This window comes from Marmota monax, unplaced genomic scaffold (genome assembly GCF_021218885.2).
Source record: "Marmota monax isolate L192 unplaced genomic scaffold, Marmota_monax_Labrador192_F-V1.1 WCK01_AAM20220418_F8-fsc00023, whole genome shotgun sequence".
Classification (NCBI taxonomy): Eukaryota; Metazoa; Chordata; class Mammalia; order Rodentia; family Sciuridae; genus Marmota; species Marmota monax.
In genome coordinates this window covers 3,348,307-3,632,429 of record NW_026692907.1, presented here as the reverse complement: position 1 = coordinate 3,632,429, position 284,123 = coordinate 3,348,307, and the positions used below count along the sequence as shown (strand labels likewise).

The following is a 284,123-nucleotide window of genomic DNA, read 5'->3' as shown; positions in this document are numbered from 1 at the left end:
CTATTGTATGGATGAGGAAATTGAGGCTGAGAGAGAGTAGAAACATTTAAGTCCATATAATCAGTAATTATAGACAGGAATTAACCGTGTGTAGATCTGTTTGACTCCAAAGTCCATGTCATACCCACCACACTACACACTCTGTCATGTGGCCACCTCTTCCTGGCTCAGGCTCTACTTAATCTGCCTGGATGAATGCTTACCCTGAACATATTTGACCTTTTGGAAATACTTCAATGTCGCATTGAAGTATTTAAACACTCAGGGGTCACTCCAGTTGAACTGGGCTGCACGAAATAACCACACAAGAGACAGAAATACCTTTTTTCTTTGGGGGTGCTGTAACGGCTCCTCTGACCTTAAGGGTCTGCAGAAAGAGAGAGAACCCATGCATGCTGACCCCTTTTATTGAGGAGAAGCTATTCAAATGAGGCAAGGGGTCAGGTTTCAAGGGGCTGAGTCTAGCTTCATGATGTCTGCTGTCAGCAGGTTGACTGACATCTAGATAGGACACACCCAAGGGCACAGTAAGAGAAGGGGACACACAAAGGGCGTTTCCATGGATCATTCTATCCCAAACAGGGCAAAGAGTAATATCACAAAGTAATAGGTGAGCATAGCTCGACCCCTGGGGATGTAGGAAGGCACACCCATGCATGAAGACACATTTGGGTTTTCTCAACCCTAAAGATCAGGGCTACTATCTTTGGTTATCTAAGCAACCAGATCACAGGGTGTCTGACAGTGCCACACCTATCAAAAGGGAAGGCAAACACTGTCACATATATGTTGGCCTCCCACACTTCGAGATCTCATCTTTTGATAGAAATTTCAGGGCAGCCTGGTGTAGTGTAACTAGCATGAGCTCCAGAGTACCACAGATCTAAGTATTGAACCCTGGCCCGCTTACAAGCTAAGTATGTTGGGTGCGAGCTTATTTTCTTTCTGTACATTGGACATCGCAGACCTACTTCATAGAGTTGTCATGAACGATTAAAGTCAAGCCCTATGGAACATTTCTAGGTAGTGACTGGCACACGGTAACAGATTTCCAGTAAGTGGTAGTTGTTCATAAACAATGGGCATCCAGACCAGGCTGATGAGAAGACTAGAGATCAAACCAGGTGAGGACCAGCTAAGAGGTATGGCTGTGCTGACTGGAAAGGGGAGATGGAATGGTCCTGTCCAAGTATACACAGTGTTGTCAAGGAGTAGAGACTGAGAAGATCCATTCCATGTGGTTCAGGAGGGCAGAAGTGGGACTAGGAGACAAACCAGTTTTCTTCCAAGCTGCCAGTGGGATCCTGTTTCTGAAGATTGTCTAGAAAAGGCCTATGTGATCTGTCTAGAAGGGAGGCGCAGTAGCGGTCGTTCTCAAACAGGGTGTGTCAGAACTATGTGCAGGGTTTGCTAAGTTCTGATCCCGGGACCAAGAATCTTTGCCTCACTTGCCCTGGCCCGGGGCCTGGGAATCTGTATCTCTGGCTGGTTCCAGGGAATGCCAGCCCTGCTGCCCTGGACCCGACACTTGGAGAACCATTGCTCTAGAACAGAGTAGCTTCAAAATGCCGGGCCCATTTGGTGGGTCCATGATGATGCTTCCAGAAATTGCAGCAGGTTGGAAAAACTGTGAAATGCCCCAAGTTTTTCTTCATATTCAACACATCTGATTTGAAGGATTGTCTTTTTATCCCAAGATTGTGAGCTTCCTATTGTTTTCCTTCTTTTTGTGAGAAGAAGGCAACAGTAGATGGTTGTTCTTTTATTGGTTTACTTCTTATCATCTTTATGTGGCAGAATAATAAGCCAGCAACCCCACGGTGGTCCTTCACTTTTTAAAAATCCCAGTAAACGCTGCCCCTCAGTGTATCAGAGTTCATAGTGATTGGCTCCTCTCAGAGGGCTCTTCCAAAGGCACACTCAGGATTCTCAGGAATCTTATTTTATTTCATTTTTAAATTTAATTTAATTTTTGCAAAACTGGGAATTGGACCCAGGGCCTCACACATACTTGGCAAACACTCTACTACTGTGCTATACCCCCAGTCCTCAGGTGTCTTTTTTTAATTATTATTATTTTTTATTTTGGAACCGGTCATTGAACCCAGCGTCCTCAACCACTAAGCCACATCCCCAGTCCTTTTTTATTTTTATTTTGAAACAAGGTCTCGCTAAGTTGCTGAGGCTGGCTTTGAACTCACAATCCTCCTGCCTTAGCCTTCCAAGCTACTGGGATTATAAGCGTGCACCACTGTGCCCGGCTTTCAGGTGTCTTTTAAGAAAGCATTATACACCTTTCTGCTCAGCTGAATGCTTCCTCCGAACATATTTGACCTTTTATGAATGCTTAAGGTGTTCATTATATACATCTATTACTAGAAAGAGCTGTCAAACCACAGCCGTGCCCTCTAGGAGTCTACTGAAGTCAGGAGGACTGCTTGTCCCTCATTAAGCCACCCTGGGTGTGCTTCTAATTTTGCACAGCAATCTCAGTACCTCTGCAGTTTACTCGCCCCATTAGCCATCTCTTCTTCATGTCAGCTTTTTCCTGTCCCCATGCCGCAGAGTGTCAGGCCACCAAACTTATTAAATCGGTGCTTTATGCACATCAATTTGATTCAATAGTCTGTGACTCTAATAAGACGATTTATCTCTGTCTAGGAATGAGGGCATGGGCTCAACAAGTCACCAAAGAGATTTGCCCCTTCTGCTAAGACATGGTAATGACAGAATCATCCATAACTTAAGACAGACCTTATCTAGAGTAGCTGGGTAACTTGCCCAAGGTTAACAGGTGGAAAAGTTAGGATTCAAACTAGGAATCCCTGAATGACGTTTCTATGGCTAAATCCTGTTAGTGTTTTCAACAGTAAGTTGCTAAAGTCTGAACACTAAATAAGTGAAGATACATATATATTACTCTACATATGTTAGGCTTATATGATAATAGAATTTTTTTAAAGAAATTCTGATAGAAAAAGTTGATATTATTCTGATTCAAGAACCAAGCTGAGAAGCAGTTGACTTGAGGGCATTGGCCTTGAGGGAACTGGGCCCCCAGAGATTAGGAGAGAGCGCTTGCCCTCAAGGGGATCTTTGCCTAATGGAACCAGCTACAAGAGAAGAAAACAGGTCCGGGGTACAGGGAGAAGCAGGAGAGACTGCTTTGGCCAGTTGGATTTACATGCTAGCAGAAGCATTTATAGTGATTGGTTCCTCTCAGAAGGCTCTTCCAAAGGCACACTCAGGATTCTCAGGAATCTTATTTTATTTCATTCTTAAATTTAATTTAATTTTTGCAGAACTGGGGATTGATTTAATTGTCGTAAACCTTTATTAAAGTTGATCAAAGCCAAAACCCATACTGGCTATCTGTGACTGGTTTGTGGTTTCAACTTCTCCAGGAAAGTAAATGTCTGGAACTTGATTCTACCAGTTATATACCTTGAATTAGCTCCCTAATTTCACTGAACACTTATATATTGAGGGTATGTATGTTAGTGAGTTTTCTATTACTATAATAAAATACCTGAGACAATTAACTTATAAATAGAAAAGGGTTGTTTTAGAGGTTCTAGTTCATGATTAGTTGGCCCTATTGCTTTAGAACTGTACCAAGACAACACATGATGGTGGGAACATATGGTGGAGTAAAACTACTCACCTTATAAGCCAGGAAAAAGAGAGAGAGAGAGAGAAAAAAAACCAGGGGGCCAGAGTCCCACAATCTCCTTTGGGGGAATGCCACCAATGACCTCTCACAAGGCTCCACATCTCAAAGGCTCTACCACCTCTCAATAGTGCTGTCCTGGGGACCAAGCCTTTAACACACAGGCCTTTGGGGGCCATTCAACATCCAGACTATTACATTTAATGGCTGGCCCCCAAAGTTTCCTGTTTGTTTCACATTGTGAAATCCACTTAGTATGTCCTCAAGGGTTCTCCAAAGTCTTAACTGTTCCAACATTACTCCAAAATCCAAGTCCAAAATCTCCTCCGAGACTCAAGGCAAAGTCAGCCAGGAATCCCTGCTAAAAAATAAAAAAGAATGTTACATAACTTCCAAGATACAGTGGTGGAGCAGGGAGAGGGTAAGCGTTCCCATTTCAAAAGGGAAGGGTATAGAAAACAGTATGAAGGGATAGGACAAAGCGAGAACAAAACCTAGCAGGGCAAACATTAAATCCTAAATCTGTATTCCAGCAGCCTGGGCACACTATGGTAGGATATGGGCTCCCAGGAGCCTGGGCAGCTCTGACCCATGGCTTTGCTGGTTGCAGCCCACATGGCCACTCTTCAGGGGTTCCGCTCACTGCCTGCTTCTTCCCTTCACAGGCTTTGCATGTTGCTGGCACATCTTCCTTCCTGGGGTCTCCATTGCAGCTACAGCCTCACTCCCATAGTTCCACAAATCACCCTGCAGGAGGTGTTTTAAGGACCCTGACCCTGTAGCACACTGGTTTCCCAGGCTTTCCTTTGAAATCTTGGTGGAAACTATATCACTATAGCAAAATAGCTGAGATAATAACTCATAAAGATAAAAGGGTTGTTTTGGCTCATAGTCTTAGAGGTGTCTGCTCCATTGGTCCAGGACTGGTCTACGGGGTAAAGGTGGAGATTCTACCACCTAAGATCCAGCTCAATATACCTATGCCGTACGTAGTTGAAGCTGAATACACAGAAAAGTATGCAATTAGTGAAGCTTAGGCTTCCGAGCTCCTCACTTGATGGAACATTTCCCAAAACTCTGGTTAATGAACACACTCACTTCAGAAAGTAGAGATTATCCACTACATGAGAAAATCTGAAACATTTGAAAACCTTACAGTTCATAATTGAAAGAAACTTAATAAAGATTTACCAAAATTGGACAAAAACCCTAAAAAGATTGGCATGACTTTAACAAGTATCTGTGTACCTAAAACTTTCCCAAACTATCAATAATAAAAAGGAAATTTTAATTCACCATGCAGGAAGGAGTGTAGGGCATGATGTAACGTGGGACGTGTTGCATCAGAAAAGAGGAAACCTAACTTGCTGGCTGCTACCGGCTTCCCAGTCCTGGGGCCACATGTGGCTAAGAGAGCACCTAGCGATTAGCCAGAAGGCATTGCCGTGGGTAGTGATGAAGAATCGGACCACCTCTAGGATAGGCTCAGAACCCTTCTGCCCTCTCCCATTACTGCCTGTAGGATGGGTGTAGATGTAAATTCTCCCCACCCTGCTGACCTTTACCCTGATTGGTTCCTGTACATTATATTAGCTGTGTGTGTTTTCTCAATAAATGAGATCCTGCTTTGACTGTTCTCTTTGGCACGTCTGATTGTCCTCCTGCAAGGGAGGGCTGGGTGTGGGTGGCCAGTCGACCTTTACCTTTCAAAACCTGGTCGGGGCGTGCTCCCCCAATCTCTCCTGCAGGTCGGGAGGGAACAGCGGGCTAAAAACCCACAAAGGAGAACTGAATTATCACTTTATTCTCTGCATATAAAATGGTGTTTTAAAATTGTTGTCACATGCAGAAATGTTAAAAGAGAATGTAGCCCCAAAATATAGGGGGAAAGTATTAGAAAACTGTATCTGGCAACTTATAAAAATATTATGCTACTTTTCTAGATTTTTATATTTGTACCATCTGTCAGCTTTTAAAAACTGTAATGTGTTGTGCTTTTTAAAATTATAAATAAATAATCAAATTTACATTTCATAATTTTCCTTAAGAGGGCATCCCAAATTGTATATACCTTAGGCTCCATGAAATTGGAAATAGCCTCATTGATATTGGCTGATTTTTTTAAAAATAAAAATCTGATTAAATCACATTAAGCTCCAGCCACATAGAACTTTTTCCACAGTTCCTCCCAGGTCCAAGGCCTTCCTTCAGGGAAGCTATTTCTTCCGTCTTGATCAATTGTCACCCCTAGTTCTTACTGGATAATGCTTATTTGCTTCTCAGGTTTCAGATTAAATACTATTTTCTCAGGCAAACTGTCCCTCCTCTTCTAGACAAGATCATGTTAAAGTGAAGATTGAATACGTGTCTCCACCCCAAAATGCACATGTTGAAATCCTAACCCCCAATGTGATGGTTGTAGAAGTGGGGACTCTGGGAGATGATGAGGTCATAAGGGTAGAGACTTTATGAATGGGATCAATGCTACTATTATTATTAAAAACAAACAAACAAACAAACAGGAGAGTGCCTTCATCTCACTAAGGACCAGAAAGAAGCCCAGGAAGAAAGCCCTCTCTAGATATCAAATCTGGCAGCACTCTGACATTGGACTTCTCATCTTCCAGAACATCAAGCCACCCAATCTAGGTATTCTATCATAGCAGCTCAAATGGACTAAGACACAGGTGATGTGGACGCTGCTGTCTAAAAAGCCTGCATTTTGAGTAGTCAGGCATCATTTTGAGTAGCATCATCAGGCCCTTTGCTTCTCCCCACTGATCTCACTCTGCAACCTGAGAAGAGTTTTACTCGTGATTGCTCATTCAGTCTGTCTTCTCCTCACACTGGTAATTCTCAACCATGGCAGAGTTCACTTCCCAGGGGACACTCAGCACACCTGAAGACATCTTTGGGTTAACACAACCTGGGAAAGGGGGATACTGGCATCTATCTACTGAAATCCTAAAATACACAAGATAGCATCATAACCAAGAATTATTTGGCCCAAAGTATCAATGATTCCAAGGTTGAGTAGCCTGCTGAGTCCCTGAGGGTAGGAACTACAACGTTCTGGCATCTATCCACTGAAATCCTAAAATACACAAGATAGCATCATAACCAAGAATTATTTGGCCCAAAGTATCAATGATTCCAAGGTTGAGTAGCCTGCTGAGTCCCTGAGGGTAGGAACTACAACGTTTTATTTTCTGTTTAATCCTCAGAGTCTGGCAGAGTGCCTGCTTATAGTTCAGCATGGCCACAAAGGTCGTAAGCATGCTTTTTACTACTCTCCATCCTAATTCTAGCTGCATCTGTGTTCTGTACATTTCTTCTCATAGAGACAGCTAGAGGGTATGAAGAAACTTCCTGGCATCATAAAGTTCTACACACAAAAAAAATGAAAATGAATTAAAAAACAGAGACATGAGCCAATATATAGGGGTTTTATGACTATTCTATAGATGTTTAATAAATATTTAATGATTTATTGATAAGATTCCTTAAATGACTGAGTGGCATTCACGAACAGTAGTCAGAAAGTGCTGGGAGCCATTAGCCAAGTAGGTATGACAATTTCCTTGCCAGCGTACCCCATGTTGCAGTGACATTGAATGTACGTGACCTTGCTCAAGGACCAAGGCAGATTAGGGTGTTCCCGGTTTTAAGATAATCGTGTTTAGGGCGTTCCCAGTTTAGGTTCCAGGTTTAAGGTTTAAGATTATTCCTGCTGGGAATAGGGCGTATCCTGCTGCCTGAGTTCCCCTTGAGTTCTCATGGGATTCAGACAATATATTTTGGAGATAGAAGCCCAGTGGAGGTGGATTTGGGCAGAGAACGTGGATTTCCCCAGAACGTGATTGTAGACGGCTGGTGTGAGTTCGGGAATAAAGAGTTGCTGTTTGAATCTACAAGCTGTGTGGTGGCTCCTGATTGTGTGCCCAGCCAGACTGCGGCATTTGTGCCCAGCCAGACTGTGGCAAGAAAGTTTGTCACTGACCTAAGCACAGAAGGTTGTAGCCACAAAGTAACTGTAAGAACTGCGCTTGGAAATGACACAGTCTGGGCTGCCACAGCACCAAGGACTTTTGCTGACTGCAGAAGACCGGTCAGCTTGGGATGTTTGTTTCGGTCTTCCTTATCTAGAATGTGGACATGATGGCAGGCTAGGAAAGGAGGTGGGTGGCCAAGTTTCCTTTGGTCTTTGCTGGTATTAAGCAAACTACTTACTTGTGTGATGGGAGAGATACTGAAAGACCAAACTGAGCAACCAGCTACTCCCTGAAAGGCTCCTGTTTAAACTATGATGGGATGCCACACAGTGGTAAGGTGAAGGAGAAACTGGTATTTTTATATCCTGTGGGTAGCACTCTTGGACAGTAATTTGGCAATAGGTTTTTAAATTAAAAAAAAAAAGTTTTATGAAGGTGGAAGGATATGCTGTTAAGCTGCAATCACTTGAGGAACTGAAATGTCAGAAAGGGCCATTTGACTTCCCTTGTCCTGTGTGAACAAGCAGTCACAATTCTTTTTTTTTTTTTAAGAGAGAGAGAGAATTTTTTAATATTTATTTTTTAGTTTTCAGCGGACATAACATCTTTGTTTGTATGTGGTGCTGAGGAATCAACCGGGCTGCACGCACGCCAGGCGAGCGCGCTACCGCTTGAGCCACATCCCCAGCCCCATCACAATTCTTTGGGGAGGGATTTACTTCACATACCAAGGCCAGAAGGTAGCTTTCATCAACAGAGTCTGGCAACCGAGGCTGCAGTGAATCTGAATAAACAAACTCTTTGAAGTGACCCTATCTTCTACTGGCTTCTGAATCCTCCCCCCATATAACTCTTAGTAAGATCCCTAGAATTTACTACTCCGGACCAGATACCTGTCTTTCCTTCACCAATTTATTGTTCCTTGTCTTAAAAAATTATAAAAACATCATACTTTGGTCATTTCTTCCAGCTTTACTTTTTCATGAAGACTCCTTATACACATTAAAATTAAAAAAAAACTGTTATGTTTTTCTCTTTCTATTAGCGCTTGCATTTATTGGGTTCCTAGATCCAGCCAAAAAGCCTACATAAGAATTAAAGGAGGAAGAGGGAACATCTCTCTTCTCTATGTGTATTTTAAGATAATTTCATAAGATGGGAAACATGAATGATAAGGAAACTGCAATGAAATTTTGCTCATCATAACAAAACTTTGGAAACAAATGTCCTTTAATAATAGGACGATTGATTGAAATACATCACATACGAGTACACACACAAACACACACCTACATATACAACACACAATCACACTCACTGGAATACAAAGAAAGCATTTGAAATAGCTGTTACATACTGTCAAGTTTTTCAAAAGCAAATTGTAAAACTCATGTAAAGTTAACATTTTGTAAAGTCATATAAATAAATATAGATAGATATACACACATATGCACTACATATATACACGACACACGCACGCATATATATGGGTTCAGAGAAAGGTCTAAAGGCAATGTCATGAAAATGGAAACCTTAATTAGCTTTGCATGAGAAATTGGAGATGATTTTTACTTTCTTCTCTGTACTTTCCTGTATAACTTGCTTTGTTTAGAAGAGTATATCCCATGATTAAAAAAGCAATAAAACTATTTTCATGTGAAATATGTTATAGCTGTTATTATCTCCTTTCAAAATATATGATGCCTTCTGAGATGACTGTGCTGTAGTTAATTCCTCAGTTTGATTCACTGACTTTCTGGAAAGACAACAACAGTGCCCAAATGGAAGGGATACAGGAGATGAGCTCCCACAGTTTGTCTTTCCTCATACCCTGATGATGTCCGGTTATCATTTCTTTGCATCAGACCAGAAGACCTCTGACTTGCTGATAGTAGGCCCGCCCTGGCCCCTGGGGACTCAACCCCCAGTTCTTTGTTATGCATGTCAATGTGGCCAGCTCACAAGGCCATGACTCGGGCTTGCAGTTCCCTGTTTATCTGCCTGGAGCATATGTGTCTCTCGGGAACATCTTGACCTGTTCGAGCCTCCTGATAGGGGACGGTGACGTGAAGGTAACCCAAGGACGCAGTTATTACTCTCCCCTCCTCACTTTTGAGTAATTTCCCGCAGCTGTTAAAAAGATATATAAGGGGAACAAATTTGGCAATAAAGCGTGCACACGCTCCCTCCTGGATGAAGAACCTTGGTGTCCTGTGTATTTTTAACCCCGCCGTCCCTCGCCAGACTCGGCTCCGTTAGCCGGACGCGGCACTGACTCATCCAGCCTCCCACTCTACCTACAAGTCTGGCCCTAAACCTACTCTCTGACTTGCTGGTAAACATTCCCATCTACCTTGTCATCCAGGCAAGACACCCAGAAAGCATCTTGGGCTCCACCTCCTTTTTCCTGTCTTCCCCTTCAGTATCTCTAATGTCCATCTCCTCTCCATATCTACCAGTACCACCTGAGCTTTATAAGCCCATCACTTCTTACCTGGATTTTCATCATGTCCTCCTACCTGGCCTCCCACCTGCTCACCACCTTTGCTGATTCACTCCCCTTCCTGCAGCCAGAATGATCATTTCAAACATGGGGATGACTCTTCTAAAAGTCTGCCAGTTGCTCTCCTTTTGATTATCCAAATACCACATCCTCTTGTTCTCTTCTGAGTTTCTGTGGTGCTGGGGATTGAACCCAGGACCCTGTGAATTCAAGGCAAACACTCTACCAACTGAGCTATATCCCTAGCCCTGATATAGCTCTGAGCTTTTGTATGTGGCATTACTCTCCTGGAATGATCTTATCCCTTAAAACCCAATGCATTGTTTCACCTGCCTAACTCCCACTCACCCCATGGCATCTCTGCCTAGTCTGCATACACACACCCCCACACACACCTTCATGTGCTTCTATAGCATCCTATAATTCCTTATCATAGCACTTATCACATTGGTTTATAATTGTTTGTTGATCTCTCTGAATCCTCCACAACAATCTGTTAGGGCAAGATTTCTAATTCATTACTATATCCTAAGCACTTTGCACAATTCCTACACATCATTAATCCCAGAATGAATGTGCTGCAAACATGGTTGACTTCCCCAAATCCATTCCCCTTCTTTTGCTGGATACTGATCTATCAGCTACAGCACCTAGAACTATGGCTGTTTTTCACTACTGCCAGGGGAGGTAACCTGAGAAGGAGTGGGCAAAAGATAGGAAGAACTGGATCTTTCACACTGCCCCTGACTAACAAATTAAACCACTCTGGGCCCATCTACATTCAGATTTGTTATGCGGACTAACAAGCACCTCTGTTTTTGGAGCTGCTAGAATCAGGGTTTTCTGTTACATGCAGCCAAAATCATCAGAACATGAGTGAATGAATGTCCAATGATAACTGGACATTCACTAGCATAAGAAAGCCAACTCCCCTAGATCCATTCAAGTCTTGCCTTGGAGACTTCAAAAACTTCTAAGAGTTCTTGAGAAACTCAAGGCAATAAGAGTAAAAGCCTTGATTATCTAGAAGTTAGCTTATTATAGTTTTCTGGATAAACTTGGCTTTTTGGTAGAAACCTCACTTTGTAAGGGAAAAGAAATCCCCCAAATGGGGCTTTATTTAAAACAAGAGTAAAATCCTTGGAGACATTCCAGGATCGATATATAATCAGTCCCATCTCCTAAATTTAGCACACATAAGAATAACTTGAGACCATTTTTTAAAAGCAGGTACTTGGGCCCCACTGCTGGAGGGTTAGATTCAGTGGGATTCTGTGGAGTCCAGGATCTGCATTTCAGTAAGCATTCTGATGTAACTGGTCTGCAAACTACACAAGAACTTCTATTATAACACTTTGACTTTTATTCACGGAATGGAAACTAAAATGTGTTTCACACCATAATCAAGGAAATAGATTCATCAGATGCAAATATCCAGAAGATGGGAGCTACATCTCAGCTTCACTATTTACAACAAGACATCATTTAACCTCTGAGTCTTAGTCCTAATGTCTCCATTTGTTAATAATAACAGATCAATAGTTCTCTGCATTGCCACCCCTCATGCTGGTTGTAAAGACCAAATGATCTCAGTTAACTGTACTGTACAAATATAAGAAAATGCTGTTTCTAGGACTCTGGTATTTATTGAGCTCCTTAATTTAAAAAAAATTGTGTTCATTAGGGTCTATATTGAAAAAAAAATAGAGACTCACATTTCATAAAGATTATAATATGACAAAACTAGAAAAGGATTTTGCTTAATTCCCAGTTAACCTGAGGAGTTATTGCTCAGAATATCCTATTCCTACATATTCTGTTTTCACGAGTTATCAAGTCCGTAAATAAGGTACAATTATGTGTAGATTCCCTATGAAAGAGAGAAGCTTTGAATCTAGCAAAAATTAATGGGCTCCAGGTTGGCTCTCATATAATCATTTATTTGACCTTCTGGAAAGAACAAAACTATTGTGGCCAAGAACAGAGCAGCAGATGCCAGGGGCTTGGGTGGGATTTCAAACAGGCAACAGGAGGGAGGTTTGGAGGTGATGGAACTATTTTGTACCCTTTGCACACTGAAGATGCCTCCTCAGGACTGTAGCTTCTAGAGATATAATGCAAGACAAATATTAAATTTTAAAATTTCTAGTCGCCACCTTAGAAAAGTAAATAAAGGGGTTGGGGTTTTAGCTCAGTGGTAGAGCACTTGCCTAGCACACATGAGGCACTGGGTTCAATCCTCAGCCCCACATAAAAATAAATAAATATAAATATATATAAATAAATATAAATATATATAAATATATATATATAAATATATATAAATATAGATATATATATAGAGAGAGAGAAAGAGAGGTATTGTGTCCATCTACAACAACAAAAAAAATTTTTTAAGTAAATAAAGCAGGTGACAATGACTTTACTACTTTACTCAATCCAATATATCAAAATGTATCATCTCAATATATAATTAATGAGAAATATTAATGAAGTATTTTGCACCATCTTTTGTTTTGTTTGTTTTCCTAAGTCTTTGAAACCTAGTTTGTGTTTTATTCTTGAGGCTTCTCAATTTGAGTTTCCCACATACTTGTAGCCATACATAGCCGTTATGTTAAGACAGGTCTAGACTATTCCCTTTTCAAGTCCAGTGTAAACAACCTCTCACTCTTTGGACTTCAATTACTATTGAATACTTGAGCCTCTGCCTATATTCTTTACTCAGCCATTGGTCAACACATCCTGGCATGTCTACTATGCTCCAAGCACTGTGCTAGAAACTTAAATACAAAAGCAAACAAGATGATGTTTGCCCTACAGCTTAGTCTATTGGGGTAGAGACACATAAAGAGACAACTATAAAATAATGTGGCAGAATAATGCACATTATTTTATGAGCACCTGAAAGGGTATACCAGTGCCATAAATGTAGCTTAAGGTGGGTCTGAGCTGTGGAATGCTAGCTCTGTGAAGGAAATGGGAAAACTATCCCTGAAGTGGCTCCTTAACCAAAGAGGCTGAAATGAGGAGCCAGGAAAGCCAGCCAAGGGAACCTCCTAGAAATGTGTGTCAGGGCAAGGGTGAAAGAAGAGGCAACTGTAAAGATAGGAGGGCCAGACAGAGAAGGCCGGGTAGGTCATGTTTGCCTTCCAAAATAAAACACCTCAAAAACTTCCTATAATTCCAGATGAAATGTAAATCACACCAGACTTAGGTTTCAGCTGGGCACCGGGGCTGCTCCTGGTTGCTCTGGGAGGGCGGGGCCTTCTGCTTTGTTCACCACCTTACCCCAGAGCCTGCAAAGGGGCCCTCGCCCTGGAGGATTTATTTATACTGGCTGGAATTCCTTCCTTCCTTTTTTCTCCTCAGGCCTCCCCAAGAGCCTCAAGGGTGGGAAAAGTGGAAGGGCGTCAGCAGTGGCCTCTATACTTCAAAAAGTGCTTTGGAGTTCATGTCGGGGTCTTCACCCTCTACCTGCTGGGTCCCCGCGTAAAAAACGGGGCTCACAAACTACTCATCGCCTAGTACTGCTGGGTAGTTCAAATGAATGTATGGAGAAAGCACTTCGAAAAATGAAAAGGTGCCCCTGCTGGCCTAGCTCGCCCAGAGTGACACGACCTGCCAAGAAGCTGTGGGGTGGCGGGGTGCCTGACTCGTGGCCTGGTGCGCCTCCCACTCTCGGGAGGCAACCCAACGCGTGACCGCTAGACGCGCGTCTCCAGGAGGCGCCACCTAAGGGGAAATGGAGGGAAGGCTCTGCAGACCCCAAGGCCGAGAAACCAGAGTCCCCGCCGCCCCCTGCGCAACTAAACGCAGCCAACCCCACCAGCGTCCCGGGCCCGGGTCAACCCCTCCTCGCGCGCCGGCGGGAAGAGGGTGGAGCGGTCCGACTCCCTCAGCCAATCATAGAAGCGGGTTCCTGGTCCGATCCCCGGCGCGGTTCACCATTGGTCGCCTCCCGGGTCTCGGCCCACCGAACCTTGGATATCTAAGCCAATCACGAGGCGGCGGGCGGCCTACCGGCTCCCGGGGCGGCGGCGGCGGGCGCTGAGCCGGCCAGGCGCTGCGCGGGTGGCGGTGACAGGCGGCGCGAGCCCGCACGCTCCCCGCGCGGCGCGCCGCTGCACCATGGAGCCCGCCGTGTCGCTGGCCGTGTGCGCGCTGCTCTTCCTGCTGTGGGTGCGCGTGAAGGGGCTGGAGTTCGTGCTCATCCACCAGCGCTGGGTGTTCGTGTGCCTCTTCCTCCTACCGCTCTCGCTCATTTTCGACATCTACTACTCCGTGCGCGCCTGGGTGGTATTCAAGCTCAGCAGCGCGCCGCGCCTGCACGAGCAGCGCGTGCGGGACATCCAAAAGCAGGTGAGCGACGCCGGCCTGACCAGGGCCCAGCACCACGGGCTTCGGGGATAGCGGTCCGTGAGGCTGCGAAGGCTAGAACGGTGCAGGAGGCACCCTAGATCTGGCGGAGGAGGAGCTGGAGCGGGGGAGGGGGGATGAATTGGACGAAGCAAATCTGTGATGGGGACTTTCTGGAGAGGGAAGAGAATAAGGAAAGGTTTGGGGGCAACAAAACATTGCCCCGATGTTTATTGGGTGCCCACTAGGTGCAAGGCGTGTGCGGTACCTGGACGGATATAAAGAACACTCAGATGAGGGGAAGGTGCGCAACAGTCAGGTAACTCTTACCAGGCCCAAGCATTTCAGAGGAGGAAAGGCTTCCGGGAGGTGGGGCTGGGAAGGAAGGGAAATTATTCGGGAAGTTATGTTAGGTGGAGAAACTGGTGTGAGCAAAGGCAGGGAAAGAAAAGTGCTGACAGAATAAGGTTGGACAGTCAGTTTGGAGCTACCTTGGAGAGGGTCCTTGATGCCAGGTTAGAGGTTAAAGTTTATCTTGTAGCAACAAGGTAGTTTGACGCATTTAGAGTAGAAGACTAAAGCAAAAAGGCCCTAGTGAAGAGCTTCACATCCTCTGGTGACCCAGGGTTCACTCTTTGACCTAAGCAGTCCATTTCCCAGTAACTGGACATACTCCTATACTCCCAGCACCCTGCTGGGACCTTGCTGCAGCTCCAGTGGAATCACCTTCTTCACATTCAGGGCTGACTTGGAATTCTGGCCTGGGCAGTTTCTTGGTCCCCTCTGTCCCTTCTTATGTTCCTCTCTTACTGGCATCAGGTTGCAGAGAGCTTCTGTTTCCTGCTGTCACCCTCTTAGCAGGTGCAGCAGCCTTTATATTCTGTCTGTTCCACGCTGGGTGCTGCAGGCAAGAGGGTGACAATGCAGAGACCTTAGGCCTGGTGGGAGAGAATGCAATGTTTTGGAAGTGTTTTTCCTGAGCAGTCGCAGCACAAGAGCTCTGCCTGCCCTCCCTCCAGGTGCATTCTTTTCCCCAGCTCTTTCCTAGAGTTTGGATTCTTGATTTACCTGCTGATCCACCCCATCAGATGGTGAGCTCCTGGAAGGCAAGGACTGTTATCTGACTCACCTCTGGCCTCTGGGGCCAGACTCCAAGGCAGCTTGGGGAGTGCTTATGAACTCAAACTCAACAGAAGGATGCACTGTGGACTGAAAACAAGGGCTCAGCTAAACCAGTCTCTTGCCCTGGACCTGCCATGTCCCACTCCCCTATGCTATTAATGTCCCTTATTTATAATTCTCACAGGAACCCTCATAGGTCTTATACCTGTTTTACTAATGGAAAAAAAAATGGAGGTTCAAACTGAGTTACGTGCCCAGGATGACAAGCTCATCCTGGTTAGCTTGAATTCAGAGCCTGAGCCCTTGGTCTGTTTTCTTTCCCATCGTTTCCATTCCCTCCTGTAAATCTGGTTGTTGTAAATAGCTGCCTGACCAGTTACCCTTTTCCAAGGACCTACCCCTAACCTTTGTCCTGTGTAGTTTGAAGAGTGTTTTTCTCAGCATTGCTTCCCTGCCCAAAATGTTGGTCACCTCCCATTAGAATCCTATTCAACCCTTCTACCCTTCGGTAGAGGCTGGCCTACCCTCCAGCTTAACCAAGGGCTCAATGTTTGCCAGTCATAACAAGAGCTATCCACCTCCCCTGCTCTTTCCTTCTCAGCAGGAGCAGATGCCTCCTCCTCTGTTCCTGAAGGCTTGTCATCATCAGGGTCATTCATTTCCTATTTTGTACGCTGGTCACTTATAGTCAAGGCTTTATCAAAGCTGTCCCTTCCATTGGCTTTCTGGTCTTTTCCTCCCCTTTTGTTCCTATCAGAATGGTCATGAGTTCACCTGGGTGAATGTTGAGAACAGGGCATGTGCAGAATAGGCCTCAATAGTGTTAGCTGATCTGTGACTATCATCACAAGCCCAGCTATGCTCCTAGACATGTTGTCAGACAGTCCTGGCTACAAATCCAATCCCTGCCAGGTATTTCGTGTGTGACCTTGGGAAAGTTTTATTGCCTCTGAGTTTCCTCATATGCAAAAGGGAGTCATCCCAACCACCTGGAATTGTTGTGAAAGACAGCAAAGAACAGTTATGTAGCATGGTGGGGGTAAACGGTAAACGGTGATCATTGTTGTAATTGCACTAATTACCATTGCGAAACCTTTCCTGAACTTTCCAGTTAGTATTTTCAAAACACCCTGAGTATGTATTCTCTCTGTCTTCATTCTACCTTGTGGTGTAGCAATAAATCAGCTTTTTCTGTCAGCCTTGCCAACCAGGGAGATGCCAAAGGGTGGGGCCAGCAGGCCTTTTACTGTCTTAATCAATTCCTGAATGGAGGCAACTTTGCCAGCTCCCTCCCTGAAACAAGGCTGCGGCTCTCTGGGAATCCCTGGTGGGACTAGCTCAGCTTCTGTCCCACCTTGCAGGTGCGAGAATGGAAGGAGCAGGGAAGCAAGACATTCATGTGCACCGGGCGCCCCGGCTGGCTCACCGTCTCGCTGCGCGTTGGGAAGTACAAGAAGACACACAAAAACATCATGATCAATCTGATGGACATCCTGGAGGTGGACACCAAGAAGCAGGTGAGAATGCACTGTGGGTGCCTAGCTCTGGGAGGGGGGACAGACTCATAAGATGATGGTTTTAGCCAAGAGCATCCCAGAGTGGACAGGGCCAAGGCCCATGGTCATCAAGAAAGGCTTTGTCTACCATTGCTGTTCTCCCAAGCCTCCCAGCTTGGGGACTGGTCAGCCCCATTCCACAGAAAGGCAAACTCAGAACTCAAGGGGGTGGGGGGGTCCTTTGATTGTCTTCATTTCTACAGAAAATCAAGGATGGGGAAATATGAGTAAAGATGAGACAAAAGAGCATTCGTTTACCCCTACCTGGTATGTGCTGGTAAAAAAAAATGGGCTACAAAGGTGTTGGAAGGAGGGAACCTTGTTATGAGCCTCCTTGAGACTCACTCATTTATAACAGTCTTAGGAATAGGCTTACTCTTTGGCCCACCAGTAATTCTACTTCGTGAAACCTGGCTTAAACTCCCTGCCTCTTCTCCCATATCCTTAGGCGAATCATGGTCTGCTTTCTCTTCCTATAAATTAGTTCATATTTAGAGTTTGATATCATTGGAAACATATAATATATACTCTTTGGGGGAGAAAGGTTTGGCTGCTTTAATGATTATTTCGAGATTCATTTGGGTGAAAGCATAAATCAGTAGTATGTTCTGTTTTACTGTTGTAATATTCCATTTTGTGAATATACAGTTTGTTCATCCATTCAGCTGTTGATGACACATGGGCTATTTCCAGGTTGGGACTATTACAAATAAAATGACTAGGAACTTGAGTGAGCAATCTCTTTATAGGCACATAAAGACTTTCTCCTGGACAAATACCTAGGAGTTGAGTGGCTGAAGCTTATGATATTTAACTTTCTTTATCTTTATGTTTTTCTTTTTTTCGGTACTAGGGACTGGACCCATGGGCACTCTACCATGGAGCTATACTCCCATTTAGTTTTTCACATAATTAAGTTGCCCAGGCTGGCCTCAAATTTGCAATTCTCCTGCCTCAGCCTCTCTAGTTGCTGGGATGACAGGTGTGCACCACTGTGCCAGGCTCTATATGTTTAATTTTTAAAGAAATCGCCAAATTGTTTTCCAAAGGGGTTGTAGCATTTTGCATTCCCAACAGTAGCGTGAATGTTCCCATTGCTGTGTACCATCAGAGCACAGTATGGTTAGTCTTAATCTTAGCCATTCTAATAGATGTGTACTAATATCTCATTGTGGCTTTAGTTTGTATTAATGATGGGAGTCTTTTCATGTGCATGTTTGCCATTTGTATCTTTTTTTTTTTAAGAGAGAGAGAGAGAAAATTTTAATATTTATTTTTTAGTATTCTTTGTTATGTGGTGCTGAGGATCGAACCTGGGCCGCACGCATGCCAGGCGAGCGCGCTACCACTTGAGCCACATCCCCCGCCCCATTTGTATATCTTTGGTGTGAGGCCTGTTCAGACTTTTCGCCAATTTTTAAAAATCACGTTATTTCTTTTCTTATATATTCTATAAACCAACAATTTGCAAATATTTTCTCCCAGTCTGTGGCTTGTCTTTCAAAAAGTTTTTAATTTTGATAAAAATCTAGCTCATTAGTTTCTTCTTTTCTAGATCATGCTTTTGGTGCCTTATTTAAGAAATCTTTGCCTAATCCAATGTCACAAAGGTTTTCTCCTATGTTTTATAGAAACCAGCACACAAATAGCAGGATATCTTCTTTTCATTTAGTTCGGAGATTTAATGATTATTATTATTTTGATTTTTCTTTTGAAGTGTGCTTTGATCCCTGGGTTATACGAGTATGTTACTTAGTTTCCAAATCCTTGGAAATGTTCCAGAAATCTTTATCTTTCTGATATCTGATTTAAGTGAAGCTGTCTGGGCCTGGAGTTGTGAGCAACATTTTAACTACCAGTTCAATTTCTTTAATAGATATGGCTCTTCTCTTTGTTTCTTGTTAAGGGAGCTTTGGTAATTTGTTCTCAAAGGCATTAATTCATTTCACAAAATTGTATGATATATTGACAGACTTGTTTGTAATATTCCCAGATTGTCCTTTTGAAATCTATAGAATCTGTAGCTATTGTCACATCATTCTTTCTTTTTAACTGGGGATTAAACCCAGGGGCTCTTAACCACTGAGCCACATCTGCAGCCCTTTTTTATATTTTATTTAGAGACAAGGTTTCACTAAGTTTCTTAGGGCCTCACTAAGTTGTTGAGGCTGGCTTTGAACTCATCATCCTCCTGCCTCAGCCTCCCAAGCCACTGGGATTCCAGGCATGCGCTACCATGCCCGGCGACATCCTTCATTCTTGATATTGGTAATTTTTGACTCCTCTCCTTTCTTCCTGATCAGTCTGGCTAAAGGCTAGTCAATTTTATTGAGCTTCTCAAAAAACTAGCTTTTGATTTCATTGATTTTTCTCTAATTGGTTGAGAAATAGAGATCTTGCTGTGATCTTTGTTATTGCCTTTCTTTCCTTATTATTATTATTTTTTTTAATGTTACTCTCCTTTTTGCAGTGCTAGGGATTAAAGCAGGACATGCAAAGCACTCGGTTTTACCACTGAACTACATCTTCAGACCCTTTTTGTAATACTTTAAGGTTATGGCATAAATCATACATTAGACCTTTGTTTTTATCTAATAGGGATGTTTAATGCTATGAATTTTTTCCTAAGCAATGTTTTAAAGACAGCACACAAATCGCAGTATATCTTCTTTTCATTTAGTTCAGAATACTTTGATTTTTCTTTTGAGGTGTGCTTTGATCCCTGGGTTATACGAGTATGTTACTTAGTTTCCAAATACTTGGAAATATTCCAGAGATCTTTATATTTCTGATATCTGATTTAATTCAGTTGTCAAAAACACTTTCAGATTAGAATGCTTTCAATTTATTGAGACTTAACTTTTTTTTTCTACATTGCTAGAGATGGAAACTGGGGCTTCATGCATGCTTGGCAAATGTTCTACCACCGTGCTTCACCCCCAGCCCTGAGATTACCTTTATAGCCCAGAATATGCTCTATCTGGGTAAATGTTTCATACTTATTTTTTTTTAATATATTCTGATATTTGGGGATGGCATGTTCTATGAATGTCCATCAGGTCATGTTGCTTAGTAGTTTTATTCAAGTATTCTATGAACTTAACAAGTTTTATTTATTCTATCATTTATTGAGAGGGGATATTGAAATCTCTACCTTTAACTGTATACTTATTTCTCTTATAGTTCTATCAATTTCTGCTTCATGTATTTGGACGTTCTGTTATTAAGTATAAGCATATTTAATATTTTTTGGGTCTTTGATTAATCAATCCCTTTTTCATTATGAAATTAACTTTTATAACCCTTCTATATTCTTTGTTCTGAAATCTACTTTGATATTAAAAAAACAAACCACCCCAGTTTTCATTTGACTAATGTCTCTTATCTTTAAAGGGTATTTCCTCTTGTAGGCAACATGTTGTTGGGTCTTGCTTTTTTTTTTAATTATATATATATATATATATATTAGTTGTGGGTGATCACAATACCTTTATTTCTTCATTTATATGTGGTGCTGGGGATCAAACCAAGCACCTCATGCATGCTAGGCAAGAGCTCCCCCACTGAGCCACAACCCCAGCCCTGGGCCTTGATTTTTTTTTTTTTTTTTTTTTAAGAAATGATGTATTTTTTAAATATCTTTTTTTTAGTTGTTGCTGCACCTTTATTTTATTGATTTAAATAAATCAATAACTATAAGTGTTGGCAAGGATATGGGAGAAAATGTACACTCATACATTTCTGTTGGGACTGCAAATTGGTGCATCCAATTTGGAAAGCAGTATAGAAATTCCTTAGAAATCTGGGAATGGAATCACCATTTGACCCAGCTATCCCTCTCCTCGGTTTATATCCAAAAGACTTAAAAACAGCATACTACAGGAACACAGCCACATCAATGTTTATAGCAGCACAATTCACAATAGCTACACTGTGGAGCCAACCTAGATGCCCTTCAGTGGATGAATGGATTAAAAAATGTGGCCTATATACACAATGGAATATTACTCAACAATAAAAGAGAATATAAACATGGCATTTGCAGGTAAATGGATGGCGTTGGAGAAGATAATGCTAAGTGAAGTTAGCCAATCCCCAAAAAACAAATGCTGAATGTTTTCTCTGATATAAGGAAGCTGACTCATAGTGGGTAGGGAGGAGAGCATGGGAGGAATAGATGAATTCTAGATAGGGCAGAGGAGGGGGCAGGGGATTAGCAAGGATGATGGAATGTGGTAGACATCATCATCCAAAGTATATGTATAAAGACACAAATTGGTGTCAACATACTTTATATACAACCAGAGATATGAAAAATTGTGCTGTATACATGTAATAAGAATTGTAATGCAGTCCGCTGTCATTTATTTTTTAAAAAAAAGAAATGATGTATTTTTTTAAATATATTTTTAGATGTTGCTGGACTTTTATTTTATTCATTTATTTATATGAGGTGCTGAGAATCGAACCCAGGGCCTCACATGTGCTAGGAAGTGCTCTAGCACTGAGCTATAACCCCAGCCCCTGGGTCTTGCTTTTTTATTGAATCTGACTTTTAACTGGGGGTGGTAAGACCATTTACATTTGATGTGATTGATATGATGTTTAAATCTGACATCTTGTTATTTATTTTCTATCTATCCCATATATTTTTTATTCTCTGTTTCTTTTTTTAATCTCCCATCTTCTTTTGGATTATTGAAAAAATTTTAAGATCCTGTCTTAGTTCCTTTATTGACATTAGCTATTCACTCTGTTTTGCTATGTTAGCCGCTATCTTAAGGTATATGATACACATTTTACTTACTCGGGTCCACCTTCAAGTGCAGTTACCTTATTTCACATGTAGTACATAATCATCTTACAATAATCGACTTCCACTTCTTTCCTCCTATCTTTTTGTACTATTGCTGTCATATTTTTACATGTTATAAACCCCACACTATATTATTATTTTAAATGTCAATTTATCTATTAAAGAATTTTTTCTTTTTGGTATCAGGGATTGAACCCAGGGGCACTTAACCACCAAGCCACGTCCCTACCCCTTTTTTATATTTTTAGAGACATGGTCTCGCTGAGTTGCTTAGGGCCTTGCTAAGTTGCTGGGGCTGCAGGAAGAACCTTTCGTATTTGTCCTTGTACTTGCCATCTCTATGTTCCACTGTATACTTGTCAGCCATGATGTGTCTGTGTGTGTGTGTGTGTGTGTGTGTTTACACATACCATTTATTTCCCTTGGTTGACAGGTGTTTTCTTTCAGTGTCATAAAGAAGATACTCCACTGTCTTTTTAGTTGCATTGTTTCTGGCAAGAAATCTGTTACCCTCATCTTTGCTTCACTGTGTCTCATGTGTTTATTTTTACATCTGCCTGCTTTTAAGATTTTTTTTTCTTAATTACTGGCTTTTAGCAATTTTACGATGATGTTCCTTTGTATAGTTTTCTTCATAATTCCTAGGTTTGGAATTTATTATTTTTCATCAAATCTAGAAGCTTGATGGCCACTATTTCTTCAAATATTTTTTTTCTGTCTCCTCCTTCTCTCCTTTGGAGACGATCACATGTATATTAAGCTGCTTCAAGTTCCACAGTACAGCTCATTGATGAACTGTTCATTTTTTAAAATGTTTTTCTCTTTGTTTCATTTTGGATCGTTTCTGTATAATAAGTTTATTAATCTTTTATTCTGTAATATCTAATTTGCTATTAGTCCCATTCAGTGTATATTTCATTCCAAACATTGTGATTTTCATTTCTAGAAGTTTGATTGGGGTCTTTCTGATATCTTTGGAATGTTTCCTACTAAAGTATTTGAATATAGAAAATACAGTTAGAATAATTGTTTTGGTATTCCTGATTGGTAATTCTAACACACGTTTCAGTTCTGGGTCTGTTTTGCTTGAGTGATTTTTCTCTTCCCTATGGCTGGAATTTTCCCGCCTCTTTGCATGCCTAGTAAATGTCAAGTGGATTTGACATTAAGACATTCTGATGTTTTACTTCATTGGGTGCTAGGTGTTGTAGTCCTGTAAATCTTAAGCTTTGTTCTAGGAGGCAGCTGAGTTACTTGGAAACAGTTTGATCCCACTGGGTCTTGAGTTTGTTGGGTGGGACCACAGCAGCATTTAACCTGGGGTTCATTGTTCCCCATTGCTGAGGCAAGAACATTCTGAGTCTTCTGTCCAAGTCCGTGGGAATCATGAGGTTCCCCAGGCTGGCTTCTGGGAACAGATACCGTTTCCTGCCCCATGTGAGCTGTCTTTACCTGTTATCTTTTCTGATGGTTGTTCCCTGCCTCGCCCCAGCCTCAGGTACTGTCTGCCTGAATGCACCAGTCCTACTCAGTTGATAGCCAGCGGCACCCTTTGCAGTTCTTCAAGGTGCTCTCTCTGCAACGCGTTCCTCCTAGTACTCTGTCCTGCGAACACTTTCCCCTTGGTCTTCCAGGTCTCTCACCTCCACCTCCACAGCTCAGTGCACTGGGCTCCACCTGGGTTCCCTTCCCCACACTGCCTAACTCTAGACAGCTGGGGCATGCGCAGAGCTAGCCATGTTTGCTTCCTGTCTCAGGGATCACTAAGTCTCAGGGCCTGTGTCCACCATGTCGAAAACTTGTTTTATATATTTTTTTCATGCTTTTTTTCCCCCAAACAGCAGTGTAAATCTGTTCTCTGTTGCTCCATCTCAGCTAGAAGCAGAGAAGTTCACATGACAGCATATTAACATGTTCATTAAAAGCATGTTTTCCAAGGATATTTAATGATAAGTCACAGTACTGTGCTAACTTTTTAACAGGCAAGACAGCAGGGTGTGTGTACAAAATAGCAATATATAGGCATATATGAAAAAAAAACATGTAAATCACTCCATCATTAACACTGATAACTCTGAAGAGCTAGGACAGATTATTTTTGTTTTCTTTTTCACTTTTGTTGTATCTTCCAAATGAATGTTTTTTCTGTTATCTTGAAAAAAATTAAGAAAGCATTCATTGGAAAATATCTGAAAGGATGCAATCCAACCCTGGTTAGCCTAACGCCAGAGATCACCTGTAACAACTGCATAGGAATCCATACGTTGAGTGTTTTCAGGAAGGTTTGGGATGACACTTTCATATGCAAGAGCCCTCGACAGGGCTGGCCACCTTCTTGAGACCCAGGATGCTTTTCTTGTGTCTACAGATTGTCCGTGTAGAGCCCTTGGTGTCCATGGGTCAAGTGACTGCCCTACTGACCTCCATTGGCTGGACCCTGCCTGTGTTGCCTGAGCTTGATGATCTTACAGTGGGTGAGTAGTCCGTGTTCAGGGGCAAGAGGAGTCTGACAATCTCAGGATCCGAGCCAAGGGTCCTTGGCCACCTTCCATTTGGTCCAGGAATGGCCACTCTTCTGTCAGTGACATATAAGCACCCTGTCTTTTACTTGCCTGAAGCCAATGACAGGGCTCTCCCTATCCACCACCCAATTTCTGAGCAACTCAGGTTAACAGACAGCACTTCTAAATTTCTAGGTTGAATCTGCTTCCCTGTGACTTGTGCTCCTTGCTCCAGTTCGACCTGTGGAATACACAATCAGTCTAATCCCTCTTTCCTTTGCACAGCATTTATGGCCCCTAGAGCCTATTCTTGTCCAGGGGAAGCACCTTCCATTCCTCTAACCATTCCCATGAGTCATGGCTTCCTGCCCACCTAGCAACAGCCCTTTCCATAAAGTGTCCAGGTGGAGAGGGACTGGAGGTCAGGTCGTGAGCATCCTGGAGGGGTCTGCCCATCCCTCCTCTGGTCGGGGGGAAGCCATCAAGCTCCCATCTAAGTCCATCTAAAATGGCAGAGATGGGAAGTCTCCCCTAGGTCAGCGTCCCCATCTCTGCCCTGACCTGCAGCTCGCTGTTCTCTCTGGCTAACGCTTGTGTCTCTGCAGGGGGCTTGATCATGGGCACAGGCATCGAGTCATCATCCCACAAGTATGGCCTGTTCCAACACATCTGCACCGCCTACGAACTGGTCCTGGCCGATGGCAGCTTTGTGCGATGCACGCCAGTGAGTTGGGGACATCTACACCAGCCTGCTCTGGTCATTAGGGATCCTGGGGTCAGGGAAGTAGCTCCCTGATTTATCATTTCAAATAATAATAACAAAAATTTATATAGCCCCTTATATGTGTTTAAGCACTCTTGCGAATGCTTTATATATATATATATATATAAAGGCATTTAATCCTTCAGCAGTCTATAAGGTGAGTTCTAGTATTATCTGCATTTTTATGGATAGAACAGTAATGCACAGAGAGGTTAATAAGCTGGCCCTACATCACACAGACAGTAAATCCTACACAGTTGGGGCTCAAACCTAGATAATGAGGCTTCCATGGATCATTCCAGATTGCCTCTCTGAAGGAAGTCAGGCCTCTGCATTAAAATTCTATGTCAGATGTTTTGAGGTAATTAAGAGCAATTAGAGGGGCTGTGGGACACAAACATTTGAAGAATTTTATCTAAGGAATGAGACAGAATTGAAGCTTTAAATAACCTCAGATCTGTCCTGGCATAGGCCAGAAGCCCCTGGGATAGAAAGGACATTCTGATCCTTTTGAAGGGGATATTTCAGAGAGCCACCAGAGCTGTTGGCCTCACAGAACAGAGTCAGGCACTCGCAGCCTGCTTGGAGCTCTGGTCTTGGACAGGTGCACCTCGATCAGTTTCGGCGTGTTTTCCTGAACACTTGCCTGGGCCCCCACTTTTGGCCTACTTGTTACCAGCAGAGAAAGGAGACAGATGCTACGGATTGGCCTCTCTTCTGAGGCTAGGCTTCAGATGCACAGTTAGGAGGATAAGTAGGTGGTGTGTTCAAAGCTCCTAGCATTGAGACAGGCACGCAATGAGTGTCCAGTTTCTGCTGCCACGATCAGAATGGTGCAATCAGCTAGCAGCCCAGATCGGGGGCTGGTCCATTTCTGCAGTTCCAGAGTCTTCTCCTGGCCCACTACCGAGTGTCCCTGCCCTGGCTTCCCTATTCCACTGCCTCCCCCATGTCCGCCACCTAGGGTGTTCCAGTCTAGGAGAGCATCCACAGCACTAGTCTGTTGGTAATGGCAACCAGGGCGGGACTTTTGCAAAAGGAGCTGTTTTAGAATCAAAGAGTCTGAGTTAGAATGGCCAGAGGAAAGGCCAGCGGTTTGTCTCTGAGACAAATGTCAAAGCAAGAAATTTGTGAATTAAGAAACAGATTGACGGGACCAGATGAGATCCTGCAGGAAGAATGTTGGACCCAGAGTTAGGGAGCCTGGCCTGAGCCTAGCAGCTCTGCATCTGGCTTTTGGGGAAGCCTTGGGCAAGGTAGGCCACCTCTTGGAGGCTCACTTTTCTGCTATTGAAAGAGGCAATGCCCCCCCACGGGCTTTGCGTGTGTGTATCAGGGTGAAGGAGGATCTCCCAATCTAGTGGACACAGGAAGGCAGGGTAACTCTTCATACCAGCTGAGAAGAGAGGCAGTGTCCTGTCGCTCGGCTACCTTGACTCTTATTTAAGGTTCAGCTCTTTTTTAGCCTGGCTTGGGCCCCCTGCCTCTTAGTCCCTGTTTGGGATCTGAACACTTCTTGTCACAGCCTTCTTCCTGGGTGTCCTACGGCTCAGGGGCTTTCCTCACTCAATGGAAGAGGACGATGCAGTCCCAGTGAACAGCCCTACTGTAGAGAGCAGCGTTGGGTTAAGTATCATGTGGAATTTGAAAGGGAAAGCTGGGTACAGTTTATGAAGTTCCTCCTCAGATGTATATGAGATAGTGACAGGTCAGGAATGCAGCCCCAGCCCCAGGTCCTCCCAGTGGCTGCATGCCATGATGTGGGGTCCAGGGTTCAAGTTCTCATCGTGTGTCAATTCTGTCTCCTAGTCTGAAAACTCGGACCTGTTCTACGCTGTGCCCTGGTCCTGCGGGACCCTGGGCTTCCTGGTGGCTGCCGAGATCCGCATCATCCCTGCCAAGAAGTATGTCAAGCTTCGGTTTGAGCCAGTGCGGGGCCTGGAGGCCATCTGTGAAAAATTCACCCACGAGTCCCAGCAGCCGGAGAACCACTTCGTGGAAGGGCTGCTCTACTCCCTGGATGAGGCTGTCATCATGACAGGGGTCATGACAGATGAAGCAGAACCCAGCAAGGTAGGCCAGGGCATCCTCTGCCCCCAGACCAAGACCCGGGGAGAAGATGGCCTGGGGGCCTGGGCCGGGCCTCTTTGAGCCTGCTCCCGGGGTCACCCCACCTGGGCTCGACCTCCTGAGGTGGCTTAGGCAGTGATGAAAGCCTCCGTCTTTTCCTCTCCTGCCACCTGCCAGGGTTGTGGGCCCCTCTTGGTAGGTGTGATCTTTGCTTCTCACAGCAGCCCCATTTTATAGACCGTGGGGGAGACCAAAGCTCCAAGAGGCGATGTAAATTTCCACAGGGTGACAAAGCCAAGATCTGATGCCTTAGAGTCCAGATCCACACTCCTTCAACTTATACCATGTCATTTTTTAGTAGCCATTTTTTCTCCATTTAGAAAGGATTTTGTCCCTCCCAAGCTGGGCGAGGCGGTGTATGCCTGTAATCCCAGCAGCTTGGGAGGTGGAGGCAGGAGGATCATGAGTTCAAAGCCAGCCTCAGCAACTTGGTGAAGCCCATAAGCAACCCAGCAAGACCCCGTCTCTAAATAAAATATAAAAAGGGATTGTAGCTCAGTGATTAAGCAACCCTGGGTTCAATCCCTGATACCAAAACCAAAACCAAAAAAAAAAAAAGAAAGGAATTGAATTGTCCTTCCTAAAGAGACTTGGAAGGTGGAAATAAGTAAAAGGAAAAAAAAGAGAAAAAAAAAGACTTCATCTGTAAATGTGACCCACAGCCAGCTGCCACTTCAGGTAGAAGACAATAGACATAGAAACTCTATGTCAGAGTTTATTTATTTCCTGTCTTTCTCTATGCATAGAGTTTAACTTGTTAAATTATAAAAGTGATAGATGATATTGAAATATATAAGAGAAAAGTTAAAGGGTATCTCTTTACCCCCAGGGTAACCACTCGGGGGTTTGGTGTGCATTCTTCCAGACCCATTTTCTGTGTGTATGTGTGTGCACACGTGAGTGTGCTCTGATTTCATTCCTTAACATCCATTGCTGTTTAGAAATAGCCTGACTCATCGTTTACTGATGAGCATTTATGTTGCGTAAGTTGTTTTGCTCCTACAAGTAAGATGGCACTGAAGACATAAGATTCTCTCACATCTGTCCTTGGCCTTTCAATAAGACATTTTTGTAGAGTTGAGTCAAATACGTGGAATTCCTAATCTAAGGCTTTGAGCACATTAAATACTGATAAATAGGACCACACAGCCCTCCAGAAAAGTCACTTCGATGTCTGCTGGCGGCAGTGGGGTAGCAGAATTTCTTTTCCCCTACATTTTTGCCAGCACTAGTGATGATAGTGTTACTCTTTCATTTTTGCCAATCTGATAAGGCTAAAAATAGTAGGTCTTTTTATTTGGCAGTTCTTGGGTTACTCGTGAGGTTGGACATCTCTTTACAGAGTTTTCCAGTCTTGTCTTCATCTGTGATCACCTCTTCGAATTCGTCTCACTGGGCATGGTAAGCGTTGCCCGTGAAACAGTGAGTCACACCACCTTAGTTGAACACACCTGCAGAACACTGCACTGAGCGAGTGCCCTGTCACTTAATGCCACTGTCCTGTAGTGGGAAATTTAAGTTGCTTCCAGTTTTTTCATGATTGTAATTAATGAAGCAATGAAGTGAGGCTGGTGCTGCCACCTGGCCTCCCCAGCTGACACGCACTCCTGGAGAGACACACTATCTAGCTTCTTTATTGTCTCCTAAGCTTCTCTGGCACATAAGGTACCCGAGGTGTCTAGACACCAGGAACCCGGTAGCCAGGTACCCCAAGTCTCAACTTCAGTATGAAGTAGGTGCCACTGCCAGTGTGGCTGGACCCTGCTTGGCGTGGTCCAAGTTGCTGCATTGCCAGGAGTGGGCCACTGGGCCGTACTTTGAGGAACAAAGACCTGCTCTGTCCTGGAGGAGTGGTGAGCCTCACCAAGCAAATGGATTCTACCCTGTATGGGGCTAGAACTAAGGGTGAGCCCTGCTGCAGGCCAGGCACCAGGCTTGGCACATCCTCTGTTCTCTCTTTTAGCCTCCCCAACCACCCCAGGGGGCAGCAGTGTCTCCATCTTGCCTGTTCAGAAAGTGAGGCTCAGAGAGGCTAAGTAGCCTGCACAGAAGTGGCCAAGTAGGTTGTAAATGGAAAAAGCAAATTGGAGCAGTATGTAAAGGATGGTTGTTATTTTTATAACAACTGCATGCATGTGTGTGCATGTGTGTGTGTGAGAGTATATGTGTATATTATCTATAAGGCACAAAGAACTCCTCCCCAGATATGTATTTTTGTCATTTTTACATATGAAGAAATAGCTCAGAGAGTGACCTGTCCAGAGTCACATAGCTAGGGGATGACTGAACAATATCTGGCCCCAGCCACCCAGCCCCAGAGCCTGTGCTGTGTCCAGGATGCCCCTCCACCCCCACCAATCCCCAAGAGCATCTGCCCAGAATGCGTTTCATAGATGAGGGAGCTGAGGTGTGGAGAAGCTGAGTCATCTCAGGGTGCACAGCACAGTGAGTCCTGAACCATCTGTAACTGCAGAAGATGGCTCACTGTAAGAATTGCATGTTGCAGACCACAGAGTGTGCTGGTTCGTACTGCTGAGCTTCTCCAGGGGATGAGGATGTCTGGGGAAGTACTGTGCCCAGAGGATGGTGGAGCTTGGTCCAGGGGCAGCAGGGAGGTGCCATGGTCAATTAGAACTGTGGGCAGTGGTTGCAATGAGATGGGTGCCCCATGCTGGCCTAGTGAGGGCAGGAAGGAGCCCACCTGCACGGAGCTCTCTTGGTGGCAGACACTGGTAATGCCCAACCTCACCTGGTTTTCAGGTCTCAAAGGCAGCAATCAACATGACAGCTTTGAAAGGGCCAGGAGTGCCAAACGGCAGCCCGTATCGCTGTCACTCCCTGGTGGCATTTGGCATTTGTCTACATGCTGATCACAATGGCCTCTGTCATTTCAGCTGAATAGCATTGGTAATTACTACAAGCCGTGGTTCTTCAAGCATGTGGAGAACTACCTGAAGACAAACCGAGAGGGCCTGGAGTACATTCCCCTGAGACACTATTACCACCGCCACACGCGCAGCATCTTCTGGGAGCTCCAGGTGAGGCTTGGCTTTGCACAGCCCTGGGTCCACCTGGCCAGCAGCAGGAACCAGGATGGTTAGCACGGTAGCAACACTGACGCCTTGTCCTGAGGGACAAACACCTTAAGCTACAATAGTTGTGATCCCTTCAGTGAGAGCAGCAAACTTCCTTCAAGGGTCTGGCAGTGGGTCTCTGGGCTGGTGTTTTGGGGAATAGAAGCCTGCTCTATCTTTGAGAAGCAGTTAGCCTCATCGAACCAATGGATTCTGGCTTAGTACAGGGCTGGAGAACAAGAGGAGGAAGTGGAAGGGGGCAGTCAAACTTGGCCTTGGCCTTGAAAGGTGAGCAAGAATTTGTGCTTTATGTAGGGAGGAGTGGGCAGATGGAAAGCAGGGACATTTTAAATGGGGTCAGAAAAGGCCTTTAGGAGATGAGCAGGAACTGAAGTGAGGAGGGCAGACCACGCAGAACCTCCTGGAGAGTGCCCAGGCAGGGGAACAGCTGAAACAGCTAAGGTGGACCAACGGAAAATTCACCGTGTCAGGTACACAGAGGAGGGGAACCTCCACCCCTCTGGCTCCAAAACACTTTCCTCGTTCCACAAGGAAGCCTGGTGCCCATTAAGCAGTGCCTCTCTATCCTGCCTTCCCCCAGCCTGTGGCAACCACAATTTGCTCTCTATCCCTGTGGATTGATCTATTCTAGAAATTTCATAAAAATGGACATACAGTATGTGCCTTTGGGACTTGCTTCTTTCACTTAGCAGAATGCTGTCAGGTATCAGTATTTCTCTTTGTGGCTGAATCATGCTCCATTCAATAGATGTCCCACATTGGTTTTTTCCATGTACCTGTTGGTGGACATTTGGGTTTCAGCCCTCTTACAGCAGTGCTGTCGTAAGCATTCGTGCATGAGTGTTTGTTCAAGGGCCAGTTTTTGGTTCTTTGGAGGGATGTGTACATAGATCCAGGAGTGGATTTGCTGGATTTTATGGTAATTCTGTCTGGTTAATTAAGGAGCTACCTGTTTTCCACAATGGCCACACCATTTACCATTCCCACTAGCAACATATGAGTGTTCTGATTTTTCTGCCTTCTCACCAAAACTTACTTCTGAGATAGATAGCTATTTATTTATTTGTTTGTTTATTATTATTTACTTATTGCAGTTTATTTTGTTTCATTTTTCCACAATTTTTATTGGTACATTATAGTTGCGTGTAATGATGGGATTTCTTATTACATATTTTCACATGCACAATATAATTTGGCCACTATCATTCCTCAGCACTTCCTCCCTCCCTGTTATGTCTGATTGGTTGTTTTGGTGTGGTGGGGGGGGGGGGGTTGTTTGTTTTTTTGTTTGGTACCAGGGATTAAATCCAGAGGCACTTAACTACTGAGCCACATCCCCAGTCCTTTTTATTTTTTATTTTGAGACAGGGTCTTGGATAACTTGCTGAGATTGGTCTCAAACTTGTGATCCTCCTGCCTCAGCCTCCCAAGTCTCTGGGATTACAGGCATGCGCTACCACACCCAGCATGATTTTTAAAGTATTAGTCTAATTACAGCCATCCTATTCAATGTGAAATGTTTATCTCTTGGTTTTAATTTGCATTTGCTTATTGACTAACCATGTTGAGCATCATTTTGTGTGCTTCTTGAGCATTTGTATATCTTTTTTTGCAAAAGTGTCTATTTAGATCCTATGTCCATTTTTAACTGGACTGGTTGTTATTGAGTTCTAAGAGTACGTCATATGTTCTTCATATGTGATTTGCAAGTATTTTCTCCCATTCTGTATGTTGTTCTTTCGCTTCCTTGGTCATGCCCTTTGGTACTCAATAGTTTTTAATTCAGACAAAATCCAGTTTATCTATTTCCCCCTTTGTTGTTTATGCTTTTAGTGTCGTATTTAAGAATCTATTGCCAAACGCAAGATCACAATTTGCCCGTTTTTCCATAAATGCTTTATTTAAGGTTTTAGCTCTTCTGTTTAGGTTGCTGCACATTTTGAGTCAACTTCTCTATGCTGTGTGAGGTAGGAGTCGACCTCCATTGTTTTGCATGTAGCTGTGCAGTCCAGGCAGAATGTTTGGAAAACAGCACGAAGGCCACAGGGCTAGAGCCTTGGTGCAGAATGAGGTCAAATGGCAGCCAGAGGCTGGACCCATGGCTGTTGTGAGTGTGGCAGGAAGTCAGTGGGGGATCTGAACAGGGAAGTGACAATGACCTGATTTTGTTTTAAAGAATGACTTTTAAACAGCTTGATGGCATAGCAGGTGGACAAAAGAAGAAGAGGAAAGGAAAGATTTCTGCTGACCAGGTGACAGCTTTGGAAAGAAGTGTTGGGCCTGAGATGTACTGTAAGAGACAAGCCAGTTGACAGGCTTTCCAGACAGATCGGCAGTGGGTATGAGTCCAAGGTTAGGGGCCCAATAACTGGGTGGACAGAGGTGCCCTTGGCTGCCACGGGAAGAAGCAGGGGGGCTCTGGAAGGGCAATCAGAAGCTTAGTCTGGGGCGTGTCAGTTTGAGATGCCTCCTGACACCTGGATGGGACACCTGCAGGCAGCCTGTATGTGGGTCAGGACCTCAGATTCAGCAGAGGTTGAGGCTATAAAAATAAATGTGGGTGTCAGTAACAGATGAATGTTATTTAAAGCCAGGGGAGTAGAAGAGTGAGGGTGGATAAAAGAAAGGTGCAAGAGCCTGGGGGGGCCTATAGGTTAGGGGAGGGCAAACCCACCAAGGAACCCAGCAGCTGGGAGAGAAAAACCAGAAGATGGCATCCCAAGAGAGGAGTCCTCTTGTTTTTGGTGAAGGTGGCTAGTCCTGTAGGCAGTTAGCACAGGTAAGAGCAGATGCTGGGCCCTTGGTCATTGGTCTTCTTGGGGGGCTGTTGCCATAGGCTCTGCTTCTAGGAATGGGGGTCCTGGCCTGACTGGGTCCCTAGTGGCCCCTGCAGCCCAGCAGTGCACACAAGTGAATTCACACTAGCGGTTGCTCTTGGGAAGAGTCAGGGTGTGAAAGGAGGCCTTTTTAACCTTTGTCCAATGGGATATCTGCTTTTTTAAAGCTTCCCAGGAAACAATAAAAGATATATATAATTTATTGAGCCTTTGCAGTGTACAGGCATTGGTGAGCCGCAGGGATTCAACAGAGAAGGAAGCAGATAGGTCCCTGACCTTATAGAATGGTCTGATAATTTGAGGGGGTGCAGAAGACTCACATGCCTTCAGTGCTTGGCATGTGTGGCTTCTTTGATGAGCTGCTTCTGTCTCCATTTGTCTCAGCTCATCCACACCACAATCCAGTGGACTGTTCCTTCCATACCTGAGGGAACAAGTATCATAAGGACAGGGCCCATGTCTCCATTGCCACAGGTAGCACCAGTGCCCAGCATAGAACCTGGTACCTAACCTCACAGGTGCCTTGTGACTGTTTAAAGAATGGAGCAGCCATGGCTTCAAGGGATTCCCCCGGGCACTGAGGCTCTTAGGAAGATGGCAGGACTTGCAGCATTGAGGAACATTGCTAGCCAGGGGGCCAAAGTCTTCTCTAGGGTCGGCAGGATCACCAGCTATGAGAGCCCTGGAGGGGCTGGCAGGGAGCAGAGGGCATCACTGGAAAGCAGCAGCACTGTGTGAGGTGGCTCATCCCTCCTGGCAGTCAGCATTGTGGAAGAGGAAGGGCTGCTTCTGCTCAGCAGGGTGGCCAGCAGCCCTAAGCTGGAAAGGCAGGCAAGCGTCAGGCTGTGAGCAAGGGAAGTGCCAGTCAGCGGACTCCTTATGGAACCTGAGCCAGGCTTCACCCTCCCTGCTGTGTAACCTGAAGGAAATTACTTAAGCTCTCTGGGTATTGCTCTTCTCATTCAACAGCATTCATTTTTCAGACATTTATGGAATGCCTGCTCTGTGCCAGCCACCCTGACCTCAGTTATTAGAACAGGGATGATAGCAGCCTTATCATTTTGCTCCAGAAACTGGGCAGAGTGTCTTCCATTTGATGTCTTATTAGCCTCACAAGTCCCTTTTCACAGATAAGGAAACTAAGCTCAGAGAAGTTAAATAACTAGCCCAAGGTCATCACAGCTGGTAAATGTCAGAGCTGACAATCAAACCCACACCTACTTGATCAAGTCCTAAGTGCTCTCACGCCCCACCACGTGAGGAGATTGTACATGGAGTACTTACATGGAGCACAGAACAAGGAGGCCCTGATCCATGCACGTGGACCCTCAACCCTGCTCTCCACCCCTGCCTCCATCTTGCAGGATATCATTCCCTTTGGCAACAACCCCATCTTCCGCTACCTCTTTGGTTGGATGGTGCCTCCCAAGATCTCCCTCCTGAAGCTGACCCAGGGCGAGACCCTGCGCAAACTGTACGAGCAGCACCACGTGGTGCAGGACATGCTGGTGCCCATGAAGTGCCTGCGGCAGGCCCTGCTCACCTTCCACAATGACATCCACGTGAGCCAGGGGCCGGGCGGGGTCCCACCGAATCCCCAGTCTTATCTAAGCCACATGCCCCACTTTGGCAGGCCTGCCCTCTGGGCCTCACCTTCCCCAACTACAAAATGGGGGGCTCATCCCAGCCTATGGGGGGCCTCAGCCTATCTCAGCGATGGCCTGGAGATGAGCCTCTGTGGACCGCTCGGGTGGGTCGCCTCATGTGGGGGAGTCGGGAGTCTTAGGCAGGACTGGAGGGGGCGGGCTACAGCCATGCAACTGTCACCTGCTGGAGAAAAAGCACCAATACCCTCCTCCCTGGCCTCCTCAGGTCTACCCCATCTGGCTGTGTCCGTTCATCCTGCCCAGCCAACCAGGCCTGGTGCACCCCAAGGGAGATGAGGCAGAGCTGTACGTCGACATCGGGGCATATGGAGAGCCGCGGGTGAAGCACTTTGAAGCCAGATCCTGCATGAGGCAGTTGGAGAAGTTCGTCCGGAGCGTGCATGGGTGAGCAGGTGTCTCAGGGTGCCAGGGGAGTTGTGGCTTCTCCCACGTGCCTCTTATCTCCCACCCTTCTGGATGCCATCAACCCGTGCCCTCACCCGCTTCTCTCCCTCTGCAGATTCCAGATGCTCTATGCCGACTGCTACATGAACCGGGAGGAATTCTGGGAGATGTTTGACGGCTCCTTGTACCACAAGTTGCGCAAGCAGCTCTGTTGCCAAGACGCCTTCCCTGAGGTGTACGACAAGATCTGCAAGGCCGCGAGGCACTGAGGGGGGCCGCCTGGAGAGACAGACACGTGGCAGGGACCGGCGTCTTCCCTTTACTCCAGCTTGGCTGCTTTCCCAGATCCACATTTTCAGAAAGAATCCCCTGCAGAAATCCCATCCAGAGAGCCCTGACCGCTTCCTACTGGCTTCTAGGGGCAGCCCAATCAGGTGGCAAGGACATGGGATCTGGAATCAGGCACACCTGAATCCAGGCTCAAGATTAGCCACTCATTAGCTGTGTAACTCTGGGTGAGTCACTTAATCCCTCTGTGTCCCAGCCTCTTCATCTGTTGAAGGGGCAGTAATACCTACCTGCAGGTTGTCCTCAAAGTCATGCACCTGTCACATGGAAGGGGCTGTGTGAGCAGGAGCTGTTATTAGTGCTTCCCATTCAGTGTCATTCTGACTAAAGTGCTTTGGATTCAGCAGCTGAGTCCAAAAAGGCCACCTGGGTTAGGTCCCCTGGGCACAGGTTTGGCTGGAATGATGAAGGGGACGCCCTGGAGTTGTACTGCCATTGCCTGAGTCAGTCAGAAGAGCTCCTCGTGGGGAGAAGGAAGACTACTCTCCACCCCTGGGGTCTCAGGAGGGCAACACATAGGGTGGGCAGGCCCGAGATGTGCCGTGCCAAAGCCAGGTTCGATTCCAAAGTTCTCTCTGCCATCCTTGGTGATGTCCTATCCCTTTCTCCTGCATGCTCAAGCCTGTGGGTCCACCTCAGCCGTCACCAAGTTCACTCAGAGGACTGTGTTCCTGGAGAAGACATCTGGGATCCTGTCCGGCCCGGCCCAGTATGCCCAGGTGGGGAAAAGGGCCTTGGTTCTGACTGGATCCAGAGCACCAGGCTCATTCTCCATGGCTCACCAACCCCCTAGGCCTCCTCTTGTACGCAGACCCCACTTAGGCATGGTGGGGGCAGGTCCACGCTGCTCTGTGGCATCAGGGCAGGTGGACTGCAACAGGTGGGAAAGTGGAGTCCGCCATCATTGTGTTTCTGTGAGGAGTCTCGCTGTGGGGCTGAAAGAAAAGACCATCAACTGGATTTCTCCAATCATCAATCCCCTTTTTCTTTCTCCCGCCCCAGCTGTAGTTAATTTCAGTGCCTTACAAATCCTAAGCTCAGAGAAAGTTAGCTCAGTTTCCGTTCAGAGGGAAGGGACCTTCCTAGGTCCTTCTGCCTTGTTATCAAAGCCTGTTTGTTTACGCAGCTCCACTTTGAGAACTGCTGGCCCAGCTGGAAACCCAGAATGTGGGAAGGACCTATTAAAGGGAAGCCAGATCTGTGAGCTGAGCCAGTCACGGCCATGATGATGGAGTCAGGGGGCCTGGCTTTCAGTCCCTGCTCTACCGTCAACGAGCTGTGCAACCGTGGGCAAATCATTTGTCCCTCCGAGCTGCAGTTTCCTCATCTGTCACATTGGAACAGATAAGACCTCCCTAGAGCCTTTCTGTCTTCGATACCATGGTTGCAAAACCCATGAGGACCAACCCTTATTTGTGTTGAAAGTCAGAGGAAGAATAAATGAGGCAGGTGACCCTTAGGGATTGTCCGTCATTTAAGGTCCTTCCTTCAGCCCCAGGGCCAGTTCCCATCTCATTTTCAGAACGGCTCATCTTCAGCTGGCTTCTGTCTTGTCCCTTCCAGGGCCAGTATCCTCTTGAGATCTTGTCACACTTTTACTGAAGGACCTTCCCATCCAGGCCTTGGCACACTGCCGTGTCTTCATGTGGTCCTGTGAGGTCTGACTGTGGCACTCAGGAGGCAAAGGAGCCACCCTTACCCATTGGCCTCTGGGCGAGGCAGAAGAAAGTAGCCTTCATTCTCTAGTCTGCAAAGCCGCACGTTGTGGCCTGAGCTCTGAGTGGGCCCCGGGCTTCCCCACTCGGTGTCAACTGATGACTCCACTTCTGTGGATGAATGGTTGACCTGAGAGGTTAATCCAGCAGCTAAAGTGTCATCATTTCACCAGTGGAGGCCCCATCGCAAAGCCACTGGTGGCCAGAGATGCCAGCATCCTGTGTCACCCTGGGTCCTATAACCCCAGTCCAGCCCTTCACCGACCTTAGGCAGAACCCAGGGCTTCAAAGGGAAGGTTTTTGGAATCCCACCACGTTGATGTTTGGCCCCTGAGACATCTTGCCTGAAAGAGGCCGTCTCCCAAGCATGCTGAGCCACATTCTAGCTTTTCTTGTAGCCAGCCCTGTCATTGTCCATCCATGTGGTGGCTTTGGGCAGAGTTAAACTTGGTGCCACGGGGCAGTGAGTGTAGAAAGGAACAGTGAGCCTCTCCCCTCCAGGGCCCTGGTTTCTTGGTTGCTTGAGGTTTAATGTAAAATCCCGTTTCTTTTGAAGGATGAATTGTTGACTGTTAACTGACAGAGAAGAGAGGGGTGGGGATGGGTGTGGCGTTGTGTGGTGTGTGATTTTTACTTTTTTTTCTTTGGTCGTGGGGACCAAAGAGAAAGGCATGAGTCTCCCCTATGAGGCTCTTGCAGCTGCAGACACTGTGCCTGCTTGAACACGTGTCCTGTGGCTGTGGGGCTGCTGCTTCTGTCAAAATAAAAGTATGGCCTGGAAGCTAGCCTTTGTCATCTCTTGCTCGGGGCCACGATGCACAGTCACTCCTGGGCTTAGATGCAGGCCATGCTGCTCTGCCCCTCAGATGCCTTCTCCAAACCTGCGTGCCCAGGGACGGACAACAAGAACATGGGGGGATGAGCTGCATTTCTGTCATCCTAGTGAGGTCTGGACTGGGCTCTCCTGGGGTCCCCTGCCAGGTAGAGAACAGGCTGCAGTGGGGAGAGCAAGTGGCGAGGCCAGAAAAAAGACTGGAGTCCAAGCGAGAGGAGGGCTGCTCAGGTCAGGGTGGGGCAGTCCTTTTTAAGGCACCAGACAGAGTCATCAGGAGGTTTAGCTACCGTCCTGGCTTTATCTCTTGGTTGTGACCGACTGGTTTTGACAAGCTAGTTAATCCCATTGAGTGTTTTCCTCATCTATTAGTTCAGGAACCATTAGCTGTCCACCAGAGCACATTCCTCCCTTTGTATACACACAGCTGGATGGTGTTTCTCAGCCTCCCTTGTAGTCAGGTGTGACCTTGAAAAGAGTGTTCTCCAGTGGAATGTAAGCTGGGTGAAAATGACATCTTGCCTGAAAGAGGCAGTCTTCCAAGCATAGGAGGCAGGGCTTAGGTGCAGTTGGAGAGAGACTGGATCCCTGAGTGACTGTATGGAGAACTGGCCACCAACCCAAACCCTATCCTGAGTTATGGGAGCAAGAAAAACTTCTATGGCAGTTGAGCCACCTCAACAAGGTTGTATAGTAGTTCACCTCAAATACCATAGGCTAAGTGAATAGATATAAAAGTTGAATTTAATGCAAAAAAATTTTATGCAAACACAAGGATATACATAGTGGTCATTTTCCTAAAATATATGCGATGTGTGAATCTTACTCTAAAAGTTCTCTCCAGAGATGCATTTACGAAATTCCTTTTCCAGTGGTTCAGTTTCACAAACTGGATTCTGTGTATTCTCTTTAAAGGAGAAATCTTTAAGGTTCTTTGTGTTCTCAGCTTTCCAGCTATACTATAACAAAACACCAGAGACCGTCAGAAAAGGATTGATTTTGGCTCACAGATTTGAAAAGATTCAGTCCATGGTCAATTGGGCCTGTGGCTTTGGGTCTCTGGTGAGGCAGCTGATCGTGGTGGACCTAGACCCTCACTTCACCAGCCAGGGAATAAAAAGAAGAAGGGGACTGAGGTCCACAGTCCTCCTGAGGACACAAGTCCCCCAGAGGCTTAAAGACTTCCCACCTCTCAAAGGTTCCACCACCTACCAATAGAGCCAAGCCTTTGACACATGGCCCTTGGGGCATTCCAGATCCAAGCCATAGCATTCCTTAGAACAGCCTGCAGCTTCCATAATTTTTGAATGCATTTTATCTCTCTCTCTTTTTTTTTAATAGCTGTACATATTGGTGGGATGGGTTGCCGGGTATTTGTCCATGCACACAGTGTCACTTCATAATTTGACCAGTATCACTCCCCAGCACTTCCCCCTGCACCTTATATTTTAATAGCACAATATCTTATTTAATCTTCACAATTTTAGAAGGGTCAGCTTCTATCCCCATTTTACAAATGAAGAAAAGTGAAGCTCAAGAAAGCTTAAATGAGTTGCTTAAAAAGCCACATTGAGACTGCTCATGGGTTAGGCAAGGATGCAGACTCATCGACTAGCCTTCCATCAAAGCACTTTAGAGCCCAAGCCATCGGAGGTGAGGCCTGTGTCTGAGCCTGTGGGTGGCAGGTAGTCAGAGTTCACAGCACTGGACTTGGCTTAGAAGGGAAGGCACTAGTGGTCAACAAGGAGTGTTCTGCTTTGACCTGGAGCAATTCCTTCTGTTGGGAGCCAGACCCTCAGTCCTCAGGGCAGTGTCCAGATAATGACCTTCATGCCAGAGTTGTAATAGCTGGCTTTCCAAAGAGAAAGAATCACAAACCAGGGGTGGTGGCACATGCCTATAATCCCAGCAGCTTAGGAGGCTAAGGCAGGAGGTTTGCAAGTTCAAAGCCAGCCTCAGCAACTTAGTGAAGCCCTAAGCAGCTTAGGGAGACCCTGGCACAAAACAAAAAGGGTTGTGGATGTGACTCAGTTATTAAGACTTTGTGGGTTCAATCCCTGGTACCAAAAAAAGAAAAATCACACACCACTATGCAAGTTACATGGAATGCATTTCAACAACATGCTTCTCAGCTGTGTCCCAGTGTTGATATGGCCCACAGGTAGCATCCTGTGGCCACTGATGACGGCAGCTAACTGTGCTGTGTGGAGGAGGATTGCAAGGCCTGCTGAGCTCCAGGAGGTGACCTTTTGATGATGTTAATTTTGTTGGGCCAAGTGACTCAGAAAGAGCTGAACTTGGCTCTGCCCATCACCCCACCTCCCCATGGGCCTCCTATGGAGCAGATCCAAGGAATGTTTTTTGTTTTAAATTGAACCACTTGCTAACTGGGCTGATGCCCAAGAGCTCAGACCAGAGGCCTTGATGGGTTGGGTTTGCACTTCAGTCTGCACACTGCTGTGTCCTCCTCCAGTTCCAATCCTGAATCTTAGAAGCAGTGGGCTCCTGACCTGAAGCCTAGGACCTGGCACTGAGACCCCTGAAAGGAGCAAGGGGACTACCCTGTCTTGCTGTCAACTCAGCCATGCAGGAGGGTGGAAGAGCAAGGTGGTCAGGCCAGCAGCATGTCCACTCCCCAACCTTGTGGAGCTGCAGGCAGAAGAGCCCTCCCATGCATGACCTTGAAACTCCCAGAAGCCTCACCCACAAACCTCAAGTCTGACTCCTCAGTGGGAGCAATGTGGAAGGTGTGTGGAGAAGGGGACAGTGGTGTGCTGGGCTGCTTTAAACTGTCTTCAAGAGCCACTGTACATACCTTCTCCCACCTCTGTGCTCAGTGATGCCCACAGCATGAAATCATTTGTCTATACCACAGAAATTAGCAATCACTACAGATCAGGGCCTGTTTTGCTCTGGTGTTATGAGAGTCAGGGTTCTCCGGAGAACAAGCACAACAGAGAGTTATAAGATATCGGCTCCCATGATTACAGAGGCTAAACCATTCCAAGGTCTACAGTCATCAGGGTAGAGACCTAGAGGAGCCTATACTGTAGTTCTAATTCAAGTCCAAAGGCAGGAAAAGACTGAAGCCTGGGCTCCAGTAGTCAGGCAGGAGGGGTTTCCTCACTCAGTCTTTGTATTCAGATCTTCAGTGGACTGGATAAAGCCCACCCACACTAGGGAGGAGCAGTAAATGCCCTCATAGAACAACCAAAAGAATGCTTGCTCCAGGATCTGGGCACCCTATGGTGTGAACTGACATATAACCTTAACAGGTGCTCTGTTTTGAGAACCAACTGTCAGACACCACTTCGATAGCTCTGTTCCTGACACCCTCCCACCTGCAAGTTCAGCAGGAAAGGGCCTCATCCCTCAGCTCTCTCTGGCCTCAGCACACTCACCTCTCAGGCTTTGGAATCTCTGCATCTCTGAGATCCTCCCCACACCCCAGCCACTCATTTCCATTCTTGTTGAATCCCCATTCCTTGGCCAATACTGTAGCAGATCTAAGAAGAGGGAGTGGATAATGGAACCCAGGACACACACAGACTGCCCTAAGGAGGACTTGTAGGGTCAAGCTCAATGAGTGAGACTGCCTGCAGGGCCGAAGGACCACAGTAGGCAGGGCCAGCAGTGAGGCTGCACTGACTCGGGACCAGGACACATACCCAGCAGCCAACAACTTTGAAGATCCCAGCCACCCAGGAGGCTAAGGTAGGAGGATCCCAAGTTTGAGCCCAATCTGGACAACTTAGCAAGACCCTGTCTCAAAATAAAAAATAAGAAGGGTTGTGAATGTAATTCAGTGGTAGAACACTTGCCTAGCATGCCTGTGACCCTGGGTCCTAGAAGAGTACTCCTCTCATCTACCCTGGTTGCTGGAATATTGTGGATTGTGAATATAAAGCCAAATAAGACACTGGTGTCAGAACCATTGCCCTCAGAAACTGATAAGACCCTCACATAGCCAAGGAAAACCTTGTTCTATGTGTTTACTAAAGCACTAACCCTGTGTCAACTAGGTAAATGGGGTCCTTCTCTGGGCTTCGGTTTCTCCTTGTCAAGTGAGCAGCTATGCCATTCATTCTTGGTGCTGCCACAGCATGGCCAATGCCCACCTGCCACACCCACTAGCTGCTCACCAGGACCTGGTTGCAGCAAGACTGTCTGAGTGTGATGCCCGCTCCTTGTTTTAGTACCTGCAGTCTGTGTGGCAGGACAGTGCGGGAAGCCTAGTGAGGAACCTGGATGTTAGGTCTGGTGGCTTGGGAAAGGCAACTTTTGTCCTGCTCAGAGCTTCTCACAACATGGCAGGATCTCACACTGGAGTGGAATAAAGTGCTGCCTTCCTGACCAGCTGGGGAGGTGCTAGAACCTACTATGTTAACTTTATTAGATTTGTGTGCCCAAGTGTTCAACCCAGTCTTCTACAGAACTGTGTTAAAAGATCAAACTAGAATAGGTGGCTATTAGCATCTATTATTTATTGGCCATAGAACTCTTTTTTTTCCAAACAAATGCTTTTGGGAAAAGTCCACTGTAAAACCAACATGGAACTTCTTTGATTCCAGAAGGGTAGAGCCAGAAGTCCAGCCCCTGTGCCCTCCTTCCCCAAGGGGTACTAGAGGCCTCAGCAGGGCCCTGTTAATAAACCTCACATCTCGTGTCCTCTTCTGGCCTTGCCCAAGCAAAAGGGCAAAGGTCACAGGAGCAAGATTTCAAGTCAACATCAAAGGACACTACAATCATTGCTTCTCTGTGATGAGAGACGCTGTCTGGGGAATGTGAGAGGATAGACTGGAAGATGGAATGATTGTCGGGGAGAAGAACAATGGTCTTCAAAATGAGGTACCAAATCCAGAGGTGTGCAAGATGATCCACCGGAATGATGCCAGAATAAATATTAGCATTTGTCCTGGTTTAGGTTTCCCTAGAAGCCGACCCTGAGAAAAGAATTCAAGGGCAAGTTGCTTATTTGGGAGGTGAAGAAAATAGCAGAAGAGGAATAGGGATGGGATGACAACCAGTAATAGGTACAGGATCAGTTACCCACTGGGCAACTAGAGTTTAATTGCATGGGAAAAGCTTCAGAAGCCAATGTAAAACATGCACTTCAAATTGTACCCCTCAGGGGCTGAGGGAGCTGGGTGTCAGATACACCGAGGGCAGCCCCTGAGGTTGTGGTGCCTCTAGCCTCCACACTGATAAACCTGACCTGGCAGCCAGCCAACCTTTGCACTCATAGGTGGGCATTCCTCCCCAGCACACATGACTTTCAGAACAACATGCAAGTTCATTGTTTATCTCCAGCAAAATACTTAAAAGAACTAAGTGCAAGTTGTTACACAGTCTTCTCTTATATAAAAGTGAGTATTCTAAATCTGCTGACCTCCATGGGGTCAATGACTATCAGTAATATGATAGTTGACAGATTCATTCCAAGAAATGTACTCATTCTATAAGGTAAACTGTCTTTTAACAAAAGTTTTATTGAATATATTTTTTATTTTGAATTAGTTTAAGCTTAACAGAAAAGCTGCAATGATAGTACAGAGTTCCAACATCCCCTCTCCCCCACTCTCTCCTAATGTTCACACTGGCTACATGATCACAGCAAAATTATCAAAACCCACAAATTCACATTGCATAACATTGTCAACTAAACCACTGACCGTATCTGAATTTCACCAGCTTTAACCCCATAATTTCTTTCCAGAATCCTATCCAGTATCCTACATTGCACCTGCCCATTCTTTCTTTCTTTCTTTTTTCTTTTTTTGTCTCAAATTGCAGTTGTTTACCAAGGTGCAACTAGCATATGATAAATTGCACATGCTGAAGGTATCAACTGGCTGAGTCTTGACATGTGTATGGGTAAAAACCACCACTGATGTCTCTTAATTGACCGGCTGATGGATGGATGGCTTGTTTCTAGTTTGGGGCTCTTAGAAATCAAGCAGCCAAAGACATCTGTGAACAGTCTGCATGGACATATGCTTTCCTTTCTCTTGAGCAAACACCTGGGAGAGGAAGATCGGGGTCAGATGGGATTAGGGTTCACTCCTTCTCTTGCTACCCTGTCTTCCAAGGGAGGTGTACCATTACACATGTCCCCCAGCACTACATGAGAACCCCACGTCCTCCTCCAGCCTCGGTAGGGTCAGCCTTTTTCATTTTAGCCAAACTAATGGGCGGGCAGCGGTAGCTCATTGTGGTTTTCACCTGCATTTCCTTAATGACTAATGAGAGTTCAGGTTTCTTTCCATATGCTTATTTGCCATCTATCTTCTTGGTAAAGTATCTATTATATCTTCTGTACATTTTCATTTTGTTGTTTCTTTTGTTTTAATTTTTTAAGATGTTGATAGACTTTTATTTTATTCATTTATTTATATGTGGTGCTGAGGATCAAACCCAGTGCCTCACACATGCTAGGCAAGTGCTCTACCACTGAGCCACAACCCCAGCCTCTATTTTGTTGTTTCTTATTCTTGAAATATATATATATTTTAAAATATATATGCATATATATGTATATGTATATGTATGTGTATATATATATATGTATATTCATATTCTGAATATAAGTCCTTTATCAGATATATGATTTGCAAATATTTTCTCCCAACCTGTGACCTATCATTCTTTTAATAGCACCTTTGAAAGAACAAAAAAAAATCTCAATTAAGTCCAATTTAACAATATGTACGATTTATTTTTTTTTTTAAAGTTAAATCTGCATCTCAGAACTTTTTGCCTCACATAATGTCCAAAGGTTTTCCTCCTGTGTTTTCTTCTAGAATTTTCACAGCTACATTTAGGTCTGTGATCTAGAGGGGAAAACAGCTCATTCCTCCTCTCACACGCCACTCAACACTTCTGATGCCAGATGTGTGGGATCCTGGGATCAGTTGCCTTGCCAGGATGGCTCACAGCCCTCGGGGAAATGCTTTTCATATATTTACCCATATATTATAAAGAATGCTTTTCATATATTTACCCTTCTATATATTATAAAGAAGGGTGCAGATCAACAGTCCAGATGGAAGAGATGACGAGGGCAGGGCATGTGGGAAAGAGGGGGAGCCTCCCTGCTCTCTCTGGGTGTCCTCCTTGGGTTCGGCTATCTAGAAGCTCCCCACACCTAGCCTGTCTGGGGTTTTATGAGGGGTCATTACTAGGCATGATTGCTGCATCCTTGGCCATTAGTGATCAACTCAACCTTCAGCCTCTTTCCCCTCCTTAGAGGTGTGGGATTAAAGGTTTCAACTCTTTAAACAGGCCTGGGTCTTTCTGGTGACAATTCTGTACCCTAAAGCTATCTAAGGGTCCTCAGAGACCAGTCATCTAATTAGTATATGAAAGACATCACTCTGGAGGTTCCCAGGGTTTTGGGAGCTGTGAGTCATGAAATAAGAGGAAAACCAAGTATATACTGTACTTCTGAGTATCACAGATGGAGTTAGTTTCTGTCCATGAGGGGACTTGCTGATCACAGTTCACTTTTTTGCAGATTAGTATGCAATGGTTCTAGCACACTTGATGAAAAGATCCCCACCCCACCCCCAGTTGACTCTGCACCACTGTTGAAGTGCAGTTGTCCATATCTCCTGTTCCTGGATTCTCTGCTCTGTTCCTTTGATCTATCTTGGCACCAATTCCACTGTCTTGGTTCCTATAGCTTTGTGATGATGAGTCTGGAAATAAGATAAGGTTGGTCCTACAGCGTTGTTCTTTTTCTAAATTATTTTGGATATTTTATGTCTTTTGTATTTCTGTATCAGTTTCGCTATCAGCTTGTCAGTCTGCGGGTATTTGTTTTTGGCAATGCTAGAGATCAGACCAAGGGCCTCCCTAGGCAACACCCCCAGCTCCAGCTGGTCAACTTTTACAGAAAGGTGACTGAGGTTTCGATTGGCATTGCATTAAATCCATAGATTAATTTGGGGAAAACAGCTTAACACCCATATCAAATCTTGTGGCCCATGAATGTGGTATCTCTCCCTTTCTGTCTTCTTTAATGTCCCTGCAGTATTAATTGCTTTCCATGTACAGACCTTGTATCTCTTTTGTCAAAATTCAAACTAAGTGTTTCATAGTTTTATGCCATATAAGTTGTATTTTAAATTTCCAATTTTTTTGTTGTGTGTTGCTAGTATAGGAAAACAGTTTGGGTAGATTGATCTTATTTGTTGTAATCTTACGAAACTGACTTCTTGGACCTCGTAGCTTTTTGGAAGATTCAGGAGGACTTTTTATGGAGCTGATCTTGCTGTCCGTGAATAAAGATGGTCTGACTTCTTCCAGGACTGCCGTCTGACACGGTTGAGAAAGCAACTGCTCTCTGTAAGACACCCTCTGAAGGAAGCATTGGGAATATATTTTATTGTTACATAAGTTTTGTGGCTCATTCTGGGGTCCCAGCCTACTAGGAACAACCTACTCCTCCACCTCATCTGACCCTCACTGACAAAAAACAGTGAGGGAAGAAGCTCGGAATGTTGTCACCAGTCCCCACAGACACAGCTTTGGGCTAAACCAGGGTGCGCACAGGGGTGCCTCTGGGGGAGGAGCAGGTCATCCCCAGTGGATGGACATTGCCTGAAGGTCAGCAGTCTCCTCCTGGCATGAAGCCCTGCTGAATTTCCAGAAGCATCCAGGGATGGAGATGGGGTACTCCTGGAGGGGGCCCGGGTCTGCCATAAGATATATGCCACACTCTCCCACCTCCTTTTGGACTTTAAAGAGCAGGAACCAGCACTCTGGCTTTAGAATAAAAGGGGCTTCAGGGTTCACCCACATCCCACCCCTGGGGTCATTCTGCTGTGTGGTTCCCATATTCCTGTTACTGGTTGATTGGCATTTTTCAGGACAATTGATCTCTTGTAACAAAAGATAACTGGCCCTTGCTGTCCCAAAAGACATTGGGATATGGCTCCAGTGAAGGAGATCCCTCCATACCTCTCCCTTATCCCAGGCATTCTCGTGAACCCTTTCTCCAAGACCCCTGATCCCACTCCCATCCTCCCACCCACCATCTGTCTTCAGGCTTTGGGCCCTCCAGTCACCATAGCTGTTCTTCCCACGTGGCTTTAAGGAGTAGGATTTGAATTATAATCCACAGTTGGAGGGCACCTGCCCTTTGTAAAAGGTGTGATCCTTTCCCTTTAAAAAGACAGAGAAAGTCATAATGCAGTAATCCCTTGGAAGGGAGTGGGCCCCCCATCCCTAGAGGGGCACCCCAAGAAATGAATAGGTCCCTGTCGGTTGTTCTTCCCCGAGATCCCACACTGGATGAGGGGCCAAAATTGATGACCTTGAGACCTTTACCAATGAAAGGACCTGATCCTCAGGAGGTCCCTCCACTTTGCACCTATTGGACTCATCAGAGCACTGAGGTCTGTTTGTAAGAACTTCAAATTTAAATAACCAAAAAAAAAAAAAAAACAACTTCAAATTAAAAAATCCATAGCACCTGAAAGAACATCTAGGCCAACCCTGAGAGGGAGACCAAGGGCCAGAGAGAAGAGGGAATTTGCCTGAGGTCACCTGCAGATCAGAGGGAAGGTCAGAATCCAGGCCCAGGGCTCCTGACCTCAGTCCCACATTTCTTTTTCTGCTTGGATTCTGTCCTGGGAGTGAACCTCTGAGGACTCTGGTCCATTTCCCATGAGCCAATAGGAAGATGGCATTCCCACAGGAACCCCTGGCTGTGTGTCAAAGAGCATCCCGAGTGAGCCTTACACACCTATGTCCCTGTTGATTATCTGTCTTCCCCATCAAGAGGCAAACTCTGTGAAGGAAGGACGTGGATTCTTCCTTGGTATTTCCCCTATGCCTAGATCATCACCTGATGCTTAGTAAGTGCTCCACAAATATTTACCAAAGGAAGGAAGTGAGAAGGAGAGAAGGAGGGTTCACTGGATAAAGGGGGCCTTTCCTGCTATCCAGTGGGTCTCCATCTCTTTCTCTCTTCACTCCTCCCTGCCATCCCCACTTCCCCTGGCCTGGCCCATCTCCCCTTCTCTCTATTTCTCCCCACTCCATTCTCCACCCAATAATGCCACAGAGTAAACTTATTAAAGCACAGTATTACTTCTCATTAAAATCCTTCTGAATGGGAGAAAATATTTGCAAAACACATATCTGAGAAAGGACGTGTGTCCTGAATCTATAAAGAACTCTCAAAGCTTAATACAATCAAGCAACCCAATTTTTAAAATGTGCACAAGATTTTAAAACACTTGAACAAAGAAGAGATGGGGAAGTACATGAAAAGATGTTCAACATCTTGTCGTTGGAGAAATGCAAATTTAAACCATAATGAAGCACATTATTAGAATGGTTAAAATTAGGGGAAAAAAAACCACTATCAATACCAAGTGATGACAAGAGGCAGAGCAATTAGAACCTTCAGACATTGCTGGTACAAATACAAGACAGTACAGCCATTTCAAAATAGTTTGGCAGTTTCTCACAAAGCTAGACATACACTTACCAAATGACCTAGAAATCCTACTCTGAGATATATGCCAAAGAGAAACAAAAACATGTCTACATAAGGACCTGTACATAGCTATTTATTATCGTATCAACTTTATTAAAAATTGCCCAAGCTGGAAACACTGCAAATTCCCCTCTACTTTAGAGCATATTAATAAACCGTGGCATATCCATTCATTGGACTCCAACTCAGCATGGAACATATAAACTACTGACACATAAAACCTGGGTGAATCTCAAGAGCATCATGTAAAATGAAAGGAAAAGACACAAATGTCTACGTATGAATGATTCCACTTATATGACACCCTGAAAAAGGCAAAAATCTCTGGATACTAATCATGCTAGTAGTTGCCAGGGGCTGGGATAGGAGTAGGTTGACCACAGACAGCACAAGGGAACTTTCTTCCATGTGGTAGTGACATGGCTCTATGCATTTGTCAAAATTTATAGAATTGTATACTTTAAAAGGGTGAATTTTATTGTATGTAAGTTATACTACTATAAATTTGACTTTTAAAAAAATCCCATGGCTTCCCACAAAATATGCAGGATGAAGCCCAGGCAGCTTACCTTACATTCAGGGTCAGACCTAACCAACCTCTCCTGCCTTTCTCTCCACTCTAGCCCTTCACACCTTCCACACAGCATTTATAAGGAACCGGGGAGTGTGTCCCAACACATCCTGAGCTTTGTGCTTCCTTTCCTTTCCTCATGCTCTTCTCTGTGTTCTAAATGTTTTCCTTCTCCCTGGAAGAAGTGAACCCTTTCAGAAAGAAAGCTTGGAGTCAACTAGACCAGGGACCAACCCTATTCTGCTATTGTACTAGACAGAGATCAAAAATGGTGCAGCCTGTACGTCTCCTTGCACCAGTGTGTCCTTGGCAATGTGACTTCGCAGCTGCTGCCACTGAGAGGTAGAGTCCACTTCCCTTTCCCTGGAATCTGGGCTGGCCTTGTAACTTGCTTTGGCCAACAGAATGTGGAAGAAGTAATGATGTGGCATTCTGAGCCTAGGCTGCAGAAGGCCTTGCATACTTCCTACCAAGCCTGGCCTCCTCCGTGAGAGCAAGCCTGGCTACCTTCTGGAGGATGGGAGTCCACATGGAAGTCTAGGTGTTCCATCCAAGACCATCCCAGACCAACCAACCCCCAACTGACTCACAGGTCCATAGCTATTGTTCTGAGCCACTGAGTTTTGGGCTGGTTTATGATGCAGCAATAGCTCATTGATACAGTTAGTAACTCACTATAGCTCTGGGAAAGTCACTCAGTCTCCTCATCTACATAATAGAAGTAATAACACATACCTCTTGGCGCTTTGTGAGGCCCACAAGAGATGATGTACATATTGACAAGTTCAGTACCTGGCGCATAGTCAGTCTTTGATCAGTGGTTATTATTGCTTTTCCAAGTCCAGCTCTTACCCAGTTTTTGAGGGCCAGCTCACATGCTGCTTCTTCTAAGCCACCCTCCCTGAATCTCCAGACTGCACGTAGTCTATCCCTTCTTTGAACTCCCCTAGTACTTTCTCCATTCCTCTCCAGTACATTCCATCCTCAACTCGGAGTCCTTCGGAAACATGGTCATGGCCTGAAACACAGGTGTCTGGTTCAGACGTAGACTCCAATCAGAGAAAGATTAAATGATTTATGCAATGGTAGGACAGAAAGTCTGTTTTCCTGTCTCCAGGGCAGTGGCTGCTTCTACAATACAAACATCTCTGCTTTCAAGCGCAAACCCAGAGTGCCTCCTTGCACATCCTTGGCATTCAACAAATGTATCTCAAATTGAAACAGCTAAAGAGAGTGGTGTTTGCTCTCCTTAGGGAGCATTGAAAATGTGTAAGAGTTTTGGGACTTTCACAAAGAGTTGAAGCCACCAAAATGCAGGCACCAGGAACTCCTACCTCCTGCCCTTGGGTAGCAGAGTTTGGCTAACTAGGAAGAAGTGGCCTCCCCATCCCTTGCTGAGGGGTGCTGGCTAGAGGGAAAAAGCTGGTGGCAAGTCTTATTTCTTAACAGACAGTGGCCTGAGAGCAGGCTTCATTATTCCCATTCTACAGCTAAGAAAAGAGAGAGCCTTACTTAGTAGCCCAGGGTTATTATGCAGCCAGGAGATGGCAAAGCCAGGACTGGAACCTGCATTTTGAACCTGAAGCCTGTGAATGTGTCAGAGTTCTAACAGGCCAGCCTGGGTAGGAAGTACAGGCTGATCTGAGTGGGCGTCCCTGGATAGAGCAGAGTCCAGGCTGCCTGCTGGGTCCCTGGTATAAATGCTGAGCTCCACAGAGAAACAGGTGGGCCTTGGGAAGTCAGGTGACTTGTCCAATGTTACATGGCTTGAAGGCAACAGAACCCCATTCAACTCCCCAAATTCTTTTTTTAGGGTCTATCATTATGTTTTATAATCCCCTGAGGGTTCCCTACCTGCAATTCAGACTCAGTAAGGCAAAAGGCAAGTCACATTCTGTCATGGTTTGAATATTAAATGTCTCCCAAAGGCCAGGTGCTAAATGCTTGATCACCAGTCTGTGATGCTATTGGGGAGGGGTGGGGTGGAACCTTCAGGAGGTGGAGCCTAGTGGAAGGACCTTAGGTCATGGCTGGAGTGGACCCTTAAGGGGATATTGAGATACTGCTTGCTCACCCTTGCTCTCTCTCTCTCTCTCCTTCCTGGCCACCATGAGGTGAGCAGTTCTGCACTGCCACATGCTCCCCATCATAATGGACCCCCCTCACCACAGGCCCAAAAGCCACAGAGCCAACTGATTGTAGACTGAAACTATGACTCAAAATAAACCTTTCCTCCCTTTAAGTCGATTTTCTGAAAGCTTTTTGTTTTGTTTTTTGTGGTGCTGGGGATTGAACCCAGGGCCTTGTGCATGCAAGGCAAGCACTCTACCAACTGAGATATATCCCCAGCCCAAGTTGATTTTCTCTGGTATTTTTTGTCAGAGTAACAGGAAACTGACTAACACACCCTACTGTTGCATATCCCAAGTGGCCCTGTCCAAAGACTACTTCTGTGTCAACTGCAGTTTGATTTGCAGGTATGTGTCGGCAAAGAGTCCAGATTCCTACATCCAGACTGCTGATCCCACCCGACTAATCCATCTTTCTTCATTCTTCCATACCCCTTCCCATGCCCACCCCCAGCTATTCAGCCATCCCTCAACAGGCCAAGTTTGCTCACCCCTCCATGCCCACAAGGGCAGCCTACAGCATCTTCCACCTCTACATCTCCTTTCCAGGCAGACCTGGGCATTTTTCTCTCTGTACCCCACACTCCCATCATGCACCTGATGCTGAATCAATCACTTCCCTTTGCCCCACTTGCCTGTGACCTTCGAAGGACAAGGACCCCTGCCCCTAGCAGTGTTTACTAAATTTAACTGAATTATCAACCTTTCTGTCTCCCCATGCCCCCATCCAAGGCCACCATTTCTCCTGGTGCTGAGAGACCACCCCTCCAACCCATGCAAGGAGTGTGTTCCTCCACCTCAAGATGCAATCTCCCACTCCCTTGCCCATCAGCTCAAATCTCCACCTCCACCCACTCTCACAAGAAATACAGAAAGGAAGGTGGAAGAAAAGGAAAGGAGGGAGAACTGGAGGGAGGGAGGGAGGAAAGAAGGGAGGGAAGAAATATGGCCTTTTCTGCACTCCACCCTCCCTTGAAGCTAAAGCCCTATCTTTTAGTTGTCTCTATGGCAACCACCTGGCTTCTGTGCTGCATAGTAATTGTGTAGTGGGAGTTGAGGGGAGGAGGAGGGGCACTCTGCAGGTTGAGTTTCCTAAGAGTCCCCCTTCCTACCCAGACTTCCGAATTTCTCAACAAAACAGCATGCACAAATGTCCAGGAGGACAAAGAAAAGTGACCGGGTGAGGGCAGGTGGGATGAGAACAGGAAGATGGGTCAGGATGGAGACCAACTCTGCCTCAGCCTTCCTGGGTTCAAAAAGCCTTCCCCCCTGGTCTCATCTTCCAGAAAGCTTAGGGGAAAGAGAGGGGTAGGTGTTGTGGCCACCAGGAGACAAGTTCTGAGTCCCACCTGCCCTCATTCCTCTTCTTGTGCGTTTCTTGTAACTAAGGGGAGGGGAGGAGTGTATTTCCCCATGAAGCTGGGAGCCACTCTGGGGCAGAGCTGCTGTCTCCTCTACAATGTCCCAGGAGCCAGCATGGTGCCTGACATAAGAAGGGCTCATTCTATTTTGAGGAATGTGCACACCAGTGCCATGAACTGACAGTGACTTGGGTAGTGATGTTCTCTCTCCAAACTTCAGTTGTCCCAACTAAGAAACATTGAAATTAATACCTATCCTTTAAAGTTACTGCATAGAATACATACATACAAAACCACTACATGTTGGGGATGTGGCTCTGTGGTTGAATGCTTGCCTAGCATGTGTGAGGCCCTGGGTTCAATCCCAGGTTCTGCCAAAGTAAATAGATAAAAGTTTTTCAAAAATCATTATATATACACTCCAAGAATATCAGAATACATTATTATTACAGAGCATGAACATGGATCTCATTTTCAGACTTTGGGATAAAGAATATGCATTTTAGATTGAAATACTAAAAAGCCAGTCTGCATGCTGAAGTATTTAGGAAATGTGCTGATGTCTTCCATTTGTTTTGAAATTTTTCAAAAATAAAAGATCTTTAATTGGTGAATAGAGTGCTGGGACTGTACCTGTCTAGCAGGAGCAAGGCCATAGGTTCAGTCACCAGTACTGCAAACAAATAAACAAACAAAAAGATGGGTAGAAGGACAGATAGAAAGATATGTCATAAAGCAGGAAGAGTAAAATGTGCTGGGTGTGGTGGTGCATGCTGTAATCCCAGCAGCTCTAGAGTCTGAGACAGGAGAATCATGAGTTCAAAGCCAGCCTCAGCAACATAGCAAGGCCCTAACCAGTTCAGCGGGACCCTGTCCTCTAAATAAAATATAAAAAGGGGGACTGGAGATGTAGCTCAGTGGTTAAGGGCCCCTGGGTTCAATCCCTGGTTCAAGAAAGAGAAAGAAAGAGAGAAAGGGAGAAAAGAGAGAAAGAAAAATGTTAATAATATTTTCTAAGAAAGGTTATGCAGGTATACACTATATAATCCTTTCAAGTCTTTTGTGTTTGAAATTTTTCATGATAAAACATCAGACCAAAGATTTTTTTTAAGGAAAAACAACCTTCTGCCAAATCAAACTGGAAGTTTCTTATGTGCTCCTTTCGGGGTTATCCAGACCCCAACCCGCTGCATGAAGGAATGCACTGACACGTCATCTAACAAATATTCATTGAGTTCCTTCTATGACTGCTAGAAAGACACTGGAGCTGGAGAAAAGTTTTTTTGTTTAGTAGGGACCAAAGGCATGTGAAGAATAATTCCAGAATTATGGAAAAGTGCTCCAACCTGAGGATGTATAAAGTGAGCTTAGAATAAAGAGCCAGGGGAAGCTTCATATTTAAGCAGAGGCCTGGTGGATAAACAAGAGTTTTCCAAATAGTCACCAAAAGAAGGCTGTTTCAAGTACAGATCAGAGTGTGGCCAATGGCCCAATGAGCTAGAAGAGCCAGGGAGTGGTGCAGAGCATGGTCAGGCTGGAGCGGGCTCTCCTGTCCATGTGGCCATAGAGTGGGCAAGTAGTGTTAAGAGGACCTGGCTGGAAGATCCAGAAGGTCCAGAGAGGTGACCAGATGGAACACTTGGTCTACTGGAATATTCAGGAAAAGTAATAACCCTTAGCGATTAAGAATGTAGAACTGAAAATTTCAATGAGTGAATAAGAGAATATTTCCACTCACCTAAAAACAATCACCAGCTCAGATGTGCCTAAGAATGAAGCACTGAGCACCTTTGGCAAATGAATCAGTCCTTGAAACCGTGTATAAGGGACTCCTTCACACCGTGCCACCACTCATCTTCTGGGCCTCTTGGCTCAGTCCTAATTCAGGAGCCCAAGTGGGGTCAGGGGTTGGTAGAAATGAGGAACTTGAGCCCCAGGGAGCATCATTCACCAGCGTGACAATCTGACACCCACCAGACCTATTGATTGGCTCCTGCTCCGAGCATTCACAAGCCTCGATTATGCTTTACTGTGTCCCTGCAGGGCACAATTTATTCCCCTTTCACAGATGGGAAACTGAGGACTGAAAAACAAAGGATGACTCTTGGCTGGAGATGACAACACTTAATTTGTGTAGTCTATCTCAAGAACTCTTGTCCTCCTCTTTCTGTTTGCATTTTTTCTTGATTTTAAAGATAATAAATATTTATTCTGAAAAAAAAAATCCAACAATTCAGAAATAAACAAGGTAGAATGTGAAAGAACCTGGTAACCCTCCCCTCCAGAGGTAATCATGGTCAACAGTTTGGAGTTTATCTTCCATGTTATAATTTCTCTGCTCATTGATGAATTTTTAAATAGTATCATTATTTTTTTAACTACTCATAGTTATATACTCTTTCAGATGATGTTCATGATCAATTTATCCAGTTTCCCTCTGCCAAGCTCTTTGGGATTTGATTTTAAAGGCATTAAATGTGTAAACCAAAGGAAATAATATTTTCCCAATATCAAGTCTTTCTTTCCGTGAAAATGATATTCTCCTTAGTTATCCAGGCTTCTTTAACATCCTTTAGTAAAGATTTATATTTTTCTTCATATGTGCCTTAAATGGACCTTTTTAAGCTTATTCCAATGCATTTTATCATTTGTTTTGCTAATGAGAATGGAACTCTCTTTTTCTCTCAATTCAGTTTTCTATTCGCTGTGCCTGTGGCATAGGAGGGAACTATTCATTCATACATTTCACTGCTCTTGTCTTCTAAGCTTTACAGCTTTAAAATTAACTGTCTTGGAATTTTTTAGCAAACACATATATCATTAAAAACTGCAATGATTTTGCTCTTCCCTCCCAATATTTATATTTCTTATTTATTTTTCTTGTCTTACTGCATTTGCTAGAACCTCCAAAGCAATGCTGAATAATTATGATACAAGAATCCGTGTCTTATTTATGACTTCAGGAAGAAGTGTCTAGTTAATTCAATGGGTTCCTCCTTCTCTTTCAAAGCCCTCCCTCCTCCCTCAGGATTTAAATGCCCCCCTCCATTTCTCCCTCTATTAAAAAATCTCTAACTTTTCCTTGGGTCTTTGACAACAAGAATAAGTTAAACTGCCAGGCACGGTGACACACGCCTGTAATCCTAGCCACTAGGGAGGCTGAGGCAGGAGGATTACAAGTTCAAAGCCAGCCTCAGCAAAAGCAAGGTGCTTAGCAACTCAGTGAGACTCTGTCTCTAAATAAAATACAAAATAGGGCTAGGGATGTGGCTCAGTGGTCAAGTGCCCCTGAATTCAATACCTGGTACCAAAAAAAAAAAAAAAAAAAGAGTTAAACCACTGCAATTTCTTTCCCTAAATAATATGCGTTTCCAACCTCTATAAAGAATTTACCAGTGGGGAAAAAGGTACACTTATACACTGCTGGTGGGACTGCAAATTGGTGCAGCCAATATGGAAAGCAGTATGGAGATTTCTTGGAAAATTGGGAATGGAACCACCATTTAACCCAGCTATCCCTCTCCTCTCCTCGGTCTATACCCAAAGGACTTAAAAACAGCATACTACAGGGACACAGCCACATCAATGTTTATAGCAGCACAATTCACAATAGCTAAACTGTGGAACCAACCTAGATGCCCCTCAGTAGATGAATGGATAAAAAAAATGTGATATATATATACACAATGCAATATTACTCAGCAATAAAAGAGAATATAATCATGGCATTTGCAGGTAAATGGATGGAGTTAGAAAAGATAATGCTAAGTGAAGTTAGCCAATCCCAAAAAAACAAATGCTGAATGTTTTCTCTGATATAAGGAGGCTGGTTCATAGTGGGGTAGAGAGGGGGAGCATGGGAGGAATAGATGAACTCTAGATAGAGCAAAGGGGAGGGAGGGGAAGGGAGGGGGCATGGGGTTATTAATGATGGTGGAATGTGATGGTCATTATTATCCAAAGTACATGTATGAAGACATGAATTGGTGTGAATATACTTTGTATACAACCAGAGATATGAAAAATTGTGCTCTATATGTGTAATAAGAATCATAATACATTCTGCTGTCACATATAAATAAAAAAAATTTAAAAAAAGAACTTACCCCTTACATAAATAAATAAAACACAAAATTCTGCCAGAGCATCAGCTGCTAAGGGGAGAGTTAGCTGGCATTTGCAACATCCCTACAAAGAGAATCCACAGGACGGAGCACATTCTCAGGATCATCTCATCCAATCCTCATAACAGAGTCTGCAGAGTAGTTATGACCATCTTTTTTCAGATAAAGTCTGTTTGGGAGGTCACAGAGCTAAGTGGCAGATGGAATTCTAAGCCAAGTTGTAAAGGAGAGCCCATGACTCTCAGATGCCTGCGTGTGAGAATAGTGGTGATGGAGTATTTTAGCCCCAAGGGGGAAGAAGACAGAGGGCCCAATGGGACACAGCATCCTTCCCTTCCTTAGAGTCCTTTGCAAAGCAAATGCTGTGTCACCTAGAGCTTTGCTGAAACAGTGGCTGGGAAGGGGTGGCCTGTGGACAGCTGGGCATGGCCTCTTCCTGGCTCCCCCAAATCTTCACACAGGCACTGGTGTGTAGGAAGGACAGACACTGCCCTGGAAAGGAAGGACTGGATTCTAGTCCCTGCTCTCTCTGTCGCCAAGTGTGACAGGGCAAGTTGCTCCCCTTGTTCCCTTCTCTGGTGTTGGTTCAACATCCATAAAATAAGGCTAACCACCTCGGCTAGTAAGGGGGAAAGATCCTTTTGCACACTAACAGTGTTTCTTATGAATTACCATCAAGCAAGGCAGGTGAATGTACGTACGCATTGATCTCTGTTCCCTCTTGCAACCCACTAAAAGATGTACAAAGGGATTTAAATAAAATAGATGGCAGAGGAAGAGAGAGGAGATATCAGGGGACAAGGACATAAACATGCTTTGGGGAAGGATCAGCAGACCTGAGAAGGCCGCAGGGAAGACAACAAGAAGCTGGTGCTCCTGCTACAAAACCCAGGGCAGGCCTAGGCACTGGAGGCACCAGTGTCTCAAAACACAGGTACCAGATCAATAGGAGAGAGAGCAAGCTACACACGACCCCACCAATCCCTCGCCCCCTCTCAGGGACTGGAGGGTTAGTGCGTGGAGAGGTGCCCCGTGGCCTAGTGGAACTAGGCAGATGGGCACCTCAGCAGGAGTAGAGGGGTGAGGGGAGGTGCACAGACGGCAGGAGGCCCCCCAACCCTTCCCAGGACTAGCAACCACACCTACCCCAACCCAGGATGGAGAAGTCTTTTCTAGTGGAACCAAATAGATCCAGAGAAAAGCCCTAAAAACATTAGAGTGAATGACCAGATCCCCAGCCAGGCTCCTGGTATTGTTATGGTGCTGTCCTCTGACACCTGAACCGATGATGGAGGAAAAGGAACTTAGAGGAACAGGACCCAAAGCAGGGAGCAGGACACACTGCGTACTTGACACAGAACTGAGTGTTATTGAAAGAAAAAAAAAAAGAGAGAGCAACCCACAAGAGCAAAAGATCTCCTGGAAATTAAAAAAATATGAGAGTCAAAATTTTAAAAGGCAAGAAGAGTAGGGTTGGAAAACAAAGACACGGAAATTTTACCAGAAAGACGTAGAACAGAATAGGCAGAGATGGAAAATGAGAAGCTGTGCCCAGTGGCACACACCTGTAATTTCAGCAGCTTGGGAGGCTGAGGCAGAAGGATCACAAGTTCAAAGCCGGCTTCAGCAATTTAGCAAAACCCAGTCCCAAATAAAAAGGGATGGGAATGTGGCTCAGTGGTTAAGTCCCCAGAAGGGAAGGTGCTGAGTTTCCAGATGGAGGACACCACTAAATACCCAGCACAGTGGGTCACATCACCATGGAATTCCAGAACTCAAGAGAAGGCCCTGGAAACTTCTAGAGAAGAGAAACGCAAGTCACAGAAAGCCAGAATGGTATCAGCCTTCTCCACAGCCATGCTGAAAATCAGGAATCAGGGAGCAAAGCCTTCAAAATCCCAGTTTAGGATTTTATTTTCATCCAAATTATAGATCAGCTGTTGGGAGTGGGAAAAATAAAGAACACTTTCAGGCATGCAGTCTGTCAAAAGAAAATCCTACCTTCCAAAGTTCTTTCTCAGGAACCCTCTGGAATAAGAGAGTGAATCAAGAAAGAGGAAGGCACAGGATTACTTTGATAAAAATAAAAGATTTTTTGAAATTGCACTCAACAGCTGTTCGTTTTTTTTTTTTTTTTCCCTGAGCAATCTGGTCCCCAGGATCTGGTCCCCGAGCCTTACAATTTCTAGAAAACAAAACACTGAATTCTAAAGTGCAGGTTTATTCACATTTGAACATTTCTGAAATTGAGATTATATTGCAACAGATGGCCTCTTAGGCCTACACAACACATTTAATATTTACAATCTCCTTTCTATTTTCCATGTCATTTTACGTACCTTTTCTTTCTTAAGTTTCACAACAACTTCCTGAAATGAGTTTAACAACCCCTTTGTGAGCCCCAGGGAATTAAGACTCCGTGCAGTGGAGTTATCCAGGCTGTGTGGGTCAGGGATAGAGGATTCAGTGTTGAGTAAGTACCTTTTCCTTACCAAAAATTTTAGATCATCATCTCATTTGAGCCTCCTCAGCCACCTGCTCATTTGACAGTTGAAGGAAACGAGGCTCAAAGGAGTTAAGCAACACGTCCCAACTCACACAGCCAGTAGTTGGCACGTAGGTGGTCACGATCTGAAGGTGACCGTCTCTGCACTGCCTCTGCTGTTTGGCTGGCTTTAGAGGAGCCCACTGCTTCTAAGATTCAGTCATGTTCCATGGGAACCAAGCATGGGGAACCCCCAGTCCATCCCAGGGTCAACCCTCCCCCTCCCCTCCCCCCCTTGCCCCTCTCCTGCAGCTCCAGCTGCACTCACTGCATGATCCTGTCCCGGTTCAGATCTGAGAGGTAGCGCTTGGGTTCACCCATGTACAGGGACCGGTATCGCTGCCGTGTGTCCTTGTTCTCCAATCGCGTGGTATTGAGGTAGCGGCCCACCCCTACTGGGTTCTGTGCCAGGGAGAAGAGGGCAGGACATTAGCAAGCCTGCCTCAGACACGTGATCTCAGGCCTCCTCCTCTCCCCTCCGACCCTGCCTACCCCAGCTGTTACGAGTTGGATCACGCCCCCCAGAAAAGATATGCTGAAGTCCTAACCCCAGTACCTGGGAATGTGACCTTTATGGGAATAGAGTGGTTTCAGATACAATGGGCTAAGATCATTGGCATAGGGTGGGACCCTGATCCAAGGCCACCCTCAGAGGCAGAGATTAGAGAGTTGCATTCACAAGGTGGGGAACACTGAGGATCCCAAGGATCGCTGCCAGGAGCTACAAAGAGGCAAAGAAGGACCCTCCCCTACAGGTTTCAGAGGGAGCGTGTTCCTGCTGACACTTGATCTCAGTCATCTAGCCTCCACAGCTGCTCTTTCTGAGAGCTCGTTTCTGGTTGTGAAGCATGTCTGCAGTGCTCTGTCCTGCAATCCTAGGAAGCGCATCCACCATCCCACCCAGATATCTGCCTACAGAGGTTCAGGCAGGAGACGAAATTTGCCAGGGTGACACAGCAAAGCAGAATAAAGGCAGGACAGGAATCCAGCCAATCACAGGCAGCAGTGCTGAGGGGAGACATGCCGACCCAACGTCTAGACCAGTGTCCAGTGGACTGCCTCCCACAGGACCACAGGAGAAGTCTACTCAGAAACACGGGCTCCCTGCTTGGGGTCCTGTCCCATCACTGAAACCCATCACATGTCAGCCCTTCCTACTTCAGATGATGACCTTGAGGTGGCAGTGTGGTCATTTGGCTCCAGTCTAAACATTTAACTGGGGGGACCCAAAAGCTCAGGTTGGGGAGTACAGGATAGGGAGGGGTGGAACCATAAGAAGGTGAGTAAATTATAAGTAAGATGTGCCAAGGGAGACTAGGACAGACCTTAAAAACAGTCACTCAGGGGCTGGGGATGTGGCTCAGTGGTAGAGTGCTCGCTCGCCTAGTACGTGCGAGACCCTGGGTCCGATCCTCAGCACCACATAAAAATAAATAAAATAAAGGTATTGTGTCCAGCTATAACCGAAAAATAAAATATTAAAACAAACAAACAAAAACCCAATCGTTCAAAGTCAGGCAGAACTCCCCTGAGCTACTGGAGTCAGGACAGGGCTACCTGAAGGGGACAGAATGCACAGGAGACCCTGGGGTGCACAGAATGTGCTCTTGAATGCTCTGGGGGTTGGTCACAGAACAGGAATCCAGCCAACCACAGGCTGATCACAGGGCAAAGGCATTCTTTGGAGTTGTTCACTTAGGATTTCCTGTGTCTTTCTGTGCAATCATTAGTCGCCAATAAAAGGTGCACTTAAAAACTGAAGGGAGGGAGGGAGGAACAGAATGAGGACAGGCCTTTGGCCATGTGTGTACATGAAGGAGGCATGTGCAAAGCCCAAGAACTGGCCTTTTATACAAGAACACTGCAAGCTTGTAAGTTCCATCACACACATGGGGATGGCTGCCTCTGGGGACAAGGAAGAGAACAGGGTCAAGATGGGGGGACTTGCTGACCCAGGGATGAAAAATGGGCCAGCTCCAGCAGCTGCCCCTGAGGCCACAAGACAAATACAAAGAGAAAATGAAAGAATCGTTTCCCTGGGAAACTAAGAGAATGGGCCAGGGTGGTCTGAGATGGCTTAGCTGGCTGCTTCTCAAAGTGTGGTCCCTGGAACAACCTCACCACCGTCATCTGAAAACTTGTTAGAAATGCCAATGCTTGGGCCCTATCAGGCCTTCTGTGTCAGCCACCTCTGTCCTAACAAGCCTGCAATGGTGCTGCTACCTGGAGTTAGCCAAAGCCTTGGCAGAAGAAAGACAGTGGGAGGGAGGGAGAGATGGCCTCCAGCTCCATTTGAGGATCAGTGCTCAGGGGCAAGGAGGGTTCAAGGCTGCCTATAGAGGCAGGGGGGTTCCCTGCCTGTCATACATATCCGCCACCCCAGGCCCACTCACCCAGCTTCCCAAAACTATCTGGTTGGTCTTTACACCTGAACGCTTAGAGGCCAGGAGGAATGGCGGCCGGTTGACGTGTTTGATCTCTGTCTCTTGAGGAAGCCATGAACCAGGGCCAGATGTGTTCTAGGGGAAGAAATGAAGGCCAAGTATTGAAGAGGTCCTGGAAGTACCCAGCCAGGGCAGGTGGGGGTTCCTGGCAGCAGTCTTACCTGCTCAGCAATGCTGGGCCTTGAGTCAAGGACAGGGGACACGAGGGGACCCTGTAGTGCCCTCATGACCCATGCATCCCACTTTAACCACCCCCAGCCTGACATCTCTTCTCAGGTTCCTGAGAGACCTCATGGTCGGGCAGGGTCCAGAGAGATACTCCAGACAGCAGCCTGGGGAGAGACGGCACACAGGCCCTGGAGCGGGGTGTCAGCCCAGCTCATTCCCTCCCCTGCTGGGGGAACCCGGCAAATCCCTTCCAGCAAATCCCTTCCCAGGTCTGGGCCTCGGTTTCCTTTGGTGAAATACAAATGCTGACCCCTGGGGGTGTGGTGGAAAATGGCCAGCAGGCCTTCAGAAGCTGCCTGTGTCTTGTTTTCCTCTGCCCATTCCAACTCCAGGTCCATGCCCTTCTAGACAGACCCAATCTGGGGGGCCTGAAGAAAGCCCAGGGCCTATGCAGAGCACTGACTGTCCCCTTCAAGTCCCCCACCCTAGAGAGCACTGCCTTGAACCAGGCTGAGCCTGCTAGTCCCTGGATGGAGCAGGTGGGCAGACCTCTGAAGGTGGACCCCTTACAATCTGCCAGATCCAGTCTCCCCTTGCCCTCTCTCCAGCTCTGGAGGGCCAGTGGGGGAGGGCAGCGTGGATATCAACACTGGCTGAGCATGACCAGGGAACCAGGCACGGCAGGCTCTAAGCTTCTAGAAAAATCTAATGCTCACAGCCGCCTCTCTGTCCTCAGAGGGCAGGTGTATAATGAGGCTGGCAGAAGAAGAAAAGTGTAAGGCCAGGATTGGAAACAGGTGGGTCTGTCCCTAAAAATGAGCTTCTCGGGGCTGGGGTTATGGCTCAGCGGTACAGCGCTTGCTTTGCATGTGCAAGGCCCTGGGTTCGATCCTCAGCACCACATAAAAATAATTTTTTAAAAAAGTTATTGTGTACACTACAAAAAAATAAAATTTTTTTTTTAAAAATGAGCTTCTCCCCGCCACAAACAAGCCACCACACCCCACCTCCCCAGCCCATAAGGGAGCTGCCTTTGGACACTGACTAGTTTTCGGGGGCACTGGCTAAGGGTAGACCAGTAAATCCTCTCTGGAGGGGTTTTCGGGTCGCGGGGAATTTCTGAAAAAACTCCATGCTTCTTATTGTGACGTGAGTTAAGTTCATCCACGAAGCTCTTGAAATTCACCAGTTCCCTGGGCCTTTTTTTCTGAGAGAGAGAGAGAGAGAGAGAGAGAGAGAGAGAGAGAGAGAGAGAGAGAGATGTTATTGCAGAAAAGTCAAGAGCTCACCCTCTTCTTGACCCTCACTCACCAGTAATCCAAGGTGTCATTCACTACCCCACTGGGACATCCCTGGGTCAAGCTATGCAAGGGCCAGGCCAGCCCCAAGTCCCACTATGGCCCCAGGTTGGGGGTGGAGTCAGTCTTTTGCACCCTCCACCTCTGGGTTACACCCTGAGACCCATCATGCCTTTATCCGTTCTTTCTTTCCCTGATTTATTGGACATATAATGAGGCAGGCACTGGTCTAAGCAGGAATCATATTTTGAATATATAAAAACCAGTGTAAGGGGCTGGGGATGTGGCTCAAGCGGTAGCGCGCTCGCCTGGCATGCGTGCGGACCGGGTTCGATCCTCAGCACCACATACAAAGATGTTGTGTCTGCTGAAAACTAAAAAATAAATATTAAAAATTCTCTCTCTCTCTCACACTCTCACTCTCTCTTTAAAAAAAAACAGTGTAACTGGCAGAGAGAAGAGAATTTTTAGGGCCACAAAACTATGATGTAGAATATGAAAACAGTGGATACAGTCATGTGTGTCAAAACCCACAAAAAGAACACCACCAAGAGTGAGCCATCTTGCAAACTTTAGGCTTGGTTGACAAAGGTGTATCACTGTAGGTCCACTGATCATAACAAATGGACCACTCTGGCGCAGGATCTTGACAGGGGTGGGAGGGGGAGAAGATCCATAGAAACTCTACTTGCCACTCAATTTTGCTGTGAACCTAAAATTGCTCTATAAAGTAAAGTCTATGAGGACAGAACAAACAAGCACAGGCAGTGTGGCCTGGCACCTGCCAATCAGAGTCAACTGGCTGCAGCATCAGCAGAGAGGGTCCCGGAAGCCCCTGTGGCAGGATGGTGGTTTCCATGACTGGTCAGTGAAAGTCTGAGGGATTCCAGGGAGCAGGCAGGTCTCAGGGCAGAGGCTCTTAACCAAGTGGCCCAGACGTATTCACACATTAACCACCACTCTTCTAGCTCTGACACCCTCTTCACCTGCTAACACTCCAAAATTTCTTTCCTAGTCATAGATGATTGTTTCTCTTTCATTAAGATATGGACTCCCCAGGGCTGGCCTCCCGCACCTAGACTGATAGTAGACAGAGGGTGAACACGCAGTGGAGGCTGTGTGAACAGGTAGGTGGTCAATGACTCAGTCCCAACTGCTATGAGCACAAGGAAAACAGAGCCCAGTGAGCTGTGGAATCCTGTGACAGGAATGTGATGGGGGCAGGAAGGGTAGTGGCAAGCTGGAATCCTACCCCAGCTTCCCCTCCCGCTTGTCAGTTCTCTGCCTCGTTAGCAGAGCACTGACACGAGCCCAGCCCCTGTGCTGGGTCTGTGAAGCCTGGGAAATGCTTCTGGAATAGTGGGACACCCACATTTGTGTCTTCAGGAGCCCTGCAGGCCCCACAGCTAGTCACCCACACAACCCTGACATCATGGGTCACCTGAGCCCCAGTGCAGCACCTGCTGGTGCAGAGAAGAGAACCGGCCACAGAATCAGACAGTCTACCCGGAGTCCAATTGCAGCTCTGCTGTGTGGCCAGCCTCAGTCTCCTCATTCAATACAGAAGCCGACGTGTCCCTCCCTGGCTCTGGGGGTGAAGGGGGCAGGGTGTGGGAAGGGCACTGAGCAGCATTTGGCACATAAAGCAGTGGTCCTAGGATAGGCGAGTAAGGGCTGTTATCTGCTGAGGAAATAACCCCATGAGCTACCCAGGTACACACCTGCACAGAGTAATGTCCAAAAGGCAGGGGCTTGCTTCGGTCACCAGAGAAAATGTCATAGGGGCCGCGGGTGCCAGTAGATCGTGCCAGGTAGGTCTCGATGCCAGTTTTGAAGGAGTAGGTGCCAGGTCCTAAACCACTCCCCTAGAGCACGGCATTGTGACAGTGTCTGGTGGGGAGCCATGGGGGTAGGCCTCTCAGGCCCTCAGTTTCCCCATCAACCCTAGGAACCCCCTCCAGAACCACGTGAAAGAGCCTGGCCAGGTTGGGGGTACCTGAGGAGCCTCAGGTGGTGACTTGTTTGACATCCTGCACATGAGGCCCTCGGAATGGGACCGGTTCCAGGCATTCTCCTCCAGCCGCGTGTATGGGTTGCCCTTCTCCCCATAATTCCCGGGGCCTGGATAATAGTTCTGTGGGACACAAAGTGGGGACATACAGGCCACCAGTCCTGCTCTCATTGTGGGTGCATCTGAGGAAAAGGCTTATAAGATCTCCACCCCCACATGGGGAACAGGATTTTCAGGCTGCCCGAGTGTCCCCATCCCCAATGCACACCACATCACCCATGAGCCTCCAAGCTCACGCCTTCACCTCTAAGTCTGTCTTCGTCACGAGGACCCGCTGTCCGGTCCAAGGCATGCCTTACCATTTGCTTTCTACATGCCATGCTTCAGCAAGCACCGCTCCTTGTGCAGCCTGAGCACATGACATTCTGCCAAACCTCCCTGCCCTGGCTCGCTTGTGCCTCACGCCACCTCAAATGCCTGTCCTGCTCTCTTCACCTTGGGAAATTCTACTAATCCTGCAAAGCCAGCTGGAACATCATCTCTCCGGAGAATGAAGGTTTCCTTCCCCTGTCACCCCAGGGAGTTGCCTGCTTCATGGTCTCAGCAGTTTCGTCCTTGGCACCCACACCTGCGTGAATGGCTTTCTCACTGTGTGGTGAACAGTGCCGGGGAACAGAAACAACTGGAGTCCTGGTTCAGATCCGGGCACAGCTGCTTCCTAGCTGAATGAGCTCAGGCTTCCTGAGCTTTACGGTGCATATTGATAACAAGGGGATGGCAATACCTTCCTTCAGGGTAACAACTACCAAGTTCAATAAGGTCTGAAAGTCCCCTGAACGGTGCCTGGCACATAGTGAGCATCCACACATAAGCAGGGCAGAATGACTGACAGTCCTGGGGGGCAGGAGGAGTTAAGAACTGTGACTGGAATGACCATCTGGAGCCTGGACTGCCAGGGTCAAAGGGTGGCCCTTTGTGGGGAGAATCTACCTGCAGTATAGGGGATGGGTGGGCATCCTTAGGCAGAGACCTGGCAGGACTTTTTCAGCGGGTCTGCACCTTTTAGCCACGTGGGGTCACTGCTGCTCCACAGATGGTTCAGCCCTGTCTACCTCTGGGTCCTGGAAGCTGGCCCTGGGCGGAGATATCAGGGACTTGGGGAGCTCAAGCCACTGTGGGCATCAGATAGTTTGTCCCCAGAAGAATGAGACTATACCTTGCCTCCCTCCAAAGCTCAGGTGCCCTGGTGTGTTCTAGAGAAAATCCCCAAGGGTAGGAAGGAAGCTGGGCCCCTAAATTGTGTGCTAGATGTATCGAAAGCCTTAGTATCTTGGTCTTGGTGGCAACCTGATGAGATCATGTTGACACCATCCACAGTTAACAGAAAGGGACCCTGAATCTCAGAGAGGCAAGCCACATGTCCAGATTCCTCCCACATCCAGAAACAGGCATGAGGGCTCCGGCTCTAAGACCCTGTCCTTCCTGAGCCCATACTGTTTGCCTGGCACTGGGATAGGGGACAGAGTGCACTACAAGTCCTGGGGTGGGCCCTGACCCAGGAGTTCATGGATGGAGCTAAGCTCTGTGTTGGGTTTGTCAGCATAATCTCATTTCTTCCATAAGATCTTCAAGTTTAGAAGTTTTATATCACATTAGGCTGGTGTGAAAGCCTGATTTTTAACTAGAATGTGATGCTGTCAGAGCTTTTAGGACCCAGGCAGGATTAATTGGAGAAGAGAGTTGAGGAATGAATGGTCACTAATAAGAAATATATGTAATATATATAAATGTATGTAATTTACATTATATATGTATTTACATAACATATAATTTTTAAAATTTATGTGTGTGTATGTGTGTGTGTGTGTGTGTGTGTGTATATATATATATATATATATATATATATATATATATATATATAAAAAATCTGGAGCTTGAAGAATGAGAAGGATCCCCAAAGAAAGATATGGAAGAAGGTGGGAAGTTCCCCCAAGCAGAAGGAGCAAACACAGATTCCCTAGTGCTGGAGACACTCTCAGACTTGTCCCCCCAATTTCTCTGCTATCAGCTGGGTTGAACCCCACAGAGACTCTCTCCTGGACAGAAAAGGAACAAAATCCAAGAACTGAGGGAACCAAGCCTCTGGGCTTTGTTTATATGATGGACACCTTGGATTCCAATTCTGCTACTGTCACCTAGTAGCTCTGTGACCTTTGAGCGGTTTGACCACTCACACCCTCTACTCCAGTTTTGTCACCTGTGAACACAATAGTGGTGCTTCCTTCATAGGGCTGTTGTGAGGATTAAATTAATTAGTACATGGCAAGTGCTGGCGGGTATCAGCTATTATTATTTGGATTGGAAGGCAGTGACTCACTTTCAAAGGCCTCCAGGCACTCTGCTCCCTAGGGGGTGGGGGGGGGAGCTTCTGCACCTGGAGATGCATCCATTTGCTCTCTGTCCACTGGTCTAATTTGCCAAGCGTGCTGGCACCCGGGTCCTTAGCCTCTGCTGTTCCCACTGTCTGGAATGTTCAAACACAGATATCATAAGTCTCTACTGCTCATGTCCTGCAAGTTATGCTCAAATGGCACTTCCTCCCAGAGGCCTTTCCTCACTGTGTTCTATAAACTGCCCTGCTGGCACTCTCTAGCTCTTCCCTGTGTCATTTGTCCTCTTAGCCCCAATTAAATATGTATTTCCTTCTTTGATCTATTGTTTTTACCACTAGGATGTCTGTTCTATGAGGGCAGGAACCTTGTCTTTGTTGTTTTTGTTGTTGTTGTTATTATTAGTGTAGTTGGACACAATGCCTTTATTTATTTTTATGTGGTGCTGAGGATCGAACCCAGGGCCTCGCACATGCTAGGTAAGCACTCTACCGCTGAGCCACAACCCAAGCCCCTTATCTTTGTTATTTCCAGATCCCCAAGGCCTAAGACAGCACTTAGTAGGCACTTACTGGTGATTTCCTGGTTGGCTGACTGGATACATAAATGGATGAATTCATTGAGCACCTAATATATGCTGGGTTATTTTCTGGGAACCTAAAAATGAACCAGACCCATCCCTGCTGAAATCGTGAAAGCCAGGGAAGCAGAGGGACCGTGGAGACCCAGGGGAGAGTCTGGCCAAGTCTGGGGAAGAGACAGGTACAAGGAAGGGCATTTCCAGAACCACCCAGGCTGCATGGTCTGCCACAGACTGCATGGTGGGGTGGAAGGATTCCTCTGCAGACAGCCAAGAGGAGCTCAGAACACGTACCCCAATGAGACCTCGGAAGCGGATCTCCCCAGAGCTAAGCAGCCCCCGCTTGCTGCCTGGCTTCTGCTGCAACTGTTGTAAGAAGTCTTTGAAGTTGTAAGAGCCAGGTCCCAGCTTTTGCTCCTGCACCAAAAGAACACGAGAGGAAAACTATAAACTAGGGAATGTCCACACAGGAAGGAGCCCAAGGGATGGTGTTGCTCCCTCAAGAATGAGCTCTGCCTGGCCCTGCCCCGAGCTATGCTTGGAGCAGCCATAATAAATCAGGAGACATGCCCCAGTGGGCATGGTGCAAAGCCCTCACCTGCAACTTCCTCTCTCTCACAACGGTCTGGTACCGGAAGTGGGGCAGCTGGGTCAGCCGGATGGCTTGCTGGGCCAGAGCCCAGCCTGTGTCCACCTCCTTCTTTGGCTTCTTTTTGCTGAAGCAGGTCTCCTTGGAGCTATAGGTTCCAGGACCTATGTGGGACTGAGAGGGAGTGTGGTCAGAGTGGGATAGTCACATCCACCCAGGCCAACCCCAGAGCAAATCCTCCCCAAGCTGCCCTTGACCTGTGATTGGGCCAGAGTAACAATCTGGCCCAATCACAGGTAAGTTATCCCCCAGCAGTAAGCCTGGCACCCAGAGGCTGGTCCTCAAGGAGCTCTCACGACCTCCTCTGTCACTGGGCTTTTTCCATTGAGGGAGGTACAGTGAGTCCTTGAGAGCCTGCCGCTGGACAGAACAGGAGCTGGGAAAGGAAGCCAGGTCACCTGTGGCCCCCAGCATGCTGTTTCACCTACCGTCCTGCATTTATCAAACACATCAGAAGCCTGACTCAGAGGCAGGCTCAGTGCTGGGGGATGTGACACAGCTGACACAGCTCAGCTGCCACCAGGGTGGGCCTCTCAGAGGAGCAGTGGCCAGACCACGTGGGAGGCTGCAGGGAGGCAGTGCCCACTCACCACTTCCACAGAATGATGCGTGGAGTACGGGGTCTCTGTGAAGGTGCTGTATTTCTTCTGGTTGGGATAAACAGCAGACGCATCAAATCTAGGAGGGACAGAGGCTCAGTAAGAGCCCAAAGCCTGGCACCTGGTCCTGACCTGGGTGGTCCTCAGGATGGGAGGAATTGGCTTCCTAGAGAAGGTGACTTTGGAACCAGTCCATGAAGAACAGAAGGGTTGTAGTGGCTTTGACCATCAGGGTGCTGCTCCACCCGAACCATCCCACCCACACCCACCCTCCTGCTCCTTCTTCCAGCTTGGTGTTTCTCCAAAGACCTTAGCACTCCCCAACATATCTCCCCCTACCACACCACACACACACACACACACACACACACACACACACACACACATTCCCACAAGAATGCAAACTCCTTAAGTGTACAGTTTACTGTTTTGCTCACTGCTGTAGCCACAGATCCTAGGATTGTGCAGGGCACATAGTAGGTGAGAGAGAGAGAGAGAGAGAGAGAGAGAGAGAGAGAGAGAGAGAGAGGGAAGAAATATAGGACATCTGGACTGAAATCCCAACCATGACTTTAAAAGCTGGGCCTACTATAGGCCAGGCGGTGTGGCCTTTCTAAACCTTGCAGAGAAGTTGCAGTGGTCATGTTTTTCAAGAACTTACTAAGGAAGTGGAAAAGAAAGAACAAAGGAAAGGAAAGGAAAAGAAACAAAGCTTAGTATGGTGACAGCTTGAAAGAAGCTTAGGAAGGGAACAGCCTGGGCCAGGAGGTGCTGCAGATGTGCAGAGGGGTGGGGAGGGCCAGCCCCCCAGTGCCCGCCTCTCCTGGACTCTAGCCCACCCAGGGGTCTCTGCCCCTCCCTCCCAGGGAGAGTGGCTGCGACGGGCCCCTCAGGCCGCCTTGGAAAATATGTGCCAGCGCAGGATGAGGGTGGGCCCCACCTGTGGCTCTGCACCCCGAAGGGAGCCCCTTGGAACCACTTGGCCGCATACATGGCGCTGGCGTGGCCCGGGCCGGGAGTCCTGCGGGCGCCTGGCTTCCACCGCTGGCAGCGCCTCCCGCGCCTGCTGGGCGGGCTGGCGGCCGCCGCCGCTGCCACGGCAACCCGGCCTTGTGATCCGCGGAGCCCCGGCCGCGTCGGTGCCCGCGTGGCGCCCTGCCGAGGAACCCGTGCCGCCTCCTGGCGGTTTCATTTTAATTTTTTTTTTTTAAATGAACTTAGGTCCACAGCTTCTGAAACTCAAAGCACATTTTTTTTAAATTTTAATATTTATTTATTTATTTTAGTTCTTGGCGGACACAACATCTTTGTTTGTATGTGGTGCTGAGGATCGAACCCGGGCCGCACGCATGCCAGGCGAGCGCACTACCTCTTGAGCCACATCCCCAGCCCTCATTTTAATTTTTTTGACGCCCCCTGGCCACTGCACCGTCCCAAGCCCCTGCAGATATAGGAGACCCAGCTGGTGTTGAAAGAGGGTGGCCGCCCCTGGGTGGGGCTTTAGAGTCACCCGCTGAGGAACTGTTTCTGATTTCTGCAGGGCTCCTCCAAGAGAGGCGAGAACGTTCAGAGTGCCACCTGTAGTTGACCTTCTGCCGACAGGACCCTGAATCCCGCCAGAGGGCAGACTAGGGCAAAGTGCACCCCGCTCCGTCTTCCCCAAGTGGCAGAGGGAAGGAGGAGAAAGGGGACAGTCAGGGAGGGCTGGGTAAGGCTGGACCTACAAGTGGAGGGATGCAGGAATGCTGGGTGACAAGGTACCTCCAGACACCCTGACAACCACTCTGGGCAGACACTGTGCAGAGTGCCCAGGACGCAAATTTGTGGTCCCTGCCCTGAGTCTAGTGGGGAAAACAATGACCACACAGTATGGTCAGGCCAAAGAGAGAGGAAGGCCTCAGACCCAGCTTGTGGGTTGGCAGGTCAGGGAAGGCTTTTGGAGAAAATTCCAAACTTCACAATATTGAAGCATGTTTGACTTGTCAGTCCACGAAGAGTTGAGGGTGTGTCTACCCACAACAGGCACAAGTTAGCCCTCTCTTCCTTTCTCCTACCTCACCTCCCACCTGTGTCCGTGGTTGTGCTAAGAGATTGACAATTATCTTCTCCATAATCACCTTTGATCCTCCCAAGGGCCTTAGACAAGGACTTGGCAGAGACCTACACCCCAATTCCATGGTGACAAAAACAAAGCCCAAGAGAGGTAGGATGTGCCCCAGGTCCTGCATCCAGTCCCTGGCAAAATAAACGAGAGGCACAGTGGGTCTCCTTCCAGGCCCAAGCTGGTATTTAAATAAAGGTGGCCCTCAAGCACAGCCCACAGATGGACATTTGAGCTCCAGGCCTGGTGGGCATATGGCCACAGCTGGTAGAACTGCACTGCTGGGCTGACAGTTAGAGGCAACAGGCCTCAGGAATACACCCAAAACTGAGTCACCTGGGCTCAGCCTTTGCTCCTCCCCAGCAGTGGAACTTTAGGTAAGTCACCTTCTTTTCTGTATTTCTGCATTCTTATCTGCAAAATGAAGCTGATAAATCTGTCTCTACAGACTGCTATGAAAAATAAGTGACCTAATTTAGGTAACACTCCTAGTATACTGCAGGAGCTCAATAAGGTCATTCTCAGTTCTTGGAAAGAGATCTTGCAGAAGCCTCCATCTAACAGCCAGACTATCTCATCCACTCCTGGCACAGTTCATACCACACAGTAAATGTTCAATAAATATCTGTTGAGTGACAAGTGAATGGATAAATGAACATAGTCCAACTTCCCCAAAGCACAAATCCTCAGCAACTGACTGCTTCCTAGCTGGTGGCTTTAGGCAAAATACCCTCACCAAGCTTCAATTTCCTCACCTGGGACAGGGACACAGGGCTGGCGCTTCCTGGAGGAGCTGTTTTGAGGTGTCCAGGAGGTGTGTACACTGTCAAGCCCTGTGCACTGAGGACCTTCCACCAGCCAGGGTCTGTTCACATGTGCTCACAGAGGCACAGACCTGCCCGCAGAGGCTCTGCAGCTTCTCTTTGGGCCTGATCCCTGTGGTTCAGGGACTCATGGAGTAGTGACAGAAGAGGAAGCCAAGGTGCACTGGGCTGGGAGTCCCCCTGCCAGGCAAGCCGGAACAGGCAGGTTGAGTCAGTTCTTCAGCAAGACAGCCCGCCAGAGGCAACCCCCTGCGTCCCCAGCACAGCAACTTCCCTATCCAACAACCAACTCATTCCCTCCTGTAGGCACTATTCTAACATCGCCCGACTCTTACTGTACAGAAAAGGAAACTAAAGCTCAAACAGAGAATAAATTGTCCTGGTCATATCCGGTCAATTATATAGGTCACAGAGCGGACATGGGACTCTAGGACATTTGAGAGCTTCCTGGCTGCAAGGCTTAACCACCCAGACCCGGGAGCCCTGTGTCCTGTCATTGGATGTAACCCAGCCTTCCAGGCAGGACTGAGGGTTCTGAGTGGGCTTTGGCTGCTGTCTTTGGTCCTCATTTCCTGTCACCTCTTCCCCAGGTTCTATGAGCTACAGCCATCGGGGCTGTTCTGTCCCTAGGACACACCTGGCACAAGAGGAACCTCTGACATTTTCAAACCTTTTCTGCTTCTGAAAAACACACACACACAACCTCCTTCCCCTCTCAACTCCTACTCATCATCTCAAAGTCAGATCAAAAGCTGAGCCCACCCATCAGGATGGTTATTAGAAAAAGAAATAGTACAAGACACATGTGGGCAAGGATGATGAGAAATTAGAACTTTTGTGAATTGCTGGGGTGGGGAAAATAAAAGATGCAGCTGCTTTGAAAACCAGCATGGGATACTCTCAAATAATTAAACGTAGAATTACCATATGACCCAGAAATTCCATTTCTAGGTATATACCCAGAAGAATTAAAGGCAGGAACCCAAACGTCTACTTGTATAATACACCTCTGTTCAAAGCAGCATTGACCAAAATAACCATAAGGTAGAAGCAACTCAAGTGTATACCAACAGATGAATGGCTCAACAAAGTGTGACATATACAGACAATGGACTATTACTCAGCCTTGAAAAGGAAGGAAATTCTGACTCATGCATTATGCTAAGTGATCTAAGCCAAACACAAAAGAACAAATATTGTGTAATTCTACCTACATGAAATACTAGGGTGGTCAAATACATAGAATGTGGGGAGCCAGGCACTGGGGGAAGGAGGGAATGAGGGGGTATTGTTTAATGGATATGGAGTTTCAATTTGGGGAGATGAAAAAGTTCCAGAGATGAAAGGGTGATGGCTGCACAATACGTGAATGTACTTAATGACCTTGAACTATACCCTTAAATGATAAATTTTGTTAAGTATATGTTGCCACAATTAAAAAAAAAAAAAAAAAAAAAAAAGCTAAAACCTCTGGGAATCCATCTCTGATACCCCAAGCAGTTGAAATAAGATTCATCTCATGATTGCCGGAAATTTATAGTAACAACTCCTTACTAAAAAGTATTAAATGTACTAAATACAATACCTAAAAATCAACAGGTTAAAAAATCGTACCAAAATGTTGATTTGATTTACCTTTCTATTGCAAAAATCAAATATTTCCCCTAACTTTACTGAACTGGCTCTATTTCCTCTTTTGAGAAGACTGGTGTATTTTTCAAGAAGATGAGGCAGCAGCCGGTGGTGGGAGCCCAGTCTCAGGTGGAATGAGGAGGGATCCAAAGTCCAGACCTGAGTCTGTAAGGCTCAGCCTCTAGAAGACTCCACCCTGCAGCAGGGAGCACCACTGCCCGGCCTGCAGGCTAGAGGTCAGGGGATCTCTCCAATCCTGAGAGGAAGACTGGCCAGAGCAAGAAAATTAGGGCCATAGGTGGGGTGCAGGACAGGATTGGGGCCAAGGGGAAAGAATAGAACAGAGTTTTATCCAGAGAGGCCAAGTATCAGGTTTAACCTCCTCTGGTAACTCCCTTCCCCTGGGGTAGAAACTGTCATCCTCATGTCACAGAGAAGGAAAGTAGAAAGAATGACCAATGATGTGTTATTAGGGTTGGAGAAATGGGATTAGAACCAGCACATGGAAGCCATAGTCTTTCCACAGGGGCCACTGCTGAGCAGAGAGCAGGCAGAGAAAGCCCAATGGTGAATAGTGGCCAAAGGAAGAGAGGAGGGAGGTGGCAGGCTCTATAGAGAGGAAGAGCACAGAGGAGCTGCGGAAAGGATGGGACAGCATCAGGATCCAGGGTGGCTTCCGCAGTTGGAAGGGCCAGTCCTGACAGCTCAGCTCACACAGAGAGGGCGGAGCCAGGCCAGGCCAGCCTTGGGCAAACTGGGTTCCAGGCCTCTTTGGGCACGCCCCACTTCTGTGTCCTGGGCAAATCCTTCTCCTCCTCTCAGCTTGTTTCCTCTTCTGCTGGGTAAAAAGTGAGAATCTGCCTTTTGCCTCCCACCAGGGTTTGCGCACCCCGCATTTGGCGATGCACCTGTTTTTCTGGCACACCTGGTTGTGCCATGCCGACGTCTAGCTGAGCAGCGAAAGCGGAAACAACTACAGGGAGTTCCCCAGCCAGCGCTGGGACCCACCCACCGGCGGGAGGCGCTGGGGACCTGGAGACGGGCGTGCGCTGGGCCACCGTGACTCACTCTCTTCGGGGGAGACCCCGTCCACTGCCCTCTTCAGCCTCGGGGGCCAGAGCGCGGCCAGAGGTGCAGCGAGACAGCCATGTCTGAGCCCGAGGTCGCAGCCGACGACCTGGACGCCTTCATCGACGACCTGGACTACCTCCCGGGCCACTTCCACCTAGAGATGCAGCTGAACTTCGAGCCGCATTCGCCGGCCCCGCTGCGCGCCCGGGATCTGAAACTGCAGCGGGAGGCCGTGCAGCAGGAGCTCGAGCTGGCGGCCGTCCCACAGCGGTCGGCCGTGTGTCACCTGCTGGGTGCTTTCGCCTTCTACCTGGAGGAGCTGGACGAGGCCCGGGAGCGCTTTCTCCAGGTGGTCCGCGAGGACCCGGGCAACCTCAATGCCTGGGCCAATCTGGCACATGTGTACGGGCACCTGGGCGAGGAGGAAGAGGAGGAGGCTTGCGCCGCGCGACTGGCTGACCTCATGGGCCTGGCGGCGGACCCGGAGGCACCCGCGGACCCCCAGCTCCGCGCTGCACGCTGCCTGGCGGAGCAGGGCTACGCGCACGGCTTCGACGTGGGCTGCGCCAGCCTGAAAGAACGCGCACGGGTACTGGCAGCTGGCATCGCGCTCTATGACAAGGCGCTGGGCTACGGGCAGCAGGTGGGTGACACCTTCTCCTTCGGCTGGAAAGGCTGTGGTCATGGTCTTTTGGTCTGTAGGGTTGTCCCCTGCCCCAAAGTCAACCTCGACCCTGGCCTTTGGCCTGTGGAATACCTTTCCAATGTGCATCCCCCATTTCCGTCCCAGACTAAACCCAAAGCTTTGCTATTTTGGCTAGGGAGAAGACCCTAGCAAGGCTGCTAGTCTAAGTCCCTCCTAAACACCACAAACCCTACCTGGCCAATCCAACCCTCTCCCTTGCTCCTTCCAGCAAGTACCTGTCCCCGTAACTGTGCACACCCACCTAATTAAAGGCACAGCCAGACAGCCTGCCAGAAACTCAGGCATTCCTGCCTCTTCTTTGCCACCTGCACATCTATCCATTCAGACCCCAAAGCTTGTCCACTCCACTTCCTGTACCTCTAAGGTCCACCCACTCCTCTCCAGCTGCCCTCAGCCAGTCTAGCCTCCATAATTGCCCACCTGGACCTGTGTAGCTGCCTTCCTCCTCTGGGGGCTCCTGCCCTCCAGCTTGACCCTTCTCCTCTATGCTGCCAGGGTAGTGTTGCTCCACCTTGCTGGCCAAGTCCCTCAGCCCACTCCCCACTGGTGGGCAGAAGAATCCTAGGCTCTTGAGTGGGCTTTGATGCCCACCCCCCACCCTGGGGATTCCCCTCTGACCTTCCTCTGCAAGTCAGGCTTTTGCCACATTTTACTTCCCTTCACTCCCCTCTAGGGAGCGACTCACCTTGTTTTCTCAGCCCCTTCCCCAGGTGCTCTTCTGCTCCACCTCTGCCAGGAAGGTCCTCTCCAGTCTTGGGTTTGTCTCTAGAAAGCCTCTGCCAGCTCCCCAGACTGGGTCAGAATCTCCTCTGGGCTCCCATAGTACTCCCGCTACTGTTTGTTTACAAGTCTACCTCTCTAACTCAATCTTGAGGGCTTTGAAAGAGGGAACAACATCCATCTGGTTTACCACTGTAAACCCAGTAACTGGAACATGATAGCATTTGATAAGCATATCTTCACCGGATGGATATATAGCATACGGCCTGCTACTGAATATGTACTAGGAATACTAGTCATCTATTGCTGAAAAAAAAATACCTACCAAATTAGCAGCTTAAAGCAATAAGATTTTATTCTCATACAGTTTGGGGTGGGGGTGTCAGCTATCTAGGCCTGGCTTAGCTCAGGACCCTTAGGCTGTGTTCTCATCCAAAGTCTTGCCTGACTGGGGGACCATTTGCTACCAAGCTAGCTCTCATGATTGTGAGTAGGATTTAGTTCTTCATTGGTTACTGGCTGACATCCATGGCCTTTGTCATATTCTGTTCTTTAGAAGCTAGTCAATAGGTCTATCCCACATTCACAGGAGAGGATTATAGGAGGTCATGAACCCCAGGAGGTGGGGATCTCTGGGGGCCATTTCAGAAGCTGCCTGCCACATGAAGCATCAGATGATGGATAAATGGTATGGAGGGCATTATCCTCTTTTATGAGAGAGACCATGCTAGTTCAGAGGGGTACCATGACTTTTCCATGAAGGCCAGTATAGTTTTAAGTTTGTGATATTTAAATAATTAGGCTAGGCATGGTAGTGCATGCCTGTAATCCCAGCAGCTCAGGAAGCTGAGGCAGGAGGATCTCGAGTTCAAAGTCAACCTCAGCAACTTAAATAATGACAAATTTTCACACATGGGTAGCACAGCTCAATTCATAAAACCTCTGTACTCCCCCCACAAGTGCCTTTTTCTCCAAAGTTCATAGCTTCTCTAAGGAGAAATGTGGCTGTTACATTTGCAGAGAGTACAGTTTGGAGGACAGGGACTTGATTTAAGGACAGCAGTGCAGGAAGGAGCCTCAAAGAGGAGACTCCAGGTCATACAGTCCAGGTTCAAATCCCAGCTCCCCCATGCTGACACCTCTAACCTGTGCTTAACATCTCTAAGGTCCTTTCCCTCTCTGAGATGGGGATAACGATGGTATGTCTGCCAAAGCTTTCTCATCAGTAATATGGAGGTACTGCTCATTTGGTTGATGTCATAATTAAGAGTTTCTACTTGTAAAGCTCCAAGAGGGAGCCTGTGCAGAAATGGGAAGGGTCACAGGCAACCCATCCATCTCCCCAGCTAGGAAGCCTCCCCTGGCCTGAGCTGGATGTTGATGTGACCATCATCTAGGGCCACGTCTCCAGTTTCACACCGTAGGTGCTGAGTGTGGTTGTTGCTGCAGGTCACAGCAGCGGAGCAGGGTCTGAAGAGCTCTGGTCTAGGAGCCAACAGGCTCCCCTCTCAGCCACCGCACTACCCACAGAGAAGACCTCTCTGCACTGTGTTTTCCCCATCTGCAAAATGGGTGCAGAAAGTGGGGGACCATATGGACTCTGAGCTCCATTTCTGCTCTCTGGAGGTGTTCAGTGTGGGGAGGTTTCCTGGAGGAGGTGAGTGGCAAGGCAAAGATTTAGGAATAGTGAGCAAAGGCCAGCTGCCCCCACCCCTGAATAGTCAGCACAGCCACAGTAGGAACCGCCCAGTGAGTGAACACCCAGAGGGAGTGGGAAGCAGGGCACCCAGGGCCCCAGGGAGGGAGCCATTGCTTCTGGAGGTGTGGCTGCCAGGCTCTGGGCTGCATTCCTGGGCCTGGCCCAGCAGCTGCTCCTCAGTTCTGCAGAAAGCAGCTGTGAGCAGGAGAGAGTTGGGGATGCGGAGCCCCCCATTTGTCCTCTGAGGAGTACACAAGATCACACCTATAAAAATCATCACAGTCAGGACAATGAGGGTGATTTTGGCAGTCAAGAGGCTCCGGAGCATCCAGCTCTGGAAGTGTTCAGTGTGGAGAGGTTTTTTTCTTGTATGGCTTTGGACAAGTCACTTGTCATCTCTAGTCTCAGGGGGTCTACTTCTCAAGCATTTGTCAGTAGTGATCTCGGCCAAATGATGAAGTGAAAGTGCCCATAAGTAATTCTGGGGACATCCAAGAGGCATTTATTGAACTTCTTTACATTTGTTGAGCACCTAGTATGTGCCAGGCCCTGTCTTTTAAGAAGTTCTTGCTGTGAAGAAGCTTCTGGACAAAAGGTGAAGGAAGCATGCATTCCTTCATTAGCTTGTCTTACCTGAGCCCTTCCTGGGGAAACAGAAACCAAAGGGGCAAATCAGAGATGTGTCCGCAACTGGCTGAGGTCACATGCCTGTGTCATGTGACAGTCATCTCTTAAGTACTATATAACCCGAGATGGCACTTTCTGAACCAAAAATGGGGCCCCAGAGGCTGACGATGAAAATGCACTTCGGGGACACGGGGACAAAAGTGTTGGCATCAGCAGTCCCTGTGGATGGAGTGGCAGTGAGCGATTGCAGACAATGAATCCTCCTCTTGAGCAAAAGAGACTGAAGGGAAGCTTCTGGAAGAGGCAAGTGCACTGGCCCCCAGGAGGCCCTGGTGTGTGCAGAGGCAGGAGGGCTTGGCCAGGAGCAGGGGAGGAGGCCTGGAAGAAGGCAGTGCAGGCCTGCACAAGAAGAGCACACAGCAGCTCTGCAGAACAGCTGGTATGGTCTCCCTAAGTGAAGCAGGGTCCCGCCTTCCTCATCCCCCATTTCCTCTTACGGAAGTCCAAGGAATTGGACCCTGCTTCACAGCAATTATAATCTACTTGAGGTTCCCTAAACATATGGCGCTGGCTGTCATCTCCCTCTGCCTAGAAAGAAAACTCCACCCATTAAAACTCAGTTCAAATGTCACTGCCTCCTCCTGAACACCTTCTGAGTCCTCTGGGCCCTTTCAGGACTTGAGTCCCTACATGAACCCTGGGGTCCCCATTACAGACATAGGAACTGAGCCACATTAGTCTGCTCCCCCCCCCACCTGCCTTCAAAGCTTTGCTGTTTTGAAAGAGGTCAAAGAAATGGGGATGGGATGAAGAGATCAGGGGACACATCTCACACGTGGCCTCCAGGAAACCCAAGGCAGATCAGTGTCAGAAGAGGTGGGTAGGTTGCCATGGGTGAGGGAGGCCAGGAAGGATGAGGCAGGAGGTGGAGTCAGCATCGGGGCTGTTAGAGCAAGAGTTCTGCACTTGAACTGACCAGGTTAAAATTCTGCCTCTGACACCAGGTGGCTACAGGCAGTCACCTCACTTCTTGAGGCTTTTTTTCCTCATCTGCAAAATGGGGTTGTAATGTGGATCTCCCAAGGCTGCTGGGAGGATCGAGGGAATGTGAAGGTGCCAGGCAGGTGGGGTAGGAGCACACCTAGTCCACCCGCCCCCTGGGCCCTATGCTTCACTTTGCCATTGCTCTTTAGCAGGGTCATTGCCAGCCTCTGGCTTATCTTCAGGTGAGTTTTGTCTTGTCCCCTGGAAGGTGAGCCCTCAGTCTTGGGACTCTCTCCGTTGCCCGTGCCCCCACACCCAGGAGCAGTTTGGACCATTGTTAATGTAATTTAGTTGAATAACTCAATTCTAAGTCTTAAAGACCTCTATGATTTTTAAATAAAAGGTAGTTTGAACTACCTCCCCTCAACAACAACAACAAAAACACATGTCCCAAGCCAGTTTAGTTATTGGATTTTCCATCCCCCCTTTCCCGGAATATTGGGGACTTAATAACATGTGTGCATGCACACATGCCTGCATAGGTCTCTTGCCCCTGCTTCTATCCAAGGGCAGGTCCTCAGTAATGACAAGGATGGGCCCAGGGCCATGCGTGTGTGCTGGACATCGTGGCCCCTTTGATTTGTATTCACATCTCCCAGACCCCCTGCCAGCTGGGCCTGGGGATCCCCTTCCCCACAGAGGTGCAGTGACTTGCTCAGGTTGACCCAGCCCCCCACACACTGTCCAGATTTCACTCCGTAGCCAGGCAGGAGGGGAGGGAGGTGGCCTTGGTAGGCCAGCCTCACACACACGAGGGTGTGGGCCTTGCAAGGCGAGCGCACTCAGCACTGTGGGGACTGGCAAGACTTGAGAGTATCCTGGGTCAGCGACCTCAGGGTCCCTGGTTTGTGTATATTTGGATACACCACAAGTGCACTCGCATGCACACACACTACTACAGTGCCAAGTGGTTTGACTTAGTTCAGCTAGCAAAGGAAGTAGATTAATTGAATGGTGAAAGTGCCACCAGGCTATCTCGCTTGATCTTCACAGAAATGCTGGGAAATTGGATCTGTCCTTGGTCCATATTACAGATGAGCAAAGAAAGGCTCAGAGAGGTATAGTGACATGCCCAAGGGCACGCAGCCATGAATGGCTGGCAGGAACTAAACTCGGGTCTGTTGGACATCTAAGGCCTGGCTGGGAACCACATTCCTGAGGCTCTGGCTCCAGACTTCTCTTGGCCTCAAGGCCATTCACCTTTGCATATCAGTGCTTCTGCTGTGAGTTTGCGTCTGGCTTCTCTCCCCATTGACCTCATAAATTTGAGAGCCCTGAATGCTGGGTCTCCCCCTTCTAATGGGTACAAGATCCCAGAGCCAAAGCTGCTTTTAGCATCGTTCGGCCCAAGTACCTCTGAGAGGGGAAAATGGTCAGTCATTACCTGAGCATAGCATAGCATCGACCCCTGGTGGCACTGCAGAGTAGGGTCACACTGTTGTTACTCCAGAAGGCAGGGGACTTCTTCAGACCCACCCAGAAGCGGCCAGCACTGGAGTTGGACTTGGACCAGAACTAGACAGGAGATGTCTGACGATGAGGACAATGGGGTAGAGAAGTGACTCAGTGCAGCTCAGCCAGCCTGGGAGCCAAAGCAAAGATGAGCCACAGGACCTGCGTCCTAGACAGACCTGAGACCAGGAAGAAGTGGCAACGGGGGGCTGCCGTCCACCTACGCAGCATAAGTTCACGCGGAACCATACAGGGAACCCAAGACAGGGCCGAACTTTACTTAGCACCCAGTAGCACCCAACCCCCGAAGTCACTCTGCCTGGTCACACCTACCACCCCCAGCAACAGTTGTAGGGGCAGAAGCTGAACCAGTGGCCTTTCCCAGATCCCTGGGGGGCGAGGGCAGTGATCCCGGCGGCGAGGCAGGAGCAGGAGTGCAGGAGCATGGCAGTGGGGGTGGGAGGAGCTCCCTCCTGGCTGCTCTGTGTGTCCCTCAGGTGGCAGGCGCACCAGGCAGGCGGCTCCATGTGCTGTGTGTGCATCTCAGAGGAAGATCCAGTCATGCAGGAAGGACGGAATTCCAGGCCTGCCCTCGTGACTCTGACTTGTGCAGTGTCAGCCTTCTCAGGGTCGGCCTGATGAGGTGGAAAAAACAGCGCGGTGGAGGGAGGCAGATCTGAACTTGACTCTAGACACCGGGTTGGGGGCTGGGCCAGTGGCTTTTTTCTTAGTCTATTTCCTCATCTGTACCGGGAAGAAGATGCTATATACCTTCTAAGGCTGCTGTGAGGATCCAGTGCCACTAAAGTGCCCAGTGACCCTAGAGAAGTGTTCATTCTTGTCATTTCCTCTCCTTGAGAGAATTAGTCAGCTCCCAGGAACCAACTCTGGAATGTGGAGTGTAACCATTAAGGGCAAAGCTCAAACTGCTAGGCAAATACTTGCCCCAGGAACAAACAGGATGTCTGTACCGCCTGTCTGATGCATGGAGATGTATAAGCCCTTGGTATGGGAAAGATTTTTTATTGAAAAACTTTAAAATAGCCAAGCCCCCAAATGTTCCCTTCTTTCGAGTCCAACTTTTAAAAATTTTTTTAGTACCAGGGATTAAACCTAGGGATGCTTAACCATGGAGCCACATCCCCAGCCCTTTTTTATATTTTATTTAGAGACAGGGTCTCGCTGAGTTTTTTAGGGCCTCGCTAAGTTGCTGAGGCTGGCTTTGAACTCATGATCCTCCTGCCTCAGCCTCCCAAGCCACTGGGATTACAGGCGTGCGCCACCACACCCTGCTTGGGGCCATCTTTTGAAGAAAATGGAATGTTTAAAAATTCATCCTAGAACCAGAGTTAACACAAACCTGCTCCTGTAATGGCTTATCCCAATCCCACCATTTCTGTCAGGTCACCAGCCATTGTCACTTACCCACCCAGTTATAGGAGCTGGTATCTTCAGGCTTCCCTGTGGACTGTGATCCTTTGATTCATTTAAAAAATGAGGCACCTGCCGGGTATTGTGGCCCGCACCTGAAATCCCAGCGGCTCAGGAGGCTGAGGCAAGAGCATCCAGAGTTTGAAACCAGCCTCAGCAACTGTGAGGCACTAAGCAACTCAGAGAGACTGTCTCTAAAAAAAAATTACAAAATACAAGAAAAATGAGGCACCTGCTAGCTGCATTTATTCCACTGTCCAAAGAGAGAGCCTAGCACAGTGGTTTTCTTCACCATGCAGTAGAGGGCCTGTGAGCAGCTGGCTGGGCCACCGCCCCAGCAAATTTCAGAGTGATGGGTCAAGAATTTGCATTTCTGTCAAACTCCCAGGCAACATCCATGCACTGGTCTGGGGCCCATGCTTTCAGCACCATTATTCTGCGGTAGTTACATGTAGGGACCATGGAGTTAAAGTTGCTGGGTTCAAGTTCTCCTAGCTTCCAGCTGTGTCACTCTCACTCTGGGCACATGACCTGACTACTGTGTGCCTCAGCTGCTTCATCTGTAAAATTAGGATAATAATAGTCCCTGCCTCATAGGTAACACTTGAGAGAGTCAAATCGGTTAATATACATAATGGTGTGTCTAGTGTATAATATGTGCTCCATAAAATTTCCTCGTATTTGTATAGCAGAAAGGGGATCTTCCCCAGCTTTCAGTCCATGGTTACCGGGGCCATGGGGCTTTTTACCATCTTGCCTCAGTTTCCCCATCTGTACTAAACATTCCACACAGGACATTCTGAGAATCACATGGAATCATGCAAAAGCACTTTGTAAATAGTACAAACACTAGCTCTCTGCAAGCTAGATGTTATGGGAAGAACATGAACTTGAAGTCAGAGAGAACTAGCCTAAAATATCAGGCAAGTAGTCAGATCTCTGCTTCTTTTGATCTTGGTTTTCCCATCTCTGAAATAAAGAAAATAATGACAAGGACCTCAGAGGACCTGGGAAATGACCTGAGAACCCCTCACTGGGGTCTGCCCTTCACTCTCACCTTCAGTCAGTATCAGGGTTGCAGATTTCACTCCAGGGGCAGCATGGGCCTCACCAGTTCCCTCCCACAAATTTGCCACAGGACAGCCGCCTTCTCGGAGACCCCTCCAGCAGAAGCCTGGACTCCCATGCTGGCCTCACACAGAATCCCTAGCTCAGGGACTAAGGAGATCACGAGGTGTCCTCCAAGAGCCCACATCAGGCAAATCCTGGGGAAATACCTCTTTCCCAGAAGCCAGCCTGTGAGCCTCCTCTCATTCAGCCTCCAACCCCTGGCCTCTGGGAGTCATAAACCCTGTAGCAGCATTCCTTGCAGGCAACTTTATTCTCCAGGAGAGGTGAACAACTCCTCCCTTCTGCAGGAGGGAGGGGCAGCCAGAGGCCTGTTTAATTTAATTTAACGCACTGTGGCTTGCCAGGTTGCCCCGGTAACCGCTGCAGCTGCTGCTTCTGCAACAACCAGAAGAATTTTTAAAGAGACAGCCCATTTACAGACAGGCCAGAGTTGCACGGCAGAGCGAACAGCCTCCACCACTGCTTCATCGCAGGGATAGAAGACGAAAGCCCCAGCACATCAAGGTCTCCAACTAGATCTGTTTACTCCATTAACTCCATTCCAGTTCCACTGACCTCATCTGTAACTCTACAAGCCCTCCTGCAAACAGCACTCTCAAGTGGGATCTGTTGAGGGAATTTGGGATTTGTCACACAGATGTCACTCAGCTAGATCCTTTTTTGAAAATCAAATTTTCCAAAAGATTCTTGGAAGTTCGGAAGGTGTTCACTTCTGGGCTCTACCCCTGCAATTCAAGCACATAGCCACCAGGTGGTGATATTGCTTGCTTAGTGAAAACCATAAGGAAGGTGAACTATTGGAAGATTTTCAACAGTGACCAGTGAGGTGTCCTCCAAGAGCCCACACCAGGCAAATCCTGGGGAAATACCTTTTTCCCAGAAGCCGGCCTCTGAGCCTCCTCTCATTCTGCCTCCAGTCCCTGGCCTCTGGGAGTCATAAACCCTGTAGCAGCATTCCTTGCAGGCAACTTTATTCTCCAGGAGAGGTGAACAGCTCCTCCCTTCTGCAGGAGGGAGGGGCAGCCACTGGGTTCTATGTTCTGATGCTAACAAGTGTAGAACCTTGGGTAAGTCACTTCACCACTCTAGTCTCAGTGTTCTCAAATACATAATGAGATTGATAAGACAACTGAGTGTTGTGGACTACGCTTGGGGCTAGAACTGTGGAAGGCACAGGTTAAGTCCTAGTTCTATCATGCAAAAACTGTCTGGCTTGGGCACAAAATTTAATTTATTTTGGCTTGAATACCAAACGAGAGTGACTATGAACCAGGAAGAGCCCCAGGGACAGCAGAGCACTCAACTTAAACACTGGGAAAGTTACCTGGGACCCCAAGGGGTCCTGCAGTCCTGGGAGACATGAGGTACGGAGAATGGGATGAGGCAGGGTGTCTCTAGACTCTGGAGCCTGGAACCTCATTGCCCCATAGGGCACCAAAACAGGTCTCAGTGGACAAAGCAACTAACTTAGAAACTAGAGAAACTAACTCCGTTTGGCTCCAACCCAAAACAGGAGAAAGGGAATAAACATTTCTTCTGGGCCTGGCACTGCCCTTGGAACTTCCTGGAAGCCCATAGTGTCACCCTACTTTGCAGATGAGGGCATAGCCTTCAGGGGCAACTCATCCCCAGGGTCATACCTCAGGCCAGGCCTGTGGGACACCCAGGCCTCTGCCCTGAATATCAGAAGCCAAAGTCCACTCCACCTACTCCAACTTGGCCTCACCCTTTGCCAGGAGCACTGAAGACAGGTCAGGGCCTCTTTCCTGCTATGACTATTCGGCCAGCCACAAAGCAGGCTGTGGCCAGAGTCCTGAGATCACACCAACAAGTGGCCAGGTAACCAAGGCCCCACTACCTTTAGCGCTAACTGCGGTCAGGCCTTGACTTTATGTCCAGGTCTTTGGTCAGTGTGGCCCACAGAGGGTGCTCCATAAATCCCAGCCCCTTCTTCCTTCCCACATCCCCTGTAAGGAAAGCTGACAAGATGATCCAGCATCCTACCCCCTCTTTTTGCCCTGGGAAATGTTCCCCACTTCTGAAAGATGCCTTGACCCTCAGGGCCTGCCCTCTCCCCTCCAGAGAGCACTATTCTCAGCTAAAGCCCCAGTGCACTTATTCCCATCTCTGTGACAGGATGACCCTTCAAGGTGATGTGAATATAAAATCACACTGGATCTTGGCATTCCCCAGCTCGCACTCCTTCTATGACTCCCCACTGCCCTGCAGATGAGCTCCTGGCATGGGAATCCCTCCTAATATGCTCCTGCTGACTTTTCCCCTGCACCTTACCACCGGGGTCTATCCTCAGGGCTATCTGCGGATCCTGCCATTCACACTCGTTTTCCTCTGAGTTTGGGCATAGGGTGGCCTCCAGGAATGCCTTTCCTCATGGTATCCACCTGGGTGATTCCTCTCATCCTTGAGGACCTGCTCGAGGTTGCTTCCTCTGGGAAGCCCCAGGGAACTCCTGGATTGGGCAGATACCTCCTCTGGGCTCCCAGGGCACCTATGTCCCTTCTATTCTAACTGTATCTTTCAGACTGATAGACCAAGGGCCTCTCGAGATGGGCCTCATCTTTCCTCTCCTGTCCTCATTGCCCAGCCTAGGGACACACAGAACAGAGAGCAGGGAAGAGTAGGCTAAGACATGCTGTCGGTGGGTCCTCCTCTGCGTGCTCTAGCTGGGGCCAGGGCTCTCAACCCAATGGGCAGGCACCACTCAAGTGAGTCTCACGCATGAGGTCTCCTCTCTGCATCCCTCCCCGCACCTAATTCATTCAAGATTTCCTTGCCAGTGTTGACTCCCCCCAGCCAATCACACATACAGCTCCAGGGTGTCTGTTTCCACACATCCCCGTGTCTCTGTTCATGCCAGGCCCTCCGTTTGGGGGTGCCCTGGTCTCCATCCCACATGAGGATCCCTCTGAAGTGCTACTACCCACCTTAAATCCACAGCCTCGGGCTGGGGATGTGGCTCAAGCGGTAGCGTGCTTGGCATGCGTGCGGCCCGGGTTCGATCCTCAGCACCACATACAAACAAAGATGTTGTGTCTGCCGAAAACTAAAAAATAAATATTTTTTAAAAATTCTCTCTCTCTCTCTCTCTCTTAAAAAAAAAAATCCACAGCCTCTAACTGGGAGTCTTTGTCCATCCTGCTGCATCCTGGTCCATATTGCTCTCATAATCTTGATCCAACTTTACTTCCTACTACAGTTTTTGGCAATTCATGTGGCAAAGGGAGCATGGGCTTTGGAGCCAAAAGGCATTGGATGCCCAGCTCTGATGCTCTCAAATTCTGTGACCTGGGGGCAAGTCACTTTACCTCTCCAGGCCTCAATATGTTCACCCATAAAATGGGGCTAACACCTCCCTCCTGGATTGTGGGATTGAGGTAATGATATCAAGATCCTGGCCCATGGCAGGCACTGAGTCGAATCCTGTTATTGATACCTGCATCTGTTTCCCAAGCCAGCTTGGGAGCCTGTTCAAGTCAGGGTGCAGCTGCTGTTCACTGTCACGTCCCCAGAGCACCCACCCAGCACTCCGTGCTGGAGGTGTTTGGAATGTTGCTGGGGCGGAGTGGATGGATGATGGGGGTCTTGAGCTGAGGAGGCCACAGTGGGGGCAGGGAGTGCAGAAGATCAACTGTGGGCGATGAACGTGGAAGGAGGGGCTGGAGCCTGAGGCAGAGCTGCCGATATGCACTGGGGGTTTTATTGGTTTTCATTAAAATTCCTTCTTGAGGCAGGAGCAGCTACTCCCATAAATAACAGCATAAATATTTTATCTGGTGCCCAAGTTGGTCTAAATGCACAGCAAGGTTGGCAAGAATAATAATGGGAAACAGTCCAGGGGCGTCCTGGGCTTGGGCTGAGCCTGACTCACTTAACATGCCTGAGGGGCTTTCTCAGGAAAGTGGGGGCTGAGGGAAAGCACCACAGGGGAGAAGTAAGGAGAGCAGAGGAGAGAGAAGGCAACCCGTGGGGTGTGAGCCCCCAGTGGGCAGCCAGAGCCGGGTGGGGACCCCAGGGCCAGGGAGGAAAGGGATTCCACACCTACTCTGTGACAGGCACCTCAGTAGGGGTCACACAGCTTATCTTGTCAAATCCTATGTGGTCAGGGAGGTGAAGCAACTTGTCCAAGGACACCCAGCCAGACACTGGCAGAGCCAAGATTATCATCAAAGGCGTGTTAGGCTAAGGCCCTTCGACTGTGTCTGCTGCCTCTTGGGGTTCAAGGTGGACAATGGCCTGAGCACCTCCATAACAGCAGCATGGGCATTCTCTGCTTTCCCAGATCCCGATGGAGGAGAAAAGGGGCTGGTACTTCACCATGGCAACCCTCCTCATCAGGTCAGGCCAGGGATGGAAGGGGGTGCAGGATGGGGGGAGGTGTGTCTTGGTCGCCTGGGCCTGGAACCAGGCAGCGGGTGGGGGCAGAGGTGGTGGAGCCCATTCCAGGCAAGGGCTTCTGGAGGGCTGCTCGCCTGGGGGGTAGCTGGGAGGGGGCGCCAAACAGCCACAGCCCCTTCTTGGCCACAGGCTGGATGGCATCTTCCTGGAGCAGGGCAGCGAGGAGCAGAAGAGGCTGCCTGCCTTCAACCGCACGCTGGCCCTGCTGCGGCAGGTCCTCAAGTCCTCGGACCCCCGACACCGAGGTAGGGACCCCAGGGGGTGGGCGGGGTGACATCCTCTGCCCCGCTGTCCTTGCACCCATCACTGGCACTGCCGGTCTCTGGCACTGTCCCCACGTCTGGCACTGTGTCCCTTTTCTTTCTCCCTCCCTATTTGTGTCACATGCTCATTTCTTTACCTCAGGAGCCCTCCCACCTGGCCCAAGGGAACGCCCAATTACAAATCACTACAGTGACACGCTCCCAAAGTTCCAAGTTGGTCTCAGGACCTGGAGGGAGATCTTGTCCTGCTCCAGCCCACCACCCTCACTCTATGGTGGGAGATGAAGGTCTGCTTGACCGGGTGTGTGAGAGTGTGTGTGTGTGTGTGTGTGTGTGTGTGGAAGGGAGCCATTTTCTCTACGGCCAGAAACCAGAACAGGCGCTGCACCCACCCCGAGAAGTCAGAAGAGAGCTACGACCCTGAAATGAGGTTCCCTAGGTGACACATTACACTCAGAATGGACACCAAAACCTGTTCATTCACTCCCTCCCATGTCCCTTTTTTCCGCCTTTCTTTCTCTCTGCCACTGTTCCTTGCTTTGTCATCATGGGTGCCTTGAGTGGAGCTGTCCCTGCCGCACCCCTGGCTCCCCTTCCCCTCCTCCCCCACTGCTGCTTCCTAAAGTCCCTCTCCCGCCCTCCTCCCCAGCACTGGCCTGGTGCTATCTTGGAATGCTGCTGGAGAGGAAGGACACCTTCTCCACCACCCCTATGGGCGTCCATGACTGTGGGTACTCCGGGACTGACCCCCTGGACTGCTTCGGCAAGGTATGTCCCCAAACCGCATCCCCTCTGCAAACTTGGGTGGGGGGGCTCTCCTCCAGGACCCATGGCTTCTCTGGATGTCATTCCCCCACCATGTGTCCTACAAGAAGGCACTTACTTCATACCCCTCTCCACTCTTCCCCTTGTTCTAAACAAAAAGGGCTCCTTTGTGGCTCTTTTCCTCTGCCTAAGACTAAATCCTTCCCCACATTCAAGCTGGCCCAAGCTCATTTCTCCAGCCTTGATATAGACCCTCAGACTTCTCCCCTGAGGCCAGGGTCCACATTGTTCCTCTGCAGGGTTCCCTTCCTCCCCAACCACAGTGGCACAGTGGAAAGAAGATCTCTAGCTGGGGTTTTCTTACCAGTTCTGCTCACAAGCTGTGTGGTCTTACGTCAAGCCACTTAGGTCAAGCAGCAGTCAATGCCAACATAGGGGGAAGTGCTGAGGCCCAGCTAGAAATGTTGTAAATATGAGAAGGGGCTGACTCTGGCCCCTTCTCTCACTTACCCTGGGAATATGGCAGAGCACACATGGGAAGGAGGGTTTACCTAGGGTCTGGAAGGGTTTGCTGGCCATGACCAGGGAACAGGGCAATGAGCTGGTGTTGGGTTCCATGATATGACTGACATACAGCAGGTAGATGTGGGTAGATATGAGGAGTTAGCACATGTGTGACAGGACTCTGTGCAGAGGTGGGGTCCCTATGGTTTAGGCACCATTTATCCAGGCTGGCAGACAAGCAAACAATACATGGTTTGTCTCTACCCTCCTCTCTTACCTAGGCCATTGAGATTGCCAAGGACCAACCTCCTATCCTGAATCACCTGGCCAAAATCTTCCACTTCCTAGGAAAGCAGGATATGGCCATTGGAACCTGTAACATGGCCCTGGATGTCCTACGAGATCCAGAGCTCAACTGGCAAGCATACTGCACAAGGGCCAAGGTGGGTCACCCACAGCCCCTCCCATTGGGAATCAGGGACCAAGGACCAGGGGCCATGACCCTATTGCAAAAGCCCAAAGGACCTGGAGCCTTCATGGTGGAGGGCCACTTAGGGGTCATCAGGGCACACAGTTGTGGTCAGTAAGGTTGCTGAGGTCAAGAATAGAGGAGCCTCTTCCTACGGCAGGGATCCCTTCTGCAGCACCTGGTCAGGAACCTCCAGACTCCAGTGGAATCAGACCATTGAAATCTGATCTCTCCAGCTATGACTGTGGAAGCTGTGGCAAGCCACCTACCCCTTCAAATCTCAGTTCCCAAATCTGTAAGATAAGCTAATAACACCCATCTTAAAAAGCTATCAGAGGCTGAAGCACAGCACCTGGGCATGGCAGGTTCTTTTGGAAAGTGGGAGATTCCACTTTAAGTAAAGGTAGATTCGTCTGGTGGCTCAGAGCTTTGGTCCTGGACACAGAAAGTCTTGATTCAAATCCTACGTCACCACTGACATGCCGTGGGACCTCTGACAAAATACTGGGGCCCAATTCCTAAACCTTGGTTTCTTTATCTGACCTCACAGAGTGGTTCTGAGAAGTGAATTAGATTCTATGTAAAACTTAGCACCAAGCATGTGGTAAGAGCTCAGAGGTGACTGATGGCTATTATTAGGTATATTTTTAGCTGATCAGCTGTCTCTTGTGACAGTCCCCTGCGTAGTTTTTTAGGGCAATACATGGTTTGTCTCTACCCTCCTCTCTTACCTAGGCCATTGAGATTGCCAAGGACCAACCTCCTATCCTGAATCACCTGGCCAAAATCTTCCACTCCCTCCCATGTCCCTTTGTTCCGATGAGAGCTGCCCCCTCCCATCTTTTCCCACTGGGCCCACATCTGCCCTCTGGAGCCTAACGGAGGCCATTTGCCTGGGGACAGCCCAGGAGCTCCAAGTTTACTATGTGCCAAGCTAATAAGCAACCCCCTTCCCCCTATTTTTTCCACTACCTTTCACATGACCTAATGGCAAATCTGCTCCTGGTCTTGGTCTCAACGGCTTAATTTCCTGCTCCTAGTGCCATCAGGGACTAGGGTCAGCACATTCTTTCACTGTAGTTGATATGGTTAATATTATGAATAATAAAAATATTAATCATAATACACCATAAAACATTTTTATAAAACTCTGCATTTCTGCATTTCACCAAGCACTTTCATGATTGTGGTCTGATTTAATCCTTATAAGAATCTGAGAAAGACAGGACCTATGTCAGTCTACAAATGAGGCCACCAAGGCGCAGTGAACATTCCCAGCAATCTGCACTCAAATAGCCAGAACCCTTGGGCTATGGCTGTGACTCAGTGGTACAGCTCTTGTCTCACATATGTGAGGCACTGGGTTCGATTTTCAGCACCACATATAAATAAGTGAATAAAATAAAGGTCCATCAACAACTAAAATATATATTAAAAAAATAGCCAGAACCCCAGCCTTAATTTCCTCACTCTGTCGCCTTGTGTCTTAAGCTTACTGCTTCCCTGTAGCTCCAAAGGTCACTTATTATTTAGATGTCCAGAGGAGGAAGGAGCAGGAGAGAGGGACTCACATGATCTATGTAGAACCCTTGGACCACACTGTGGCCCATAAACTCAAACCTAGTCATGATGGCCTCACCCCTCCCTCTACTCATGTCTCTCATTCTTTTCCAGCCCTACTGGCCTGAGCCTCCATCTAGAATGCTCTTCTCCCAGATATGTGATTGACTTCCTCCTTCACTTCTTGCAGGCCTGATAAAAAGCAGTTTCTAGTGACCTTATTGAAAAGGTCAACCCCCTGCCAATACTTTCTATCCTTTTCAGGTTTGCTTTTTTTTTTGATATTTATTTTTTAGGTGTAGATGGACACAACACAATGCTTTCGTTTTTATGTGGTGCTGAGGTTCGAACCCGGGTCCCACCCATGCTAGGGGAGTGCTCTACCGCTGAGCCACAATCCCAGCCCCAGGGTTGCTTTTTCTTAACGCCAATCACTCCCTAACATGCTATTTACCTATTTATTATGTTTATTGTCTTCCTCCCCCAGTAACACATGAGTTCCATGAAGGCAGGACTTTTGACATTTTGCTCTGCACTGTATCCTTGGGCCTGGAACAGTGCCTGGCTCCTGATGAATATCTGTTGAAGACATGAACAAGGGAACTGGGCATGTGCTAGGGCCGAACTAAAATATGATCTCTCAGTCATCAGGGTAACTCCCAAGGGAGGTATCAGTGTACTAACTTTTCAGAGATAGAAAATGGGGCTCACAGAGGTTGTGTGACATCCTCCAGGTTACATGGTTAATATGGGGGGGGGGCCACTCGATACATGAATGAATGAGTGAATGAATGAGGGCCACTTCACCCAGTCCCCTCATTGTACAGACAGAGAAACAGGCCCAGAAAGAGGAGCAGCTAGCCCAAGTTGCCACAGGACCAGAACCTAGGATTCCTGGGTCCCAGCCTTAGGAGCTTCCTGCTACCCCACAGAACATCCCTGTTTGCTATTGATAAAGGGACGGTCTTCTTGTAGGACAGAAAGAAGGGAGGTCCTTACTTGAGCACCTTCCCTGAGCTAATCCTCTGCCTGCAGATCCACATCAGAGCCTACCTGCACGACCTGACACGGGCCAAGATGGGGCTTGGGGGCATGCCGGACAGGAAACACCTGGCCTGCGCCAAAGCTGACCTTGAGGAAGTAGTCAAGGTGTGCCCAGGCCTCAGGACATACCTGGACATTGGCCAGGTAAGGCAGCCTCTTGGCTTGATTACCGAAAAGATCATTTATAACCTACTGACTCCCTGCCAGGCTAGGCCTGAGTATGAGGACATGGATAGGAATAAGGGGCATCCCCCTACCCACCTCCTCCGGCCATGGGGAAGATGAAATGAGATAATGTGTGTACCGTGTGTAGAAGAGGACCTGGCTCTCTAAGCACTCAATAAGTATTCTTTACCCAAAAGTGACTACTATGCTCAGGGGATAGTTACCAAGAGGTGATAATATCATAATTTTACATATGAGAAAACCTGGGTCTAGAGATTGACTTGCTCAAGGTTATATTTGGCCAAGAGTGGGAGGGCTGGAACTGGAATTCTGGTACTGCCTCTCCTTTTCCAGGGGCGGGGGCAGCTACAAGAGTTTAAGAATTGCTGCAGTAGGGAGGTAGGGAGGGTGGACCGAATGAAGGAAGTTTTTTTGAACCAGCTTGAGGGTGGTATGATCCTGAGGGCGGTGTTACTGGAAGGAAGGCTCAGAGGCCCCCCCATCCCAGGTCTACTACTACATGGGCGTGGACGCCATGCGGGAGCTGCTGGCGGTGGACGAGGCGGCGCTCAACCAGGCGCTGGTCTTCCTGGCCAAGGCCGGCGAATTCGAGCTGGGCGCCACGCTGCCCGAGCTGCAGCTGCTACGAGGCAAGTGCCTGCGCATCAAGGGCGAGGAGGCCAACGCGGCGGCCTGCTTCAAGCGCGCCGTGGAGCTGGACGACATGGGCTCCAGCCACACCGAGGGCTTCGGATGCCTGCTTGAGGCGCTGCTGGTGCAGTGGAGCCAGGCGCAGCTGAGCGACGGCGAGCTGGGACTCGAGGTGGACGCCTGGCTGCGCCGCGCCCGGGGCAAGTACCCGGAGGCCTGTCTGCGCCAGGAACTGCAACGCGTGTGGCGCGGCCACACGGACGAGATGCTGGGGGTGGCTAGGGCCTTAGTGGCCCAGGGACGGCCAGCGCTAGTGCGGATGCTTTTCGAAACCATGGAAGTAGAAGGTGAGAGTGGTGGAGAGGCGCGCAGGCGCCGTGCGCTCTCCTTCTGAGTCTCAGGAGTCCAGGCCCCGCCCCGCAGAGGTTCTGAGCCGGTTCAAGGCGCTGAAGTTGGGCGCCTCTGCCACCGGCAGGCTGCTTGAGGTAGCCAATCAGATTCCTTTTCCGAAACTGAGAGGTGGACATTGAGACTAAGGCAGTTCGAGCTGCCCACTAAGGCCTGACTGCCAGTTTGGGGACTCTCATGAGCCATTCTCTATAAGAAGATAAGGGATTGCCCGGTGTGGGAGTGCACACCTGTGATCCCAACTGCTGAGGCAGGAGGACTGCGATTTCAAGCCCACGCTGGGCAAATTGGGCAAGACCCTGTCTCAAAAAACAAAAGACTAACGTTGACTGTTGACTGCAGTCTCGGGTCCTGCAGCCGGAAAAATTTCAGAGTGGACTCAAAGGCAAGGTGACACAGTGAGTGGACTAAGGCAGGGCCTTAACTTAAACCTGAGTGCTCAGTCCTTTCACCACCTCCTACCAGTTTTCCAGCAGTTGTCATTCTTGGTCTGCTTGGTCCCAAAGTCCTCTGGAATTCCTTGAAATAGAATTTGTCAATAGAACCTTTACTTGACTTCTCTGTTCTGGAGAAAATCTAGGGGCCCCACCCATTAGGAAATGCCACCTACTCTCAATCTTGAATCTTCTATGAGAGAATGAGGGAGAACTTGGACCTTTATGTTCTGTAATCATCATCACAGAATCTTAGATGTGGAATTTTGTCAAAGCCTTAGTAGACCTGATAGCCACCAAATTGTACAAGGGTTGAGCTAGATTCTGTGGTCTCACACACAGAAGCTACTTTAACCCCAAATCCCAGATTAAGTTTTTGCCAGAGACCAGAAAGGCAAGATTTATGATTTTTTTTTTTTTTTTTGCATCTTTTCCTTTCTTTGAAGAGCTATCCTCCCTGCATTGTTCATGGCCATGGTCCTCAGGCTCCACCAGGGACAGGGTGGCAGCCTTGCACTGCAGCTCTATATTGGTTTTTGAAACCATGGAACTAGAGGATGAGAGTGGTAGAGTGGCACCACTCTGAAGTGCAACACCGTCTGACCCCTTCACTATGCAGATGGAAAACTGAGAGTCACAGAAGGGAAGCATTTGCCCAAAGTCCCACTTCCTGTGCTCCTTGCCCTGAATCTCAAGCTTACTTTCAACATTTTTAAGGTTTGGAAAAATAATGATCAATGGTAAAACATTATTATGTGCTAAAGGTTTGTGTGTCACTTGTCCCATGGTGCACTCTGATAGTCAATGTTTTTAACGCCACTGATGCTTTCCAGATACCTAGAAATCAGACAAGGAGGCCACTTTGAGGCCGCTGAATTCCACCTCAGGCTCACCATGGCTCACCATTTGGGACTGTGGTATTCTCTCCCCACCTCCTTCTCCTCTCATCTTCATTGCATCAGAGGCCAGGAGGTGACTCATCAGTGGGCAGTACTTGTGGCCCTTTTCTCCCTTCACCCTGCCCACTCCCATCCTTTCTCCACCAAGACCATGACTGTGACCTTCCTTAAGATGGAGATGCATTTCCTTCCACTTCCCTACTGGCAAGATTTAAAAAGTTGCTGAAGTTGGTGCCCCCACCTCCAGTGTTTCCTTCCTTGCATTTCTTGTCCCCAAGTTCATGCGTTTCTCCCTCCATTGCCCCTGCCTCCTGTCATAACCTTTTTTTTTTTTTGAACCAGAGATTGAACTCAGGGGCACTTGACCACTGAGTCACATCCCCAGCCCTATTTTGTATTTTATTTAGAGACAGGGTCTCACTGAGTTGCTTAGTGCCTTGCCATTGCTGAGGCTGGTTTTGAACTCGCGATCCTCCTGCCTCAGCCTCCTGAGCCGCTGGGGTTACAGGTGGGCGCCACAGCGCTCAACTATCATAACCTTTTGAATAAAATTTCTTTCTGAGAACCTCATTCACACTGATCATTTAAATGGTTAACAAACACCCATTCTAGTTTCCTCAGGGCTATCTGCATATTAACCGAAAGCCAAAAAGAGGTAAGAAATCCCATTCCCCAGACTGCCTACTATGTGCTAGGCACTTCATGTGTGTAACCTCACTGAATTCTCTCACCCACCCTGAAGGGTAGGCTTTTTACAGATGAGGACACTGCGACACAAACAAGGCCACAGGTAAGTGTGTGAAGAGCCAGGACTTGAAGTGAACCACCCTGTTCTGAGCCTCCGCCTGAACACAGTCCTGCAGGACATGTGTCATCTTCCCTCCAGAGTTGGCTTTCCCAGTGTCCGTGAGCACGAGCCCTACCTGTTACTCTACCCTCAACTCCGTTCCTAAACTGCCTTGCCTTTGGGACTTTCCACATCTTGTTCCTCCACTGGCTTTTTTTTTTTTTTTTTTTCTGGTCATTTCTATCCCAAGTGTTCAGCTCCAAGGCACCTTGTCCAGGAAGTCCTGCACTGAGCTTTACATATAAGAAAGTCTTAGTTTTTGTTGTTGAACTGAGTAAACCCACAGCAATGAGCTGGCACCTCAATTCCAAACAGGTGTCTCTATTGCCAGGTCCACAGGACTCGGGTTGGGGGCAGGTCTGCAGCCTAAGGTCCCTTAAGATCTGAAGATCAGACAGAAAATGACTTTTCTTCCTACCTCCTATCCAGCCTCACACCAATCTCCTAGTTCTGTGATTGGGAAACTGAGGCCCAGTGGGCAGAGACTTTCCTAAGGTCAAGCTCAAAACTGCCCCCAGACTCGTGGTCCACTGCTCTCTGTCCTCCTTGCCCAGTTGGCTTCTGTCAGACCCAGGAGGATGACAGCCCTTCCATTCATTTACTCAACAAATATTTACCAAGTGCTGGACAATGCCAAACTCTGGGGCTACAGTAGGGAACAAAACAGAGCTTGTCCTTGACTTCAGGGAGTTCACAGCTTAGACCATGAGGAACAGTTATTGGGGTCTTAGGGTCATTGAAGGAACTTTTGAAGACCTATGGGAAGCTATCAGTGGTTTTAGATGGCAAAGCACTGTCCCTCCTCCATTCCAGCCATCCTCAGCTAGGGTGAGTAGCCTTTCCAAAGTCCAGCAGGGTTGGGGAGGAGAATGTGGCTGTCCCTGGGGCCCAGGACCTGGTTCTTGACTACCCCTTTTCAGCAAGCCACTGCTCAGGCCAGGCCTGACAGTCCTCTCAAACTGTGGTCTCAGCTGCTTGGGAGGCAGCTTACAGCTTTAAGCCCAAGGGACACCTGCCCACTATGGGGTTGGGAGGATAGCTGTCATGCAACTGAAGTGGCTTCTCAGGGAGCACTGCAGAGTGAAAGCCTTAGTGGCCACACAATCAGAGCAATGAGAATGGAGCCTTCCTCAGGGTCCAGCAGCCATCATTAGGCAGCCTAGCACTGGGGTTCAGCCGGCACGAGGGAGGCATGTTACAGATGGTGAACATAGCCGAGATCCCCCAGTTACAGGTTCCCAGGGTCTCAGAATTGGAAAGAACCTTAGATATCACCTGTCTCAGCCTCCCATCTACTACGAGACTCCTCCCCACAGTGAGTGAGTTCTGGAAGAGGGTCTACACAATTGCACGCCTTTGGAAGAGAAGCAGCTCTGGACTTCATAGAGGAATCAATTCATTTTTCCAGCCAATCTACGTCTTCTGATTTCATCCCTCTATTGAGTTGAAGTCGTCTTCTCTGCAATTTCTTTCCTCAATTCAAGTTTATCTTCTGAGGCCATGCAGACCCTAATAAGCACTTGGTCTGAACACTTGGTCCTTGGCCCCTATTCTCGCTTTCTGTCATGGTACCTGGTATGGTGTTGGAGTTGTTCAGAGGGTGGCTGGCTACTCTGAAGCTGAGCTCTGGCCTGGCCTCCAGCTTCCTGCCCCAGCCGGGTGCTTGCTGCTGAAAGCAGAACAGAACAGGGCTTCTCCCTGTCTCCAATCAGACCCCAAGGGAGCATCCCGTGTGGATGATGGTGGCTAGATGCCAAATGAAGTGAAATATCTTCTTTTCTCCGGCTGTTAACTTTTTTCTTGTTTAAGGAAGGGAAGGATAATGACATTTAGCACTTTACAACTCAGCAGTAAAATGAGCAGATGGAAACAGATCCCCTGCACGGTGGGCTTGCTTCCAGCAAGAAACCCTCCTCTGCTCCATGGGTCAAAGTCACTGTCGGGCTTGCTGGTGGGCATAGAATCACAGTGGCTCCTCTTCCTCCTGCCCCAATTCCTCCGGGCCTCACACCTGGCCCTACACCTGCCCCTGGTAAACACTTCTTTGCCTCTGCTTGCTCTGTCCCACCTACCTAGAGCACTTGTCATCCCAGGTCTGGTTGGAACACAATCTCTCTGTTAGATGAGAAAGTGTGTTCGTTAGCTTTTCTTTGCTGTCACAAAATACCTGTGAAAAACACCTTATCAGAGGAAAGACTGATTTTGGCTCACTGTTTCAGAGGTTTCAATTCATAGTTGGTCAACTACATTGCTTTACACCTGAGATGTGGCAGAACATCACTCTGGAAAGGCATGGTGAAGGGAAGTTGCTCACCTCATAGTAGTAAGGAAGCAGAGAGAGAGATAGGAAAGGGCCACAGACAGGACACAGTCAGAGGGCATGCCCCCTAGGACTCCTGCCCTTCAGCTAGGCCCCACCTCTAGTCTTCTCCCAATAGTCCATTCGGCTCTGAATCCCTCAGTGGGCTCATCCATGGTGAGGTCAGAGCCCTCATAATCCAATCACTTCCCCAAAGCCCCACCTCCGGACATTGGTGCGGTGGAGACCTGGTCTTCCACACCTGAGCCTTTGGGGGACATTCTAGATCTAAATCATGACAGGGATGAGGAAGAGGGAGGTGATCCTCATGACAGAGTAGGAAACAAACTTCTGAAGAAGTTTGGAGAAATTCCAGCTGGTCACAAAAGGACAATTGAACTAGGCAGGGTTGGTCCCCCAGGGAAGTCATAGAGAATCATTGCTGTCATCACCATCAAAACAATTTGCTAAAAACATGCCATGGCCAGGCAGTGAGCATGTGCTCCTGTGCCTCAGCCCCTGTGATGCTCACAAGCCCATGATGCCCATTGGCATTATATATATATATATATATATATATATATATATATATATATGTATGTATATATATATATATATATGTATATATATATATATATATATATATATATATATATGTATATATATGAGAAACTGAGACTCAGAGAGGTTTAATTAGCTTTCCTGAGGTCCCTTCACTCTGCACAGAATGGCAGGCAAGCTAAAGAGTACTAATGAATGGCTTTTTAACTCTGGGGGCTTTAGATTACTTTCTCTTCTAGCACATATGTTGCTCTGTAAACTGAACACATAAAATTCAGATGGATTTTTCCGTTTCTGTTTTCGAGCCAGTCAATAGCTCTGTGGTGGGGCTTGTTCTCTTTGGGCATGTAAATTGTTGCATTAAACTGCAGTTCCTCTTTGGGTTTTTTTACCCACAAAAAAAGAAAGAAAAAAAAATAGGCAAAAGAGCTCTTACTGTGGTGGATGGAGCTCTATGGTCTCAACTGCCCAGCACCCCTCCCTGCTAGGAACACTGCACCCCACTATTTGGGTGGGCTTCTAATTGCTCCTTTCCTCACTGTGAGTGATGATGAAGACTGTCAATCATAATACCCTGCTTCCTTGATCACAAAAGCAAACATGTGACTCAATTTCAGCCAATCACTGTTCTTTCCATAAGATTTTTTTTTTTTTAATTCCCAACAGGAACAGGAGGGAAAGAAAAATGCCCTTTACCTCTCTGCTGGCATAGGTATTAGGATATGTCCCCATTAGGATTAGGTTTATCTTGGGCCTCAAAGACCCAAAAAGCAGTATCTTTAGCAAGATGGCAGTTTCTTTATCCTGCAAGGTGGGCTCAAGTATCACCTCCCTGTCCTGCACATAGCCCCTCTGCCCTCATCCACCAGGCACATGCACAAGCAACTGCCACTCTCAGCCCAAGCATGTGGCAGAGTGGACACACTGGAGAGTCCCCCCGGGAGCAGCTCTCAACCAATGGTAAGTAGAAACTGAGGATAAATACCTCGCCTCCTAAGCTCTGGGAGCAGGCTAATTCTGGGGCAGGTTCTGCACTGTCTCCAGAGGTCCCCAGTAAGATGGAGGCCCAGTTCCCCACACAGCAACCCATTCATCAGCACACCCTGCCTTCATTTCCCCCCCTGCCTATCTCACTTGCCCACTACCCTACCAATGCTTCCTGGAATCTACTGCCAAATAAATAACTTTCCCTGGATGCCTTGATTCGGTGTCTGCTTCTCTGGGGAGCAACTTTACACTCTGTGCTGTTCACTTTCTGTGTCAATCTGGCCTGACCACTGCTGCGTGTTTCCCTCCAAAATCAATGTCATAATGTAAGCCTCAAAGGTAAAGAATTGGGGCCTTTTGGGAAGTGATTAAATCAGGAGAGCTCTGCCCTCATAAATGAATTAGTGCCCTTTAAAAGAGGCTTCAGAGAGCTGCCTGACCTTTTATGCCCTTCCGTCACTTCTGCTGTGTGAGGACAGTGTCTGTCCCTTTTTGTTTCCTTTCACCATGGGAGAATGCAACAAGAAGAGATCATCTTGGAAGCAGAGAGCACCCCTCAGGGGACATCAAATTCTAGTACCTTAATATTAGCCACCAGACCTGTAACTCATATATCAATTTGTTATAAGTTACCAGGCCTCAGATATTTTGTTACAGTAGTTCAAATGGACCAAGGTAGACAGAGTGCCCAGATATTTGGTCAAATGTTATTCTGAATGTTTCGGTGAGGGTGTTTTTGTTTTGTTTTGTTTTGTTTTTGATAAGATTAATATTTAGGGGCTGGAGTTGTGGCTCAGTGGTAGAGCATTTGCCTAGCATGTGTGAGGCACTGGGTTCAATTCTCAGCACTGCATATAAGTAAATAAAATAAAGGTCCACAGAACAGACACTTCATGGAAGAAGAGATACAATGGATTAACAAATACATGAAAAAGTATTCAACATCTCTAGCAATTAGAGAAATGCAAATCAAAACTACTCTAAGATTTCGTCTTACTCCTGTCAGAATGGCAATCATCAAGAATACAGGAAATAATAAATATTGGCAAGGATGTTGGGGAAAAGGTACACTCATACATTGCTGGTGGGACTGCAAATTAGTGCAACAACTATGGAAAGCAGTATGGAGAATCCTCGGAAAACTGAGAATGGAACCACCATTTGACCCAGCTATCCCACTTCTCAGTTTATATCCAAAAGACTTAAAATCAGCATACTTCAGAAATGCAGCCACGTCAATGTTTATAACAGCTCCATTCACAATAGCTAAACTATGGAACCAACCTAGGTGTCCCTCAATAGATTAATAAATAAAGAAAATGTGGTATATATAATCAATGGAATATTATTCAGCTTTTAAAAAAAGTGAAATTATGGCATTTGCCAGTAAATGGATGTGTGGGGAGCTGTCGCACTGAGTGACCAGCATTTTCCTTTCCTGATCAGGTGAGGCTCTGTCAGTCACTGCTAGTGATCTGGCCACAAGCTGTCCTGATTCTCAAAGTAGCAGAATGTGTCTTCATGCATAGGTGTGCCATCCTGCAGCCCCATGGATCCAGCTATGCTCACCTGTTCCTTTGTGATATTATCTCTTTGCCCTGTTTGGGATAGAAAGTTCCATGGAAATGCCCTTTGTGTGACCCCTTCTCTTGCTCTGCCTTTGGGTGTGGCCTTCCTAAATGTTAGTCAACCTGCTGACAGCAGACATCACGAAGCTAGACTCAACCCCTTGAAACCTGACCCCTTGCCTTATTTGAATGGCTTCTCCTCTATAAAAGGGGTCAGCACGTGCAGGCTCTCTCTCTTTCTGCGGACCCTTAAGGTCAGAGGAGCCGTCACAGGACCCCCAAGAAAAAGGTATCTCTGTCTCTTGTGTGGTTACTTTGTGCAGCCCAGTTCCCCTGGAGTGACCCTGAGCGTTTTTGTCGCGGGAATGCGACATGGATGAAGTTGGAGAATACCATGCTAAGCAAAATAAGCCAATTCCACAAAACCAAAGGCTGAATGTTTTCTCTAATATGCAGATGCTAATTCACAATAAGGCGGTGGGGTGCACTAGAGAAGAATAGTGTTACCTTAGATTAGGTGGAGGGAAGTGATGGGAGGGAGGGGAGGGGATATGGGGATAGGAAAGATAGTAGAATGAAACAGACATTATTAGTGTATATATATGTGTGACTACATGACCAATATGATTCTGCAACATGGACACTTAGAAAAATGAGAAATTATATTCCATCTATGTATGCTATATCAAAGTGCATAAATGCATTCTAGTGTGGTATAACTAATTAAAACATAAAAAATTTAATTAAAAAATTAACATTTAAATCTGTAGACTTTGAGTAAAGCAGACTGCTTTCCCTAATGAGAGCAGTTTAAGGCCTGAACAAACAAGACTGACCTCCCTGAAGCAAGAGGAAATTTGGACTTGAACTCCAACATTGGTTCTTCCCTGTGTCTCCAGGCTGCTGGCCCACTCTGCAGATTTTGGATTTGCCAATCTCCATGATCACATGCACCACCAGCTGCTTAAAATATCTCTTTCTACTCTCTCTCTCTCCCTCTCTCTCTTGGTTCTGTTTCTCTGGAAACAGAAATACACAGATACCCTGGAGGTTCTCCCTCATTCCAAGAGGAGAGTCTGCCACCTCAGTATTTCCAGAGCACTTCCTGTGTACCTCTACTACGATGCATCAGCATCTACCTTATTACATTTATTAAATACAAAATAGGAAGGCGTATGTATTCATTGAGTACCAGCTGTGTATCAGGCACTGTATCAGGTGTCTTATGCTCACTTATTCATTCAGTAAAAAATGTATTGAGAGTTACAATGTGCCAGGCCATGATCTAGTCCAGGGGTTGACAAAATATATCCCACAGGTAAAATTCAGACTGCTACCAATGTTTTTTGTTTTTTGTTTTTTTGTTTTTTTGTTTTTTTGTAGCTCATGCCTGTAAATTCCTCAGGAGGCTGAGGCAGGAGGATCACAAGTTCAAGATGAGCTTCATCATTCAGCATGACACTGAGTAACTTAGTGAGACTCTGTCTAAAAAAAAAAAAAAATTACCACTTCCTGAACTGTAACTCATGCATCAGTTCATTATAAGTTGACAGGTCTCTGGTATTTTGTTACAGTAGTTCAAATGGACCAAGATAAGACAGAGTGCCCAGATATTTGGTCGAATGTCATTCTGAATGTTTCTGCGAGGGTGTTTGTATTTTGTGTTTGTTTTTGTTTTTTGGATAAGATTAACATTTAGGGGCTGGGGTTGTGGCTCAGTGGTAGAGCACTTGCCTGGCATGTGTGAGGCACTGGGTTCAATTCTCAGCACCACATATAAATAAATAAAATAAAGGTCCATTGACAACTAAAAAAAATATTAACATTTAAAATCTTTGTAGACTTTGAGTAAAGCAGATTGCCATCCCTCATGAGAGTAGGCCTCATCCAACCTGTTGAAGCCCTGAACAAACAAAGACTGACCTTCCTGGAGCAACTTTGTAACCTGAAATTGTTGTGTAAATAATAGTGATAGAAACATGGGCCTCTCATCTGTTCTTTATTTTTTGGTAAAGTGCCCCTGGGTTCAATCCCCAGTACCAAAAAAAAAAAAAAGAAGAAGAAGAAGAAGAAGGAGGAGGAGAGGAAGAGGGAGGGGGAGGGGGGAGGGGGGGAGGAGGAGAGGAAGAGGGAGGGGGAGGGGGAGGGGGAGGGGAGGAAGAGGGAGAAGAGAAACGTGTCTGGGAAGTTCTGGCTGCACAGGTGATACTGTAGCAAAGACCTGAAGGAGTGAACCGTGGGAATGGAGGTTGGGGACCTGCCAGGTAGAGGAATGAGAGATGAGAGGGAGGGCCATGCTGGAGCAGAGTCCATAGTTAGGACTAGAGTGACCACTACGTAAGACGCCCTTCAACTGCTTCACATCATAATCCCATTTGATTGCTTACAAATCACTGTCTCATTACACAAGTCTTCTTACAAAAAAATGAGCTCCATATGTTTCTGTCACTATTATCTATAGAGCATTTTCAGGTCACAAAGTTTTCTAATGTTTGTTGCACTTCACAACATTTCAAAGAGGCTGCTGGCCCCATTATAGAGTAGCCAAAGGCCAGAAAGGTCTAGTTATATGCCCCAGGTCATGTAGCCAGTAAGTACTGGAGCTGGATCCTGGTGTGTCTGTAAACTCCTTTGGGTTAGGTGTGAGTGGGGTTGATGGATAAAATGCTAAAGGAACTATGATCCCCCACACAGTGGTACACGCTTGTAATCCCAGCAGCTCAGGAGGCTGAGGCAGGAGGATTGTGAGCCAGCCTCAGCAACAGCGAGGCACTACCAACTCAGCGAGAACCTGTCTCTAGATAAAAAACAGAAAAGGGCTGGGGATGTGGTTCAGTGGTTAAGAGCCCCTGGGTTCAATCCCCAGTACCAAAAAATAGAATCCATGCCCTCCCAAGTTTGTTATTAAAATATAATTAGCACCTTTTCAAAAAATATTTTAAAATATGACAAAAGATTTTTTAAATCTTTTTTTTTTTCTACAACCTCTGAGGTTGTAGAAAACCCATATTCAGGCCGGAGTTGTGGCTCAGTGCTAGAGCGCTTGCCTAGCATGTGTGAGGCACTGGGTTCAATTCTCAGCACTGCATACATGCAAATAAAATGAAGGTATGTGTCCATCTACAAAAAAAAATTTAAAAAATAACAAATTCAAGGACAACTTGGCTTTAAGGAGAGAATACAAGAACTGTCTACTTAATAAGCACTTTGAAGATTTAGACAAAATTTTTGTTGTGTGCCACATGACCTACTGTGGTAAGCCATTCTTATAGACCGTGGCCGCCATTAGAAGATGGCGCCGGCTTCCACTGTGGCCTGTGATAAACAACTCCTTATATGGAGAATTGGCACGCAATCCCTTACCACCCTATGAGAGAGATCCACGTGGCAGCTTGGGATTGGTATGCGGGAGGCTTTATTAGGCTGTGCTTGGGCGCTGGGGGGGGGGGTCACTAGAAGATGATACTTGAATCAAGGCCTGAATAAACCGCTGAAAGAAGAATCCTGTGTCGTGTTTTCCCTTGCCGGCGAGGGGTCGCGACAACCTACCATATGCCAGGCACATGCCAGCCAGGGGCACTGTCAATACATTAACAAGAGTAATAGGAAACAGTATCTAACCCAGATCATGTGCCAGTGTATTGTCCCTAAAGCAAAGGGGGGCATTTAAATATCATGTCCCTGTATGTCCCTTTTCCATTCCCCAAAACCTAGCCAAACTAAGGGAACAATGAGGGCAAGCTTGGGTCAGAAAGTCCAGATACATATTGGGTTTAAGGACACTGGCTCTCTTTCCAGCACACTGGGAACAAGGGCAAGTTAGTGTTACTTGCAGAAAACTGCTTTCTTGCATAGACACTGCGACAGTCACTCCTTGGGATGTTGGTCATATAAGCAAGTTAAGGCTGATGATGTCACTGCTCTTGCAGCTTTACACATAAACCCCTCTCTGAATAGGGACGAGTGTGGAACTAAGGGTATAGACCACGTGTATTCTGTGCTGTCTGTCTCTAGGCACTTTCTTTGACCTTCCTGCAACCAACCCCACTGCCCCGATGCAACTAGGCTATGGACGAGACAGTCAGACACCGAGCTAAGCCCTTTACATACCTAGCTCACTTCATCTTCATCATAGCTCCACAAGGGAGATGGCACTACTGTTTTAAGAATGAGGAATTTAGGCTCAGGGAGGTGAAGTAGTTCACCCATGTAGGAAATGAGTAATGAATCAAGGATTTGCACTTAAGGACATATGCAACTGTGATATGCCCCAGGCCAGATGAAGGACTTGACAAAATCATAAGTGATGTCCAGAGAGGGAGAGTCCCTGCTAGTGGGACTTCAAGGAAGATGTGTTAGTCAGCTTTCCATTACTGTAGCAAAATACCTGAGACAGTTAGCTTAAAAAGAGGAAATGTTTATTTGACTCATAGTTTTGGAGGTTCCAGTCACTGCTTTGGGGCCTATGGCAAGACAGCACATCAAGGTGGGAAGCATGTGGTAGAACAAGTTGCTTACCTCATAGCAGGAAAACAAAAGAAAGACAGGAAGCAAAAGAGAGACATGAAACTGGGGTCCCACAACCCCTTCAAGGGCATACCCCCCAATAACCTAAAACCTCCCAAACTCTTAACGTCTCCACTGCCTTAAGACTCACTCTATCAGAGCTAGGGACCAAGTTTTTAACACTGGCACCTTTTGGAGACATTTCAGATCCAAACTATAGCAGAAGGGGTCCTAAAGAGGGTACCACTGCGCTGGGCCCTGAAGAGCAGGCTTCTAGACAGAGGGACCAACTCAGATGACAGGGTCTGTTTGGGTTGTGCTCACACAACATTGGTTATGAGTTAAGATGCGCTTGATACAAGTAAGCTGCTATTGGAAGCTGTGAGTGCAGACTTGGGGCTGTATGTCCAGCGGACCTGAGCGTGCCTCCTTTCTTCCCTTTTTAGTAATTTTGTTGGCCGTGGACAAGCTAACCAACCTTGTGAACTTTGGTTGCTTCATCTATAAAAGGGATATCACAATGATGTTCATACTTAATGAAGTGTTCTAAGGATATAATTGGATACAGGTGGAAAGTATTTAATATTGCTCCCGTACATAAAAGGACAATACATAGCAAGGACTCTGTAAATACAAATGACCCTCCTCCTTCCTTCCCTCCCTCTCTCCCTTCCCTCCCTCCCTCCTTTCCTTCCCTCCCTTCCTCCCTTCCTCCCCTCCCTTCCTCCCTTCCTCCCTTTCTTTCTTTCTTCAGTATTGGAAATTGAACTCCAGGGTGCTCTAGCACTGAGCTTCATCCCGAGCTCACTCCCTTTTTATGTTTTATTTTAAGACAGGATCTCACTAAGTTGCCCAGGCAACTTGCAGTCCTGTTACCTTCACCTGCAGGTGTGTGCCATGACATCCTGCTCATTTTCCTTTTTGATAACTAATATATGAGTGAATTTTTTCTGGTTTTCTTTTTTTTTTTTAACTTGTGGGGCTTTAAATTTATTTTTTTAAGAGAGAGAGAGAATTTTTTTAATATTTATTTTTTAGTATTCGGTGGACACAACATCTTTGTTTGTATGTGGTGCTGAGGATCGAACCCGGGCCGCACGCATGCCAAGCAAGCGTGCTACTGCTTGAGCCACATCCCCAGCCCACTTGTGGGGCTTTAATCATGAGTGAACTCTGTAAACCAAGACATCCAATAAATTGCTGAGCAACTGATGGCTTGAAATGTCAGGCAGGGGGCTGGGGCTGGGGCTCAGTGGTAGAGCAGTTGCCAAGTATGTGTGAGGCACTGGGTTTGATTCTGATCACTGCACATAAATAAATAAAATAAAGGTCCATCGACAACTAAAAAATATATATTTACAGATGTGTGTGTGTGTGTGTGTGTGTGTATGAAATATCACACAGGAAGTTGCTGCAGTGACAGGGCCGGATGCTGGGTCTCGACCACTCTGGACTTTCTCAGCAGGGAGGAAATCTACTTTGACTATGGCTGTCTTGACCAGGTTCTGAGGCTCCAGGCTGAGAGCTTCCTGCAAACTCTCAGTAAAATGCAGCTTTCTTGGCCTGCCTCCCAAGAGGGTCGTGAGCATTAATTAGTTACCACTAGTAAGTGCTCTAAAGATGTGGGGGTTTATAAACACAGCAAGTCATTAGGCCTCTCCACACCACTATGCTCTACAGCCTGGGAACTGCTAATTGAGAAATAATTAACACCTCAGGGTACAGAAGATGGCTGCCTGGCTTTTCCAGGATTGGAAGGGATGTAATAACATGTAAGGGAGCATGGAGAAATAAAAGGCTACTTTAGAAATGTGAATCACGGGAAATTCTGAAGCTGATTTGGCCTTGCATTCCCCGAGGAGTGGGGAATGTTGCCCCAGTACATCCCTTCAAAGCCTAGGGAAAACCCCACCCCTAGTCCTGGGCTTCAGAGGACAAGCAGGGCTCCCAGAGACAGAGCTCAGGTCCACCCAGCTCTGCCTGGCCTCCTAGTGCCACTGGTATTTTCCAGCCCAGCTGCATTTTGCTAATCTTTGATTGTAATGATACCGCGCACCCACCGTCCCCCTGAATTCTCCTCACTAGGCTGTCTAGGGACTTTTCTGTAGACCAGCTGCCTGCGCATTGAACTCATTCTGGGGAAGACTATAAAATATTGCTACCCAGGCTCACCTCAGATTGATAGCTAGTGTAATGCCAGATTCGTGGGACCCCAGTAGACCTCCAGGAGCCGAATCCGATGCAATCACACAAGAGTCTTTATTGCAAGCTCAAGCCTGGACCCACAACCATTCCCGATGCAGTGGTCCCAGGAAGTGAGTCCTGGTCCTTTGTCCAGTGAGATTTTATAGGTTTTGGGGGATACTCTAGGCTTCACAACATCACATAGCAAATCATTATCACATCGCGGGAAAGTCAAACAACAACTCTTAACATTGATTAGCACATTCACTGGTGGGAACAAGTTGGGTAGGGGTGATTGCTACCCAAATTGTTCTGGCACATTTTAGGCATCCTATACACCATAGTTGTTATTAGGTAGAGTTATAAAACATGCAGCTTTTGTACAAGAGGGGGATTCCTCTGAACTGATTGGTTTAAGCCACGAGGGGTCTCCAAACTACATGGTTTCTCAACATGTTATCAACTACCATAAACTACTGGGGTGCCACAGTCTGGCTGGGCACAAATGCCGCAGTCTGGCTGGGCACACAATCACGAGCCACCACACAGCTTGTAGATTCAAACAGCAACTCTTTATTCCCGAACTCACACCAGCCTTCTACAATCACGTTCTGGGGAAATCCACGTTCTCTGCCCAAATCCACCTCCACTGGGCTTCTATCTCCAAAATATACTGTCTGAATCCTGTGAGAACTCAAGGGGAACTCAGGCAGCAGGATGCGCCCTATTCCCAGCAGGAATAATCTTAAACCTTAAACCTGGAACCTAAACTGGGAACGCCCTAAACACGATTATCTAAAACCGGGAACACCCTAATCTGCCTTGGTCCTTGAGCAAGGTCACCTACATTCAATGTCACTGCAACATGGGGTACGCTGGCAAGGAAATTGTCATACCTACTTGGCTAATGGCTCCCAGCACTGGGGGATCATCTGGCATCCCAGGTATTTTCCCTGTCTCATGCTGATTGGTGGTTGCTAGGGGGTTGCTATGGGTCCTCACCTAGCCTAACTGAGTCGGGGACACCTGGTGCCACAGATCTCTCCTGTTGTTTGCAGACAAAAAACTCAGCAGGGTGGGTATGTGCCTAGGAGCTCTCTGTGGGTTTTTCCAAGGACAAGGGTCACTCCCCCCTCCTTGGAAAGGCTTTAAGGTAGAAGATTTTTTCAAAAATGGAGTCACATCAGTTTCTCACTAGCACCTTGGGTGGGGTGGGGTGTGGGGGGGTGCACATGGTGATTCCAGTATAGTCAAGGCTGAGAACCACTGCTCTGACCTGAGATTCAAGCATGGTGTTAAGAGATGTAAGAAATAAAGATGAGGGCTGGGGCTGTGGCTCAGCAGTAGCTGGGTCGATCCTCAGCATCACATAAAAATAAATAAATAAAATAAAGGTATTATGTCCGACTCCAACTAAAAAAAAATTGAAAAAAGAAATAAAGGTGTAATTCCCACCACATCCCACACCTCCTCACCCTGGCTCATCATTTCCCAGTCTGTGCTTTGGGCCCTCTGCATGATGTTGCATTCCACTCCCACTGCCATTCTTGTCCTGCTAATCTTCACCACCTCAGTGAAGCCCTCCTTCCCCAGGCTCCCCCAGGATTTTGCTTAGTGCCCCCTCCCCCCACCACTGATACCATGACATGGTTCCTGGAAGCTCCCTGAGAGCAGAGAATTGCTTGGGTCAGCATCAGAGTCACCCATGTCTTACATCTGCTCTGGCACATTTTAGGCATCCTATACACCATAGTTATTAGGTAGAGTTATAAAACATACAGCTCTTGTTGAAATGTTTAGGGACAAATGAGGCAAGGCACCGAAGATAGCAGGAAACAGTTTTATTTGGCTGCAGCCAGGTTCAGAGGGTACAGCTTTTGCTGTAATCAATTAATCCCCTGAACCCTGAATTCAGGGAGTTTCAGAGTTTTATACCCAGCGTGTAAGGGGAGGGGCTCAGAAGTTCACAGTCTGCAGAAGTTCACAAAAAAGCAGCTTTTTCTTTCACTGTTTTGGGCAAGTTAACTCTTCAAGGTCAACACCTGAGAAGGGGAGAGCTTCTTCCCCGCTTTCTTTCCTCCCACTGCCAGATGTTACCATGGAGTCCATTTGTAACTTACCTTAAAAATGTAGACATCTCTGTGAAGCCCAGCTCAAGGCCAGAGGCCTTGTTTGCACATTTCTTCAAAGTATTATATTGGATATGTTTGTGAAAAACTAGTAAGGGGGTATCCAGCACCTGGAGTGCTGATATCTTCTCGGCCAGTGGCCAAGTAAAACAGGGCAACACAAAAATAGGAAGTTTATCTACATTGAACTCTTTTGCAGAAACTCTTTTGCTGACAGTCCTAAAATCAGCCATGGTGAAGATTTCTGGAGAGGCCGGGTTAAGACTTTTCAGTGGAGAAAGGGGGTGCTACTTCAGAAACACATCATATTGCTCCCTGGTTCTAGAATATTCTTCCTCCAGATATCTATCTGCAAGGCTGTCTTGCACCTCTTTGGGTTCTTTGCTAAAATGTCACCTTCTTGATGTTTCCCTTGAGCATCCTTTTTAATTGCCACCTCTCAAATCCCCACTCCATTCTCCTTCCCTAGCTTTTCTCCAAAGCAACTAACACCTGCTGACAGACTGTCATTATTTAAAATCTTGATAATTTTTCGCTGTGGTTTTTTGTTATTTTTTTTTTTTTTTGAGAGAGAGAGAATTTTTAATATTTATTTTTTAGTTTTCGGTGGACACAACATCTTTGTTTGTATGTGGTGCTGAGGATCGAGAAGGGGCTGCACGCATGCCAGGCTAGCGCGCTACCACTTGAGCCACATCCCCAGCCCCTTAATTTTTATTTTTTAAAATAATTGTATTAAAATGCTATTTATCTTTAGTACTGTGGTCCTTGTAGTCCCCCTTCCCACACTGCCTAAATTTCACCAGACTCTGTTTCCTTCTCTAGGATGTAAGCTACACTGAACGTAGGTAATTTTGTCTTTTTTGTTCACTTCACTCTTCCCTGTGACTGCAACAGTGGATCATACAAGGTCGATGCTCCAAAAAAATTTTGTAAATGAAAGTTTGAATTCGTGTCTTAAGGACCATCTTGGGCACTAATAAAAGTGCCTCTCTCCAACCATTTCACAATTTTAAAATTTTAAATTGAAATCCTAAATAATCATCGGGTGGATGGCCTGCAGGTTGTCATAGTTACACTGCAGCCAGCAGCACTTCTCTTCGAAAATGGGGAGGGATAGTGGGAGAGAACACTAAGGCAAAATCTTCTGGAGTCGGCTTTGACCATAGAGTTAAGCCTCCATGTTTCCTAGAGGGCACTTCCGGAATGGTGATCTACTGATCCAGGCTAATCTATGATCTCGGGGAGAGCCAATCTCTCTCTTCGACTAAACTTCCGGAAAACTGCACACGCCCGACTACTGAATGGTCCAGGGAGCACCGCCCCATCCCCGTGAGTGTGGCCTTGCGATTGGCGAGAAGGTCTGGAGGCAGGGCTTAGCGCGAGCTGGCGCCGGCGCGCTGGCTCGGCGGGGTGGACGAGCGGGTGGCACTGACCGAGACTGCTGGTGGTGAGCGTGGATGACAGCGGGAGGAGAGCAGCGGGCGAGGGTTCTGGGCGTGGGGACCCTGGACCTGGTGTTCGTTTTCTTACGTGCATCGCGTCCTTGAACTGGGGCGGGTTACAATCACATGAACTCTTGGATGGATCCTGCTGGTCACCTTGTCTCAGTTTTCTAGGTGGAAAAGTCCTCATTTTTTTTCAAGGGCAGCACTTCCGCCCTTGACTGCGTCGGGTGGTCGTGAGAATCGGCATTCCTAGAAGTGCCGGCCCTGGAAGGGCCTCGGGAATCACCTGGTGGTCGAGCCAAGCTTCCCGTTCTAGGAATGGGAAAGCAGGTCTCGGCAGTGGAGTGACTGGATCAGGGTCACTCCTAAGTGAAGGCCTAGCCAGTTCTTAGAACCCGATATGGGGTTCCATTGCAGTTTTATTGGATTGGGAGCGGGGAGTGTTCCTTGTCTTCCAACGTTGACCATGTGCCGATTTGCTTCTGCTTGACGGGGGATTTCTCTAGCAGTAAACATTATGGCACTTAACTGGGCACCCAGCACTATTGTAAACACTTTTGAGTACAACTTACCTGATTGGATTGCAGGGTAGTTGGGAGTCTTGAGAATCTTTTAAAAGACCTGATGAGGAAGCACCAGCAGCTCCACACAGAGTATGTACTCTGTAAAAGTTTGCTGAATTTGAATGACTCAGAGGCTCTTTGCTAGATTTGAAGTTTTGGTCTCATTCATTACTATAAGGTTACCATATTTGTTACCCTATTACTTTATTGTCTCTGGCCAGTATTTTGAAAAATAAGATAAAATACTAATTATTCTGTTTGTATAAGCAGAGAACAGGCACACATTGGTGGGGGAGGGCTTAAAGCTCTATTTAAATTACACAAATAATTATATTATTGCATCCCTGTTCTCTTCATTTTTAATATTTGATCAAGAAATGTTATTAATAATTGTCCAAATATTAGGCATTGTGCTAGACCCTAAGTCTAAGAGTGTATAAATTTTATGAACTCATAGCTTAATGGAGGATTAGGACATGAAACATTCACTCCCAATACTAAGACACTTAGAAATATTTTTTGGAAGTGGCTGCAGTACAATACACTGCAAGGAAGCACGTGCCAAAGGAGTTCGGAGAAGGAAGTGGGTTTCTGTCCTGAAGGAAGCTTCTGGAGGAAGCTTCTGGAGATAAGTAAAGGTTGCATGGTGTGTTGAAGTTGCTGGGATTTGGAGGTTGGCCTGTTCCAGGAATGATTAGTAATTTGGGGCATGTTAAGGAATTGGTAGGATAAAAAGCTGGAAAAGATGTGTTGAGATCAAAATATGAAAAGCTTTGATGCCATTCTGAGAAAATATGATGGGGAGTTGTTAATATAATATAATATAAGCAGGGGAGTGTTCAGACCACCTATCTTTTTTGTCAGTAATGGGGAGACTGAACTGACAGGTAAAAAGACTCTTTCAGCACTGTGCGCAGGCACTGTGCTGGATGCTGCAGATACTGCAGATACCTGGAATAAAATAGACAAGGTTATTGTCTTCTTGAAGTTTATAGTCCCATTCAGCACACGTGCACAGCTCTGTCCCTGCAATGTTTTTCCCAGTGTGGTCCCTGAACCAGCACATCAACACCGCCTGGATGCTTGTTAGGAATTTGAGTTCTCTGCCTACACCTACTGAATCAGATACTCGATGAGGTTAAGACCTGGCAATCAGTGGCTTTTTTGGTTTTGTTTTGTTTGGTATGGGGATTGAACCCAGGGGCACCTGTGGCACTGTTTCAGCCACAGCCCTTTTTTATATTTCATTTAGAGATAATCTTGCTGAGTTTCTTAGGGCCACACTTAATTGCTGAGTCTGGCTTTGCACTCATGATCTTCCTGCCTCAGCTTCCTGAGCTAGTGGGATTTCAGGCGCTGATAATCAGTGTTTTTAACAAGGCCACAGTGATTCTGATGCTCCATTGAATTTCAGGATCACTAGACTATCGTAATGTAGAAAAAAGGGAGTGGACCTGAGAGAAATTATGGAGACTTTCTTGCTTTAGGAGGAGTCAAAGGTGAAGGAGTTTCTTACTTGGGCCACTGAGCTAAGGTTGGACCTTAAGTAAGTGATGAAGTCAGGGGTGAATCCGTATGTGCCTTCTTCTAGGCCACATTTCTGTGAAGCCACACTAGGGCTCTGTGGTAGTGCCTCATAACCTTTTAGTATTTGTACAGTGCACAGGAGAAATTGACGAGGCTACTTGTTGAAGGGGACTGACAAGTGGACTTGAATCTTGGGATTCTAATACTCCAAAGATGGGAGGCATCAGTAACATATTGGCATACTGCCAGAGCTTTGCTGCAGGGACTGTGCTGAAAAGTTGAGGTACTCAGCTGACTTTGGTACTGTAAATTAAGAGCCTCAAAGGAGTTTATGCCCTTTGACTCATTAATTCCTTTCCTGAAATGTTTCCCAAATATATACCAAAAAAGAAGAAAGCGATCTGTGCATTATAGATTATATGTAACAGAGAAAACCAACAACTCTGACTGGAGAATCATTTTTGATGTAGTCCATCAGTGGAAGGTCGTCCTGCTCTTAGAAATATGTGAATATCTTATCACAGGGAAACATACTATTCACTGGACAGCATATAGTAAGTCTTGCCATGTGCCAAGGATACAGTGGTGAGCAGGACAGATGGGTCCTTGCCCACACAGAGCCAAGTGTCTGGAGGAATCAGGCAGCCAAATGAGCAGCCTCCACACAGGAATTCATGTTTGGTGGGAACCAGAGGGTATGCAGGAGAAGCCAGTTGTTTGGTGTCTGGAGAAAGGGACAAAAGAGGCTTCCCAGAGAACAAGGCAGTGATCCTCAGGCCTGGAGCACGAGTAGGTGTTGGGATGCACAGGGCAGGGGCTGCGTGCCACAGAGAAATCTGTGTGTTTAAGAGGAACATGGGGAGGGCTGGGGATGTGGCTCAAGTGGTAGTGTGCCTGCCTAGCATGTGTGGGGCACTGGATTCGTTTCTCAGCATCACATAAAAATAAAATGAAGACATTGTGTTCACCTAAAACCAAAAAACTAAAAAAAAAAAAAAATTAAGTAAAAAAGAGGCACATGAGGAAACTAGAACAGGGAGCGGGCAGCACTGGTGTGACATGGCCAGGAGGGGCATGCTGTATACACCCTGAAGGTCAGAGACTTGGACCTTATTCTTGGGTCACCAGGAAGCCATTTTGAGGAACAAATACTGGGACTGCATTGTATTGGAAGCCTCCCTGAAGGCTGCAGTGGGGGAACAGATTGAAGGAGGGCAGGAATGCAAGTCAGGAGATGAAATGACAGTGGCCTAGACTGAGGTACAGGCTGAGAAGATAGAGATGGGGACAAGAATGACAGGATCCAGAGGGCTGGTGAATGTGGCCACAGCAAGGGGCAGAGTGGATATACCCAGGTTTCTGATTCTGTTTTGTTTGGTAAGGACAGCTTGCAGTGCCATTCAGTATGATAGGCAGGTCTGGGGAAAATGTTGAGTTTATTCTGTGGTGCAGAGTTGGAAGTAAGCTGTGCAGTGTGCTCTCCAGGCAGGGGTCAGTATGGAGGTTTGAAACTTGAGATGAGCCACACATGGGGGAGTGGAGATTCGGACTGCCCAGGGCACGTGCAATAAGGAGGGCTGAGGCACCTGAAATTGATTTTTAAACAGGGTGAGAGATGGGAAGAGCAGGGCTTGCAAAAGAGACAAAGGATTGCCACAGTGTCCACAGCAATTGCCTGAGGGATTATAGTGGATTTTCTTCTAGTTTTTTTCCCTCTCAGTTTCCTACAATAATAGGAAACATCAGTCAGGCTCATAGTATTGTGCCAGATACTATTCTAAGAACTTCTAAATTCCCACAGTAAACCTTCAAGATAGGTCCCATTATTATTATCTCCCAGATGAAGAAACTGAGCACCGGGGGCTAAGGCACATGGTCAGGGAAAAGACTGTCTGGAATCCAGGCTGCCTGGTCTCAGGGCCGTGCAGTCACTGCTGGTGGCGTCTCCACAGCATGTTGGTATGCTCTCATAGCCAGAAAAAATACTGACTTTTTTTAAAGAAATAAAAGGTAAGAGAAGTAGTGCTTTGATCTGCTAGAATATCAGAAATAGAAGGATTCACACCTACAGAGTCAGTGGCTGACTTGGAAGTTTGCTGGAGACCAGACTGAGTGACTTCTTAGTGACTCAGAACCCAGGCACAGCTCATTCCCCACAACTCATTTGTCTCCAGGTACCTGCTTCCCTGTGCCAGGTTGTCATGGAAGGGCTGCTGACAAGATGCAGAGCATTGTCCACCTGGGCCACCTGCAGCCACCAGCTCTCCAGATACATATCCCACAGATGTCACCACTCTGCCCCAGGGAGAGGGCAGCGCTTGATATTGTCCCGCATGTTTCAGCCACAGAACCTCCGGGAAGACCAAGTGCTTTCTGTGGAGGGAAAATCTAGCGACCTGACTTGTAAGAGCCAGCGACTGATGCTGCAGGTGGGTCTGATCCTCCCAGCAAGCCCTGGCTGTTACCATCTCCTGCCCTACACCGTTCGTGCTATGGAGAAGCTTGTGCGAGTGATAGACCAGGAGATGCAGGGGATTGGGGGGCAGAAAATCAGCATGCCCAGCCTCAGCCCAGCAGAACTCTGGCAGATCACCAACCGCTGGGACCTGATGGGCAAGGAGCTGCTAAGACTGAGAGACAGGCATGGTAAGGAATACTGCTTAGGTCCAACTCACGAGGAGGCCATTACTGCCCTTATTGCCTCCCAGAAGAAACTGTCCTACAAGCAGCTTCCGTTTCTACTGTACCAAGTGACGAGGAAGTTTCGGGATGAGCCTAGGCCCCGCTTTGGTCTTCTCCGTAGCCGAGAGTTTTACATGAAAGATATGTACACCTTTGACTCTTCCCCAGAGGCTGCCCAGCAGACCTATGGCCTGGTGTGTGATGCCTACTGCAGCCTATTTGACAGGCTGGGGCTGCGATTTATCAAGGCCCAGGCAGATGTGGGTAGTATTGGGGGCACAATGTCTCATGAGTTCCAGCTACCAGTGGATATTGGAGAGGACCGGCTTGCAGTCTGTCCAAGCTGCAGCTTCTCAGCCAATGTGGAGACACTAGGCTTGTCACAGAAGAATTGCCCTGCCTGCCAGGGCCCACTGACTGAAACGAAAGGCATTGAGGTAGGACATACATTCTACCTGGGTACCAAGTATTCTTCCATTTTCAATGCCCAGTTTACCAATGCTCATGGTAAACCATCCCTGGCTGAAATGGGGTGCTATGGCTTGGGTGTGACACGGATCTTGGCTGCTGCTATTGAAGTTCTCTCTACAGAAGATTGTATCCGCTGGCCCCGCCTTCTGGCCCCTTACCAAGTCTGCCTCATCCCCCCTAAGGCAGCCAGTAAGGAGGAAGCTGCTGCAGAGCTCATGGGGCACCTGTATGACCACATCACAGAGGCTCTGCCTCAGCTCCATGGGGAGGTCCTTCTGGATGACAGGACCCATCTTACCATTGGAAATAGACTGAAAGATGCCAACAAGCTCGGCTACCCCTTCGTGATAATTGCTGGCAAGAGGGCCCTGGAGGACCCTGCACATTTTGAGGTTTGGTGTCAAAACACTGGTGAGGTGCTCTTCCTCACCAAAGAAGGAGTCATGGAATTCTTGACCCAAGTGCAAGTTGTCTAAGTGCCCATCTCATAGCCTAGTATTAACTCTAACACTTCAGTTCTTGGCCCATGCTCCTCTTCTGGTGGTCTCCACAGAAACAGGACCACTCATGGAAAGTGAGAACGTGTTAGAGAAACCAGTGTTTACCCAGTCATTTGTTCAGATTATTTGTATTTGGAATTGTTAACTTGATTCCCTTCTTTGGGCTGGCCATCTGACCATATGCCATTCCTTTTACATACCATTTTGGAAGCTTCTATTAGAAGGCTGAGAGGCAAGAAAGAGACCCAAGTTCTAGTCTTGGCCCTTGGGCAAGTCACTTCCTTCTCTGCTGAGTTTCCTGCGTAGGATGGGAATGGCAGAAGGCTAGGGGCCTCAGCTTCACTCAGTCCAAAGAGCAGGCCCACCAGCCCTCTCCTGAGAAGCTGAGAGTGTAAGTGAAAGAGTCTGATTGTCACCAACTCACTGGTGGCTTGACACGTCTGCTTCCCAACTTGGGCTGCAGTTTTCCCATCTGTTACATGAGAAATTGGGACTCTGTGAAGTCCTTAAAGCTGTCACTGAGTGGTTCCACAAGAGGCTCACAATAGGCAGATCTGGTTCTTCTGATCCTCCATGGTCTGAGTTTCCTACAAATTTGAATTGCCTGATAACCCAAGAACCACCTCCAGAGATCTAACCCTGCTGAGATGGCCTAAGCACTGAGATCATGTTTTCTTTATTGACTTTTTGTTTGTTCCTGAGTACTGAGGATTGAACCCAGGTGTGCTTTACTCCATGCCACATCCCTAGCACTATTACCTTGTTAAGTTGCTGAGGCTGGCCTCAAACTTGTGATCTTCTTGCCTCAGCCTCCTGAGTAGCTGAGATAAGATTTTCTTGATTGAATAAAATCTAACTATTAGACTGAGCCTTTCATGTTAATTTGAATGGTAATAACATTTCCTATTTTAACTGCTTAGAATACCTTACTGTTCCTTTTCATTCTTTTTCCACACTCAAAAAAAGAAAAAAGCATGGTTGGGAAATTATGTTTTAACCATCTGTGAGCAGCAGACTTCAAGCCCCATGGTGACCTTGTCTTGAGGGCAGAGTTGGATCCCAGACCCACAATGGAATGACTATAAAGAGTTTTTCTCTGCCTGAAATCCATGGGAAACTGGGAGTGGACTTGAGTCACACAGCAACACTGCCTGCTTTTCTTGCTCCTGCACACTAGATTAGGAATATAACCAGTTTCCATCCTTGACTCCTGGAGTCCCCCCTCCCATGTCCAGGTCTAACAAGAATCTGTCAAAGCCACCAGCTCCAAAAAACCTGCCTGACACCTTCTAGAAATGGTTCTTCCCTCTGCCTCACACAGCACTGGTCACATTCTTTCTTGTGTGCACACACCCAGTCACTCTACAGTGTCCAGATGGTCTCATCGCTGATGGTGAGCTGCAGGAGGCCAGCCTGAGTTGCTTCCTAGTGCACTGTAGCTCTTGTCTTGGTGAGTCCTCACCCCCGGCACTATTAAACTGCTGTGCAACAGCTTACTACCACTGGGGTTACTGCAAGAGTAATGCCACCCCAAGCACAGGCATCATTATGTTCCCAGTGAATGTATCTGCCCAGCCCTGATGGCTCCCAGGCCTCCCTTTGGAGTCCTGGATCCCTTTGGACCAAACTTAGAAAGGCCAGGTCACAAGGCAATGGTCTTAGCTTTACTGCATGTTGGAATCACCAGAATTCCCTGCAGAGGTTTTGCCTGGACATAAAAAGTTTAAAGCTCTCAGATGATTCTCATGCACAGTCAGTGGATTGAGAGCTCCTGCTGTTAAGAGCCGCCTCCTTGGGGGCCCTCTTGGTAGTTGGGCATTTCTCTGAGTAAAGTATTATCAGACTGATGCAAGCCCTCTGCTTTTACTTGTCTAGTTTTTTGTTGAGAGCTTGCCATATGTCCCTGTGCTGTGAGGCATTTTTACATACTGTTTCCATGCCTTAAAACTCTGCAAAGTAGACATGAGTCTCATTTTACAAGTGCAGAAACCTGAGGCTCCATTAAAACAAATGACTCAAACATGCCCTGCTATTAAGGATTAGAGCTAAAATCTGGGCACTGGCCAAAAACTATGCCCTTCCAAATATTGCTTGGCTTCTGCTTAGATAAAGAGATTTTAATAAGTAAAATTGAATTTATGTCTATCTAGTCAGGTTAGCCTCGAATATTTGAGAAATTAGAATCCATGCAGATGAATGCTTCAAATAATCCTTTTTAACTTTGTGCTTATTTATGGAAGGTTAGCCTAATGGCACTTCAAAAACTGAGACTCCAGGAATACACAGTCAATTAATTTTCAACTCTTCATAAATGTGCAAGTCCTAGGATAATTCGAGGATAAGGTAGAGTTCTGGAACTTGAGAACAGGAGAACATCAAGCTGGCTGTTCCAGCTGTGGGTTCACAGAGAGGAAATAGCCTGAAGCAGGAATGCACTGCCACATGCCATCTGACTGGCAAATATGAGGGCAGGCATGATAGCCCCTTGGGTCAGGCCTTTTGGGAGAAAAGAGGCCTGGGTCAGCCTTTGAGTTACCAAAGCCTTAGGCTGCTGAAGCTGGTACTTGTCCTCTTTATTTTACAGCAGAGAGACACATATGAGGAGGACAGTGATATGCCCAAGGTCAGCATCCTGACCACTAGGCCAGTGTTTCTTCAGTTGGGCCAGGGGCGGTGAGATTTGGTGGAAGGATCAGAGCCTTGAGGAGACATGATTTAGATTCACCACTTGCTGGGAATGTGACTTGAGAAAATTACTCATCCTTTTCACAGCTCTGATTCTTCATTGGTAAAATGCTTCAACTAATGGCACCTGCCTTGTGTTTTGGTCTGGGACTGACTGAGCTCATTTGTGGTGAAATACTTAACCCTTAGTGTGCCTTCAAGAAACTTTCCCTTATACTGGACCACATAGGGACCCTTCCACACACAACCCCACACACACCAGGAGTTCAGGCTCTGCTGTTAACTCTTAGCTCAAGACCTGGATCTTGGTTTTTTTGGTAAGATGCTTTACTGCCTTCCTGGGGAGTGCTGTGGATAAGGACTAGGCAACACCTACTGAGTGGGTTCATCTCAGAGCAAAAACAGAAATAGTCAAACAATGTACCTTATTTTCTCCCATTTCTGAACTTGCTGATTTTACTTCTTTTTTTAATATTTATTTTTTAATTATTGGCGGACACAACATCTTTGTACGTGGTGCTGAGGATCGAACCCGGGCCGCACGCATGCCAGGCGAGCGCGCTACCGCTTGAGCCACATCCCCAGCCCTGATTTTACTTCTTGCTATAAATAGATCAAATGAAGATGCTGGAAAAATAACAGGGACAGGCTATATTATCATTGCTCATTCCTTGGGGAGATCTAGAGGCAACTGGCTGGGAAATAGCAGAATTAATACTTTGGGACAAAGGCTGGTTCATAACAAACCCATCATTATTAAATGGGTTAAACTTAGAATGTAAATCAAGGTTTCCATTAATATTCTGTGTTTTCATGGAAGAAACTCCTGCTGAACTATCAATAAAGGCATTTACAGAAATATGCTGAAATTGCCATTTGCTTAACTGCTTGAGTGCCATGCTTCTTCAGAGTTCCCATGATCCATTTCTATATTAAAATGCCAGGATGCTTTTTAGAATGGACTGTTTGTATCCAGGGGCACATAGGCTTTGTTTGGAGTTAAGGAAATTATCATGATGTTATTACAAACATTTTATTTAAAAATTCAAGGTACATCACTTAATTTAAAACAATGACTTGAATCAACAAGTAAGACTACAGACTGGAATCAGATCAGCTGGACCATGTTACTGCAAGATGCTTCCTTAAGTCTCTGCACTGTAACTTCCTCATCCATAAAGTGGGGAAATGGTGTCCTGCTCAAAGCTGGTACTTGGTAAGCAGCAGCTGCCTTTAAGTGATGGTGATACTTTGGCAATAGTAGGTGGATGGGTGGTGCACTGTGTGCCAGCAGAAAGGGGTGGTACTTTAGGCTCCCTTGTGGTGCAGGAATGGTGTCCATTCCCGTCAAGCCAGACTCTCCAGGCTGCTAATGAGCTCCCATGGTTAGAGCTTAATTGCCCTTGGCTAATGGAAACTGTGTAGGTCCTGGAGAGAGAGAGAGAAGCACTTACTGAGTGACAGTAACTGAGGATGCTTCATTTGCAAGCGCAGAACTGCTGAAGTTCACCTAGAAAGTTCATGGGTGATAAGAATCTTATTGATGGAGTGACAGGTGCTATGGGGATTTTGACCGTAGGCTCTAGCAGCGATTTCTGCGGACAGTGGATTATTCTATGCAGGTAGGCAGGTTGGAGACATTGCATTCATGACACAGTGAGTGCCAAAACTTCACCATAGCTTGGAATGAGCAAGGCAAAGGCACCTGGATCAATTGCGAACCTCTAGAGGGAGAGTAAGGCCTAGTAATACTGATAGCAATTGAAGAGCTTAGGAGGGTTCTGAATTCATGGCCTGCTCTGTTTGTCATTAGCTTGCTTACTTTGAGCAGGTATCTCAACCTCTCTGTGGCACTTCCTATCAGTAAAAGGCAGGAGGGGCATAAAAATTCCTGCTTCCTAGAGGTGTGGGGAGGATTTAAGTGAGCCAGTCCACACAAACATCTGGGATGCTGCCTGGCTTGGTCTAGGTACTCAGTAGGCAACAGCTGTTGTTTCTAAGCCAGGCCAGCCTATGCCCTTTCAAGGCTCCTTTGCTTGAGGGCCTTTCCCCTTGCCGCACCCTGATTCCTTCTTCAGTTTCATGGCCCAGGTCCATCATGTGTGATCACTTCTACCTATGATCTGTTCAGAATTAATCCTTTCCCTGGGCCATCAGCCAATAATTACTTGTGCACCTACTAGGTACTGTGCAGGTGCTGTGCTAGACCCTAGCAGTAAAGAGGTTCAGGGACCTTGATTCAGTTTACAGAGAGGTAGGGGGAACCATCAAGTAAACAGGATTCAGGGTGGTAAGAGTAGTGATGGTGCAGCTTCATGGGGACACCTGGGTGAGGAACCAGGAAGGGATTCCTGGAAGAGACAGAGGACCTGATTGAAGGATGGGCATTAAGCAATAATGGCAGGAACAGTTGGAGGTGAAGAGAGGGAAGCAAGTGGGAGGCAGAGTGGGCCAGGCCGAGGGAACAAGGTGCAAAGGCCCAAAGCTAAGAGAACATGGCTGTGTTCTATATGCTTCACAGAGATTATTTCAACCTCAGCAACTGCATGAGGTAGGTGCTATTATCTTGCTTATATTGCAGATGAGGAAAGAGCCACAGAGCCTAAGCAAAGTGCCCAAGACCTACAGGGGTGAGCATGGGGCTGGAACTGGAATGCAGATGGCCTCACTCCAGAAGTGAGCCCCTTAGCCACCGCACCCTCCTGCTGCAGAGATGAACTGTGTCCAGGATGTCTGGGCTCAGGGGGTCAAAGAGGAAGGAGGAAGCTGCAGCAGGGGCAAGGGCCCAGATCCTGGAGGGCCTTAAATGTCACGCTGAGAGTGCTGATGAGGGAAGGGGAGCCTGGGAGGGCTCCGAGTAGGCATAAGGACAGGCCTGCTTGTTGTAGCTGTATGTCTCTTCACTGGAGCATTTCCCAGTCCAGGGGTGGATCATCACGTCCACTGAACAGTGGGCACTGAATGCAGAGCTGCCTGATGCCCTTTGACCTTGATGCTCTGTCCGTGTAAGTGCAAGATAAGTATTTGTAAAGAAAGGAAATGAACAGAGGACAGGAGGATGGTGGGCCCTGGGTGAGGTGTGTGGGTTCAGTCAGATGCTGGCTTTGATACTGACTAGTGCTGCAACTGTGTGCCTCCATCTCCATGTTTACAAAACTGGGGTCACAGACCCAAGAGGATGGCTATTAGGATTAAATAAGAGAATCTAGTTACAGCATTTAGCACGATGTAGGAATTCAGTCAACAGAGGCCAGGACTATTGTTCTTTCCTGGCCACCCCTGTTTTGGAGGGCTTTGTCCCCCTACTCAATTCTCCTGCTGCCCCTCCAAATCCACAGCGGTTACCAAACGTAAGTTTGATGTCACTGCCTCCATTACTGACTCCTGACTCTGGTCCTTCTGAGAGGGAGGGTCACTGGGATGGGGATGGAAGAGGCTTTGCCCTCAAGACAGGGTTGGCGGGGCAAAGTGTATGGATGGAGCGCGTGTCTTGCCCTCAGCCTTCCCCTTCTATGGGCCTCCATTTCCCTATCTCATAAAAGGGGCAGGGAGGGGCTGGAAGCATCTGAGCTCTACTGAAGTCTCAGTTATTGTCCCAGTGGCCAGGGTCACCGGATGATGGTCAGGTCCACATTTCCCATAGGAGCCATCAGGTCATGCCCCTGTCCCCTCTACACACTTCTGTCCTGCCTCCCATAGGAAGGGGAGCACTTTGCCCGGTTCAGCCTGGCCTCCCCTGATTCCCGGTGCTCCTGTTACCACCATTACTGCCACCAGCATGGCTGAGACCTGAGGCTGTGCCTGCCACTCATTCATTCTTCCTTCCCTAGAGCAGGGGTGAACTGGGCTTAGCCAAGTAGTAGTCCTTCCCTCTATGGGGACAGTGGTTGCAGGGCCTTCTGCAGAAAGAAGTCCCAGGATGGACAGAGGCCCCCTGCTTCCTGTGTACCACCTCGAGTCCTCCCGCCATTCCCCGAGTCCACTATCCTGGTAAGCAAAAGGGAAAGCAGAGGCCAGGGGAGGTCAGGAGCCTTCCTGGAGGAGGTGTCAGGTGGCCATGTTGGGAGTGTGCTTGGGAATGCTGTAACAGCTGGTGCTTGTGTGCAGGCTGGGGCTTGGGAACAGGATGCATTATTAGTTCCTTCTTTCAGCCATCCAAACACTTGCTGCACTCTTAAGCACACTCTCACCGTGCTCCCTCTGTGTCAGGCGCTGGGCACTCAGGTGAGTCCTTATGTGACCCTACCTGCCTGAGAGCTCACCTGCTGGGAGACACCACTGGACTCTGCAGGTGAGGATGGGGGCGGGTGTGTGCACCTCCCAGTGGAGGTGCCCTTCCAACTTGTTTGGGGCATGTGGACCAAACCAGAGGAAGAAGGTTCCAAGTTCAGGCAACTAGAACAAAGGTGTGTGAGGGGAACTGTAATCCAGTTTGTGTGGGCAGTGGGAAGAGGGAGGCCTGGAGAGGCCAGTGTTGGCGGGGCAGAGTGTAAGGATGGACTGCTTCAAGGGACGGAGGCAGCCTCTCATCTCATTGGTTGAGGAGTCTGCTGTGGGCTTTGCTCTGTGCCCTTGAAGCATCAGAAGGTGGCTCCCACTTGGGGACAGTATGCTGGTAGCAGGCCCTTGGAACTCATTAAGACCCTGCATTTGTCTTTTTTGGCACCTTCTGTCCAGCCATGACTTCTGCTGGGTTCCTAGGGCCATTGAGCACCTATTAATGCATGCCAGGCACCAGGATGGAGCACTGAACATACTGCATCTGATGAAAGTGTCACAGCACTCCCCAGTCCCCTATATTTGGCAGTGTTTTTTGCCTCAGTTTACAGGTGGTCAAATTGGGGCCCAGAGGAGCTAAGTGACTGGAACATAGCCTTGTTGCAGAGCCAGAATCCAAATTAATATCAGTTGCATATCAAAAGTCATACTGGGGCTGGGGCTATGGCTCAGTGGTAGAGCACTTACCTAGCATGTGAGGTACTGGGTTCGATTCTCAGCACCACATGTAAATAAATAAACACAATAAAGGTCTGTCAACAACTAAAAAAATATTTTTAAAAAATCATACTGGCCAGGTACGATATGGCTTGAGAGGCTGAGGCAGGAGGATTGCAAGTTCCAGACCAGCTTCAGCAACTTAAGTGTGGCCCTAGAGCACTCAGTGAGACCCTGTCTCTAAGTAATTTTTTTTTTTTTTTTTTTTTTTTGTCTTGCTGGGGATTGAACTCAGGGCCTTGAGCATGCAAGGCAAGCATTCTACAAACTGAGCTGTGTCCCCAGCCCTAAATAAACTATTTTAGAAGAGCAGGGGATGTGATTCAGTGATTAAATGCCCCTGGGTTCAATCCTTGGTTAAAAAACAAAACAAAAAATCACCATACAGTATGAGCTAAAGATCTGTCTCCTGAGTGGGGGCCCTTGCTACTTGCTATTTAAAAAGAATAAGCCGGGGCTGGAGTATGGCTCAGTGGTAGAGCGCTTGCTTAACATGTGTGAGGCACTGGGTTCAATCCTCAGCACCACATTAAAAAACAAAAACAAAAACAAAAAAAAAACACCTACAAATAAAAGTTCTTTAAAAAAAAAAAAAGAAGAAGCCCTTATAGGGATGCAGTACTATGTTTTAATATATTGTCCCCATTTTTATATGGAAAAAAACAAGGCCCAGAGAGAGCAGGGACTCACTAGGATTAGGCAGTGAGTCCCTGGTGCTAGCTCTATGGGCAGGTCTTTACCCTCCTGCTTTCCATCCAGTACACTCTCTAAATGGCAGGACCCTTCTCAGCTATACTTCTGGGACCCAGGATTTCAGGAGGGACGCCTGAGGACCAAGTCCTTACATGAAGAGATGTGTGCCTGCAAGGGGCCCTAGAGCTGTGACAATTTCTCATCTGGGGGTAAAGGCAGGGGAGAAATATCTTAGGTTTATGTTGCCCTAAAGAGTGCCTGGTGCTCTTAACAGCTAATGTTTTCTAGACACTTACCATACATGTGCCAGGGGCTAGCTACTCAACCCTCAGAATAATCCTCCAAGTAATATTAAACTTCCTTATAGATAAAGAAATAGGCACAAGCTAGATAAGAAACATACCCACAGTCACACAGCTATTAAATGGCAGAATTGGGGATTGAGCCCTGGCACTCTGGTCTGAGAGTCTGCTCCTAGCCATTACATTCCAATTGCTTTGGAATATCAGCATCTTGTATGTGGGTGGACGAAGGACCCTGTCTCCACCAGTCACTGCCAGCCACTGTCACTGTACCAGCCTGTCCCTCAGGCTTTGCAGCACACATACTGGGCTTCAGCCAGAGCAGCTTCTCCCTTCTACATAGGGCTCGGCCTATGCCTTCTGTCATCTGAGGCTTTTTGCCATGTTCCATCCAAGGGAGCTCCTTGAGGATGATGCCACAAGAGGACTTGCTCTTGACTGGCTGCCCAGAATTTTAGAAAACCCCTCTGGGCAAACCACTCCTTCCTTCAACACAGCAGTGGCTATCCAGTGTGTAGGGATTTACATCCAAACATTTGAGCCCAATGACAAAGGAGGCTATTCACCTCCCATCTCCTCTTTTCTCCAGCATTATTACTCGCTAGTTCTCAAACATGCCAGTAAGGCACCCACCACATTCTCTGTGCTCTGCTCCGAGGGGCATTGGGTATCTGGAAATCCCACAGGCCCAAGTCTCAGGGAGCTGTCTGGTGGCAAAGGGGTAACAGTTCTTTGAGTGGGTGCTGTGTGGAGCAGTGAGGAAGGAAAGGCTTCTGTGCCTTCACATGTGCTGAGCCTTCTGCCAGGAATGCTCAGCTGGGGCCTCTTCAGCACTGAGTTACCTCTGGAACCTTTCCCCATGTGGACTGATCACTCATCCCTCTGCTCAGCCAGATCATGCTGCTTGGCCTCTTCTGCACATTCATTTTATCCTGTTGGGTTTCCACATCCTATCCCTGAAGGCCTGGGAACTTCTCAAGGGAAGGGCCCAGAGCAGGAGCTGGCCAAAGCCAGCCTCAGTGAAGGCTGTGGTTGAATGACAAAAGCAGGTAAATAAGTCTTCCCAACCCCGGCGCAGCCAGAAAGGTCCATGCAACTGCTGCTAAAACAGTAGGAGAGGGTGCACTTCTAGCTCCAGAATTAGAGCACCCTTGACATTCTAAGGCCTGGAGATCAAAGTCCTAGGTTCCAGTGACTAGGAATCTGTCTCACAGGGTCAGATCTGCAGGCCTCACTGCCTGGCCCAACACCCTTCCTCATGCAGCATATGTTGTGATTCTCAATCACCTCCTGAAGAAGTAAGTAAAGCAGTACATCCTATCATCTAGTAAGTGCAGCTACTATTATTGACCTCATCTTGCAGAGATTATGAGGATTATGAGGCTCAGAGAGGTTAAAGAACTTTCCCTGGACACCACATGGGCTTGAACCAGTATCCATCTGAGTCCCTCAGTTATGACCATAACTGGTCATGGTAGGAGAGGGCATCAGGAGAGATGTGCTCTGATCTTTTCTGACTTGTCCTGCTTTAGCTGGTCATTTTCTCTGTATGTTGGACATGGCCATGCTGAACATCTAGAGGTTTAGGCAGATGATGTTAGACATCATGGGTGACATACTCTCAACAAATACAGCTATGGCTTAGACTACAACATTAGCCTCTTCTCTAGGAAGTCCTTTACTAACCTGTAGGTCACTGACTCCTGCTACCTGGCTCTGTAGCTGCTAACCCATCACCATTGCTTCTTGTCCCTCTAGAACCTGTGCTGTGTGGCCTTAACAGCCTGAGGCTGCACTACCTGGCCACATACCTCTCCAAGCTCCAGTCCCTACTGACAGGGAGGCATCACATGGCTATACCCCCAAGCCCCCATACTCAGGGCTCCTAAACCTGGAATTTAGAACTGCATAGGGCCTTAGGAATCTCTCCAGGCCACTCATATAGCAGGGGTAGACCATCATAATATGACAGGGATTGTCCTAGACCACATAAATTTCTTCAGTCCCATTTAAGAGCAGTGAGGAGGCTGCACCAACTTGCCCACTAACCCAGAATTTGTTGTGGGCTTATTTCTAGCCACAAAAGCGTCTCTCCAGCTGCATACACACCTTAAGCCTGGTATGTCCACCACACAATGGTTTATCAGGCTCTATTCTTTGTGGACTTTCTGCAAGGACTGCACACTGAACCTTGATGGGAAGGGGTCAGATTCTGCTTCTCACATCAAGGATGGGGATAAAATTGTAAAGAACCAGAGAACATGGAAAACATCCAGTCCTCCATTTCCCTTCTCCACCTGAAACTTCAGAGAGAAAGAATGTCATGTGACGCCCACAGTGTGTCAGAGCTGGATCCCAACTTCCTATGTGGTTACAGCCCTTTAATACAGGATCTTGTCTCTGCAGGGTCAGAGCCCTCCTTTAATAAGTGCTGATGACTTAGGCACAAATGACTAAGAAATCAATGGACATGGGATCCTCTATGCACCCCTATTGATAGCCTGGGAGAGGCTGAAAAAGTAATGGAATGGTTACTTTAAAAGTATTTCAACATACATGGTCTTTAATAGTGTTTATTTTATCTTTTTGGTTTAGAGCAGCATTTCTCAATCTCAGCATTATTGACAACTCCGGTCAGATAATTCCTTGTGGGGGCTGTCCTGTACACCATACGGTGTTTAGAGGCATCTCTGGCCTCTACATTCAATGTCAGTAGCACCCACCAAGTAATTATGTCCCCCAGGAGACAATCTTACTTTTGGTTGTGAATCCCTGGTTCACATACAGTGTGCTTAAGTGAAGAGCCATTGAATTAGTACAGGCCAGGCACTGAGCTAGGTACTTACATGTACTATTGCACAGAAGTGCCATCAATAAGCTGGTGTCACCATCATTTTACAGGTGAAGCAGTTTCCAAGCAGCAGTCCCTAACCCACCCACATTCATAGCAAAGTAGCAGCCATTGAGCTCTACCTCTGGTCTAATACTGTCTTCTAAGTCCCTCTCTTCCCTCTGCCCCAGCTGTTGGAGGGGAGTAGGAACTGAAGAGAAGGTACAGCAAGAAGCTGGCTGATGGCCTAGCCTGCCAAGAGCCGAAGGAGAGGGCTGGGTGCTGAGGATAAAAGTCACAGAACTCTTCTCAGGTACATTTCAATGTACAATTTGGTGGCATCCAGCACTTCATCTCAGTCTCACAGTGTCTAGGAAGGAGGCTGTGCAGGCATCTCTAATCAGAGATGAGTGAGGGCACAGTGGAGCCTACTGTGCTCCACAACAGTGAGGTGGCCAGTGACAGCTGCTACAAGAACCCTCAATGCCTGCAGGGGTTGTTGCTGACTACATGTTAAGCCCTCTACCCAAAATTCTGAGTTCTTACAAAGGGAGACAGATTGAAGTGAGAGAGGATGGCCTAAGTGTGGCCAAAACCAGGCTTGGGAAAGACCCTGGCCTGGCAGGAACCAGTACCTGGAAGGAAAGCTGTCTGGTTCTTTGTAAATATTCCATAGCCAATTTCTCTTCCAAAAACAATGATGCACACGAGACAAACCCCAAACTAGCTCATCTGTAGGACAGCAGCTGGTTTCAGTTTAATGAAGTATTAGTCAGCTTTGCTATTGTAACCAACAACCCTAAATCTCAGCAAACATCTATTTCTCATTCATGATACAATCAATGGCTTCTAGCAGGCTGCGTGGGCTCTGCTCCCTGTGCCTTCCCACTCTGTCACTCAAGCTGAAGGCAATGCCCCTATTTGGGATCTCACAGAAGAGTCAAAGAGCACAAGCCACCATGTACCGGCTCTTCAAGCTTCTGGATGAGCACAGGTCCCATCTGCTCACATCACTTTGCACGAGCAGTAAGAAGTACACTCCCATCAGGGGAAGGGGTGGCCACTGCAGGAAGTAACACAGCTACCAGTAAAGATACACAAAGCCCTCTAGGACATGGGGACCAAATAGCTGAAGACAAAAATATAACCTATGACAATGATCCAAGATGCAAAAAGATTTTCTATTTTAAAAGGACTAAAAGCCTAGCCAGGAGCAATAATGATGCATGCCTGTTCCCAGCAGTCAGCAGGCTGAGGTAGGAGGATCACTTGAGCTCAGGAGTTTGAGAGCAGCCTAGAAAACATAGCGAGACCCCACTCAAGACAAACAGGCAAACAAACAAGAAGGCATAAAACCCTAAAATGTGAAAACCAGAGAGAAACTGAGAGACCACTGTCCAAGTCTACTGGAGTTTTCACACTGCAAAGACCAGGGAAACTGGCAAACCTCTAAGGGGTACCAAGGATCCTAGCCTTAAGGCCTTACAACTCTACACAGAGCTGGTTTTACCGACTTAGAAGAGTGTTCTTTCCTAAGGTGCCTGACACCACAAAGGTTCAGAAGCACGTCGTATCATGAGTTGGTTTCCATAGGCCAGTGAGTTTTTTTGTGGTAACAGCAGCAGACAGTCTCTTGAGATGCACTACTACAAGGACATCACAACCAAGGCACAGAGTTTTGTATCCACTAGGAGAGTGATAAACAGCCAGAGCTCAGTACTTGGCCAGAGGCTCATCCTTCCTCCAGCATGAAGATAGGAAGGACTGTCTCTGGGGTGACAAATAAACACTGCTGGACCGAGGATGTGTCCCGCTGATTTAAGTGAGCTAAATTCCAGGCAGAGGCAGGTGACGCAGGAGATCCAGGAAAGCTGGCTGTCACAGTCTGGTTCAGTCACTTTATCTGGTGTACCTGCCTCCCCTGGAGATAATTCTTGCAAAAAGAAGAGGATCCTACACAGACCAGAAATGCTGGTGTCAGGGCTTTTACAGAGTACCTGCAGTAAACACACAAAGAAAGGGGGTTAACTAAATTATGATCTTAAATCATCCATGGCTCTTCCCAACAGCATTCAAGGTGAACCTTTGATATGAGTAAACATTAAAACCCAAGTTTAGCAAATTTATTTGTTTGGCTGTTTATAAATCTGTAAAACTAGCATGACATTCTTCCCCTTACAACCTAGTCAGAACCTTTAGGCCAGTCTTCCAGCATCAATGCTTATCCGTGGATAAACAAAATCATAAAACATTTTCATTTATTCATTCAGCAGTCAGTGAGTGACAAGGACAACCTAGGCCCTGTGTTGAAAACAGATTAAAAAATGAACATACAGCCAGGATGTGCAGATTACCTGTAATCCCAGCAGCTCAGGAGGCAGAGGCAGGAGGATCACGCATTCAAAGCCAGCCTCAGCAAAAGCAAAGCACTAAGCAACTCAGTGAGACCCTGTCTCCAAATAAAATACAAAATAGGGCTGGGGATGTGGCTCAGTGGTTGAGTTCAATCCCTCGTACTCCGCCCCCCATCCCCCCTCAAAAAAGAACATATAAAAACGTAGAGGAAAAAAGTAAAAAACTATTGTCCCTTGCTCTCAGGTTCAATCCTGGGAGATGGGGGCAGAAATAAAGAACCAATTGAGGGCAGCAAGCACAACTGTAGAAGCATTTGTGAAACACAGCCTCAGTGCAAGGAGGCACAATTCCCTCTACAGGGTGGGGAACCAGGAAAGGCTCCCTAGAAGATGCCATGTCGGAACATGGCTTTAATTTGGGGAAGGGGTTGAGGAGTAGGGGAGCAAAAGCCAGGATGTGCAGATTACCAGAGTATAAAGCTATCGCTGGAACATAAAGTAAATGGAGTGAGACAGGTTAGAGAGATGGGCAGGGCCTTGGCCTCCCAGGTCTAAAGCTGTTTGCATTATCCAGTGTCTGGTTCTGGACAGAAGGGTCTGTTTCTTGGCTCCATCCAGTTCAGGGTCTGGAGCTTCCAGAAACCCATCCCAGATAGCCTAAGTATCACTCCTAATACCATTTACATTTTCTAAAAGTATGAAATTGCTTTTCCTCCATGGATCAGTCTGCTTTATTTTTTGGAAATGGGGTACAAGGTGGACCTCAGGCCTTAAGAATTCTGGGCAATTTACTAACAACAGAGAAAATGATCAGCTGATATTCTGTCCATAAACTAGAAGGAAGATTTGGGATCACAACAAAATACCACTAAGAAAACTACTAATCAAATTTGGAGAGTCTCTCCTACCTGCCTCCCAAGGCAAATCAGAAGCATCAAGCTCAGCTAGACCTTGGCTCTTACCAAGTCAGTCAGCACTTCACCAACACCTATCCCATCTGTTCTAAAGCTTTTTCCAACCCATCCCCTCATACTTTAGGGCTTACCCAAGAGTACACTTCAAACCTCTACATTACTATGTACAGTTTACTTAAATACCTCCGTGTCTCCATACACTACCAGGGTATAAAGTTGATGTGCCTTAACAAGGCATTCAAGTTTATGCTTCATGTGTGGTTCTAACTTAGCTCTTCAGCCTCATTTTCTACCATACCCAGCCACCTTCTTTCTCCCCAAAACACTGGGCTCCTTTAACCTAAGCGCAAAAGAACCTGCCTTCCTTCTCTTTGCTCAAAATTAAAGAAAGCAGTCTAATAGTCAACTTACTAATGCTGAGGGCACTCTCATATAAGCAGATGAGAGACAACCGCCAAATCCCACCTGCTGCTACCGCTAGTGACAAAGATACCCTATTGCAGAGGGCTTATCCTATGTAGTTTATAAGACCACTCTGACTCCTACTGGCTCAGTGGTACTCAAGTGCCTGAGAAACACAGGTGAGAGTTACTGTTCCTATTCTAGAGATGAAGGAAGAGCCCCAGGGAGGCATAGTGGGCTCAGGGTCACATGGTCAGTGAATGAAGGTTTCTGACTTCAAAAGCCAATGCTCTTTCACATGACAGTATCAGGAGACAAGAGAAAAATTAGGAAACCCACTTGAATCAAATGTATGAAATATGATATGTCAAGAGCTATGTAATGTTTTGAACAACTAATAATAAAAAAATAATGCTTAGTAAATAGTAAATAAATGCTCAAAAGAAAAAAAAAAAAAAAAGAAGAAGAAGCCTCTTCCATTCTGCTGCCTTCAGGTACAAAAGCCAGGCAGCTTTTCCCATCTGAGACCAGCCTATTTACTTGCCCTGGCCTGAGGGCATCAGGACTGCAGTGCAGTGGCTGTCATCACCTTGCAAGCTGTCTGGCAAACAGCTGGGTTTCATGGGCCTGGCCAGCCCACATGGCTGCTGTCTCACACAGCTTTGTGCCAGCGCAGAAGGGAGGAGAGTACAAGGTGATCACTGAGTGGAGGAATGAGAAACTGGCTGTACCCTTGGGGAGGTGCCTGAGCATCTTCCCCAGTCTACTCAGACCCACAGAGCTGCTCACCTGGGGTGCTGCAGCACCTGCAGCAGGGTGCTCTTGGGAGGTACTTGGTATAGTTCTGCCCCATCCTCATCCTCAAAGTAGACCTATAAGATTAATGGAATAGAGTCAGAAACCAAGAGCTTCAATAGCCAGAGGCATATTAAGGTCAATCCCAGAGACAAGTTAAGGAGATTGCAACCCTTGTTGGTTGAATGCCCCCTTTCCACAGCTGTGGGACCAAGTGTGTTGCATTCAGTCCTCCCCACAACACCATGAGAAAGGCTAGCAGTTCCATTCTCCAAAGACAGAACCAAGGTTCAATGTCACCAGTAGTAAAGAGAGAAGCCAAGGCTCAAGCCCAGGCCCATATAACCTTCTCTTCCCTAACAATTTAGTCCTTGAGCCACTGTGGGGTGGGAAGAAAGCCATGGTAACCCAGAGCAAAGAACTAAGCAGGTGTCTGCGTGGGAGAGTCAGGGGGAGGGGTGTCAGAGCTAGACCAGTGGAGGAGGGATCCCTGCTGGGAGCCAGCCAGCCTCAGCAAGGTGAGAAGGGCTTCCCTCTCAGATGGCTGTTCAGGGTGGGTCAGAGCCCAAGTGGGATGAAGAGCATGTCCATGTGTAGGACAGCTGAAGTGGACTATAAGGACAAAAGCAGGTGAGGAGGGCAACCAGTCAGCAGAGGATGGCCTGTTGTATAGCAAGAACCCAAGCAGGATGAGGAGTGTGAAAGTAGGGATGTCAGATCCTGCACAGGAAGAGGAAGGCAGCCTGCTGGGGCAGCAGCCTAACAGAGTCAGGAGGCCAGAAAGGCTGAGGACTATTCCATGGAGGAGAGGAACCAGTGCTAGTGACAGGCAGGGGAGATGATTAGACAAGTTAAGTATGTTAAGAATACTAAAGTCATTGGTACAAACATAGAAAGGAAAAAACAAATCCTGTAGTGATGGGTTAGAACTGGAGATACCTCATGTTTTTACACACACATATATACATGCTCTCTAGCAGGGAGGCACTGAGAAGGCACAGAGCTTTGGGCTTCTAAATAGCATTCTCCACTAGAAAGAACCAAGGCTCCTGGGGGGAAATGACTGACTTCAGAACTAGGGCAAGGAAAACACATTCAGAACTTGGAACATCTTGTGCTTAAAAAATGGAGGTAAGTCAAAAGGACAAAATTTGAAGATTCCCACTGGCCAAATCTAGGACAATTAAGCACAAAATAAATAATCAGAGTAGCACATTATAAAGAAATTTGAATAAAAGAATAAACCATAAATTTACTGATATAAAAAAAATATATTGAAGGTTTGAGGAACAATGGGATATTTACATCATTTCAAAATTCCTCCCTATAAAATACTTATCAATCATAAAGGAGAAAGAATAACTGTATATTAGAGAAGCCTGGCAGACCCCTTTCCCATCAGGCAATCACTGAATTTCAGTAAGGGGGAAACTGAAATCAGGTACCACCTGATAGGATGCAGTGAGTACACAGCATTATTTCTGTGATAGTCCAACTGAATATATAGAACCCAAATTCAGTCACAGAAACATGAGGCAAACCACAGACAGGCACTCCACAAATGGTCTACAATCTGCACAGAGTTAAGAAACTGGAGAAAAGTCTGAGGAACACTTCTATGCAGAGGAGACTACAGGATATGATCACTGAATGCCCAGCATGGTTCTGAAAGGCCCCATGGGCTGGGAAGGACATTGAGTAGAGCCCAAGGATCAAAGAGCAGCAGTGTGCCGCCAATGTAATCCCTGACTTTGGTGGCTATTTGGGGATTATGAAGAAAAATGTCCTTGTAAGAAACACATACACAAGTATAGGAATTTAGGACATTAGTTGGCATCTTAGCTTTCAAATGATTACAAAAAGATAAATTCTTTCTACTATAAACTGATTATTTTTTAATCCCAATAATGGGATATTATTCAGCCTTAAAAAGGAAGGATGACACATACAATAATATGACATATAATACAACATGGACGAACCCTGAAGATACTAGCTAAGTGAAATAAGCCAGACACAAAAGAACAAGCACTATACAATTCAAACTATGTGTGGTACCCAGAGCAGTCACATTCATAAATAGGAAAGAATGGTGGTTGCCAGGGCTGGGGGAAAGGAAGAATGGGGAGTTATTGATTAATAAGTGAAGAACTCAATTTGGGATTATGGAATGTTGTGGAGATAATACTGGAAAACACTGTGCATCTACTTAATGTCACTGAACTGTGTACCTAAAATGATTAAACTGTTAAAAATGTTATATATATATATCTTACAATTTAAAAAAAAAAGCAGTCAATCTCTCTCCTTTTGTCCCCTCCCCAAAATAAAATCTCATAAAGGAACAAAATAAAACTTCTCTTACCTCCAGATTATCAGGGCGGTATTTTTGCTCTGAGTCCCAAGCGGGTATTTCACCAAACATCACCATTAGATGATCAATAAACCTAAGGATGTAACATATACTTTCTGGGTATCAAAAACTCAAGATCTACTTTCCTACATCAGTCCCTGGACAGCAATTCAGAGAGACAAAAAGAATGTATAAAACGCAAAACAGGCTTAATCCATTCTGACGGTAGTGAGATATCACTTATCTATGACATAATTTCTTTAAACAGACTCAAGAGTTAAAAACATTTCTCATATTTAGCCATATTCTAAGCATTAACCCTATGAAATCACAAGATAAATGTGCTATCTATATTTTTTCTAATAAATATACACTTAAATTACTATATGTGTACTACCTAAAATGATTTCACACTTCACCAGAGGTGTGCCACTCTTTGGCAAACACTATACTGTGGTGTTACACTGACCAGCCCAGGCAATATGACAATGAGACTTGTATCTATCATTAAAACCTAGTTGGGCTGGTATTGTGGCCTAGCATGCGTGAGGCACTGGGTTCAATCCCCAGCACCACATACAAAATAAACAAATAAAATAAAGGTATTATGTCCATCTATAACTAAAAAAAAATTTTTTTTAAAAACCTAGTTAACAGAAGTTCACTCAGCTATAGGATAGAGAAGTTATATCAAATCAGATTGTATGAAACCCTCTGAACTATTCTTTTCCCTTCTCAACCTGTCCTACCTACAAAGACAGCAGGGAGAGAGAATGCCAGCCAGAGCAGAAGGTTTTGGGGCAAGTGATTACCTGGAGTCCTCATGGAAAGCAGAGATGAAGTCCGACTGGGCATACTCCGGGTACAGAAAGAGCACAGGCCAGCTTAGCCTTCCCTGGTCATCTAGACTCAGCCTGGCTCCATAGGGATTCTCAGAGCTAAGTCCATCCAGAAAAATCTCACCTATACCTTCTGAGGCTGAATCTTCATCCTCACCAGCAGCTTCAGAGATGAGCCTGATGTTCCTAGCCTGGGTTAAAGACAGAAACGTGCACATACCAGAACCTTATTATGTGGGAAGACAGAAATCCATTTCACTGAAATAGGGAAATCTAACAACGTAAGCTCCTAGAGGGCCAGCTCTACCCAAGATTAATCATCACGATCCCTGAGGACTGGCCAGGCACAGTAGGCACCACTTGTTTAACTCACTTTCACTAGGCATCTACCATGTATCTGCCATGTGGACCATGTCACAGAGAGGAGCAGACATGGTTCCCCCCACCTCCCGCCCTTAAGCCTTTGTTTATGGTCTAGTGGGGAGACAGCTATGGAAATAATTACAATAAAAAGTAAGAAGTACAATTGTGGAACTGCAGACAATGGAATAATTCACCCTGGGGCTGGAAGTATTGGAAAATGCTAAGCTCTGAATGATGACTTTGAAAGGCAGAGAAGATGGGGGTAGGGGATTAGAATAATATGCCACCACAAGAAACAACATGTGCAAAGACAAAGAAAAGATCAAGAGTGTAGCCTGGACAAAAATGTCAAGTGTTTCAATTTGGCTAGGACATAGGATACTACAAAAAATGTATACAGACTTTATCTTGACAGATAAAGAAATGAGGATCAATCAAGGGTCTAAATAAAAGGGTCACCTCTTATGTACATGTGTGGAGGTTTATAAGTTTAGCACATGAAGGGAAATCATTTGCAATCAGAATTACTTTTGATAAAACAGGGACCACCAAACTTTCTTAAAGAATCTGATAATGTGTGCTAAATAGTCTCTGTTGAAATTAATCAAATTTGCTATTGTAGTGTGAGAACTATCATAAATAATATATGAACAGTCAAAGCTGTGTTCCAATGGCTGTAGTTTGCTGATCCTGCTTAAAACCATCAGTAAGGGTTAGGGTTGCAGCTTACTGGTAGAGCACTTGTCTAGCACGTGTGAGGAACTGGGTTTGATCCTCAGCCCCATATAAAAATAAATAAAACTACTGTGTCCATCTATAACTAAAAATATGTTTAAAAAATAAATAAAGTATGGCTTGTGTTCTATTGAGAATAATTCTCATGTATACTGAAATCTACGATGCAGGGTTGGACTAAAGGAGAAAACCAAATTAAAAAAAAAAAAAAGTCTGTATGTAAATGTCTAGCATTCCAATATCCTACATTTGAGAAAATGACCAAATCTTTCATTGTGAATGAGATGAGAAATCTGGAATACTATATTCTATTTGTTAATACACGTTAACAGATTGTTTGTTAGAAAGATAAGTGGAGGCATTTTAGAAGTGTTAAATTCTTAAAGTCAAACATGTACCTTAAATGTGTGGATAATTTAACTGAACAAAAAAATCAAATCAAAACCCACCCCACAATCTCTCAACAGGTGTTATGTACCTTATGGAAATGAAGCCAGCACTAACAAGGTTCAAGCAAGATTTGAGTCACAGTACATAAATTTCAAAATGCAGGAAATAGAGGAAAAGGGAGGCAGGATGTTGTTGTTATAAAAGAGCAACATCCTAAAAATTCAGCTTCTCAGGATGTAGTGTAACACAGTGATGAAGAGCAAAGCCCTGGCTGACACTCATTAGCTGTGTGAGGTTTCTTCACCTCTCTGAGGCTATTTCAACAGTTAGCAGAACAGGAACAAGAAGACCCCCCTCAGATGCTGTAGTGAAGATGAAAGGAGAGGTCACTTGACCCAGAGCAGTACTCAGTATGTTAGAGACCAGCACATTCACACAGTGGGAGAGCTGACTCAACTCGGGGGAGTCTGACTCCAGAGCCGGGGCTCCTTTGTCACACTGCTTCACCAAAGCAGAAAGAAAATGAACACAGTCATTCCAGTAAGAAAGGTCCCCAGCAGGCATCACAGGATTAGTGGATTTTGCAGGACTGGGGGACCTAAGGTTTGAGAACTTACCTTGATGGCTTGGAGTAAAGCCTCATTCTGATTCTGCTCCTTCTTTTCTTTCAACTTTGCTTTCCTCACATCCCTCTGTTCAGTTCGCTGGAGATGAAATTCAGATACATCAGCCCCAGGGAACTTGCTTCCTCTTCCCCCGCCTGCAGCCTATGCCTGAATGAATGCCTCTCTGGACTCTGTTCAAGCCATGCTCCTATGTTGAGGGCTGCCAGGGGCTGATTCAGTTCAATAAACACGCACAAAGCACACACCAAGGTGTGAGGTGCTATCGGCAGAAGTTTAAGGTCTAGTTCCCATACTCAAGGAACTCACAGTCTACTGAGAGGTACAGACCAGTGAAGAGACACATGTAACAGGTGTGCTCTGTGTTAGTCTGCTGGAGTGAACCAAGTGCTATGAAACACAGGCAGTGACTGACCATGCCCAACTGAGGAAGCAGGCTTAGACAAGGAAGACTGACTGACAAAGAAGAAAGGGCAGTCTCCATATAGGAACTGACACGGGGCAGATGAGCACCTCATGGGGAATTTCAACTTCCCTGGTTTGGCTAGAGTACAGGATAACACAATGGAAAAAACTAGGACAAGAACCTATCAGAGGTTCTGCCTTTTGAACAATTGTAATCCATGACAGAAAAACACCAACATTCTACAGAAATATACTTCAGAAATATACAGAAATATACTTCAGATTTTCTTTTCCTGCTAATCTACCCAATACCCATTGTTTCTGCTTTCATCCTCAGAACTATACATTAGTAGGAGTCAGCAAATGTTTTCTGTTAAGCAAGACAGTAAATATTTTAGGCTGCACAGACCATAGATGATCTCTGTTGCATATTATCTGGTTGTCTGTTTATAACCCCCCTTTGGTATTTTTTTTTTAATTGAAATGGAGTCTCAGTGTGCTGCCCAGGATGGTCTTGAACTCTTGGGCTCAAATAATCTTCCCACCTCAGTTTTGTGAGTATTGGGACTACAGGTACATGGCACCACATCTGGCTTATACTACCTAAAAAAATAATAATTTTGCTGAAATATAATGTGCATGTTTTAAGGGCACAGTTCAATGAGTTTTGACAAATGTATACACCCGGGTGCCTAAAAGACCAATCAAGATACAGAACATTTGTACATCCCTTCTGCCTCTTTGTAGTCAGTCCCCCTCCCAACCCATCACTGATAAGCTTCTTTCCTTTTATTGCCAAATAATATTTCTTTGAATAAACATACTATAATCTGCCTATCTATTCTCCTGTTGTTGGACACAAACCCCGTTTCTGGGCTGTTATATAAGGAAAAGGCTATGAACATTTGTATATAAGTCTTATTGTGTACACCTTTCAATTTCTCTTAGGCAGACACATAGAAGTGAAACTGCTAGGTCACAGCATAAGTGTCCAAAATAAAACACTGACTTCGAAAGTGGTTTTACTATTTTATGTGTCACTGGCAATGTATGAAAGGTCCAGATGCTCTATATATTCACCAATATTTGATTTTGTCAATCTTTTTACAATTTTGACTATTCAGATAGGATTGAATTGGGATCTCACTGAGGTTTCTTTTATTTTTTCTATACTGGGAATGGAACCCAGGGTCTTGAGCATGCCAGGCAAAGCTCTACCGTTGAGCTGCATCCCCAGACTTGTTTTTTGAGATGGTGTCTTATTTAATTGCCAACGCTGGCCTTGAACTTGCAATCCTGCCTCAGCCTCCTGAGTTGCTGGGATTACAGGTGTGCACCACCTCACCTGGCATCCTTGAGTTTTAATTTACATTTCCCTGATGATTAACTATGTTGTTATATTTTCATGTGCTTATTGTAAATCTTCTTTTGAGAAATATCTGTATTTTTTTTACCACATTTAAAAATTTTGGTGTTTTGTCTTTTTGGTGTTGAGTAGATTTCTTTATGTATTCTGGGTACAAATCCTTTATTAAATGTAGTATTACAAATGTTTTCTTCTATTTTATGGCTTGCCTTTTAATTTTCTTAATGATGTCTTTGTAGATCAGAATTTTTTTTCATTGTTGACCAAGTTCCACTTATTAATAAATTTATCTTTTATGGTTGGTAAATAATTTAATTTTTGAAAATTGAGGTGAAAGTCACATAAAAAAATAACTTGTTAACCATCATAAGGTATACAATCAGAGACGTTCAGTACATTCACTATATTGTACAATCATCACCTCTATCTGGCTCCATGACCTTTTCAATACCCTGAAAGGTAATCCCATACTCATTAAGTAGTCACTTCCCATTCACTCTCGCCACCAACCCCTAGCAACCATCTGCTATGTCCATAGATATACTTATTTTGGATGTTTCATATAAATGGAGTCATACTATACATGATATTTTTTTGTGTCTGTCTTCCTTCACTTATCATAATGTTTTTGAGGTGTCCACAATATAGCATGAATCAATCCATTCCATTTTTATGGCTGAATAATATTCCACTGAGTGGATATACCACATTTTATCCACTCATCAACTGATGGACATTTAGACTGTTCTACTACGACTAGTGTGAACAGTGTTACTATGAACATTCAGGTACAAGAATTTGTTTGAATAACTGTTTTCAATTCTTTGAAAGTATATACCTAGGAGTAGAACAGCTGAAACACATGGTAATTTTGTTTAACTTTTTGAGGAACTGCCAAACTTTTCAACAATATCAGCATCAATGCAATGTATGAGCTTTCCAATTTCTCTACATCCTTGTCAACATTTGTTAGTTTCCTTTAAAAAAAAAAAATGTATAGTCATCCTAATGGTTGTAAAATAGTATTTCTCTGTGGTTTTGATTTGCATTTCCTTATTATTAATGACATTAAGCTTCTTTCTATGGATTTGTTGGCCATTTGTGTACCATCACTGGAGAAATGTTTGTTCAGATCCTTTGTTCATTTAAAAAATGGAGTTCTTATTATTGAGATGTTAAGAGTTCATTATATATTCCAGATAGATGGATGTGGTGGAGCATGACTATAATCCCAGCAGGAGGATCACAAGTTTGAGGTCAGCCTCAACAACTTAGCAAAACCCTTTCTCAAAAATAAAAAAATAAGCCAGGCACAGTGGCACTTGCCTATAATCCCAGTGGCTCAGGAGGCTGAGGTAGGATGACTGTAGCTCAAAGTCATCCTCAGCAACACAGCAAGGCCCTAAACAACTAAGCAAGACCCTTTCTCTAAATAAAATATAAAAAAGGTCTGGGGATGTGTCACTATGGTTAAGTGCCCCTGGGTTCAATTCGATACCCCAAATAAAATAAAATATCATAATAAAAAATAAGAGGGCTATGGATATGACTCAGTAGTAAAACAAAAACAAAACCCTGGATTCAGTCTCTAGTACCAAAAATTTTTAAAAGTTTCACTTTTTTGAGGTTTTTGTTTTTGTTTTTTTGGAACTAGAGATCAAACCCAGGGTCTTGCATGTGCTAAGTAAGCACTCTATTACTAAAATAATCTCCATCATCTTTTCATTTTTTTGATGGAACCTTCTAAAACAAAAAGGTTTTATTTTGATGAAGTCCTATTTATTTTTTTCTTTTCTTACTTGGGCTTTATGTCATATTTAAAAAACCACTGTATAATAATTCAAGGTTGCAAAGACTAATGCCTATGTTTCATTCTAGGAATTTTATAATTTTAACTCTTACATTTAGCTCTTTGATCCATTTGGAAGTAACCTTTCTTATATAATTTCGAGTAGGAATCCAACTTCATTCTGGTACATGTGGATATCCAGATGTCCCAGAATCCTTTTTGAAGACTATTCTTTCCCCACTGAATAACCTCAGTACCCTTGCTGAAAATCAATTCCCTACAAATGGTATTTATTTCTGAGCTCTCAATTCTACTACACTGATCTACATGTCTATCCTATGCCAGTACTACAATATCTTGATTGCTATAGCTTTGTAGTACATTTTGAAATTAGGAAGTATGAGTCTTCTAATTTTTTTTCCCCAAGACTGTTTTGGCTATTCGGTGTCCCTTGAATTTCTAAATGAATATTATGATCAGCTTGTCAATTTTTGCAAAGAAGCCAGTTGGAATTTTGATGAAGACTGTATGATCTGTGTATAATTATAATGTTCTAATTTTAAAAAATAGAAGATTATACGGTTTGGCACACCAATTTGGGAAGTACTGCCATTTTAACAATTATTAAGATCCAATCCAGAAAAAAAATGGTTTATCTTTCATTTATTCACATCTTCTTTAATTTCTTTCAACAGTGTTTGGTATTTTTCAAAGTATAAGTTTTATGCTACTTTTGTTAAACTTGATCCTAAGTATTTTATTTTTTGATGGTAATATGAATGAAATTATTTTCTTAATTCCATTTGGAGTGTTAATTAAAAGTCTAATGTATAAAACTGGTTTTTGTATTTTGATGTTAAAACCTACAAGCTTGTTCAACTTGTAAGTCCCAAGAAATTTTTACTGAATCCCTTAGGATTTTCTATACATGAAGTCATATCATCTGCAAGAAAAATACTTTTACTTCTTCTTCTCTTTTAATTTTTAAAGAACAGGTTTGCTAGATATAGAATTCTTAAGGTTCTTTTTTTTTTCTTTCTGTACTCTGACTATGTCATCTCACTGCCATTTGGCTTTCATAGTTTTTGGTAAGAAATCAGCTGTTAATTTTATTGAGGATTGCTTATACATGGAGAGTCTTTCTTGCTGCTTTAAGATTCTTTTCTTTGCCTTTCAGCAGTTTGATAATGATGTGTCTAGGTATAGGCCATTTTAAATTTATCCTACTTGGAGTTTGTTAAGCTTCTTGGATGTACAAATTATTATTTTTCATTAAATTTGACAAGTTTCTGGTCATCACTTCTTCGAATATTCCTTTGTCTTTCTTTCACTCTCCCCTCCAATTGGAACCTCGGTTATTCCTACACTGGTGCACTTCATGGCATCTCAAAGGCCTCTAAGTCTTTCTTTATCTTTCTTTTTCTTTTTCCCCATTCTCAAACTATCTTCAAGTTTGCAGATTCTTTTCTGCCTGCTCAAATTCACTGTTGAGCTTCTCTAGTGAATTTTACATTTCAGTTACTGTTCTTTTTCTCTACAGAAATACTATTAGGTTCTTTTTAAATAATTTCTTTTCATTGGCATTTAAATTCTATGTCTGAGCTTCCTCAAGGACTTTTCCCCATCGGCATACTTTCTTCTTTCTTGGCATGTCTTATAATTTTTTGCTAATGACCAAACACTAGCACACACCTGTAAATCCAGCAACTTAAGGGGCTGAGGAAGGATTGCAAATTCAAGGCAAGCCTCAGCAACTTAGTAAGACCCTGTCTCAAAATTAAAAAATAAGATAAAGGAATCCCCAGGAAGGAAGGAAGGAAGGAAGCCAGCCAGCCAGCCAAACAGACACTATAATGTGGCAACTCTAGAACTCATATTTGACCATCCACTCCTGGATTTATTATTGTTGCTGTTACTGTTTATTGATTTTTCTCAACTAATTCTGTAAAATGTCTGTATTCTGTCATATGTGACTATTAAAATCTCTACTCATTTGGTCGTCAGCTAACAACTGAGCACAGATTTCCACAAATACCAGAGCCAGTAAGTCTTCTAGCTGCTGCCTAGAGGCTCTGTGCACATGCCAGAGCACACCTTCAACACACACTTACTTGAACAGCTTACAATTCTACCTTAGCTGCCACTTCCTGCTTGGTCAGCCAGAGGTGAGAGTTTAGGTTCCTCTCAGGTCCTTTTCTAAGCACATATGTAACACCCTTGGCATACATGTAACCTTCTAGATTCCCAGGAATACCGAAGGTTTTCAAAGCCCCTTCAGAATCTCATCCCTAGCTTTTACTTTTAAGCTTTCTAGTAAGCCTTCATTATCTGTACTAAATGCTAACTGGTGCTGCAGGTATGTGGAATCTTAAAATAATTCCTCTAATGGTTTCTGATGAATGTTCTCCCTTTTAATCTCCCTATTACCATACCCTATCTGAAAAAGCTTTCTATACTGGGTGAGCTCCAAGTTGGGTCATATAAAGACAGCCTATAAGCGGGGTCTTCTAGGGATCTACTAGATGGTCAAATAATGATAACTTGGGAATAAGGCTTTGAAGGAACTGTAATGTTGTTTGTTTTTTCTGGTGGCCACCAGGCCACTTTTTTTTCACCATGATTATGGACTACCAGCTTTCATAACTACTGGGGAACTGGGAAGGGAGAGATAGGACTGAAACAAGTTGAAATGTCACCAGCTTATTACTACAGCTTATTATTCTTGGCTATGTTTTTTTCTTTTTTCTTATTCTTTTTTGACATTGAGTAGTTTTAGTTCTGAAAACAGAATAGTATTCTAAATGATTGCTATGCTGTATTTCCTGTAGTCAGTCAATGGGTAATATAGCAAGAGAGGTCAAATCACTCCATTTCCATTTATGTGAAAACAGTTGCTATCAGTCCTAGAACTGCTGCTTTTTGTTCCTTAGTGTTAAATTCCAAATGTCATGTTTAACACTTAATTCTACCCACAGGTACCACCAAGAAAGCAAGCAGCACACCAGGCAAGCACCTAATTATCTGTCCTTCTTCAGACTTCAAGAAGCTGTCCCTTCGTGGTCAAGCTGATTTTCTACCTTTACCTATCCTCTCCAAGAGGAGCTCTCGGTTCACACAAGCTACTAGCAAGGCTCTCAGGTCACCATCTTGCACAATAAACGAAAAGAACTCCAGAGATTTTGAGCTCACAAAGACTCTCCAAGTGCAACTGCTTTCAAGTACCATGGGAACAGAATGAGTTTCACTTAGGAAATTCCCTCTTATCTTCCCCACTAGCTTTCCCTTTACAGAGCAATTAAACCTAGAGACAAAAAGGTTAGAACTTCATTTGTATGTTATTTCCACAACCTCATCAATATTTCTATAGTTAAAAAGTTCATAGAACATTAGTCATGTTTCTTGAACAACACTTCCTAGCCTGCTGCAAGCTTTTGGTTCATTTCCAGAATTCTAGAAAAGTTGATTTTGACCATTTTTGCCAGTTTTCTCATTGATTTTATGGAGGAGAGAATTTTTGTAGATCTTTTAGTCAACTCTTTACAGTCATATCATCTTGTTTATTTTTTATCTACTTGATTTATCAATCACTGAGAGAGAAGGATATCATCAATTCCATCTATCTGTAGAATTGTCTTTTCCTTCCTTGGGTTGTCAATTTTTGTTTCAAGTAGTTTCAAGCTCTGTTATTAGGTTCCTACACATTTAGAATTATTAAATCTTCCCATAAGGTGATCCATTTTAAAAAATCCTCACTTTATTTTAGCAAAACTCACTGCTTTGAAGTCTACTTTCTCTGGCATTAACTTAGCCACAGAAAATCTAGTGCTTATATATGCCAAGCACAAATGAACCCAGAATCAATTTATACTAAGACTTTTGAGAATAATTCAGTTATTCAGTAAACAAAGTCAGTTATATCTGATGTCAAGCTTTTGGGCACTGAAATCTCCCCTAAAGTGTACCTTTGCTGCAGGACCAAGACACTTTCACTTAAGTCCACTCTGGGTTTCTATGGACAGGTGTGGCCACAGCCTTCCACAGGAGCCCTCTGGACATTCATTCCTGTATATATACTTTTAGAAATGTTAGAAACCCCCAGTTACCTGAGCTTACAATTCTGTTTACTTAACCAGGTGAGGCCATAGAGATCTATCTTTTCTGATATTTCAAATGATGAGAATGACTTCGGACTCCTTGTTCAGGACCGGCTAAAGATTCTCCAGGCACTAAAATTTCCAATTCCATAGAATAAGCAGTGAGGAGATATTTAAGCCAGGAAAAGGAGACATGAAGTTTCATGCTGGCTTTGTACTGAACAGACAGATGAGGCAGTATTGCACAGTGGCCAAGTGCCTGGGCCCTGAATCAGACTGCCTGCATCTGAAGTCTACTTCAGCAGAGTTGTGTGACCTGGGCAACTTCCTGATCTCTCTGTGCTTTAGCTACCTTTATAGTGACAGCCCCTACCTCATAGGGGTATTATGTTGTTTAGATAGTTTAAATAAGTGAAAATTTTAAACTAGAGCCTGGAACATATACATAGTAAATACCATCTAAATATTGGGTAATATATTTGGTATTAATGGTATTCTGTTGTTATTACTGTTTTATCATCATTTTGGCTTTTATGTGTCAGAAATGTGGCATTGTTTTAGCAAGTATCTTAATACTGGAAGTTGTGCTTTAGAAACTTAAGGTTTTGTTTAAATATTCAGCTTGTCCTTTTTTCTTCTTTATTTCAAGAGCTCTACACTATACAGATAAACTATGGCACTCTTATGTTGTTTTCTATTTATTAAAATCATATTCAATTCAAAGTCAATTTTTAAAAAATATTTTATTTTTTAGTTGTGGTTGGTCACAATACCTTTTATTTTTTTATTTTTATGTGGTGCTGAGTATTGAACCCAGGGCCCTGCATGTGCTAGGCAAGCACTCTATCACTGAGCTACAACTCCAGCTCCAAAAGTCAATTTTTTACAGAGTCCTTACTGTAGGTCAGGAAATGAGGAGGAGGAAAAGCAGGAGGGCAAAGTTAGATACCACTAGCATATACTACTACTACAATACTGTATGTTCTTGCTTACCTCAATTTACTTGTTTGTGTCCTCTACAGAGTTCCAAGAATAGAGACTGATTTTTTTGTTTTGTTTTTCTTTTCTTTTTTTCTTCTTTTTTGTTTTTGGTACCAAGGATTAAACCCAGGGCTGCTTAATCACCGAGCCACATTCTCAGCCCTTTTTTATATTTTATTACAGGGTCTTGTTGAGTTCCTGAGGGCCTTATTGAGTTGCTTAGGGCCTCGCTAAATTGCTGAGGCTGGGTTTAAACTTGAGATCTTCCTGCCTTAGCCTCCCAAGTCACTGGGATTATAGGCGTGCACAACAGCACCCATCTGTTTTTCTTTTCTTTTGTTTCTTTATTTTTATTTATTTATTTGTGTGTGTATGTGTTGCTAGGATCAAACCCAGGGCCTCACACATGCAAAGCATGCACTTCCACTGAGCTACATCTCCAGCACCCAGGTTTTTACAATGACCTGAGAGATGCAATCTGGTAAATGCAAATTAGCCAAAGCCAATTGTCTGCTGTTACCAACCTTCAGCTTGTCTGCTTTAATCCTTATTTCCAGAAGCTTCTTCTCTTTGGCATCTATCTGCAGCCCCTCATCACACCAGTTCACAGCCTCAGCAAAGTGTTTCAGTTCCAGATGGCACAGGGCACCTAGAGAAACCAGGGCCCTTAAGATCTAGGAATGACATACATGAATAAGCCCTGCCTTGAACAATACCTATCCCGTACCAGCTACCAGCTACCAGCCAGCCCCTTGAAGAGAACTTCATTCCCCAAAGAAGAATATTTTTTTGTATTATAGATCAGAAATGCCCTAGTGCCTATTCAGCTCAAAATTCCTCTAAGTCTCCCTGGTATAAAGTACTCTAAAAGTAGGCTTACTAGCAAAGAGCAAAGGCTCTGGAATCAGACTGATTTGGCTCTGTCATTCACCATTCCATTAGGACAAAAGACTGAATATCACCAAGCTCCAGGTTCCTCATATGCAAATGGAAATAATAAAGCCAATCTCAGATGATTTTAAAAAGACAGACAGAAAGCAGAGTTTGCTTCAGCCATTCATCATGGTAGTAACAATACCAAAGATGTTAGGTCTCTCCTAATTTTGTTCCTTATGACCATTAGTTTAAGCTGCCTCTTCTATTAAAATGTTTTAATGCAATCATGTATGTTTTTCTCTAATAGTTAGCCTCTTTAGCCTTTCCACAGAATTTCAAACTATCAGAATTATAAAGGCTTAGATGTCAAAGGAACCTAACCCCATCTTCCAGAGATGAACAAACTAACATCAGAATGAGTATCTTCCTACTGTCACATTATAAGACAAAATCAACAACTGAATTCAGGATTATGGGTTTCTAGCCTAAGGCTAATTCCACAGGACTATCTTCTATGTGCCAATCTTTATTTAGTAACTTCTTTCTATACAGCTGAGAGACAAGGACCTACTTACTATCCCTTAGCCATGAACACCTAAAGAAACATAACTTAATAAAGCATTTTAAGCTGGTCATAAGAATGCAGGGAAGATTAAGTGTGATGAAAAAAGTGTGCAAAGCATCTATGAAGTTCTCAAAGAAAAAGTGAAGTATAAAAGAAATACAAGCACTATTATTACACAGAAAGGTCGGACTACAAGAGAAAAAATAATCTGGGGCCATCTCAGCATCAGAGCTATCAGCAAATGTCCTGTAACTTATCTTTTCACTGAATTAACAAGACATTTGAAGATTTTGCCTTTCAATCAGCTAATCTGGAAAAAAAATCAGAATGTAGCTTTTTGGAATTACTTTAATTCATTTTTGGAATCACTTTAATTCAATACAAATTTAAAAAGAGGAGTCTCAATTTCTATACAAATTCTTATAAAATAAAGGATTAGAGTATTTTCTTTCAAAAGCGGCATGGTGCTGTTAATAAGGAACAGGAGCTTAATATCAAGAGTGCAAAAATAAGATAACTTCACTAGGAAGTATCCTACTACCTTAACATTAAAGCTTTAAATGTCAGTTTTTGGTAGGTGAATACCAGCTTTTCCATAATGATAACCATACTACAGTTCTATAAGACTTACCTCTTACTATGGCTTTGAGGTGGCAGGGTTTTAGCTTTCTGGCAGCCATCACATCATTGAGAGCAGAACGAAAATTACCTAAAAAAAAAAAAAAATGCCATTTAGAAAAAGAAAGAACAAGTTTTAAGATCAAACATTTCCAAAATTTTGTGTGATAAAAACAATCTTGGAGAAACATAAATCAGAGTGCCATTTTTAGAAAATAAACATATAGTTGTGCTCATTTAAGCCTTAGAAATGTTTATAACATCAGGCAATCCACAGAAGAACTATAAATGGCTAGTAAGCAAGTGAAGAGATGTTCCATGTCTTAGTTATCAGAAAATTAAAACTGACATGAAACTGGTAATAAGTAAAGACAGATAGATAATATCCAGTATTGGTGTAGATATAGAAAAGGGGCACTCTCGGGATAAAATTAGCAAATTAGCATGCATTTTGTGCAACTACTTTGACCCAACAATTTCTTCTCAACATTATGCTCAAAAAAGTTTGTATAAATGTAAAAACACAATAATTACAGCATTACTTTTAATTGCAAAAAGCTGGAGATAACTCACATATTTTTAGTTTGGTAATGACTAAATGAATTTTTATGGATTCATACTATTGAGTATTATGCAGTCATTAAAAGAAGAGTGAGACAGATCTGCTTGTAAGAGACACAGTAGGACGTAAGTGTTATACTGTTTTAAGTGGTAGTGGTATCCACTCCAAGTGGATACCAGATTTCTGTTTGTGTAAAATAAACCAAACTAAATATTTAGACATATAGACACACATACGTAAGTGCATTTAAAAAAAAGTACAATCACATACACACCAGTTATCCAAACTAGGAGGAAGGCATGAGGCAGATTTACATTATAAATATTCCTTAATGTAATACCATATTTGTTTTTTGGGTTTTTTTTTTTTTTTTTTTGGTACCAGGGATTGAACCCAGGAGTGCTTAACCACTGAGCCACATAACCAGCCCTTTTTTATATTTTATTTAGAGACAGGGTCTTGCTGAGTTGCTTATGGCCTTGCTAAGTTTCTGAGTCTGGCTTTGAGTTCATGATCCTCCTGCCTCAGCCTCCTGAGCTGCTGGGATTACCAGCATGTGCCACTGCACCCAGCTGTAATAATCATTATTTCTAGTTATACTCTTTTTAGTTTAGACTATAAATATTATTTAATGGTTTAATATTTCCTATTAATTTCACTTCTAAAACTCTAGATCAGGGGTCAGCAAATTTTTCTGTGAAGGGCCAAATAGTAATCACTTTAGACTTTGCAGGCCACATGTGGTCTGTCACATATTCTTCTCTGTATTTTTAATAATCCTTTAAAAATGTAAAAAACAATTTTAGTTCACAGCCAGCCAGAAAGTCAGACATGGTCTGTGAGCCACAGTTTATCAAATCCTGCTTTAGTCTAAATTACTTAAAAAACTGTATGTCTAACTTTGTTCATTTTTGCACATAGCTTATACACTCAAAAATATTAGAACAATAAAGCAAACAGTTGTAGGTCCACATGATGTAACTTCATATAGCTATTAAAATAATATTCACAAATAATTTTTAATGACAGGTGAAATTATTTACCTGATAAAATTACATTAAAAATACAAAGTTGTAAGAACACAACAATCTCAACTTTGGGGAAAAATGCATATGTAAAAGAACCAAGGACTTCTGGTTAAAGGTAGTAGATGGAACACGTGTATTTAACTACACCGTCTACCCCAACTCCTCAAAGCCATAAACCCACAGAGACAAAGAGAATAAGAACACAGAACACATTTTAAAAACTGGAAAACAAAAGGACAAAGACTGATATATAAGGCTAGAAAAAAATGAATTCTAAGCCAGCAGAGGGAAAGCATAAAGGCTACCAAGTGGTACTGCAGAAATCATAAAGTACTCGAGACTCAGGTAACTCCAGAACTAAGAATGAAGGTCGTTAAAGTCTAAGAAATAGATTCTCAACGTTCCTTTCCCTCTGGTGTTGCTGGGATCTATCTCTCTCCAATTCTGGGAAAGTACTAGAGGTTTAATCTATACAGATCATAAAACAGAGAGCCTCTGGACTGGAACCTCCAAGCACATTGGTGAATCAATAAAGGAATACTAAATACTGAACCCCAGTAACCCTAGACCCCAAATTGGTTCCCAAAGCATCAGCAGCAGGATTCCAAAAAGAGTAAATGGAAAACAGAAGAGTATCAAAATAATTTAAGAAAATGTCCTAGAAACAAGTTTCCAACTGAAAGTGTCCACTGAATACCCAACCTATAGAACTATCGTACTTTACACAAAATGTTTCAGCACACCAAGCATAAAAAGAAAATACTAGAAGCTTCCAAAGAGAAAAACCCAGAATGCCAGAATCAGAATAGTTCTAGACATCTCAACAGCAATACTATAAGCTAGAAAGCAGTTATGAATACAAATGCCTTATACATAATGGGCACAGTATATGGTACACACCTATCATCCCAGCTACTCGGGAGGCTGAGGCAGAAGGATCACAAGTTTGAGGCTAGCCTTGGCAATTTAGTGAGACCCTGTCTCAAAGGAAAAAATAAAAAGGGCTGGAGATGCAGCTCAGTGGTAGAGTGTTCCAGGGTTCGATCCACTACCAGGGGAAAAAAATAGTAATGGCAGGATGAGAAGTAACTGAGGCAGAGAAACCAACCAGTCCATACTAAAGTAGGTCAGAAAGCTCCAGAGGGGTGTCACCAATCAAGTAAATGGTTATAACACCTGATGAGGAAGGGAGTGAGAAAACAGGGCAAGAGCACAGCACTGACTCAGTGATAAGTCCAATAGGAACCAAGTACCAAAATAGAAAATGAGCAGAATTCTCAACATGGTTTAGCTGTGAATAACAATTACATAGTTATAAATGAAAACAATAAATAACAAACACATAGGTATATGCACAGAGCGACAGGATACTTGTGGATCTGGGGTAGCAGTGATGAGAGGGGACAACATACTCACTTTCACAATGGGAATCAACAGGCATTGCCCCAAACTGGAAAGTCAAAGCAGCAGAAATACAAGCATATTATTTAGTTATATGAAGGTACATAAGAAAAGAAACAGCTATAAATAGTTGGTAGTGTTTGCCTCCAGGGAACAGGAAATAGTAGGAAAAAGAATCAAGGGGCTGTACCTTTATAACAAGCCTTACAGAACTTTGCCCATTTAAATTATGTATATAAGAAACTGTGACACCAACCAAGACTAATTTTAAATAAATAAATATGACCAAAAGGCTTCATATCAAATGTTCAAAGTGGTTCATGTAAACTATGGATGGGGTTAATTTTCTTTTATAATAACCTTTCTGTATTTTTCATTTTTACAATATGCTTGTATTACTTTTATAATAAAAGTTCCTAAAATACCTCACGTCTAAATCAGCAGATAAGAGTCCTAAATTCCAAAAGCAGACATCCGTTCATATAAAGTTATAGCCCCTGAACCTGTGCAGTACAAAGCAGGAAAAACTCCATTCACGAGAGTAGCCAAGTCAGATGCAGTGGTACACACCTATAATACCAATGGCTCCAGAGGCTAAGGCAACAGGATTGTGAATTCAAAGGCAGCCTCAGCAACTTAGTGAGGCCCTAAGCAACTGAATGAGACCCTGTCTCAAAGTTCAATCCCTAGTACAAAAAAAAAAGAGTAAACAAGACATATTGCTCATGGCCAGTTTTATAGAAATACCTGTAATCACTACTTTGAATGAGAAAAAAAAAAGCCATTCTTCTATTTGTAACTTTTCTGCTACACTGACATCTTTAATTCTTCAGATACCTATAATATAACTTTTTCCAAATTTTCCTCATTTTTTCTTATTAACCTTTCTTTTGGCGACTTCATCCAACAGTTCCCTGAAACTAGTTCCTCAAAGCTTCTTCCTCAGCCACTTGTTTTCCCTTGCTGTACACCATCCCTAGATTGCGCTCTAGGTTAGGTTTCTGCCTCTCATTGATGCTGATGACTATGAATACAGATCTCTGGACCAAGCCTCTGCCCCAAGTTTCACACAATCAATCCACTTTCTAGATTTCTCCACCTGGTATCTCATAGGTACTCCAAGTGAACTGAGTATTCCAAGTAAACTCAAATTGTCCCCAAAGTAAATTTTGAACCCCTCATCCTCACCAACTTCCTCTTCTCTAGACTACCTGTTTCAATTGGTGGCACTACTATCTTCCCCCAAAACCAAGAGCTCATCACCAATTTCACATCAACAGGCTAAATCACTATGATCAAATTAATTTCTATTGTATCCATCTTTTCTTCATCCTCACTGCCATTACCTTCCTCAAAATTCTTTAAATCCGGTGGGTGTGGTGGCACATGCCAATAACCCCAGAGACTTAGGAGACAGGAGGATCACAAGTTCAAGGCCAGCCTAAAAAAACTAAGTGGGACCCTATCTAAACATTAAAAAAATAAAGCTGGGTGTGATAGTGCACACCTGTAATCCCAGCGGCTCAGGATGCTGAGATACAAGGATCAAGAGTTCAAAGCCAGACTCAGCAACTTAGCAAGGCCCTAAGCAACTCAGCAAGACCCTGTCTCTAAATAAAGTATTTAAAAAGGGCTAAGGATGTGGCTCAGTGGTTAAGCACTCCTAGGTTCAACACCTGGTACCAAAAATTAATTAATTAATTAAAAAATAAAAAGGGCTGGGGATATAGCTCAGTGGTAGAGCACTGGCTTCACATGTGCAAAGATCTGAGTTCAATTCCCAATTCCACCAAAAAAAAAAAAAAAATCTTTAAGTCTGTCCTCTTCACATTATCTGCTAAGGTAATCCTTCTGCAAATTCATAGAAATATAACCCTATCACTGACCTGCAATAAGCCCTTAAATGCCTCTTCAAAGACAGCTATACAAAGTTCAAACCCAATGTGGCAACCAACCCTACCAATTTCTCCAGCCTCCTCACAATTTCCTGTCTTGAACTTCCACTGGCAACAATGACTTTCAAGGACTTTCAAGAATTTCTCCTGCTTTTCCCCTTTGCTGGAATGTCCCAATCTGCTTCTACTTGATTAATACCTACTTGTCCCCCCCCCATTTTTTTTTTTTTTTTCTGGTACCAGGTATTGAACCCAGGGGCATTTAACAACTGAGCTACATCTCCAACCCTTTTTATTTTTTATTTTGAGACAGGAATAAAGAAAAAATATTCCTCCTGAAATTAAAGACAAGTTTCCAGTTTAGGTTCAGGCACTAATGAAAAGCACCCTCTCGAAATTATGTAAACTGAAGGGGTTTGCTAGCTTAAATAATCTTTCAATTTCGGTACCACTTTTACTTTTTCAAATTTTCTAATGAAACAGACTGAGGGAGACCTGCCTTAGAGATAAACTGTTCAAATGGTGATGAGTTAGAAAAAACTATTCCAGCAAGACTACAGCACTTGTTTTCTACTGGACCCTCAGAAATGCCTGAGGTTACCCGCAGGTCCTCTTTAAACTCTGTGATTATAAACAAGGGCCTAATATGACTCAAACTAGTCCCCAGCAATACTACTACTTAAATAATCAGCACTTCCTAAAATCATATCAGCAGAACAGCCCTGCATAATGTTTTATCTGAAAAGGGGACAACAAACTTGAGAAACCCAGGATAAGGTTTTTTTGTTGTAGGCTATTCGGTGTTAAATGTTAATACATACTGAAAATCTCCAGCAGAAAAGCAGCATTTTCTAAACTTCCTCATCTAAGAAATATTTTTTACTTCAAGAGTTCCATAAAATACTGAGAAATTTCCCCTTAGATTACAGCTTTTCTCACCTAAAGTGCTCTGCTGCTTTAATCCTTCAGCATTCTTGAGAAGAGGATAAAAGGCCAGGGGGGAAAAAAAACAAAAAACACTTTGAAAGTACAGAAGCATTGGGGCTTAAAGATCACAGATCATACTGATTCACATACATCAAATACCTTATAAAGTAACTTTTTTTTTGTTTCAGATAGTAAAAATTATGTTTCCTTCTCACCATGTTTACAAAGAAGATCAAAACTCAATTGGAATAAATGATCCTTAGTCTCGATTTCTGGGATGAACAGCCCCTCTTTCTCTGACATTCTCAAAACCTCCTCTAGCCATCTAATGGCTTTTATCATAAGTAATTTCTTTAGAAAGCACTTAATAATGAAATAAATTACCCAGATGGTACTGTGCTGCTGCCCGGTTAGTATAAAGGACAGCATTTAAATCAGGATCTGCACATTTTTTCTTTAATCCTTCAGTGTACGAAATCACAGCTTTCTTATAGTCTTTTTCTTTAAAGTAGTCATTGCCTTCATCTTTATAGGTTTTGGCTTGTTCTGCAAAAAAGAAAAAAAATAGTCACTATTTCCCACTTTTTAAAAGACCCATTAAGAAGATTTTAAATCATGTATTAATTTAATAAATGATAAGTCAAAGAGAAGAAACCAACAGGAAAAAGAAATCAATAGGGAAAGGAAACTCAAAAGTAATGCTGTGATAAAAATGGGTATTAACTAGGCACTGTGTGGGGTATGGGGTGGCATGCCTGTAATCCTAGAGACTCAGGTTGAGTCTGAGTTGAGGCAGGATGATCCCAAGTTTGAGGCCTCTGCCTCAACAACTTTGTAAAGCCATCAGCAACTTAGCAAGCCCTAACTCAAAATAAAAAATAAAAGGACTGGGAATGGAGCTCAGTGGGTAAGCATCTCTGGGTTCAATCCCAAGTACCACACACACACACACACACACAAAAAAAAAAAACAGGAGTGTCAATATGGAGAAACAATGTCATGAAAACTTAATGCTTCAATCAATTCCAAATATTTTACAAGGTACATTACTAAATACTTAGCAAAAAAGAAAAAGAAGTATAAAGGGGGAAAAAAGTATATTTATCCTAGCTTTTGAAAACAGGATTTTTTTTTTTTAATTACTGAGGAAATGGGAGGGGTTACACTTTATTTATTTATTTATTTATTTTTGGTGCTGAGGATTGAACCCAGGGCCTTGGGTATGCAAGGCAAGCACTTTACCAATAGAGCTATATCCCCTGCCCCTCTGCTTTTATTTATACTATTTTATTCTCTGGGATGCAAACCCCACCCCTTCCTTGCCCTAGTCAAAGCCTACAAAATTGTTAAGATTCAGCTCAAATTTCCAATCCACTGAGAGGCCACTCCTGCTCCTTCAGCGTTCCAATAGCACTCACTACAGCTATAGTATATACATTGGCACTTAACACAAGTTTGTCCTAATTCTTCAGCACAATTTAGCTTCTCACTGGAGCCTGACCTTTGAAGGCGGGAACTGTGTCTTATTTACCCCCATGTCCCCAAAGCCTGGCAATCTGTAGGTACCCAAAGAAATATGTGTGAACAGTGACAAATTAGCTCATGCAAACTACTTCTTATCAATCAGAACCTTTCTGACTCACACATTATCTCAATACAAAACAAATGCTAGTCACGTAAGATACCTTCTGGAGATCGATCCTCATCAAAAATAATTGACTGGAGGCAAGCCAAGTCAGGATTCTCTTTGGGATCAATTTCTGATGGTGCTTTCTTCATAAATAAGGGGATCTTGTCAAATTCCTGAATTTTAAAACCATAATGAACAGCATGAATAAACTTTTTCTATTGAGTAAAGCCAATCCATGACTCATCATCAACATTTTCTTATTCATCACAATCTGCAAATTATCGTGATTGGCTGAATCCTTTTTGTAAAATGAGAATGCAGGATAACGACATCTATTCTTTCAGTTCTCACATTCTACAGGATTCTACAAGGGCAGTAGTAATTACCATTAATTGAGCGCTCTTATGTTCCTGACGCTTCATTTTATCTTTGCCACAACCCTAAGTGATTGGTGCCACAGGTAGGGCAATTTTCCAAAAGAGGAAACCCGCTCAGAGAACTTAGTAAACTAACCAGTGTCAGAGCCGGTAGGTGACGGCGTCACAGGCCTGACTGCTAACCCGGTACTCCTGAAAGTACTGACAGCTTAAGAAGACTCTCAAACCTCAAGGCCAATCGCTAATACTCAACTAGAAACCATCCACCCGCTGGCAGCTACAGGGACCTGGGCTTGCGGGAGACACCGCGGAGCCCCAGGAGTCCAGAGGACGGCCCCGTACACGTGCCGAGTCCCCGGGACCGCCCACCTCCTCCCACTGGTCCTCGTGGAAGCCGCCGCGGTAAGGCTGGCTCTGGAACTTGTCTAGGAACGAGTCCATGGCGTTGTCGTCAGCAGCGTCAGGCTGAGAGCGCTCCATAGCAGTTCTAGGACCTCCCGCTCCGATCCTGGGGCAGACCCGCGCGCGGCTTCTTCCGGCGGTGCGGGTGCCCTTTGCTCAATCCTCCGGGTGGCCCTGACCCGCGCGCCTCGGGTTCCGCCCGCCTGCACGCCCAGGCTCCACCCCTCTCTAAGGAGTACCTCTCCAGCCCGGACTTCCTCCAGTGCTTTAGCGGTGGTGGGTAAGCTCAGGCCCCACTGAGTCCCCACTATTACTTCATTCACTTGTTAGCAAGAAGTTACTAAGCTCCTTCTGTTTGCTATAACTTCTAAGCCCTGGGTTCAGAGTGATGGACAGAGCAGATGAAACCTGCCCCGTAGACACCAGAGTGGAGACATGGAGAAGGGATGAGATGTGAGAGTTTGTCAGGTGGTAGAAGAGCTGTTGGAGAAAAGTGCCAAGTAGGGTGGACAGCCATTCAAGCAAAGGGGAGGCCTGGGAAAGACCAGGAGATGTTTGTTCCGACAGAGGGAATGGACAGCATGATGCCCAGGAAGGAGCAGGTGGGCACCCCTGCCTGTGGAACACTCAGGAGCCCTCCCCCCGAAAAGGAGGCCAGAGTATCTGAAGCAGAATGAGATGGGGCCAGGGAATGAGAGATGGGAGGTACAAAGAGGATGTGATTGTGAGGACTTGTCTTTCCTTAAGGTGGCGTAGGACATTTAAGGAAAGGAGTAACTAACTGATCAGATGTGTCTAGTTCCCTTTTTTTTTAATTTTTTTTGGAGGGGAAGTGGTACTGGGATTGAACTCAGGGGCACTCAACCACTGAGCCACACCCCCAGCCCTATTTTGTATTTTTATTTAGAAACAGGGTTTCACTGAGTTGCTGAGCACCTCGCTATTGCTGAGGCTGGCTTTGAATTTGCAATTCTCCTGTCTCAGCCTCCCAAGCCCCTGGGATAGATTATAGGCATGAACCACTGCCACCAGCAAATGTGTCTATTTCTGAGCCTAACTACCTCCTCACCCCCACAACTGGCCTGGGAATAGGGTGTGCAGTTCAGATGAGGTGAGCCTGCTTATCCAGCTACTGTGGCTTCCTGAAGTGGCATTCAGAAACCACCTGGTCACCCTGCAGATGGCTGCAGGGCTGTATGGGCTGTCATGGCCTTGGTCTAGAATAAAAAGCAGACAGGTAATAGACCAATCTAAACTGGCACTAAGTTACAAGTGTGCATAATGGAGACACAGAAGATCCGGGTCTAGGAAGGCCAAACATAGAAGGTGACACAGAGCTGAGAGCAGATGAGGAAGATCTCTGCACATGGATAGGAGTCTGGAGGGAGCTGGGAAATTCAGACAGTGGTTGCCCATATGCAGAGAGAGGCCTGCTATGGTACTGCAAGATCTAAGAGGTGAGGCCACTAAGGTGGACAGAGGCCAGAGGGCCTGACTGCCCTATTAGCCTTTATCGTGCAGAGAAGAGTGAGCCACTGAAAAGACCCAAAGAGAAGGAAAGCCATAAGCCAATTTATCTTTGGAAAGCCTGAGCTGCCAGGTAAAGGACTGGTGGAGGGAGTCTGAATTACAAGATTGATAAGGAAGCTGCTGGTGAGCCAGCAGTGGAGCTGGCAGGCTTAGCCGATATGGGGATGAGGGAGAGCAAAACTCAAGAGGATGCGGGAGGATCATCACCTTCCCAGGGTCTGGACTGTCTTTCTTTTAACTCTGTCAGAACACCTGGTCCAAGTGTTCCCTTTCCTCCAGATCCAAGCCTCCTTTTTTATACTTCTCCATGCTCACTCCCTAATCCTGGTTTTCTTCCTAATTCCCCTCTTCATTATCTTTTCCCTTCTTAACTACAGAGCCTATAAAGTGCCTTTGTTTCTGTATTAGTCCATTTTCTGTTGCTATAACAGAATACCTGAGAATGGGTAATTTATTTTAAAAAGAGATTTATTTTGGCTTATGATTCTAGAGGCTGGGAAATCCAAGAGCATGATACTAGCATCTTCTCAGCTTCTGGCAAGGGCTTCCTGCAGCTTCAACTCATGGCAGGAAGCATGTACAAAGAACAGGCATGTGCAAAACAGAGACTACCAAAGTGGGCTTGCTTTATGACAACCCTCTCTTACAGTGACTAGCCAGTCCTGTGAGAACAAGAACTCATGCAAGAAAGGCAGCAATCCATTCATGAGGCTCTGCTTCCAGGCCCCACCTCCCAGTACCACTCATTGAAGACCAAGCCACAACACGAGTTTGGGTGGGGACAAGCAGTGTTCAGTCCACAGTGGCTTCCATTTTTTTTCACTTGATCCTTATAGAATCTGTACAAACACGTTTTTCAAGTAATAGCAGGGGAGACTCAGAGAGAGGAAGTGACCTGCCCAGTGTTCTTGAACCTTCCAACTCAAGACTACTTGGCCGGGCTGGGGATGTGGCTCAAGCGGTAGCGTGCTCGCCTGGCATGCGTGCGGCCCGGGTTCGATCCTCAGCACCACATACAAACAAAGATGTTGTGTCCGCCGAAAACTAAAATAAATAAATATTTTTTAAAAAAAAAAAGACTACTTGGCCAATAACTGACCAAATCTCTACTATGCTCAGAGGCCATCCAGACACAGAATACAGCGATTGTTGTGAAGATCATCCAGACCTGGGTTCTGACCAATGAAAACAGCAGTGCCTCTGAACAGAGAGAGCTTGGCTGTGGCTTGGAGATCAGTGCCTCCACTGGTCCCCTTATATGACCTTTGCAAGGCCCATCCCTCCTTAAGAAGTGTCAGGCTGTGTCTTCATCTGTGGAATGTGGGCAAGAAAGCTGACCTGCCCTCCCTCAATCCCCAGGGCTACTGTAAGTCTCACAGAGGCAATGGTTATGAACATTCTTGGCAGTTAAAGGGTTGTGCAAATGGACTCCCCCCACACACTCCCACCCTCTGGTCCAGTATCCCAATGATCTTGACCTACCATTTACTGGAAGACAACTGTGTGGTCAACTTCATTGGTTCCTCATCCACAGCAGAAGCTTAGATGATGTGGTCCTTAGGCTTCTGTCACTCCCATGCTGTCCCTCCCCCACCTCACTGTGCACAAATGTTTGTTTTCATCTCAGACCCTCTGCTGAGCTCCACCTTATGCAGCTGCCTTAGTATGTTCAGGCTGCTATAACAAAATATCATAAATTTTGTGATTTATAAACAACAAAATGTTTATTCCTCGCAGTTTTGGAGGCTAGAGGGTCCGAGATGAAGACACCAACAGAATTATATATGGTAAGGGACAGCTTCTGCTTCATATGCACCATCTTTTTTACCATGTCCTCACATGGCAGAAGTGATGAAGGAGCTCTCTGGTATCTCTTATAAGAGCACTAAGCCCTGAATCACCTCTTAAAGACCCTCTTCTTAAATTTTAGTTGTAGGTGGACACTATACCTTTATTTTATTTGTATGTGGTGCCAAGGATCAAACTCAGTGTCTCACATGTGCTAGGCGAGTGCTTTACTGCTGAGCCACAACCCCAGCCCCAATCCTCACTTCTTAATAGCATCATATTGGGGTTCAGAATTTCAACATATGAATTTTGGGGTGACATATTCTGTCCACAGAAGCAGACAGCACCCTCATGGATGGCTTCACTATCATGTTGACAAGGTCTTCAATTCACTGTGTCCAGACTGACCTTTATCCCCTGCTTTATTCCCCACCCTGCCCACCCTCCTCTGGCCCTGGATCACCTCTAAACATGTTGTCACCATTGGCTCAGTCATCCATCACAAGTGGAATTGCTGGGTCGTGTGTAGGCATAAACTATGACCAAATAGTGACAGGTTCCAATCCCAAATAGCTGTACCAATGTATGCCCCACCTGTATCCGTATGAGGAAGCTTTCTAAAGCTGACATTCACCCATCTCTCTCCCTGCTTAGCATCCCACAATGCCTTCCTGTGGATGAAGTCCTCCTCCTTGACACAGCCTCCCCTATGTCCTCTCTCTGCCCTCTAGGCTTCATCCCACAACAAACCTGTGGTTGGTTCTTGGTCCTGCATACCCTGCTCCCCTCCATACGTGCCCACTGTGTAGTCATCTTTAACCCACCCCCGGGGGTTCACTTCTTGGGAAAACTTGCCTGACCCCCACCTGGCCTACATACCTCCTCTGGACTCCAAAGTCTCCCAAACCCCCTGTTGTACTTTTGGTGTGTCTTTATATATATCTGATTCATCTGTTAGACCAAAATTTGTCTGCCTCAGCATTTTAAACAATTTGAACTGAATGACTGTGGGGACTGTCCTGTGCATTGTGGAATGCTTTGCTTAGTAGCATCCCTTAGTCTCTGTCCACCAGATGTTAATAGCATCCCCACCCTCAAGTCATTAGCCAGAAATATTTCTGGATGTTGTGAAATATTCCCAGGGGATCAGAAGTACCCCTAATTGAGAACTGCTGCATCATACTCTGGACCTGGGCTCAGGACCTGGGGTGGGTCTCATTTATGTCTGTATCACTGGCATCCAGAGCAGTCCTGGCCCAGGTTAAGAGGTCCCACAAATACTGCTTGAATCTGTGGTGGAAAATCACCAGGCCAAAAACCCAAGGGTGGGTCTTAGAGATCAGGGTTCTGAGATATACAGATGTCATAGAGTTGGGGGTGTCTCTTCCCCTCCTTTCCTTCCCCCAAAGGGCATCCAAATCATCACCTCCTTTTGCTCTTATAATGAAGGGAAGACGTCCAACAGGCTTACAGTGCAGCCTTGGGCAAGCCCCTTCGCCCCTCTGAGCCTCAGCTTCCCCAGTTATACAAAGTGGACAAAACAGCCTACATTTATCAGTAAATGTCAAATGAGTCAACAAGCAAAGGCTATGACAAATCCTCACAGATTCATCACACAGAGTGATGGCTGCTTGGAGCCTGGGGCATCTCCCATGGGGAAACGCTCACGATGGAGAGGTAAGCCACCGGGCATTTATAGTGAGCACAGTTGCACTTGGCCACCTTGAGCATGGATGGGGACTCTGGGACATCACTGCTTCAACGACATCTTCCAGGAGTTCAGTGCCTGCATGATCCAGGAGCGCCGTTGGTGGGAAGTGGGCAGCTTCTCACAGCTGGGGCTCCAGCGGTGAGTGGTGGCTGGGTCACACATCCATGAGTCCCCACGTGGCAGCGGCCATGAGTTCCGCCAGCAGCTGGCCAGGATGTGGTCCTGGGCCTGGGCCGCACAGATGCACACTGATGCTTCTGGATCATGTCTCAAGTTTTCCAGAGCTGAGTCATGGGAGGAGGAAGGCCACGTGTTAAGATCCCTCAGCAGGTCTCACACCTCATCCTTCCTCTATTCCTTGGCTTAGGTGCCCTCTCTCCACCTCCCCTCATCTCACTTTCCTCCCAGCCCTTGATTGTTCACACCTTTCAATGCCTGAATCAAAACCAGCCTCCTCTAGGAAGCCCTCGGATTGCCCCAGCCCGCCTCCATGTTCCCATTGTCTTCACTGTTACAAAATGAACATGTGTCCCCTTAAGGGTCTAGACTATTCACTCTGCATGATGTGGTTTCTGTTATCCTTTTTGAAACTCATTTCTTTAATAAGATGTAAGCACCCCAGAGTGGGGCTGTGTGTTCTGCCTCTTAACAGCCCCAAGGCATCTAACACTGTGCTTGCCCCAGCTAACAACGAGCAGAGCTGAAGTGAGCCGAAGACCTTGCCTTAGGACATGCCCTCCATTCCTATTGCCCACCCTGATCCTGTTTGCTGAATCACTGCTCCAGACACATCACCCACCCAGGCACTACTTACCACCTTTCACTTCATTCAGCCAGTCTTCTGTCATTATACTCTCCATGCAGGGGACCAGGGACCCTTGAGCATAATCCAAAAGGTGAGGGTGTCCATCTGATTATGACACCACCCACCTCATCCCCACACCAGGCCCTCAGGGAAGCTTTCCTTGTCCTCCTGCAGCCTACAACTGAGGGCATGAAAGGAGAACTTCATTTTGATTGGGATCAGATTCCTTAAGAGGGGCTGGGAAAGGTCCAGCAGGCAGGGATAGCATCAGAATAGGGGCAGGATCTGGGCTGCAGCGCACTGACAGTGCCACCCCAGGCTGGGCCCTTAACTCTGCTGGGCCTCAATTTCCTCAGCTGTAACATGGGAGGAGCTGCCCCTGCTATCCACTCCTCAGGGAAGTGTGAGCAACAGTAACATGCAGGATGCTCTGCACCCTGCACACCTGCCAGGCAGGCTGCTAGCAGAGTCCCCAGAAGGACTGAGACTCAGCTGTGCTGGGTCAGCTCAGTAGCTGGGAACTGCTCCCAGTGTCCCCACGGCCAAATCTGTTGCTGCTACCAGCCTGTGTGCCTGGCTCCCACAGCACCTGCAGGTCCCTGAACCTCTCACTTCTCAGCAGGTCCTTGCCTCACAGCTTACTTGTCCTTTTATGTTCCGTTTAGCAAGAAATCCTTCCTGATCCTGCCCCCAGGCTGGGTTAGGTGCCTGTCTATGTTTCCAGAGTTTTCTCTGTCTATACTATGTTGCATTTTACTTGTGATTTATGAATCTTTATCTTCCACCAGACAGCAGTTTCTTGATCTTAGGTATACTTGGGGAGTGAGAGTGGAAAGGGAAGTCTCTGAGAATCCTAAAATTACATGCAAAAGTGTGTGCATATTGTGCCCTTTTCTAGAGTAGTGATCATAACTTTCAAGTCTCACAGAAGATTTATGACTCAGAAGAGGTAAAAAAGCACTGCAATGTGTCAGGAGCTGTCTGTGAGCAGAGCCAGCCTCTGCTCAGCTTTGTTTCCCCAGCACAGGTCTGGCACGGCCTGTTAAACACTAACATTTTTAGAAGTGGGTGATTTGGAGCAAGACTTGAATCAGCAACCAGGAAATAGATGGCGTTCCATGTAAGAAGCTGCTTCTGAGCACACCTTACATTCTCAGGCATGCCCTCAGTCCTAGGCATTGTTCCTCTGTCCCAGCATGATCATGTTAACAGACCATCTCCCCAGCTCCTTGTCCCCATCAGCATCACCTTCCAAGGGGCTCTTCCTTTCTCTAGCCTAAGCATCATGCCTGGTACATAGTAGGTGTCAACCAATACTTGCCAAAAAAAAAAAAACAGAAGGATGGATGCATGGGTGGGTGGACGAATAAATGAATGGATGGCTCGCTAGTTGGATGGGTGGATACGTGGGTGGGTGGCTGGCTGGTTGGCTGGCTAACTGGATGGATGGGTGAATGGATGAGTGGATGGGTGGATGGGTGGATGGATGGTTAGCTGGATGGGTGGATGCAGGACTGGCTGCCTGGCTGGGTGGGTGAATGAATGGATGGATGAAAAACAACAAATTAATTGAGGAAAGGCAATAAAAGAACCTTCACTTTACAAAGGTCATCACCTTGAAGCCTGTCTGCAGCAACGTCTCCTGGTCCTCAGTGAAGGGAGCATGGTTATTTGGAGGCAAGGTAGAGGAACAGGGGGTGGTACCCCAACATGCCATCAGAAGGGTTGTTTGGAAGGATTTGGGACAAGGGTAACTTATTTGGTTTCTTCAAAGAAAGGCAGGGATTGTGATTGTGGGAAAGAGAAGAATGAAAACAACTGACATTGAACACCTTGATGAGCCAGGCCTCACCTTTTTAAAAATATTCTCATCCACTCTATGAAATAGGAGTTGATCCTTATTTTACATATGGGGAAACTGAGGCTCCATGGGAATAAATGAGCCAGTTGGAGTCACACAGGAGGGGAGATTCTACTTGACTCTCTACCCAGTTAGTCCCTACTGCTGCAGTCAGTGGGGGATTTGCCTAGGCTGCTGCTTAGCTCGGACCCATGCTGTACTCCAAAGGGAAATAGCAGTCTGCTGTATATAGTTGCCAGGATTGTGACCTGTACAAAGGCTTAAGGCTGACTCAGCCTGAGGCCCACTTCTTAGCCACAATCTTTGAGGAGGGAAGACCACTGTAACATGCATCACAGCTGATGGCTGGCCAAGCCTTGCACATAAGGGGAGGCGTCTGCCCAGGTACTGGATGGGCTGGCAGCCTTGAAGGAAGCAGACTGGAGAGCAGGCAGACCCCTGGAAGCAGGACTGGTTGTGTTAGAGCAGGTTACCTATGAACATGACTGAAGATTTCCGGAGGGAGGCCCTTGAGTTCTTGGTATACTCCAAGCTCTGGCCGAGGAAGTTGAAGGCATTCTCTCGATGGGTGTTTACCTGGAGCAAAGAGAAACCCAGAAGTGCTGGGTCCTCAGAGAGATTCATTCCCCATCTACCCATCTTGAAGTTAGAAATAGTGACCCTGCCCAATAGTCACACTTTTGTCTCCTTGCTTCCTAAATATCTCTGCCCTCTCCCTGAGGCTCCCAAAGGGGACCTCATCTCCCCTTAGCTGATTGCAATGGTGTTCCTGTCTTGTGTATCCCTTCTTCCAAACCATTCCCTTGCTGCTGCCCAAGGGAAAGTTCCCAAATGCAGATCCTGCTCCTGAGATCAGAATGGACATGACAGGCAAGGAGATAGATCTGACCAGAGTGAAGGATTCAAGTTATAGAGCAATGGGGGGAATAAACTAGGGATTGGAGGCTCTTAAAATCCAGACAGGAATGGGACTTACTCATGCATTGGAAAGTAGGAAGCCAGCATTCATTTGTGGCAGGGCAGTGACAAAGCAGTGTTTGGGTAAAATAGCCTGACAGTAGTAGTCAGAATGGGTTTGATGAGCAGGAACAAAGAGGTGTCCAGCTAAGAGGCAAAGAGAGATGATGAGAAATCTGATCGGATCATTCTTCTGTTGACAGACCCTGCACACTGAGGTCTAACCTCCTGGGCCTGGCATGCAATGCCTTCAGAGAGTCTAATGCAGATCTAGAACACTGTTCTTCCAAAACACACCCCCTGACCCCTCCCCACTACTTCCACCTGCCACACAACCTGCTGCAGACCAAGAATATAGCCTGCTCCCCTAGATCTATGCCTTGCACAAGCAATTGCTCCTATTCAGAAGGTTGTTCCCTCTCTTCAACCAATAAATTACCTCTCACCCTTCCAGCCTCAACTCAGAAGCCTTCTGTGACCCTCAGGCAGAGCTCACCTACCACCCTGATGCTTCTGCAGCATCTTGCACATCCTGTCATGGCAGCGTGTTGTGATTATTTATACTGTCTTCCCACTGGACAGGGAGCTCTCTGAAGATAAGGGCCCTTTCACTCAAGCTTAGAGTCCTCAGCACTTGGACAGGGCCTGGCTTGAAACCAGTGCCCAGAAAGTGTTGGATGAATGAATGAATGAACAAATGAACAGCAGGTTCAACAGGTTATTAACAATATAGCTTCCTCCTCCTCCTCCTCCTCCTCCTCCTCCTCTTCTTCTTCTTCTTCTTCTTCTTCTTCTTCCTCTCTCTCTCTCTCTCTCTCTCTCTCTCTCTCTCTCTCTCTCTTTTGTACTGAATGTAGCTCTCAGTAGCACTTTACCACTGAGCCACATCTCAGCCCTTTTTTTATTTTTTACTTTGAGACAGAGTCTTGCTGAGTTGCTTTGGGCCTTGCTAAATTGCTGAGGCTGGCCACAAACTGCAGTCCTCCTGCCTCAGCCTCCCAAGTTGCTGGGATGACAGGCGTACACGACCACACCTGGCTACTGTGGCAGTAGCCACAGTACTGACCCCTTTTTAAAGCTGAAGCTCATATGACTTTCACATGAGCAAAGCTGTTGATGGCCTGGAGAGCAAGGAAGAAAGTGAGAATCCACAGAGGTCTGCCATGCAGGACATGAGCTAGGTGCCACAAGTAGCTGGCAGAGCAGTGGCCAGCAGTGTTTTAAATAAGCTAAATTGATAATTTGTTAATGTCTTTAAAATGTAGGTTTCAAACTTTTCTCCTGAAACCAGAGGACCTGGCCTTTGACAGAGCCAGGGCTCTCCCAGCTCACAGGCTGCACTATATCCATGTCACTCGTGAGCACTGTCTGCCTAGCCACTGTAGGTATGTGAATTAGCAACACTGCCCAAACTTCTTCCAGACCTCTTTCCCCTCTGTAAAGTGATGGAAATAATATTAGAGGCTTGACTACAGAGGCTTTGAGTGTGGCTGATAGCCATGGGGCCTTGTTACTTTTTATATTTATGTTAAACTCCTGTGAGGGTGCAAGATGCCTGCTTACACCTTCACGTGGGAAGAGCTTAGTCCCCCAGCTATTGGGATTGCCTGGTGAAAACTGCCTGACCCAGGCCATGTCCCTTTCCAAGGTGATTGGCATCCAGGGATAGATGGACACAAGGGCATGAAGACCTGACTCCATCCAGGTGTGGTAGCACATTCCTGCAATCCCAGCTCCATGGGAGACTAAGGCAGGAAGATTGCCTGAGCCCAGGAGTTTATGGCTAGCCTGGGCAACACAGTGAAACCCAGTCTTGGGGGAAACACACACACACACACACACATATACATATACACACACATGCATGCCTGACCCCTGAGCCCATTTTGATACTCTCACTTCAGGGTCTTAGGGTTGGCTGAGACCTCCGCTGAAGCTCCACTGCAGCTCCACTTCTTCCTCTGCCACCGACCCCTCTTCTCCCTTCCACAGGGCTGATTCAACAGAGCTCCTCCTAAACCTTCCAAGCTAATCTCATCTGCCCACGACAACAGGGAGGAGAGATTGGGACTCGATGGTAAAGCCTGCCAAATGTTCTGCATTTGCAGTGCTGTCCTTCTCAGCACAAGCATGGTTTGCTCCTACTCAGGCTGCCCCCAGGTACCACCTAGAGAGGGGCTTCTGTGGTTAAATTAATTTACCTTGAAGTCAACAACCACAAATGCTTTTCCTCAGCACAAAACATCTCAGAGACTTTCATGTGCTGAGATGCACACATCATGAAGCATTGCCTAAATTTATTCATCCTAGAACTTCTCCCCACACTCACCTGGGGCATATCTGGTGAAACTAGTGTCACAGGGAATACACCCTGGGAATTGCTATTGCAGAAAAGGAGGCCACTGTAACCCCTTATGCAGGGATACATTGTACAGGCTAGGGGTTGTGGGTATAGCTCACATGTTTCCCTAGTACATGCAAGGTCCAGGTTCCATCTGAGCAACACAGAAAATATTATCTATTATTATTATATGTACATATAATATGCAAATTATATAAACATATATATTATGTATAAATATATAATATAAACATATAATATATATTGTACATGCAAATATATAGAGAGACAGGCTAGTGCTTTTTTGTTTTGTTTTGTTTTGGGTGCCAGGATTGAACTCAGGGGAACTTGACCACTGAGCCACATCCCAGCCCTATTTTGTATTTTATTTAGAGACAGGGTCTCACTGAATTGTTTAGCATCTCGCTTTTGCTGAGGCTGGCTTTGAACTCACAATCTTCCTGCCTCAACCTTCCTGGTCGCTGGGATTACAGGCGTGCACACCACACCTGGCTCAGGCTAGTGTTTTAACAATGCCACCCTGGTGGTCTGGAAGGGGAGTAGATTAAAATTAAAGGCTGGGAGACCCACCAGATAGCTAGACTCATGGCCCCAATGAGAGAGAGTTAGGATTTTTAAGATTGATCAGATGTGGAAGGTGAGAAAAAGGAGTCTAGGATGATTCTAGGTTTCTGCTTTGAGAACCTAGAGGGTCAGAACAAGAATGAAAGGGAAGTCTTTAAAGTTCAAAAGAGACGTGCTAGCTCACAGTGACCCCCATAGGGGTTACTGGTCCAGTAAGCCAGTGGAGAGGGACCACCAGAGGTGGGGAGAGAAGTCAGAGATGGGTTTTCCAGAGCCAACCAGTTGTAGGTGGTCATGGAAATTGTCAGGATGCTGGTGTGCAGAGAAGGATAAGAGAAGGATGGGATCCCCACCTGCAACACACTCGTAAGGAGCCTGGGCAGAGTCTGGAAACTCACAAGGTACTTGCAGATTTTGGCCACCGCCTGTGGCTGCTTGTCCCAGGGCTTCCGGCTATAAGCTTTTTTTGGCAACTCCCAAGTCATGAAACAAGAACAGCGGAACAGGGTCTTCACACATTTCTGGGATCAACAGGAAGGGAATACCAGAACTATGAAATTCTAAGACACTCAGAACATGTTCCAGGAAAATAAAAAGTATAAAAAGTGGATTTTGGAAAAATCAATTCCTATTTGAAGGGGTACAAGTGAAGTCAGGCATTTTCAGGGGGAATCCTGACATAGACACTTTGGGAAGACAGATGTGGCTGGACATAAATAACCGCCCCCAATGGGTTGTTTGTGGTCCGGGTTTGTTTCCACAAAGGGAGACATAGCTACAGGCCCAGTGCCTCACACGCTCACCTGGCCCACCTTGGTGTTGCCCTCCTGCATGATCAACAGTAGGGGCACCAAGGTATTAATCAGCTGCTCCTCCATGGCCTGAGTGCGGGGTGGCCGAAGTTTCTGGACCACCTTCCCATATATGTTGATGCAGGAGAGGCGCACATCCTCTCTTAACTGCAGCAGACCCCAGGCTCAGAACGCCCCTCCTCCAGGAGGAGGCTCCAGGGCCTTCTTTTCCCTCATTCTGAGGGGCCCTCCAGGCACAAAGACACAGAGACAAAGAACAGCCAAGCCACCCAGTGGGGCTGTCTGGGGCCACTACTCCTCCCCCAAGCCTAGGTATGGAGTTCTCTTCATTCTTCTCAGCCAGGGCCTTCACTCACTAAAAGGTGCCTTTGTGCCAAGTGGGGAAATGCCCCCCTCTACCAGGACTGGTTAAAAAAAAAAGTATCCCTTTTTTAGGTGAACCAACAGCAATATGATCACCTTCTCTGGTCAGACTTGATTAGCTCCCTCCAGGGGGAACCAATTAGAATAAGGGATCTTCTCTGGATGAACCAATTACAAGAAGATAAGGACCAGTTGAAACAAGGTGCCCCTTCCTCTGGGCTGGGGCCCTACTCAGAACCCAATGGGGTAGGGCCAGCAAGGGAGGTATTGCAGCCCCCAAGTTAGTAGAGGACCCCACTTCCTATCCCTCCCTCAACCTGCGGGAGTCCTTACATCACTGAAATGCGGAAGTAGGACCTGTAGCATCTCCACATAGACTGAGCTGTCCATCAGTTTCCGGTCCTGCCCCTTGAAGATGGTCTTGAGATTGTGGACCGCCTCTACCACGAGCACACCATCCACATTCTTCAGGCCCTTTACCATGGATGGCAGGAGGGCCTGCACCTTGGCCATCTGTGGAACAGAGCCATTTGGGAGAGCGGTTCCTATCTGGGCTAGCAGGTAGGAGACTTGGCCTCTAGTTCACCAGTTGCACTTGGTGGCCCAACTCCAATCCCCCGGCCTTTGTGTATTCCCTGCCACCTGCCTGGAATGCCCTCACTCAAGCTCTTCCCTCTCCCTGAAGCCTTCTTTGGCCTTATTAACTCCTTCCTGGCCTGGATTTCTAGGATCTTTGGGATTAGGTAGGTGACATCTTGCATTTTCAGTCAGCTTCCTACAGCTATGCCCTGTCCCTTTGTCCTGGCTACATCCTGAGCTGCAACAGTGCAACAGAAAAACAAAGCACTTTTAAAAATGTCAATAACGGGGGTGGGGTGGTGGTGGGGTAAGGGGGGTGGGCCTGGGGTTGTAGCTCAGCAGTAGAGCGCTCGCCTAGCACATGTGAGGTGCTGGGTTCAATCCCCAGCACCAAATAAAAATAAATATTTTCTTTAAAATGACCCCTGGCCTCCTCCAACCATAATGATGATCTATAAAATAATAATAACTACTGCCATTCCCTTCCCTCCTAGCACCTGCCTTCAGAGTCATTGTGGGAAACCCTGATTAGAAAGTATTCAAAAAGAATATAATACGTAAAGGTTACAAAGGTAGATCCATTGTATAGATGAGACCACTGAGGATGGACAGAAATGGGCTCTGATTCCAGCCATGAGCTGAGATGCGGATGGCTGAGCTCCATACTCCTCCAGCCCAGAGCCAGGCTAGGTTAGGTGTTCCTCTGCCTTCCACTCACCTTCTCAGCCCTACGGGCCAGGATGACCAGGCCTCGGATGGACAACACCTTCATGACAGGGTCATGGTGGCTCAGGCCTTCCACCATCCGCCCAAGAGAGTACTCCTCGGGGATCCTGCGCACCTGCTCCATCTGGAGGAGCTGAGGAAACCAACAGCAATTACTCCCAGGCTGAGGTGCGAGTGGCCCACAGGTCTCCCAGGCTTGGGGAAAACCAGGCTCGGCTTCCGCCTAGAGCTGCAGACTTGGAAAACCAGCAGCTGGCTGGAGACCTCCTCTGCATGTCCTCGACACCTCGTGGCAAAAAATGTCTCTCCCCAGCTCAGAGCCCTGTGCCTCTCCCTGCCTGTGCCATCCAGCCCCTGATGGCCCCTGTGGCCTCATTCACACCATGCCCACCCGGCAGCCCACAGCTTCCACCCAAGCTGCCCACTGTTCCCAGAATGGCTGGGCTGTCTTGTCCCTTCTGTGCTGGCAGGAAGCCCTTCTGCTGGGACGCCCACCTCCTCTCTGACCCCCACCACCTTCCATGGCTCCATCCAAAACCCAACCGTTGGAGCCATGCTGGACCTGAACATCCCAAGGCAGCACCTGGAAACCTTCAGGCCCCCTCTGCCCTGTGTGCCCCTCCTGGCCACCTGGGGGCTTCCTTGGGGGCAAAGATCAAGGCTTCCTCCTTGGGCTGGGTACCTAACCTGAGCTCTGGGGTGAAGTGTGAGACTAGGGAACACCTGCAGCATGAGTTCAGGCCAACATGAACTCTGGCCCCTTCCTTCCTGAGGACTGCCCTTCCCCTGTCCCCACTGCCCTCCTCCCTCTTCCTCATGCCCTCCCTTCAGTTTCTGCCGTTATCCTCATGAACATGTGTCCCATTGTGCCCATGCCTAATACCTACCACCACTATTAAGATCTGTGTCTGTGAGAAGGGATCACAGGGCACAGGGAGAGCTGCAGGAGAGGGTGGGCGGTTGACCAGAGGGAGGGGACAGGGAAGAGTGGCTGCACCCACCACCCACCCGTCCTTCCACACGGCTTGGCACCAGGTCAGACAGGAGAGGCACAGTGATGTTGGCTGTGCTGACACACAGAAAGCACTTTCTAGGTGCCAGGCTCTGTTCTAAGGACACATGTAAGCACATGTCATCCTCATTGAAATTCAGTGAGGCCGGCAATTCAGTCTTCAAATTGCAGGTGAGGAAACTGAGGCACAGGCAGTCTAAGTGACACACCCAAGTCACAGAGTTCCCTCCCTGAGTTTACCTGCCCTTGGAGCAGCAAGCACACACAAGGACAATCACAGGTAGAGGGCTATGGGGTGCAGGCATAGGCACAGGCACCTTTGCTGGGGAGGTGGAAAAGCCTGAGCCCACAAGACGACCCTTGCCCCAGAGGCAGGGCCAGTGCTCAGGGCTCCTAAGGATTGCTGGGATCAGAAAATCTGGAGTCCCTGACCTTGTAGTGGACCTCGAGACACCCCTGAGGTCTACCAAGTTCCAACCTTCACACCCTCCCCCAAGAATCTGTGTGTCAGCCACTAGCAGACTTAGAGAGAAGCCCCTCCCAAGAGACCAACCAGGGCAGAATCTCTGCACTCCCTGAGATGTGTGGCCTTGAAAACTACCCCTGGCCTCCCTCAACCATAAGCACCACAATTATTTGCAAGGTTGTGTGCAGACTGATGGGGTTGAAGTGGCACCCCCTTTCTCCACAGAAAAGCCCTCTCCACCATGGCTGATTTTAGGACTATCAGCAAAAGAGTCTCTGCAAAAGAGTCCAATGTAGATAAACTTCCAATTTTCATGTCGCCCTGTTTACTTGGCCACTGGCCGAGAAGATACCAGCACTCCAGGTGCTGGACACCCCTTACTAGTTTTTCACAAACATATCCAGTATAATACTTTGAAGAAATGTGCAAACAAGGCCTCTGGCCTTGAGCTGGGCTTCACAGAGATGTCTACATTTTAAAGGTAAGTTACAAATGGGCTCCATGGTAACAGCTGGCAGGGGGAGGAAAGAAAGGGGAGAAGAAGCTCTCCCCGCTTCTCAGGTATTGTCCTTGAAGAGTTTACTTGCCCAGAACAGTGAAAGAAAAAGCTGCTTTCATGTGAACTTCTGCAGACTGTGAACTTCTGAGCCCCTCCCCTTACATGCTGGGTATAAAACTCTGAAACTACCTGAACTGGGGGTTCAGGGGATTAATTGATTACAGCAAAAGCTGTACCCTCAGAACCTGGTTGCAACCAAATAAAACTGTTTCCTGCTATCTTTGGTGCCCTGCCTTGTTTGTCCCTACAACAGGGTGACACGTGAACAGGCTGCACACAGTAGGCCTGCAAGACATGGTCCCTTCCCTTTCCATCACCAAGTCAGGGAAATCAGAAGTAGAACTGAGCAGGAGCTGGAGCCCAGGGCTCCTGACTCCAAGGTTTGTCCTCCCTGGAGGTGACACATTCTGCTGATGCCCACAGGGCCTGGCAGTGTTCCTTTGGGCACTCCCTTGCCCATCCAAACCCCACTTTCTGGAGCCCTCCTAGGACGGGCCTGGGGATGGAATGCAAACACAACATGGCCCCTTCTCCAGACTCACAGTGCACCCAGAGAGGGGAAAGATGCAAGAAGTTCCCCTGCTGCCTCCTGTCCACCTGACAAACGTTACTCACCTGTCAAGGCCCAAATGTCACCACCTCCAGGAAGCCTTCCTTATCCTTCTTACTATCCAAGCAGACATTGAGCCTCTTGCCTTTGAGCAATAAACCCTTGTAATAGCCAGGACTCCCCTGCATGACAACTGTCAGGTCATAAAAGGCAGAAAAGTGTGGTGGCCAGAAGAGTGGACTTTACATTGTCAGTCAACAGATGAAGGGGAAAACGACCTGTGGTGTGTTCATATGATAGCAATCCAAAGGGAGGAGTCCTTTCACATGCCACACCTGGATAAATTGTGAAGACCGCTGCAAGGAGGGAAATGGCAGATAGAGAAGGACAAAGTCCCCCCTTGCATGCAGCACCTAGAGTAGGCAAACCCATAGGGAGAGAGAGTAGAATGGAGCCAGGCACAGTGGCACACGCCTGGAATCCCAGTGGCTCAGGAGGCTGAGGCAGGAGGATTGCAGGTTTGATGCTAGCCTCAACAACTTAGCAAGACTGTAAGCAACCTAGTGAGACCCTAGCTCAAAATAAAACATAAGAAGGGCTGGGGATGTGGCTCAGTGGTTCAGCACACTTGGGTTCAATCCCTGATACGAGTGAGAGAGAGAGAGACACAGAGAGAGAGAGAGAGAGAGAGAGAGAGAGAGAGAGAGAGAAGAATGGAGGTTCCCAGGGCTGGGGGAGAATAGGAGAGGGAGCTAATGTTTAATGGATACAGTTTCAGTTGGAGAAGAAAAAAAGTGTAAGTGTTCTGGAGGTGGACGGTGGTGATGAAGGCAGGATGATGACTGTGCACTTAAAAGGGCTGAATAGCAGATACTATGTTTTATATATATATACATATATTTTATCCCAATAAGAATAAACTAAGAAAGAGGGAGAAAAGGAAAAAGAAGTGGGGGATTCTGGAACCCAAATGTCTGGCTTGGAATTCTGAATCTGCCACTTGGACCCTGGGAAAGGTACTGAAATCTGTGCCTCAGTTTCCTCCTTCAAAGTGATCATAGGATTACTGTGAGGATGAACTGGATCATGGCAGTAAATGTAAGCTCCTAGCACATGCCTGGAAGATGGTAAGTGCTCAACAGATACTAGCAACCGCTGCTAAGGACTCTCCCCTTCTGGATCTGTCCCTTCAGGCTTTCCCTGACTTCCCAGCACCCCCCTCCAGCACCTCCCACTGACACTTGCTCAGCTTAGATGTTCCTTTCTCCAGGAAACCCTTCCTGACACCTCCTCCCTCGAGTCTCCTCTTCTCCCACCACAGCCTGGACTTCCCCGTCTTCAAACAAGTCACACTATGGCCCCCCAGGTTAATATCTGAGTGTCCTTTGTCTCCCAGATGCACCAAGATGCGTGTGATGATGATCCTCACCATCACCCTTCAAGGCAGTTGCTGTGGGAGGCCAGGGGGGATCAAGTTCATATCAGCATCTCGATGCCTGGCAGCCAGGGTTGTGGTTGCCTGGGGCAGTGGGGCAGTGGGGCAGTGTGGGGAGAGGAGTGGGCAAGGGAGGGAGACCGGTAGGGTCTTCATATTCTGAGAAAGCATACCCCTAGAAAGGCTCTGGATTCTGTAAAGCACTGTTTGCACAGGAGAAATAACTACTGTTGTCAACTGAGGCCCGGGACAACCCCACCCCATGCCCCGGTCCCAGTTGGTACCTCCACGAAAAAGGCTGTGGCGGTGATCTTGTGCTTCTCGTCGCCTCGCTCCAGGAGCGGGATGAGCAGGTAGAGGATGCGGCACAGCTCCTGGCAGGAGTAGTGCACCATGGCCCTGGTGGGGGGACAGTCCCTTCAGGCTCTCCTGCCTCAGGGGACATGCCGGAGTTCGACCATGGCACTGGAAATCCCCCAAGCCAGGGTCATCTGGGTTCCTGTGTTCCCAGGCCCTCTCCCCAGTGGGATCTCTGAGGCAACTAGTTTAACTCCTCCATTTTACAGGGGGGGGAAACTGAGGCCTGGAGTGAAGGCAGTGTGCCTAGGGCACAGAGCCAGTCAGTAAGAGACAAGCTAAAGACCCCAGCTGCACAGGGCCACACCTGGAGGGAGCGACAGGAAGGAGGGGAAGTAAGGGTCCTTTCACTAAGCGCCAGGTGGCAGCCAAACCATTTGACCTTGCTACTTGATTTGATCCTCACCATCACCTTCAAGGCAGTTGCTGTTATTATCCCCATTTCACAGCTTCGGCTGCTCAAGGGCACAGCGCTGGAAGGCAGCAGAGCTGAAGCCCCAACCCAGGGCTCCCCCATTCCTGCTGCCTCGCTCACTCTAAGCTAGTGGTGCTCAAAGTGCCCCCTCCACCCACCACCCAGCATCAGCAACACCTGAGAATCTGTTAGAAATGCATATTCTCAGGTCCTAGTCCAGATCTCCCAAAGCAGGAACTCAGGGCAGTGGGCAGCAGGCTCTGGAGATGGTCCCAAGGCATGCTCAAGTATGAGGCCCATGCACGATGCTCCAAAAATCAGCAAATCAAGAAAATGTGGCAGGCAGAAAACAGGGACAGGAGTGGGATGGCCTGGGTTCAAATTCTGGCCCTAGCACTAGCTGTGTGATTTGAAGCAGACACTTAACTTCTCTGGGTTTCAGCATACTCACATGTAACCCTGGGATAGTAATAATGTAATTCCAATGGTCATGGTGAGAGAACTAAATGAGATCATCCATGTAACAACTCTCCACAAGGTCTTTTAAACATAGTTGGTGCTCAGTAAATGTAGTTGTGCCTCAAGACCCTGGGGAGAGTGCCCTCCTGAGCACTCCTGGGTAGGTTCTCCTACAGGAGACACATCACAGAAATCAAGGTACTCCCCCTGACCCACAGGAAGTTGTGTGTATTTGAGAGGAGAGCTCTGGTCAGGACCAGTGAGTCACATATGGCTGTGTGATCTTGGGCACATGACTGCCCTCTGGAGCTAGGCATGTTCCTATGCAAAATGTATATTAATGCCTGTCCCAGGCACCAGAATGGAAGCAAAAGCTAATCTGTGCTGGGCTTACCACATGCCAGGAGCTCTTCAAAATACCTTATTTAGAGCTGGGGTTGTGGCTCAGCGGTAAAGCACTCACCTTGCATGGGGGCGGTGCTGGGTTCAGCACCACATATAAATAAATTAATTAATTAAATAAAGGTATTGTGTCCAACTATAACTAAAAAAAAAAAAATACCTTATTTAATCCTCACTCCACTCTCAGAAGTGGGTCTTACTATTTCCATACTACTAAGGGGGGATGGAGACACAGAGGGGCAGTCATTGGCCCCTGGTCACACAGCAGGGAAGGGGCTCAGCGTCAGATGCAGGCAGACTGTCTCCATAGCCCCTCCCGGATGCTCTGACACCATCATTTCCACCACATCGGTGTGGGAACCAAATTCCTATGAAAAGGTTCTTGGTAAATAACCTACGGGCTCTAGAACTGCCGGGGGCCACTATGTCCACGGTTACTTCCCTGAGTAAGTGCCACCTTTCCTGTTGGTGTCGTCCACCTGCCAAGGAGGACAATAGCCCCTTGCAGAGACGAGTTGACAAAGGGAGCTATGAGTCTTGCTCAGAGAGATGGGAACCCAAGTCTGTCTGAAGATCTGGAGGTTCCACCCACCCCTGCCTGAGGTGGCCCCCGGGCTCACCTTGCCAGCAGAGACCCTCCGCGATGGTGGTTCTCCGCCTGCCCCATGAGCTCCCAGCCACCCTGGTCCTCCAGGGAGGTGGCCTCGTAAGAGCAGCCCATCTTCAGCAGCAGGGTTTTCACCACTTTCACCACCCAGCTGCCAAGACAAGGGGGCCGAGCGCTCAGTCCCCTTGCCCTGGCAGGCCAGGCCTCCCTCAGCCCTCCACTTTCTCACCATCAGCTGCCGCCTGCCCCACAAGCTTCTCCCCCATGTCGTTACAGGTAAGCAGTGTGTCTGCAAAGGGAGGCTCGTAAAATACTTAGCTTGGAGAACAAGAGAGCAAACAGAAGCAAATCTCCTTCCCTGGGAAGATGGGGTGTTCACCCTCCCTCTTCCCACCGAGCCTCATGCACCACAGGAAGAGGTTGAGCAGGCTCTCCCCAGCCACCTGGTTCTCTCTCCTCCACTCCTCATCAAGCCCATGGCTGGGTGGACCCCTGGCAGGTCAGTCCTCTCTGATCACTTGGACACTCAGTCTCCTGTCCAGGACAGAGTCCTTTTCTCCCTTGGGACATTTAAGAAATGATTCCCCGCTGGGCAGGGTGGCCCATGCCTGTAATCCCAGTTGCTTGGGAGGCTGAGGCAGGACAGTCACAAGTTCAAAACCAGCCTCAGCAACTTAGAGTGGCTCTAAGCAACTTAGCGAAACCCTATCTCAAAAAATAAAAAGGGTTATGGATGTGGCTTAGAGGTTAAGCGCTCTGGACTCAATCCCTGGTACTAAGAAAATAAAAAGAAAGAACCATCAGGGTGCCCAGCAGAGTCCCCTGGGAACCTTTTACACCCCGGGGCACTGACCAGGCCTCTGCATTCTTAGGCTCCTGAGTAAGCTCAAGGAGCTTTGGTTGTGGGGGACATCTATTGAGCTCCTACCGTATGCCTGGCATTGCATGGTTCTGTAGTTGTTCTCATACAGTCAGTCATAGCTTAACTACAGGATATATTCTGAGAAATGCTTTGTGGGCTGACCTTGTCCTTGTGCAAACATCACAGTGGTGCTTATGCAAACCTCAATGGTCTAGCCTACTCCACACCTGGCCTCCACCATGATCCTAAGGGACCTCCTAGGTATACCCACCATTGAGCAAAACCTTGTTATGAGGCACAGGACTGCATACACAAACTTTTACTAAGATAAAAACTGACATGAATGGATAAAGTTTAAGTTTACACAAAGTTTTCCAAAACATACACATGTGCTTGAAGGGTTCACCATGCACTGATCTGAGGAGCTCAGGAGACAGAACTGCTAGTTCTTGTGATTCAGAACAAATCCTGTCAGAAATCAGGAGAGCCTCATCCTCAGGAATTTGCTTTCATTTCTGTGTGTTTACTTTTCAGTACAGGGTTGGGACAGGGATGCTCTGCCATGTGCTGCACCCCAGCCCTCTTTTTTATTTTATGAAACGGGGTCTCACTAAATTGCCCCAAGCTGGCCTCAAATTTGTGATCCTCCTGTCTCATGCCTCCCAAGTACCTAGGATTATAGGTGTGCACCACCTCATCTGTTATGTTTCTTTCTTTCTTTCTTTCTTTCTTGGTACCAGGGATTGAACCCAGGGGTCCTTAACTGCCAAGCCACATCTCCAGCCCTTTTTAATATTTTATTAGAGACAGGGCTTTGCTAAGTTGCTGAGGCTGGCTTTGAACTCATGATCCTCCTGTCTCAGCCTCCTGAGTTGCTGGGATTACAGGCATGCACCCCTGCACCCAACGTGTTTCTACTATTTTTTAAATGTAGAGCAATCCACTGTGAAAAAAGAGCTCCAACTGAGGCCAGGGCCCTTGGAATCAGAAACATGGAGCCTTTGTGCTGGCTCTTTGGGACCTGGGCTGTCAGGAGCATCCCCTAGCAGCCATGGAGGGAGTGGGAGGGTGTGGGGGAGGTGTCTCTGCCCTTCTTCCTCCCCCAGGAACCCCTTGTGCTGGTGGAGTGGCTGAGCTGAGTTGTTTAGGTTTGCATTCAGAGGAGAAAAATGGTTTTTCTCTTCAAGTTAGAGCATTAGCGCCTTCTGCTAAGGGAGATTAGTGCTTCCCCGCCACTGCAGCGGCCTTCCCTCCTGGGTGGCTCCATCTGCAGAGTAGTTTTGGTCACCTCCCCAGCAACGGTCCAGGGGAACAGCTCTGAGCTCAGTGCGTCCAGACAGCTGCAGCTGGGCCTGCCCTCTTGGCCCTCCCTCACACAGCAGGACGAGTATGTGTTTAGGCCAAAGCTTCTGGACATAGAATTAATTCCTAGTGTGTCCTCTGCACTGTTTCTTATTTACTCAATCTGGCCCTACATTTTGACAAAAATGACCCTACCCATCTCCCTTCCTCTTCACCCCAGTCCCAAAGATTTGCTTGTAACAGCCCCAAATGACACCATGTCACCATGTAGAGTTAAACCAGGCACCACGGCACACACCTGTAATCCCAGCAGTTTGGGAGGCTGAGGCAGGAGGATTGAGAGTTTAAAGTCAGCCTCAGCAACTTAATGAGACCCTAAGCAACTTGGTGAGATCTTGTCTCAAAATAAAACATAAAAAGGGCTCGGGATGTAGCTCAGTGGTTAAGCGCCCCTGGGTTTAATCCCTGGTACAAAATATATAAATTTCTGAATGGCAGAAAACAATAAAATAATTTCAGATCAAGTTAAAAACTAGAATACAAAGGACAAAAAGTTAATTTCTTTAATATATAAGGAGCTCTTACAAATTAATAAGAAAAATCCTCAACAGGCCAGGCACAGTGGCATATACCTGTAATCCCAGCAACTTGGGAAATTGAGGCAGGAAAATCACAAATTTGAGGGCAGCCTCAGCAACTTAGGCCCTAAGCAACTTAGCAAGACCCTGTGACAAAAAACAAAAAGGACTGGGGCTGGGGCTCAGTGACTAAGCACCCTGGGTTCCATCCCTCATGCCAAAAATAATAATAATGAGACAGTTCCGTGTGTGATGAGATCTAAGATATGGCATAAGATAGGAGCAAAAATGGGTACCTGTGTGAGGTCTTTTTTTTTTTTTTAATCCATGTGCATATACTACTTATTCCAATAAATAATTAAAAATTAAACTGGTTGAGCCTTACACATGCACCTAATACAAATAATGTCTAGAAAATTCAATGGTGAGCTTCTGGGGGAGGAGGACAGCTTCCTGTGCTCCTGTGCTAAGCAGTGTTGGGCGCAGAGAGCAGTTGCTCAAAAACAGCTGCTGGATGAAGTATTAACTCTAATAATAAAGTGTGCTTCTGGGGCTGGGGTTGTGGCTCAGTGGTGGAGCACTTGCCTAGCATGTGGGAGGCACAAGAGCTGGAACTTGAACCCAGGGAGAGCATGGTTCCCACCCCAGACCTCAGCACCACGTAAAAATAAATAAATAAAATAAAGGTATAAAAAAATACAATAACATTATTAAAAAAAAAAGTGTGCTTCTGCTTTCTCGTCTAGTCCCAGAGCTTTCCATTGATGGACTGCCCTGAAGCCTTGTGGAGGGTCTTGCTGTCCCCCCAGGGACAGCGGGATCAAGAGAGATGGCAGAACATACTGCACAGGTACGAAGGCAGGCGGCTGTGTGTTGGTCTTGGCATCCTTGCGAGGAGCCACGCGGCCGGGCAGGTTGAGGCCGATGTGGTAATGCACCTGAATGAGCAGGGCCAGCAGCAGCTGCGGGTAGATGCGCCTCACGCGGCAGACACAACTGTTGACGGACAGCAGCTCACACAGGCCGCTGGCTGCCTGGGGGAGGAGTGGGAGCTGGTGGCATGAGAAGGCATCTTCCCTGCACTCCTGCCTAAGGCCTGGACTTCTGCTCTGGGAGGCTAGACCTGGGTCTTTGCTCTTCCCTGGCCCAGCCAGGGAGAGCCTGGGTCCCACCCCAGACCTCTAGCCAGGTCCCACCCCAGAGTAAGAACAGCCTGACTTTAGGTTTGGTCCAGGGTTTGATGTCATGTGACCTGGGAAGATTCATGGTAAGGGATCCCTTCCTACCTCCTGAGAATTAAAACAGTCTTGATTCCATTTTGCAGTTGAAGAGAACTGGCTCAGAGGAATGAAGCAGCTGCCCAAAGTCACCCAGCCCCTTAGGGGCAGAGCTAGAACTTGAACCCAGGTTTTCAGATACCAGCTATAGCCTTCCCTGCCTCTTCCTCAGTCACAACACAGGTGCCCAGAACTGGGCAGAGATCTGGGCTTGGGTCCTGGTGCCACCACTGGCTAGCTGTGTAACCTTGGGCAAGGCACAGGCTGTCTCTGGGAAGGTCTTGCTGCTGAATCCCCAGAACTTATCAGTGTGCCTGGCACTAAGTAGATGCTAACAAATACCTATTAAATAAACAAATCAGCCCCCCCAACAATAGTTGGGTACCTATTAGGTGCCTGGTGTGTTTGACATTGGGGATATCATTGTGAGCCAAATAGGACAGGTACTGGCTTGTGCATATCACAAATTAACCAAATAGCTGCCCCCCCCCCACTATTACCAAATCACAACTGGGATAAATTCTTCCAAGATAAAGTATGTGAAGCAAAGTATACTATGCCCAGATCAGAGCAAGTCAGGGAGAACAGGGAGGCTTCCCCAAGGAGGTGATGCTTGCATTGAGAGCTGAGGGATAAGCAGAGGTTAGCTTGGTGGAGGGCATTCCAAGGAGTGGACACAGAGTGTGCAAAGGCCCTGTTGCAGAAGACTGCTGGATGTTTGGAGTTCTGACAAACACCAGTGAGGCTGCACTAGAGCAAGCAAGAGGCCTGGGAAGGGAGGCAAGATGGGCAAGGGGTACCAGGTAGGAGCACCATGGCGTTCTCCGAGGCCATGGGAAGCCAAGGCAGGGGCTGAGAAGAGCAGGTGTGCATTCTGGAAGATGCTTTGGTAGGGATCACAGGGCAGGAGTGGAAGCAGGAAGGTGAGCAGGTGGTGAACTAGGTAAAGGTTAAAGGTGATAGAGGCAGAGAGAACCCCATCACCTAGAAGGGCGAGGCCTCCATCGCACCCTGGCTGGTGAGGACCCAGCCCACCTCCAGTTTATGCTGTTCCCACTGCTGCAAGCTGCTATCCCCACAGGTGGCACCACTGTGTCATCCAGTGGATCACAACCAAGAGCCCAGAGTCAGGGACTTGCCCAGGGAAGGCCAATTATCACTGGTGGGGGGTGGGGGTGGGGGGGGGGCGGAGCCCTTTAAGCTGAACACAGCGGGAGGGAAGAAGGGAGGGAGGGAGAAGAGAATGGTGGGGCTGGTGGGCTGCGTCCTCACCGCCAGGGGCACAATGGAGGCCCGGCCCTTCTTGGTGACTGGCTTTTCCTTCAAGCTGGTCAGGAGCAGATCCAGAAGATCTCGGACATCACAGCTGGGCTTGCGCAGTATCAATTGCCTCCACATCTCTGCTCCATTACTGAGGTGGGGGAGGGGGATGGTTAGGGAATGCCAGCAAGGAAGGTCCAGAAAACACTCTCCAAGGGAAAGGAGGCTCATGGTGATTGAGAACCCTGTGCCCAGTGACCACGCCAGGTGCTTTATATTCAATTTACTATTTCAGCAAATATTTATTGAGCATGTACTGGACTAGGTAAATCTCTAGGGCTACAGAAGCAAAAAAGAATCCAGTCCACGCAGGGTAACTGAATTTTCACAATGACCCTCAAAGCAGGCATTGTTATTCCCATTTGATAGAAGCAGAAGAGAAGCTCAGAGAGGCACAATTGCTAATCCAAGAAGATACAGCTAACTAGCTACAGAAGCAAGGAGTGACCAGATCTGATGTCTCCAAAGCCGGTGCTCCTCCCTTCACACCAGTGAGCAGGAACCAAGGCAAAGGTATCACCTAATACCAGGGAGCATGTCTCCTGCCCCTGGGCAGGCAGTTCCCCAGGCAGGGGAAACCCCTGAATGCAGCAGAAACCAGCCCACAGAAGTCCTGCCATGGGGAGTTGACAGAGTGCTAAAGGGTTAACAAAAACCCTTTCCCCCTCTACATGAGCATCTGAACCTTCCCTTCACTCTCTAGCTTTGTTCCCCTGGAAACCTGATAAAGATAGTATGTCAACTATGTTGCTAGGCAACATTACTTATGGTAAAAATGGTCTTTATGGCCACTTGGTAAATTGCATCTGGACTGAAACTATCAATTAGCAGTAAGTATGAAAGATGATATGTCAAGAGCTTTGTAATGTTTTGAACAACCAATAAAAAAAAAAAGAAAAAAAAAAAAGAACTGATGGGGATGATGGGGACGCTGCCGGGAACAGTGACTCTTTAATGGGATTGTCCCTGTGGAGTCCTCAAAAGTGAAGCCTCTAGAGTTGGCGTAAAAGACTGGTCCCTGTGGTTCCATTTCAGCCAGGGTGTTCCCCATGGGACTCCTTTCCTCAAACCTGAGCTTTACCTGGGAGGCCCAAGAGACCATTTTCCAGACCCAAGCATCCAGGACACAAAACTCAAGGAGGTCCCCACTCTAGAACTCATGCAAGTGCAGGCTTGGCACCTGCAGAGGGGCCTCCTTCAACATCGTGCCTAGATGCTTGGCCTGCCTCTGCCTTGTCCTCTATCCTGTCTGACTCTGCTATCACATGTGATCCCTGGAAGTCATATGAAACAGTCTATTTAGGGGTCCCAAGAAGAAGGCCCCTGATATCAGTGCATCTGAAAGATGCTGGATCATTCTATTCTTTTTTTTAATATTTATTTTTAAGTTTTAGGTGGACACAACATCTTTATTTTATTTTTATGTGGTGCTGAGAATCAAACCCAGTGCCTCACGCATGCTAGGTGAGCGCGCTACCACTTGAGCCACATCCCCAGCCCCGAGCTGGATCATTCTAATGGGAGGATGTGTGGCTGGGTCCTCACTTCCCCTGCTGATCTCCTTGGCTTCTGCAAATGACCCCAACTGTCCTTATTAGAGCATACCCTAAAATGCTGTTTGCACAGCTCTGCATAATTCTTTCACATTTACTCAGAAAAAAATCATCCTAGGGTTTTGATCAGCCACTGCCTTGTTTTATTTATTCAAAGACATGGTGGGAGCATTTCCTGGGCTGAGAGGTCAAGGTCAGCCAGACTAGTCACCATCTGGCCACCGTCCCCTCTGCCCATCAAAACAAGAGCTCCCTGGAGGCAGTGAACATGGGGCATCTCCCTGCACAGCTACAGGCCCAGCAGGTGCTCAGCCCAGCTGGTCGCATTACTTCATCACACCACCCACCTGGGATGTAAATATAGGGATCAATTCCTCCTTTTGCTTCTGGGGGGGAAACTGAAGCCCAAAGAAGGCAAGCAGCCTGCCCAAGACCACCAGCTGCTGGAGGTAGAATCAGGACACGCAGGCCTCCTTCTTATGACACCATTAAGAGCTCTGGGCTTAGAGTCAGTCAGACCCAAGTTTAGGTCCTCCTTCTATTGATGGCTCAGTGGGCTCCTAGAGTAAGAAACTTCCCGAGTCTCAATTTCCTCATCCGTAGAATGGAGCTTTTTTGAGAACAAGAGAATGTACTGGCACTCAGCACGACACCCAGCAGTGCTCAGGAAATGATTAATGGTTGTCTAAGTACCTCAGGTCATGGGCAGGGGCCATCTGGGAGGGCGAGGGGTTTCTCTAGGTAGAAGGGGCTTCCAGCCTGGGGGGGAGCTACTTTGTCCCTCTGAGGTGTAGTGGCTGAGAACCCGCTCCCAATTGGTACCTGTCCAGCGGGAGGGGACACATGAGCAGGGCCACCACAACCTCCGTCATGAAGGAGCTGGCCAGGAGGGAGACGGGCAGCAGGGCCACCTCACGGGCCCGAGGTTCCTGGATGTGGCTCAGCTGCATATAAATGCCCTGCATGATTTCTGGGATCTGGAGTACAGCCATGAGCAGGCAGGACGAAGGTCCATCAGAAAAACCGAGAAGGCACGGAGGGGAGCGGGAGGGGAGGAGGAAAGAAGATGGAGACAGGAGACAGCAACAGAGGCAGGGGTGGGAGGGGACAGGAAGGAAAGAGGAGAGCAGCACGGGAGAGAAGAGGGGGCTGCGTCCCACCTCCGCACCCCACCCCACCAGGTGAGCCGGCTTCTCTGACAGTGGTAAGCCACCCCTGCCCTGCCCCAGTGCTTGGGGGTTCCACCACCTCCCACCCTGCTCACAGTCAGACAGGCTGTGCCAAGGGATGAGGGGAGTCCCCAGGCCCCAGTGGTCACCCGCCTCTGCCCCCAGGAGGCCTTACCACCTCCAGCGCCCTGTGGCGGTACCACTCCAGCACTGAGCTGAGCGTGACCTCAGAGGCCAGCTGCATCATCTCCCCGGAGTCCTTCCCCCGAGCCTCTGAGCCGCCTTTCAGCCCTTCCAGGGCTGCCAGCAACAGGTCCTTTACCTGCTGGGGCCCCAGGAAGTCTCCAAATTCCTGAAACAAAGGTGCAGAGAGAGCTCCAGACCTTGAAGCGTAGAGCCAGAGCCATACAGAGGCTCAAAGACTACCTGACCCGCTACAGAGGGCATGCCGCCTACATCAGCAAGGGCTGAACCCTCTGGGGAAGAGCTACAAAAGTCGGGGTGCATGGGCCCTGCACTCAGGCTGGGTGTCAGGGAGAGGGAAGTTGTGGCATGGGCTGGGGGAGGGGCACTCAGGTGGGCTCCTATGGCTGGAGCTATGGGGAAGCTGAGCTGGCACTTGGGGTGTGGCACTGTCCTCCTCCCCTCCCTCCCATGGGAGGCCCGGGGTGACGGGCAGCAGTCACCGCGATCACACGCAGGATGTTCTGGCATGGGCTGACAGGGTTGTAGGGCCCCAGGAAGCGCTTGTTGCTCTCGTACAGCTCCTTCTTGTTGGTCTCTTTCTTATCTCTGGCTCCTGCAAGAGAAGAACCTTCCAGGTGAGGCCTGACCAGACTTTGCTCTTAACTTTTTATTAAAAGCCACCAAAGGGGGTTGGGATTGTGGTTCAGTGGTAGAGCTCTCGCCTAGCATGTGCAAGGCCCTGGATTCGATCCTCAGCACCACATAAAATTAAATAAACAAAATAAAGGTACTGTGTCCAACTACTTCTTAAAAAAAAAAAAAAGCCACTGAAGGAAGGACCCAAATCCTGCATAAGCAGCTTAATTATTTTCACATAGTGAGCACACCCAGGTAGGGTAGCTGGCACCCAGGTCAAGAAGCAGAACACAATCAGCATCCCAGAGGCCCTCTTGTATACCCCTCTCAGGGTTACCCCTTGCTCCCCACAGGGCAGCCATTCCTGAACCCCTACCTGGAGTTCCTGGCTTTGAACTTCATAAAGGACTCATGTGGTGTGTGACACTGGGCTGGTTTTCACATATACTCTTTTTTTCCTCCCCAATACAGAGGTTTGAACTCAGGGGGTGCTTTACCACTGAGCTATACTCCTAGTCTTTTTTATTTTGAGACAAGGTCTCACTAAGTTGCTCAGCCTGGCCCCAAGCTTGATATCTTCCTGTCTCAGCCTCCCTGGGATTACAAATATGCACCATGATGCCCAGCTCTTAGGAAAGGCCTCAAAAGCTTGTATATTTTATTCTACTGTAATCTTTATACAGATAAGGAAATCTAAGCCTAGACAAGCAAAACAGCTAGGAAGGGCCAGAGGTCCTTGTAGGCGATGACACTCTTTCAGAGCCAGAGGAGCTTAAGCCAGAGGAGCAAGCCAGGGTCACCTGGACTGGGGCGGAATGGGACTTTAGAGAAAGAAAGAGGAGTTGGGGCTTGTACAATGCATGCCACATCACTAGCTCCCTGAAATTGAGTCGCCCCTAGATTCTTCCACCACTCCAGATCCTAAGACAGGACCTACTCTTTGTTAGAGCACCCACCATGTGGCCTTGGGCACACAGTGATAACTAAGATACAATCCTGCCCTAGTCTCATGGGATTACATTTGAGTGGGGAAGACAGACAAGAAAACAAGATGTTGGGACCATCTTGACTGAGTGTATACGGTACTATAGGGACATGAAAATGACTGTCACAAATTAAGCACAGAAGGATGAGGAAAAGCTTAGAAAGGATTATTTACATCAAAATAGGTCTGTTTGTAGGTAGCTTTTGTCCCCTGGTTCTGTGGGAACTAGGGCTTCACACCAGCTTCCAGTGGCCATCTGACCCCGGGCTGGTCTTCCCATCTCCCACCAGGGCCTCACTGCCTGTCTCCAGCCAAAGACCAGCTGAGTGGCCTCCCAGGAGACCTGCACTGGGGGCTCCCACAGGGCTTACGTTTCTGGAGCTGCAGGATAGTGTAGAGGATGGTGATGCCGTCCAGCGCCTCCCGGCCAATCTCCTCGTCAGGATCCCCAATGCGAAGGATGAGCCTCCCCAGTAGGAGCCCCAGTGCGGGGAACCCCCGAGGACATCTGTTGGTGTCGTAATCACAGGGGCGGAGTCTCACAGGTTCAGTAATACTACACAGAAACTGGTGAACAGAGCCCTGACAGCAGAGCCCTCAGAGCTGGGAAGAGTCTCCCTAGGAGCGTCCACCCCTCCCGGCCACACTCACGAAGAAAGGCAGAGTCAGGAGTGTGTGGTTCAACACGGAGACGTTGCTGTTCACAGCTCGCGCTCGCTCGTGGGCCTTCCCAGAGTTCATCCAGGGCCCTAGGGGCTGTGGGGACCAGGGCAAGACTCAGCTAACCCCTGCTCCTGGGCAGACAGGCCAGCCTGCACCATCTGCAGGAGCTTCAGAGAGGGCACAGAGGCAGCTCACCAAGCCCTCCTCCTCTTGTGGGGCTTAGGGAGAGATGGGGTCCAGGAGCTGAGAACAGGACTCACTGACTCGAGGGAAGGAGGTCAATGAGGAGAGAGATGAAAGGAGGAGAGTCATGAGAGCAGAAAGAGACAGGGACAGACAGAGAGAGGGAAGCTATGGGAGCAATCGCAGGAGCTGTGTGGGGTGGCTCTACATAGAGTGGGGGGTGGGGAGAGAGTTAGCGGTGGCAGGAGTCTGGGACAGGGCCTGTGAGTAGCACCGGAAGGCAGAACGCTGGCCCAAAATGACATCCTGAGGTCAGATCACTCCTGTTCCAGCCTCCCTCTGCTCAGACCTGATTCCCTACTTCCCTCTGCCCTTCCCTGCTCCCTCCCCAGCCTCACTCCCTGCACCTCCAAGATGCTCTTCAGTCCAGCAGGAGTGGGGTCTTCAATAAAGAGGGCATTAAGCAATGTCTGTAGAGCATCCAAGGTCTGATGGTAAAGTGTCTGTGGACAGGAGGGGACCCAGTTGCTAGGGGTTAGCACCCTCTCTGGTGGCAGGAAAGAGGGGGCAGTTGGGCCCATGAGAACCACTTTCTGGCCCCACTTCTGAGACTCGCCTGATGTGTGATATTGGACAAATCACTCCCCCTTCATGGGTTCCAGTCTCCTTACCAACAAAGTGGTAATTATGATCCTTGTACTTCCTACCTTAAAGGGGGAGAAAGCAGAGAACCAGCATTTATTGAGACTCTGCCATGGGCCAGGTGAGTGCCTGGTGATTTGCATATCTACATCCTCAAATTGAGGAGACACTTGTCCAAAGTCACACAACAAGGAGCTGTCAGGTTGGGAGGAAGGAATGAGGGCCAGCCTTACTTTCATTATCTCTGCTCTGATTAAGACCCAAATGGAGTCTCCAAGTTGCCTTAAAGGAGCCGTCTCTCCCTTGGCTCACCATGCAGCAATGCTGGAATTGTTCTATGGCTGCAGCAACCACACACACATAATGCTAAGCAGTGGGTTTGTGCCACTTTGGGGAAGGCTCTCCTTTCCTTGCCTCCCTTCCTTCTGCTGGCTCCCCAAGTATATCTCCCAGGTTGTCACTGTCCAGGCTTCTTGAGTCTGCACACACCCTGGAGCTAGTGGCCCTTTGAGGTACACCACAACCACCAAGCAAACTTCACTGCCAACTACCTCCTTCTTCCCTCCCATTTGCTGCTGATTACTGTGCAGAACTTCCCTCTGCTGGCCAGACCTGGTACTGCAACAGGGCCGCCTGCTCTTCCCAGCCTGTAAATGATGCCTTGCCTGGCCTTCTGGTCTTCTCTGAGGGCCCCAGCTCCACACCCAGCGCCCTCCAGCTGTGTGCATGGGCTGGCTTCCCCTGCTCTCTAGCCTGGCCTCCCTGAACTTTTGTTTCCAGCCACACTGCCTGCTTGTGGTCCTTGCAGTCACTATACGGTCTATCCACAGGCTTCTGCACAGGCTGCTCCCTCTGCCTGAAATACCCTTCCTTCTGCCCCCTCCTTCAGTTCTGAGTTCTCTTTAACCTCAGCTCCAGAATCATGACCCCGACCCTCTCTAGGCCATGTCTCCCATTTCAGGCTCTTTACAGCACCAAGACTTTCCTGTGTGTAGCACTGCCTGCTGGCAGCGATTTTACATTTATTTGAGTGAACCTCTGATAATGTTCCTCCACCCCGAGCACTACTATGAGGTCCCCACACTGAGCCGGGTAAGGAGAGGTACTCAGCTAACACTGGCTGAGGGGGAGGATGGGTGAACACGCCTCACCCTGAGCTGGAATCCCTCTTCCTCAACCTTCCCCCCAACCTGGCTCCCCACTCATCCTGGACTGAAGGTCACTTCCACTACTTCTCCCACGATGACTTCACAGAAGTTTCAAAGATGCTCAAATGAGCCCCTTGAGGTTCTGCTCCTCTAGGTGTCTGCTCCAGCTCCCCAATCTTGCTTCCTTATGGCTCAGTCCTCAGCACCTGCCCCCCAACCCTGGCCACCTCCTCCGGCCATACCAATATCTGCCCACTTCCCTCTCTCAGGGCAGGGCCCAGAAGTGAAGGGCCTCCAGATGGAGAGGCAGCCTTTGCAGTGATTTTATTTACACACCAAATTTATCAAATGCCAACTCAGGCCAAGGGAGGTGAGGTGAGTGACCCAGGCCACATGGCTAAGGCATAGGGTAGAGGCTCCGACCTACTCCCAGAACTGGCCCTTTCTCTTGTCCACTAAGTGTCCAGAGACACAGCTCATTCCAAGACCCCCCACAGTCCTGGGGACACACCTGGGAAGGAGGGCAGGCACCTCACCTGGATGTCCTCTGCTTTGGCCTCGTCTCTCTCCTGCATGGCCTGCACCGAGGGCAGTGAGAACACACTCCGCACACACGTGTTCACCAGCTCTGCCCTCTCCCGCACACCCAGGATGGGCTGGGTGTGGCTGGGAGGAAAAAGGAAGTGAGGCATGGAATGAGGGAGGGGCTGCAGGTGCGGGGCAGGGGTGAGGGCCCCTGGCACAGGCCTGGATGCTGAGGTCTAAGCCACAGGAGGACGAGATGAGGTGGCACCAGGAGAGTGGGTGTGGAGGGCTGACAGCCAGGCAAGGACTGGACCAGGGAGAGGGGGAGGCTCGGAGCAGGGAGGGGCTCAGGGAAGGGCCCAGGAGAGTCAGGCAGAGCCCAGAGGTAGGGTGTGGACACCTCAGTTGGGTCAGGGTCTCCATGGCCTGCCGGCGGACGGAGCTTGAAAGGGAATCCAGCGGCTCATCCTGGATCTGCCTCTGGACAGGGACCACAGAGGGCCAATGAGGACACCTGGTTACAGACCACCAAAGCCAATGCCACCCCTCCTCAAGGGAGCAGGTGCAACAGCCCTTCAGCTTGGGCAGAGTCCCCCACCAGAGGGGTCCAGAGAGCCAGCTCACTGCTCAAACTCTATCCTGAAACTTCAGTTCAAAACCCCAAACACCCCCAGCCCTCACCTGCTGCACCCCACATGGAGAACTCGGTAAAATTGTTCCTGCAGCAGCTTAGTGACAGAAGACTATTTCACCCACAGAGCTGCCCAAGCAAAAAACACTACTCATGGCCCCTGAAAGCTGCTGGTTGGAATCCTCTAAAAGGATCTTCTACTTTTCACTTTTGATGTAGCACCTACATACAGTTCGTGATCAGTGATATCAGATAAATGAAAGTGTGCTGGGGATTGAACCCAGGGCCTCACACATGCTAAACAACCACATGACTCCTGAGCTACACCCTAGTCTCTTCTCTCTCTCTTTTTTCAAGGGACACAAAGCCAAATATAATTTTATAAACTTCAGTGATTAATCTTGCCCAACTCATTCTGGTGGATAACAGAGAAGAGACTGCATTCAGCAATCCTGAAGTTGCCCACCAGGAGGAATTTCTGGGGAAAGAATGATTCAGTGATAACCATTTCCCATGCACAAGGCTCTGCAGGGAAAGCCCACTAGACTATTCTCCCAGAGACACGGGCATTGTGACCCCATCTGCAAAATGAGGAGAGTTGGCTCAGAGAAGAAAAATAACCTGCCCAAGCTCCCTCAGGGTAGGTGGAGGGCAAGTAGAAGGGGAGCCAAGGCTCAAGTCCAGGTGACCTGTCCTTCATCCTATCTTCCTCCCACCCCACCCACCCTCACCCAGTCTCATCAATGGGTGGGCTCAGGAATTCCACCCCTTCCCATCCAGTGCCGCACACCGCTGTGGCCCGCCTCGCACCATCATCTTCTTCATCATGGACTTCTTCTTTCCTTCCCCTTCCAGCAAGTCCTGGCCCTTCGGAATGGCCTTGACGTTCTCAACCTTGGAACAGAACCACAGGGGAAGCCCCAATGAAGCCAGCCCTTGGGGGTGCATAGAGCATCTGCTGACACCCAGCACCTTGAAAAGCCAGTTCCCAGCATCAGCTCAACAGAAATGACAAGCTCCCCCCACCCCTAGGCAGGGGCAGGGAGGACTTGCGGTGGAGTGGGGTGAAAACTGGAGAAAAATCTTGGTAATGGGGATGGGAAGGGTAATCCTGAAGGCCAGCTTTTGGAGATCAGAAATGAGAGGAAAAGACAGGGAGAGACAGAAAAGGTCTCGGCATCCAACCTGAAATTCCCCCAACACTTAGGAACCTTCTAGAACATACCAGTCAAATTAGGGCACTCTGCTGCATGACAGAGGGAACACAGGAACCTACCTCCAAGTAACCTATTGCTTACCCTATCTTAAAGGTGAAGAAGAGAAGCTAGCCATGAAATAAGTAAATAAATTTCAAATAGTAAAGAAAAAAAAGAATGGAGATGGTGGCAGGGTAAAGATGGCCCAGAGTTCTTTTCCACTTCTATCAATGGAAAGGGCAAAGACAAAGAGTCGAGAAGGAGTTCAGGGTGTGAGAAGAGGGAAGGGCAAGAGTAAGGCAGATGACAAGAAGGATGAGGATGACTGTTCCCTAAATACAGGGCCTCGTGCTCCTGTCACCTTCTCCCTGCCCTCACCCACACTGCCTAAGGGCTGGAGCTGGCCAGGCCCGGCCTGGGTGGATCCCCTGACTTCAGACCCCATCCACAAGCTGATCTTGCTCACACTCGAGTGCCACCTTCATGTCCACCAGCTTGTCCATTCTGCCCAACTGGCCCTCACCAGGTCCTGCAAATGCTCTGCTTCCAACGCCTGCTGCGTGGCCCAGACCTAAACTGGGAAATGACTGTGTCCTTAAAAACTTTCATAGCGCACCTGCTAAGGTACCACGCACTGCTCTAAATGCTGAAAATGCTTCTGTAAGACAGACATCTCTGACTTGTGGAAGACTCATTCTAATGGAGGAGATGAACAAGAAACAGGGGTGAAGAGGCACATGTTACATGAGAGGAAGAAACGCCACCAAGGAACAGGAAGCTGGGTGGTGGGGAGGGGTGCCCCAGGAAAGTGGCTAGGAGTGAAGCAGAGGCATACCAGTGCCGGTTTGTTGTCATCTTCTCTGTTCTCTGGCACCTTCCTCAGATTTGAGGTCACTTTATCAAAGATTTCTGCATGTCGCGTTTCCATGAGAAGAGAAGCAGATAGAACATAGGGGGACTCAGGGTGCCAGAGTCCCTTCCCACCCGACACCCCCAACCCTCACTCCCCCAGCAAGCTGAGCCTAAAGTATAAATCAGCTCAGGTCACCTCCCCTCCCTGAAGCCCTTCAGTGGAGCCACATTCCATTAAGCAGGAAGCCATCACCATTGCCAGGGCCCTCCCCCTCCACTTCCCAACTTCATCTCCCACTGCTCTCCCACCCTGGCCTCCTCCAGTCCTGGACAAGTGTACCCCAAGGCCCTGACACAGGTCGTTTCCACTGCCCAGTCACTCCCCTGCCATTCCCCCTTGTCCCTCCTGGGTCCCTTCCTTCTGGTCTTTGCCTGCCACTCCTCAGAGATGCCTCTCCTGACCCTTGGGCCAAATGAGGGCCCACTGGCCCCTCGGTGCGGCCTCCTAGTTACCCAATTTATAAGTGACCACTTATTTGTTTCACTAGGCACCTGCTACTGCTCAGCCCCCAATTCTCTCACTTTTTGCGGGGTGAAGGGCCCCCCTTTTCCCTGGGCTCTTCCGGTGGGTGTTCCAGCGACTGAGTCCCCCAGAACGCTGGAAGCCCCGCCCATCACCCCTTCTTCAGCTAGCGGGGGTGGGGGGGGGGGAGGCCCTGAACCCAAACGTGGCCAAGAAGAGCCCCAGTGATTGCTTCAGGGGCGGGTACTTAGGTGAGCAGGGCTAGTTATGGTCCTTTACTTATGGGTGCTGAGGGGACACTGAAGGTCAGCAGGTCTCTCTCAGAATTCTGAGATCAAGAACCAGAACCTGTGAGAGCTGGAACTCTGGGGCACCTTGGCTGCAACCGCCAGAGGCTGCCAGAGGAAGGCGCCAATGGGGAGAACCGAACGCGGACCTCGCTGGGGCCAAGACCTTGGCTTCCAATCACTCAATCAATCAAGACTTGGCTTCCAACCACTGCCACCAACGGGGCTCCCTGCAGAAACGGCTGATTGCAAGACTTGGGCAGGGGAGCCCAGGATGCGCCTGGGATATCTTGTATCAGAAAACAAGGAAGAAAGCGGGATATTTCAAGAGAACAGGAACACTTACTTGAAGGGTATTCCACTCGCCAAATTAAGGAAATTTCGAATATCAAGAAAAATAGACATTTTAAGATAAAAGTTGAGATTACTATCAGCAGAATTCACCAAAGGAAATTCTAAAGGGTATCCTTCAGGCCAGAGAAAATTAATCCCAAATAGAAGGTCTGAGACAACAATAAATAAAGAAGCAACTGAAGGAGGTTAATATTTGAGTAAATAGAAGAATGTGAACTATATAAAATAAATAAGGTTTATGAATTTAAGAACTTAGAATTAAAATGTCTTACTGCAATAGCATATAAATTGGGGGGAGTGAATTAAATGGGATTAACGTGTTCCTAAATCTTAAACTCTCTGGGAGAAGGATATTTGTATTGGGTAAACTGGACACTTTTATTCAACCTGTACATTAAAGCTTCTCTACAGAATCACTAAAAGAGCACAGAGGTGCTGGGTGGCTCAGTATAGTGTGTGGCTAACATGCTCCAGGCCCTGGGCTCCTCCCCAGAACTGCAAAACAAACTTCTACAAATAAAAGACAGCACAGGATATTACTTCCAACCAAGGAAAGGAGAGAAAGTGAGGAGAAACAACCACCCCAAAGCCAAAAAAGGACAGAAAAAAGAAACAGGATCAGCAGGACAAAGGACACAAGCAGAAGACACACAGACACCCAAGTCATCACTTTACATATGAAAGGACTGGGGCTTGGAAACAGCACTATATAGAGGACACTATATATATGGGTTTAATGGAATCCCAAAGAAAATCCCAGCTGGTTGTCATTCTATTTTACTTTGTGGAATTTGACAAGTTGTTCCTAGAGTTTATATGGAAAAGCAGAGCACTTAAAACAGAGGTTTTGTTGTTGTTGTTGTTGTTGTTTCGTACTGGAGACTGAACCCAGGGGCACTTTACCACTGAGCCACATCCCCAGCCCTTTTTATTTATTTATATTTAGAGACAGGGTCTCACTGAGTTGCTTAGCGCCTTACTAAGTTGCTGAGGCTGGCTTTGAACTTGTGATCCTCCTGCCTCGGCCTCCTGAGCTGCTGGGATCCCAGGTGTGCACCACCGTGCCCAGCCTAGAACAGAGCATCTTCAGGAAGAGCTAAGTTGGAGGACTGTGGTACTAGATATCAAGAGTAACTAAATGTTCTCTCTCACATGTGGAACTAGAGAAAGAAAGGAATAAAAAGGAAGCTCATGAAAACAGAAGAGAGACCACAGAGTAAAACTAAGATGATGGAGCAGAAGGGACAATGGGAGGGCCCAGAAAAGTCCTGGGGAACAAAATCTACAAATTATGCCATGCTCATGTACAAATATACCACAATGAGTCATGCATTTATTTATAATGCACTAATTAATAAAACAACAATAAGAATGGAAGAGAGCCAGTGTGGTGGCCCACGCCTGTAATCCCAGTGGCTCAGGAGGCTGAGGCAGGAGGATCATGAGTTCAAAGCCAGCCTCACCAACAGCAAGGCACTAAGCAACTCAGTGAGACCCTGCCTCTAAATAAAATACAAAATAGGACTGGGGATGTGGCTAAGGGGTCAACTGCCCTGAGTTCAATCATTAGTACCCCCCTCCCCTGCCTCCCCAAAAAAAGAATGGAAAGGTGATCATTAGAACAGAGCCAGTAAATAAATAAATAAATAAATAAAAAGAACAGAGCCAGTAGATTGGGGAGAGGGAGAAGCGAGGGAAATGGAAGGTACTGGGGAATTAGATTGATCAAATTATGCTCTGTGTATGTAAGAATATGGCCCCAGGAAGCCACTAGTATGTAGAATTATAATGTCCATGTAAAAAGAAGTTTAAAAAAAGAGTAACTCTAAAACCCAGTAATTAAGGGAATGGTTAAAGGTACTGCTTGACATGACTGCAGCCATCTTGAGTCATTAGTGACAATACCAAATGTTGGTGAGGATGTGGAACACACTGAACTCTCACATTATGGGAGGGTAAATTAATTCAACCACTGCTATGGTTTGAACACTTGTGTCCCTCCAAATTCATGCTAAAACCTAGTTTCCAATGCATCAGTACAAAGAGGGATGGACTTTAGGAATGTTAGGTCATGAAAGTTCTTCTCTCATGAATGAGATAAAGACACCTTTAAAAAGAGGCCTCAACTAGGTACAGTGCAGCACATCTGTAATCTAGTAATTCAGGAGGATGAGGCAGGAAGATTGCATGTTCAGGGCCAGCCTGGGCAACGTGTCAAGACTCTCAGCAATTTAGTGAGACCCTTTCTCAAAATAAAAATAAAAAAATAAAAAGGTCTGATGGTATAGCTCAGCAGTAAAGCGATCCTGGTTTCAACCCCCAGTACTACAAAAACAAAATAAAAGAGGCTTTACACAGCCTTCAACCTGTTCTTCCCCTTCTACCTTCATGAGAACACAGCATTTGTCCCTTCTGCCATGTGAAGATATTGTAAGAAGGCCTTCACAAAACACCAAATATTGGTACCTTGATCTTGAACTTCTAGCCTCCAGAACTCTGAGAAATAAATTTCTGTTATTTATAAATCACCCAACCTCTGGTATTTTGTTACAGCAGCAAGGACCAAAAGCTATTTGGCGATGTCTACTCAAGCTGTAAATATGCATACACTATGACCCAGAAATTCCACTCTTACATAAAGGTCTCTGCACCAAAAGTCATATACCAAAAGGTTCACAGTGCTGGGAGCAGTGGGGTATGCCTGTAATCCCAGCAGCTCAAGAGGCAGGGGCAGGAGGACAGCAAGTTCAAAGCCAGCCTCAGCAATTTAGCAAGGCCCTAAGTAACTTGGTGAGAAACTCTCTCAAATTTTTTTAAATTACAAAAGGGCTGGCAGGGGGAGTTCAGTGGTAGAACAACTGTGGGTTCAATCCCTTAGCAAGGCATTAAGCAATTCAGTGAGACCTTGTCTGTAAATAAAATACAAAATAGGGCTGGGGATGTGGCTCAGTGGTAAAGTGCCCCTGGATTAAATCCCCAGTACCAAAAAAAAAATAATAATAATAATAATTATATATATATATATATATATATCCCTCCTGAATAGCTGAACAATCTTGAAAGTAAAACAGAGCTAGAGGTCTCACACTCCCTGATTTCAAAACAACATGGTACTAGCACAAGGACAGATGTGAAGACCAACAGATTAGAATAGAGAACCCCAACATAAATGCTCCCTTACAGGGTCAAATGATTTTTGAATAAAATGCTAAGACTTCACTGGGGAAAGGACAGTGTTTTCAATAAATAGTGCTAGGAAAGCTGGACATCCACATGTAGAAGAATGCATTAGGAATATAAGGTCATCATAAATCAAGGAAGACAGCCAGTTGCATTTTGGGTGCCTGGGGATGGGCTTGGGGAAATGGGGAGTTATTGTTTCATGGGAACAGAAGTTCAGTTTAATAAGACGAAGAGAGCTCTGGAGATTGAGGGTAGTGATGGCTACACAAGATTGTACTTAATACTACAGAAATGCACATTTAAAATGGCTAAGATGGGGTCTGGGGTTGTAGCTCAGTGGTAGAGCGTTCGCCTAGCACATGCAAGGCCCTAGGTTCGATCCTCAGCATCACATAAAAATAAATAAATAAATAAAGGTATCGACAACTACAACTAAAAAATATACATTAAAAAAGTAAATAAATGAGGGCTGGGTTGTGGCTCAGTGGTAGAGCGCTTGCCTTGCACACATGAGGCACTGGGTTCAATCCCCAGCACTACATAAAAATAAATGAATAAAATAAAGATATTGTGTCCATCAACAACTAAAAAAAAAAAAACTTTAAAGTAAATAAATGAAATAAAATGGCTAAGATGGTAAATTCTATGCTATGTGTATTTTAACACAGTAAAAAGAAAATTGGGGGAAAATAAACCTTTTTAATTCAAAAAGAAATGAAGTTGAACCAGACAGAGAGATCCATATATACACACACATATATAAACACATGCATACAAGAGTATATTATTGATATTTAAAGTATATTGCAAGCTGGGCTGGTGCCTGTAATCTCAACAACTAGGCAGACTGAGACGGGAGGACCACAAGTTTGAGGCCAGCTGCATCAACTAGCAAGGCCCTAAGCAACTTAGCAAGACCCTGTCTCAAAATAAAAAATAAAAAGGGCTGGGGATGTGGCTCAGTAGTAAAGTGTCCCTGGATTAAATTCCCAGTACCAAAAACCATAATGATGATGATAATGATAATAATAATAATGATGATAATAATATACAATTTGTAGTTATATTTAAAATATATTATAATAGTTATACATAAAATGTATTTAAAATTTATTAACTATATATAGTTAAAATTTAAATATAAATATAGTTTTATTTAAATGTAGCTGGGAGCAGTGGCACACACCTATAATCCCAGTGGCTAAGGAGGTTGAGGCAGGAGGATTGCAAGTTGAAGGCCAGCCTCAGCAACTTAGCAAGACCCCTGTCTCAAAATATAAAATAAAAAGAGCTGGGGGTGTAATTCAAGGTAAAGTGCCCCTGGGTTTGATCCCCAGTATCCCCCCCAAAAAAAGAACAGAATGAAAAGCTAATCCACAGAATTGCACGAAATATTTTCAAGTCATATATCTAATAAGGGAATAATATTCAGAACATGTAAAGAACTACAACTCAACCACACAAACAAACAAATTCAAAAATAGGGAAAGGATTTGAATAGATAGTTTTGCAACAGAAATATACAAATGGCCAAAAAGCACACGGAGGGCTGGGGTTATGGCTCAGTGGTAGAGCGCTCGCCTAGCACATGCGGGGTGCTGGGTTCAATCCTCAGCACCACATTAAAATAAAGGTATAAAAAATTAAAAAAAAAAAAACACATGGAAAGATGTCACTAATCAAAGCCACATTAGTCACTAATCAAAGCCACAGTAAGATATCACTCCACACCCTTTAAGTTGGCTATTGGGGAGTGAGGGAAGAAAAATAAATGTTGGCAAAAACATGAAAAAATGGAAACCTCCTACATTGCTAGTGGAAATTACCAATGGTTTCACAAAAACTAAATCTAGAATAACCAGTAGTTCCACTCCAAGGCATATACCAAGGGGAAATAAAAATGTGCGTCTATACAAAATTTTGTGGTTAAATGTTCATAGTAGCATTACTTAAAATAGCCAAAATATAGAAACAACCCATTTGGTCATTAACAAAATGTGCATGTTCCTACAGGGGAATCTTATTCAGCCATAAAGAGGGATGAAATGGCAATACAGGCTATAACATGAATGAAACTTGAAAGTATTGGGCCAAGTGAAAGAAGCTAATCCCAAAGAACCACATACTGAATAATTCCACTTATATAAAATGCTCAAAATAGGTAAATCTATGCAGACAGAATGTAGATTAGTGACTGTCTAGGGCTGGATATGGGTTGGGTAGGTGATTATATCTAAATGGTATAGGGTTTCTTTTGGGGTGATAAAAATGTTCCAAAACTGATCATGGCCATGGTTGCACAACTCTGTATATAATATAGCTTTTAGATTGTACACCTTAAAGGAGGGAATCAGATTTTACATAGTAAATTATATCTCAATAAAATTGTTTAAAATAAAACCTACTTGAGCCAGGTATTATACATACATGTATTTTCAGCTACTCAGGAGGCTGAGGCAGGAGCATCCCAAGTTCAAAACCAACCTGGCAATTTAGCAAGATTGTCTCAAAATGACAAAAAAGGGCTAAGGAGAGGCTGGGGGTTGTAGCTCAGTGGAAGAGCACTGGCCTTGCATGCATGAGGCCCTGGGTTCAATCCTCAGCACTGTGTAAAAATAAATAAATAAAAATAAAGATATTGTGTCCATCAACAACTAAAAGAAATATTTTTTAAAAATGGACTGAGGATGTAGCTCAGTGCCCCCGAGTTCAATCCCCAGTACTTAAAAAAAAAAATAACTGTCAAAAACAAATTTCCTCTACATTATCAGAATCATCAATATCAAAGAAGAATTGTATTAAAAACCAAAATCTAGGGCTGGGGCTAGGACTCAGCAGTAGTGCACTTGCCTGGCATGTGTGAGGCACTGGGTTCGATTTTCAGCACCACATATAAAAATAAACAAAAAATAAAGGTCGATTATCAACAACTTAAAAAAAAAGGAAACAAGATCTGATTTATGATACCAATTAAAACCATAAAATAGCTAAGTTTAATCCATCAAAGAATGCACTAGACCTAAATTTTCCATATACCTTATAGCAAGGAAAACTTGAATACATAGACAAACCAATAGCATTCTAATAAAAATGCCAATAAATGTTTTTGAGGACCTACACAAATTTATTTTAAAATGTATATGGCATAATGAAGGTCTACTAATTGCTAAGTCAATTTTTTTATACATTTATTTTATTTTTTTTTATGTGGTACTGAAGATTGAACCCAGCGCCTCAGGTGTGCTAGGCGAGCGCTCTACCACTGAGCCACAACCCCAGCTCCCTGCTAAGTCAATTTTCAGGAGGAATTTACTTTTGAGGAGGAATTCTCTCATCTTACCAGATGTGAATATATATTTACAAAGCCATGGTAATTTTTTTTTAAATCACACGGTATTGGTACATAAACAAAAATTGATTAGGAGAAGATGTTTATAGCAGTAGAAACTGATAGAGAATGAATTACAGAACTGCAAATCAGGAAGAAGAACCAGTTCCAGACAGGACTATAGGGTCTTGACCTGGTGGAGACCCTGAAGTCTCAACAGTGGTGAGCTGAGTCTGAGCTACCCGGCCACTGGCCAAACCTTGGCCTGAGGAGTAGGGCCCAAAATTTTTCCACAAAAAGGTGGACATTCTGAACAGAAGGTATAGTTGCTAAATAGACTTAGAATTTGGACAGAATAAAAATATTATATAGTTCTGGGTGTGATGGCGTATGCCTATAATCCCAGCGACTTGGGAGGCTGAGGCGGGAAGATCACAAGTTCAAAGCCAGCCTCAGCAGCTTAGTGTGGGTCAGGCTTTGAGATGAGACTTGGATTGTCTTCGGGGCTGGCGGTGTTATCAGGAACTTGATGAAACCCTGTCTCAAATTTTTTAAAAAGGACTGGGGATGTGACTCAGTAGTAAAAAATGCTCTCTGGTTCAATCCCCAGGATCAAAAAAAAAGGAGGAGGAGAAGAAGAACATCAACTTCTCAGGGAGTTTAAGCAGCTCATTCTAAGTCAAGTGCTAGGTCTCTGTGTGCTATTGCCATTGTGCTATCTGTTGCAGGCTGCTCCCTTCCCCTGTCCTCTCTGCTCCCCCCTCTGCCCTATGAGTCTGAGTACAGTCATCCTTTAGAGCTGTGGCCCTTCCTTACTCACCCTCAGGGAAGCTGTCGTTGACTACATTGTTGCACACCTCGGCCCAGCTGTCCAGAGTCCCCTCCAGGGGCATGGTGCGAATGCTATTGTCCTCAGAATATTCCTGCTGCCTGCTCAATGTCAAGGTGGAGGTGTCACTGATCATGAGGCTGGAGCCCATGCTCAGAGTCTCATTGGAGCCCAGGATCAGAGTCAGGCATGAGGGTGGCGAGAGGGAGGACCTCGGGCCATGGGCAGCAGAATGCATGCTGACACCATCGCTCGAGGCAGAAATCAGGGTCAAGCATGAGGCCTGAGTGACAGTCATGTTCACATCAGGTCTGGGGAGACTATTAGAAGCCACGTTGACGGTCCCCTTTGAACTTGTGCTCCAGGTTGCACCAAAGGATCCTTTGGAAATAGACCCAGCGATGTTACGTGGAGCCAAATTGAGAGTCTCATTTGTGTCTGGGATTGGGGTGCCACCAGAATCTGCATCAGTGTTCAGGTTTAGTGCGCAGATGTTTTTTGAGCCCACATCGAGAAGCTGATTAGAGCCAGGGTCCAGAGTAGTGTTTGAGACTCGAATAAGGGGTGCTTGTGAGCCCGACCGAGAGACACAGTGGCCCAGAACCAGGGCTTCTCTAGAATGGGACCTCATAAATGAGCTCAAATCGGGCCTGGAAGGGTTGGAGTTACTCTGACCCAAATCAAACATCTTGCTCAGAAGGGGCTTGCAGTCCTGCTCAGGATTCAGCCCAGAGTGGTTCCCTGAGCTCAGACAGGTGGCCTCTGCAGGGCCTGGGCTCAGAACAGGGTTTGAGGCTGGACTAAGGGACCCCTGTGGGTCAGGCTTTGAGATGAGACTCGGATTGTCTTCGGGGCTGGCGGTGTTATCAGGAATTAGGTCAGAGGCCTCCTCTGGAACAAGATTCAGAGTTGGATTCAGGTCTGGAACGAGAGGCACTCCAGGACTATGGGGTGGACTCAAGATAGGATCAAAGGCCACATCCATGTTGGGCCCAGCGAGGGTACCAGAATTGAGACTTGGTGTCATCTTTGGGTCTTCATGGAGGACCACACCAGCCATTGGACTCAGGGCCATGTGCAGTCTGGAGGTCTCTCAATGCTACTGCCCCTTCTTTTCAATGGCCAACTGTCGAGCTCCCTGCAGGACCCCTGAGAGAAGACAAAGGCCACTAGGCTGCACTTGTTAAAACTTCCCCTGCCGGCTCACCATTCTTAGAATGAGGGCCTCTTGCTGTGACTTACAAGCACTTGATGGTCCTTGGACCACCTTTCCAGCCCCATCACACCCTGTTCCCCTCCTTGCTCTCTTGGTGGGTAACCCCTTCTCTGACCACAGCCTGCTTCCCCTCAGCTCATGACCCTGAACAAGGGCAGTGCTCTTGGCTTCAAACCTCCCCCTGTCATCCTTTGCCAGTCCCACTATTCCCAGTAAAAATGCATCCCCCTTCATTCCAGCCGCTCACTGGGTAGTCTGGCCCTTACTAGGGTCAAGCTCTGGATGTCTAGAACTGTCTTATCTTGGACTCTGGGGCACTCACAGCTCCTAACACAATGCCAGGCACAAAGGTGCAAGTCTACAATGGACAGACCAGGAACCTCTTCCGCTTTAGGTAGAAAAGGGGGAGGAGCCGAATTCCAGCAGGGTACCTGTGTCAGGGCCATGTAGGTGCACTAGCAAGGATCCCTGAGCCTTGGGGCACTGCAAGCCAGAGACAAGCTCTGAAGTTGCTAGAACTACTCTGCATGTGGTCACAGCACTAATCTCAAAGCCACATTGGCAGAGCCGCCTGTGGCCCTTGACGGCTGGCCTGTTCTGGGTGAGGCTGACTCCGTAGAGAAGAGCACGGGCCGTACCAGAAACAGAACCTGCTCAGTGCAGCAATCTAACCACTGGGTGGACTCCCCAGTCCTCCACCCCCCCCACACACACCCCGGGGCCACGCTCCCTGCAGAATTGTTGGGTCGCTCACCTGCGTACATGGTGTTCTTAAGCAGGTGTGGGCCCCTAGGAGGAGATGCAGAAGGAAATCAAGTCAGGAAAAGAACAGCTTTTTCAACTCCCACAGAGCAGTCTATCGGCCAGGTGGGAACACACATGCGCCACTCCCCACATTGTGTGCACATACACAGACCAAGTCCTCTAGTTCAATACTACTGGTGAAGGTCAAAAGGAGAAAGGTCACTCACCCCATTGGCCCTCTGGGCAGCTAAGACCATCTCTATATTCCTGCCTAAACTCCTTCTGTCATCTTTAGGAAAAGTGCCCTGTCATTAAAAGACCCTCTGCATGTGTCTCTGGGCCCAATTTTTGCCCTCCATATACCCTCTTCCCCTCTCCATTCCACCCTTGCTCGGTTCCTTTGAGTCTTTCCAAAAAAAAAAAAAAACAGTTATGTCTGGACCTCCCAATGGCTGGGTGCTCCTTCTCCACTCCCCTTCCTCAGCTACTGCTTATAGCTTCATCTTTCAAGGCTCAGGGTCTTCTAGATAGGTGAGGGCACCTGTAAGTTCTCAGGACACCTCATTCCCTTCACCTTCCCTGGCACCCAGAATCTGGCTTCCCCACCAGACTAAACTCCCTAAGAGCAGGGACCGTGACCGCCTGGCTCTCTGCCCATATCTAATGTCTAGCATAGCACCTGGCACGCAGTAAATGCTCAGAAAAGTTTGGGTCCATTGTCTGATCCTTCTCTCTCTCCTCCACTTTTGCTAGGTCATTCCATCCCTACTCACACACCAACTTGGTCACCGAATCATTTCCTCCCTCCGCAAATGTGCTGTGCTCTTTATAACTTGGCTTTGGGAAGATCATAGATCTGGATTCACATTGTCTTGAATTCAAACCCCAAGCTCATCCTCTCACTAGCCTGGGTAGATCAGGACAAGAGACTTCTCCCTGCAGGTCCTGTTCTCCTCAGGGGCACAAAGTCCCTGTCTCACCCAGAGGTGATAGTTATCGGGCCTGCCATGGAGCTCATGGCCCGGCCAAGGCCTGACCTAAATGACAGCTGCTCATTTCATTCCTTTGCTGGGCACTGTGGGAAAGAGCTATGACGTCCTCAGTGGCCATTGTTCCCTACAGAGGTTCCTGGGGCACATGCCCCAGGATCAGAAAGTATACACTGCCCCCTAGTACCAGGGCGATTTCACACAGGCATTTTAAATGTGGGCTGCTTGATTCCACAGTCCCTTGCCAAAGCCCTGTACTTAATTTTGTATTCATAATTTTGTCTTCTTTCACTTAAAGAGGATCTTGGATTTTTCCCTGATCTTCCCTCCCATCCATGCACACAGGCACATGCACGTGCACACACACGTCACAGTTATGAAAGAGAGGCATTTTCAACCTGGAAAAATAGGGGTGTGCAGCTAAGAAGCAGTGAGTAGGATTTTGAAAGAACTACCTAGTTAGGGCTGTGGAAAAAGGCACTAGTGTCCTCCTGCACCCCAGCAGATGCTCAGTATCATGTCCCTTGGGCAGAATGCCACAGGTCTCAACCCTGGTTGAACCTCTTCATGAGAAAAGATTGGATCATCCCCACATTCTCAGTCCTTCTCCTCCACCTTGCTACAGGGAAGCCAGTCTTCAGAGCTGCCTGACAGGCCCTGGGGCAGTCCATGGTTTGCCCTCCACCATCAGATACTGTGCATTGAGAGGAGCAGCAGCTGGTGAGGGACTTGTGGGACCCAAGGAAGCTAAGACAGCCACAAGCTGCCTGTGGACCTTAGCCCCAAGTTCTCATGCCCACAGTGGGGAAGGCAGAGCATGGCTATAAAACAGCTCATCCAGTGCAAGAGTGAGAAGCACTGGCTGATGGCCATCCCTCTCCCTGAACTCAACCATCCTCTCCAGACCCTGGGCAGGGGCTGCTAGTGCACTGCCCCCCAGTACCTTAATGGGTAGAATTATCAAAGATCTTCCGGTTCCTCTTTGAGACCAGATTATCAGATATGTGGGCCCAGAATGTGTTGGCCACTTGTGCAAGTATGTTTGTATAAACAGATGTGCACGTGCTCAACATCTGACACTGGGGCACCTCAGATCCAGACAATCCAAACCAGAACTCCCCAGACCCTCCAATTCTCTATTACAAAGAAATGAAATCATCACCCAATGCAGGAACAGTAGGATCCTTGACTACCATGTTTCTCACTTGCTGCATGCAATTTTAGCCACGTTCTGCTCATTCTAGATCCAGAACATTTCTCCATTCCCTCTGCCAGACCCTAGTCCATGTCCCATTGCCTTGGGTTGAATCTTGGAATTGCATCTTGGAATTGCTCACTCAATAGACGCTCCTGTTTGTAGTCCTGCTCCCAACAAATTATTTTCCAAAGTGAACCACAAAAGTCTTCCTTTAAAATTGCATGCATCAGGGCTGGAATTATACCTTAATGGTAGAGCACTTGCTAGCATGCATAAGGCCCAGGGTCCAATCCCTAGCACCACACATACACACATACATAAATCATGCAACAGTGTGGTACTGGCATAAGGATAGACCAATATAATAAAATTGAAAGTCCGGAAATAAACCCATGCATATGAGATCAATTGATTTTGATAAGGGTATAACTATTCAATGGGGAAAGAACAGTCTCTTCAACAGATAGTGATATTGACATGCAAAAGAATAAAGGTGGACTCCTACCTTCTACAAAACTTAACTCAAAATGTATTAAGGACCTAAAAGTAAGAGCTAAAACTATAAGACTCTTGGAAGAAAACACAGGAGTAAATCTTCATGACCTTGGCAATCGCAATGGTTTCTTAGGTATAACACCAAAAGCATAAGCAGCAACAAAAATAGATAAACTGGACTTCATCAAAGGTAAAAATTTGACAGGCACAGGGGTACATGCCTATAACCCAATGACCTAGGTGACCGAAGCAGGAGGATCACAAGTTCAAAGCCAGTCTAAACAAATTAGCAAGATCCCCAGCAACTTAGTGAGACCTGATCTCAAACTAAAAAATAAAAAGGACTTGAGACATAGGTCAATGGTAAAACACCCCTGGATTCAACCCCCAGGACAAAAAAAAAAAAGGTAAAAATATTTGTACATCAAAAGGCGCTGTCCACAAGTGAAAAGACAATCTACACAATGGTAGAAAATGTTAGTAAATTATATAGATGATAAGGGTATAGTATTCAGAATATATAAGGAATTCTTACAATGCAATAACATAAAGACCGACAACCCACTTAAAAATTCGACTAACAGGGCTAAGGATACGGCTCAGTAGCAGAGCTCTGGCTTGCATGTGCAAGGTGCTGTTTCCAATCTCCAGCACTGGAAAAAAAAGAGAGAGACACAGAGATACAGAGAGAGAGAGAGAGACAGAGAGAGACAGAGACAGAGAAAGAAAGCAAGCAAGAGCGATTGAGCAAACAATTTAAATAGCCATTTCTACAGAGATGAACAAATGACTCATATGCACATGAAAATATGTTTAAAATCATGAGTCATTAGAGAAATGCTAATCAAAATGATACGGAACTGGGTGCAATGGTGCATACCTGTAATCCCAGTGATTTAGGAGGCTAAGGCAGGAGGATCACAAGATCAAGATCAGCCCCAGGGGCTGGAGTTGTGGTTCAGTGGGCAGAGTGCTTGCCTAGCGTGCATGAGGCACTGAGTTCGATCCCCGCCACCACATAAAAATATGCGAATAAAATAAAGGTATTAAAAAAAAAAGATCAGCCCCAGCAACTTAGTGAGTCCCTAAGCAACTTAGAAAGACCCTTTCTCAAAATAAAAAATAAAAAGGGATGGGAATGTGGCTCAGTGGTTAAGCACTCTTAAGTTAAATCCCCAGTACCAACAACACCAAAAAAAAAAAAAAAAAAAAGCTATAACGAGATACTATTCCACATCCACTAGGATGGTTATAAATTTTTTAACAGAAAATAACAAGGGGCTGGGGATGTGGCTCAAGCAGTAGCACACTTGCCTGTCATGCGTGCGGCCCGGGTTCGATCCTCAGCACCACATACAAAACAAAAGATGTTGTGTCTGCCGAAAACTGAAAAATAAAAATATTAAAAAAGAAAATAACAAGTGTTGTTGAGGATGTGGAGAAATCAGAACACTCATACATTGCTGGTGGGGTTGTAAATTGGCACAGCCTCTATTAAAAATCAATTTGGTGATTCCTCAAAAAGTTGATCCAAAATTTCCATTCTGAGGTATATAATCAAAAGAATTAAAAATCTGTGTTCCAAATATATACAAGTGTTCATAGCAGCAGCGATATCCACAAAAGCCAAAGGTGGAAATAACCCAAATACCCATCAACTGGGTATTTGAACGGATAAACAAATATGGTATGTACACACAATGGATTATCAGCCATAAGGAGGAATGAATTCCCAATGCAAGCTAAACAGGGATAAGTTTTGAAAACATGCTAAGTGAAAGAAGCCCATCACAAAAGACCACATATTATGTGACTCCATTTGTAGGAAGTATCCAGAATAGTCAAATCTATAGAGACAGAAAGCAGATTCAAGCCTACAGAAAGAACTGCCCTGGAAGGAGAGAGCAGAAGTGACTGCTGAATGGGTGTGGGCTTTCCTTTCCCGAGCGCAGATACATTCTGGAACTAGGCAGTGGCGATGGTTGCGCAACTCTGTTAACACACTGCATGTCACTAATGGTAACTCCTATGCTTTGTGTTGTACTGAAGTGGCACCCCCTTTCTCCACAGAAAAGCCCTCTTCACCATGGCTGATTTTAGACTGTCAGCAAAAGAGTCTCTGCAAAAGAGTCCATTGTAGATAAACTTCCTATTTTCGTGTCACCCTGTTTACTTGGCCACTGGCCGGGAAGATACCAGCACTCCAGGTGCTAGACACCCCCTTACTAGTTTTCACAAACATATCCAGTATAGTACTTTGAAGAAATGTGCAAACAAGGCCTCTGGCCTTGAGCTGGGCTTCACAGAGATGTCTACATTTTTAAGATAAGTTACAATTGGGCTCCATGGTAACAGCTGGCAGGGGGAGGAAAGAAAGGGGAGAAGAAGCTCTCCCCTTCTCAGGTGTTGTCCTTGAAGGGTTAACTTGCACAGAACAGTGAAAGAAAAAGCTGCTTTTATGTGAACTTCTGCAGACTGTGAACTTCTGAGCCCCTCCCCTTACATGCTGGGTATAAAACTCTGAAACTCCCTGAACTGGGGGTTCAGGGGATTAATTGATTACAGCAAAAGCTGTGCCCTCTGAACCTCCCTGCAGCCAAATAAAACTGTTTCTTGCTACCTTCGGTGGGTGCCTTGCCTTGTTTGTCCCTACAACAGTACCACGTTTTAAAAATTGCACATAATAGACAAGAGGGTGTAGAGTCGCTTTCCTCTGCTTCTCCCTTCTAAAGACAACTAAATATTCAGGAAATAGTAAAACAGACAACCATTAAAAACAACAACAACAACAAAAAACTTTAGGGGCTGGGGCTGGGGCTCAGCGGTAGCACACTTGCCTGGCATGTGTGAGGCCCTAGATTCGATTCTCAGAACCACATATAAATAAATAAAATAAAGGTCTATCAACAATTAAAAAAAAAAAAAAACTTTAAAAGCTGAAAAGAATACAGAGGATTGACTTGGAGGATGACACTATGGTGAGTTCCTTGGGGTTTTGTTGTTTTTTTTTTTTTTTTTGTCTCGCATATATCCCAACTGGACACCAGAGAGGTCTGCAACATGGACCTGCCAAGAGCATAAACAGACGTGTTTTTGTTTAAAGTCTCCAGACAAAGAACAAGGAAAGGGGCGTGCACCCCACTGTTCCCCAATCCCTACTCTATCCCTGGAGCAGTGGCAGGCCATGTCAACAGAGCTCCACCCTGTGGCAGGGAACTGACCACACTCCACAGCCCCTGCCCTCCCAGTGGCAATGGATGGCCCAGGGGAAGTGACTTCGGTCCCTGCAAGCAGCACTCCCAAGAATGATCAAGAGCCACAGCAGTGCTCCCCAACTTAAGCAAACTAGAGCGCTACATACTATCATTGAAATCTCAGTCCACAAAAGTAAACACTAAACCTTAACAGGTTGACTGTCTACTAAAATAGAGGATTAAAGTAGGAGCAAGAGTATCTTAATATGATATTCTAAAATGTCCAGGATGCAGTTTAAAAAAAAAAAACCACTTACTACCAAAAACAAGGAAAATCTCATCTTGAGGAAAGACTATTAACTAACATTAACACTGAGATGAATCAGATGTTGGAGTCTGTGACACGGATTTTAAAACAGTCATCATAAAAATACTTCAAGAAGCAATTACAAATCCTCTTAAAACAAATAAAAAATAGAAAATCTCAACAAAGGAATAGGAGTTGTGAAAAAGAACAATAAGTACTACTTGAGAGGCTGAGATAGGAGGATCACAAGTTCAAGGCCAACCTCAGAAATTTAGTGAGGCCCTAAAATACTTAGTGAGATCCTCTCTTAAAAAATAAAAAGGGCTGGGGATGTAGCTCAATGGTAAAGAACCTCTCTCTGGGTTCAATCCCCAGTACTCAAAAACATAAATTAAATTAAATTAAAATATTTTAAAAGGATGGGGGATGTAGCTCACTGACAGAGCACTTGCCTAACATGCACAAGGCCCTGAGTTCAACACCAGACTGAAAAAAAAAATAACTGAAACTAAAATAGAAATTATTTTAAAATACAATAACTGAAAATTTTTAGCTTTTTTGAGATATAATTGGGCCAGGCATAGTAGCACACACTGATAGTTCCAGCAACTCAGGAGGCTGAGGCAGAAGGATCACAAGTTCAAGGCCAGCATCAGTAATATAGCAAGACCCTGTCTCAAAATAAAAAGATCTGGGAATGTAGCTCAGTGATAAAGCACTCCTGGGCTCAATTCCCAGTACAAACAACAACAATGAAAGAGGTATAATTGCTATACAAAAACTTGAACATACTTAATATGTATATTTTAAAGAAATTAGATATATACACATATCCATGCTACCATCATCACAGCTGAAGTATGAAATATTATTTCCAATTTTTTTTCTTGTGTTGTTTTATAAGTACTTGAGAACACTTTACCTAAGATCTATTCTTTCGACATATTTTATACTACAAATTACCACAGTGTTAACTCTAGCCACTGTGTTATTCAGATCTCCAGAACTTACCTATCTTTGCGTAAGTGAAATTTTATACCCATTAAGCAACAGCTCTCTACTTCCTCCTCCCAGGAATAACTGAATCTTTTTAAACTTGCTGCATGGGCTCAATAGCAGAGTGAAGACAACAGAATATAATCAGTGAACTTGAGAACAGATCAATAAAGATTATTTAAGCTAAACAATGGAGAAAACAAAAAATGAACAGAACCTCAAGGATCTGTGGGGCAATAACAAAATATCTACAATTTTATATCATCAGAATCCCTGAAGGGTAGTACAGATACACAATGAAATATTATTAAGCCATATAGAAGAATGAAATTACAGCCTTTGACAGTATGGCACCACCTGGATGGAACTGGAGGCTATCATGCTAAGTGAAATAAGCCAATCCCAAAAACCAAAGGTCAAATGTTCTCTCTGGTATACAAATGCTGACTCAAAATGTGTGTGCATGTGGGAGATGGATGTTCACCAGATTGGGACAGAGGGGAATGGGGGGAAAGAAGGGAAAGAAGAGGGGATGGGAATGGGAATCAGACATCACTTCCCTATGTTCATATATGAATATCATGTACAACCATATACATCATATTGTACATCATGTTCACATTATGTATAACCATAAGAATGTGAAGTTATATTCCATGTATATGATATGCCAAAATACAATCTACCATCATGTATAACTAAAAAGAACAAAATTTTTTTAAAATGCAATCAAAAAAAAAAAAAAAAACAGAGTCCGGGCGTGGTAGTGCACGCCTGTAATCCCAACAGCTCAGGAGGCTGAGGCAAGAGGATCTCAATTCAAAGCCAGCCTCAGCAAAAGCAAGGCACTAAGCCACTGAATGAGACCCTGTCTCTAAATAAAATACAAAATAAGGCTGGGGATGTGACTCAGTGGTCGAGTGCCCCTGAGTTCAATCCCTGATACCAAAAACAAAACAAAAATCCCAGAGGGAGAAGAGAAAGGGTGCTGGAAAAATATTCAAAATACCAATAGCTGAAAACACCCCAAATTTAGTGAAATACATAGATTCAGAAAACTGAGTAAACTGATAATGGATAAATGTAAAGAAATACATGCCAAAACACATCATGATTATACTTCTAAAAACTGAACACATCGATAAAAATATCTGAAAAGTAACCAAAGAGCAATACATACAGGCAAAGAGCAACTCAAAGGACAGATTTCTTATGTGAAGCCAAGGAGAGCAGAAGGAAGTGGCCCACGTTTTTGAGCATTCAAAGAAATGAAGCGTCAATCACACATTCTAGATCTGGGAAACCATGCTTCAGGAATGAAGAGGAAATAAAGAGACCCTCAGATGGAGGGAAAACGCATATAAATCCAAAAATCACTCTCACCCATGATAACCCCCCTGCGAGGGCTCAGGAGTTCTCAAATTGTGGGGTGCAGGTGGAGCTGATATTTTTAAAAAGCTTGATCCCAAGCATCATGCTCAGACCCCTTTTGATAGCTCAGGACCAACCTTTTATCAAACTCTCCTCCCTCTCTCTCCAAAATGATTATTACAGAGCTGGTAGACCATCCATGAGCAGGGACACCGGGGTCTGTAGGCAGATGTCTCTGTTTCTTTGACTTGAGTCCTCAGCACACAGCACTGTCCCCTCCATCTCTCCAGCTGCATCCATCCCTATTCCTGGCCTTGCACCCCATACCTGAACCACTCTTTCTCCCAGGTCCCCCTCTTGCCTCAGGGCCTCTGCTAGGACTCTTTGATCTTCCTGTAAACTGCCCCAAGACCACCTATCCACACTTCGAATGTTTCCTCTCACATCAAACCTAGTCACATTTCAGCACTATGTTAGATGTCCCCACCTCTGGGAAGTCTTCCTGGGACCCCCAAGTGGTGTGAGGCGCCCTCTCCATGTGATCACTTGATTTATTTGTATGTCTCCACTCTAGCAAAACAGGCCTGGTGAGTGTCTGACTGCCTTGTTATCTGTTTTTCCAAGACATAGCACAGTGCCTGGCATAAAAGGGAAGCTCAGAAAACATTTGTGGAAGGAATGAGTGAATGAATGACCATTCCCCAAGGTAAATATCATTCTCCTCGTTGACTAGCATGTTAATTTAGACTGCTCACAGCTCTAAACTGATTTTTGTCAAGTCCCCAGCAAGTGGCAGAAGCAGGATTCAAACCCAGTTCCACTCAACCCAGTTTTCCCCATGATACCAAAGAGATTCCCAAGACATAGATCACAAAGGAAGCACATCTTCCTGTTTCTCATTTCCCATCCCCTCCGCCACCCTTAGGTCCTCAGAGAAAATAGTCAATGAAAACAAGCCAAATTGCCTAAATCCCTGCTATAATACAAAACTCCAGAGATTTGGAATCAGAACTGAATTGGAAACCGGTCCTATGTGGGGCCTGGACAGGCCACCTTGCACTCGAAGCACCCATCTCAAGTCCATAAATGGGATCAGGCACATAAAATGATGACCACAGAGCTTGGCCCACAATAGGCCCCCACCAAGTGTCCACCTCCACCATCCCTCCCTGCCTCTGAATGGAGATGGTGGGGGACTGGAGAAAAGAACAAAGTCCATTTCTAGGTTCTCTGCCTTCTCCTTCCCTCCCCCTGGGTCTTCTCACCTCCTTCCCCCTCCCCCAGCTCCCACCCTCCCTACTCTGAGGATGCATTAGCCTACACTCTGTGAGCCTCAAGCTGTTGATGTCAAGTTCAATGTGTTACCTCCACCTGGGGCATCCACATGGTAACAGAACATTCAGCTTTAAGCCAAAGCTATGAAGTTCTAACTGGGGAATTTCAGCCAGAGGGGGAAGTTTTACCCAGGGGGGTGGGGTCTAGGTGGTAACTGCCTTGTGGAGGCTATGGAGGCTGACCCCACCCCTGGGACTTTCTCTGAGCTTCCTCTCAGCTTACCTAGGCTCCCCCAAGCCCAGGCTGGTCTGCGGTCTTTGTGAGGTCACCATGATCTGGAAGCTGTCCAGCCAATAAGACCTCTGCCTACACAGTGGGGAGAACCAAAGGAATGTCCTTTCAGAAAAAGGCATGTCATTGGGCATGGTGGTGCATGCCTGTAAACCCAGCAAGTCAGGAGGCTGAGGCAGGAGTATCCCAAGTTCAAAGCCAGCCCCAGAAACTTAGCAAGGTCCTAAGCAACTTAGCAAGGTCCTAAGCAACTTAGCAACATTCTGTCTAAAAACAAAATATCAAAAGTGCTGGTGATGTGGCTCAGTGGTCAAGCGCTCTGGGTTCAATCCCTAGTACAAAAAAAAAAAAAAAGAAGGACCAGTCTTCAGGCCCCCCACAATTACCTGGAAAGGATCTCACTTAAATGAAGACTTGTAACAGTGGTCTACTTTATGCTTTGAATTTAACCCTTGCTGCTCTGTTACTGTGACTTCTTTAAAAATGGACCTGTTTCTCTTCCTGTCTCCCAAATCCTGCCTAATCTTTCCCCTCCCTAATCTCAGGGGGAAACAGGATTGTCTTTCTTCCCTATCCTAGGCAGAATTATCTGTCCTTGAGCGCTCACACACCACAAGACGGAAGTAATTCAGATGGCACCAGAAAATCTAAGAAATGATTATCTCCCAAATGAACAAGTGAATCACAACTCTGTGTAGCCGTTGAGTCACCTCTTTAAAAATACCGTCCCCCAAAACCATGGGCAAAATCACAGCCTCTGAGACAGGACTGTGTTTCTCCTTTATTAGCAAAGCAATAAACCTTCTTTTTCCTTTGTCTCAAAACCATGTCCTTGTTATTGGATTGGCATCGAGGACAGGGATTTCAATAGCAAACTCAGCTCCCCATGGGCATTGAAGAGTCTCCATAAAAACCCCTCACCATATGATCTCATGTCTCTGTTTATCTTGGGAGAAAAAAGGTCTTTTGAACTAAGTAGCCCGTGGTAAGGAAATTAAGACTCTTAGAGGAAAAGTACTGGCTCAAGGTCAGAAGCCAGGAGGACTGCCAGTGCAAGTCCTTGATCTTTGCCCTACTCCACCCTGCCTCCTCTGCCAGGTGCAGATAACAGTGTGGAGCAGGGTGAGTAGGGCCAAGCCAGGCCAGGAGGTGCAGAACTGCAAAACCTAGATTCTTGGATAAGGAAAGGACCTGCAGCTATCTCCCTAAAGAACATCATTTAATGATAAGCAATAACTAAGATAATAAAATTATAGTAACTAGATGGAAAAACTGCACCATTTACAAAAGGATAATGAAGCTGTCCGTGAGGTTGGATTCTCGTTTTTCACCCAGATCGGTCAATCTTGGGATATTCTCAAATATGAAAAGTAACATGTTCTGAGACATGCAGCCTGGAAATCCTCAGACTCACTCCTGACCCCAGAGAGCCCTTGAAAGGGACCTCACACAGCACCTGGTGATGGGCGGACTCTTGAATTCCCTCCCATCCACCTTGAATTTCGCCTTTCCTGCCCCCACCCCTTGGTCCTTCACCACTCCAATGCATTCTTGGTCCCTGCCTACCAACACCGCCTACAAACACTGCCGAGTTCTCTCTCCTAGCAAGACTCCTTCCTGCAAACTTGCCTCTTCCCCCAGCAGCCCCTCACTATTTCTTGAGCTATAACAAGCGGCTCTGGAGAACCCTTTGACTCTTCCCTCTCTTCTCAGTAAATAACCAAGTCTTTCCAATTTTACCCCCAAGTCTGCCCTGTCCCTCCAACCCCACTCTCTCAGTCCTCACTGGAACCCTGTTATGGGAGCCCCAGATATTGGCCAAGTCTTCTAGGAAATGTCCTCCAGGGCAGGTGCAGCCAGCCTCCTGCATCCCCCCAATGAAGGGAGCTCCCTGCAACTCACTTCCTCTAACACCTTCAACATTTCCCCACTGTCTGCGAAGGCACAGCCCAATCCCTGGGTCCCTTGGCATTGAGGCTGCTTCACAGTCTGCCTGTCTACCTTATCTCTGCTCCCATCTCAGATTTTTAAATTTGCATGGAAGATCATATATATGCAGAAATTTGCACGTGCAATAATTCTCACCAAGAGAGCACACCCATGTAACCAGCGCCTAGATCTAAAACATTACCACAACCCCAGAATCCTCCTCCTCCCCCTGCAATCACTGTCCCCCACAAAGGTAACCACTACCCTGACTTCCAGCACCATGGTTTAGATTGACTTGTCTCTGCACTACATAGAAATGACATTAGCACACAATCGTGTTTCTGTTACCTTTGGTTCAAATTTGACCTATTTCACACCTGGTAACTGTTCCTCCTCTTCCTCCTTTTTCAGTCCTTTTTATTTATTTAGAGACAGGGACTCACAAAGTCACACAGGGTTACTCAAACCATTTTAACATTCATACTCCAGTTATCAAAGTCTAAAGTTAATACTGTTATCTTCCTTCAAACAAGCAAACATAAAAAAAAAAAAAAAAAAAAAGAAAACCCACAGGGACCTTATAAGATTTTAAATCCAATCAGCCACCTCCAATTTCTATGCTGCTGTTTTTTCTTATTTTAGTTCTCCTCTGTTTTTATTTCATTTGCCTATTAGACTTTATTATTTTTCTTTTTTTTCAGTAATAAAAAGAAAAAAAAAGTATTGATAGGCCCAGTAAGTGTGTGTTATATGTTCATGAGCTGGATTCTGGAACAATAAATCATTTTTTTCTGACTACAGTGACTCCAGCTGCATTTCCTAACTGTGATGGGCTTCCTTCAGGGAGAAGGGCAGGTGGGGACACTGTCGCACAGAGGCAGAACCTCTTACATTAGCAGCTTGTTTTGATTGTTTTATTTTATTTGAGGGATCATGGATTGAACCAAAGGGTACTTGACCACTGAACCACATCCTCAGTTTTTTTTCATTTTTTTATTTGGAGACAGGGTCTCACTAAGTCACTTAGGGCCTCGCTAATTTGCTGAGGCTGGTTTTAAACTTGCAATCCTCCTGCCTCAGTTTCCCAAGTCACACCTAGCCTCAAGCCTTTTTAGATTTTAATTATTTTGAGACAGGATCTCACTAAATTGCTAAATTGCTGAGGCTGATCTCAAACTTGGGATCCTCTTGCCTCAGTCTCTCAAGTGACTGGGACCACAGGCATGTCCCATCATGCCCAGGCAGCAGCAGTGATTGAACAGCTAGCTGCTCCACATCTGCAGTGCTGGAGCCTCCCAAGCACCTGCCTTCTCCCCTATTTGTCGTGGGGTGGGAGTAGGAGAGTATCAAAGCAAACCCAGGTAACAAAACCTGAGGCTCAAATTTCCATAGGTCTTTGGCTGTTCTGGGTGTTGTAATGTGTGACAACAGGTTGCTTTGTGGCAGTGCTAAACCTGGGTACTAGGGACATCTGGCCTTCTCCAGCCATTTCTCATACCAGCTTTAAGTATCACCCTCTCAGATAGAGCTGAGCACCCTCCTGCTCACCCCACAGGTGAAGGACCCCATCCTCCACACTGAAAATTAGTTTTTTGTTTTGTTTTGTTTTTTGGGAACCAGGGATTGAACCCAGGAGTGCTTAACCACTGAGCCACATCCCCAGCCCTTTTTATTTTTTCTTTTGAGACAGGGACTCACTAAGTTGCTTAGTGCATCTCTAAATTGCTGAGGCTGGCTTTGAACTCAAGATCCTCCGCCTCAGCTTTACCACCACACCCAGCTGAAGTTTCACTCTTTACCAGGGGCACCAGGCCCTGCCCACCTCCCCAGCCTCCCGAACTCTTCCCCCACGTCCCACATGGTGCTCGGGCCAAGCTGCACTGCACATATCCTCCAAGATTTGGCTGACTTCACCTACAAACTGCTCACTGTGCCTGAAAGTCCCTCCTAGTTCTCCCAGCCAGCTCGGGCGGTGATTCTTCCCATAGGATCATGGCCCATGAAAGAAGTTGGGGCTCTTTCCCCATCTCCTGCATCTCCTGATCACACACATCCAGTCCCGTGCCCACTGCCACTTTCCATGCCAAACATCCTTACAGTTTGTGTGCTCCCTCCTGCACACCAGCCCTAAAACAGCTGCTCCACACCTGAAATGCCCAAATCTGCAGACATTTCCTCTGCTACAAAACTCTGTGAGTGAGTCCCAAAGCCTAGTATGGGGCCCGGCACTGAATGCACACTCAGTGACTTCAAGTTGTTACTTATTCTCACAAGAGATATCACAGACAGCAGAGGAATCCTTTGAAGCTTGTTCCTCCTGCAAAAGCCAGAGCTGGATGAAGCCCCTCTCCACCCAGATGCAGCCTGCAGAGCCCCCAGGCTGGAGAAGCAGCCAGGCCCAGGGCCTCCGAGCTCACTGCCTGCTTCTCAGAGAGGGTGGGATGGGCCGCATGGCCTGCTGCAAGGGGTTCACACCCCAGCCTCAGAGCCCTGGATTAAAAGAGGAATGATGAGGCTTCCCCCATGGATGTCACTTTTATGCTCACGTTCAGGACCCCCAAAAGACCACCAGAGACCAAGATCGATGTAAGCAGCTAGCTCAGTCTTCCGTGCACACAGCAACTGGTGACACTGAGAGGCCCTGAGCCCAGAGTTTGCAGCAGTTTTATACACTCTTTGGGGAAGGCAGGGCCTTCACATACATCATAGCATCTCTTAGCAAATCATCACACACCGAAGGAAAATCATAAAACAACTCTAAAACATGATTAGCACATTCACTGGCGGGAACAAGTTGGGTAAGGGTGATTGGTTAGTACAAGAGGGGGATTCGTTTGAACTGATTGGTTTAAGCCACGAGGGGTGTACGTGCTGAACTACATGGTTTCCCAACATGTTACCAACCACCATAAACTACTGGGAGGGTCATCTGGCATCCTAGGTATTTTCCCTGTATCATGCTGATTGGTGGTAGTTGCTAGGGGGTTGCTATGGGTCCTCACCTAGCCTGACTGAATCAGGGACACCTAGCCTGCAGATCTCTCCTGTTATTAGTGGATAAACAACTCAGTAGGGTGGGTATGTGCCTAGGAGTGCTCTGTGGGTTTTTCCAAGGACAAGGGTCACCCCCCTTCCTTGGACAGGCTTTGCTCTGAGGTAGAGGCTGGTTTCTCAAAAATGGAGTCACATCAATTTCTCAGTCACGAACACTAATTGAGCTATGGTTAATATGAGGGTGGTTTGTATACCGAGATCCCTCACAGACTGTAAGAATTAAATTTGGGGGTTTTGCTGGATAAATATTTTCGGTTAAATATTACCAAAAAAAGGGGGGGGATCATCACCTTGTCGATGGGAATGGACAAGAAAAGACCAGCAGATGTCATATAACCAGGCAGCTGGGCCTGAGGCCAGCCTGGCCTGTGTTTGAATGTGAATATGAGGTGACTTGGGACAAGTACTGAGCTCTCTGAGATTCAATATCTTCTCCTGTATCATGGGGACACACGAACCATTTAGCAATGTTGTGACTGTTAGAAATACTGGGATGCCACAAGGAATCAAAGGCGAGCTCAGAAGTAGCTCTGCAAGGCAAACCTACTTCTACAGAAGTGCATACTACCCAACCTGGCAAGCAAGCCCACCTGGGCCACACCTGGGCCACACCTGGGCCACACCTGGGCCAGCAATCCCCCTGCTCTGATAGCAGGAGCTCAGGGTTGCAATCTATGTGATTGGCTCATTGTAAAAATAGGGCGGGTAAAGGGAAGGGCTGTAGTCAAAATGGTTACAATTGGATTTCAAAATGGCTATGATTAGATCTTACATCCCAATTAAAGCTAAACACTATATTCCATTTCTTACACAATTAGTATATGAAATAAAGATGTGAGCTGGGTGTAGCAGTGCACGCCTGTAATCCCAGTGGCTTGGGAGGCTGAGGCAGGAGAATTGAGAGTTCAAAGCCAGCCTCAGCAAAAGCAAGACGCTAAGCAACTCAGTGAGACCCTGTCTCTAAATAAAATACAAAATAGGGCTGGGGATGTGGCTCAGTGGTCGAGTGCCCCTGAGTTCAATCCCCTGTACCCAATAAATAAATAAATAAATAACAAAGATGTGAAATACTTTATAGGATATCAATGAATAATATATTTTGTTACTGTTTGTAGTAATGAAAGCAGAAAAAATGCGAACCAGACCAGCTCAGACTCCTTGCTCCTAACCCACTCACTAATCAGTCACCAAGTGCCCCCTGCTGGATTTCTTTATCAGCCTCTGCACTCTGAAGCCTGTGCATGCTCATTACAGGTAACTCCTGGATTCGTTTAAGTTCCAGGGTCCCTGAAATAGGGGCAGTCTCTAAATTTGCTTCGCATCCTGGAGCCCCTAGAGCTCCCTCTGCAAGAGAAGGGGACCCAGCCCACTGCCCATGGACTTCCATGCAGGAAGGTGCAGGAGTGTCCTGCAGAATTATCAGTTTTGATCCCAGTTCAATCCACCAGCTGTAATCTTAGATAAAAGGAAAATTATGTCACTTGGGCAGATTTAATCTCTCCTTGTCACAAACCCTTCCCTGACCCAGGGATTTTTCTGGGGCAGGGCAGAAAGTCCTAGAGTTAGAAGAGAAAAGGCCATTACGAATCACCACAGGGACAGAATGAGGCCAGGAGCAGGGCAGATGTTTGCCCCAGACCACCAGGAAAACAAGGTTGAGCTGGACTAGATCTCTGGCCTTCCAACCCCCAGGCAGGAGCCACAGGCAGGGGTGGGGGCCCAGGCCATGTCCTTCATTACCTATTATTGTGCTCAAAGGTCATTTGGGGGATGGCAGGATTTTCTGCTTGACCTGTTAAGATGCAGGGAGGGTGAGGGGAAGAGGAGGAGGGCGGGGAGGGAGGAGGGACTTAAGGAGCTGTCTCCAGGCTGGGACATCCAGGACTGCAGGAGCCTGTCTGGAGGAGCATTAGGTGCTGTTGGATCTCCTGCCCCCAACCCAATCCCAGCTGTGGGGAGTCTCAGGGACTCTGGGCTGTGAGGAGTAGGGAAGGGAACACTCTCTAGAAAGGGTCAGCATGGCCTGCAGGAAGAGCTGCTCGGAGCATCAGACCAAGTGGGTCCTTGCCGGCAGTGCCAGTGTGGCTCTGCTGTTCACCATTGGGATGGTGCTGGGCTTCACCCTACAGCGGGGCACTCGATCAGGTAAGAGTCATCCTGCAGCCACACAGTTGGTCTCCCCATTGCTGTCCTTCCTTGTTCCCACCAAGGCTCTCCTACCAACAGCTGATCAGATCTTTTCCTGTCCCTTATTCCAACTAGACTCACCCCTACCCACAGCTCTAGCTGCCTCTTCCATACCCCAACCCTACCAAGACTTCAACCCCAGTGGAGGGTTCCACTGATTTTCTTTCCCCTGGTCAGTTGCCTGAAGACCACCAAACCCCAGCCTTCGGCCCAGACCTCCCTCCGTTGCCCTCAGATGGGTATTCCCTCTTGGGAATTTTGTGGGCTCCTCAAACTCAACAGTCTGGGCTGAACTCAGCCTCTCCCTGTCTCCCTCCCTCTCCTTATCCCTTTCTTGGTGAACCTGGGGGAGCCTTCACATTCCCTGAGCCTGGTGCCTATGCCCGGCTCCTGAACCTTGAGGGCTCTGCCTTCCACCCTCTACCCTCCCCGCAGCCCCGCCTCTGAGACCTCTGATCTCCTGGACCCTGCAGTGGCCTCCCCTTCCTACGAAGTCCCTCTGCCACTAGCTTGCTCTTGCCAGTACCTGTCCCTCTCTGCAGCCAGCGAGCTTTTTCTTTTTTCTTTTAATTTATATATGACAGCAGAATGCATTACAACTCTTATTACACATATAGAGCTCAATTTTTCATATCTCTGGTTGTATACATAGTATATTCACACCAATTCATGTCTTCATACATGCACTTTGGATAAATAATGATCATCACATTCCACCACCATTAATTACCCCATGACCCCTCCCTTCCCCTCCCACCCCTCTGCCCTATCTAGAGTTTGTCTATTCCTCCCGTGCTCCTGCTCTCTATCCCACTATGAATCAGCCTCCTTATATCAAAGAAAATATTCGGCATTTGGTTTTTTGGGATTGGCTAACTTCACTTAGCATTGTCTTCTCTAACTGCATCCATTTACCTGCAAATGCATGATTTTATTCTCTTTTATTGATGAGTAGTATTCCATTGTGTATATAGGCCACATTTTTTTATCCATTCATCCACTGAAGGGCATCTAGGTTGGCTCCACAGTTTAGCTATTGTGAATTGTGCTGCTATAAACATGGATGTGGCTGTGTCCCTGTAATATGCTGTTTTTAAGTCCTTTGGGTATAGACGGAGGAGAGGGATTGAGCCAGCGACCTTGTTCTAAACAACCCACTCACTCCCTGCCCCCAGGACCCACCCCACTCCTTTGCTGGCATCTAAGACCTTTCACCACCTGCCTGTAGCCCTCTTCTCTAGCCTTGCCTGGCCCGTCTCCGTCTGTAGCAGGCCAGGGGCCATTCTTTTTAAACAACCATGGTTTACAACCATGCTTTCCCGAGACCAAGCCTTCATGTCTGTTGTTCTTTCTGTCTGTTCTTTCCCCATTTTCTGTCAAACATATATCCATCTTCAAGGCCCCTTGAATGTCCCCTTCTCTGTGACTTCCCTCTCTCTGCCCCAGGCAGCACCAGAGCCTCCATGGCCCCAGAATCCTGTGCCTTTCCCTCTCTGGCAGCACCAGGGACCGTGTGCCTCACAGTCCCCTGCAGGACATGGTGGGAGTCCAGGGAGGGTTGGGGGTGACAGGTAAGTACCTTGGGCTGAGGCTAGGATGGACAGTAACAGCTCCTGGCATTCACTCCAGGCTGTGAGCAGGACATCTGCCGCCCTGACGCGGACATGCTGGAGTACCTGCTGAGCCTGGGGCAGATCAGTCACCGGGATGGCCTGTCAGTCACCTGGTACCACGCAGCCAACAGCCAGGAAGAGATGAAGGCTGCCCTGAGCAGTAAGTCCAGTTGCCAGAACTGGGACAGGTCGGGGGGCGGGGTGCGACGGAGGAGAGGAGGCGGGCAGAGGGGAGGCCGAGAAGCCATGGTCACTGCAGCCTTAGAATGGCCATCTTTGTGTTCTTGTCATACTCCACCTGGGGAAGTGGGGCCCTGGACACTGAGGAACTGGCTCCAGGTAGTGCAGGTGATGAGCTCCAAGCCTGGGATTCGGAGCAGACGTCTGATTCCAAAGTCACCACTGTACTGCCCTCTGTCCCTTGGCCTGTCAGACGCCCACTGTCCTCCTAAGGAGACATTTGCCCTCAAGGTCTAAGGAAGCCAGAGATATGAATTGGAATCCTGGAGCTACTAAAATGAATGGTGAACACCTGAGTAGCTTATGTGACTCCTCTGAGTCTCAGATGCAAAATGATTATGGGTGACCAGTCAGCTGCCACTCAGGTGGGACACACATATCCACATCAGACAGGGGTTCTCCAGGGAACACTGTGCAGCCCTCTTCATGGGCACCATTTTATAGAAGAAAAATGGAGGCTCAGAGAAGTCATGGACTCACTCTAGGCTGTGCTGTCAGAAAGTGGTTAGGGAGTGGAGGAGCCCCACAGGGCATGCCCAAGCCCCTGTGCTGTGCTTGATCCCTGGGTCAACGAGGAAACACTCTCTGTCCTTCAGGACATTTGGAAAGCTCAATAGAAAATGTTCGTCGAAGTGCTGGTGCTCTAAGCTGTAAGAGATGAAGTCGATGGTCCTCAGACTTGAGCCCGCTTCAGAAGACACAGGGTGCCAACCCGACCCCCCCTTGGGTTTCTGACTCAGTGGTTCTAGGGTGGGGCCCGAGAAGTTGCCTCTCCCACAAGTTCCCAGGTGAGGTTTATGCTGCTGGACGCAGGACTGCACTTTGAGAACTGTGGCCCAAGAAAAACCTTCCAATTTCAGATGAGGAAACTGGGGTGCAGAGTGGGAGAAGGTCTTATCCAAGGTCACACAGTGGGTCTGAAGCAGAGTGAGGCCTGGAGCCAGCCTCTAATGCCTGCAGGCTCCCCACACCTGTGGGCTTAAGATTAAAGCCTGGGAAATGCTTGATGAATGAATGAATGAGGAGAGGTGGGTAGGGAGGACTTTCCAGATGAGGCAGGCTGGGTGGGGAAGTTTGTGGCTGCTCCAGATCTTCTCTGTCCTGGAGGCTAATTGCTAGACCTTGGTGACTAGGAGGACAAAGAGCCCTCTGCCCTGACAGAGATCCAAGCCAGAGAAGTACTCATCCAAGGAGAAAAATACTGAGGGAATGAAAGAAGGACCTGCCACCCCCAGGTTCTTCCCAGCTCAGCCCTGACACTGGTAGGAACCATCAAGGCCCCACCAAGGCAGGACCTTAGTTGAGAAGATAGCCAAGCTCCCCAAGCAGGCCCTGCCACCAGCAGGGAACTGCACAGGCTCCCCTTAGCCTAGCTCTGGGGGTCCAGAGAAGACCCCAGGTCTCCTCTCCTCCTGAGGATTCTGCCAGGTCCCTATGGTAGACCTCTGGAGGAGGGTATTGCCTTCCTAAAGGGACGCTGCTACAGAGGTGGGCTGGTGAAACCATCTTGAATGTAACTGGTCATCTGTGTGGAGAGGAGACCCGGAAGGCAGGCAGAAGTGGGCTCTAATTTTCCCTTGGCCATTTATCAGCAGAGTGATTTGAGACAAGTGACTTAGCTAGTTTACAGCTAAGCTCCCCACTCTGTACAGTGTAGACCCGTAAGGTGATCATTTATCATCCAAGCCAGGGCACGTTTGGCTTCGAACGAGGTCAGGATTGGGAATTATGCTGAGCAACGGAAATAAACCAGGGGGTCCCAGGTTACCTTAGGTAAGTGAGCTACTCTGTGCAAATAATAATTAACACTTGGTGAACACTAACCAGGGGCGTTTTACTACTTAATTCTTATAGATGAGGTAACCAGCTCAGGGGTCAGAGAAACTGCCCAGGGTTCCACAGCTGGCCAGTGTGAGGGCCGGGGCTGGAAGGCAGTGGTGTGGATTGGGGGTCTGCACCCCCAGCCACCATGCTGTCCCTCCTCAATGCCTAACCCTCCTGGCCCAGGGAGGGTAGGTGAAGGACTTGGGAACTGCAGGTCCCTTTCCCTTTGGAGAGCAGCATCCTTCACTCTGATGGCAACCCCCTGAGGACCCGGGCTCCTACTGTGGCCACAGGAACCCCATCCTGCCCTCGTCTCTCTTGTCCCTTTTTGTTCCCACTCCCCAAGCAAGACAGCCCTTGGAAAGCATGACCCAACTTTTTTTTTTTTTTTTTTTTGGTGGGAGGAGGATACCAGGGATTGAACTCAGGGGCACATCCCCAGCCCTATTTTGTATTTCATTTAGAGACAGGGTCTCATTGAGTTGCTTAGTGCCTCACTTTTGCTAAGGCTGACTTTGAAGTAGTCATCCTCCGGCCTCAGCCTCCCGGGCCGCTGGGATTACAAGAGGTATGTCACTGCTCCCAGCCATGAAACAATTTTTAAGGGAGAAGATTTCTCAGGAAGAAGCTGGTCCAGGTAGTGATTACGAGGAGGCCAATTAGGTTCAGAGTGGAATTTCCACCAGTACTTTGTCCCATCTGCTGAGTATTTGTGTGGACCCGACCCAGGAAGAAGAATGAGAAATGAGTCAGCCATGGGCTGTCTTTAAGATGCTCCTGGGGTCTCAAGGGAAGGTCACTGGGATGCAGAAACATGGCTCCCCCAACCCTACCCTGCTTCCTCCTTTGGCACCTCTACTTTCACCAGGCCAGAACTAGCCCCAGTGAAATAGGGGAGGGACCTCGGTGCTCACCTCTGAAGCTACCCTCTTATCTACCAGGTGCACCTTGGGCCTGGCTTCCCTAGGCCTCATGGAGCCCCAAAACCTTTGACCCCTCTCACTGCATTCCCAAGTGGCCAAAAGTTAAGATACAAAAGGACTTTGTGTTTCAGTCACAAAGTCCATCTTCACAACACTCACAAAGCCCTTCACGGATCCTGATCAGCTCTGTGGCCATATCTTGTGTTCTGGAGCAGGGAAGCTCGTCCCCTCTCACTAATGAGAGCAGCAGGGTCCCAGCCACTTCGAAGCACGAGGTATAACTCAAGGATGGAATGGGCTGATGTAAGAAGTGCTGGCAGCAGCCCATGGTCAGTGACCTCCATCCTAGAAACCTAGGCACCTGGTTTAGACAAATCTGCTGAAATTCTCCAGGGCGTTGGGTGACCTCTAGCATCAGCCTGGGCCTGGCAAGGCTGTTCTTGACTTTGCCATTAATGACTCAGCCCATCATTCAACACCCATCTTTGAAGCACTTTCTTAGTCCTGGTTCCCTCTAGGCACCAGGAATTCGAGGGATGGTCAGTTCCCACCCAGACCCTGTTGTCACAGAAGTGATACTCAGGATGGCTGGCACCGGGTGAGCAAGAGCACCGCCCTGGCTGAGCACGCAAAGGAGAAGGTGGCTTTCCTGACAGCATGAAGCAGACTGGGGCTCCCTGAGGAAGTGATGTTTTCTCCCCACCCTGGGTGAGAGGTGTGGAGGGAAGAGGGTTTCAAGGTAGCAGCCACACCTAAGAACCCAGAGATGGGAAAGACAAGACAAGCTAGAGTCTTGCCACTCAAAGTGTGGTCCAGGGACCAGCAGCATGGACCTCTTTGGGGAGCACATTAGAGATGCAGAATCTTGGTGCTGCCCCACATCCACTGATCAGAACCTACATTTTAACAGTTCCTGGATGATTTCTGTGCATGTTAAAGTTGGAAAAAGTGGAGTGGCTGGAACCCAAGGCAAGAGGGAGGGAAAGAGAACTGAGATGAAACTGGAAAATGTTGTCAGGGTCTGGTCATGAAGGCTGTAAAGATGACCTTACAGAATTTGGATCTGAATCTCAGGAATATGGGTGGATTTTTAGTGAGTTTTTTAATTTGTTTTTTATCAGGATGATGATGTGGTCAGGTAGGTGTTTAGAACACTCTGTAGAGAAGAGGCTTGGAGGGCTGGGGTTGTGGCTCAGTGGTAGAGTGCTCGCCTAGCATGTGCAAGGCCCTGGTTTTAATCCTCAGCACCACATACAATAAATTAAATAAAAGTATTGTGTCCAACTACAACTAAGGAAAAAAATAAATATTAAAAAAGAGAGAGAGAAGAGGCTTGGAGCCATGCTAGAGGGATCAAAAGCAGTCAGGCTCAGTACACTGGAGAAAGGCCCCTGCCAACATTAGTTGCCTGTGATATTGTGGAAGCTGGACTTGAATCCCCCCTCAGTCCACTACACTTCCCAAACTCAAGCACCCCTTGCATGGTCTTCAGAGACTTTTAGAAAGGCCTGAGCCCCTACTAGATGAACTCTCAAAGACAGGGACATTCTCCTGATGGAGTTAATCTTGTGAAATTAAAAGATAAAAATAACAATGCCCAGTGCTGATAGGTATGTAGGTGAGGGAGGCCATCCCTGTTCACTAGGTGGAAATATGAAGCAGAACAGCCTCTCTGGAACGTAACTTGATAATATGGTCTTGTAAATGATCCTTTATTGGGCTGTAGCTCACTGGTGCTTGCCTAGCATTTTTGAGGACCCAGGTTCAATCATATATATTTAAGTATCTGGTATTTATATATATGTGTGTGTTTGTACATAGGTGTGTGTGTGTGTGTTTATACCATATATATATATATATATCCTGTTTTATCCTGCACTCAGATCCTATTAGGAGGGATCAGAAAATCTTGGCAAAAAATTAGAAACAATCCAAATGATTCAAGGGTGGGGGGATGGTAAATCATTCATAGTGAATACCCTCAACAAGGTATTTTGACTAGTTTTGTTGTTACTTTTTTTTTTTTCTTTTTTTTTTTTTTTTGGAACTAGGGATTAACCCAGTGGTGTTTTCCTACTGAGCTACATCCACAGCCCTTTCTATTTGTTCATTTTTATTTTGAAACAGTCTCACCAAGTTGCTTAGGGCCTCTCTAAGTTTCTGAGCTTTCTAAGTTGCTCAGGCTGACCTCCAACTTGTAATGCTCTTGCCTCAACCTCACGAGGCTCTGGAATTACAGGTGTGCACCACTGTATCCAGTTTTGTTTTAATGAGATGTAAAGAAGATTGTGAAAATGTCTCATAATGTTGCAAGAAAAAAAAATTATAAATGCAAGGTAGTTTTCAACTTTGCAAAAATTACCCATAGGCAAAAATGAAAGAAAATCCATTAAAACATGAGCTATGATGGAAATGTGGCTAACTATTTCCCTCTGCTGTTTTTCTGTATTTTCAAATGTTCTATAACAAATGTATAATACCCTTATGATGAGAAAAAATGTTTTTAAAAACTGAATTGTGTTCTGACCCTGAAACAGGCAACTCCATGGTCTTGGAGGCAGATGTTACTGTCCATGGGCTCAATACCGCGAATGAGACAGGGGTCCCCATCATGGCCCATCCCCCTGCCATCTACAGTGACAACACCCTGCAGCAGTGGCTGGAGACGGTGCTAGCCTCTTCCCTGAAGGGTATGTGCACCCTGGACCCCCCTTCAGCACCCCAGCTCTCTGGTCCTGGGGAGAGGTCCTCACCAGTTGCTCACCACCCTGACTTCCTTCCCAGTGTGCCAGACACGCAGGCTCAGTGAAGACCGGGTGAGGTGGGGAAGTAAAGGTGCATGTCCAGGTGTCCTCTCCTGGACACACGGGTGAGATGAGGTGCCAGAGCAGTGCAGAGCAAACTACAAAGTGCACCTTGTGTTCAGGGCGTCCCCTCCTGTATCCACAATACTGGATGCAAGATGTTCAGAGCTAAACTTCACACCTGCCCCCATGTCACAGTATCAGGTACCCTCAGAACCCAGGCACCCTCCTAGTGTCTCCCTCTCCCCCACCCTCCACTCAGCTGCTGCATCTGCAAATTCGATCTCCAGCCCCAGCCCCGACATCCCTCTCCTGGACCTCCTTCCTCACTGGCTCCTGTCCCAAACTCAGCCCCTCTGGCCTTCCCTTGCCTACTGAGTGCTCATGTGCAGGTGCGCTCTCTCTCTCTTTCTCTCTCTCTCTCTCTCTCTCTCTCACACACACACACACACACACACACACATACACTGTGACCATTCCAAAAGGCCAGTATTTTCATAACATTTCCTGCTTTGACCCTCAATGGCTCCCCATTGTCTTGGCCTGGCTTTCAATATCTTTTCTAATTTTCCAGCCCCACCTCCGCACCACCCTGAATGAGATGGGCTTCCATTTGCATTGCCTGACTGTGCCTAGATGCTCCCTCAAACACCCCCTTCTGGCGGCCACACCACTTCCCTGCAGGCCCTGGTAGTTCAGGAGCCTCTGAGCCTGTCCAGGAATCCCCATGCCCAGGCCCTTAGCTGGCCTCTGCTTCCGCCCCACAGCGGGTGGGACTCACTGCTCTAGAGGCGAGCGCTTCTCTGGGTTGGCTCTGTTTAAAAGACAGTCCTCACACCCAGCCACCATCTGCCCTGTCTTCCCACCTTCCCGAACCTCCATCACACACACCCTACCTGCTGGCTCAGCCACTAGAGTCACATCTTCCAGTTCCCCAAGCCCTTGCCTCCTCCCCACAGGTATCAAACTGGACTTCAAGAGCCTCAAGGCCGTGGGCCCCTCCCTGGACCTCCTGCAACAGCTGACAGAAGCCGGAAAAGTCCGGAGGCCCGTGTGGCTCAATGCTGACATTCTAAGGGGCCCCAATGTGCCCCTCCCAATTGAGGTCAATGCCACCCAGTAAGTGTTCACTTCTCTGCCCCAGCTGCATCCAGCCCTCTTCCATCAACACCTAGCATGGAAGGAGAACTTAGCGAACCTTCCTTGAGTCTGCCTTCAGTCCACCATGTAATCTCACCTGAGTCTTTGCATATGCTGTTCCTTTTGTCTTGAGTGCCTTTCCCCCTTTTTGGAAGAACTTCTGCCCAGTTACTAACATCTCCAGAAATATACCTGACTTCCCAGGCTGCTAAGAGGCTTCCTCTGGGGCCCACAGTTCCCAAATTTCTTCCTAACACAGCCCCAATCTCATTGGGTGATCACCGTTCACAGGTTTTCACCCCCACTGTGGACTCCCAGGGGGCAGACAGGGCCAAGCTCAGGACTTGGCTGCAAGAAAAGTCTAAAACATTGGCTCCATCCCAGTCCCCCTGCACATCCTTCCACTAACAGCCCTGGGACACCAGCTGCAGAGTGTGCAGTGGGTTGCAAAGGAGGTTTGTATGGAAGGAAGGGATGTCCTTAACTTGGTCCTTAAGCAGGCAGCACTGCTAGGTGAGGAGTGGGTTTTCCTCCCCATTCTACAGATGTGAAAAAAAATCACAGAAATTGAGGCTCAACTTGTTGAATGTTTATTGTGCTTCCCAGGCACTGTTTTAAGCACTTTACTTGAAGAATACCACTTAACGCTTGTAATGAGAATGAGGTAGGTGCTATCGCCTTGGGTTTACAAATATAGGAACTATCTTATGGAAGTTAAATGATCTGCCTACATCTATTAGTAGCAGAGCAGAGATTCAGACCTAGGCCTTTGTCGTTCTAAGCTCCATGCTCTTTACCTTCCATTTCTTTCTCACCCCATCTGTTCATCAAACCATCCATCCAACGTTCATGTGTGTCTCCAACTGGGACACTTGGAAAGTAGGAGTTTGAAAATGTAGTCAATGGACCAAGAGAAATATGGTTAGTCTTCTTGGAGTGTTGATTTTACTCATGATGTGGGGGGGAAGGATTGTTTGCATGTTAAAATTTGCATAAGAGCATTTTTTTTTTTTTTTGTACCAGGGATTAAACCCAGGGACACTTCACCACTGAGCCACATCCCAGTCCTTTTTATATTTTATTTGGAGACAGGGTATAATTAAATTCCTGAGGCCTCACTAAGTTTCTGAGGCTGGGATTTTTTTTAATATATTTTTTTTTTAGTTGTAGTTCAACACAGTACTTTCATTTTATTTTTATGTGGCGCTGAGGATCGAACCCAGCATTCTGCATATACTAGGCGAGCACTCTACCGCTGAGCCACAACCCCAGCCCCCTGAGGCCGGCTTTGAACTCACGATCTTCCTGCCTCAACCTCCCAGTCTCTGAGATTACAGGCGTGTGTCACCACACCTGGCTTAAAAGCAAAATTTGAAAAAAAGAAAAAAATTAAGTCTGAAATTTGTCAGGTGTAGTGACATATGCCTATAATCCCAGAAGCTCAGGAAGCTAAGCCAGGAGTATCACAAACTCGAGGCCAGCCTTGGCAACTTAGTGAGACCCTAGCTGAAAATACAAAATTAAATTAAAAAGGAAAGGAGATGTAGATGATTGATCGAGAGCCCCTGGGTTCAATCCCGAGTACAGAGAAGAAGCAGCCCTTCCTTTTCGGAAGTGATGCTGTTATTTGAGAATCAGAGGTTGACCAGCCCCAGGTCAGAGTCAGGGCCTGAACCCAGACTTCCCTGGCCCCAGAGTGCGTGCCCCACTTGTGGGTCTGTGAACAAGTCACTCTGTTCTTCAGGCTCTGCAGCTGCCCTCCTGTCACAGATTCAACAGGCCCCGCCACTTCCTCTCGCTGTGATGAGGACACAAGAGAAGAGGACAGGACCAGCGTGGCTCTGAAAGACCGGTGTCTCCCTTCTCTGCAGGTTCCTGGCACTGGTCCAGGAGAAGTATCCTCAAGCCACCTTGTCTCCAGGCTGGACCACCCTCTACATGCCCCTGTTCCCAAACAGCACCTACACTCAAGCCATGGTGGAGAAGATGCAGGAGCTGGTGGGAGCGCTGCCACAGAGGGTCACCTTCCCTGTGCGGGCTGTCATGGTGCGGGCTGCCTGGCCCCACTTCAGCTGGCTGCTGGGCCAGTCGGAAAGGTGAAACCCCACAGCTTCTCTCACGCCCCTGCTGGTTTCAAACCCACCTCTGGGATTAGGTGCCGGGGGAAGATCCCTGATCCCGACCTTTAGGCTAGAAAGTCCTAAAGATCATCTTGTCCAACCCTACTGGTGCTCACACCTACAATGTCCCTGTCTTTTATTTGTATACCTCTGGTGACGGGCTGCTCACTACTTCCTGGGGGTGGGGAGGGCAGGTTTCCATTGGTGGGTAACTGTCTGCCTGTTAACAAATGTTTATTCTGAGATGAGACAGAATCCATCTCCCGGCAGCTTCCTCCCATAGGCCACCTATGCCCCTGCGGCTGCAGAGATTATACCTACAACCTCTGCCCAGAATAGCCCTATAGGGCTTAAGGGACCCCCCCACCCTACCCTGCAACCAGCTCTCAGCCGCCCAACCCTCCCTTTCTCAGCCCTTCCCCACAAAAATCCCAAGGTGGCCCACTTCCCTCTTCACACTTGACCTCCTCCCCACACCTTGCCCTCTGTCCTTGTCCCTTTCCTAAGGCAGAGCTCGAAAATAGGCCCTCTGAGTGGACAGCTCCTCTGTCCTTCCAGACTTTGGCTTGCAGTTACCCCCAGGAATGGGCAGTGCTCAGGGAGGAGGGGCTGTGTGACACTGGAGGACTGATGCCCCACCCTTGGGCCCAGCCAGCCTCTGGTTCTGAGCACAGGACGGGGGCCGAGGGTCTTGCTGGGCCCAGACTGGCACTGAGCCAGCTGTCTGGGCCCAGGTACAGCCTGACACTGTGGCAGGGCGCCTCCGACCCCGTGTCAGTGGATGATCTCCTCTACATCCGGGACAACACCGCCACCCACCAAGTCTACTATGACCTCTTTGAGCCTGTCCTGTCACAGTTCAAGCAGCAGGCCTGTAAGGAAGGAGCCTGGGGAGGGTGGTGTGGGTTGGATTCTGCATAGGGCAGCCCCTGGGTGGGCCCTGGAGCAGAGCTGGGGGGAAGGAACATCAGAAGGGGAAGATCCTGGGTGGAATAGGAGGAGAGATTCTGCTATTGCAACTTAGCCCCGGGATGGCATTCTATTTAAGTGTCATATTCATGAAGCCGGAGTTCCAATTTATAGGTAGGGAAACAGGTGTAAACAGTTACAGAGTTTATATGTCATCAGATCTTAACAAGGCAGAGCTCTTATCAGAACTCAGCAAATTCCAACCCTGTAGACTTTCCATGTAGCACAGTCTCTCTGTGGGTGAGACTTAATAATCCAGATGCTACTGTGCATATTTGCTCCCTTGACCCTGCAGCTGAATGGTCACAGGGGGTCCCATCAGAGTCCACATCCCCACTGTGGGAGCTACCTAAGTGAGGGGGAGGATACTAGCTGTGGGTACAGCTAGCTCTGGTTCCATCCAGTTCCAATCCAGTAACTGCTGAAGGACCTTGGGCAAATCACTTCTCCTAGTCTATCAAAGCGGGGAGATGACAGCAAGAGTCTTGGAATAAGGTAGAATCGGAGCATATAGAAGGCACTCTGAATGGCCACTTCATCTCAACAATTTTGGACCCCACAGTGAATGCCACAAGGAAGCGAATGTACTACACCGGCAGTAGCCTGATCCCTGTTCTCCAGCCACCCGCGGGTGATGGTCTGGGCGTGGAGTGGCTGCTTCCAGAAGTGCAAGGCAATGGCAGAACAGCAGTGATCACGCTCCCTGGTAAGTCTGTCTACAGCCCTGGTACCCCTAGCTGACCTGCAAGGGTGTCCTTTGCCAGTGGACCTTGGACCTCGGTTACCATGGCAACATGGGCCCATGTAAGCCACACACTGGATACAAAGTAGGGTGGGGCCGGGGGAGTGGGGTAGTCTCAAGAGCACCGGCTTCCTGGCCTTCAGACCAGCTCTCTTGAGTCCTCAGTCACATGATGCTATAGGAGGAGCCGGCATCTGCCCCAGGTCTATGTCACAAGTAAAGGCCAAGAGCTGAGCTGGCAGCTTATCACTTTAGTCTTGACAAGTACCAGGCACCACAACTGAAACCCAGAACAAGGTTAGAGGATTCCAGAGAGGCAAGGCCGTCCCCATAGCCACACCCCCACCCCACCCCGTGCCCTTTTAACAAGAGATTCTGGCTCCCTTGGGAACCTGAGACCAGCCATGGTTGCCTCTTCCAGACAGAGAAGGCGTGATCCTGCTGGACGTTGGTCTCCAGGGAACTGCAGCCGGGGACCCTGTGCCCATCGTCCGTGCCCCAGGCAGCGCTGCCCTGACACTGGAGTCATGCCTGCTGCAGCTGGCCACACGCCCTGGGCGCTGGGGCCTCCACGTGCACATAGTAGAGCCCGCAGCCCTCCGTCCGTCCCTGGCCATCCTGGCACACCTCTCAGCCCTTGGCCACCTGCCTCGGCCTGTATGGGTCGGGGCCACAATCTCATATGGGAGTTTTGTGGTCCCTGGCCACACGGCTGGCAAAGAGTTCCTTAAGGCTGTGGCTGAGGTATTCCCCCATGTGACCGTGGCACCCAGCTGGCCCGAGGAGATGCTAGGCAGTGGCTATGGGGAGCGGCTGCTCATGGATATGCTGGAGCTCTGCCAGGGACTCTGGCAACCTGTGTCCTTCCAGCTGCAAGCCGGGCCACTGGACCAGAGCATGGTGGGAGCTGTGGCCAGGCTGCTGGCAGCCTCCCCCCGGGCCACCGTCACAGTGCAGCACAGCCCCACTGGGAGCAGCTGTACAGCTGTGTGGGCAGGGCTGCTGGCAGCCAGCGGGGTGGACAGGACCAGAGTCTACTGCAGGCCCCCCCAGGGGTACCACAAGGACTCGTGGGCAGATGTTGGCAGAAACTGACCGCCCAGTGGTGCCGGGCCAGCCAACTCCTAGGTCCAAGCTTCCCTGCAGGAGGCAGGAGGAATAAATGCCTCTGCCTTCCTCCTCGCACGGCACGAGAGTCCTTGGGGGCAGCTGGAGGGGAGCCTAGAGGGTCTGGAGGCTGGGGGCCAGGTCATTGCGATTGTCCAGGAGGAAACGTTCGCAAGCCTTGAAGGTGGTGTAGAACTCCGAGGAGAGGCCGGACACGTTGGTGGTCACGTAGTTGAGGAAGTCCGGGCTGACCTGGTTGTAGTAGGACACCTGCAGAGCAGGAAGCTATGCTCAGGGAAGCAGAGAAGGGTGAGGGGCATGGCCCACCCCTGGGCATGAGGCAGGGCTGGGGAGAGTCGCCTTCTGGGAGAGCAGCAGATACAGCCCAGCTCCATGGAGTCTTGAAGGTCAGTTGATAGGCGTGACCTTCTCCAGCCGGTTTCCCCTAACCCTCCTCAGGGTGCTGACAACCCTGGCTGCCAGTCACCACACACTGTACTGTCATTGGGCATCTTTTCCCTCAGTTATGTGGCGTTCAGGGAAGGGGCTAGGTCTCCAGAACCTCCTACAGAATCCCCCTTAAATAAAGGTGCTCTGGGGCTGCAGAGAAACGTTGGACTTTGGCCTGGAACATGGCCCCCACCCCCAGCCTGTTGGCTCAAGTGTGTTGATGTAGCCAACACTGGCTGAGGCTCACCAGACTGGAGCTGCAGGGCCCCACAGGAGCTGGAAGCTGGTGTGGGAGCTCAAGTCCCCCCTTTCTCAGCCTCCTCCCCACCTTTTCAATTAACGCGGACTGCCTTGCTGAGTTTTATGGGCCTCAGAGCCATATAAAGCCTTCCCAGACAAGAAGTATACAAGTAAATAAATAATGAGATGAATTTTTAGATCAGAACCCAGCCTTCTGCTGTCGGCATCCTGAGCTTTCTCCAGGCTCTCATTTAGTCGCACCCATCAGATCTTAATGCAGCCTCCTTTTCAGGATACTCTGAGGCTCCCCCAGGTTGGGAGAGGGAGGATGCTGGAAGGGGACCCAGGTCTGGACTTGTCCTAGCCCAGCAGCATTGAGCTCAGTATAGTTCAAAAAAATGCTGTTGAACGCCAGGCCTCACCTTGGTCAACTGGTCCCCCTCGCGCCAGAGGCAGAAGCCTGAGCAGAGGGTCTCGGCACGACGGTACTCTGGTGTCTCGCAGTGCGTGGGCAGCGTGACTGACCTCATCGCAATGACATAGGGGTCCCTGGAGTGGAGGGAAGCGGAGGGGGCAGAGATCAGCCACAGAAGGGAGGGTCCACCCCATCCCCCAAGCCTGAGCTTTGGCTCCAGGCCAGGCTGGGGAGAAGAGGCAGCTACACCACCCGCTGGGGGGTCGCCTGGAAAAGTCCCTCCACTGTGGACAGGCAGGGGGAGAGCCGCATGTGATTTTATTCATCCTCCTGTCCCTGTCTAGACAGAAGGGACACCACTATCTTGGCCTCCCCACCAGTGGCAGAGCTGACAGGCTCATGGCCCTCCAGTCACAAAGAGGAGAGTCCAAGGAGTACGTGTGAGAAGTGCCTTGTCCAGGGCCTTGAGTGTGGCAGCCTTGGCCACCCAGGCCACGGAGGGCCCTGCTTTAGGGCACAGGTGACTCAAGATGAAGTGTGAGCTTCCATTTCCCACCTTACCCACAGTAAAACCATGGCAGCCCAGAAAAATCTAGTGGGGCCTGGGATCCCACAACCAATGGGAAGCAGAGTCTAACTCCAGAATGATGCTCCCTCCCCAGGGAGGGGGATGAGGCCTCCCCAGCTGGCCACCTTACTGCATCCCCAGAAGGTAGGCACCTACCCATTGTCACAAGGCTTGCGCCGTGAGGCCAGGATCACAAAGTCCTGGGGCTTGGCATCACGACCAAGGGCAGGGCTGATGATGTGGTAGATGGCATCATCCTCGTCCACCTGTTGCACTAGTTCCACGCTCCTGGGGGGAGGCCAGAGCTCAGGGCCCATGGAGCCACACCCGCTCCCATGGGACAGTGGGTCTGCTGGGCCCCACATGCCACAGCCGCCCTCAGCACCATCTGTGATGGAGACTTCTTTCCCTGCACTAGTCAGCAGGACCCAGACAGAGGGCCTGAAGGCCTAGCCAAGGACACATGCAGGCACAGGCATATTCACACAGACACACAAGCCAATACACAGGGACAAAGCCACGTATAAACCCATTCACACGTGACAGACACAGATAGATAACTGTGAACACGCATCTGTGTACATCTGTATGTCCCACAGAGGTGTGAAGGCTTGGTAGTTGTGGTTTATTTTTAGTGTGTACCCACTGTGTGCCAGGTACTATTCTCAGGGCTACATGCATGTTATGTCTCTGGCACAGCCCTGTGCAGTGGGCACCCTCAGAATCCCCACGTTATAGACGAGGGGCTGAGACAGGGCAATCACCTGTCCCTAACTGTAGAGCTAAGAGGGACACAGGGCTGGGATTTCAGCCTCCAGGCAGAGAACCGTAATCCCAGACACACACGGCACACACATACCCAGGTACATGCACGCAGGCTCACATCAGCACACGAGGAGAACCACACAGATAGGTACAGCCATGTCCAGACCAGCCACCTCCCTGGCTCTCCCCCTACACTGGGAGGCTGTCTTGGGAGTGGGGTAGCTGTGGTCAGGGGAAAGGGAAACAGGCTGGAGATTCTCTTTACCTTCAAGGGATGCCAGAGGCCATCAAGTATCAAGATTCCATATGATCACTAGCCCACCTCCTCCAACTCCCCACCTCCCCACATCCACCACCCACCAGCTCTCAGTCTCCCAGAGTGCACCCCGCAGGCCTGGGCTCTTTAGAGCAGCACTACCCTTCCTGTGAAGAGATCTTCAGTAGGTTCGATGCTGCCAAGCAGGCCAGACCGGGGCAGGCAGACCAGGTAGGAAGGGGAAAGCAAACTTGTCTTAAGTCAACTGTGATATGTATGGCTCAGTGGTAAAGCATTTGCCTAGCATGCATGAGGCCCTGGGTTTGGCCCCCAGCATCAAGAAAACAAAAAATCAACTTGCCAAATGACAGTACCCTGTATTGCCAGACACACAGACCCTCCTTATGGAGGCTCCTCTCATAAGCCATTGGAGAGGTGACCAAAGACCCCAGACCTAGGGTGTTCGCATAACAGAAAATGCTTTAAGGGTCTTGAAGAAAACACAAGTTTAAACATTAACTTTCCTATATTGAGCACTGACATTTTGGCTATTTTCCTAAAAAATATTTATCTTCCCTGACTAAATTCAAGAAGATATATAAAAAATCAGGCACTCTTGCCTCTCCCAGGAGCCCTGCACTAGGAGTTCTAAGTCTTTTTCTCACCTTCCTTTTTCAAAAAGATTCCTGCTTGCTTCAGGGGAAAAAAAAAAGATATATGAAGAATCAGTAAATTTGGGGAACAAATGTATTCAAAGGAATAACATTCATAGTCAATCACTATATTTAAAAGTAACATTGGCCAGGCGTGGTGGTGCACACCTGTAATCCCAATGGCTTGCGGGGCTGAGGCAGGAGGATCGTGAGTTCAAAGCCAGCCTCAGCAACTTAGTGAAGCCTTAAGCAACTCAGTGAGACCCTGTCTCCAAATAAAATACAAAAAAAGGGCTGGGAATGTGGCTCAGTGGTTGAGTGCCCCTGAGTTCAATCCCTGGTGTCAATAAATAAAAGTAACATTCACATACATACTTTAAAAAATTGACAAACTAAATTCTGCAAGTTGGCTACTTTACTTAGATGGTCTAAACATGGGAGGGAGCCCCATGGGAGCCCCACCCACCCCTCAGCCTCCCAACCTCATTCCAAGCAATCCCTGGGCCCCCTTGGAGCAAAACTCCACAGAATGTGGTTTGAATATCCTGTGAGTATAAATCCATGATTCCCATTCCAAGTACCCATATTAAGAGGGAGGAAACTGAGGCCCAGAAAGGAAGTGGGGCCCCAAGTCACACAGCTAGTTAAGGCAGAAACAGGACTTAAATCCAGGCCTCCAAGTCCAATCCCAGGCTCAGTCTCTTCCCTGAGAGCTAAAAATGCCTATGACCCTGACCCCACCTAACATGACTACAATCTCCCACCGCACTCCTAGTTCCCACTGAAGGCCAGCAGGGGTGAGCATGAGGTGGGACAGCTCCACAGGAGATACCATATCCCACCCCAGTCCTGAGAAGGGACCCAGCCTGGCTAGCCCCCAGGCCCTCACCGGTAGTGCTTGTCCCACTCCGGCCTGCGCTGCAGGTCTGAGAGCAGCAGGAAGGCCTGGGCTGCATCCACGTGCACCACCATCTCCAGATGGAAGGAGAAAAACTTGTCTTCCTCCAGGCTGTACAGGCGGACCTGCATGGACCAAGGGCAGCCTCAGCCCTGCACCTCCTCCCCAGACTGTGCTGGGTGGTGGGGTGCTGCCTGGGATGCTAGGGGCAGGGGCTGAAGGCTCAGGGTGGCCACTGACTCGCTGTGTGACTGTGAACTGGCGCTTAAACCTCGCTCAGCCTCAGCTGCATCCCACAGAATGGATCCCTGATCAAAGTCAGCACAAAGGGACCGACCGGAAGGAATCTCAAGCAGTGCCTGAGGCAGCAATGCAGGGGCTCCTCAGAGCCAGGTGTCCCTGTGACTCCTCGCATCATTGGTGGGCAATTGATTTGTCCAAGGTGCAGGTAAGCGTGGCAGAGCTCACATGCTACTCCACTTCCCTCATCCCCGCGGTGACTCACTATAGAAGGGGCAGAGGGAGGGAGGGGTGTTGGGTAGGGAGCAGCAGATATGCAGGCAGGAGGGAAGGGCTGGGCTCCAGTCCTGGGGACAGGCATGTTTCTAGAACTGGGTTGGTTTCATGGTCTCACTAAATTGCTTTGAAGAGATCCCCTTCTGCCATAAGTGGCCTGAGAGGTCCTGTCACCGGCCACCAGCCTCCTTTGGCCACTCAGAAGGGAGAGAAAACATGGGTGGGCAGGGTCAGCTACCTGACTGATCTCCGAGGACAGCACCCAGTCGTCCTTGGCCATGAGCATCTTCAGGGAGGACACGTTGTTGTAGCTCAGGTACACCTAGGAAGAGCACACAGAGGCTGCCCTCCCCTCCTGAGGGTTCCTGGGTCAAGGCCACACTGGCATGGGAGAGCCTGAGGCCTTGGGGAAGGAAGTGCAGGCTGGTTCTGATCCAGACAAGCTGCTCTCAGGCCTCAGCACCCTTCCGCCAAGCAGGGCACGTAGGCAAGCCCCTCGAAGACTAACCCTCTGAGCAAGGCGTAGGCCTCCCTAGTCCCTGTTCCCTTCAGGTTCCTTCCAACAGGGAGGGTGAGGGGACCCTGATGGGCCTGAGGGCTGTCCCCTTGGAGCAGAGAGCCTTACCTGGTTGCTAGGGTCCCAGGGAACAGAGAGGGGCATCTCTGCCTGCTTGCAGGACACAATGTACTTCCTGGGAGGAGGGAAGAAGAGGCCATTACCCTCCACAGACTTCATAGCTGTTTGCCAGGCCCTGTGCAGAGCCCAGTGGGGTCAGGCACTCCTGTCCTGTCTGGCTAGGGAGACTGGACTGTGCGACACCTGAGAGCTCAGGACCTCAGCCAGGCCCCAAAGAGCCAGAGGGGACCAGGCTGTGAGGGAGAGCAGGGTTTAAAGCTCTGTCCCCATGTCTCTGCTGAGCAACTCCACCCTAGGCCTCCGTGTACTCCTCTGTGAAATGGGATCAATAGTCACACCTGCCTTGTGGGACTTTACAGAAGAACATTGGCATATGGCGAGCATGCCACCAAGGGCCACTTTCTTACTAGCCATGGCCTGTGACCCCTTGTGACCCCCTGGCCTTACAGCACTCAGTGTATAAAGTGCTGCTGTGCAGGCAGTCACACCAGGGTCTGGTCACTAGCAATGATGCCCCCTCTCAGAAACTTTTTTTCTTTCTTTCTTTCTTTTTTCAGTACTGGTGATTGAATCCCGGAGCTCTCTACCACTGAGCCACATCCATACCCCTTTTTATTTTGTTTGTTTGTTTGTTTATTTATTTATTTATTTAGGGGAGATGCTGGGGATTGAACTCAGGGGCACTCAGCCACTGAGCCACATCCCCAGCCCTATTTTGTATTTTACTTAGAGACAGGGTCTCACCCACTTGCTTAGCACCTTGCTGTTGCTGAGGCTGGTTTTGAACTTGTGATCCTCCTGCCTCAGCCTCCCAAGCCATTGGGTTTATAGGTGAGTGCCACTGTGCCCAGCAGGTTGTTGTTGTTTTTTTTTTTTTTTTTTGGTAATTGAACCCTGGGGTTCTCTACCACTGAGCCACATCCCTAGCCCCTTTATGTTTTTTTTTTTTTGTTTTGTTTTGTTTTTTTGAGACAGGGTCTTGCTAAGTTGCCCATGTTAGGCTCAAATTTGAGATCCCCAGCCTCCTAGTCACAGGGATTACAGGCGTGTGCCACCATGCTCAGCTAAGTCTTTCTTTCTTCATCTGACACACAGGCCTCAGGGTTGATGGGATAAACACAGGATTTAAAATCACCCAGGCCCGGGGCTGGAGTTGTAGCTCAGCACGTGTGAGGCACTTGGTTAGATTCTCAGCACCACATAAAAATAGGTAAATAAAATAAAGGTCTATCAACAACTAAAAATCTAAAATTTTTTTAAAAAATTTTATTTTAATATTTTTTAAAAATTACCTCAGGCCTGGCTAGGTTCAAATGCAGACTATAGTGGCACCTATCTCTGTCCCTGGGATCAAGCCACTTAACCCCTAAGTCCTCAATGTCCTTACCCCTACAAAAATGGGTCATAAGACCACTATATAAATGAGGCCAAAATAAAAGCCTTAGCCCATGAGCAGCCTTGAGGGAAGTCAAGTGTCCTGGGGTCAGTGGAGCAGCACAGAACCCTGAAACTTGCCAGGAGCCCGCACTCACCTGTCCAGGCGGATCTTCTTCCTGGCACTGGCCTCTCTGTACCGTCGCTCGCCCTCCTGGGAAGGAAGCAGGGACAGGTGTGGGGTGGGTGACACAACCAGCTAACCCCAACTCTGCCCCTAACTGTCCCCAGGGCCAGGAGAGGCCTTGGAGCCTCAAGTGGAGCTCATGTCTCACGGGGGCAGCCAGAGTTAAAAGATCCCAGCCAGGAAAGTGCAAGGGCACTGGGCCGCAGCACCAGGCCTCCGTGAATGGCCTTGGGGACGCCATCCCCCCCTCACTGGGCCTGTTTCCTCCTCTGGGAGATATGGATCCTTAGAGGGCACCTGCAGTGGTCACGTTTACTGGGTACTTGCTGTGAACCAGCCGCTGGCCCACGGACTCCCCCTGCAATGCCATCCACTCTTAGAGCAGCCCCAAGTCCACCCATTTTACATAGGAGGAAACTGATGCTCAGAGCTGTGTGGCTGCCCACAGTCTCAGGGTCCAGGGAGATCAGAGCTCAGATGGCCTGGCCTGGAGCCCACCTAAGTCCCCACTCGTGAGCACCAAAGGCTGCAGCCCCCACCTCAGGCTGGACCCCCACCCCCAGCTACTCCTGCCTGCCTGCTCCCTGCGGCAGGGGACTTTCCTGGAAAGACCGGGTGGCCACTACAAGGTCACCACCTGGTCCATGAGAAGCACAAGCAGCATTTTTGGACAGCCTTTGAGCCCAGGCCCCTGGCCCTCACCCTGTGCCTCTCACTCCCGTCCCCTCATCCTGACAGCCACCACTCTCTGAGTGCCTCCAGGCTTAGCCAGGCACCCCGTGAGCCCCACAGCCCTGGGAGGCAGGGAACACAGACACACCCATTTTATAGATGGGGCTGAAAGCTCAGAAGGCCACCCATGAGAATGTGACGAGGTGAGGTTCTGACCCAAATGCCAGGCCTCTTCCCAATTCTGCAGGTGCTTGCAGGACCATGAACACCCGACACCAGCCAGACCCACACACCCAATCCAAGTCCTGCCCAGTGTGCCTTCACCCCAGGGGCACCCCGGGGTCATGGCCAGGACGCTCAGAGCTGGCTGGGCCCCAGCAGAGAACCAGGGCCAGACCCCTCAGTCCCCAGGCCTGTCAGAGGCAGAGAAGAGGGGTAGGGAGCCCATGGGGGGCATGGTGCTGACCAGCTTACCCCAGGCTGAGGCCGAATCCAGGGCAGCTTCTGGGGCTGGTCATCTGCGTCCAGGACCACAAAGGTCATGAAGGCACTGTTGATGTGCCGCCGGTGGGTCTCAGCCTCCTGGCGATAGGCCTCCACGCACACGCCCACCTCCATGCTGAGGGGGAGGGATGGCTGCCATGCTGGACAGAACTTCCCAGCCATGCCCCTCCCCAGCTAGTGAGCATACACACACACACACACACACACACACACGGTGCAGAGTCCCACTGGCAGGAACCTAGAAGTGTCCCCTTCCATCACTGATTACAGAGTGTTTACAGGGCACAGAGCACAGGGCCCAGCCTGTGAGACACAGAAATGGATAGTCCTGTCCAGTCAGTGCCTCGTGGGCTCACAGCAGGGGATGAGCCTACAAACACAGAAGAAGTCCTAAAAGGTCACTTCGGACCTCAGGGGTCATTGTGAGAGGTGGAGATGGACCACCTCGCTGGAGGAAATGCCCATTCTACAGATTTCCCAGGCGCCCTCGCAGCCAGGCGCTACCAGCTCAGTCGCTGCTACCCTCGTGCTGTCCAGGACCCTTGACCCTGCAGGGTGGGCAGCAGGGGAGTCAGGGGAGCTTCCAGAGGAGGGAACACTGGTGCTGCACTTGGGTGAGGTGGAGGGACCAGCAGCCAAGCAGGGTCTAGACCCAGTTCACAGGGTGAAGGTCTTGGCAGGTTTGCATGAAGCTCCTCTGTGGGGTCAGGGAGCACCCTAAGCCCCACCCAGCCCAGCTCCTCACCTATGCTTGAAGGCGTTGTTCACGATGGCCTTGAGCACCAGACGGTCTCCAACCTGGGACGGACCTCGGAAGTGGAACATCTCAATAGCCTTCAGTGTGGGGTGCCCACGGCAGAGCCGGCTGAGGGGCAGGGAGTGAGGAGACAGGAGATGTGTCCCCCAGGGCTTCAGCCACTGACCTGCACCAGCCTGAGCATGCCCCCACACCCAGACTCATCCTGGGACCAGAGTACCACCCTCTAACCCAACCCAGAGACAGTTCTGCACTGAGTCCCATTTCACAGCTTAGAATACTGAGGTCCATGTGAGTGGCTAGAAGGAGCTGAGTTTAGGAGACAGAAGAAAGCCTCTTTCCCCATCTTCCTCCCAATACCTTAGTAAATACCTTAGTACCTGCTAAGCCCCTCTCTCCCAGAGTTGTCATTCAAGGGCTACTGAGGCACTCCTCCTCCAAGAAGCCCTCCCTGACCATCCAGACTCTCCCTCTCGTCTGAGACCTCATTGCACTCATAGTCAAGGACTGTCCCAAATAGCACCGTTTAAATACCTCTCCCCCAGGTTAACACGGAGAAGGGCCGCCTGAGCCAGGTTCTAAGGATGAGGAAGAATCGGCCTGGGGGAGGGCATGGGCTGGGAGGACACTCCTGGAAGAAGAGACAGCAAGTATGTTCAGGGAGCTATGAGAGTGTCCACTAGTGAATGTCAGTTACCAAAACTATTAGAAAAAAAACCCCTGATATTTAGAGTAGAACAAGTCCTGGAAGGTACAGGGGTTACAGGAGAACAGCAATTGTTATCACCACCAGGAAGAAGGAAACGGGCAGGGGTGGCTTTGAGGGGGAGGTGGCAGGTTAACAAAGCACCATGGGGGCTGTGTGGCAGGAGGCCACACCAGGATTGGAGCCAGGGGCCAGGAACACAGAGCATGGGAACAGTGACAGCGATGGCTTGATTTAAAGAGAGTGGAAATTGTTGGGGAAAGCGGGCAGGGCCAGACCAAGGGGAGGCTGCAGGGCCTGGCCAGGGCTTGGTGTTTCCCAGGAGTTCAGGGGGAACGAGGTGGACTCTATGAGTGGAGGAAAGAATGGTCAGCTCACAGGAAACCCTTTTTCTCTGGTTCTCCAAAAACCCTGGGTTACCCTAATGAAGAGCCAAGCTTCTGAGGCCTTGCTTGGCAGGGCCAGCAAGTGTCCCCAGCCAAGGGAGCACCAAGGGGGGGAGGAGCAGGGAGGCAAGCAGAGCCCAGGCCCCCACCTGGCTGCAATGGTAGCCACGTTCTCCATCCAGGCCATGATCTGACCCCCAAAGGTGTTGCCCTGGTGGTTGGCATGGGGGGGCAGAACCAGCTCCACGCTCTCCACGCGGGTCTTCTCAGCCGGCACCATGCAGCTGCAGTCCCTGCTGTCCAGATCTGGCCAGGGAGGGGACAGGGGGAAAGAGGCAGGGAGGTGAGGAGGCCACCAGGGAAGACGCACCCCTGCAGCCCCGGGATCCCACCCTACCCTGCTGCAGCCACCCAGGATCTTTAATCTGTTAAGCAACAGGGAAATGGGTGCAGGCGTTCCTGGGTGAGAGGTGTAAGGTCACTGAGGTCACTGATATGAGCCTGTCTCAGGGAAGAGACCGGAACACCTGGTCTGAACCCCACACCTCACACAGGCTGTATGACCTTGGGCAAATCAAGGACCCGCATGGACCTCAGCTGCTCCATCTGTGAAGGGCAGGTGTCAACCCACCCCACCATCTGAAGGTGAACTGTGATGGTGGTTATAAAGGGCTCGGCTCCAGACTCAGTGGATATACCTGAGAAAGAGAAGCTCTTCCCACCTCTGTCCTGATCATTCCCTGTCCCTTGCAGCCACAGCCTTAGGATGCCCTGAGTAGCAGGGGCCAGAGTGTGAGGGGGGGGGGGCCTTGGGCTTCTGAGCTTGACACTCCCCTCCCAGCCCAAGGTGGTGCCATTTGTCTCCTGTGTCCTATGGAGACAGCCCTCTGCAGGGAGGGCCCATAAGAGGAGTGGCATTTCACTGTGCTGACAGGTTCTCCAAAATGCCACCGGCGGGCTGGGGGGCAGGGGGAGCAGGAGCTGAGGATGACCCTGGCCCAGATCTGGAGGTGGGATAGGCAAGGCACTGGCAGGATGCAAAGAGGACTTGCTTAGCTGGAGCTGGAGCGAGTAAAGCGACTGCACCAGATGGGGCTGCAATCAGCCCAAAGGCCCGGATGTCAGGCAAAGGCACCTGGACTGGCCCGTGGGGAGAAGGCTGTCAGGACAGGAGGGGTCCAGGAGGCTGAAGTGGGATGGATGGATGTAAGGAGGCCAATGGGAAGAGCTGGGAATCCCAAGCTCAGTGTCCTGCTTTCGCTGGGGTTAGCGACTTCTACCTGCTTTCCCTCTACATGGGCAGCTGAATCACCTTTTATTTGTCCTCAAATCCCTTAAAGACCTTGCACTTGAACATTCTAGAGATTGGGTAAGAAATTCAATGTTGCCTCCAGGCCTTTGCCAGACTATATGCTCTGTCAGGAACACCTTCCTTCATCTCTCCAAAGAAGGTCTTCTTGTGCCGATGTAGACTGACCTCCAGGGATTTTAGAGACATGGAGTGGGGGGAATCAACACACAGCACAATGTGTCCTACATGTTCCCTTTTTGGTGAAAGCATGGTGCCAAATAATGCACACTATGCTTAAATATGCAGGGAATACTTCTGGAAAGGGATTGAAAACCAGGTAACAGGCTGGGCTCAGGAGGCTGAGACAGGAGGATCGAGAGTTCAAAGCCAGCCTCAGCAACAGCAAGGCGCTCAGCAACTCAGTGAGACCCTGTCTCTAAATAAAATACAAAATAAGGCTGGGGATGTAGCTCAGTGGTTGAGTGACCCTGAGTTCAATCCCTAGTACCAAAAAAAAAAAAAAAAAAGATAACATCTAGGCAGAGTGGTGCACACCTGTTATCCCAGCAACTTGGGGAGACTGAGGCAGGAGGACCACAAGTTCAAGGCCAGCCTCAGCAACTTAGTGAGAGCCTATTTCAAAATAAAAGGGCTGGGGAATATAGCTAAATGGTAGAGCACCCCTGGGTTCAATTTCCAGTGCCTCAAGAAAAAAAATGCCTCTGGGAAAGTAGCCTAGGTTTTGGGTTAGGAGGGAGTCTTGGTTTTTTATCTATATCCTTTGGGAGATTAAAAAAAATACACACACACACAGGTGCTTCTTTAAAATCCTACAGTCTTTGAGTCCTAGCTCAACACTACCTTCCTAAACACCTTGGTTCCTAGAGATTCAAAATGCATTTTGTGGCCAACAAAGGGATCTCTATGTATCCTATCGCCGTCTCCATGGCTCTTGGGGACTGGGCTCCCAGGCTCTGGGCTTCTGTGTACTGGGGTCCTGGGCACTGGGTAAGAGGCTCAAGAATTTCCTTTCTCTGGGGGAGCCCAGGAGGCCAAGAAGGCTAGACAGGCCTGAGGCCACAGGGGCAGAAGTCCCTAGGAGGATCCCTTCCTCTCTGCCCAGTGGGGCCGCCCAGCACAGGGCCCACATTTATTGATATGCAGGACATGGGCCGCCATCCCTCTACGTGGGCTGCTCACCTTCCTGGATGGCATAGTTGGCCAGGAGGCCCTTGATGGTGTCCGCATAGACCAGGCGCATGCGCCGGCGCTCAGCTGCCACACTGTGCTCGGTTTTCTCCTCCTCCGTCCGTGGCGTGATCTGCTTCAGCTTCACCTGTTGGCCAGGGCACAGCGGGCAGGTGCTCAGGACAAGGTCTGTCTCCCAGACCACGGCATGCCTGAGGCTGGCACCGACTAGGCTGGGATGCTGGTGGGTCCCGAGCCAGTCTCCTCTCCTGGGGCTCACCTTCGTGCCTCCACCTTGATGTCCCCCCAGCTCCCCTCTTGGGCAAAGTCCCAGGTTATAGAGGGGTCATTGTGAACATGAGGAACGCTGATGAAACTTCTTTGCATGAGACGTGCAGAGAGGGGTGAGGGGAGGAGGAGGAGGTAAGGGTTGGATGGCAATGAGCCTTCCTCCTGGGGCTGTGGCCCGGACCCGCCATGACAGGCAGCACGAAGGCAGGCAGCAGGCACCTACCTTGGTAAGTTCCCTATGGGCCACAAAGGTGGCCAAGGCCTTGCACACATTCCACTGCTTCTCAGAGCACAGATCCTCAGAGGCCACCTGGATGCCCACCTGGAGAGGAAGAGTAGGAGGGAAGAAATAGCCCATCAACTCGAGGCCCTCATCTGGACAAGACAGGAAGAGCCACTCCAAGCTGGGCTTCTGGGATTCCCATAGCCCCCACCAGGCCTAAGCCAGAGGCCTGTGGCTGGTTCTGACTCTGCTCCTGGCTCCCTGGAGAACCTTGGGCAAGTCACTGCTCTTCTCTGAGTCTCAGTTTCCTCATCTGTAGAATGTGAGTGATCAGAGCTACGCTCTCAGGACTACTGAGAAGACTAAAATGAGACTGTGTCCACAAAAGGGCTTTAAGAGATAAAATGTTGGCCAAATTCAAAGGATGGACACCTGGGGGTTCGTGGGCAGGACCTGGGCCTTTGAAGTGCCCAGGGGCATAGTCAGGGATCTGTTGTCCTAGCTTTGGTGGCTCAGCTGGACGAGGTTGCCTGGGCCTGCAGTCCACAGGGAGGAAGCAGAGTCCCCCACAGAGCACAGGGCCCTGTGCATCACCACACAACACCCCTGACCACCACCCCTGCAACACAGGAACCATGTTCCCATTTTACAGATGAGGAGACAGAGGCTAGGGGAGGTAAGCTAATGGGTGGAAGCCCAGCACTCTTCCACTGTGGCCCCTGTGCCTCTGGGATCAGACACAACAGCTGTCTTCCCTTGATCCCCACAACCACCCAGCTGCCAAAGAGGGCCTGGGCCACACTGTAAACCATGTGGCTCAGTGATCTAAGGCAAGGTCCTTCCCTCTGCGGGGCCTCAGTTTTACTGTCTGTGCTATGGGATGTTGGACAGGAAGCTCTTAGGACCCTCCTATCCCTGCCAAACAGTTCAGAACTCTGCTGCCCCAACCAGGTCTCTGCAGCTAAGTGTGCCTGGGCTGGAGCTAAGAAGAACGGGAAGGAGGAAGGCCCACCCTAACCCCAGGCAGTGCCCACCCACACACCTCCATGCTGGAGTTGAAGGCCCGGTTCACCTTGGCCTTGATATTCACCACTTGTCCAACACTGGGGAGAGGAAAGCAGGAGGTGAGCCTTCCAGAGGGGACAGGGGAGGGAACCACAGTAGCTCTGCTGGGGGAACTGGCAAAAGGGACTTCAGGGATCGCAGGAGGTATTCCCACCTGTGACATCACAGAGTCCTCAAAGCAGGCCAGGGAGGCAGTGTGGGCACCCACTTTGCAGGTAGGCAAGCTGAGGCCAGGAGAAGTGGCCTGGGGTCACTGTCTCCCTCCTTCCCCCAATCCCTTGTTCAGTTAGAGCTGAGCTTCTTTCTACTCTTAGCTCCACGGTTTGCTCTATGGGGCAGCCCTCCCTGTCTTCCAGTCCCCATGAGGGTCATCCTCCAACCCCTCCCAGTGGACTGACTAGCCTCCCACAGCCCTGAAGCTCCACTGCAGAAAGAACCAGTACTTCTGTTTCGTTTGGGCTTGGTTGTAAGGAGCAAGCCCTCTACCACCAAGCCACACCCCCAGCCCCAGGGGCCTGTGTTTTGCTCGCCATTGGCTCTCCAAGGCCCGGCACAATGCATAGGGTGGGTCCTCAGTAAATAGTGGCCACCTGAATTGATGAATTCCACATTTATTGACTGCCTACTAAGTGCAAGGGGATATCCAGAGAGGGTGGATAGGGAAATGGAAACATTTAAAGAATGAGTGCCATGTGCCAGGCACTGTGCATTACCTGGTTTGAACCTCAAAAATAAGCCTTGCAGGTAGGTTTGGGAGCAACTGAGCATCAGAGAGGTTAAGCCATTTGTTCAAGATCACGCAGCTAAAAAGTGACAGGGCCAGTATTCTAGGTGATTGTGTTGGCTGCCCAACCCCACTTTTTCCAAATGGAGCCTATCCTTCTGGAATGGGGAGCCACCCAGCCTGCCCTCTGCCTAACTGGAGACAGCAGTGAGAGACCAGCTGGTGGGCTATGGGGGTGAGAGGACAGGAGGCTGGAGAGCTGGCCCTATTCAATCACAGTGTGACTTTGAGAAGTTCTTTTTATCTTTCTGCACCTCGGCTCATGAACATGGAAACACAGTGCTAACTTCAGATTACACTGCCTCCTGCCCAAGCCTGGGACGAGCTCACTCCAAGACACCTGCTGGCCAAGGGCCCACAGTGAGCACAATGAGAGGCTGACTGTCACACTGCCAAGCTATGTGACCTTGGGAAAATCACTTCACCTCTCTGATTCCACTTCCTCGTGTTTGAAGTATGGGAGTGTGTGCCTACTGCCTGTGCTTCTAAGGGTCAGGAGAGATGAAGAGTGGGCCTGACCGGCCACTGAGCACTGCATGTGCTCAGGTGCTGCATGTTTGACTTCTGTTCATGTTGTGACGTGGGGGAGGGCCATGTTAAGTGACACATGCTAACAAGGTGGGAAATAAAGTGAATAAAGTGGCATGATGTCTGCAACTCACTTCAAATGGCTCAGAACCAAAAAAAAAAAAAAATTAAGAGAGAGAGAGAGAAAGAGAGAAAATGTTTTATGTTTTATTTATCCATGTCTAGTTAAAGCAAATGTAGCAAATGTTAAGTAATGGATCTCGTAATGGTGACCATTTCACTACTCAGATTTCTACATGTTTGGAAGTTTTCATGATCAAAAATTAGAAAAGAGGTGGGGATACAGCTCAGTTGGTAGAGTGCTTGCCTAGCATGTACAAGGCCCTGGGTTCAATCCCACACGCCCTCACCCCCCAAAAAAAATAAAGAAAAAGAAAAAAATTCAATTTCCTCTGGTCCCCAAAGTACAGCAGTTCCCCTCATGTCCACAGCTTGATATCTACAGTCAACTGCACTCTGAAAATGGTAAATGGAAAATTCCAGATGTTATTATTATTAATAACTTTTATTAAAGTATATTTTTATAATAGTTCTATTTTATTATTAGCTATTGTGGTTAATATCTTACTGTGGCTAACTTATGAACTAAACTTTATCATATGTGTGTATAGAAAAAAACACAGTTTACAAAGGGTTTGGTACTGGCCACTGTTCCAGGCATCCACAGGGGCTCTTGGAACATATTCCCACAGATAAGGCAGGGCTGCTGTAAGAAAAAAAAGTCTGGGGCTGGGGCTGGGGCTGGGGCTCAGCAGTAGAGCGCTCACCTAGCAGGTGCGAGGCCCTTGGTTCGATCCTCAGCAGCACATAAGAAGAAGTAAATAAAATAAAGGTATTGTGTCCAACTACAACTAAAAAAAAAATTTTTTTTTAAAAAGTCTGTTTTCTGTGTAAGAGGACTGGGGATGTAGCTCAGTGTAGAGGACTTGCCTAACATTCATGAGATGAATCTCATGAATCTCACAGGCACCAGGATAATTGTACTCAAAGAAAGAGATTTGTGATTCTCTCCACTCCGCCCTGTCCTCCTCCCCAGCTCACCCAAAGCCAAGCAGATGCCACTTAGACTTTGGAGCTTGTTTTCCTCCCAACTGTCCTGTATCCCAGCACTCAGACCACGCTGGCTCCTTCAGGGGCCCCCACAAGCCTCCAGCTCCCTGACACCCTCCAGGTAGTCTTCACAATGCTGAAGGGTGGCTCCCCATAAACTAACCTGAACCCTGTAAGCCCTTCTGCAAGACCAATTACTCTCAGCAGACATAGGAAAATGTTAAAGTATATATTCCATGGTGATGCTAACAGCAAAACCCAGAAAACGGAGAACTCTAGGGGGAAAATACCAGGTTCCTCAACAAACAAATGTCAAGGGAAAAAAACAGAGAGAGAGAGAGGGATGGAGAGAGGAGAATCACAATTCACTCAACAACTTAAGGAGGCCCGGTGTTAGGGATGAGCAAGTATTATCTAAAGATGTTTTTAAAAAGTGATCAGGTGTGCTACTCAGGAGGCAGGAAGATTGCAGGTTCAAAGCCAACCTCAGCAACTTATTAAGACTGTTTCAAAATAAAATTTGAAAAAAAGATGGAGATGTAGCTCAGCGGCAGAACATTCAAGGCCCTAGGTTCAATCCTTAATACTGAAAAAGAAAAGAAACGGGGGGGGGGGGGGGGGGGGGGGGGCGTGAAATAACTTGGACTGGGGCTTAGCTTAGCAGTAGAGCACTTGCCTAGCATGTGTGAGGCACTGTGTTCGATTCTCAGCACCACATAAAAATAAATTAATTAAAGTATTTTTAAAAACTTATACATAGCAACTGGTTGACTTGCAAACTTATTTGCATTCTGACTTGAATGACAAAAATAAAGATAAAGCAAAAAAAAATTAAAACAAGGTGGGGCTGGGGATACAGCTCAGTTGCTAGAGTGCTTGCCTCGCATGCACAAACAAGGCCCTAGGTTCAATCCCCAGCACCACCAAATAAATAAATAAATAAACAAACTCCTGAGACAGTGCGGGCATCTGAATACATTGATTTTAGTGGGATATTACTGTTAATTTTTTTAGGTGTTGAAGTTATGTTTTAAAAGAATACTTAGTCCTTAGAGCTACATTTGGAAATATTTTTAAATGGCAAAAGCAGAAACAAACCAAAACCTTCTCCAGCTTTCCTCAGGTGTATCCACGCCTTTCCAGGCCACCAGCAATGCTCCAGACCCCTCCCCTAATCCTTCCCCACTTTCCCTGCCACCCACAACCCCCTCCACCAGACTCACCTTCACTGGTTGGGCCCATAGCAAATCCATCTTTTGTGCTCTCTACCCCCAGCCCCTCCAGAGAAGACAACCTATATCAGCAGCAGGGACCCAGAGTAGGCCAGACATGGTCACAGGCCTCCAAAGCATTGCTCTATACAGAGCTGACAGTACTGCAGCCAGCTCAGACCTCCTCCAGGAAGACCCCTTGACTACCCTCCATGGCACCACCCTCGCTCACAGACATGGGAAATGTAGCCCATTGGTTGGAACAGGGACTTGGGTCAGACCAGCAGCCTGGTAGTATTTCCTGGGTCTTCCACCAGCTGTATAACCTTAAACAAGTTACCTTACTTCCCTGTGCCTTAGTTTCCTCCTTTGAAAAAACGAGGGTACTAATAGCCATGACCTCATAGTGTTGTTCTGAGGATTAAATAAATTAACATATTAAAAAGGCATGCCAAGCTGGACACAGTGCCTATAATCCCACTAACTCAGGAGGCTAAGGCAGGAGAATCACAATTCAAGGCCAGACTCAACAACTTAAGGAGGCCCTAAGCAACTTATTGAGACCCTTCCTCAAAGTAAAAAATAAAAAGGGCTGGGGATGTGGCTCTGTAGTTAAGTGCCCCGGGTTCAATTCCTGGTACAAAAAAAAAGGCATATTCCAAATAAGGTATTGATGATATGGGTTCATTAACTATGACAAAGGTGCCCTACACATATGTTAATAATCAGGCAACTGGGTGTGGGATATATAGGAGCTCTGTACTATAGTCAGAGATATAACCTTATGGTAAATGTAAAACTATTCTGAAATTTAAAGTATTTTGAAATGTATGACAAGCATCTAAATATCACAATTCACATTATTAGTGTGGAACTTTCTATTTTTCACAATGTCTTTGTGAAGCTGGGGCTCAAACCCAGGGCCCTGTGCACAATAGGCACATGGCCTGCCACTGAGCTCCACACCCACTTGGAATGGAAATTGTTCCTGCATCTGCCTCCCCTGCAGTCTGGGAGCTCCTGGGAACAGAGATCATGCTCTAATGGACTCTGTGTCCCCAAACCCAGCATGGCCCCAGTCCAACTAATATTAAGTATGTAGTGAATGACTAATGAGCACTGGGATGGCCAAACTTCTCCTTAACTGGGACACACAGGGCACCAGGCAGTCCCAAATAAGCCCTTGGCACTTGGCACTTGACTCCCTAGGTACTGATGGCAAGCTAGGAACGGGCTGGAGACAGAGCTGTGCGGGCAGCCCCTGCAGCCTGTCCCAGTGGAGGACTCAGCATGCTTCTGGAGTCCCAGAAGCAGGCAGGGACCAACAGGCAATGTCAAGCTCAGCACGATGTAACCAGGACAGTCATTAGAAAGAGAAAAAAGTCTCCCTGGGGTAATGAGCACCTTATCAACCTGGGCGTGTGTGAACACAGGGAGATGGGCGAAGTTTCAAGCTCAGGCTTTGCCAAGGAACTTTGCCTAGGGGCCTCCCTACAGTGCAGTAACCAGTGGCCACAGACAATTTCCAAGCTCAGAAAGGCATTCACTGGTCAAGCCTAATGCCTTCGATGTTCTGATAAGAAAACCAAGGCCCAGAGGGAAAGACTGACCTCCCCAGAATGACATAGTCCTTGAAGGACCACAATGACATCTCAGCAACGCCCAACTCCAAACCACTTCCTGAGCCCCACCCTGGCAGAGGGACCCAGCCCACTGCTGCCCAGAGACCCAGCAGACAGGTCCTTGCCCCCAGAAGCTGCCTTTCTTCCATATTCAAAAGCCTGATAGACTCCAGGCAGGGTCATGGGGGAGTGGCCATGGGTTTGTGGCAGGGAGACTGGAAGGACCTTGAAGCAGGAGCTGCTTACCTGATGGTGTGCTCAAAATAGATATCGTCCATGGAGGCTGTGACACAGGGGCAGCCAGCGTGCCTCTCCGCTGGCGTCAGAAGAAGAAAGCCAGATGTTAACAGGCTTCCCACGTCACTGGCCTCTGATCAAATGTCACCTCTCCCCAAGAGGCTTCTCCATCTGCCCAAGCCGAGGCCACCCCAGCCTTCTCCCAGTCCCTTCCCACCATTACCACATTTTAACCCTATTTTATAAATCTGGTTCCCTGTGTCTAGTGACCTGCTAGACTGGGAAGTACCTGAGGGCAAGGATTTCTACCTGTCCTGCTGATCGCTGCACGAGGCTCCTGGAGCAGAACCCAGCATAGACTCTCAGGCCAGCAGCTGCTGGATGAATGGGTGATCATGCCACACTGTCTAGCCTGACTTCCTGAGCACCCACACCTCACCCACCTGTTCCCTTCCCTGAGCCTTCTCACCCTCAAGACTTGCTCACCTGCCTGGCATGTGTAAGGCACTGGGTTCAATCCTTGGAACCACATCAAAATAAATTAAACAAAGACCTGTTCAGGTGCCCTAACCCCTCAGAAACCCCTCCCTGTCCCCAGAGCTGGGTCAGGGTCTCTCAAACAGGCAGTGGGGTCCTCCTGCATGCCCCCCCCCAACTGCTCCACCAGGCTGGGAGCTCCCAGTGGGCTGGAGACACCATCACAGCAAAAAGAATGAAGCAAGCTCTGCAGTTCCACTCAACATAGGGACCACCATCAGCAGCCTGTCGCCATCGGTGCTCAGGGCATTTTCAAACCCGTGGTGAAGCAGCCCTGTATATGGCTGCACTGGGTGGAAGCAGGGACCTCAGGGCACGACACCAGTACCCAGGGCTGTGGGCCCTGGGGGAGTGGGAGGGCTGCCCTGAGCACTGGGAAACTAGGAGAGCACTTCAGGCACATGGACCAGCATGGGCAAAGGAGACACTCAGGGGACAGTAACCATCTCTGAATAGAGGCCCCTGCTCTGGGTCTGTGGGGCCTGTGGCTGGAGATGGCCAGGCCAAGCGCAGCCTCACCGGACAGACAGGCCATGGTGTCGATCCACTTGAGCAGCTGCCCGACGCTCAGTTCCCCACGATGGTTGGTGTGGCAGGGCAGCACCAGCTGGCTCATCTGCACCTCCGTGGGGTTCCGGTATCCCTCACCCTCTGCCATGTCGTTGTCGTCTCCAGCACGTGAGACTGACTTGCGGGACGTGCGGCTGGAGAACACAGAGGCGAGGCCCTGGAGAACACGGAGGCAGAGAGATCAGCTCTCCCCAGGGTTCTTGGGTCTGCCAAGCCCTGAGACCTTATGGCCCCAGGGAGAGGAGAAGCAGCCCATGGCCACCTCCCACCAGCCCCACCAGGAGAGAGGGGAGCACCCTCCAGCCCATGGTCTCAGACCCCAAAGGCTCCTTGGAAGCCACCTGTGCTGTTTCCTTTTGGCCAACAAATCTGAGCTAACACAACTTTGGACCTGGGAGAGAAGAAGAATATAGATACTTCACTTCCTCACTTCTGCCTGTGGGATAACTTTTGAAAAGTTTTGCTTTTTTTGGTGCGAGAAATTGACCCAGGAGCACTTAACCACTGAGCCACATCCCCAGCTGTTTTTATTTTATATTTTGAGACAGGGCCTCCCTAAGTTGCTTAGGACCTTGCTAAATTGCTAAGGCTAGCTTTGAACTTGTGATCTTCCTGTCTCAGCCTCCCGAGCTGCGGGGATTATAGGCATGGGCCTTGGCACCAGCCTAAGAAAGAAAATTCTTATACATGCTTCACAATGGATGAACCTGGAAGACACGCTAGTCACAAAGGGACAAATACTGTGATTTCATTCACAGGAGGTCCGTAGAGTAGTCAAATTCAGAGAGACAAAAGAATGACAGCAGTCAGGCGTGTTGTCACACACCTATAGTTCTAGCAACTTGGGACGCTGATGCAGGATGATTGCAAGTTCAAGGCAAGCCTGGGCAACTTAGTGAGACTGTTTCAAAATAAAAAGGGCTGGGAATGTAGCTCAGTGGTAGAGCACCCCGAGTTCCATCCCTAGTACTGTAAAAAGAAAGAAGAAAGAGGGAAGGAAGGAACAAAAGAATGAACCGGACAGTGGTTACCAGGGGCTAGGGAGGAAGAAATAGGGAGTTACTGTTTATTAAGTATAGAGTTTCAGTTTGGGAAGTTGAAAAAGATCTAGAGACGGTTAGTAAGAATAGTTGCCTGATTGAAAATGTGCTTAATGCCTCTAAACTGTACACTTAAAAATATTTAAAACGGCAGGGTACGGTGGCACATGCCTGTAATCTCAGTGGCTCAGGAGGCTGAGACAGGAGGACTGTGAGTTCAAAACCAGCCTCAGCAACAACAAGATGCTAAACAACTCAGTGAGACCCTGTCTCTAAATAAAATACAAAATAGAGCTAGGGATGTGGTTCAGTGATTGAGTGCCCCTGAGTTCAATCCCTGGTACCAAAAAAAAATTAGGGGCTGGGGTTGTGGCATGTGTGAGGCCCTGGGTTCGGTCCTTGACACCACATAAAGATAAATAAATAAAGGTATTATGTCCATCTACAACTAAAAAATATATCATATATATATATATATATATTTTTTTTTTTAATGGTACATTTTAAAAATGTAAATAATGCAAACACTCCAATTAAAAGGAGGTCAATAAAGCAAGAACCAATAATGAAGAAAAAGAAAAGGGAGAGAGGGAGGGAGGGGACTGACCGCTCTATGCAGGGAGGCCTAGGGAGCTAGTGAACCTGCAGTAGTCCAACTGAAAATTGTTCCCATAAAAGTGCTTCAGGAAGCAGCTCTGATTTCGTCCCCACAGGCCCTTTCTTGAGCTCCTGGGCTCTTCAGTTGGCATCAGGCGCCTCCAGTGGGTGCTAATGCCTTCCGGCACTCGGATCTACTGACTGGGAGGGCTCTGGGCAGTCACTGAGCAGCTGTCTGATCCAGGGCAGGAGCGCAGCAGCTGCCAACTGGAGAATAAGGCGGGAGGGTCTTCAAATGCACTCAGGAGAGATGGAGTCTCAAGCTTGAAGCCCATCCTGTCTTACTCTCCAGGCAGGACAGGGGGCCATGCCCATCAGCCCCTCTGATGGGGGCTAGGGAGGCAACCTGCTGTCCCTTCTCTCTGGGATACCCTCCTGGTCAGTCTGTGAACTCAGGATCTGGGCAACCCTGTGTGTGAGAAAAATGAGAGGCAGGCACGTGGTGCCAATTGTCACAGCCAATGCCAACTCTAGGGGAGTGACAACAGTCACAGCTAACATTTATATGGCATTTAAGTGTCCACACAGTCTGCCTTAGCAGATTATTTTACGTGTATTAATTCAATTTTACATGTATTAATTCAATTCCATTTGTACAACAAACCTGTGGGACAGGTACGTTATTATCCTCATCTTAGAGATAAGGAAACTGAGGGTCAAGGAAATAGCAGAGCCTGGCTCCCATCCCTGAGATCTGGAGCAGTCTGAGCTCCTTCCCACCACACCAAGACCCTTGCAAGGTTTCCTAGGCCAAGATGAGGAGTCAGGGTCCTGGGCCTCAGATGTAGCAGCAAAGAGTGTCCTGATCAGATGGAGGGCCCCTAAGCTGCAGGAGGGAGCAGTGCTGGCTCCTGTGTTGGGGGTCTGTGTGTCCCGGATAAGTCCCCCCACAGGCAACCCTAAGCTAATTCCATAAATTCAAAACCTACCAACATGACTTGTTCAAGCCACGTTGAACATGACTTTGATCCCTCAAGTGATAGAACCAGGATTTGAACCAGGCCTGTCTGACCCAGAACTGCTTGTGGTTCCCAGAGATGCAGCTCATTCCCAAGAGCCACTGGGTAGTAAGCACAGGGCTGGGAAAAAAGAGAGCCACAGCCCTGAGACCTCTCAGCCTGGGCGGAGGCCCATGGAGTGCCAGGCTGACCAGCTTTCTAGTCCTCACAGTTGGCTTGAAGGCACTGTGGTCCACGCAGCAGGACCCGTTGCCATGGTAACCATTGCCAAGGCATCTCCAGTCTGGCCATGCACTGGAAGCCTACATGGATGCGAGTAGCTGGCTTTCTGGGAGCAGGGGCAGGGAGAGAGGGAGGAGGCAGGCAGGGTCCATTTACCCACACTCTTTCCAAACCCCTCTCACTGCCAGGTGTTCTGGGAAGAACAGTCCAGAAAGAAGCCCGGAGAGAACTGAGGAAATGTGGGAGGCAAGAGGCAGAGGACTGGTGGGCAGAATAAAGGGAGTCAACCATCTGAGGTTCCTAGGCAGTCTGGACAGGCACAGAGGGAAGCCCCACACAGGGCCCTGCTCTATCCCACCCACCGCCTCGCCCGGCCCTCACGAGGCAGGCAGAAAGCCAGGACTGTCAACCCATCTTACAGATGAGGAAACTGAAGCTGGACAAAGCCCTGGGCCAGGAGTCAGACTGCTGAACTCCAGTTTTCTCCCTACTTCTCAGCGGAGTGGTCCCTATCCCTGACTGTCCTGCTTCCTGTTCTGTGAAACAGGAACCCTGCCTTCCACTAGACTCTGCTGCATGGAGACAGGATCTTTGCCTCATTCATTCATTCACCAAGCACCTTCTCTGTCCTGGACCCTGGGCCAAGCACCACGAATACAATGACAACTTGAGCCTAGAGGGGCCTAGCACACAGTAGGACCTCATTAGAGGTTTTCAGAAGGACAACCAGAGACAGACTTAAGTGCAAACTCTAGCCTGTCCCTCAGGCACTATGAGATCATGAGCAAGGCCCCTTTCTTCCTGAGTCACGCCTGCCCTCCCCAGCAAAGAAGAGAACTGTCACTCCCTAAGGTACATAGCACTGGCTCCAGGATTCTAGGGTCTAAGCCCGCCTGGGGCCTGGCACACTCAGTGGGATTCCCAATCAGGAAGCTGCAGAGCACCGGCACCCCTTCAAACAGAAACACTATGCTCCTCCAATCAGAGCTGAGCCCTCCACCTTGAAGCAAACTGAGGACCTCATTGCTGCTGACATGAGACTCCTCTCACAGGAGGGGTGCAGAGATGGGGTGGGAGCAAAGGAGGTGGGGACAGAGCAGCCCAGGCGGCCCCAGGCACAGTCTCTCAGACCCCCACCTCCTCCCTTGGGCTCTGAGGCAGTCTGCCCACATGGGGCAGGCCAGGCCTCCCTCTCAGGTGGGCAGCCAGCCAGCCCGGGAAGCAGGGGTGTGTGCAGCTAGGCACGGTTTAGCCAATGGGACCCCAGACTGGAGCCACTCCTCTCCAGAGAGCAGAGGCCCTGGCTGGAGTCAGGACCTGGAATAGCCAGGCAGGCCAGGCCAACGCAGCTGACAGGGCCCAGCTGCTGTGAAGGGGAGGGCACTCAGAGGTCAGAGATGTGCCCTCTCCGATAGTAGCCATGCCAAGCGCTGGCCCCAGGCCATAGCCGACCTGGCCAGATTTGATGATCCTAGAGTAGGCCCTGGCTAGTCACACCGTGGGCTCTGTGTCTGTCCTCCTGATCAGTCACATCACAGACCTGTTGAGTCAGAGCAGGAGAGACTACCTTGCTCAGCTGGGGGGACTAAGGCATGGAGGGAAAGACTAGTCCAGTGTCACCCAGCTGAAAGGGCAGAGACTGGCCCTCCTGGGCCTGCTGGGCAATTCGACAATAGGCTTAACCATGATTTCCTCTCTCCCCGGAGTGTCTAAGTCCCAACAATTTCGCCTTCTTAAACACTCAGCCTCCCTGTGTCCTGACTAGTCCCACAGCCTGTCCACAGGCTCCAGCCACCCCATCTCCCTCCAGCCTCTACACAGCACCAGGGGGATCTGTCCCCAAAGAAGACCCAGAGACTCGACCAAGGCTACTTACTATGACCTGCCTTGCAGGAAGATCTGGTCAAATCCTCAGAACTCCTACAACGGACTTCACGCTTCCCTCTGACCTTAGGACCACAATGACCTTTCTTTTTTTTTTTTTTTTTTTGGTACCAGGGATTGAACCCAGGCCACTGAGCCACATCCCCAGCCCTTTTTATTTTATTTAATTTTATTTATTTATTTATTTATTTATTTATTTATTGAGACAGGGTCTCTCGAAGTTGCTTAGGGCTGCCTAAGGCTGGCCTTGAATTTGCAATCCTCCTGCCTCAGCCTCCTGAGCTGCTGGGATTGCAGGAGTGCAACCCTGTGCTCAGCTTACAATGACCTTTTTAAAGAACAGTTCTCGCCAGGCACTACCTGCTCAAGACTCTTTGATGGCTCCCATGGTTGTCAGGAGCAAGGCCCAGCCACTGCAGCTCTACACTGGCCCCAGTCCCACAGCTCCCAACCACGTGCCTTCCTCAGAGCACTGCTCCCGCTCCTGCTCTTCTCCCCCACCACAGGAATACTGCTTCTGCCAGAGCCCCTTCATTTGCCCCTGTCCACCCTGTCCACCTTCTCTGCCACTTTCATCCTCTATCCACACCCCTCATCCACAGGGAGAGCCAGGGCCTCCCAGACTCCTGCAGCCTCCTGTCTCCCTCACAGCACGGACCAAGCCCCGCCACTCCCATCACCCCCACAGGACAAGACCCAGGCCCAGCACAGAGCAGACGCCAAATGACTGCCAGTGGAAGAGAAGAAGGAAAAGACGAATGACAAGGCAGCCTTAGGGCTGAGACTCAGGACAAGAGGCGTCTGTGTGAGCTGCGGAGAGGCTGTGGGGAACAGAGGGGCAGGGAACAGCAGCAGCTCTGGTAGTGTGGACATCAGGGCACAGCACACTGGTGGGGAAATGCCAGGCACACCTGCTGGGGTGGAAATAGGAGTGGGCAGTCAGGGACCTGGTGAGCAGACCCAGAGTGCCCAGAAACCATGGAAGACTCCTGGAGAAGGGTATGGCCCACAGTGATCAGTCAGGGCAGAGATCACAGTGCCTGCGGGTCCCGTTCAGAATAGCAGGTCTAGTGCAAAGGACAGCACTTGCCCTGGCAGGAGTCACAGGCTTGAACAGCCTCTGAAGATGCCCACCGCGACACCAGCTGGGCACAGGCATTGGGGTTGGCCCGGCTTGGGTTCAAGTCCAGTTCTACTACCTCCCCATGAAACCTCAGGCACACTGTTCAACACCTATGGGCCTCAATTCCCTTACCGGTAAATATGGGATTATAATACCTACCTCCACGTGTCACTGTGGGATGAAATGAAAGGAGAGTGAGTGTATAAAACTCCTACCCTATGGCTAGCTCTTACTGATCACTTACTGTTAACTTTAGAAAGATGAATTTGAGTTTCCTATAGAAATAAAGACCCAAACATAGTTGACGCTGGTCTGTTTAATAGTACTTTCTACCCATAAGCTCACCAGAACCCAGCCACAGCCCTGTGAGGGCCAGATTATGAGCTCCTTTAAGTGGTTCTGGGACAATTTATAAAGCCAGTGATCCCGGGGCAGGACTTAATCCCAGCCAAATACCACGAAGCCAGTGTTCCCCCACCCCCACCCCATCTCTCCCAAGGGCATGGGGTGGGGCCCTGAGGCAGTCCCTTGAGGGGACAGGGAGAGAAGGCCTCTGGCCCACCCTTGGACCCATGGGCAAGGCCCCATGAAAGTCCTCATTGTCCTAGCCAGGTCAGGCTGAACAGTGTGAGCCAGATTCCTAAACTGGATGCCTGTCCCCACCAGGGAGGCTCAGCCCTTTTCCAGCCTCTTTGAGAGACCAGTGCAATCAAGGGCAGCCTCCGAGCCATTTACTCACAGGCCAGAAGGAGTACTGTCCACATTCCAAAGCTCCCCCTCAGGCCTACTCCCTACCTTCTTCCCAAAAAAGGCTCCGAGGTGGACTCTACACACACACAGGGGACACACACAGGATACACATTCACTGGGCCAGAAATGCAAACAATTCCAGTTAAAGAACCAAATAAGGGAGGAAAAGATTATGGTAGGAATCCAGATCCTACCACAGAGAACCGCATTTGGACTTGAGGTTCCGAGCAGACAAGGCAACAAAGGGTAGCAGAGGGTATCAAACTCTTAAGGTAAAACAGGGAGCACTCATCCATGAAGCCATCCTGAGCCTGGGAAGGGAAATACCACAGGCTTCTGATTACCCAAAACATCAGATTGTGCCAGGCACAGTGGCATAGACCTGTAATCCAGATGGCTCAGGAGGCTGAAGCAGGGGAATTACAGGCTCCAAGCCTGTCTCAGCAATTTAGTGAGGCCCTAAGCAACTTAATGAGACCCTGTCTCAAAAATAAGTAAATAAAAAGGGCTGGGGATGTGGCTCAGTGGTTGTGTGCTCCTGAGTTCAATCTCCACTACAAAAATAAATGAACAAAACATCAGATGGTATCTCCACTCCTACACTCCTGCTCTCCCTGGCTGCATTATCTCCTCCCCACTTCAGCACTCTGGCACCCACCATGTGCCTCACCTCTGTCGTGCTCTCCATTGTGACAATGCCCACTTAATCGTGGGGTATTTGATTGACACCAGAACAGAAGATCCACCAAGCAGGAACCCTCTCTCCACTCCTGGTGCCTATAGGGCCCAGGAGCACAGAGTGTGGCTTGTTGTGGTCCAACTATATGCATTTGTTCAGTGGGTTCACTAGTGTCACCTCACATAGGCAGGGAGCACACACATCATGAGGCCCCATTCCTATCCTGTCCCCTCAACCCATTCTAGAACAGAGAGCCATAACATCACCTGCCTTCCTCCACCCCCAAGGGTAAAAATATCCTTGTCTGAAATCTGATGCCTACCCTCAGCCAGGTCAAGGTCATCAGAACTGCCAGGGTCCACTGAGAAACTGGCCAGGAGCCAGAGCAAATGGAGAAGGTGTTTCCTGAATGCCACTCCATGCACATCTCATCTGACCCAGGAGCAAATATTTGAGGCCCTACCACTGACAAAGTATTCAGGGACCCTCGCTCAGTGAAGTCCCAGATCCCACCCAATCTGCCCAGCTCTGGCTTGAGCACAGGTCTCTGGCCTCTGTCTACCCTGCAGACCTTTCCTTGGCATCATGAGTGAGAAGGGCTTGGAGACTGATTACACCTGGATGGTTGCATGGATGGGGAAACTGAGGCCCAAGGCTCTGTCCAAGGTCTTAAGCAAATGGGCTGAGAGTCAGGCAGTCCTTGGGCATGTCATTGAGTTGTTTCCTCTTTGGGAAAAACGGGACAAGCAGCCCACCTCCATTCAAGGGTAGGACAAGGATCAAAGCAGATTCCTACAGGCACAGCGGGACACAGCCATAATCCCAGGGACTCCAGAGGCCGAGATAGGATGGTTGCAAATCAGCGACTTAGCAAGGCCCTCAGCAACTTAGTGAGACCCTGTCTCCAAATGTAAAATGAAAAGGGCTGGGGATGCAGCTCAATGATAAAGTAGTAGGGACTACTACTACTAAAAGCAGATCCCCAAAACTCAAGGCAGTAGCTAACGGTGAGGTGCTGTACACATGTGCGGGAGCATCACTCAAGGAGACTGCAGAGCACGGGGCAGTCGGCTAGATGGGGCTCACTTTTCTCAACCATCAAAGAGACAGCAGCCTTTGTTTCTCACTTGGGGAAATGGAAACATGGAGAAGGGATGCAGCATGGAACAGGGGGTCCTGGAGTTCTGGAATCCCAACCCTACCCTCAGCAGCAGGGGGGCCCCAGGCAACGGCTTCCCCTCTGTCCACTCAGCTATTCATTCATTCATTCAACAACCAATGGGCAACCCCCCCCCCCCGCCCGGGGTCAGTTTCCTCACCTGTAAAATGAGAATCTTAAATACTCAGAGTGGTCCTGAGGCACAAAGGTGAGAACACAGGCAAAGGCAGAGGCTGTCCTCCATGTCTTCATGCTCTTATCCAAAGGCTAGGTCAGGCCTACCCTGGTGAGCAAACCTGAATTGGGGGCCACCTTCACAGGGTCCAGATGGGAAGCTAGGCATGGAACCAGAGGCATCCTGGGAGATACTGGTAACCCAGGGGCAGGGGCTGCAGGAGTGTGTGCGGCCTGAGCCTGCGTGGGGGCTGGCGGCCGAGACCTGCAGGACGGGGCATAGTCTGTGGGGGCTGGGGTTCTGCTTAACCTCAGCTAGCCTGACCTAGCCTTTGGATAAGAGCATGAAGACATGGAGGACAGCCTCTGCCTTTGCCTGTGTTCTCACCTTTGTGCCTCAGGACCACTCTGAATATTTAGGATTCTCACTGTACTGGTCTCTTCTCTGTACTGTTGGGCACTATGCCTGCAAGGTGCCCAGAACTAACGGCCTGTGGGACGTGAGCAAGTGTTTTAACCTGTCTGGGCTTTTTTCACAAGCTTCTTTTGTTCATAAAATTGAAGAGGGTATGCACGCAGAGCAAGATGGAGAATAACGGCTCTCCCTTGAGGATTTACTGAGTACTGAGGATTTCACATGCAGTTTTAATCTTCGCACTTTTATCTTTTAATCTTCACACAACCCTGCTGTTATTAGTCCCATTTTACAGATGGGGGAACAAAGGCCCAGGGAGGGTGGGTGCCTTGAATATGCACACACAAAATCATTCAGCCAGCAAAGGGCAGAGGTGGGACTTGGACCCAAGTCTGTTTAACTCCAAGGCTGAGGCTGCTTGGCCACTCTGTTGTAACTGCCTGGCAGGCAGAGTAGTCACCGCTGCCTCCCACGCACTTGTGACAGCCTTGGAGACAAGACTCCCTAGAAGCTCCCCATCTACTCTCATGTCCCCTGCAGAAAGACCTGTAGTGTCAGTACCCTACAGTCCAGAGTCAAGGCACTTTCTGGAACACTGTCCCAATGAGCCACCACCATTGAGGAGACTGTGCACTCTCTGTGAGCTGAAGGTTGTGCCTTGAAAACCCTCTGCTCTGAGGAGAAGACACCACATGCCAGATGGGCCTCTCTCCAGAACAGCAATGCCACCTGCCATACCCCATCCACTGACTGTCCAGTATGAGCTCGCTTGCTCCCTTGGACCACGGGCTCACTCTCTCCGACACAAACCCTTCTAATGAGAAGCACATCTGCCCGTCCAGGTCTCCCAGCACCCACCTCACCTCCACCCCTGCTACCTCCCTGTGGCTTTCTCCCTTTGGACCCTCTGCCACCTCCCACTCCCTACTCCAGCATGCCCCAGAAAGAGGCCAGGAGGGTGCTGACCCCAAACGCGACTGATCTCTGCTGTGTGCACCTCAGGGGACTCACCAGGACAGCACCCAACCTAGCACCCACATTCGCAGGCAGTCACCTCATGAGCCCTGGCAGCTAGGTGGCCATTCAGAGGCTGTGAAGGACAGACCTGGCCTCACCTCATCAGAGCCTTACATGTCTTCCCTGCCAGACAGCCAAGGCTGCTGCCTGCCACCGCCTCTAGGTCACCATGGCAACAGGCAACCAGGCAATAGGCTCAGGCCCTGCCATCCTGCAAGCTGCCTCATTTACCCTGGAACTGGGCACTGCAGCTCCTGGCATCACAACTCCCCTCCAGGAGAGAGAGGGAGGGAGGGGGAGAGAGAGAGAGAGAGAGCACAAGCAGGAAGGGAGAAGAAAAGAGAGCAGCTATAGACAGAGGGGAAAAACAGTTGTAGAGAGAGAATGGAACAAAGGGAGAGGAGGGAAAGGAAGAATAGAAAAGGAATGAGGTCAGGGAGAGAGAAAAAACAAAAGAGGCTGACAGGGAGCCCGGCCAGCAGAATGGACATGCGCACACACACGCTCACACGTACACACACACACAGCAGAGGGAGAAGCCAGGGAGACATGAAGGGCCCCTCCCGCCTCCCCCCACACACCACACACCACACATTCCTCTGGCTTGAGCTGCTCTCAGCCTGGGGATTCTGGCAGCCGCTGGGACTTCCTGCCCCAGGAAGCGGGCAGCCTGGTGGGCCCCTGTTGCTGAGGGCTGTGTCTTGCCTTCCCCAGCAAGTGGGGCTCCTCTCCCAGCCCCTCAGGCCATACCTCCCCACTGGGCACCCCGCAGGCCCTCAAGGTGCGGGCCTCAGAACTCTCCTACCACTCAGCCTCCTCCTTCCCACCTTACCCACCTTACCCCCTTCCCCAGCACCACACAACAACTCATTCCTCTCTAAAATGTTCAGGAAGCAGGGCAGAGCAGGGCGGGCAGGGGGTGTGACTCGTCACTGAAGACATTCCCTTATTAAGCAGTGCAGGTGGAGCAGGCCTCAGAAGGAGACTTAGCAGAGGGACACCAACCCCGTGGGGCTGCTTCAAAGGCCTCACATTGGTAAACCTGAGGGTTGGGAGGCGGAGGCTGCGGAGCAGACAGGGCGCCACGGTTCTTTCCAGGCACAGGCTGCACATGGCCCTCTTCCCTCAGCCTCCCACTCTTGGCCTGCAACACAGCTTTAACCTGTCCTAGCCCCACGACATCCCACTGTTTTCCACACTCTCAGAGGAATAAGAGCCCACCAGAAAGGCTTACTGGAAAAAAAAAAAAAAGGTGGAGGGAGAGAAGAAAGAAAAGCACAGAAAGGCACCGGGTGAGCAGAGGTGGAGGCCTGGCTCAGCAGGCTCAGACTGTGCTGGCTCCTGCCCTGCCTGGCTGGCTGGATAACCCTAAGCCATTTACCTAAACCACTCAGTTTCCACATCTCTAAAATGGGAACAGGACTGTCATAAAGAGGACTCAATGAGATTACATGTGGAAAGAATAGGAGCTGACCCACAGGAAGGGCTCCCAACACTGCAGATCTTTATGTTGTTAAAAAGCTGGGCATGGGCCTGGCACAGCGGCACCTGTCTGTAATCCCAGCCGCTCAGGAGGCTGAGGCAGGAGGATTGCAAGTTCAAAACCTCAGCAAAAGCAAGGTGATAAGCAAGTCAGTGGACCCTGACTCTAAACAGAATACAAGATAGGGCTGGGGATGTGGTCACTGGTCAAGTGCCCCTGAGTTCAATTCTGGGTTTCCCCACACACATACACATAAAAAAGCCAGGTATGGTTGAAAGACACAGGAAACTGTCTAGAGAGGAAAGGCCTGAGCAGGGCCCTGGATAAGGGACATCTGATGAGACTGGTAAAGTGACCTTTGCAGAGCATGGGTCAGCTGGGGCCTCCTAGCCCCATCCTGTGACAACGATATTCACTTTTCCTCCCAGTACTGCCTGTTGAACACAAAATCTTTCTTCCACCAAGGCTTCATTTCAATGAAGAATCAGGTTTGAACAAGATGGAGTCCATGGCCCTTCATGAGGCCTCCCACAGATGTCCACACAGTCCAACACTCGGTTGCTTGACCCTTCCTACTTCCCAGGCCCCTAGAAGGCTCAAGACCCTCAGGGGGGAAATAAATGCTTAGAATCAAATGTGACAATCACTAGAATCCAGCTTGGGGTAACAAAGAATAAGATATGCCAGGCACAGAGAGGGGCCCATTGGGGCAAGAATAGACATATCTGCAAATCTTGCATTTGCATAGACCCCAAACACTTTAAATGCTCAGTAAAAACATATTAAATTGAAACTGAAAGGCATCTCCAAAGGAGTACCCTATTTGCCTGCTCCATTCAATACCAGGTCAGATGGCTTGAATGAATCACCCAGTCATGGAAGGCCACCTGAAAGTCTGTAACATACAAGACCAAGCAGAAGAAGCCAAGTGGGGTGCGGGGGAATGGGGGCAGGAAAGATGGTGGAATGAGATGGACATCATTACCCTAGGTACCTGTATGACTGCACATAGGGTGTGATGCTACATCATGTCCAACCAGAGAAATGAAAAGTTGTGCTGCAATTATGTACAATGAATCAAAATGCATTCTACTGTCTTATATACCTAATTAAAATAAATAAATTAATTTTTTTTAAAAAAAGAAGCCAAATACAGTGGCTCGTGCCTGTAATCGCAGAGCCTTGGGAGGCCTAGGCAGAGGATCAAAAGTTCAACATCAGCCTGGGCAATTTAGCAAGACCCTCCCTCAAAATAAAAAATAAAAATTAAGGGGATATAGCTCAGTGGTAGAGCACCCCCAAGTCCCAACCCCAGTACTGAAAGGGAAAAAAAGACCAAACAGACCCAGGAGATGAAAATGGAAAAGGCTCACTTTGCTGGTCTCCCTTGAAGTGTTTCCGGCCACTATCCCTTTTCTTAAGGGATAGTTTGCGTGCAAGGGTGGCTCTAGCTTAATAGCTGTTTATGTGAAAACAGCCTCATGATTTAGTCTGTCCACAAACTCAACAGTGACAATCCTGCTGTAACCCAAACCCTGGCCCTGTGGCTGCTGAAGACTTACCGCTGCGGTGGGGGTAGGTGGTGAGGGGTCCCATTTAGGGAAAGAGTGACTCAGTGCGGGGAGGAGACAGCTGGGGTTTTGCAGCAGCATGAGGCCCAGCACTGTGAGGGGGGAACAGAGGGGCCAGGACCAGGAAGGACAGCCAGGCTGCAGGAGGAACTGTGGGGTGAGGGGGAGCCAGGCTGCATGGGGGACTCTGGCTGCAGAGCGGGCGGCCCGCTGGGTCAGAGAGCAGAAGACCTAATAAGGTATAAAATCAAGATGACACAAGGATAAACAAGGTTAGAAAGAGGCTCTAGCAGGTGTTTCTCTCTGTTAAACTCCTATTCCTTACTTGCAGGAGCTGGGAACACAGGATGGCACACAACAGCCTCATGGACAGATAGTAAGCAAAAAGAAACAAGGTCATCTTAGAGAATGGACCGTGCCAGAAGAGAGAAAAACAGGGATGTCATCAAGAGAGAAGGTGGTGGGTGGGAAGAGGTGACCTGGGGTGGGAAATGGAGAGCTCCTGCCTAAGGTAAATGGCAAGGAGCAATTGCACAAGGCCCTGGGGCTGCAGGGTGGCAGGCGGAAAACAGAGGGGTTTGGCTGTCCGTGGGGAAGAAGGTGGAAGGGGAGAAGTCAGGAGGGCAGACGGGGCCAGGTTGCCCAAGGCCACGTAGGTCCCCACAGGGGCTGGATTTCCCTCCAGCACCACTTGCTGGTGGCTCCCAGGCAGGAGGGTGAGAGAAAGGGAAGGCTCAGGCTTGGAATGAGTGACTGGGAAATTTATTTATCTATTTGGTACCAGGGATTGAACCCAGGGGTGCTTAACCACTAAGACACATTCCTACGTTCCTAGACTTTTTTTTTTTTTTTTTTGAGACAGGGTTCTCACTTGGTTGCTTAGGGCTTTGCCGAATTGCTGAGGCTGTATTTGAATTTTCAATATTCCTGTCTCAGTCTCCAGAGCCACTGGGATTATAGGTATGTGACACCACACCTGGCAAGAATTAGACATTCAGAGAGGTGTCAAGGAGTTCCAGGGCAGGCACGGTGGCACATGTCTGTAATCCCAGCAACCCAGGAGGCTGAGGCAGGAGAATTATAAATTCAAATTCAGCCTTGTCAATTTAGTGAGAACTTGTCTCAAAACAAAAAATAAAACAGAACTGGGCGCACATCTGTTAATCCCAGCAGTTTGGGAGGCTGAGGCAGGAGAATCATAAGTTCAGAACCAGCCTCAGCAATTTAGTGAGGCCTAAAGTAACTCAGCAAGGCCCTGACTCTAAATTAAACATAAAAAAGGGACCGGGATGTGGCTTAGTGGCTAAGCGCCCTGGGTTCAATACCTGGTACCAAAAAAAAAGGCATGTGAGTATCTGCAACTTTGTGGTCAAAATGCAGCTGATTTTTTGCTACTCCTACTGAGAGGTAGAATCGAATCCCCACCCCTGGATCTGAGTCACCTTTGGTGACATTTCAACCAGTACCTCTAAGACCAGATCATGCGAAGCCTTGCTGCTTCCACCCAGGCCTTTGGGACCTCCTACTCTGTAGCCCTCTGCCAGGTAGGAAATCTGACTCCCCTGAGACTGTCACACTACAGAGGTCATCTGTGGGTATTCTGAATGACAGTCCCAGCTAAGCCCAACCTTGAAGCCATCCCTACTGAGGTGCCAACAAAGTCAGTTAGCTCATCTGCCAGCTAAAAACCACCAAGTTACCTCCACCAGTGCCCCACAGGGCAGAAGAATCACCCAGTAGAACCCTGATAGAGCTCCTGGGCATCAAGATGTCATAAAGAGTTGTTTTAAGCCACTAAGTCTGAGGTGGTTTGTTTTGCAGTCTTAGGACCAATATAAACAAGACCCAAGGAGAGAAGGTAGCCAGAGACACCCACACTTGACACAGGCCAGTAGGAAGGAGGAGCCTAGAGGGAGCCAGGTAGGAGCAGGCCCTGGGGAGGGTGGCTCTCCAGGAGCCACAAGCAGAGCTGAAGCACATGGGGAGAGAAGTTCTCCCCAATTTAACCACAGGAAGGGAGTGGGGAGGGAAAGGGAGGATTCCGTCAGAATGACTTAGGGAGAGGATGAGAGGTAACCAAGTGGAAATGGGATCACAGAAAACTCAGCAATTTTTAAGGGGAAATGGAGCAAAGAAACATGGTAGTAGTTGGAAGGGGACATGGGGACAGGAAGGTCCTAGATGTTAGATGTTAGAGCTCCTTCCATGCTAAGGAATAGAGCCTGTAGGAGGGGTCCCACGGAGCCAGAGTGCTGCCCACAGGTCAGGAGCTGCCCAAGAAGTGACCTAGCAGAACCTCAAAGACTGCTTTTAAGAGCCACAGTTTGGTGGCACGTGCCTGTAATTGCAGTGGCTCAGGAAGCTGAGGCTAGAGGATCACAAGTTCAAAGCCATCCTCAGCAATGGTGAGGCACTAAGCAACTTAATGAGACCCTATCTCTAAATAAAATACAAAATAGGGCTGGGGATGTGGCTCAGTGCCCCTGAATTTAATCCCTGGCACACCGCACCCCCCCCCCAAAAAAAAAGATCGCTTTTAGAAATCCAAGGCTACCACTTGTCATGCAGCCACTGTGTGCCAGGTCCAGTCCCTGGGGATCCTTAAATTCTCAACTCCACTGTAATCCCAGCAACCCAGGAGGCTGAGGCAGGAGGATTGCAAATTCAAAGTCAGCCTTGGCAACTTAGTGAGACCTTGTCTCAAAACAAAAAATAGAAGCAGAAATCCTCACTTCACAGATGAGGAAAACAAAAAATTCATCAATAAAAGATCCCTCCAAGGACTCTTGACCAGTAAAAGGCAAAGGAGAGGTTGAACTGAGGTTCTCTGACTCCAGAACCCAGCAAGGGCTCTCTGCAGAAGGAACACCCCCAGAAGGAGGTCAGGTCACCAGTCCATGGCACTCCTTTCCTCTGGATTTTTACAGGTGCTAGGGATCAGTCCCAAGGCCTCCTGCAAAGCCTGGCTAATGCTCCACCACCAAGCCACATCTCCAGGCCCCTACCCCCGGCACTTCAGACTCTCCTCTCTTGCCCCCCCACTCCCTTGCCCTCCAGGCAATAGGGGAACACCACTGACTGGGGAGGTGGTCTCTGAAGAGTGGATCTTACCTGGGCTGTGGAGGGATCTCTGAGGTAAAGACCCTGGCTGTCACCACCCCACCACCACTCCCTGTCCACAGGGCCAGCCTGGCCAGCTCAGAAGTCCCTCCCACTCACCTGTTTGCCTAGCTAAGAACCAGTTTCCCCAAGAGACACACCTTTCTTAGACTTGCTGCCTAGAAGCTCTGCTTTTATCTTCAAAATCAAGGGGAGGGTAGGACTGGAGCAGCTCAGAGTCCCAGGAGGCCCTCAGGGTGGGGTGGGAAGCAGTGCTGGGCTCTTCCCCTTCTGACTCTCTTCGTGGACAGACCATCCCTCCACCCCACCCCTACCCTAAAGTCATTTAATCCTTGGCCCCTTCCTCTCTCCGGGCCCACCCTTTCCATGAACCCCATTGCTTGCAAAGCCTGTAGGCAAGCAGACCGATCTAACATTAATTTCTTGGTCAAGCTCACGGTGTGAACCTGCTCAAGTGACAGGGTCCATCATCACCCTGTAGCCCTGCCATGCGGAGATGAAGCTGAAGCTGAGAAACAGCTCATCAAGATCACACCAGGGTCTTCTGGCTCCAGACCTCCCCTCTGTCCCTGCCACAGCTCACTGGGGCTGGATCCCCGGAGAAAAGAAAGGTACTAGGTCTCTCCACAACCTTCTCAAGGGATCAAAAGAAAACATGGACCTACCTGGTGCAGAGGCCTGGAGGCTCCTGGAAACCAGAGGTGCTTTAAGAGAGGCCAAAGGGCCTTTAACAACCTCTGACTGGGGACCAGGACCACACCTGGGCCAGGCCACACCCCGGGGCGGATCACAGCCTGTTCTAGGGTCACAAATAGGACATAGCTTAGGAGTGGAGAGACCTCAGAATTGGCACTGCTGCCCCTCAGCGAGCCCCCAGAGCCCGGATTCAGCCCGAGCCCAGCCCAGCTGCTGACTCACTGGCTCTGAACAGCCTGATTTGATAAAGCACGGACAGCACATTCTAGATGGCAAAGTGCACACGAGGAGCCAGGAAAAGCCCCAGAGCAGGGGCTGGTGCACGTGTCTCTCTGAAGTCTGGCATCTGGCTGTGACATTCTACAGTGGCTCTGCATGATTCCATTTACTCCTCACCTAGGCCTTCGAGGGACAAGGAGCCGTGCCTCTGGCACAGGAGAGGGAGCCAAATGAAGCCTGGTGAGCAGAGAAGCTGAGGCTCTGTGCCACTGAGTGGTAGAGCTGAGATTCTGCTTTCTCCCTGCCGGAGCTGGTTCTGCCCACTGGGCAGACTCTCCAAAAAGGCTTACCAGTTTGTGTCTACTGACATTAATGAGTTAATGTGTAATTGGCTGAGGGCAAATTATCACCACTGAGGAAGACCCAGGCAGGAGATGAATATGTATATCTCCTGCCCACCCCCATGCACACACATATTACATAGTCAAGGGGGGCAGAAAGAGTGTCCTCAGGGGTCCCTGCTAAATTCCTTCATTTCCTTGTGGAACTGGCTTCTTTCCCACCTCTCACATACAGGTGCCTCTCCTAGACTGCACTTCCTAACCCAGAAAAGCTCTCAGGGAAGCCAATCCATCACCTCCTCCACGGAGCCTGTCCTGACCCCTCCCTGAGCTGGTAAAGGCCACCTCAAGGCTTTCATCTGCCACAGCTTGGCCACATTGTGCTACCATCATCACGTGATCCTCTCTCTATCTCCCCATCATCTGGGGCACCTGAGGACAGGTCCAGTCTGACTCATTCCTGCATCCCCAAAGGGCCAAACTCTGGGCCTATTGCTGTCCTGATGCCACCTCTGACCTGCAATGAGGCTGCTCCTGGGAATGACAAGGGCACAGGCTTGTAGCCAGGGAGCTGGCCAAGGACCCAGCTAGCAGCACCACCTGTGCCTGGAACCACAGGACAGAGCAGGTACAAGGCAAATATGTCAGTTTCTTGGCTCAGCCAGGTAGGACCAGGACAAGGTAAAGAGCCTTGGTACCCAGGATCCCCGCCCAGCTGGAGCCTAGGATCAGGCAAGACTTCGAATTGTCTAACTAGCTCAAAGTGACTTAATGCCAGAGCCTTGATCTGAGAAGCCAGTTGAGCCAGGCATGGTGGTGCATACCTATAATTCCAGTGACTCAGGAGGCTGGAAGGATCAAAAATACGAGGTCAGCCTCTGCAACTTAGTGAGACCCTGTTTCAAAATAAAAATAAAAAGGGCTGGGATGTAGCTTAGTAGTAAAGCACCCCTGAGTTCAATCCCCAATACCAAAAGAGGGGGAAAGAAAGCCAGTTGAATGCCAGCAGCCTTGCAGAGCTGTTAGGACATTTAAATATGCCTAACACTTAGTAGTAGATCCTCAACAGAAAAGTTAACTCTTACCATCTCAGTAGACCAACCAGCCCTGCCACTGGGCCATTGAGGAAACTCAAGTCCAGATGAGATGGGGAAAAAAAGGAACGAGTGCTAACCAAGGCCAATCCCATGCCGAGTTCTACAGTCCTCCAATGGCTAATTCTATCAACAACCTGGCAAGTTTGCTTCACAGATCAAAAAACTGGAGCCTACAAAGGCAAAGTAAGTAGGCAGGTCTCTCTGGACCCTTTCGCTGTCTGGCAGAGCAGTGAATAGCTCTCCAAAAGTTCCAAGATGCCAGCACAGTCCCACTACCAGCCCAGGCACAGGCCGGGGTGGTGGTACAACCTTCCCTAGACCCTGATATATGCATGGGAGGATCAGCTCAGACAGCCTGGGACTCCAAGCCCACATTTTCAGTGTGCAAGTGTGGGCAGAGGAGGCTGGATGGGGTAGGTCCAAGGGTGATGGAAACCACCCACTGGGTGCACAGAGGTTCCAGATGCTTTCCTGCCAAAGAAAGACCTGGAGAAGGGTCCCAAGGTAGCAGGTGGGTCCTGAGTCTCTCTGGCCAGCTTCAGGAACCCAGGCACCTCATCTCACTTCTTTGTACCTCATCTGTGCAGGGGGCTGATCCTATCCCTGCCTCTCTGCTATGAGGAGTTGGAGTCATTGGGAAGGCAGTTGGGACCATCAGAGTGCTAGCCACACAGAGAAGCGGAGTCAGGAAGATTGTTTCCCTGGGTCCCCGAGTCCAGCTTGCAGGGGCTGTGCATCTTGTACTAAGCCTGGGGACCAGAGAGTCTCAAGGAGCTCACAGCACACCAAACCCTCTCACCTACAGGGCCCAGATGCACAGCTGCAGCATCTCAGAGCCTCATCTCTGCCTCTTCCAGTGTTCTGCCCCTGGTTCTCCCCACTTCAAGCCACCTGGGCTCCATTCAGCTGTCAGACACACCAAGCTCCCACACCTCAGAGCCTACAAATGAACACTGCTCCCTCTGCCCGGAATGCTCCTCCCCAGCTGCCTTTGCTCAGCCACTAGATCTCTGCTCAACTGTCACCTGCTCAAAGAGCTCTCCCCTGACCTCCCTCTCTTTTCTCTCAGATCTCAGTGCTCCAGACAGCCTGGTAAGCCCTGCAATGCCACCTACTAGCTGTGTGATATGGGGGATATTACTTAATCTCTCTGTCTCAGTTTCACCTTTAATATGAACACAATAACATTATCCACTTCACAGAGTTGTTACAAGGAATAAATAAGTTATTGCATGCTTGATGCATAGCTCGCACAGGGCAATGACGCTTTAGTCACAGTACTTAATACAGATTTTCGTTGGTATTGATTTGACTACCATTTTACCATCTGTCCCCTATTAGCTGTCAGCACCCGTCACAAGTTAATCCTCGGAGTTAAGTACCTGTGGAGGGAACAAGCGAAGTGGGTAGCACATCCTGAGCAGACCTCATTTACTCTGGGGCCAGGTAGGATGGGGATTCAAATGGGAAGCGATGGCTGGACTTTGAAGGATAGGAAGAGTCCTCCAGACAGATTAAGAACACTAAGGGCATCTGCCCATGACCAGACTGGATTTCACACACCGCTCCTGAAGAGATTGATAATGATTGTTCAAGTCTCACCTCTTCCTCTGGGATCACCTCAGCCCACTTCCGTGGTCATGACTTCATTTAGTCATTTCTGAACCCTTGCTATGTGACAGGCACATCATTCTATGTCTACAGGTCTCTACTTCTCCACCACTCCTCCTCCTTCTCCTCCAGGGAGACCAGCCCCTGCCTTTCTCTGTCAAGACCACCCTCAAGGTGATACACAGATCTGTCACAAATGTTCAGGTTTCCAGATGTCAGGGTTAGGGGACCTCTATGATCACCCAACATGCTGAGACCCAGACAGAGGAACACCTGGCCCAGGTCACACAGTGAATATGGAGTGAACCTAAGATTCTAATCCAAATGCCATGTCCTAAACCTCCCCACCAGACCCCTAACAAGGGCCAGACCCCTAACAAGGCTGGGTAGGATGAGTTGGGATAGAAGTTCCTCCAGCTGCCCTCAGGTTCATAGTGAGGTAGCACAATCATGCTAGAGGTATAGCCAGCATATAGGTCTATGAACACAAGCACAGATGCCCCCAGCTGTTTTGGGGAGAACTGGGTCAAATATCTCTGTCACCATTTCTGGAGTAAAAAGGTTGTACAGGGAACTGACCTGGCCCAGGCCAGACCTGAGACTGGATATAGGTTCCCAGGCCTCTCAAGAGTCTGGCCAGCCTTTTACTAGGGTGCCTGTGGTCCCTTGACCACCAGGAGTGCAAGACTCAGTTCTCAGTACAGACTGACATCTTGGATGGGGAAAGAAGAGACATTTATGAGACAGGACAGGAAGAACTTTCCAGCATCCCCAGATCCACACACAGCACCCTGCCTGCCACCAGGCTTGGTGGCACTCACAGCTTCAGTCACTCACTCAGTCACTTATACACACCAAGTGTTTGCTTGGTACCCAGTCATGAGTAGGAGCCAGAATTACCAGACTTCAACACTCACTCTGTCTGCAGTGCCTTAGGGTACTGAAAATTGTCCCCAAACCATGCAAAGTGGGACTTGTGAAACAACCCCTTACTTCTGTTCCCAGTTTAATCTGGCTTCTTCGTACCTAGTGGAAATAGTTTGGTGGGGTTTTGGGGTTTGCTTGCTTTTCATTAAAAACAGCTTTGATACCAAACCAGAAAACATCCCTCCCAAATCTCCCGAATTCAAGAAGAGCTAAGGGAAGAGGCAAGGGAAATCCAAGAATCTCTGCCAATCAGGCACAAGTTCAAAGGTAGCAATCAAGGTCACAGTGCTTTTAGCTGATGTGAGGTCCCTTGTGTTCTCATGAGCCCAATTTCCACATCTACACCCTGCTCCATTCCAAGAATCAATGGAGGTAGTACGGGGAACCAAATGGCAGATGGGCTCAGGACATGTGGGTTGAATGTCATTTCTAGACCTTCAGCTGGCTGTCTCAGGTTTCTCCTTTTTTTTTTTTTTTTTTTTGTACCAGGCATTGGACTCAGAGGCACTTAACCACTGAGATACATCCTCAATCCTTTTTATTTTATTTTTTATTTTAAGACAGGGTCTTGCTAAGTGGCTCAGAGCCTCAATAGATTGCTAAGGCTGGCTTTGAACTGGGATTACAAGAGTGCACCACCATGCCCAACTCTGTCTCAGGTTTCTTTCTTTCTTTTTTAGTATTTATTTTTTAGTTTTAGGTGGACACAATATCTTTATTTTATTTTTATGTGGTGCTGAGAATTGAACCCAGTGCCTCACGCATGCTAGGTGAGCACACTACCACTTGAGCCACATCCCCAGCCCTGTCTCAGGTTTCTTAAAAGCTCAAACTATGGAGCCAGGACCACTGAATTCAAATTCCAGCTCTGCCACTTCCTACCAGTGTGATCTGGGACAAATCACTTCACCTCTCAGAGCCTCAGATTCTTTATCTGCAATTTGGGGGTGGTGAGTGTACCTCCCTCAGAGAACTGATTGAAGTAACATGTGCCTGACTTTGGCTTGGTGCCTGGCGTGGGCAGCACTTATGGGGATCTGCTACTATAAAATGACACTACTCTTACCCACCCGCTTGTCCCCAGTTACAGATGAGGATTAATGGGAAAATAGTCCTGAAGGGTTAAATATGACAGGGACCAAGAAAAGACACAGGCAGCCCACCCACCTGGAAGACCCTCTCTCTGACCCCTGGGCCCTGCTGTCCAGATCCTACCTGCCCTGGCTGAGAAGTCGCCTGTTCTCATTCATTCACTAATCATTCCCTGGACTCTGGCCAGGCCCAGCTCTGTGCTGGGTTCACCAGGAGCAGCTGCATGGAGCTCACTGGCTTGTGCGAGAGGTGGACGCGCGAGTCAAGCACACATTCCAGTATGAGAAGGAGCTCACATAGCGGTGCACAGTGATGTGAGAAATCTGGGAGGGCTTTCCAGAGGAGGCAGCATCTGAGCTCAATCTGATGGCTCAGGAGGAACTTGCCACAGAGGTAGCTTAGGGGAGGCACAGGAAGGCTGGGGTGACTGGGAGAAGGCACAGCATGGACACCAGCCTGAAAGAGAGACCACGGAGACACTAAGACCATGGAAAGCAGGACAGTGGGCTGCTGCTGAGAATGCAGAGGGGCAGGATGGGGGGATTCGAGGGAGGCATGCACAAGCCAGGTCACCAAGATCCCCAGCGTCAGGTAATCAGTGTGAAGGGGGTTGGCTGTGGGAAGACAGGTGCACTGGGAGGGGCAGGAGAACAAGTTGAAAGGTGGCTGTGCAGGTGGAGGTGGGGGACAAATAAGATATTTCTTTATTTGCTCCGGTCCCTTTTTAAAAGTTTTTTTTGCTGAAAATGTCCTCAATAGACAGCCACTGTACACCCAGCAAAGCTCTGCCAGTCTGTCCTGAGCTCTTCTCCATGCACCAGGTCAAAGATCCCTGCCAGACACTGAGAGGAACTTGAGTCTGCCTGGGGCCTCAACATGAAATTTCAGCTCCAAAGTCCCTGTTAGGAGGTTCTAGGGGAAAGTGCTCTTCAAGGTCACCTCAAGGAACACTTTTCCACATGGCCTTTCCCTCACATGGTCCTGCGACTGTTCTCCCGTCCTTACCCGGTTGCGCTCCGTCATTAGAGGGTGTACACACCTTCATCCTGTAACTTCCATCGCTCAAAGGGCTTTGAGCGGGGAGCTGGAATACCCAGAGCCAGCTCAGATGGCCAGCAGAAACACACACACAACTGCGCCTGCAGAAATGCACAACCCCACAAGAATTCCAGAACTCGCTGCGAGTGATTCCAGTCAAACAGCCAGCCCTTGGGGATCTAGTGGTCCCTAGGGCTTGTTTGGAAATTGCTGCTTATAATTAAACAGCCCCGGGCTTCTGCAATTTCTTTCCAAAGAGAGCTAGAAAATGGCCCGTGGAAAGTGAAAAAAAGAAGCAGCAGAACTTCTAACTTCCAAAGCAAACGTTAATCTTTCTGGGTCCCCAGCCTCCCGCGCCCCAGCCCACTGGTCATACCCTTCGCAGGTGATTGCCGACATTCTGGATCATTGCGGCCTCTAGCAGTGTGGACCAGGCGGTGGGGATCAGCGCGCTCCCAGAGACAGCCTCAGGTCACCTGAGCCACAGCCGGCTCCGGCTGGGGCTCCAAATGCAGCCAGCGGCCTCGGGCTCCTCCTCCCGAGCTCCCGCCCTCCGCAGCCAGAGCTTCTAGCCGCCTCCCGGCCTCTCCGCAGCCGCTCCTGCCCCCCCTCCTCCTGGAACCCCTGCCCAGAAGGGTTCTCAGGGGCGGCCAACTGGGCACCGCCGCTTCGGGAGCCAGTCCCCACCTACTGGACACCCAGCCGGAAGCTCACTCGGCTTCCAACCCCAGCCAAACTCCAATCACCCCCATTTCCAGCCCCCATGCCGGCTCCGTCATCCTCCCCACGGGGACCCTAGGCTCCAGGATGGTCCCCAGGGGCCGGAGATTCAGCTCCAGGTCCAGATTTCCATCCGTCCACAAGGGGTCAGGCTGCAGCATAGCGGGAGGCCAGGGCGCTGCCAGCCACCTTGCAGAGACAGCGGACCCACCTGCTAGGACTCTTCACCCTGGAGAGAGCCGCTTGCCTGCTCCACCCATCCAGGCTGTCAAGCCCAGCAGCTGCTGGCCAGAGACAGGGCGCACCACTCACTTCTTTAACATGGGCAGTGAGATTCTTCTAAAAGTGGCACCTGCCAAATTCCACCTGATGGCCATGCAGGATTCAACCCCCTGTAGTCACCACCAGGATTTTCCCCTTCTCCCCCTGACTCCTGCAAGAAGCTTGACCAGGAGACCTTGACACTCAAGTTGAAGTTGGGACAGTAAAGAGCCTGGAAGGTAGAAAATAAAAGGGTGGGGGAAGGGATCCAGGCAAGAGAGCTGCGGAAGACAAGTGGATGGGGGAGATAACAATCACCCCATAACAACCAGGCCCCTGTTGTGAGCCAGGCACCCAACAGGAAGGTGCTCCAGGTGGTACAGCCAATAACTACAAAGCACCTGCAAACCGATCAGGCCAGCTCCCAGCCCTCTGCCCTCTCCTCTGTCCCTCATGCTTCTAGTTCATTCACTATAAGCTCAATACTGTCTCTTCTGGGCATGTTTATGAGACCTGGATTCTGGGTCTGATTCTTTCACTAATGTGCTGTGTGACTCCAGGCAAGTCCCCTCCTCTCTAGGCCTCCCTGCTCTGGGAATCAAGGACTATAATGTCCTTCCCTGTGAGCTCAGGCCTTGCCCTCAAAGAGCTTGTATCTGTCAGCATTTCTGTGTCTACAAATGAGAAATTAAAATCAGCAAGACCTTAAAAACAGCAAGATGGCCCATAGATAGCACTGGCACTGAAAACTGGGAAAATCCAGGTTGCTTCCTGGCAGTGCCAGAGCTGGCCTGAAGTTTGAATGGCTCTGGATAGACTGAGAAGAGGAGTGAGGTGGACGGGCTAACAGGAACAGAAGAAGATGCAGGGCTCTGAGGAGCCTCATCTTGCAGGGCCTCTGATGCCAGGTGCCTCTGGGAATGATGAACACACCCAACATGATGAGGGCCGCATGAGTTGAAGAGGTCTCACGCAACCTGCCTGAACTGGGAAAGAAACAAGCCCCAAGAGGGACAGCTCATCTCACTCAGTCCCTGAGCTAACTTGACAGGCAGGCAGCCAGGGCAATTTTCAGGGCCCTCAACTATATAAAGGAAGGAATGGAAACCCAGAGAGCTTCTGGACCCCAGCCACCCTCTCTCCAAAGGAACACCATGTCTCGGCCTCACTGGATTTAGCCCAGCGACCCTATCTTAGAAATGGACAAATTGAGGCCCAAGGATGGACAGGGAGCCACCCAAAGTGAGGACATTGTCTAGAATCACCACTCCTGACCACTCCTGACCTCAAGTCCAAAGCCCTGTCTGCACAACCCCACAACAAGGTATAAGGTAAAAGGCTTCGGTTAGACTTATAAGAGGACTTCCAGAAACAAGCAATGGAGAGCTAGATCTTTCTTCAGAGACCCATCCAGCTTACAAAGTTCTCCTCTTTCCCATGTTATTTTATTAAAGAATTAGTTCCTGTCTCATCGCCTCCTGCAGCTCTGAACCGTCCGTTCCTGTAGAGAATATTCCCATGGGTATCTGCATCCCCTTTCCAACTCACCCGGCAGCCCCCTGAGGGCTGAAACCACATCTTACTCATCTCTGTTCTCCCTACCCACCAGCACCCACCCAGACCAGGGCCCCAAATACAGGAGGCATGAAACATGTGCATGAATCATACATAGTCCAGAGAAGCCTGACTTCAGCCTGAGTCAGGACCACCTGGAAGGCTTATTAAAACAGATTGCTGGGCCCATATCCAGAGTTTTGGGTTCAACAGGGCCAAAGAAGGGCCCAAGAACTGAAATAATCCCCCCAGTGATGCTCATGCTGATCACCAGGAACCTCACTTTGAGAACCAGGGACCTAAGTCAGTCCTCCCACGTTACCACTGGAGAGAATGAAGCCCAGATTTTATTTATTTTATTTTATTTATTTATTTATTTATTTATTTATTTATTTATTTATTTATTTTGGGGCCAGGAATTGAATCCAGGAGTACTTAACCACTGAGTCATATACCCAGCCCTTTTTTACATTTTATTTTATTTTGAGATAGGATCTCACTTGAGTTGCTTATAGCCTCTCTGAGTTGCTGAGGCTGGCTTTGAACTTGTGATTCTCCTGCCTCAGACTCTTGAGCTGCTGGCATAGCAGGTTTGTTTTTGTTTATTTGTTTGTTTGTTTGTTACCGGGGATTATGACAGGTTTGTTTTTGTATTTGTTTTGGTTTGATGGATACCAGGGATTGAACGCAGGGGCACTTGACCACTGAGCCACATCCCCAGCCCTATTTTGTATTTTTATTTAGAGACAGGGTCTCACTGAGTTTCTTAGGGCCTCACCCTGCTGAGGTTGGTTTTAAACTCTGGATCCTCCTGCCTCAGCCTCCCAAGTTGCTGGGATTACAAGTGTGCATCACCATGCCCAGCAACAGGTTTGTTTTTAATGTGGAAAGAGCTTGTGATGTCCTCAGCCCAAAGGCCCAGTCTTCCAGTGAGCCTCTGGGACATTCCTTGTCTGCAGAAAGCCTGCTCTGGAAGCTCTGTGAGCCCAGAGTATTTTCTCCTCCAAGCATCCCTTTTCCCCCACTGCATCCTTCTTCTCTGACCCCACAGTCGGGCCTTCCTAGATGGAGCACAAATGTCTACATTCACTTTGCAGGTCCATACCCTTTCTCCCCACCCAGTGACAAATCACAGTGCCACTGAGTTGTCACTGTCAGGCCTGGGTCCGTCTTTCCCATTTGACTCACAAGCACAGGGACCTCATCGGTGTCATTTGAGTCCCCAGTACAGGCCCTGATATTACAAAGCGATAGATGAATGGATAGATGAATTGAATGAATGAATAGGTATAGGAGTGAGTGAGGAAATGAGTGAGAGAATAAATAACCAAACCCCGAGAAATTCCTTCTGTTGGGCCATTAGCCTTCCATAGAGGACTACAGATTCCCTGGGCAGGAGGACCTCCAACATTATCCACTCCAACTTCCACTTTTCAGTACCTTCCGTGGCCCAGAACCTACAGCTCCATGCCCATTCCTAGGAGCCCAGTCTCCACTTGTATACCCCCTGGATTAAGGGTGAACTCCCTCAAGGCTGCCTAGACAATTAGAGAGTTTAACAGCCACTCAGAACAAGGCTGCTCCCCTGGGGCCTGAGACAGCCAGCCGAGACATGGGAGCACATGTCCGGTCCCATGCGAGGCTTTCTTCTAATCCTCTCACTCCATGAGCTTGCTTCCCACGGTTCCCTCACACACCTAGGGTTTCTTTTTTTCTTTCCGTTGCCTCCACCCCATGGTCCAAGAGTAATGAAGAGTCTACATCCAGACCTTACCACTCAGGCACAACTGAAATGCCACCACCTCCAGGAAGCCTTCCTTTCCCATCCTAAGTGGCACCCACAGCACACACACTTTATAGCCCTTTATATCTCACAATGCTTCTTCTCTTAAATTCAGAAAATTTGTGCTAATATCCTCTTTTTGACCTTAAGCAAGCTAGCAGCAGAGATGGAACACAGAGTATCCTCACCCACCCACATACTCACACACCCACACACACCCGTGAACACTCAGTCTTATTTGGGGGGGGATATAGGGGATTGAACCCAAAAGGACACTTAACCATTGATCCACTTCCCCAGCTCTTTTTCACATTTTATTTATATTTTATTTCCATATATTATTCATATTTTAGAGACAGAGTCTTGCTGAGTTGCTTAGGGCCATGCTAAGTTGCGAAGGCTGGCTTTGAACTCATAATCCTCCTGCCTCAGCCTACTGAGCTATTGGGATTACAGGATGCACCACCACCTCTGGCTCACTCAGAGC

At 47.8% G+C, this 284,123-nt stretch overlaps 8 protein-coding genes and 1 long non-coding RNA gene across 15 annotated transcripts; 4 read left to right on the top strand and 5 right to left on the bottom strand.

Annotated features, from left to right (window-relative positions):
* The first annotated feature begins 14,225 nt into the window (after positions 1–14,225).
* On the top strand, positions 14,226–38,239 carry Dhcr24 (24-dehydrocholesterol reductase). Its single transcript, XM_046451059.2, has 9 exons — positions 14,226–14,527; positions 17,008–17,163; positions 24,387–24,492; positions 25,125–25,243; positions 27,092–27,355; positions 30,307–30,450; positions 34,709–34,906; positions 35,217–35,395; positions 35,511–38,239. The coding sequence occupies exons 1-9, from the start codon at positions 14,297–14,299 to the stop codon at positions 35,662–35,664; spliced, it is 1,551 nt and encodes a 516-aa protein (XP_046307015.1). The 5' UTR covers positions 14,226–14,296; the 3' UTR covers positions 35,665–38,239.
* Positions 38,240–44,774: 6,535 nt separating this feature from the next.
* On the bottom strand, positions 44,775–70,737 carry Cimap2 (ciliary microtubule associated protein 2). Of its 2 annotated transcripts, XM_046451174.2 has the most exons (12): positions 70,607–70,737; positions 69,658–69,745; positions 69,017–69,181; positions 68,713–68,835; positions 67,826–67,972; positions 65,434–65,571; positions 65,159–65,302; positions 63,185–63,346; positions 61,921–62,046; positions 59,796–59,929; positions 47,326–47,455; positions 44,775–46,648 (listed from the first exon to the last, which is right to left on the bottom strand). In XM_046451174.2, exons 1-11 carry the CDS (start codon positions 70,657–70,659, stop codon positions 47,383–47,385), a joined length of 1,353 nt encoding a protein of 450 aa, XP_046307130.1. In that variant the 5' UTR covers positions 70,660–70,737; the 3' UTR covers positions 44,775–46,648; positions 47,326–47,382. The 2 variants fall into 2 exon arrangements, with proteins under 2 accessions (XP_046307130.1, XP_046307132.1); XM_046451176.2 differs by lacking the exon at positions 67,826–67,972 and having other exon boundaries at positions 44,776–46,648.
* A 4,241-nt stretch (positions 70,738–74,978) lies between these two features.
* Ttc22 (tetratricopeptide repeat domain 22) lies at positions 74,979–96,252 on the top strand. The gene is made up of 7 exons (XM_046450999.2): positions 74,979–75,937; positions 88,405–88,460; positions 88,650–88,765; positions 89,433–89,551; positions 90,334–90,495; positions 93,117–93,269; positions 93,799–96,252. The coding sequence occupies exons 1-7, from the start codon at positions 75,371–75,373 to the stop codon at positions 94,333–94,335; spliced, it is 1,710 nt and encodes a 569-aa protein (XP_046306955.1). The 5' UTR covers positions 74,979–75,370; the 3' UTR covers positions 94,336–96,252.
* On the bottom strand, positions 81,791–84,397 carry LOC124096922 (uncharacterized). The gene is made up of 2 exons (XR_006853042.1): positions 84,031–84,397; positions 81,791–82,177 (listed from the first exon to the last, which is right to left on the bottom strand). It is a non-coding gene; the product is annotated as an uncharacterized LOC124096922 (long non-coding RNA).
* A 15,829-nt stretch (positions 96,253–112,081) lies between the features above and the next one.
* On the top strand, positions 112,082–147,603 carry Pars2 (prolyl-tRNA synthetase 2, mitochondrial). 3 transcript variants are annotated; one of them, XR_006853036.2, is made up of 2 exons: positions 112,082–112,213; positions 145,763–147,603. XR_006853036.2 is itself a non-coding variant. In XM_046450918.2 (2 exons), the coding sequence occupies exon 2, from the start codon at positions 116,503–116,505 to the stop codon at positions 117,928–117,930; it is 1,428 nt and encodes a 475-aa protein (XP_046306874.1). In that variant the 5' UTR covers positions 112,110–112,213; positions 116,476–116,502; the 3' UTR covers positions 117,931–118,822. The 3 variants fall into 3 exon arrangements, 2 of the variants coding, with proteins under 2 accessions (XP_046306874.1, XP_046306875.1); XM_046450918.2 differs by lacking the exon at positions 145,763–147,603 and adding an exon at positions 116,476–118,822 and having other exon boundaries at positions 112,110–112,213; XM_046450919.2 differs by lacking the exons at positions 112,082–112,213; positions 145,763–147,603 and adding exons at positions 112,220–112,864; positions 116,476–118,822.
* Ttc4 (tetratricopeptide repeat domain 4) lies at positions 129,173–158,296 on the bottom strand. The gene is made up of 10 exons (XM_046450921.2): positions 158,111–158,296; positions 157,420–157,537; positions 156,119–156,280; positions 149,935–150,012; positions 148,387–148,511; positions 139,222–139,308; positions 137,090–137,307; positions 136,290–136,371; positions 133,919–134,001; positions 129,173–131,456 (listed from the first exon to the last, which is right to left on the bottom strand). The coding sequence occupies exons 1-10, from the start codon at positions 158,219–158,221 to the stop codon at positions 131,354–131,356; spliced, it is 1,167 nt and encodes a 388-aa protein (XP_046306877.1). The 5' UTR covers positions 158,222–158,296; the 3' UTR covers positions 129,173–131,353.
* Positions 158,297–160,123: 1,827 nt separating this feature from the next.
* On the bottom strand, positions 160,124–204,685 carry Mroh7 (maestro heat like repeat family member 7). The gene is made up of 23 exons (XM_046450891.2): positions 204,646–204,685; positions 202,667–203,824; positions 194,155–194,228; positions 192,934–193,017; positions 191,893–191,972; positions 191,504–191,633; positions 189,585–189,680; positions 188,981–189,087; positions 188,703–188,836; positions 187,211–187,323; positions 186,700–186,876; positions 186,178–186,332; positions 183,755–183,893; positions 182,049–182,239; positions 178,477–178,614; positions 176,508–176,622; positions 172,194–172,334; positions 171,230–171,409; positions 170,525–170,680; positions 170,120–170,242; positions 166,312–166,414; positions 163,987–164,049; positions 160,124–163,456 (listed from the first exon to the last, which is right to left on the bottom strand). The coding sequence occupies exons 2-23, from the start codon at positions 203,748–203,750 to the stop codon at positions 163,212–163,214; spliced, it is 3,828 nt and encodes a 1,275-aa protein (XP_046306847.1). The 5' UTR covers positions 203,751–203,824; positions 204,646–204,685; the 3' UTR covers positions 160,124–163,211.
* Acot11 (acyl-CoA thioesterase 11) lies at positions 194,182–279,870 on the bottom strand. Of its 4 annotated transcripts, XM_046450889.2 has the most exons (17): positions 279,695–279,870; positions 255,994–256,201; positions 254,947–255,016; positions 249,423–249,483; positions 248,381–248,479; positions 247,879–248,014; positions 245,537–245,693; positions 244,284–244,403; positions 243,509–243,653; positions 242,334–242,389; positions 240,790–240,856; positions 240,403–240,486; positions 239,640–239,773; positions 237,233–237,364; positions 236,516–236,642; positions 204,646–204,680; positions 194,182–194,228 (listed from the first exon to the last, which is right to left on the bottom strand). In XM_046450889.2, exons 1-16 carry the CDS (start codon positions 279,725–279,727, stop codon positions 204,663–204,665), a joined length of 1,647 nt encoding a protein of 548 aa, XP_046306845.1. In that variant the 5' UTR covers positions 279,728–279,870; the 3' UTR covers positions 194,182–194,228; positions 204,646–204,662. The 4 variants fall into 4 exon arrangements, with proteins under 4 accessions (XP_046306845.1, XP_046306843.1, XP_046306844.1 ...); XM_046450887.2 differs by lacking the exons at positions 194,182–194,228; positions 204,646–204,680 and adding an exon at positions 233,684–235,673 and having other exon boundaries at positions 279,695–279,866; XM_046450888.2 differs by lacking the exons at positions 194,182–194,228; positions 204,646–204,680; positions 279,695–279,870 and adding exons at positions 233,684–235,673; positions 279,286–279,417.
* On the top strand, positions 221,598–236,290 carry Fam151a (family with sequence similarity 151 member A). The gene is made up of 8 exons (XM_046450890.2): positions 221,598–221,879; positions 223,551–223,694; positions 229,059–229,211; positions 230,285–230,444; positions 232,337–232,561; positions 233,320–233,459; positions 234,117–234,260; positions 234,718–236,290. The coding sequence occupies exons 1-8, from the start codon at positions 221,753–221,755 to the stop codon at positions 235,389–235,391; spliced, it is 1,767 nt and encodes a 588-aa protein (XP_046306846.1). The 5' UTR covers positions 221,598–221,752; the 3' UTR covers positions 235,392–236,290.
* Positions 279,871–284,123: the final 4,253 nt, after the last annotated feature.

Bases quoted from the DNA above. Each gene is read 5' to 3' on its own strand.
- Dhcr24 (XM_046451059.2), top strand. From the start codon at position 14,297: ATGGAGCCCGCCGTGTCGCTGGCCGTGTGCGCGCTGCTCTTCCTGCTG. The intron at 24,493-25,124 runs GTGAGTAGTCCG...GTGTCTCTGCAG, and splicing joins GCTTGATGATCTTACAGTGG to GGGGCTTGATCATGGGCACA. The intron at 34,907-35,216 runs GTGAGCCAGGGG...TGGCCTCCTCAG, and splicing joins CCTTCCACAATGACATCCAC to GTCTACCCCATCTGGCTGTG.
- Cimap2 (XM_046451174.2), bottom strand. From the start codon at position 70,659: ATGTATGCGGCCAAGTGGTTCCAAGGGGCTCCCTTCGGGGTGCAGAGC. The intron at 65,303-65,433 runs GTACCCCCAACC...GCCGTGCTCTAG, and splicing joins CACCACCTGAGGCTCCTCAG to GGGAGTGGTTTAGGACCTGG. The intron at 63,347-65,158 runs GTGTGTACCTGG...TCTCTCTCTCAG, and splicing joins TTGGACATTACTCTGTGCAG to AAAAAAAGGCCCAGGGAACT.
- Ttc4 (XM_046450921.2), bottom strand. From the start codon at position 158,221: ATGGAGCGCTCTCAGCCTGACGCTGCTGACGACAACGCCATGGACTCG. The intron at 150,013-156,118 runs GTAATTTATTTC...TTTTTTTTTTAG, and splicing joins AGCAGCACAGTACCATCTGG to GTAATTTTCGTTCTGCTCTC. The intron at 137,308-139,221 runs GTAAGTTCTCAA...TCTTTAACCCAG, and splicing joins CTTTACTCCAAGCCATCAAG to GCTAGGAACATCAGGCTCAT.
- Pars2 (XM_046450918.2), top strand. From the start codon at position 116,503: ATGGAAGGGCTGCTGACAAGATGCAGAGCATTGTCCACCTGGGCCACC.
- Mroh7 (XM_046450891.2), bottom strand. From the start codon at position 203,750: ATGGCCCTGAGTCCAATGGCTGGTGTGGTCCTCCATGAAGACCCAAAG. The intron at 191,973-192,933 runs GTGCGAGGCGGG...GTCCCTGTCCAG, and splicing joins CCATGATGAAGAAGATGATG to AGGCAGATCCAGGATGAGCC. The intron at 171,410-172,193 runs GTGAGTGGAAGG...TCTGTTCCACAG, and splicing joins TGGCCCGTAGGGCTGAGAAG to ATGGCCAAGGTGCAGGCCCT.
- Acot11 (XM_046450887.2), bottom strand. From the start codon at position 279,727: ATGATCCAGAATGTCGGCAATCACCTGCGAAGG. The intron at 256,202-279,694 runs GTATGACCAGTG...CGTGTTCTCCAG, and splicing joins TCGGCAATCACCTGCGAAGG to GGCCTCGCCTCTGTGTTCTC. The intron at 249,484-254,946 runs GTAAGCAGCTCC...TCCTCTCCCCAG, and splicing joins TATTTTGAGCACACCATCAG to TGTTGGACAAGTGGTGAATA.
- Ttc22 (XM_046450999.2), top strand. From the start codon at position 75,371: ATGTCTGAGCCCGAGGTCGCAGCCGACGACCTGGACGCCTTCATCGAC. The intron at 88,766-89,432 runs GTAGGGACCCCA...CCTCCTCCCCAG, and splicing joins CTCGGACCCCCGACACCGAG to CACTGGCCTGGTGCTATCTT. The intron at 89,552-90,333 runs GTATGTCCCCAA...TCTCTTACCTAG, and splicing joins CCCTGGACTGCTTCGGCAAG to GCCATTGAGATTGCCAAGGA.
- Fam151a (XM_046450890.2), top strand. From the start codon at position 221,753: ATGGCCTGCAGGAAGAGCTGCTCGGAGCATCAGACCAAGTGGGTCCTT. The intron at 230,445-232,336 runs GTAAGTGTTCAC...CCTTCTCTGCAG, and splicing joins ATTGAGGTCAATGCCACCCA to GTTCCTGGCACTGGTCCAGG. The intron at 232,562-233,319 runs GTGAAACCCCAC...GTCTGGGCCCAG, and splicing joins CTGCTGGGCCAGTCGGAAAG to GTACAGCCTGACACTGTGGC.